The following is a 288,358-nucleotide window of genomic DNA, read 5'->3' as shown; positions in this document are numbered from 1 at the left end:
TTACAACATTAGGGCTTGTATATGTCTTTCTGCAACTTTTCTGACGGGTCTTTTATGCCCCCCCCCCCCTACTTTTTAGTACAGTGTTCTGGACAAATGGTGGGTTTTCAGTCCATAATTGCAGAAGAGTGCAAATTGTCTCAGCTCCACTTGTCTGGCTTAAATGTTCATGAATGGGAAATCCTTCAAAAAAATCTTGTGCACAGCACTGAATTATCACCAAATATATACCGGTAAGCTGCTGTTCGAGCCACACTTATTCACATTTCCTTTATTAAAATTCCTCATATGATAAAAGAATATCGTAATGGAACTCAAGCGCTCACGGCTGCAATGCAATGCAGTGTATGCTTTTCGGCATGCACCCTAAATGTGAGCTATCATCAGTCCTTTTATTCTTTTATTATTATTAATTTATCTAAAATGTATATTTTTATTTCTATTTCAAATTTCATTTAAATAATTTACTATAGCTATTTATTGCACGAATCATCTGATATCTTTGTGATAGTAGTACTTAGCTTGTAAATACAGTGGTGCCTCACACAACGAACTTAATTCGTTCCAGGAGCAAGTTTGTTATGCGAAAAGTTCGTTATGTGAAACGCGTTAAGAGCAGTGACTAACGACTGCCTGCAGTGCCTGTGGGGAAAGATGCAATACATCGGCAGCGATCGTGGAAGCTCGGGCGACTTCGTTGTGTGAAACGAAGTTCGTTGTATGAATCAAGACATGAAGTTCGTTGTGTGCAGCGTTCGCTGTGCGAGGCGTTCGTTATGCGAGGCACCACTGTACTATTTAGCCGCCTCAGAATGTTCATGAACCATCATTTGCTGGGCTCTGTGAAAGACAAGCTGCTTACCTGCTCTGTCTCTCAGTAGTACTCGTCACCCACAGAAAGTGTTCAGGCTGCATTTAGCCCAAATGTTAGCAGCTATGCATGTCCCAAACAGAGGAAGGGCATGTAAGCCCAGCATCCAGTCCACCCTATGTACCACTTAATGCATCAGAAAGAGTGAGGATATCTAAGCCTAAGTCTACACGAGGACTTTAACTATAAGCAGTCCCTGAGTTACAGATGCCCGACTCAAGTACGACTTCTACTTAAGAACGCGGTTGTGGCTTCATTTGATTTCTTTGAGCAGTATTTCCTGTGGCATAGACTCCTACACTTCTCCTGCAGCAGGTTCAGGAATGATGCATGGCCACATTAAGAACAGTGTGTGGTTGTGCATGCTGTACCTTGGAGGGAACACTGGGAGGGACAATTGATCCTTTTGTCAGCTGGGAGCAGAGGTAAGCAGCAAGAATCTTAAAATCTACAAGTTCTGAGTTACATACAAATCTGACTTAAGAACAGCTTTAAAAATGCAACTCGTTCTTAACCCGGGGACTGCCTGTATTTATTTACCAATTTTTATGTTATTGCAGCATAAATGCCAGAAATATAGGTGACAAGGTGATTTCCTAATACAATTAGGCCTGAATTCTGTATAGTGTGACCCAAGTTGCACATGCAACTTAATTGTTTAACAAGCTAATCAGTGCAGAAAATTAGCAAGTAGCACCTAATAATTGATTCTAATTGGCACTAATTAGAAGCTACTTGCATAACTTTCTAAGCGCATTGAATAAAGTACGAGTGGCTTCTAGTGTGTGAATCTCAAAATGGAGCATGGCCAGGGGAGGAACATGGGTGGATCGTAGACATTCCTAAAAGTTAGGCGCACTGTTATAGATATGCGCAGATGCCCTCCTGATGCCGCTCTCAGCTGAAAGCTTTTGAAAACCCGGACATAGTGCCAGGTTTTGAAATGCCATCCAGATGCCTGAACATGTCCTCTAAAAAAAGGACATATCCAGGTAAATCCAGACATCTGGTAACCCTAGTTATAGAATACACCTGATTTCAGCACAACTTAGGTGCAGGTATTTAGGCCTGGTTTTCATTGGCCTAAATGGGTGTGCCCAAATGTTTATCACATGTATGGGCGCTAAGCATGATTATATATATATATATATATATATATATATATATATATATAGGGAGTGCCTTTGTAGAATCGTGCTAACCATTCCGATTGGTACTGATATTTTAGACGCCATGTGTAGAATTTGGGGGTTAATGCATATTATTTGCCACAAGCCTATTCCAATCTCTTTTTAGATCACTAGGACTTGAACATGAGTCAATGGCACCTAATTACTTAGGGGCTCATTTGCTAAGTAATTAGGTGCCATTGACTCATGTTCAAGTCCTAGTGATCTAAAAAGAGATTGCTTTTGTGCTAGTCTGGTAAGGTCCTCCAGCGTCATCCCTTTGGCTATTTTCAATATGTCCAGCCATCTGATTGCAGGTCAACCTCTTCGCCTGGTTCCTTCTATCATCTCAAAAATGAAGTCCTTCTCCAACGATCCTAAGTAAGAAAAAGAAATAATTGCATTAAGACCCTAATGTGAAAATTGTATTGGGCAAGATTCGATGTAAACTTGTCCGTTTATGGTTTCTGATCGGGAAAAGTAAGCCATGAAATTTGTTTATGGTAAGAGAAAGTTTTTTTTTGTTCAGAGCCAGTCGCTGATTTTATCTAGTTTGGAGTTTATTTCCTGTATGTTATTGGAGTTGGCGGGATTAATGGGGTGAAGAAGTTGGATGTCGTCCACGTATGCAAAAGTTAAAAATCCAATAGACTGGGCCAGAGTTAGTAGAGAGGCCAAGATGATATTGAAGAGTAAAGGGGAGAGAATTGAGCCTTGTGGGACACCATAGGTTTGAATAATTGGTGAAGAGGTTTTTTAGCGTGCATTTTAAAGTATGGTCTATTTATTGTTGTTGTGTCTAAAAATGATGGATGTACTATGTGGACCGCTTAAGCCAGGGTACAAGTTTTTAAATAAATAAATCTACACACATATAACCTGAGAATCCCTTTAAAATAACGGCTTTATAGTAGAGAGTGATATGTATATTAAAGCATATGCTCTGATTTTCATGGTTTTGAAGCACAATAATTTGCCAGCCATGTGTTTGCTAATTTGCAATGTAGGATAATTGAGTGGCTTTTCAGAATCATTCTTGTACTGTGAGGGTTTGCAAAGCTGCTTAGCTCTGCTGTATTTTAGACTAGCAGGCAAAGTGATATTGCAGTAAAATGTGCCAGCCCTCTGTTCTTTAAGGCAGAGGAAAAAGAGCTGGCAAGTGCCAACATGAACCTGGGCACTTCAGAATTCTGGCATTTGGGGCAGGAAGGAAATGAAAACGAGATTAGTTGTCTCCAGTCAGATCAGATGCATTGATGCAGAAACAGTAGGGAAACTTTCCAAATTAAAAAAAAAAAAGGGTAGCAGTCTTTACCGGTGGAAATCTTTACCGGTTGTCCAAAAACTGAAATCAATTATTCTGCTATTATATTTAGCACAATCAAAAGACATGGCGGCCAATAAACGTTTATGTCTACAACGCGTGCACACTCGTCAACACCCCAGCACAATTTGAAAATGAGCAGATCAATATTCAGCCGGATTGGTCAGCATTTTTTAAAATACAGTGGCTGAATTAAATCCAAATTTTATTTTATATACTGCCTGCAAGCCCAAAAGCGATTGAAACAATGTACGGTACTTTCAGGTACAGCAGGTATTTCCCTGTCAGGCTTACAATCTGAGGGCTCTTTTTACTATACAGCGCTTGAGGTTTAACATAGGCTGGCGAGGTAAATGCTCCAACACATATAGGAATTTTGTGAGCATCGGAGCATTTACCTCACCAGCCTAAGCTAAAACCTTCTAGCACCATTTAGTAAAATCCAGCGTGAGCTTGTACCTGAGGCGATGTAGGGTTTACTTTCTTACCCAAGATCTTGCCCAGGGAGGTGCAGCGGGATTTGAACTGGACTCCCCTGGATCTCAGCCTGCTGTTCTAACTATTGGAGCGACTTGGGCTAAATCTCAGGCTAGGGCAGTCAGTTTGTAGGGTTACCATAGTTGAAGGCAAAGAAACCTGGACACATGTCCTCGCCCCATCCCTCCTCCAACCCATCCTGTCCCACCTTCAGCCCCGCCCCATTCTGCCTCCAGTCCCAGCCTGCTCTGCCTCCAGCCCTCCCTCCCACAAGCTGCATCTCTTTGTTTCCCGGCCTTCAGGACGCGTCTGGAGGGCCTTCTGCATGCGCAAATGTCTGTGACATTATCTGTGCATGCTTGATGAAGGCTCTCCAGATGCAGCTGGAGCTCGGGGCTTTCCAAAACCTGGGCAAACTGTCGGATTCTGGAGAGTCCGTCTGGGAACCCGGACAGTCCCCCAGTTTTTCTGGATGTCTGGTAACCCTAAGCGTTAGTGCTCTCTGGATAGCAACAGTATTCATCTGCTATCAGATAGCTAACTAGATGAAATTAGAGACAGTCTTCTTGCTGTGTTAATTTTATTTGGATAGATATCCGGTTAGCAGACTGGATATCACTTCTAAATGGATAACTTCCAACATACCCCAGACATTACTGATCCCTCAAACATATCCTGGACATCCAATAACCCCCATGGCAGAGACACCCTCCCTGGAAACAAATGTGCCTTCAAGTAGACCCCCTAGGCAGACCTGAACAACCCCAGTCCTATCAATGACTACTGGGGTTCCTGGTGTCTTTGGCTCCAACTTTTAGGAGGGAAATCCCATGGGGAGTTTTCCCTTGAGAATTTGTTTGCAGGCCTTTGGTCACCAATTAGCTACAGACTGCACACTACTGGGGTTTATTGAAGGCATCATGCCCGTGCTACCATCGCCATAACATGGAACACTGAGCAACCTGAGAAGGAGGAATTATTGGCATGTGTTTTTGGTTCTTATTTAGTTTTAGGATCAGATTTTGACTGATTTAGACAAGAGCTTCCGTCTATATTATGCCTGAAGTATGTGCGGTAAACCTGAGCATATTTCTAATGGTTAGATAGCCGTGAGCCTTAGTTGAATAGAGATTTAAAAACTTCCATTTTGATATTCACAGTGATTTATTCTGCCAGAAATGACTCCTGGCCCGTTAAATTGCTTGTTTGGAGCTAACTAGTCATTTTCAGCAACACTTAACCAGTTAGTCCCACTGAAATTAACTAGTTAGGCCCGGATTCTCTAAATGGCATTGTTTTTTTAGGCGCTAGTCAGTGCCCAAACTCAGTAAAAAAAATGCCATTGAAATGATATTTTTAACTGAGTTTCAAAGCGCTTACCGATGCCTAAAAAAATCACACCTTCATAGGCACTTTAGGCCACCTAACGCCACTGTGGGCGTGGCTAAAGCCAGAAGTAGCTGTAGGCGGCCAAAAGCACCTACGGAGGCATGATTCACATCATAGGTAGGCACCGGAAATGTAGGCCTGGAAAACCCTGGCCTACATTTCTGGTGCCTGCCATTACCAGAAGTGCAATTCTGTACCTGGCGCAGTTGCATCATTGACATGTGATTGGCGGTCGCTTTTAAGGCGGTTACAGAGTCCAGGCCTTAGTACCAAACTTGAAAACCAGCTATTGTGAGGGCATTCTAGGGAGTAGAGTCAGCACTTAACCAGTTAAGTGCTGATATTGAGCACTTAGCCAGCCATGTTAACTGCATAAATAGGACCACAGAGAAGATAGTCCTATCTTTATTCAGTAACTCATTGCCAGTTATTTGCTGAATATAGCTCTTAACTGGTTATGCGTTAACTGACTGCACAAATCAAGAAATTCAAGTTTCAAGTTTAATATAAATTTGTTATACTGCCTATTCAATGCCACTGTCCAGACATGGCCCAGCACTGAATTTTGGGGTTGATTGCCACCAGCTGCAAATCGGATCCTTCCATCTCATTGCATTTATCAGCATCATAAAGTTGTTATCCTTGCTGTACGACCTTGTTCGTTTTCTTTTAACAATCTCCTGCGATGACACTTTGGGTTACACGAAATGGAAATTTGTCTTCTCTCAAGGAAGAATGATTTCTGGATGTCTCGAGGTATTCCAAACCAACCGTGTTATGCCATCTGCTGACAGCTCTTAAGCTGATATATGTCACTGCTGCAAGGAAGGCCTGGAGACAGTGAAGAAAAACAGAAAGCAACTTCCTAGGAGCAAAAACGAAGTGTTAACTTTGAACGTGGGAATTTCCCACGCTTCGACCACAGCTAAGTGTCACAGGTGTACTCTTTATGGACAGGTGAAAAGAAGCTGTGCGGGTCGTGATGACAGTTGTACATTCCTCCAGTGGTTTCTGTCCTACATAATGTTCAGGTGTCACCCTATGCTTGCAATTTTAGAAATATTCCAACAAGTACAAATGTATTCCTTTAGCAGGCAATTAAGGGGTCCTTTTACTAAGGTACGCTAACTGATTAGCCTGTGCTAAAGGCTAAGATGCCCATAGGATTATAACGAGCATCTTAGCATTTAGCGCTCACTAATCATTAGCGTGTGCTTAATCGGTTAGCGAACCTTAATAAAAGGACCCCTAGGTATGTATTGCCAGCAACTTACAATTCTGTCTGCACAAGTTGTACACTCACTGAGATTACTGAATTGTTTCAATAGCCTGTTCCACTGTTATGTGCACGGATGAATAATTCTGCCAACATGTACAAAGTCTTTCACAGTCAAGCGCCATATATTTTAATGTCATGTTTTTGCATTTTTAAAAATGCTTTGCATGGCTCTTATACGATTTATTTTATGTGCTATTACTTATTTATATGTTTATTATGTGTAACAATTTTTGCTTATATTTTTATGCACTGTAAACGAGTGGCATGCGATTTTAATTTTGTTGTTTTTTCCCTTACAGTTTTGTCTCTGCCACAGCCTTTTGGTGAAATATGGCCACATCAGACATAAATATTTATTTGGTTGAATTAAAAAAACCTTCAGTATTGCTTTCTGGCTACTGGCATTGAATATTTGGACACAAGATGGCCGCCAAGAGTTACCTGGATGCTGCCAATATTCCAGATAGCTTCCTTGTTAACTTAGGACAACCTTTTTTTTAAAATTTCAGTGGTGTCCAGGTAACTCCCAGCTCTGTTCACTCTTCGCCCCTGGACCACCCAGGCACTAATTGAATATACAGCAGTAGTCTGCCTAGATTTTAAGTGGCACTATCTGGTTATACGCTGTTGAAAATCTAGGTATGACCCAATCAGTGCTCCAGAGCCTCTCATGCCTTGTTAAATAGCACTGAATATAGACTAAATAGGGCCCTAAGGGGGGAATTCATGAAGGGGCGCTAATCGATTTAGCATGCACTAGCTGAATTAGTGTGTGCTATACGCTAAGATGTCCATTGGAATATAACAGGCATCTTGATATTTAGCACACACCAATTGTTGGTGTATACTGACACAGCACCTCTTGATCGATTCCCCCCCTAAGTGGTCAAAATACTTTTTTTTAAAAAATGCATAATACTGGTTTAAGGGTATATGACATTTTTAGAAATGGATTTATTATGCAGATTGGCATTTCTGTTCTGAAATTTGATTAATTACTATAAATTATAGAGAACTAAACGTTTCTCCTGGTGGTTTCTGAGTTATTTGTCTCTGGCCAGTTTCATGTGATATTTTAAAATACTATTTTCAAATGGTTCAAAATAGTATGTACCAATCCCATTCTGAGTTTATGAAAATATTAGCTTTTGTATATTTATATATGTTGCTTTTCTTTGAATGAATTCCAGGTATTGTGCAACAAAAGTATAACATTAGGTGTGAAATTCAGCACTGACCTCTGCTTAATGAATATTGTGTCTATTTTATTGCTCCCATTAATGCATCACTTAGGAACCACTGGAAAACAAATGCAGAGCTTCCAAATGACCTGGTCTTTGAGAAGGAGATTTTAGCCACACCCACAGTACCCTACTCTGCCTTGCCTCACTCTGACTTTGCCCAATCATTCCTAGCCATGCGCTCACTCTGCTTCCTATCTCCATCCCCTAACAGACCTCAGCCATAGCACCAACAAGCTGCCTCCCCTTCAGGCAGCAGGAGATGCCTTAATAAAACTTCATCTCCTTCTGCTGCAGAACCAGTCTTCCAATAAGAGCTGTGAGATTTTGCAAGGTGAGCCTGTTCCAAAAGGATGTACTTGGTTCCATCCTGGTTAAGGTTAACCAGGATGGAACCAAGCTGCTGGTGCTAATGTTTGAAAAGGTGATAGAGCAGCTTTTAAACTATGATGGGGGGGGGGGGGAGAAAGGGGAGCCGACAGTCACCCAGGAGTGGATGGTTCAGTTTGGAGTATCCTTCAAGGATACTATTGAAACAGGAGATTTAAGGAGTCCCAAAAGATTTCAATAATGGTGAAAGAAAGCCAGGAGTGCTTAAGAGGAAGACAGAGTAAAGGATTCAAATTATCCCTGTCATCTTCTCAGCAGCCTGTACATACAAGGAAAAAATACAATTTGAAGTGTCTATATACAAATGCTATAAGCCTAAAAAGTAGGAGAATTAGAGTACATAGCATTGAATGATGAGGTAGATATAATAGGCATCTCAGAGAACTGGTAGAAGGAGGACAATAAATAGGACACTGAGTTACTTGGGTACAAATTATATGGCAAAGTTAGAGTAGATCAAATTAGAGGGGTGTATGTGTGCTATATGTTAAAGAGGGAATTGAATCAAACAAAATAAACATTTTGCATGACATAGATAGCAGTGTGGAATCCATATGGATAAAAATTCCATATGTAAAGGGAAGGAAGGGTTATACTACTGTCCACCTGGACAGAATGAGCAGACAGATGAAGAAATGTTTTCAGAGACCAAGAAAGCTGGCAAATTGGGCAACATTATAATAATGGTTGATTTCAATTACCCAAACATTGACTGGATAAATGTTAAATCAGGGAGTGCTATAGATGTAAAGGCCCAGATTCTCTATGTGCCGGTGATATCAGCGGCTGCCAGTCATGTGTCAATCACACAATGGTGCTGTATCATGTCTTTGGGAAAGATAGGCACCAGAAATGTAGGTGAGGGTTTTCCAGGTCTATATTTCTGGTGCCTATTTATGTCATAAATCACGCTTTATAGTGCCTAATTCCACTTCTGGCACTATAATGGCATTAAGCTTCATAAAGTGCCTATGTAGGTGTGATTCTGGTGCCGGTAGGCACTTTAACTGCTGTTTTTTGCCATTGTAAATGGCATTTGTCAATTAACTTGAGCACCAGTAGAATTTCCCCCCAAATTCCTAGACATCATAAATGACTGCTTCTTGGAGTAACCGGTCTAAGAACTGACAAGAGTGAGAGCTATTTTAGATTTCATCCTTAGTGGAATGCAGGCCATAATACAGGAGGTAACTGTGTTGGGTCCACTGGGAAATAGTTCTCATAATGTGATCAAATTTGAGCTGATATTTGGAGTGATGTTGCTAAAGAAATCTACCATAGCAGCATTTAGGGCTCCTTTTATGAAGGCGGGTTAGGGCCCTAACGCGCGGAATAGTGTGCGCTAAAATGCCATGCGCGCTAATCCGGTGCGTGTGCTAAAACCGCTAGCGCACCTTCGTAAAAGGAGCCCTTAATTTTCAAAAGGGTGACTATGATAAATGAGGAAAATGATTAAAAATAAGTTAAAAGGATCGGTGGTAAAGGTTAGAGCATTATTTAAAAATGCCATTATTTAATGGACATTATTTAAAAATACCATCGTGGAAGCACAGACCAGATGTATCCAATATTAACAAAGATGGGAAAAGGAGGAAATAAGAGTTGGCATGGCTAAAAGGTGAAGTGAAAGAGGCTATTAGAGCCAAAAAAAAATCCTTTAAAGAATGGAAAAAGAAAAATGAAGAAAATGAAAAGAGACATATGCACTGGCAATTTAGATGCAAAAGCATTGATAAAGAAAACTAAGGAAGAATATGAAGAGAAACTTGCTAATGAGGCAAAAACTCATAGTAACAATTTTTTTAGGACATCAGAAGCAGAAAACCTGTGAAGAAATCCTTAGGACCGTTAGATGATCAAGGAGCAAATAGGGAGATCAGGGAGGATAAGGCCATAGCGGAGAGACTGAATGAATTCTTTGCTTTGGTTTTTAGGAAGAAGATGTAAAAGGTCTACCTGAACTGGAAATGATTTTCAAGGGTGACAAGTTACAGAGTGATTTTCAAGGGTGACAAGTTACAGAGTGATAAATCACCTGGATCGGATGGTATAAATCCCAGGGTACTGAAAGAACTCAGACATGAAAATACTGATCTGATATTAGTGATCTGTAATCTGTCACTGAAATCATCTGTTGTACCTGAACATTGGAGGGTTGTCAATATTATGCCGATTTTTAAAAAGAGTTCCAGAGGAGATCCAGGAAATTATAGAGTGGCATTTCAGTGCCAGGCAAACTAATGGAAACAATTATAAAAAATAAAATTGTGCAACACGTAGCCAACCATGATTTAATAGGAGATAGTCAGTATAGTTTTTTTTTATTTATAGTCTGCCTTTAATAAGGCAGATCACAAAATTGCATCCATAATAGAACATAACAAACATACATATAAAATCAAACAGAAAAATATTTAATCCTTGGGCCACAGTATTCAATTATCATCACCCATAACTCATTTCACAAAATAAGTACTGTTTCAACAGCTTTTTGAAAATACTCAAATCCCTTTGCTGCCTTATATAGGCCAGAAGTCTGTTCCTTTCTGCAGGGCCTGCACATGAGAAAACGCTTGCTCTAGTTGTTTGTAGACGTGAATTATTTTCTTGTTGGTATAGATAAATCACAGCGTCCTGCAGAGTGCAACTTTTGGAACGATACAAAAGGTGAAATACTATCAATCAAATATTTTGGAGCCAACTGATGTATACTTAAATAAGTTAGCAACAACAATTGAAATTGCACTCTGTATTCCATTGTAAGCCAATATAATGAAAACATAATATTCTGACACATGATCGTATTTTGCTACCCTAAAAAGGGCTCGAATGATGGAATTCTGGGTAACCTGTAAAGCGTGCATTGCTGCTGAAGAAGTACCTAACAACACCAAGGGGTCCTTTTATCAAGCCGTGCTAGCGGGGTTAGCGCTTCGGACATTTCATCACGCGCTAACCCCCGCGGCCGGCTAAAAAACTAACGCCTGCTCAATGCAGGCGTTAGCGGCTAGCGCAGCAGGCGGTTTAATGTGCAGTATTACGCATGTTAAACCCCTACCACAGCTTGATAAAAGGACCCCCAAGGTCAAGACTAGATAATACAACTGCCTGATAACAGTTGCAAATCAATAATGACTCCCAAGGATCGAATATCTGATGAGAATTTCATATGTGTCTAATATTTGGTAGAAGCCGGAATGTCAGTATCTGAATTTTTAGACAAACACATCACCTTCGTCTTTTCTATACTGAGCATTAACCTATTGGCATCCATCCATTCCTTGATCTTGATCTCACTCAACCGTGTGATTGATTGTTGTAATGATCTATCAACAAGAAAAAAGAATAGTATGTCTTCCGCATACAGCCTATATGATGCTTCAAGTTTACACAACAATTTACATAAAGGGAGACGATATACATTAAGCAGAACTGCCGACAGGGCCGAGCCCTGTGGGACTCCAGTCTTTATCACCCTTTGCACTGACAATTGTCCATCAATATTTACCTCTTGCTTCCAGTCATTCAAAAAGGATTCGAATCAATGGAAAACTACCCCACGCAGTCCACAATCACCAAGCCTATCTAAAAGAATGGCATGATCTTAAGTGTCAAAAAGTGGCAGAAATGTCAAGAAACACAATCAAGTAATCTTTTCCGTGATCAAATCCACATCGTAGGTCATCAAGCATTGATACTAATATCTTCCCAGTGCTGTGGTACTTATGAAATGCATATTTGTGAGAATCGAGGATCTCATTTTTTTTAGAAGATATTTATCCAACACTGCTTTTTCTAAAATCTTCGACAACATCAGTAAAGAAGCAACTGGACTAATGTTTTTAATCTCATCAACTCCCAAGGTCTTATCCTTAATTATGGGCTACACATTTGCTATTTTTAACACATCAGGCACTACCCCCTCCTCTAAAATTAGATTCATCATCTGTGTAAATACAGGACATATTCTCCCATCCAGTTCCCCTAATAGTATATGTGAATACAATTTGTCTGATTACATGCATGTAATAATTTACTCCCTTCCTCTTCTTCCACGTTCTCAAAACAGTCCTATCACTCCCAACAAAATAGTCTCTGCACAGGCCACCTTTGGAATTGCTTTAATAATTACATCTACTTTTGATTCAAAATATATATTAAATTTGTCTGCAGAAAATGGCACAAAAGGTTGGTTATCATTTTCATTGCTAGTTAGTTGTTTGATTAAATTAAATAATTTGTGAGGCCTATTTAATACTACTTTAATTTCTCCTGATAGTATTGTTTATTTCTGTCTGGACCTTTTGCCTATAATCATTAAGCCTCTTTCAATTCCACTGTCCTACTTTAAAGCCACATGATTTAATGGGAGTCAGCATGGTTTAACCAATGGAGGTCTTGCATCAGAATTTGCTTGACTTCTTTGAAGGTGTGAATAAACATGTGGATAAAGGGGAGCCGGTTGATGTAGAGCAGTGGTTCCCAACCCTGTCCCGGAGAACCCCCAGGCCCGTCGGGTTTTCAGGACAGCCATAATGAATATGCATGGAGCAGATTTGCATGCCTGGCACCTCTATTATATGCAGATCTCTCTCATGCATATTCATTAGGGCTATCCTGAAAACCCGATTGGCCTGGGGGTCCTCCAGGACAGGGTTGGGAACCACTGATGTAGAGTATCTAGATTTTCAGAAAGCTTTTGACAAAATTCCTCATGAGAGGTTCCTGAGAAAATTAAAGAGACATGGGATATGAGGCAATGTTCAGTGGTGGATTAGGAATTGGATATCGGACAGAAAACAGACTAGGGTTAAAGGGCCATTTTTCTCAGTGGAGAAGGGTAAACAGTGGAGTGCTGCAGGGATCTGTTTTGAGACCTGTGCTATTTAACTTATTTTGTAAATGATCTGGAAATTGGAATGACAATGCTGGGTTTTACTAAGCTTATCCCAAGGTGATGTTCTAAGTCACCCTCAATGCCTTGTAACAGAAGAGTAACAATAATTTTTTTTCTCGACCCTCAGAGATGTCCCCCGGCTTTACGCACCTAATCGTCATCGGGTCGGTGCAAAGTGTGAAACTAGTATGTCTTTTTTTCTTTTTTCTTTCTTTCTTTCTTTTTGTTTTTTATATAATTAACTCTTATAATGATTTAAAACAATAAATATTACTAAAGAGTTTTGAAGTGAATACTTAGCTTAACCGGGATGGTAAATGGTGATTGACAAGGGATAAACAAGCCAACATGTTTCACCCGTAGAGGGGGTTTCCTCAGGGCTACTATCCCTTTTTGTGCTAGTTAGCCGGGGGATATGATCGTTTGATCCCCGGGTGGCATCTCTGAGGGCCGAGAAAAAAAATTATTGTTACTCTTCTGTTACAAGGCATTGAGGGTGACTTAGAACATCACCTTGGGATAAGGTTGATACTGTACCTTGTATAAGACTATTGTTTAAGCCTATGATCCAATTTACAGGGTTTTACTAAGCAGCATAAGAGCATTTTACTGCAGGCTGGTGAGATAAATGTTCCGACGCTCATAGGAATTCAATGAACGTCAGAGCATTTACCTCCACCGACCCACAGTAAAATGCTCTTATGCTGCATAGTAAAAGGAGCCCTAAATTTGCAGATGACCTTAAACTGTTCAAAGTTGTTGAAACGCATGCAGACTGCAAGAAATTTCAGGCAATGGCGTAGTAAGGGGGGTGTGTGTGTGCGGTCTTCGTAAGGGCGCGGTACCCCTCCTCCACTCCATACCATGCCACGTGCCACTTCCCCGGCATGAGGTTGTTGCTCTTGTCAGCATCGGTGCTCTCTCTGACGTCACTTCTGGGACACGGGCCTAGGAAGTGACATCAAAGGGTGAGCCGATACCTATGTGGGCACGCTACTCATGCCGGAGAAGTTAAAAAAGGTATGGGGAAAGGGAAGGGGGTACTGCATACGCCACTGATTGCAGGCAAACCTTAGTAAATTGGAAGACTGGGCATCTAAATGGCAAATCAAATTGAATGTGGAAAATACAAAGTGATGCACATTGGGAAGTGGAACCCAAACCATAGTTACCAGATGCTAGGATCCACCTTGGGAGTCAACGACCAAGAAAAAAATCTGGGTGCCATTGTAGACAATATGTTGAAACCTTCCGCCCGATGTACAGTGGTGGCCAATAAAGCAAAGAAGATGTTAGAGATGATTAAAAAAGGGATGGTTAACAAGTCTAAGAATGCTATAAGTAATGCCTCTGTATCACTCCATGGTGCGACCTCACCTTGAGTATTGCATTCAAGTCTGGTCCCTTATCTCAAAAGAGAAATAGTGGAACTAGAAAAGGTTCAAAGAAGATGATAAAGGGGAGATATGTTTGAAGTCTACGAAATCCTGAGTGGTGTAGAATGCGTATGAGTGGATCGATTTTTTTACTCTATCAAAAATTACAAAGACTAGGGGACACTCGATGAAGTTACAGGGAGATACATCTAAAACCAATAATAATAATAATAATAACAGTTTATATACCATAGGACTGTGAAGTTCTATGCGGTTTACAATGATTATAAATGTTACAGATTGAGTAGAATTAACATAGTTAATATCTATTGATTAACAGCTCTAGAGATCAGTTATTGTGGGAGAGATTGTGCAAATCAGTTTCCTATGTACTTTAAGAACAGATATGTTTTCAGGTGTCTCCTAAATTCCCCATATGTATTGGCAAGCGTAAGTAGTTGTTTCAGATCATTTCCCCATAATGCTGCTTAATAAGAGAGAAGCTGTTGGGGGGAGGGGGAAACAAAATTCAAGTTTGAGCTTCTCTTATGTTTATTGGTTGAAAAGGAGAATAGGTCGGTTATGTAGTTGGGGGCTAGTCCGAGTAGTACCTTAAAGCAAAAGCAGCCAGATTTAAACCTTGCACATGCCTCCATCAGCAGCCAATAGGTAGGCGTCGGTAGGAGGGAATTATGTGATCGAACTTCTTCAACCCAAAGAGCAGCCTGACTGCCGCATTTTGCACTAATTGTAATCGCTGCATATTCTTCTGGGAAATTGCCAGATAGGCGATATTGCAGTAATCCAGTTGGCTCAGTATGAGGGATTGTAAATGATGGTGCATCAAAATATGCACTAATGGACCAAAGCTTCCAGAGAGTAAAAAAAACCCAATAGGAGAAAATATTTTTTTCACTCAGAGAATAGTTAACTACTACTACTATTAATCATTTCTATAGTGCTACCAGAAGTATGCAGTGCTGTACAGAGTCACGAAAAAGACAGTCCCAGCTCAAAGGAGCTTAGAATCTAGACAGACAAAAAGGTTAACGTTATAATTAACATAGCCCATATTAAAAAAGGTTTGGAGAAGTTCCTGGAGGAAAAGTGCATAGTCTGCATTTGAGACAGCCAAGGGGGAAGCCACTGCTTGCCCTAGATTGGTAGCATAGAATGTTGCTACTGTTTGGGTTTGTGCCAGGTACTTGTGACTTGTATTGGCCACTGTGAAGATGAGATACCAGGCTAGATGGACCATTGTTCTAACCCAGTAAGACTTTCCTTATGTTCTTATGATAGAGTAAGAGACTGCTGAGTGGGAGTTGCTGGCAGGAGTGTGGGAGATCCAGCTGAATACAGGAGCCTTTGCAGGTCTGCAAATGCAGTTAGATAAAGGAACAGATTTTGTGATTATTTTTTGTTGTTGAAATATATTATTCTTTACAGTTGGTGCTGCGAGCTGCTTTATCTGAATCTGGAAGCAGTAGATCCTTGCAGTGCACTAGGAGGAGAAAAACAGCAGAAGCCCATGGTTTCCACAGTAAGAAACGGAGGTACATTATCACGGGATAGAGGCCCAGGTTTCTTGACATTCTATAGTGACCCGAAATCAGGAGGGTTTAAAATGTAGGCAATTTCTTCAGCAATCTGTCACAAACTTAAGAACATAAGAATTGCCAATGGTCATTTGCAATAAGACTGGGAATGTGCAATATGCCACTATTCTTCTTGGATCTATTTCCTTCTCACTGAGGTCATGAAAGGTTCCATTTATGTTGTCTATTTTCTCTGTAACTATAGAAATAAACGGTGACATGCTAACTTCATGCCCCTTTAGATGTAGCCCAGCTGCTGCCATAGGTAAAACGAGAAAGAGCCGAGGGCAAATTTCTATGTTAGTACTCCATTTTCAATGCTCAGCCTTTCTGGGAAATACAGCTGCAACTGGAAAAAGCCCATGAGAGAATGGATAGATGATAATACAAAGCAGGCTGAAGTGGGACAACAAGAGGAAATGTCATTAGCAGAGCAATTTCCCATATGGACTTCTCAGCTTTCACCGAACCTTTTGTTTAACAGTCCACCCGTATAGACCCTTAACACCTCAGTGGATAATGTTGGCTCAAAGCCTGTTCAGTGTAAAGCAACATGGCTCGGAAAAACAACATCCTTGCCAGATACAACACAGAGAAAATACCATCTTCCTTCACTGGATGACAAACGCTGCCAGAAACTTTGGTCACAAAAGCTCAGTGCAGCCAACATTCAAGAGCAGACTCAGGAGTTTGCCTGTAAATTTTGATTCAGGCCGGCCTCCAAAGTGCCTCCTTATGTTTCTTGCAGGATTGCCTAAGGGGCACAAAGGGCAGGGGATGCTGAAGCAAATGTCAGTCAGGTATCCTGCAAAGAAACTACTGCAGTTGGTCAGTTTTGCTCCTTTTGAAAGCCATAGAAAGATAACATTGACTGAGTCAACATTCCCCATTTACTAAACTGCGATAGTGGTTATTAGCATAGGGAGTCACACGCTGCTCATGATGCTTATAGGAACTCTATGAGTGTTGGGAGCAGCACGGAGCATACAGGGGGGTATGTGAAGAACGGAACATGTATATGTTATCGAATCATTTGGATTAGCTTCAGATTCAATATCCAAATAGCATCCAGAACTAAGCATTTTAGGAAATTACTAGAAGAAAAGTGTGATGAATGAAATGGTCAGTCAGTCAAGGTTATAGTAACTTGTGGACACCTGGCTAAAGACAGCCGTTATGTATTATTATTAATAATTTGTTTTACTACAATTCTGATAAAAGAAGGCCATCATAGCCCACCAAAACCTTGCTATACTACCATATAGGTGCCGCCTGCAACCATAAGGGCTATTGGGCTGGAAGACCGGTGGGCACAGTAAGTTTTGGGGGAGTTTTGTAAGGCTCACCAAAAATTATAAGGTGAGGGTATAGTGAGATGTACATCTGGCACCCTTTATGTGAAGTTCACAGCAGTGCCCTCTAAGGTGCCCCACTGCTCTGTTGGCATGTCTGTGTGGCCTGCCATTACAATGCTGGCCCCTCCCACATCCAAATGGTCTGGCTTTGTATATTTTCAACTTGGAAGTTTTTGTGGTTGAAAATAGCGAACAAATCTAGGTGTCCTAAGGTTGAATGTTCTGACAGCCAAGACTTCCAAATAGGTCTTCAAAAAAAAATTGGACGTCTAGTGGTTTTGAAAATGGACGATTCCCCGGATTTTTGGACATCTTGCAAGAAACATCCAAAGTTGGATTTAGATATCCTATCAAAAATGCCCTCTATGTGTTTCTTTTGAAGAAGGTACAGATGGTGATGCTCCTTGAGAAGACCATAGAGATCTCAAGGGTGCATAGTTTCAAGTTTCAAGTTTATTCTGATTTGATATACTGCTTTTATTTACCAAAGCGGTTTACATCTTTACAATATTAAAAATTAATTAAAAACTGGGGGATAGACAAACAAACCAATACTGATAATTAAAAAAAAAAGTAGGATTGAAACAAAAGGACAAAGGGTAAGGATACAATATTAAAAAATAAAAGAAAAAAGTTCAGGAAAAAAATGACGGGAGAGAAGGAATGTCGGGAACTCTGCTCCCTTTTGTCTGACCTTGAAAATCAAAGGAGCGTTTGAAATGTAGGCCCTCTTTTACAAAGGTGCGCTAAGCTTTTTAGCACAGATTTAGCGCACGCTAAATCAACATGTGCGCTATCCGCTAATGCGTCCATAGGATAACATGCACACATTAGCGTTAGCGTTTAGCGTGTGCTCATGTTTAGCTCGCGCTAAAAAGCTTAGCGCATCTTTGTAAAAGATGGGGTTAGTTCTGTAAAGGTACTGGTAGCCAATGTTGTTTTAGCAGGGAGGGTGTGATATTTCCATGCCACTTGCATCCCTCTGTAAGTCATGTTGCTGCATTCAGAATTAGGTGGAATTGGTGCAAACTCTTTTTGGTTTGACTAATATGCATGGTGTAGGAGGAGAAGGAATAGGAGGAGAAGTGCACAGATGGATCAGCAAATGGTTAGAGAACAGAAGGCAGAGAGTAAGCATAAATGGGAAATTCTCGGACTGGGAGAAGGTGACTAGCGGCGTGCCCCAGGGCTCTGTTCTTGGGCCCATCTTGTTCAATATTTTTATAAATGACCTGGAAGAGGAGACAACATGCAATATAATCAAGTTTGCAGATGATACAAAACTATGTCGGGTGGTGGGCTCTCAAAGGGACTGCGAGGATCTTCAGAAGGATCTGAAGCAGCTGGAAAAGTGGGCGATAAAGTGGCAGATGAACTTTAACGCAGACAAATGCAAGGTAATGCATCTGGGAAAGAATAACAAAGAACATGAATATAGGATATTGGGTGTGACATTAGCCAAATGCGAACAAGAAAGGGATTTGGGGGTACTGATAGACAGAACCCTAAAGCCATCGGCTCAATGTGCGGTGGCGGCGAAGAAAGCAAACAGGATGTTGGGCATGATTAAGAAGGGGATCACGAGTAGATCGGAGGACGTCATAATGCCACTTTACAGAGCAATGGTCAGACCACACTTAGAATACTGTGTCCAACACTGGTCACCATACCTTAAGAAGGATATAACTCTACTGGAGAGGGTGCAGAGGCGAGCCATGAAACTAGTCAAAGGTATGGAGAATTTGAGCTACAAAGAATGCCTCAGAAAACTGGGACTGTTCACCCTCGAAAAGAGAAGACTGCGAGGAGATTTGTTAGAGACTTTTAAAATATTAAAAGGATTTGATAAAATTGACCAGGAAACAGCATTACTGACATTTTCAGATGTGACACGGACAAGAGGTCATAGCCTGAAACTGAGCGGCAGCAGGTTCAGGACAAATGTCGGGAAGTTCTGTTTCACACAACGAGTGGTGGGTGCTTGGAATGCTCTCCCAGAGGAGGTTGTGGCAGAGACTACTGTTCTGGGTTTCAAGCGCAAGTTGGATTCATACCTTCTTGCAAATCACATCGGGGGATACGGGAAATCTGGGTCTCCAATAAGGAGCACCTAACTGGGCCTCCGCGTGTGCGGATCGCCGGACTAGATGGACCTAGGTCTGATCCGGCGAAGGCGTTTCTTATGTTCTTATGTTACAGTAGTCCAGTCATGAAAATGTGACAGTATGGACCACTGTGGTCAGATCTGTCTTTTCAGTAAATGGACAGTGAATTTGTAGTTGCCACAAATGATAGAAACAGTTTTTAAAAGTTGTTTGAATTTGTGGGATCACAGTTTTCCATTTAAGCAGGTAATGTGGGTAATTTCCAAAGACATTTATCCTGATCAATGGCTATTTATCAAGGTAAAAGAGATATTTGACATTTTCCACCCTGCCTATGGTTACAAGTAAATGTTGAGTTTGTGTGACTACATCATAAATAGGCAACTGTTCTCTTTAAAATAGCTCAATGGAATAACTTAGAACATCTCATAGACCTCGGCGGTTTTAACATACGCAGTCTTTATACACCAGACTCGTCATCGGTCTAATGATCTTTAAAGTGCTTTATAGTGCAATTTTTATAATAAATATATCTTAGAAGTATAAATACTCATCTTAATTTTATTGCAAGAACGTGGCTTGGGGGCGCATATTCCGACATAGGACTATGTTTCGCCACCAGGCTGTATCAAGGAATCCCCCTTTAGTCTGCCAGAGCAATGTCTCCCGCATGCCTTCCAGAAGATGCTGTCCTAGGCAACTGCCTAGTTGCCTAATGTTTAAGTTGGCCCTCTCTCCAAGTTAAGGGCTTCCTTTACAAAGCCAGGGTAGAGGTTTCTATCATGGGCCAGCGAACTAAATGCTCCAGTGCTCATAGAATTCCTATGTGCATCGGAGCATATATCTCGTCAGTCCACGGTAGAAATATTTACCGCAACTTTGTAAAAATCAGTGTAAAATAATAATTTAAAAAGCACTTAAACAGCACTAGAAGTAAACTGAGGAGGGCTTACACAATATACTGCTATTTACAATGTACTGCAAGTGGCAAGAGATTTACTCAACTAAATGCCCCACATCTCAGAGCAGGACGTGGAATTAGAGGAAATCGGGGATAACATTTACAATGTTCTGCAACTGTAATAGAATCCAGATGTGTCAAAGCTGTGGGAATGCAGGTGATGAAAGCAATTAACTGGCGCTTCTTGCATACTTTTAGTGAAGATGGTAAATACTTCACATATCCATTGCTAAGTGGTCCTTTTACTAAAACTCACAAAAATGCGGACTTGGCAGGACTTAATGCAAGAGTTTCCCATGCACTAAGTCCATATTTTATGCAGCAGTAACTTAAGGAGGGTTCTTTTGTAAGTTTCAAGCTATTTTTTTTTTCTTTAGCAAAAATAACATGGGAGCACTTATCCTCAAATTCTCTAACGTCTGCGTAAATTTAGGCACCTAACTTGATTAATTGGCTTAATTGGCGCTGATAATTGGCCCCTTAACTCATAATTGATGTTGATTGAAGTGAATTGGACAACTAGACACGATTTTATAAAAGGCACCTTGTCCAAAACGCTTGGGCATAGTTAGGGGCGGATTATGGGTGGCTTTTTTTGGGGGGTGGGGGGGGGGTTATGCACACGACTATAGATTATAGAACATGGGCCAATGAGCTCCTACCATAGATGCAAACATTTAGGCTATGAAACCTTTGCATAAATACAGTGCACCTAAAAGTTAGGATGCCTGGCATTGCCTAAGGCTGCTTATGCAGTATTAAGAATGATTCTATACAGTGGGGCTGAGTCTATAAATGGCACCTAAATCAGTCGGCACCGGCCACATATCAATCGTGCTTAGGCACCGTTTACAGAATTGCGGCTAGCGGTGCCTATGTAAAAACATAGGCATCTGAAATTTAGGTGAGGGTTTTAAAGGCTTACATTTCAGGTGCTTAAGATTTTGCAGAATTACGCGTAGTGGCGCTTAACTCATGCTCCGCCCATCGAAATGCCCACTTTGGCGTTAGGCACCACCAAGCGCCATGTGATAGGCACCTATCTTTCATAGAATCAGATAGGTGCCTATTGCCAAATAAAAATTTTGCCAAATAAAAATTATTGAGCCTATGAAGGGTATTTTGCCAATTAAGTTAGGTGCCTAAGAGGTACCTAACTTTCAGCGCCCATTATAGAATCAGCCCCAGTGTGCCTGACTTTTAGAGAATCGCGTTTAGTGCCTCACTAGTTGGCAATGAGTTTTTAGACGACGTATATAGATTCAGGGCCTTACTGTGTCCTAAATAAGAGGTACTAAGTGTTCCCATGTTAAGTTCATGTTATCCAGTTAGCACACACTAGCTGGTTAATGCTTCCATGCTAATTCCTCACCCATGGTGGTATGCCCCTTTTGAAATAAAAAAATAAAAATAGATAAATAACACACAATAAATAAAATTCTGACAAACCAATTACCACAAAACACTTTAACACTTTTGCTGTAAGCCTTTGTTCCTGTGTTAACTGCGCTTAATATGGTTTTGTAAAATGGCCCCTTAGTTTGTTAAGGGAAGAGGGAAGGGTGAAGGGATTTGATATACCACCTTTCTGGGGTTATAAGATGTAAACGGCTTAGATTGCATACAGGTACCTATTGTGAACCTGGGGCAATGGAGAGTTAAGTGAATTGCCGAGTTGCAAGGAACTGCAGTAGGACTCGAACCTAGTTCCAAATCATTTCTTCAGTTTTTGATTCTCCTGCTCAGGTTGGGCTTCAGATGTCATTGTGTTTCAATCAGTAACAGAGTAACATAGTAGATGACGGCAGATAAAGACCCGAATCTAGTCTGCCCAACCTGATTCAAACTAAAAATTTGTTGGGATTTTTTTTTTCTTCTTCTTAGCTATTTCTGGGCAAGAATCCAAAGTACTGTTCTTAGGCTCCAACCACTGAAGTCTCCATCAAAGCTCACTCCAGTCGATCTACACCCTCCCAGCCCATCTTCCACCAAAAGGCCATATACAGACACAGACCATGCAAGTCTGCCCAGTACTGGCTTTAGTTCTTCAATATTTACTGTTATTTTCCGATTCTAGATCCTCTGTGTTCATCCCACGCTTTTTTGAACTTCGTCACTGTTTTCCTCTCCACCACCTCTCTCGGGAGCGCATTCCAGTCATCCACCACCCTCTCCGTAAAGAAGAATTTCCTTACATTGCTCTTGAGTCTACCACCCCTCAACCTCAAATTATGTCCTCTGGTTTAACCATTTTCCTTTCTCTGGAAAAGATTTTGTTCTACGTTAATACTAAACTAAACCTTAATTTTGTATACCGCATCATCTCCATATAGATAGAGCTCGACACGGTTTACAGGTAATTCAATAAATGAAGGAAGGACATAATAAAGAATTAGAGGTTATGAAGAGGATAGCTAGCTTTACATTTTAAATAGATAGCTTTACGCTTTGGAGAAAAGCCAGGTTTTCAGATGCTTTCGGAATAATTGGAATGAGCCTAGGTTCCGCAGCGGGGCAGGGTGGTTATTCCAAAGCTCAGTGAATTTGAAGAAAAGGGATTTCCCTAATTTACCTGGTTACATGACACCTTTTAACGAGGGGAAAGATAGTTTGAGTTTGTTTGCGGTTCTGGTAGTGTCAGGTCTTGAAGAATTCCAGGATAGTGGGATTAGGTGAGGAAGAATGCCATGTAGGATCTTGAAAATTAGGCAGGTACATTTAAAGTGAATCATAGAAATAAGTGAAGTTTTGACAGAAGCGGGGAAACATGATCAAATTTGCTTTTTGCGAAGATCAACCTAGCCGCAGTGTTCTGGATCCGCTGAAGTCTTTGAAGATTTTTCTTGGTTAGACTTAGATAGATGGAATTACAATAGCTCAGTCTGGAAAGAATGATTGATTATACAAGGACAGCAAAATGTTGTTGGCAGAAGCAGGATCTCACTTGCCTCAGCATGTGAAGACTAAAAATAACATTTTTACCTTTCAAGCATTTGAACGTCTGACTCATATCTCCCCTGTCCCTCCTTTCCTTTGGTATACATATTCAGGGCTTCCAGTTTCTCCTCATATGTCTTTTGGCGCAAACCTCGTAATAAAGGGGGGGGGGCAGTCCAACCCAGGCTCAGTCTTGGTAGGGGCACTGGCACTCGTCCTCCTCTCCACCCCTCACTCCTTCCCCACCCCTTCCCTTCCCTCGTACCTCTTTAATTTTCCCTGCGCTAGCAGCATTATGAACTTACTCTCCGCGTCGGTGACACCTCTCTCTGATGTCACTTCCTGGCCTCGTGCCTAGGAAGTGGAATCAGAGGGATAGCTGACATGACACAGAGGGCAAGTTTGTGATGTTTGAAAATTAAAAAGGTACAGAGGAAGGGAAGGGGGGGTCAGGAAGGAGCAGGGGCAGAGAAGAGGATGGGGAAGGGGAACCACAGCTCCGGGCGCCACTCACTCTCACTATGCCACTGGTTTCAATCACTAGAAATATTACCAGTGACGTTGACATCTATGGAAAGGTAGAAGGCCTTGCCTTTCCACCTCTGCTCTATGCTCACCACATGAAAACGTTTTGCTTGAGCTTGTGTGATTTGTAGTCACCAGATATAACTTTTTTTTTTTTTTTTTTTTTCTTTTTTTCTCCAAATGCTGAGAGATTTATGCTTTCCTTACTTACTGTTCCTGTCTCATTGGATTAGGAAAGAATGATTTGACAGCCCTAATGAGATGTGCCGACTTGACTTAATTTCCACATTGCAGACACCAACTAAATCCAATACAGGGAATTCCAGCATGAAGCTGAATCCCTGTGTGAATTATGGGCGGCAGCTTATTGTAAAGGACTGGAGCAGTGCTATTCTAACAGCGCATTAGGTTGGGTTGAAATCACATTAAACTGTTACTTGGGATACAAATCGTTACCCTGAAGCACATCTAGCCATGCAGATTTCCAGCTCTGAAACCAAACGGACATTTTATCCTGACAAGAACATCGCACTCCGCTTCACTTGCACAATCACTGCTAGGTTAATATTTGCAAAATATTTCTCAGAAGGGTTTATTTATTTATTTTTACATTTATATCATCGCTTTACACGAATGCCCGGATTCTATAACGTGGGGTACCCAAATTTCTGACTATTGCACAAACTTGGGCATTCGGCTTACAGTGAAGTGCCAGTTGGTGGTCTAACTTGTTACATTAAGGCTCTGTAACAACATAGGCATTGAGGAATGCGGTGCATGCTGCCTTTCAATCTTAACTAGGCGTCATTTATAGAATGATGCCTAGCGGAGCCTAGAGTGGTAAAACTAAAAAACAAACAAACCAACAACAATAGATCCTGACAGCCATCCACATTTAAAGAACTAACAAAGCATACTTTTATTTGAAGGATGAGTTTAGCAGAGCATAGGCTATTACCAAAACCTGAATAAGTTACCCCAAACTAAAAATAGAAATATCGATATATAGACAAAAAATAAACTTAAACCCTAAGAAGCCATATTCTGCATGTTGTACAACACTGAGAGAGAGAGAGAGAGAGAGATTTCCAGAGAAAACATTTCTTCATACAACATGTAATTAAACTCTGGAATTCTTTGCCAGAGAATATGGTGAAATCAGTTAGCTTAGCAGGGTTTAAAAAAGGGTGGATAGTTTCTTAAAAACAAAATCCATAGGCCATTATTGAGATGGCTTGAGAAATCCACTGCTTATTCCTGGGATAAACAGCATAATTTCTGTTTTACTACTTGGGATCTAGCTAGGAGGGCTGGGATGGGTCTCACATTGGCTAAGAGAAGCAATACAGCAGTCTCTTATTCTAGTTTAGACATAGAAACCTCCAGGAGGTAAATACAAATTTTAACTGCACCCCCTCTTCCCCCCAAGGAGAGGTTGTGTCCAGGAAAGAAGTACTCACCTAGCAATGCACAATGATACTATGGAGAAATGCTCCCTTGGTGTGAATGTACATGCTAAGGACCTGATTCTATAAATGGCATCTAACCACAGCTGTGCGGCAATATGGATCAGGAGCAAGAATGCACATTTTTACTGCATTCATATAGTCAGAGTACAGGTCTTGCTTATCTCAGGGGAAAGGGGAAAAGCATCTTATAGTGGAACTTAGCAAGAGAAATGGAATTTAACAAGTAAAATGAATAATTACTGGATTGTTGGTTTAACATTGCCTCAAAAATGATTCTGAGTTTGCTAGGGTTACCATATGGCTCCCGAGAAAGGAGGACAGATTGAGCCATCTGGGTTTTACTTCCATTGCTTTCAGTGGAAGTAAAACCCAGATGTTTCAATCTGTCCTCCTTTTTCTAAAGCCATATGGTAACCCACAGTTGGGCAGACTCTTCTCTCTCTCTGCCTTCCACCCATTTGCAGCATATATCCTCCTTTCCCATCCAGTGTCTCCCCCTTCCCTCCATCCAGATTTTGCTCCTTCTCTCTCGCCATCCAGCATTTCCCCTCTTTTACTCTCTCTTTCCCATTCAGTATCTTCCCCTCTCTCTCCCTATCCCTGATCTATCATCGCCTCTCTCTCTTCTTTCCCTCTCATATCCAATATCTCCTCTCCATCTCTGTGCTACCCCCCCTCCCTATGGGAGGAAAGCTCCCTCCACAACAGCCCCCTCCCCCACCCTCCCTGTGGTTAGGGCTTCACAGCCCTTTAGCTTGGATCTTTCTGCAATGCAATGCAATGCAATTGCAATGCAATCTTCTTACTACACTTCTCCCTCCGAATCTGCAGTTTCAGTATCCGTGGAGTCAGTTATTTGCAATTTTTTTAAAACCGTTTTTAATTTTTTGGGCTATTTTTTTAAGCCCTCTGAGACTCTCCAGAACCTTACCTGGTGGTCTAGCGGGCTTTCGGGGCAGGAGCGATCTTCCTACGCTCCAACCGTGCAGATCACTCATAGGAAATGGCTGCCATGAGCTCCTGTAGTCTCTCGAGACCATGACGGGAGCTCACGGCAGCCATTTCCTATGTGTGATCTGTACGGGACAGGAGCATAGAAAGATTGCTCCTGCCCCGAAAGCTTGCTAGACCACCAGGTACGGTTCCGGGGAGTCTCAGAGGACTTAAGGTAAGGTCTGGGATTCCGGGGGAAGGCGGGAGGTGGGTCAGAACCGGCCCGAATATTATTTGCGTTTTTTTAATATTTGCGGGCCGGCTTTGCCCCTAACCCCCGCGAATATTGAGGGAGAAGTGTATGCATATATGATAGGGCAATCAATCAAATTTTAAATAAACTTTAAACTTAAAAGAAGGATAACTCGTATTTTATATCTCAGAGGAACTTAGTAAAGCAACTGATTTAATTCAGAGATATGCAAGATTTTCCAAGTGACATCTAATACATTCCTGTGCTTATCATACTTCTAACAATTGGGTCCAGACCAATCACACATCATGATGTAAAGGCCACTAATGATAAGATAAAGTATAAAAATGCTCTTGTGAGAGGCACAATAGGCTCTCCTGATCTCACTCAACTCAACACTAGTGACCATTATGCCAAAACCATTACTGCATCACAAGGATCAGGTACCTGCCTTCCAAGTCAGTCACCTAAAAGGGCAACCTGATACCATGAACAAGGTTGTATGTTCATGTTATCCTAAAAGTCTGAGAACACTCAGGGCTTTAGGGACTGACTTCTCTGATGCTGTAGAGTGTGTGTGTTGGTTTTCATATGGTTTCTCATTCTAAATATTTGTATTAGGAACTTTTTATTCAAATCTTTTTTTCTGATACACTTTGTTCATGTTTTGCCCTTATAAATAAAGTCTAGATTTTTCTATTATTACTATGTGATCCAGCAGCTTCTCAGTGAATAATAAGGTCAGGTAAATATAAAATGTGTTTTTCCCTAGAGTGCTACAAAGTTATTATATATGTCTTTGGCCTTCCACTTACCTAATGGCAGGTACTGGTAGCTCCCTCACATCCCCATGCTCAGCATTTCCCATCTGCCTATGCCTCCTGCTTCCAGTATTTCCTGACTGTCTCTAATATCTCTCTCCAACTCTCTATGCTTTCTCATATGTCCAATATCCCCTCTCTATCTCGCTAGTCTCCCCCTGTTTCTAGCATCTCTCTATGTTCCCATGCTCTCATGTTTAATATTTCCCTTCCATCTCCTAATGCCCCCCTCTCACTCTGTCCAGCATCTCCCTTGTACCATTCCCCTTTGTTTAATATCTTATGTCGCTCTTCCTTTCCTCTGGCACATTGTCTTGCATTGCACCTTCTTCTTCTCATGCCTCATTCTACATTTTCTTTCTGAACCTTCCCCTTCTCCTCTCCCTCCCCTTCTCTACTGCTGCAACCATCATAGCAGTATCCCCTTTAGGTCTTTGGCTACGGCAGCAATAGATGATGCAAAGAGTTTCAGCACTCCAGGAGCTCCTGGAAAGCCTTATCAGACCTTCTTCCTCTGACACAGACTTTTTGCATCAATGGATGAGACCGGCACAGCCTTCCAGGAGCACAGAGGCCTACATTTACTGTACATTCTTTTACTGCCAGAGCTGCTGGCCTGGTAATATTGGGCAGTGGCAAGGGGGTGGGGTCAGGAACAAAGGTTAGAGGTGACATGCTTTTGCCAGACAAAGTGAGCTGGCTGCCAATGGAGTGTTTTGGGGACACTTGCTGCTACTTCAAAAAATCTTAATTTTCTCTATATTTACAATAGGTATTATAGAAATACCTTCATTTTTATGTGTGTTTGATTTGGTTTTGTGTCATTGGTTGATTTTTTTTTTTTTGTAGAATCTTAGTTAAGAATGTCCCTAGAGAACGTTTGCAGATTCCATTGTTGGAAGTATGGCAGGTTGCCCATGTCTATGTGAGGTTTTCAGTGGGACCATAACACTTCCAAACAGATGTTTGAAAAATGAGTTTCTGAAATGCGATACGCGCAGATGTCAAATATATCCGTATGTTTAATAAGGAAGGTGCTGTAATGATTTTGCTCCAGGATTAGGATACAGCAAAATAAACAGTTGGGAACCTATGACAATTTGGCCTCTGGAGAAATAAGAGGCTGCATAGTTTTCATCATGCTGCAGGGGAAGGGATTTTGGATTTAGCTCAAGCCTTTTGAAAAAAAAAATTGTAGCTCTACATAAGTTATATTCAAATATAGAAGGCAGTGGCATAAAAAGGAGGGGCGGTTTGACCCGAGCGCCATGTTGGTGAGGGTGCTAGCACCCCTCCTCCTCTCTGCCCCGCCTCTTCCCACTCCTCTCCTTGCCACACGTGTGCCACCCTTCTCCTGTACCTTTAATTGTTTACCGCCATGAGCAACAACTTCAACGTGCTCCCAGCGAACGCATCAGCTCTCTCACTGGCATCACTTCCGGGCACCGCACATAGGAAATGACATCAGAGGGAGAGCCGACGAGTTTGCAAAGTATATGTTGAGCCACTTTAAGTGGGAGGATATGTGGGGGTGTCCTAATTGATTCCTCAGTTAGAATACACATTTTTGTGGATATCTTTTGTTTCATGAGTAAAATCAAGGAAAATGTTTGTTGTTTACATGCAATTACAATACTTTCTATTCCAGAGGGTGGTGGTGCATGGCCGTTCTTAGTTGGTGGAGCAATTTGTCTGGTTAATTCCGATAACGAATGAGACTCCTCCATGCTAACTAGTTACGCGACCTCCGGTGGTCGGCGTCCAACTTCTTAGAGGGACAAGTGGCGTTCAGCCACACGAGATAACTAAACTAAAAACATTCTTATTTCAAGATGCATATCATAGCCCTTAAACACTTCCTCTCCAACAGCTAGTAAAACTTATCATCAACTGCTTTTAAGAAGCGACCCCCCACTCCTGATGTCCTATCCCCCCCTCTTCCCTGTTTTTTTTACTTTGTTTTTAATGATATATTTATCGACTCCCCCTTCCCCTCTTTACCCTCAAGTCCAAGTTTGTATTTGTAAATTGTCTTTCATGTTCACTCTTTCCCCTCTTATAATTATTATATATTTTTTTTAACCTTTCAATTTTTTAGCATTGTAAACTGGCTAGATGCACGTCGATGGTCGGTATATTAAAACTAATAAAACTTGAAACTTGAGGTTAAAAAAAAAATTGACATCGATATGAACATTCTTTAAGAAAGAACTGAATATTTCAAGGGTGTCCTAATTTTTTCATGACTGTTCTCTTCTCCTCCACCACCTATATAAAGTAATGAGACATTATACAGTATTGCTCATTAGTGGGAAACGTAATGATTAGAGGTATTTCATTACATTTGCATGAAAGTACATAAGAACATAAGAATTGCCATACTGGGACAGACTGAAGGTCCATTAAACCCAGTATCCTGTTTTCAATGGTGGCCAACCCAGATCCCAAGTACCTAGCTAGATCCCAAGTAGTAAATCAAATTTTATGCTGCTTATCCTAGGAATAAGCAGTGGATTTCCCTAAGTCATCTCAACAATGGCCTATGGATTTCTCTTTTAGGAAATTATCCAAACCTTTTTTAAACCCCGCTAAGCTAATTGATTTCACTATATTCTCCGGCAATGAATTCCAGAGTTTAATTACACGTTGTGTGAAGAAATATTTTCTCCAGTTTGTTTTAAATCTACTACTTGGTATCTTCATCGCATGCCCCCTAGTCTTAGTATTATTGGAAACAGTAAACAAGCGATTCACATCTACCCTTTCATAAGAACATAAGAATTTGCCTCCGCTGGGTCAGACCAGAGGTCCATCGCGCCCAGCAGTCCGCACCCGCGGCGGCCCATCAGGTCCATGACCTGTCATGTTTACTTGATTTAGCCCTATAGCTCCCTTGTTTTTATCTTTACTCTTTCCATATTCTTATCCACCCTTATCTGTATCCCTCAATCCCCCTATCCTTCAGGAATCCATCCAATCCCTCTTTGAATCCCCGTAGCGTACTCTGCCCAACCACTTCCTACGGGAGCGCGTTCCATGTGTCCACAACCCTCTGTGTGAAGAAGAACCTCCTGGCATTGGTTCTAAACTTGTCCCTTTCCAGTTTCTCCGAGTGCCCTCTTGTGCCTGTGGTTCCCCATAGTTTGAAGAATCTATCCTTGTCTACCTTCTCCATGCCCCTCATGATCTTGAAAGTTTCCATCATGTCTTCCCTAAGAGAAGAGTCCCAACTTGTCCAGCCTGTCAGCGTATGAACAGTCCTCCATGCCATTTATCATTTTCGTAGCTCTTCTCTGGACCCTCTCAAGTATCGCCATGTCTTTCTTGAGGTATGGCGACCAATATTGGACGCAGTACTCTAGATGCAGGCGCACCATTGCACGATACAGTGGCATGATGACTTCCTTCGTCCTGGTTGTAATTCCCTTCTTAATGATGCCCAGCATTCTGTTAGCTTTCTTCGAGGCCGCTGCACATTGGGCTGATGATTTCATGGTTGTATCCACCAGCACACCCAAGTCTTTTTCAAGATTACTCTCCCCCAGCAATGTTCCCCCCATTTTGTAGCTGTACCTTGGGTTCCTTTTCCCTATATGCATGACATTACATTTTTCTATGTTAAAGCACATTTGCCATTTGTTTGCCCACTTTTCTAGTTTGCTTAGGTCCCTTTGCAGGTCTTCGCACTCCTTTATGTTCCTAACTCTGCTGCAGAGTTTGGTGTCATCAGCAAATTTTATAACTTCACATCTCGTCCCCGTTTCCAAGTCGTTGATAAATATATTGAACAGCAGTGGTCCCAGCTAGAGAATGACACGGTGAAAAAATTGGTCACCGTCACCGCCCCGTCCCCGTCTCACCATCCTCTGCACCGCCCCGTCACCGCCATTCCCTTCACCGCCCCGTCACCGCCACTGCCACCCCATTTACCGCCCCGTCACCGCCACTGCAACCCCATTCACCGCCCCGTCACCGTCACCGCTGCATATATAAAAGCCTCAAATGGGTACGATTTTAAATACTTTTCTTTAGCTACGGCTGCAAGTCTCCCCTCCCCCCAGCGATCACGGCAGGAGGGCACCCAACCCCTCCTGTAGACCCCCCCCCAACGGCCCTCCCGACAATCGCAGCAGAAGGGTACCCAACCCCTCCTGCCGGTCCTCCCAATGGCCTCCCCTAAGATCACCGGCAGGAGGGTACCCAACCCCTCCTGCTGGACCCCCCCCCCCCAACGAACCCTCCCACTCCGGAACCCCCTTAGTCTTACTTTCCAAGTTGGACCGGACGGCTCCTCACACGTATGGCCAGCAGGCTTGCCTCCGTCCAAATGAGGCGGGCCCGCCCCTACCCTGCCCAACCCACAGGATCCTAGGGCCTGATTGGTCTAGGCACCTAAAGCCACTCCCACTATAGGAGGGGCCTTAGGTGCTTGGGCCAATCAGGCCCTAGGATCCTGTGGGTTAGGCAGGGGAGGGGAGGGGCGGGCCCGCCTCATTTGGACGGAGGCAGGCCTGCTGGCCAGACGAGCGAGGAGCTGTCCGGTCCAACTTGGAAAGTAAGACTAAGGGTGGTGTTTCGGGATGGCGGGGTTTGTTGGGGGAGGGTCCGGCAGGAGGGGTTGGGCACCCTCCTATTGGCGATATAGGGGGCCGTTGGGGGGGCCGGCAGGAGGGGTTGGGCACCCTCCTACCAGTGATCATAGGGGGGCTGTTGGGGAGCTGGCAGGAGGGGTTGGATATCCTCCTGCTGCGATCGTCGGGAGGGCCGTTGGGGGGGGTTGGGGTAGGCAGGAGGGGATGGGTACCCTCCTGCCGCGATCGTTGGGGAGGGCTGGTTCTGTCGGCATGAAGGGCTGAGCACCTTCCTGCCGGCGATCGTCGGGGGGGGGGGCGGGTTCTATTGGTAGGAAGGGTTGATCTGACAAATGAGGAGCCAGTATATTGGGGGGCGGAGTCAATGCGGCAACGTGCAGGTGAAACACAGGTAAATAGCGGTTCCTAGAAGGGGGGACATTGGCCTGCGGGGACAAATCTATTCACCGTTTTTGCGGGCGGTGAAAGGATTTGTCCCCGCGTCTGCGGCGATTTGCTAATGAGGTCACCATAACCCGCAGCCAAACCGCAGCCACGCAGCGGTTCGCTGCGGGGATCGCTTCCCGTGTCATTCTCTAGTCCCAGCACCGACCCCTGCGGAACACCGCTTGTGGTCAGTCGGAGTATTGACCCTTCACTCCAATCCTTTGTTTTCTGCCGGCCAACCAGTGCCTGATCCATCTGTGTACATCCCCTCCCACCCCGTGGTTCGACAATTTCTTAAGTAGCCGCTCATGGGGGACCTTATCAAAGGCTTTTTGGAAGTCAAAATAAATGATATCTATGGATTCCAGTTTATCTCGTAACTGTCCATGTCTTGTTTGTTTTTAATTATTTTTAAAACTTCTTTTATATTGTAATTTTAATCATGTGTTAATCGCTTTGAAACTGATAAAGCGATCAATCAAATATATATTAAACTTGAAACTTGATTCCCCTTTGTCCATCTGGCTGTTTATCCCTTCAAAGAAGTGCAGTAGGTTTGTTTGGCACGATCTTCTATGCAGAAGCCATGTTGGCTCGGTTTCAGCTGTCCATTTCTTTCCATGTGTTCACAGATGCTATCCTTTATTAATGCTTCCATCATCTTGCCCGGAATCGAAGTTCCCCGGGTCACCCCTCGATCCCTTTTTGAAGATAGATGTGACATTCGCTAGCTTCCAGTCCTCCGGTACCTTCCCAGTGCTTAAGGATAGATTATAGATTTGTCGGAGTGTGTCCGCTATTTCCGTCCTCAGTTCTTTTAGTACCCTTGGGTGGATTCCGTCCGGGCCCGGTGATTTGTCAATTTTCAATCTGTCTATTTGTCGGAGGACATCCTCATAGCTTACCTCTAAGGTCTCCAGTTTTTCATCCTGATCCCCACTTATGGTCTCCTCGGGTTCCGGTACATTGGAGGTGTCCTCACTTGTGAAGACCGATGAGAAGAACCGGTTTAGCCTATCGGCTACCTCTTTTTCCTCTTTAACCACTCCCTTTCTGTCTCCATCATCTAGCGGGCCCACCTCCTCCCTCGCTGGTTGCTTCCCTTTCACGTATCTGAAGAACGCTTTGAAGTTCCTTGCTTCCCCTGCAAGCCTCTCTAACCACTCGATGACATTCCTTTTGGTGGTTTTCCTCAGTTTGGTCCTTTTTTCATTTTCAGAAAGACACTTTCTTGTCACCTATCGCCTTCTTTACTTCTTTTGTTGTCCATACCGGGTCTTTTGTTTGATTAAACCTGGGGATGTACAGGTTTTGTGCTTCTTACACCGTGTCCCTGAGAAGGGACCATGCTTCCTCTATGGTCCCCATCTTTCTAGAGCTGTTGCTGAGTTTCTTTCTCACCATTTCCCTCATAGCATCATAGTTCCCTTTCCTGAAGTTGAGTGCTGTCAATGTGGTTCTCTTCACCCTTGAGGTCCCTACTTCTAATTTATACCGGATCATGTTGTGATCACTTTTGCCTAGTGGCCCTACTACTTCCATCTCCTTTGCAGGTCCGCCTAGTCCATTGAGGATTAGGTCGAGAGTGGCGTCCCCTCGCGTTGGTTCCTTGACTAGCTGTTCCATGAAGCAGTCCCTCACAGCCTCTAGGAATTCCTCTTCCCTTGCGCAGTTGGAGTGACCAATACTCCAGTCAATCCCCGGGTAGTTGAAGTCCCCCATCACCATCACAATTCTGCTTTTGCATTCCCGTCTCAATTCTGCTTCCAGGTCATGGAGGTTTGCTTCTGGTTTTCCAGGTGGGCGATAGTACAGCCCCACTTTTGTGTCAGCCCCATTTTTCCCTGTTAATTTGACCCATAGTGATTCCAATCCTTCTGCCTTTGCTACCGTATCCATCCTGGCCGAGTGGATAGAGTCCCTTACATATAGTGCTATTCCTCCACCCTTCTTGCAAGTCCTGTCAGTTTGTACCCTGGCAGTACCACGTCCCATTTGTTGTCCTCTGTCCACCATGTTTCTGTGATTCCAATTATGTCTAGGTCCTCTCTTTTGGCCATGATTTCCAGTTCTCCCATTTTGGTCCTTAGGCTCCTTCCATTCCATTCAGTATTTTATAGACCTCTATCATATCACCCCTGAGCTGTCTCTTCTCCAAGCTGAAGAGACCTATCTGCTTTAGCCTTTCCTTATAGGGAAGTCATCCAATTCCTTTTATTATTTTTGTCACCCTTCTCTGTACCTTTTCTAATTCCGTTATATCTTTTTTGAGATATGGCAACCAGACCATTCGAGGTGTGGCCATACCATGGAGCGATAAAAGGGCATTACAGTATAACATTTTAATCTTTGTTTTCCATTCCTTTCTTGATAATTCCTAATGCTCTATTTGCATTTTTAGCCGCCGCTGCTCATTGAGCTGAGGGTTTCAATGTATCCTTAACAATGACACCTTGTTATTCTTAAAAGTAATATATTATTTAGTAATATATTTCTGCCCAACACTCCATGGGTGGGGAGAATAAGTAATTAGGGAACAGTAGATGACATTCCATAAAACTAACAGAACAGCTATAAAACAAATTGGAAGATGTATTTTTTCATTCAACGCACAAATAAGTTGTGGAGTTTGTTGCCAGAAGATGCGAGCAAGTCAAGGCATCTAGCACAGCTAGATTGAAAAGAGGTTTGGAGTAGCCTCTGAATGAAAAGTCCATAAACTACACTTCTCCCTCTATAGGGGCAGATCCAGCCCATGAATATAGAAAAATCGCAAATAACTTTAAGGCTGACTCTGACCCACCCCCGTATCCCTCCTGCCTCCCTGACCTCTCTACTGAACTTACTTTTTAAAGCCTGGTAGTCTAGCAGTGAAGCGGGGCAGGAGCGATCTTCCTACGCTCTTACCCCGTGTAGAGCCAGGAACAAAATGGCTGCCGTGAATTCCCGTGAGACCATTTATGTTTCCAATTCTGCACAGGGCAGGAGCATAGGAAGATCACTCCTGCCCTGATTCACTGCTAGACCGCCAAGTTTTAAAAAGTAAGTAAGTGAAGTGGTCCGGGAGGTGGGGGTGGGTCACCCAGGCGAAACTCGCAAATAACCGAAGTCACGAGTTGTGAACCCGTGAATATGGAGGGGGATGTGTATAGGCATACGAAATAGGCCATGTGATCTATGCATCTTGTTCTGTGTTTCATTATTAGCCAAGCACCCTGGGAAATCTACTGCCTATGTCCTCAAAGAATACCTCTCTTCTTTGAAGAATTATATTATAATCTATAAATCAGCTCTGGGCTGTAACGAGCTTTTTACTTCACTGGACCTGTTCTAATGTGCTCAAATCAATGTTAAAAGAGGAAAACAGCCTCAGGTCCCCGTATGCAACAAGTACAAAACTGAGCAAGCATACCAGAGAGGGAAACCACCTCATCGGCTTAAAAAACCTTCTGCTTGAGCAATATATTGGTGTACATGCAAATCTTTCAAAAGACTTAATAGCATAGCAGAGTACCAAGCTTATCTTGCTCAAGTTGTCATCAGTATCAGCCACTCAATCCATTCACTGCGTGCTGTGTCTGTATGCCGTGTCTCGGGTCCACTGCCGCTTTGTCTCGGCAGTGGTGATAAAATCTACCACCTATCGCTGGGAGTCAACAGTAAATTGCTAATGACACAGACTTGCCACTGGCAGAGGGTTCAGTGGAGCCAAGTCACATCTTGCCTTCATAATTTTAAACAGTGAAAACATTTCTGAGTATGACTTAATCTTCTTGGTTATTCCCTAGCAGTATTCGCTGATGAAGATAATACTTCAAAGATAAAATAAAACACAATACAGATACATGTACATAGACTATATTTAGTTGACTAGGCCAAACTCCTTAGGAGCTGTGTATATATTGTGTGCTTAGTTGCAAAGGTAAACTTAATATTAGATGTGAAGATAGGTAGGACAATTGATTTGGTATGAAAATATACATATAAATAAGACGATCGATGTGCTGGTAACATAAGTAGGTTGATTGACTGATTATGCCATATTTATAGTGGTATTAATAACTCTGTATTGTAACACCTTTTACAGAAGCTCATGCTAACGGCTCTGAATTGACATCCCACTCATTAGTGGAGGTAAAGAAGCTCACAATAAACAAATCCAAGCTAAAGGCCCATTTTTTGAAACTTCTTTCAACTCTTAACTCCCACTCACTGCTGTCAGATACCTATACCCACTGTATCATTTCCTCTGCCCTAATCTCCCCAACCTGAGATGTTCTGTCTGTCAAAATTAGATCATAAGCTCTTCTGAGCAGGGACTGTCTATTGTATGTTAAATGTACAGCACTATAGAACTGAAAAATAGTAGTACTGTAGTAGTATACAGCTCACACAATGCCAAATCGTTTTTCTGTTCCTTTGATACATTTTCACAAAGGCCTTTTAATTTTTTTCTTTTTTTTTATTTCAAAACACAAGACGATAAGGCAACCTTTAGTTTCATGTTGGTAAGTTGCTTCATTTTTGAGAGCGGTCAAGACATTAGTTCAGGAAACCAGGAAGTACAGAAAGACATGTTTATTTTATGTCTTTTTTATACACATTCTACAAACAGAACAGACAGAGTGTTCCGTGATGTGCTTCATTGAAATATTAGCAGACTGATATCTGCCAACAGAGAGGTCGATGCAGAAAGATTGCGTTAGAGACATGCACTGATAGTTTAGCACACACATGTTAAACACAAGGCCCGTGGGCCGAATTCAGCCCGCCTGGCCATTTTAGGTGGCCCACGGTGACTGTGCTGCATCCAAGCGCCTGACTGTGCAGCCCCAGGCCCAGTGGCATTCCAAGCGCCTGAATGCGCTGCCTCGGTACCCATTTGCAGGCAGAAGGACCCAGTCACCGTGTAAAAGCTAGGTTGGAGCAAGGCGCTCCACACAAGTGCCTGACTGTACCACAGGCAGAAGGACCCAGTCCCTATGTTGCTTCTTCACATCCTTGTTTCTGCACACCTCTTCCCTGCCGAGACCCAGCACTAGTCACGATCGTGCCAGAGTCCCCATCCTGCACCTGCTGCTGGTAGCAACTACCGTACACAGGTATGGAGTTTCAGTGGGATCCTACAGTAGCAATGCCTCCAGGCTGATATGGTGTCTCAGGGTGAGGAAGGATCTGTAAGTACATAAGTACATAAGTAGTCGCCTCCGCCGGGGCAGACCAGAGGTCCATCCAGCCCAGCGGTCCGCTCACGCGGCGGCCCATCAGGCATATTGCCTGATCAGCGGTCCCTGACTAATTTTATGCCTACCTCTACACTTATCTCTAAACCTTCCACTGCTCTTATCTGTACCCCTCAATCCCTTTGTCTTCCAGGAACCTATCCAGGTCATTCTTGAAACCCTGTACTGTGCTATTTCTTATCACGGCCTCCGGAAGGGTGTTCCATATGTCCACCACCCTCTGTGTGAAAAAGAACTTCCTTGCGTTTGTTTTAAACCTGTCCCCCTTCAATTTCATCGAGTGACCCCTTGTTCTTGTGGTTTCTTTCAAATTGAAAAATCTGTCTTTGTCAACCTTTTCGATGCCCCTCAGGATCTTGAAGGTCTCTATCATATCTCCTCTGAGTCTTCGCTTTTCCAGGGAGAACAGCCCCAGCTGTACTTCTACTAAGACTAAGGGGTCCTTTTATCAAGTCGTGCTAGCGGAGTTAGCACGTCAGACATTTCATCACGCGCTAACCCCCACGGATGGCTATAAAACTAACGCCTGCTCAATGCGGCTAGCGCGGCAGGCGGTTTAACGCACGGTATTAAACACATTAAACCCCTACCATGGCTTGATAAAAGGACTTCTAAGTATCTTCATAAAAAATTTGGCCCAAGACTTAGCCTATGTTTTAGATTTCGGCCCCCTATGTGATTGAGTTTGACACCCCTGGTTTAGCACATGGTTTGTATGACAAGCTTAATGCTTGCTGGGCTATTTCTCTCTCTACTATGAAGGATTCTCAATTTATTCATCTCAGATTGGAAATGATGGAAAATGCTCATAGATTATGCAACTTACCGAAAAGGCTGGAGAAGCTGGGGCTCTTTACCCTGGAAAAGCGGAGACTTAGAGGGGACACGATAGAGACCTATAAAATCATGAAAGGTATAGAGAAGGTGGAGAGGGACAGATTCTTCAGGCTAGCGGGGACATCAAAAACAAGAGGGCATACGGAAAAACTGAAAGGAGACAGATTCAAGACGAATGCTAGGAAGTCCTTCTTCACTCAGAGGGTGGTGGACACCTGGAATGCGCTTCCAGGAGAGGTGATAGGACAGAGGACAATATTGGGTTTCAAACAGGGATTGGATGACTTCCTAAAGGAGAAAGGGATTACAGGGTATAGATAGAGGGTTACTATGCAGGGTACTTCAGGATTAGGGCATAAACAGTTAGGTCAGCGGTAGGAAACTCCAATCCTCGAGAGCCGTATTCCAGTCGGGTTTTCAGGATTTTCCCAATAAATATGCATTGAAAGCAGTGCATGCAAATAGATCTCATGCATATTAATTAGGGAAATCCTGAAAACCCAACTGGAATATGGCTCTTGAGGACCGGAGTTCCCTACCCCTGATTTACGTGGTGGAGAACTTACAGGTCATGGAACTGGAGGGCCGCCGCGGGAGCGGGCTGCTGGGCACGATGGACCCCTGGTCTGACCCGGCAGAGGCAATAGTTATGTTCTTATGTTCTTAAGCCTGTGGCACAGTGGTTAGAGCTACAGCATCAGCACCTTGCGGTTGTGAGTTCAAATCCCATGCTACTCCTCATGGGCAAGTCACTTAGGGGCAAATTCTATAAGAAGTGCCCAAAAGTTAGGCAACATTCAGCGCAATTCAAGTAACATTGGGTGCTGTTTAGTGAATCACGCTGAGTGGCACCTATTTTGGAGGCACCCAATAAATAGGCCAGCTCCAGGCACAGCTAAAATGTAGGCGGCCATGCGAGTGCTTAAGCACAATGAAGAGTAGCGATTCTGTAACAAGGCGCCACGCCCACGCCTAACATGCATAGCGCCTATTTTTTTGAAGGCTGCCTAAATTTTTAGAGGCACCTTGTCACAGAATCGCTTTTTCTTGATAGGCACCTATGTTTCAATTAGTGCTGTTTAAAAAGCTTAATTGAGCTTGTTATTCAGTTTAGCTAAGTGCCTATCTAGTTGGGCGCCTCCAAAATAAGGCACCGGTTACAGAATTTGGGCCTTAATTTTCCATTGCCCCAGGTACATTAGATAGAGTGTGAGCCCACCGGGACAAATAGGGAAAATGCTTCAGTACCTGAATGTAAACCACGTGGAGGGGCATAATTTTAAAAAACGTCTAAGTCCCCTTTTGGCATAAGGCCTTAAACGTTGAAAGTAGAAACAGGGGAAAATGTCCATTATAAAAAAAAAAACATCCAAAAGGAGGTTTTTTAAAATAATGGCCTGCCTCTACGTTCAGCTGTTTAAACGCCCAGAACAGCACTGCATCTAAACTTACACCATATAATCAACCTAATAAAAACTTAAGTCCCAAATGCCCAAAACAAGGGCTTTTAGGCGAAGGAGGAGCCAGTCCTTCGCCTAAAAGCTGGATTCTGTAACCGGTGTCTGTCTAAAACAACACCGGTTACAGAATCCACCCCCCCCCCCCTACAACAATCCGTGCAGGAGGGAGCCCAAGCCCTCCTGCCCGGCAACACCCCAAACCCCGACTACGATCGGGGCAAGAGGTAGCCCAAGCCCTTAGCTCACGCTTGCTGTCTAACATCAGCTCTGGCAGAATACACATTTCAAATCTGACATATCGTCATCACAAAATAGAAAATAAACTTATTTTTTCTACCTTTTGTTGTCTGGTCATTTTATTATTCAAATCATTTTGGTCCCAGGCTCTGGTTTCTGTTTGTCTTCTGTTAACTCGCTCACTAACCATTTGACATTTTCTTCTTTCTCTATGCTCACCATCCATCTTCCATCTCTGGACCTTCCCTTCCACTGCCATAACCAACATTTCAAGTTTCAAGTTGAATTAAAATTTCTTATACTGCCTAATCAAGCCTTCTAGGCGGTGTACAAAAATGCCAAGACCCTACACCAAATAATCTATATATATAAAATCGGAGGTATGTATGTGTGTATGTGCCGCGATCACGCAAAAACGGCTTGACCGATTTGAACGAAACTTGGTATGCAGATCCCTCACTACCTGGGGTGATATGTTCTGGGGGTCTCGTGGCCCACCTGCACACGTGGGCGGAGCTACAAACAGAAAATCAGCTTTCACCCATTCATGTCAATGGAAAAAATGTAAAAAGCTGCCATTCTCACTGTCATTCAAAAACGGCTTGACCGATTTCAATGAAACTTGGTATGCAGATCCCTCACTACCTGGGGTGATATGTTCTGGGGGTCTCGCGGCCCACCTGCACACGTGGGCGGAGCTACAAACAGAAAATCAGCTTTCACCCATTCATGTCAATGGAAAAAATGTAAAAAGCTGCCATTCTCACTGTCATTCAAAAACGGCTTGACCGATTTCAACGAAACTTGGTATGCAGATCCCTCACTACCTGGGGTGATATGTTCTGGGGGTCTCGCGGCCCACCTGCACACGTGGGCGGAGCTACAAACAGAAAATCAGATTTCACCCATTCATGTCAATGGAAAAAATGTAAAAAGCTGCCATTCTCACAGTCATTCAAAAACGGCTTGACCGATTTCAACGAAACTTGGTATGCAGATCCCTCACTACCTGGGGTGATATGTTCTGGGGGTCTCGTGGCCCACCTGCACAAGTGGGCGGAGCTACAAACAGAAAATCAGCTTTCACCCATTCCTGTCAATGGAAAAAATGTAAAAAGCTGCCATTCTCACTGTCATTCAAAAACGGCTTGACCGATTTGAACGAAACTTGGTATGCAGATCCCTCTGCATCCCCCCATATCAATGGGGTGATATGTTCTGGGGGTCTCACGGCCCACAACTCTATGTTGCTTGCTCAAGGGTGGGATCACCCAACAATTTATATGTTCTTGCTCCTGGAGGTGAAACTAAAAATGTTGTTTATAATCACATTTTGCGTTAGTTGTATTGTATTCATTTTGTCAAATATTTCACATTATTATTTGAATATTGTACTTTTTATTAAGCTGTAAAACAATAATTTCATTCACCACTATAACGTATCTTTATTTGAATCCATTTACAGTGTTATTGCTATAATTAAATACCCGTGCAACGCCGGGTCATCAGCTAGTTTACAATATAAACAAGGACAAATCAGGGGAAATGACAAATTTTTATGGACATTAACGTACGAGAATGAAAGGGAAGAGGGATTAGAACCACCATTGATAGAAAGAAAAGGAACATTCAGGGAAAAGAACAAAAGGAAGGGAAACTGAAGGTAAAAAATATTTCCTGTATCTAGGTCGCCTTTAAAAGGGCAGTTAGGTTACAAATGCATCGAGGAATAAAAATGTCTTTAACTTTGTCTTAAAATTGGCAAGACTAGTTATTGCACGTAAGTGATTTGGGATACTGTTCCAAAGAGAGGGGGCACTAACAGAGAAAACTGTACCTCTCATTATACTGATAAATTTCTTTCCCACTGTCTACCATCTCCCTGTCTCTCTCTCCCTGAGTCAAACCTCTCTATTACCCTCCATACAGCATCTCTCCCTTCCTTCCTTCCTTCCATTATCATGTGCAACATTTCCTTCTCCCCATGCCCCATCTCTTCCTGCCCTCCACCCGATGTCCAACTTTCTCCTTCTCTCTTCTCCATGCATATATCCCTCCCCTCCACCATACATAGGATTTCTCCCTCTCACCCCTTTCGACCTCTTTGTTTCACTCCCTTCTTCTCCTCCTCCACCCCAATTCCAACAATTCTTCCTCTCTCCTACCCCCTCCCGTCTCCTGTCCCGGTCAACTCTAACAACTCTCATCTCCCTCCCACCTGATTAGTAAATAGTGTACCTTTAAAATCCTTGGTGGTCCAGCAGTGAACTGGGCAAGAGCAATCTTTCTATGCTTCTGCGCCATGCAGAGTCACTGAATGGCTGTGGTCTCACAAGGTTGCCGTGAGAACCCTAAAACTATTCATTTGAGCAAATTTATATTTACTGTTTAGGAAAAGCTTCAATATAATCAAGTAGTGGATCAATTAATAACTTCTGATGTGGACTTAACTACCTTTCTGGAAGATTCACAAGACACTGTTACCACTAGATCCACTCTTTTAGTTACTTTTGTTCATGAAAGTGATAAATTATGTTAATGAAGACATATTTTGGGGACAAGTAAGTGAGCTTTTGTGGTAGAAAAATTAATTTGTTTCCTGATTGTATCCGGGGACACTCAGCTTAGACATCAGGCTTTTTAGGCCTTGAAGCTTCCAGTTGTGACCTTGGGTGCAACCTTTTTCCTTAAATACCCTTTTAACATCTTATCACTTATCAGGGGAAGGAATTCTCTTTTAGGGAATCTTTAAAGTTAGAAGATTTTCTTAAACGCCATGATAAATTAATGTCCTAGATTTGTTAGGAGTAGATTATTCAGCTTAGGGCTGCCAGATTGTACATACAGGGTTGACTTCTGTGCAAACTGTTTTATGTATTGCAAGCCCACAAGATTGTGCGCAGACATCACACTAACTGTTGCATCAGCCACAGAACAAGGTAGGTTTTGTGGGCCTTGAAGAATATGTGACACCTGAGTTACAGTAGGTGCTGCAGCAGCGTCTCGCAAACTTTTTCTAGCTCAGCACACTAAACTTGGGGCCCTTTCTAGAGGTCCTACGAGCATGCGCGGATGTCGACCGACATCACCTACACGTGCGTGATGTCGTCGTGCTGACATCTGACGCGACCCTGAGCTCAGGGGCCTTTCAAAACCTGGACAAATTGCCGGGTTTTGAAAATCCCTCCATCTAGTAACCCTAAAATTCTATTTACAAAGTTACGCGGGGGGGGGGGGGGGGGGAGGCAGAGAGGAGGCTCTGGTGCTGGCAGTGACAGACTTGCGTAGACGACGTATCTCATGCAACATACTTGGAATCTCTCCGCAGCACGCAGTTTGCCAGAGTGTAAATGTTTGCCGGAATGATAGCAGATTTGCTCTTTTATAAATTCTTTGTTTTATAATACATTAAAGCAGCTGTTAAACTATGGTTTAAACACTTCCTGTGCTCACTTGATTCAATGTTTCTGGCACTTGTCAAAGTAGATCATAGACAACATCTGCTAGCTAAGCATCACCAATTTAATCTGACAAGACCAATGCAAATTTGCTTCTTTTAAGACCACTCTCATTGGATTAAATTTTTCCTTTAAACACGCATGGAGAAGATAATTCTGCTTGTTTTCCCTTCTTTCATCAGTTTTATAGCTGTTGGTTTTCTGGGATTCATTGGTCGCATAGGTGTTTCAACACTCTCTTCCCTTGTGCGTTTTGAGAGCTGTAATGACATGTAATCAGGGCCATATGAATCCTTGAGAGTGATGTAAGAGGAATAAAGGAAACAAGCTAGCATTCAGCCATTTGACTAGAGGTTAAATGAGTCTTGGCCTTTTCCCAGCTGGATTCAGAGTTTCTCTGTCAAATATTAGTTATGCGTAATTCAGAAAATTTGAAGCATATTTTCTTCTTTTTTTATTAGTATTTTAGCCTCTAAGATTTTTCAGGGATACTTTATGGTAGATATCCTGCAAATAGGCTGGAGCAGGGATCTCAAAGTCCCTCCTTGAGGGCCGCAATCCAGTCGGGTTTTCAGGATTTCCCCAATGAATAAGCATTGAAAGCAGTGCGTGCACATAGATCTCATGCATATTCATTGAGGAAATCCTGAAAACACGACTGGATTGCGGCCCTGAGGAGGGACTTTGAGACCCCTGCCACTGGAGTGAGCTTGGATGGCATCTTCAGCATTTGGAACCTAGGACAATATCAAAGAAGAGACATTTTAATCATGTATTTTTAATGGGCATAACTAATAGGCAGACTGGATGGACCGTTCAGGTCTTTATCTGTTGTCATTTACTATGTTGCTATGTTTAGGGTTACTCTATGACTCCAGAAAAAGGAGGACGGATTGAGACATCCGGGTTTTACTTCCATCAGGGGTGTCCAATGTCGGTCCTCGAGGGCCGCAATCCAGTCGGGTTTTCAGGATTTCCCCAATGAATATGCATTGAAAGCAGTGCATGCAAATAGATCTCATGCAGATTCATTGGGGAAATCCTGAAAACCCAACTGGATTGCGGCCCTCGAGGACCGACATTGGACACCGCTGACTTCCATTGAAAGCAATGGAAGTAAGGAGGACGGATTGAGACATCTGGGTTTTACTGTCATTGAAAGCAATGGAAGTAAAACCCGGATATCTCAATCTGTCCTCCTTTTTCTGGAGTCATATGGTGACCCTAACTATGGGGTCCTTTTACTAAGGTGCGGTAGTCGATTTAGCACGCATTAAATGCTAGCGTGTCCATAGAATTTAATGATTACACATAAAATATAAGGGACCTTGTTTCTTCAAAGGTGATAACAATATAACAATTCAAAAAATAATCACCTTATTTCCACATAAATAAACTGAAGGGAGATAGGTTCAGAACAAATGCAAGGAAGTTTTTTTTCACCCAAAGGGTCGTGGACACTTGGAATGCGCTACCGGAGGAAGTGATCAGGCAGAGTACGGTACAAGGATTCAAACAGGGATTGGACGGATTCCTGAGGGATAGGGGGATCGTGGGATACTGAGAGAGGTGCTGAGATGTAACACAGGTATAGAAAGCTAACCAGGTAATAAGTATAGAAATCCAACCAGGTTGTGCATGTGCAAGACCGGAGGGTTAGGACTTCGATGGGAAGATAGGACTCAATGGGAAACCAAGGTGGCAAGTGGGCCCCTTCTGGTGACTCAGACAGGCCGTGATCTGTTCGGGCCGCCGCGGGAGCGGACTGCCGGGCAGGATGGACCTATGGTCTGACCCGGCGGAGGCACTGCTTATGTTCTTAAATACTTTTATGGGTCTAAGTGAACGCTCGGACCCATAACCAAACCCTAGTGAACTAGAGTTTGGTTATGGGTCTGAGCGTTCACTTAGAAATCTAGAGTCACTTTGTGACCATAAAAGTATTTGGTTGTTTATTTATGTGGAAATAAGGTGATTATTTTTTGAATTGTCATAGAATATAATGGACACGTTAGCATTTAGCGTGCGCTAAATCGGCTACCGCACCTTACTAAAAGGAACCCTAGGTTACTTAATAAACATCACGTTTTCCCATATATAAGCAGAACGAAGTGTTTGTGAAATAAGGTTGGAGCCTGAGAGATTTCCCAGAACTGTAACATTAGATATTTCAAGAGACAGAAAAGAACGAGGCTCCATCAACAACAGAAAAGCATCTGAAAACCTGGCTTTTCTCCAAAACGTAAAGCTATCTATTTAAAATGTAAAGCTAGCTATCCTCTTCATAACCTCTAATTTCTTATTATGTCCTTCCCTCATTTATTGAATTGCCTGTAAACTGTGTCGAGCTCTGTCTTTATGGAGATGATACAAACTTAAGGTTTAGTTTAGTTTAGAAAAAGAGCAAACACACACGCACAGCACAGAATTGCACACAGTATTCCAGGTGGGGCCTCACCATAGATCCATGGTGAGGCCCCACCTGGAATACTGTGTGCAATTCTGGAGGCCGCATTATCGAAAGGATGTGCTAAGGCTGGAGTCAGTGCAGAGAATGGCCACCCGGATGGTCTCGGGACTCAAGGATCTCCCTTACGAAGAATGGCTAGACAAATTACAGCTATACTCGCTCGAGGAGTGCAGAGAGAGGGGGGACATGATCGAGACGTTCAAGTATCTTACGGGCCGCATCGAGGCGGTGGAAGATATCTTCTTTTTCAGGGGCCCCACAACAACAAGAGGACATCCGTGGAAAATCAGGGGCGGGAAACTACGAGGTGACACCAGGAACTTCTTTTTCACTGAAAGAGTGGTTGATCGCTGGAATAGTCTTCCACTGCAGGTGATTGAGGCCAGCAGCGTGCCTGATTTTAAGGCCAATTGGGATCGGCACATGGGATCTATTCATAGGGCAAAGATAGGGGAGGGACATTAGGGTGGGCAGACTAGATGGGCCGTGGCCCTTATCTGCCGTCTGTTTCTATGTTTCTATATTAAAGGGATAAACACTGATATTCAGTATTAAAGATAAGATTAATGTTAAAAGGCAGGGCAAGGGGATGGGAATTTGTGCGGTTGCAATCAAAACGGTTTACATATTACGGTATATACAGGTACTTATTTTGTATCTGGGGCATAAGAGGGTTAAGTGACTTGCACAGAGTCACAAGGAGCTACAGTGGAAACTGAATTTCAGCAAAGCCTTTGATACAGTTCCTCATAAGAGGCTGTTGAACAAACTTGAAGGGCTGAAGTTAGGACCCAAAGTGGTGAACTGGGTCAGAAACTGGCTGTCGGACAGACGCCAGAGGGTGGTGGTTAATGGAAGTCGCTCGAAGGAAGGAAAGGTGACTAGTGGAGTCCCTCAGGGTTCGGTGCTGGGGCCAATCCTGTTCAATATGTATGTAAGTGACATTGCTGAAGGGTTAGAAGGAAAAGTGTGCCTTTTTGCAGATGATACCAAGATTTGTAACAGAGTAGACACCAAAGAGGGAGTGGAGAATATGAAAAAGGATCTGCAAAAGATAGAGGAATGGTCTAATGCCTGGCAACTAAAATTCAATGCAAAGAAATGCAGAGTAATGCATTTGGGGATTAATAATAGGAAGGAACCGTATATGCTGGGAGGAGAGAAGCTGATATGCACGGACGGGGAGAGGGACCTTGGGGTGATAGTGTCCGAAGATCTAAAGGCGAAAAAACAGTGTGACAAGGCAGTGGCTGCTGCCAGAAGGATTCTGGGCTGTATAAAGAGAGGCGTAGTCAGTAGAAGGAAGAAGGTGTTGATGCCCCTGTACAGGTCATTGGTGAGGCCCCACTTGGAGTATTGTGTTCAGTTTTGGAGACCGTATCTGGCGAAAGACGTAAGAAGACTTGAGGCGGTCCAGAGGAGGGCGACGAAAATGATAGGAGGCTTGCGCCAGAAGACGTATGAGGAGAGACTGGAAGCCCTGGAGGAAAGGAGAGACTGGGGAGATATGATTCAGACGTTCAAATACTTAAAGGGTATTAACGTAGAACAAAATCTTTTCCAGAGAAAGGAAAATGATAAAACCAGAGGACATAATTTGAGGTTGAGGGGTGGTAGATTCAGGGGCAAAGTTAGGAAATTCTACTTTACGGAGAGGGTGGTGGATGCCTGGAATGCGCTCCCGAGAGAGGTGGTGGAGAGTAAAACTGTGACTGAGTTCAAAGAAGCGTGGGATGAACACAGAAGATTTAGAATCAGAAAATAATATTAAAGATTGAACTAGACCAGTTACTGGGCAGACTTGTACGGTCTGCGTCTGTGTATGGCCGTTTGGAGGAGGATGGACAGGGGAGGGCTTCAATGGCTGGGAGGGTGTAGATGGGCTGGAGTAAGTCTTAACAGAGATTTCGGCAGTTGGAACCCAAGCACAGTACCGGGTAAAGCTTTGGATTCTCGCCCAGAAATAGCTAAGAAGAAAAAAATATATATAATAATAATAATTTAAATTGAATCAGATTGGGCAGACTGGATGGACCATTCGGGTCTTTATCTGCCGTCATCTACTATGTTACTATGTTACTATGTTACTATGAATCCAATTTTCTAGGTCACTCCATCAACCACTGGGCTACTCCTCCTTTCTAAACTGCAAACACGGTTTAATGAAGGATTTTCCTTATGTTGTAGTTGTAAAGTGAGGCCAGTGCTGGGCAGACTTCTTAGGTCTGTGTCCTGAAAATGGCAAAGACAAATCAGGATCAAGCATATTTTATATCACATTGGAACTGCTTGCTGTTCTAATAGGAGAAGCTATAATATCCGAAACTACTACTACTACTATTAATTATTTCTATAGTGCTACCAGATGCACGCAGTGCTGCACAGAGTCACAAAGAGTAAGAAAACAGTCCCTGCTCGAAAGAGCTTACAATCTAAACAGGCAAGACAGACAAACAAGATGTCATGGATACAGTTAAGGGGAATGGTTAATAAGAACATAAGCATTGCCTCTGCCGGGTCAGACCAGGGGTCCATTGTGCCCGGCAGTCCGCTCCCGCGGCGGCCCTCCAGGTCCATGACCTGAAAGTGTTCCCTACCTAACCTAAAATGTCCATACCCTATTCGCTCAATGTCCTGTAAGGTAAACCTCTATCTGTACCCTGTTATCCCCTTCGCTTCCAGGAAGTCATCCAGTCCCTTTTTGAACCCCAGAATTGTACTCTGTCTTATCACCTCTCCGGGAAGCGCGTTCCAGGTGTCTACCACCCGTTGAGTGAAGAAGAACTTCCTTGCATTCGTTATGAATCTGTCTCCTCTCAGTTTTTCTGAATGACCTCTTGTTTTAGTTGTCCCTGCTAGTCTAAAGAATCTGTCCCTCTCCACCTTCTCTATGCCTTTCATGATTTTATGATTAATCAGCAGGCTGGGTTGGAGGGCAGAGGAGTAGGTTTAAGGATTGAAGGCTATATCAAAAAGGTGGATTTTCAGTCTGCTTTTAAACAAGGGAAGGGGCCTAACGGACAAACTTGGATAATTTATTCCAGGCATAGATGAAAGGAACGAAGTCTGGAATTGACAGTGGAGGAGAAGGGTAATGTTAAGAGTGACTTATCTGAGGAACAAAGTTCTCTGGGAGGTGTATAAGGAGAGAGAAGCGAGGAGAGATATTGAGGGGTAGCAGAATAAACACAATTGTAGCTGTCATACAGACTGGTATGTACTGTTTCATTCACATCTTTGGGGGATGGGAGGGTGTCAGTGACCATTGGATAGTATAGGAGGTTCTTGCCTTCATCCCTCCAGTGGTCATCTGGTCAGTTTGGCCAAATTTTGGGCGCTTGTTCGTTATTGAAACTGGTCCAAACGTCCAAATTGTGCCTTGGATGTTTTCTACAATATTCTATTATTGCAGAAATACAGGACCATCTAGCCTGCCCATCCACAGTAACCATTATCTCTTTCTCTCTCTGAGAGATCCCACGTGCCTATCCCAGGCCCTCTTGAATTCAGACACAGTCTCTGCTTCTACCACCTCTTCCAGGAGACTGTTCCACGCATCTACTACCCTTTCCATAAAAAAGTATTTCCTCAGATTACTCCGGAGCCTGTCACCTCTCAACTTCTTCCTATGCCCTCTCATTGCAGAACATAAAAACATAAGCAGTGCCTCTGCTGGGTCAGACCAAGGGTCCATCATGTCCAGCAGTCCGCTCATGTGGCGGCCCATCAGGTCCAGGACCTGTATAGTAATCCTCTATCTATACCCTTCTATCCCCTTTCCTTTCAGGAAATTATCTAATCCCTTCTTGAACCCCAAAACCGTACTCTGTCCTATCACACCCTCTGGGAGCACATTCCAGGTGTCTACCACTGTTTGGGTGAAGAAGAACTTCCTGGAATTGGTTCTGAATCTGTCCCCTCTTAATTTTTCCAAATGCCCTCTCGTTCTTGTAGTTTTTGAACATTTGAAGAATCTGTCCCTCTCTACTTTCTCCATGCCCTTCATGATCTTGTAAGTCTCTATCATGTCCCCTCAAGTCTCCGCTTCTCCAGGGAAAAGAGCCCCAGTTTCTCCAATCTTTCAGCATATGAAAAGTTTCCCATACCTTTTATCAATCGTGTCGCTCTTTTCTGAACCCTCTCGAGTATCGCCATATCCTTCTTAAGGTACAGCGACCAATATTGGACGCAGTACTACAGATGCGGGCGCACCATCGCTCGATACAACAGCAGGATAACTTCTTTCATTCTGGTTGTAATACCTTTCTTGATAGTACCCAGCATTCTATTCGCCTTCTTAGAGGCCGCTGCATACTGTGCCGACGGTTTCATTGTCTTGTCCACTTTTACCCCCAAGTCCTTTTCTTGGGTACTTTCACCCATTACCAGACCTCCCATCGTATAGCTGTACTTCGGTTTTCTGTTTCCTACATGCAAGACTTTACATTTCTCTACATTAAACTTCATCTGCCATCTCGTCGCCCACTCTCCTAGTTTATTCAAGTCCCTTTGTAAATCCTCGCAGTCCTCTTTAGTCCTAACTCCACTAAATAGTTTGATGTCATCTGCAAATTTTATTACTTCACATTTTGTCCCTGTTTCTAGATCATTTATAAATATATTGAACAGCAGTGGTCCGAGTACCGACCCCTGTGGAACACCACTCGTGACCCTCCTCCAGTCCGAGTAGTGGCCCTTCACTTCTACCCTTTGCTTTCTACCTGCCAACCAATTTTTGATCCATCTATGTACGTCTTCTTCCACCCCATGGTTCTTCAGAGTTTCCTTTCAAATAAAAGAGACTCGACTCATGCACATTTATATTACATAGGTATTTAAACATCTCTATCATATCTCCCCTCTCCCGCCTTTCTTCCAAAGTATACAGATTGAGATCTTTAAGTCTGTCCCCATACACCATTTTAGTAGCCTTCCTCTGGACTGACTCCATCCTTTTTATATCTTTTTGAAGGTGCGGCCTCCAGAATTATACACAATATTCTAAATGAGGTCTCACCAGAGCTTTATACACCCTAGCATCCTTCCAGCTTTCGCAGTCACCTTTTCAATCTGTTTGGCCACCTTAAGATCATCACATGCAATCACACCCAAGTTCCGCTCTTCCGTCGTGCACATAAGTTCTTCACCCCCAAACTGTACCGTTCCCTCGGGTTTTTGCAGCCAAAATTCATGACCTTGCATTTCTCAAAGTCCATTCTAAGTACATTTGTAATGCTCAATAAAAGTCAAATGGTTTTTTTTTAAAACACTCTTTCCTTGATATTTCTCTTTTTAAAAAAAATTCTTTATTCATTTTTAAAACTTTCAGTTACAATCACTATACACTTTAACATCACTTACTAGCCCATCAAAGACTAATTCACATCAAATATCCCCCCCCCCCACTTATATCCAACATTGGAACTTCATAAGATAACATTAAGTATCCCCACCCACCCCCACCCTGGATGTTTTTGAACAAAAGGGAAAAGAAAAAATTAATATTCAATCTGTACAATATTTTGTTAATGGCTCCCATACATCCTTAAACTTCTTAAAGTGCCCCTCAAGGTATTTCTCAATGGGTCAAGTTCTTCTTTAAATGAGGCGTTGGATAATATGAGGTCCAATCTGTCTCTGAATGCCAGAAGGAGGTGTTTGGATGATTAAAGCATTAAGATACAGAATCATTTTCCAGAATTGCAGTCATCTATAGTGCACATGGAAAGCCATCCTGTTTTTTCAGTGGTTTTCTAAAAGGTTACACAAATATCTCAAACAATACACTGAATATATTTTAAACCATTGGTAATTTCCTGGGAAAAAAAATTATAGCAAGTGTATTTTTTTTAATGAAACAATGGATTTCATGTTGGGCAGCTTTCTCCTCTCAGTGTAAATAATAAAGTTGCATAGACTTCTAAATCTGAAGAAGTGGTCAATTGTGTGGTGTTCAGATGGATGGTAGTTGGTGTACCACAGGGGTTTCAAAGTCCCTCTTCGAGGGCTGCAATCCAGTTGGGTTTTCAGGATTTCCCCAATAAATATGCATGAGATCTATTTGCATGCACTGCTTTCATTGTATGTTAATAGATCTCATGCATATTCATTGGGGAAATCCTGAAAACCCGAATGGATTACAGCCCTCGAGGAGGGACTTTGACACCCTTTGTGTACCAATCTATATAGCATGGTTCCTTTGCCTTAAAAACCTTAGTAACCGCTGTTCTTTTCTCAGATGTTACTATAGGATGTGCCTTGTAATCCTCAAGTCAGGTTAACCCTCATTCAGTGGAATAGTTTCTGCTGTTTTGTGCCAGAGCTGTGAAATTGGAAGCAAATTATCTGCACTTTAGGAAATGTAAGCCCTCCTTTACTATGCCATGGTGGAGGTTTCTACTGTGGCCCGGGGTGCAAAATGCTCCGGTGTTGTTCCAGTGCTCATAGGAGCATTTAGCACTCCAGGCTGTGATAGAAACCTTTACCACGGCTTAGTATATGGGGGTAGGGGTGGGGTATTTAAGGTATGGTTGTTTGAGGAAGATGTTTTGGAGGCAGTTGAGAGGAAGGGAGGAGGACTCTAATGAGGGTCATAGGGTGGACAGGGGACTTTATGTATTTTATGCAGTATGTGTGACATTGTATTGAATTATTTAACATGATCTGGATATCATAAAATTGATGGTATTTTGCTCATCGCCGACAGTGTTATTCTTGGATGTTCAAAGTCAGGACCTGTGTGGGCTTCGGTTTTGAATGTTTGATTGTTGTTAAGCCAATTAGCACGTGGAGGGGCATTTTCGATAGGATGTATAAGTCTGAAGTTGGATGTTTTGGGCAGGAAGCCCACAAACCCAGGAGAAAAAAATGTTCATTTTCAAAGCTAGGTCATTTTTTGAAAATGACCTAGGTATAAGTTTTGGTCCTTAGGACTTCTATCTTTTTTGGTTATTTTAAAAAATAAAAATGTCCACAATAAAAACACACAAAAGCAAGTTTTGTAGATGTACCCAACTTCTGCTGGCTCAGCTGATGGGGATTTCCCAGACAGAATCAGCTGAACCACGGAGCCCTAAATTCTTCCCCTGACATCCACCAACATTTCTGCCTCTCCTTCCCCCCACATCACCAACATCATGGAACACCCCACACACACCACCTAACATCATGGAACCCCCCCCCCCCCACATCACCCGACACCACCAACATCATGGACTAATCAGGGCCTTAGGCCTCTTCCACCGCATACCAAGATGCACTGGGAAGAGGAAGGCCCATCATTCTCAGCACGCGGCTCTGTAGGCTTTAGGGCACTTAGATGCAACTAAAACTACCGGCATCTAAGTTCCCTCTAGGAAAACCTTGATTATCGCTGCTATACGTCCAGGTTTAAACCCGCCTGATTCCCACCCAAAACTCACCTCCCAACATGCCCCTTTGAGCTCTAGATGCAGAGCAGCTTAGAAGTGCTGCTGCATGTCCAGAAAGTTGGTTTTGATTATCGGCACTTGGACGTCCCTGCTACTAGGACATCCAAGTGCTGACTTAGGCAGGTTTTGGGACATTTTAAAGTTTTGATTATGCCCCTCATCACTTAAGCAGCCATAGGTTACTGCATAAAGATAGGACAGATATTTATGTGGCCCTATTTATGTGCTAATCCTGGCCACTTAAGAGCTGAATTTCAGCACTTAAGTAGCCAAGTGCTAACTCCATCTCTAGAACACCTCCCAGATAAATGAATATTAGCAGCTAGCCCTGACCAAGTGATTTAACTGGTCAGCGGCTGGCTAAATCGGTTCATAGACAGTAACGCTGAAGACAAAGGCGCGCCGACAACTGAGCGCAAGACGGAGGTGCGCGCCGAAGGAAAAGACTGTTTTTAGGGGCTGCGACGGGGGGTTTTGTTGGGGAGCCCCCCCACTTTACTTAATACATATCGCGGCGGCGTTGTGGGGGGTTTGGGGGGTTGTAACCCCCACATTTTAGTGAAAACGTAACTTTTTCCCTAAAAACAGGGAAAAGTTAAGTTTTCAGTAAAATGTGGGGGGTTACAACCCCCCAAACCCCCCACAACGCCCCCACAATGCGGTGCGATCTGTATTAAGTAAAGTGGGGGGGTTCCCCCCCACACCCCCCGTCGTAGCCCTTAAAAACAGTCTTTTTCTTCGGTGTGCGCCTCCGTGCTGCGCTCAGTTGTCTGCTCGCGCCTTTGTCCCAGCGCGCTTTTGACCTGACACCGGCTAAATCATTTTGAATATTGGGCAGGTAGTGATTAGATTCTGTGCTAGAGAGAGTGTGGTATAACTATACAAGTTGTTTTCTCTGTTTTTGAAGAGATGCTTAAAACTTTTTATTTTCATGAAGCGTTTGGAGAAGAATCTGTTTTATCAGAAATAATTCATATATATTAATGAAAGTACAGTCAGTTCTTTAGTCAGAACCCTGTGCTATGGTATTGATACAAGAGATTTAGTATTTGTGTGCAGGAATGAATGTCAGATATCTTGTTCGAATGAGTATTGATCTGTCCTATTTTAAATGGAGTTCTTTTTCTATGTATTGTGTGTATTTGTAAACCGCTTGGACCTGTCATAAGAACAAGTGGTATAACAAGTTTTAATAAAGCATTCCATAATTGACCGTGAGAAGTGCATTTCTTCTTTTTTCTGTGACCAGTTGAAATTCAGATATTAATGTTTGGCCCTGATACAGGGATTAGCTGAATCGTGGCCTTGTCAGTCTTCTTTTACATTAAGGCCCGGATTCTCTAACCGGAGCTGATTTTTTTAGGTGCTGATAGGTGCTCAAACTCAGTTAAAAACGCCATTCAAGAAACATTTGTAATTGAGTTTCAAGGTGCCTGCCGAGGTCTAAAAAACTGGTTCCGGAATCAGGCCTAAGTAGGCATTTTAGGCCATCTAACACCAGAACTGGAAAGTGCCCGCAAACACTCCTACTCACACTTCCTACCCAAATTATGGAACGCAATCCCACCAACCATCAGATCACGGTCAGGCTTACTAAATTGCAGGAAGGCGATAAAAACCCACCTTTTACCTGACTCTCTTAAACACACCTCTAACCTCTATTTCTACCCCAGCAAATTTATACTGCCTCAATGAATGTGCCCGCCACTCGACTTACAGATGTAACTAAGGGCTCCTTTTACTAAGGTGCGATAGGGCCTTAACGCACGGACTGGTGCACGCTAAAATGCCGCGCACACTAGACCTTAACGCCAGCATTGAGCTGGCGTTATTCTAGAAGCGTACTGCATGGTAATTTTGTGCATGTGCTAAAAATGCTAGTGCATCTTAGTAAAAGGAACCCTAAGTCTCTAGTTGCACACTTGGGTGCTAAATTATGCAAGATCTTCCCCCCCCCCTCCCACTACGTGTACCTCTACCAAGAATGCCTTGAACTACTATGGCTTTGGCGGTATATAAGAATAAAATTATTATTATTATTATTATTAAAATTGTCCTATATTTCGATTACATTGTATTTCTAGCTGCTATACTTATAGGGCCTATTGTTTGCCATGCTACAGGGCTCAGCCCCCAAAACATATATTCATGCCTCCATACAGTTCATGAGAATCATCCCTCTATTGCTGTTCTTCCCTGTAATCTGTTGTTCTGTATATCTTTTTTTTTTTTTTTTTTTTAATTATTTATTTATGCAATTTTAAATAAACATACAACATAAAAATGCATTAAGAAATAGAAAGCATATTGCTAATTACAAAACAAATCACTAAATATTATTTCCCATTTGAAATTCAAAAAGCAAATATATTCATAGCAACTTTCTCTATAAGTCCTCAATTAAAGCTGGGGAGAGGATAAGGAAAAAGAGGCACATCTCAGAAAAAAGAAAATAACTTAATTAAATCAATAATATCAACAATGACAACGTCTCGCCAGTTAAACTACTACAATCTTCCACTTACTAATAATTATTATAATAATTATACTCTTTCCCCCTGACCCGATAACTGTACCTGTATTTTGCGCTTATTCTCAAGAAAAGCCTCCAATTGTTTGGGATCAAAGAAAAGATATCTATTTGACTCATATAATATTAAACATTTACAAGGAAAACGCAAAAAGAAATGAGCACCCAGGGCTATCACCTGAGATCGTAGAGCCAAAAATTGCTTCCTTTTCTCCTGAGTGTCTACACAGACATCAGGGAAAACCCAAATTTTACCTCCCAAAAACAATTTATCAGAGTTACGAAAAAACATTCTCATCACCCAGTCCTTATCAGATTCAAAAACAAATGTAACTAGGAGTGTAGCTCTTATACACTCTTCTTCCAAAGATGTTTCTAATAGTTGTGTTATATTTAAACTGTCCATCGATAGTTCTCCTTGGGAAGAAGATTGTCGTTTCTTCCCCGGCATAGAATAGACTCGAGAGAATGGAGGCACAGTTTCCTTTGGGACCCCCAGAACTTCCATCAGATATTTCTTAAGCAGTTCAATGGGGGCTACAGTCCTGGATTGAGGAAAATTGATAAAACGCAGATTCAACCTACGGGTATAATTCTCCATTTTCTCCATTTTATTCCTCAGTCCAGTCATACCTTGTCCATAAATCAAGGTATTAGATTTTAAATCCTTAAGACTTTGTTGAACTTCCTCTATTTTTTTCTCAAGCTCAAAATTCTTTGCCTCCTGGATGACAATACGTGTTTTACAGTCTTGCAAGGAATTGTCCACCAAAACCTTATTTCCAATGAAAATCTTCTCTAAGCGAGCTACAGCGTCCCAGATAGAGTCTAAAGTAACATGGGGAGGTTTAACCAGAGGTGTAATTTGCTGCTCACCAATATCCTGCCGCTGACCAAGATTCTCAGACCTGGAACTCTCTCCGTGCCTCTCCTCTATACCTCCTACGGAACCTTCAGAAACCAGGTGGAGCTCAAAACTCGCTCCCATATTGTCTCCCAGCAAACTGGTTTCTCCTCTCATGCTCCGGATACCGCCCTCCTCCGTTGGGAAATCCGCAGCGCCAATCATAGCCTGCGTGCTCAACGCTTGTTCCGGCAGCGTCACCATGCCTGGGTCAGAGGGTGGAAGTCGCTCCTCCGGGCTCAGCGTGACATTGAGCTCGGGTAAGGCCGCCCCTTCGCCAGCACCCGCTCCGGGGATATTCGCTGTTCGGACCACGAATCTCTCCATGGTGGAAAGGGGAAGGGGAGAGGACTCGGAGGGGTAAGTCCTTACTTTCCCCTTTCTCTTACCCATGTTAGTGTAATTCAAAACGCTTAAACAGCAGAAGAAAAGTAAACTCCAACAGTAGCCTTCCTCAGCGTGGTTACCGGCGAGACGCCATCTTAACTCCTCGTTCTGTATATCTTAAAAGTGAATTTGCATCCTTGTAGCCCATTGGTTGCCAAGCTACCGTGCTCAGGACCCAAAACACTCGTATATAGGAATTTCTACTATTGCTTTTCCTCCTTCTGTATATCTGTATGTGAAGTTCTAACCTTGTTGCGAAACCTCTACTGTGTATGTAAACTTGTAACCCTTTCTGGGCTCTTCTGGGAGGACGGGCTAGAAAGTCGACAACATAAATAAATAAAGTGCCTACATAGGTGCGATTCAAGGCAAAGTTAGGTGCCAGAAATGTATCACGGGCCGCATTGAGGTGGAAGACGATATATTCTTTCTTAAAGGACCTTCAACCACAAGAGGTCATCCGCTGAAAATCAAAGGTGGGCAATTTCATGGCGACGCCAGGAAGTATTTCTTCACCGAAAGGGTGGTCGATCATTGGAATGAACTTCCATTGCAGGTGATTAACGCCAGCAACGTGCTCGATTTCAAAAAGAAATGGGATATGTATGTGGGATCTCTAGCCGGGTGAAGTCTGGGGGTGGGTCATTGGGGTGGGCAGACTTGATGGGCTACAGCCCTTTTCTGCCATCATATTCTATGTTTCTATGTTTCTATCTTTCACCGAGGCATGATTTTCTATATGACGCTGTCATGTGATTGACATGCAATCGGCAGCCGCCGATATCGGCACCCTATAGAGAATCCAGGCCTAAGTGAATATGCTCCAATAAAGAAATCATTACCATATTGCTATTTCCTGTCATTGATATCTAACGCTACATTTTATGTCATCTTATAGAAGTGCATTATGACCATCACCACAACTAAGTATGTCAGTTTCAATGACTCTATAAAGCAGCATGTCGCAAACCTTTTAAGCTGCAGCACGCTAATCTTGGGTCTGCGTCTGGAGGGCACCCGGAAATGCGTGGACGTTGACGCAACGATATCACGTGCATGCATGACATCATAACTTCGACATCTGCCAGTGGTGGTGGTGGTGGTGGGATGCTGCAGAAAGACAGCTGAGGAGAACATAAGAATTGCCGCTTCTGGGTCAGACCAGTGGTCCATCACGCTCACATGGCGGCCCTCTGGTCAAAGACCAGCGTCCTAACTGAGACTAGCTCTACCAGCATACGTCCTTGTTCAGCAGGAACTTGTCTAACTTTATCTTGAATCTCTGGAGGGTGTTTTCCCCTATGACAGACTCCGGAAGAGCATTCCAGTTTTCCACCACTCTCTGGGTGAAGAAGAACTTCGTTCGTACGGAATCTATCCCCTTTCAACTTTAGAGACTGCCCTCTCGTTCTCCCTATCTTGGAGAGGGTGAACAACCTGTCCTTATCTACTAGGTCTATTCCCTTCAGTACCTTGAATGTTTCGATCATGTCCCCTCTCAATCTCCTCTGTTCGAGGGAGAAGAGGCCCAGTTTCTCTAATCTTTCGCTGTACGGCAACTCCTCCATCTCCTTAACCATCTTAGTCGCTCTTCTCTGGACCCTTTTGAGTCGTACCGTGTCTTTTTTCATGTACGGCGACCAGTGCTGGACGCAGTACTCCAGGTGAGGGCGCAGAGGCGCCAGCGAGGAGGAGAGGCGCCAGCACCAGCTGACTGACTACAGGACGTGTCTCTCACCATGAAAAGCACGTCTTTTAAGCAGTCTGCTGGCGCCTCTCCTCGCAGGCATCTCGCAGCACATTTGGAATCTGCCAGGGGACACAATTTGCGATACTCAGCTTTAAAGAGTAGAACTCAAAGTGCTTCCTGAAACTGCAAATCTCTCTACAGCTTTTTTTTTTTTATATATAGGTGTCCTCACTACCAATCTCTCTTTATTCCCCAAACTTTTTGACCTGTCCACATTTCAGTAAGATACTGTACAGCACAGAAAAGAGTGGTGCTTAAATGTCATTCTTCCCAGGGTGGAAATCTTGCACGATCAATCTCTCTGGAGCAGGAGAAGGCATAAAAGTGAGGAGAGAAGAGCCCAGGTTGTGAAGACAGCAATTAATTAAAAGCAGAGCATAGGTCATGCTTTCCTACTGGCTCATGGTGCCTGATAATCTTTGCTTGAGGATGAATGCTAGTTTTGTGATATACTGCTGTGTATTTCTGGATTGCCTTTCTTCATAGTACTACAGTAAAATCTCATTATAACGGACTCGTTTATAATGGAACCTTGCCTATAGCGGACAAGGTCCGCTGGTCCTGGCCATGCGCCTTTATAAACACACAGAAAATCATTGCATATAGTGGATTCACATATAACGGACTTTCAGATATAATGGACAACCAATTTGGTCCCCAGAGCTGCTTTTAGCTGTAGTTTTGTTCGGCTATAATGGACATGCAGGCTCCGCCTACAAGGTGCGTGGCGTGAAAAGTGATATAGTATCAAAATGCAGCCCAGAAAATGACAGAGTATTTTTCTTTCCAGTACAGTATGACATAATGCTTTAGAACATTTTTTAGTGTTCTGGTTTTGCAATCATTTGGTGCCATACCAATGTTTTGCTGAGTTTTGTTTTTGATGTTGCCGATATGCTAGTGCAGACTGTTGTTCATTGTTTGTACGTTGTTTATAACGGACTCTGGATATAATGGACTGTTTTTCCAGGTCTCTTGAAGTCCATTATAACGAGATTATACTGTGTAGAGACACTCCCAGTTCTCGGTGCACACCTAGTTCCATTGGGTTTTCAGGACTTCCACAATGAATGTGCCTGAGATAGATTTGCATGCACTGCCTCAGCAGCTGCATGCAAATCTAGCTCATGAATATTCATTGTGGATATCCTGAAAACCCAATGGGACTAGGTGTGCCCCAAGGACTGGGATGGGAATAGCTGCCTTTAGTCAATGCCTGTGTATGAATACTGTATGTTCAGTGAGTCCCCTTGGCCCATGCTAATAACAGAACTGTATAAAGTTAATGGCACTCCTTAAAAACGAATAAGCTAATGTATGGTAGAATATGATAGATCTTTCATTGAGGGACGAATCCAATAACTTTGTGACATCAGTAATACGATATGATTCCATTGTAAAGCCCTCTTGCTTGAACAAGATTCCTTCTCTAGGAACATTTTTTCAAAGAAACAAAATCTTTCTTCTTGAAGCATTTTGCATCCCAAGAACTTTTCTGCTTCACTGACCAGGAGGGTATTCTTATAATCCATTGAAAACATTTGCTAGATTTAACACATGAATATTGAAAGCAGTTGTCTGTTGAGACACCACATACATAGTTTTGATCTTAGGACTTTGCCACATAGATAAACGGCCAAAGGAAACATTATCCAAGCCCTTCTACTTCAAAGGGAAAAAGACAAGCTTTGAGGAACTTTCAGTACTTCAAATCTGGCCTCTAACCAAGTGAAAAGTGTAAAACATACATATTTAGGAAGTAGGAAGACACATGCCGTTCGAGGCAGGTCTTTCCCATGCTCTCAAACGCATCCGGTTTATTTGATGTGCAAATGAATTATGTGCTTGGCACACACTGTCTTCCAGCAACGTAGATTTCTCACAAACACTCTTCTGGACAGTTCTCCTAGCAGGCTTCATACTTAAAACCTATTTGGCAATCTACATATGTTAAGACTTCACGACATCACAAGCATTTGCTTTTTTAATTTATTTATTTCAAAATGTAATTATTATTCTTCCCTACCCAAGCTTCTTTCGTTCCATGTTTATGTCAATGTCTACGTCGTAATCCTGCCTCACTTCCCTCCTCTTTTATTTTTAAATTTCACTCTTTTAGTATTGTAAACCGACCAGATACGTGCTGATGGTAGGTATATCAAATTGTAAATAAATTTGGAAACTTGGTTTTATGTAGTACTCTTTTAATCTTTCAAAACCAAACATGATTGCCAGAAAATTTTAGAAGGACTAATGAAGGGTTTGTCCAGTTTTGAAAGAAACATGTCATGCTGACTCCATCAGTTTGTTATATAAACAAAAGGAATATTCTAGAATTTTGAGGAGAAGCTGTTCTTTGAAGAAAACATGTTGCCTATGCTACCCACGGAGCTCTGTCTTAGCAAAGTTTAAGTAAAAGCAGATATGTCAAATAAATTGAGCTGTAACATGATAATTAATGTACTGTTTGTGCAATGATCCAACCCATTTTTAACCAATTGTTTTCCCAAGCTCCTTTGGAATCCTGGTGTTTGGAATCTCCCCTCAACCTCTAACAATTCAGGTGGTCCTGGGCCTCCTCCAGTCACAAATAGGAGGGTGGCAGGGTTGAAGAATATACTAGCTAGGCTGGGAACTCAACTTTGGAGGAAGAAATACCAGGCCAAAAAAGAAAATGACAAAGAATTTCAGCTTATCAAATATGATGTTCAACATCATCCTAATTGGGTCAATATTCAGGGCTATCTGATAATTTTCAGTGGCACTTAATTGGTTATTGTTGCTATTTTGGGGATGTTATGGGGCGGTCAGCACTTAACCAGCCAGGTTAACTGTATAAATAGGACTGCAGTAACCCAAAGCTGCTTAAGTGTTGATTATTGACTTAAGTGGTTGTGTATTAGTTGGCTCCACTTAAGTGGATATTCAGTGCAAATGCCTGGACATGGCCTGACACTGATGCTTTGCTCAACAGTCACTAGCGCTAGCTGAATATTTAACCCGAAATTCCTATTTTGCATCTCAGATTCTAAAATTGAAGAGCAGCAGGCAAGTAGGATATATTTTTAGAGATTGTAAGTGCATCTTGATCTAAGAACAAGAGATTTGTCTGTGGGGCCCCTGGCCTCAGGCTATGGGAAGTAGTTTGAAAGCACTGTTCCTTCAGAGTGGGAGTCCTCCACCTACAGTCCTACCAGTGGGGGTGCTGTTTCACTATTACATTTCCAACAGTGAGGGACAGGCAATCTCTGCAGAACCCCAGGGAACCTGACTGTCCCTAGCAATTGAAAACACAGTATTGAAGCACTGACCTCCATTAGCATGCAGTTGGAAGACTCCGGCTCAGCTTAATGGGAATACTAATTGAAAGGGAAACTACCTATTCCTAATTGAAACTTTTTTTAAAAAAAAAATACTTCTTTGTAGTATTAGAAATGAGCTTTTTTTTCTGACAAATACAGTCTTGCTTATTTTGAGTCTAGTAGCAGCAGTTTGAGTGGTCAATAGCTGTAGTGAGGCTCTCCTAGGAATTAATAGCAGCTACAGTGTCAATATGCTACAGGAACATGCAAGGCACATGCCTAGGTCCCAAATGTTTACGAAGGGCCTTCTCAGATACATTAATTCAGTGGCTTCCAAGATGGATTTTTATCTTGGTAAGATATTAAGGGGAACGAGGAAACGAGATTAAGGGGAGGGAAGGGGAGTGAAGGACAAGAACCACTGCTAGCAAAGGTCTCTCTATTCTTTCCTTCCCCCGTGAGTAGCACCTCTTATCTGCTGCTGCTTCTTCTGCCAAATTTCCTCTGCAGTGAGAACCATGTAGGACCCAATTTCTGGGAGTCTGAGATAGTCGTGGGGGAAGCCACTGCTTGCTCTGGATTGGTAGCATGGAACGTTGTTACTCTTAGGGGTTTTGCCAGGTACTAGTGATCTAGATTGGCCATTGTGAAGATGAACTACTGGCCTAGATGGACCCAGTGGCGTAGTAAGTGTGTGTATGTGGGGGCGGTCCACCCTGGGCACCATGTTGGTGGGGGCGCCAGAACTCCTCCTCCTCTCCACCCCTGCCTCTTCTCACTCCTCCCCTCACCACACGCGTGCCCCCCTTCCCTTCCCTGTACCTCTTGTTCACCGCCATGAGCAACAACTTCAACGTGTTCCTCGCATCCGCTTCATCTCTCCTGCTGTTGTCACTTTCGGGTGCCCCATCTAGGAAGTGATGTCAGAGGGAGAGCCAACGGGGTTGCGAGGAGCACACTGAAGTTCTTGTTGCTCGTAGCAGTGAACAGCTAGAGGTACGGGGAAGGGAAGGGAGAAGGGGGAGCGGGGAAGGGGAACCACTGCCCTGGTCGTCTCTCACCCACACTATGCCACTGGATGGACCATCGGTCTGACCCAGTAAGGCTATTCTTATGTGCTTGCTTGCCTATGGTCCACCAAAGGGTTAATGCTGCCCCGGCAACACTGTGCAAAATGCTGTATTTTGCAGAATAGGTAATAACTTTCAGACAGAAATAGCATTACAATAATACAATTTAATATAAACATACAATAATTAAAATACTTAAAAAAAGCAAAACTATTAATGTAATTTTTCCTGTCAAGTAATGTTTTTGTTAAATGTGGAGACAGAGATGAAACAGGAAAACAGACTCAAAGGCAAGTCTTTCTCTAAACCTTTTAATGGAAAACTTTATAGAAAATATCTCATAGCCTTTTACATTTTTATAACACATAGCTGTATATACATGATTACAAACTGTGAAAGCAAACGCAGAGACAGAAAAGAAGGAGTTATCAGATATATGCATGCACGTTTAAATAGCTGCTTCCCTCACCCCCAAACTCATATACATCAATTACAGCCAGGGCAGTATGGAAGAATATCAAGCCAGGTACTGCACTTACCTGATTTTATCCAGAACATGCAAAACATAACATGGAAAAATACACTTTATGAAATAGTCACTTCTAGCAGTGGCCTTGTTTTCCAGGTTACCTTTCCCATTTCTCAATTTTTTCTAGGTGAAAAAAGGCTAATTTTTTTTTTTCACATTTAACACTGCAGTTAAAACATAATTCATTTGTTACATACATTACTTTGTTCTCTATATGATACTTTAAACTAAGGGTTCTTAACATGTATTGGTTCCTTTACTCATTTAACTGATCAATGAAACTCTTGCACCTCTTCCTAAACCACGGGCACACTAGTAACCACCGACCACTACTTAATGTTGCCAGCTGTTAGCCTCTAACAACGCCAACTGCTAACATGTCATTAAAATGACAGCAGTACACGGTTATACTATCAACGATGTCAGACTTAAAGCTACAGTGCTACATAATTAGACACAATAATGTTGAATAATATGACCGTTTACAAATATGTACTAGATTTCAAGACCCTTCTCCACACGCTGTTTCACCTCTTCCCACACCCCTTGGGGCTATGGGCACCACTAGTTAAGAACCTTGTTTTTCGACATTTAGTACAGCAAAAGTAAGTAGAATTCACATCTAAGAATTTACAAATAGGTTGCAAAATTCTCCTATCTGTCTCTCTGAATATATCAGCTTCTGTAAATAATGATAGTGACATATATACATATTGTTTAAAAATGTATTCAATCTAGAGATGAGTTATAAATAGAACATTAATACTATGATTATGATAACAAAGTAGAAAATGGTTAAATTGCTGGATGGACATAGAACAAAATTAGAGACAATTTTCAAAGCAATTCATGCAGATAGAAAGAATTTGGGGGTCCTTTCATTACGGCGTGCTAACCAATTTAGCACACGCTAAATGCTAAGGTGGCCATCGAATATATTGGCTGCGTTAGCATTTAGTGCGCTAAATCGGTTAGAGCGCCTTAATAAAAGGACCCCTTTATCTGCATTCATCGACTATGTGAAAATTGCCCTCCTGCAATGGGGCAAAAAAATGCACAACACAATACATGTACTGTTTGCTGCACCGAGAGGAGGCAAGCTACGTTTGAGAGCGGAAAAGCACACTTGTTGAGGACGTTTGCGACGCTGCATCTACTTTTCCAGCAAAAGTCTACCCACAGAAAAAAAAGCAGGTGCGAGCGACCCTGTGGACTTTTGGGATAATTCTGAAAAGGTCGCTGAAATTTAGGTGCTAGAATGCTTTGCACCAAATATGAACTCCATACTGGCAATTACATTATTTATTTATTCAGTTTTCTAAACTGGAGCTCACAATGGTTTACATGAATTTATTCAGGTACTCAAGCATTTTTCCTTCTCTCCTGGTAGGCTTACGTGACTTTCCCAGGGTCATAAGAAACAGTGTGGGTTTGAACCCACAACCTCAGAGTGCTGAGGCTGTAGCTTTAACCACTGCACCACACTCTCCTCTTTTATAGACTAATCTAAGTTAGCATTAATGCACCAACACTTAGGCATGGCCACTTAAGCTGGTGTCAATGTTGCACTTGCATATGAGGGGATGCTGAAAAGTTCTCAGCCCACACAAGAAGAGAATGATGTGGAGCCATGAAACTTCCAAGTTATTCCACACTTTTCTTGACACTTTTTGTTTCAATGAAGCAAAGGCTTTCTAGTATATGGGCACAAGTATAGGAAAACCAAGCCATTGTGACATCACCAGTGATGTTGGCTCTTAGGCATTGGTGGAATGAGGCATTATGACATCACAATACGAGGGGCGCTGAAAATTTCTCAGCCCAGCCAAGAAGAGAATGATGTGGAGCCACGAAACTTAGAAGCTAGTCCACACTTTTCTTGACACTTTTTGTTTCAATGAGGCAAAGACATCTAGCAAGTGTGCACATGTGTAGGAAAACCAAGCCATTGTGACATCACCAGTGATGTTGGCTCTTAGGCATTGGTGGAATGAGGCATTATGACATCACCATACGAGGGGCCGTTGAAAATTTCTCAGCCCAGCCAAGAAGAGAATGATGTGGAGCCATGAAACTTACAAGTTATTCCACACTTTTCTTGACACGTTTCATTTCAAAGTGGAAATCTATGGACTAATAAGGTTGACTTATAACAGCTCAATAACAACTTCAGTTATCTGAGTATAGCTGTTGATGTCCAACACTTAGGTAATATATTTGTAAGAGAATTGTTTGAACATGTGTTATAAATAGCCCTTACTTTGAATAAGTGAGTTCCTTAAACTGGTTTTGCTTGATAACTATTCTATAACCTGCATGTTCAATTTTGCATTCGAAAATGTGCATATATGATTATACTCCTAGCATGAAGGGAAGATTGGCCTATATCAAGCTTCAAAGTGAAAGACTCCAGATTCGTTTGCTTTGGGAACTGATTCAAAGACTATAAGCAAAAAAGTATTCACCATCTTAGTCTCAATGTAAAGTTTGAAAAGTTTTATATACAGTTCAAGGTTTATATACAGTTACTGACCATTTAGGAGCTGTAAGCCTGAATTTCAGCTGCAGTACCCACAATTTCAAGCTAAGTATCAACCCCAGCATGTAACATAATACATATTGTACATTCAGTGGTACCATCTGTTTGAGAATGCCACGGAATATGCATATAATCCAGCAATTTGCAGTTCTAAATTAAACAGATACTGACTGAAAATCATGCCTAAATGGATCGTTCTCAGCTCTGCCCCCACTCCTTCTTGAGTTGGCACCTCATTACGTACATGGATAAAAACTGGACACTTGGTGAGTTAAACTACAAGGGGAAAATATTCAGCAGGCAGTGGCCAGCATTTTTGGACTGCTGCTGGTGCCATGCACCATTTCTTCTAAGCTGAGTGGGAGCCCTGCCAGTGGGAGGTGCTGTTTCACTGTTGCATTTTCAATAGTGCTGGACAGAAAAGCTTTGCAGGATTCCAGGGAACCTGCCTATTTCCAGTGATGGAAAACATTATACTGAAACACCACCCCCTATTGGCAGCAATGCAGTAGGAGGACCCCAGCTCAGCTTAGAGGGAATAGTGGTATGCCCAGATTTTCAATGCCAGGCCGAGACTAAGCACTGGCTTTGAATATTCGGGAATGTTCGGAGTGGCTATCATGTATCCGGTTAAGTGCTATATTCAGCATTTAATTGCATAAGTTAAATTGGACAAAGCAGTGCTATTTGTCCAGTTAACTCATTTACCCCTCCTATTACTAAGCGTTGTAATGGCTAGGAAGCATTGAAATTTAATGAGACTTTATTACCCTGTTTGAGGTGGTTTAGCAGTGCTATGTCAGTTCCCCGAAGCAGTATCGAAACGTGGCACGTTGGAACCAGTTAATCTGAAGTTAAGTTTGACCATCTTAAGTTATGAGCTTATAGCCAATTAAGCAATTACAAGTCCAACATCTACCACTGTCATTGTTCTGACACTGTACTGAGCAATGCGATGATTGGGTGGTGAGGTGGTTTCATCTGTCTTCATGTCTCTGAGCATTAGTTCTAACAACAGTTGATGGACATTTGCTTCTAGTTCTCTGCTATAGAATATAGAGTGACTTCTTTTTGCATATTTTTGTACTTTTGAAAGAGAGCTCATTAATACCTCAGAATTGAACACATTTTCAAGAACAACTTCCTTCCAGGTTTTATGAGCACTTGTCACATAAACCTTCCCAAAAAGCCATAAATGGAAAATCAGCTGGATTTCTAAGGCAGAGATGTCACATATAAAAGTACCTAAAATCCTGGTTTGTAGCAAATAATGAATGTTTGGATCCATTTGCAAAGCAAGAGGTAAATTACCTTTTTAGTTTAACCCCAATAAGCTTGCCGGCCTGCAGGATTGCTAGATGAATAATCTGAGGTAGGGTTACCATATGGCTTCACAAAACGGAGGACGGATTAAGATATCCGGGTTTTACTTCCACTGAAAACAATGGAAGTAAAGAGGATAGATAAAGACATCTGGGTTTATTTTGATTGAAAGCAAAGGAAGTAAAACCTGAGTGCCAACCCATCCTCCTTTTTCTGGAGCTGTATAATAGGGTTACCAGATTTACTGTCGCAAAAACCCGGACACATGGCCCTGCCCCCATAAAGCCTCGTTTCTTCCTCCCTGACCTCCGGGCCACGTCTGCAAGGCCTTGAGCATGTGACATCATCTGCACATGCTTGGATGCCCTCCAGACACAGCCAGAGCTCAACAGGGCTTTCCAAAACCCAGAGAAACTGCCGGGTTTTGGAAAGTCTGTCCTGGCGTCCAGACAGTCCTCTAACAAGAGGACATGGCCAGGTTTTCCCGGATGTCTGGTAACCCTAATCTGAGGTGGAATGTGATGGAGCCCTTTCATTTTGGCTGATATGACCTAACAACATTGACCTCAGATCTGCAGGATTTTCACTACTTCTTTGTATGTTATCATACAAACGGAGACCTTTCACCTTCCTTTCTCATTTTGTCTTCTGAACACAACTCTGCTTTCCAAAAATGCAGTGGCCTAGCTTCAAACATGTCACATGGGCCAGATTCTGTTCAATTCTAGCATTACAAAAAAGGAGAACAAACACACTAATGGGAAAATATGGTTAATGGAGAGTCTGCACAAGGAGCAAAGCTCTCAGCTATCGGGACTTTTCTTGTCTGATCATGTGCAAGAGGAGCACTTGTTTCTGTCTAATAGTCAAATCCACTGATAGCGTCCAAATTCAAGCCTAGCTGTTTCCTACATGCATTAAGCCACCAGAGCTGTTTTGCATTATTTAGGCAGTTCTACAACTGATTTTTCAAGGGTTTTTATCCACAGGCAATAAAGGGAGAAAGAAGCTCTGAACAAATCTGGTTCTATGTGTTTAGTATAATTTGTTAGCATGTATATGTGTCTGTGTATGGGGAGGTGGGGTGTCTGCATGTACATATAAGGAATGGAGATATATACATACAAACATATGTTCACATACAGTACATATATGGACTGTACACTTTTTGTTCCTGAGTCCTGGTCCCTATACAGAATAGATATATTAGTAACATGTTCTGCTCTGTCATTAGTCCTCTTAGGAGTTCTTTTGGGGGATCTTTATGGTCACAGTTTTGGATTCTGTATACTCTCTCAATCCATATTCACCCCTGCAAACAATAACAAAAAAAAAAAAAGGAATCATGTTAAAACCAGCTTAAACATGATTGCACAGAATGAAACAGGATTGCAGCTCCAGTCCCTGAAAATGCCAACCATTGATTTCAAACTGACTTGGAATGTAGCTTATTTTGCAGGTTGAAACTGTTTTGCAAACCTTATGCTAGATTCACTAACACATGTTATTGTGAATTGTGAATTAATGCAATTTAACACAAACCCAATTACGCTATTGAGGCCTATTTACTAACTGAGAACATGACTCGCATTAATGTACTTTAGTAAATCGAAGGGCCCTCTAACTAAAATGCAGTAAGTTTTTTCATCTACAGTACCATAACCACAAAAGTTAAATTATGATAAGTTCAAAGCCCACACCATAAATGCAAGGGAGTATAACTAGTATATTTATTTATTTGATTTTCTATACTGTTCTCCTAGGGGAGCTCAGAATGGTTTACATGAACTTATTCCGGTACTCAAGAATTTTTCTCTGTCTGTCCCGGTGGGCTCACAATCTGTCTAATGTACCTGGGGCAATGGGAGGATTACTGCTCAGGGTCACAAGGAACAGTGTGAGTTTGAAACTGCAACCATTGTGCCACACACTCAACACACTGACTAGAAATCTGATTGCAAACCGCAATGAATCCTTGTCAAAACTTGTAGTATAGAAGACAATGTATGGTATGGTATAAAGAGCATCGGCCATATTCCCTGCATTTAACACATAGGGCAGACACTACATAGGTACTGCATTATATACATATATACACATTATATACATATAGTAACAGTGCACCTATAGAAACATAGAAACATAGAATATGACGGCAGAAAAGGGCCGTCGGCCCAACACGTCTGCCCACTCAAAAGAACCCTTTCCTTAAAAATCACTCCCCTAAGCAATTCCCCGAAGTGAACCCACATGTTTATCCCATCGTTTCTTGAAGTCGAGCACGTTGCTGGTCTCAACTACCTGACGTGGAAGGCCATTCCAACGATCAACCACCCTTTCGGTGAAGAAGTACTTCCTGATGTCACCATGAAATCTCCCACCCTTGAGTTTGAGTGGATGCCCTCTTGTTGCCGTGGGACCCATAAGAAAAAGAATATGCTACCTCCCATTGCATGTAACATGGGTGCATGACCTGTCAAAAACTATGTAGATGAAGCAGTGGTGGCAGTGGTTCCTCCTTCCCAATCTCTCTCTTCCCACTACATCATGATCCCTCTCCCGGTCTCCCTGGAAGATCAAGTGCCCCCTCCTGATCCCCAAACCCAGCACATCAAGTTCCTCATCTTGATTCCTCTTGGCACGAATACCATCCCATATAATTCCTCCCCCCTCCAGCACACACACCACAGCCATTACCAATATCAGAGGGGTTGAATTCGAAACTCGAGTGGAGTGCTTTCTATTGAAGGATATGGATCTGAGGTGATGGGATAGAAATTTGTGATAATTTTAACCTAAGGAAGTATCAAAATAATAAAAATAAAAACAGAAAATAAAAACATAAACAACAAAAAACATAAAAATTGGGAATGGAGGCTTAAAGGAATTCTCAGGACACAATAAGATTTATTTTCTTTTCCACTCTCTGTTCTGTTAAACAGCACATCTAAACGTGAGTTTTAAACATTGCACTCTATGGACCAGGGGTCCCCAAAGTCCCTCTTTGAGGGCCGAATCTAGTCGGGTTTTCAGGATTTCCCCAATGAATATGCATTGAAAGCAGTGCATGCACATAGATCTCATGCATATTCATTGGGGAAATCCTGAAAACACGACTGGATTGCGGCCCTCAAGGAGGGACTTTGGGGACCCCTGCGGACATTCCTATCACAATTCAATTCATCCCCACTATGTGTCAGTCAGTTTTTCAGCAAATTAAATCATGCACACACAGCAGCGTCTCAATCACGACGTGCTGCTATTTCCAGTTGTGACGACACCGTACCAGGAGTTCTTAAATCCAGTGCGAGCACTATGGAGCCATCTTTTGATGCAGGAGATGTGTTTTGGCGATCCATTTGAAGGTATGTCATGCTGGTTACTACGTTAATCTTTTGAATATGTGCACTGGTCCAGCTCAATCACAATGTTATTGTTTTGTTTTGGTTCTAGCTTGACCAGATACGTTGCACCCTGAGGCAGCAGACTTGTGAAATACTGGACACCGTTGGTATACCAATCAACCAGAAGATAAGTTGAAAGTCATTTCTTCTATCTTTTAGCACAAAATAGCACCGCACAAGGCTTTTATCCTTTGCAGTGAAATGGAGGTTTTTTGCCGATGAGGTTAACGCCTAACCACCTTCAACCACCTCTTGTGGCGGTGGGAGGGCCCTAGTCTGAGGCTTTTTCTTCCTGTTTTTCAATTGCACTTTGTAATTAAGCCTGAGTTGTGCTGTTTCTATTCATCAGACATTGTGCATTTTTCTTGTGAAAGTGTTTTCTTAATATTATTGATTTTTCATAATATCCGAGGGTTTTTAGCTATAATTTACAATATAGACATGACAATAAAACATATACACTAAGCAGCATCTGGTGAGAGCAGGTGCGTTGACTCTGAATGGAATTTCTGGGCACATGTCCTTAAGGTGCTGGGTTTGTGAAGAAGAAGTAAAACCATGAGTAGTAACATTCTAGAGCTCAGATAATAACATAGTAGATGATGGCAGATAAAGACCCGAATGGTCCATCTAGTCTGCCCAACCTGATTCAAACTAAAAATTTTGTTGGGGTTTTTTTCTTCTTCTTCTTCTTAGTTATTTCTGGACAAGAATCCAAAGCTCTGCCCGGTACTGTTCTTAGGCTCCAACCACTGAAGTCTACGTCAAAGCTCACTCCAGTCGATCTAAACCCTCCCAGCCCATCCTCCAAACAGCTATATACAGACACAGACCGTACAAGTCTACCCAGTACTGGCCTTAGTTCTTCAATATTTACTATTATTTTCTGATTCTAGATCCTATGTGTTCATCCCACGCTTTTTTGAACTCCGTCACCGTTTTCATCTCCACCACCTCTCTCGGGAGTGCATTCCAGGCATCCACCACCCTCACCGTAAAGAAGAATTTCCTCTTGAGTCTCCCACCTCTCAACCTCAAATTATGCCCTCTGGTTTTACCATTTTCCTTTCTCTGTAAAAGATTTTCCTCCACGTTAATACCTTCAAGTATTTGAACGTCTGAATCATATCTCCCCTGTCCCTCCTTTCCTCTAAGGCAGGGGTGCCCACACTTTTTGGGCTTGCGAGCTACTTTTAAAATGACCAAGTCAAAATGATCTACCAACAATAAAATTTTAAAAAAACACAACGCACACTGTACGCATAGAAAATGTTAATTATCATTTCTATTCCAGGGTTTTCCAAAGAGGTCAAAGCAGATGACTCTATGCACTATCACCTCAGTAACAACCCTACAAAAATAGACAAATATACCCCCCTCCCTTTTTACTAAACCACGATAGCAGTTTCCTACCTTGTCTGGTGATTTCATGAGTCTCTGGTTGCACTTTCTTCTTCTGACTGTGTATCCAATCTTTCTTCCCTTCTTTTAGCCTGTATGCTTCCTCTCCTCTAGACCTCATTCCCTCCCCAACTTTTCCTTCCTCTCTCCCTGCCCTTTCTTTCTCTCTGCTCCCTTTCTTTTTTTTATGTTTCTCTTCTTTCCTTCTGTATCCCTGCCTGCCCTTTTTCTTTCTTTCTCCCTGCCCTCCCCCAAGCCACTGCCACTGCCATCGGGGACAAGGACCCAAACCGCCACCAATAACAGGCCCTGCTTCGGCCGACCAGCATTCCTCTCCCCGACGTCAATTCTGCCGTCAGGGAGAGGAAGGCTGATTGGCCCAAGATCGCGATCGACCTATTGGGGGAAATGCTGCCGGGTCCTGCCTTCGCGGAAACAGAAAGTAGGCAGGACCCGGCAGCAAGAAGAGCAAAATGCTTCACTAACCTGTCTCCCACCTTAGCCCGTAGTGAACGCTTGCTTCAGGGCTCTCAACATGTGCGTGCCAGCTTCCCTTCTCCCCCCCCCCCCCCCCGGACATAACTTCCAGTTTCGGAGGGAAGAGAAGAGAAGCCGGCATGCACACGTTAGAGCCACGGAGCATAAGTTCGCTACGGGCTGAAATCTCCAAGCCGGTTTTTTTTTTTGTTTTTTTTTTATGTTCAGCAGCGGCGGCAGCAGCAGATGACAGCTGGGCGGACCGCCCAGCTAAAAGGCCCTAGAGAGAACACTGGAGTGAAGGCTGATCGGCCCGGTAGATCAGGACGGCAACACGAGTCTATCACGAAGCCCGGGATGGGCTCCGTGATCGACTCGCGTTGCCTTCCTGAGCTACTGGTCGATCGCGATCGACGTGTTGGGCACCTCTGCTCTAAGGTATACATATTCAGGGCTTCCAGTCTCTCCTCATACGTCTTTTGTCACAAACCTCCTATCATTTTCGTCGTCCACTTCTGGACCACTTCAAGCCTTTTTGTGTCTTTCGCCAGATACGGTCTCCAAAACTGAACACAATACTCCAAGTGGGGCCTTACCAACGACCTGTAAAGGGGCATCAACACCTTCGTTCTTCTACTGGTTATGCCTCTCTTTATACAGCCATCATCCTTCTGGCAGCAGCTACCACCTTGTCGCACTGTTTTTTCATCTTTAGATCTTCGGACACTATCACCTCAAGGTCTCTCTCCCCGTCTGTGCATATCAGCCTCTCACCTCCCAGCATATACGGCTCTTTCTGATTATTAATCCCCAAATGCATTACTCTGCATTGAATTTTAGTTGCCAGATATTAGACCATTCTTCTAACTTTTGTAGATCCTTTTTCATGTTTTGCATTCCCTCCTCGGTGTCTACTCTGTTACAAATCTTGGTTATCATCAGCAAAAAGGCAAACCTTTCCTTCTAACCCTTCAGAAATATCACTCACAAACATATTGAACAGGATCGGCCCCCAACACCGAACCCTGAGGGGCTCCACTACTCACCTTTCCTTCCTCTGAGCAACTTCCACTAACCACCACTCTCTGGCGTCTGTCCGTCAACCAGTTTCTTTTTTATTTATTTATTTATCTATCTATCATTTTCATATTGAAACAATCAAGCATAAACTTGTACAGAAAGCTTTAAGCATAAAGTAATACTTTAAAAATTACTATATGAAGAAACAATAAATGCTTAAACTAGCTCTAGTCCCTAATTAATGGGTTCCAAGATTTAACTTAACGGAATCAAGAAAAATTAATAATTAACTCAAAGGCTGACTTGGCTGAGATCAAGTTGACATATTCATCTCATTACTATCTCTAATACTGGACTTTTAGATCTTATCTTTTTCCTTCTCCAGTCGCGACAGCGATAGGAAAGTTGTCAATTGAGCAGGTTCAAAAAAATACATACTTTCGAGAAGAATAACGCACCACACATTTACAAGGATTACGTAAATAAAATGTCGCCCCTAAGGCTAGAACCCCCGGTTTCAACAACAAAAATTCTTTCCTGCATTTTTGGGTATCCCTGGCCAAATCAGGATACATCTACACAAGCCTCAAACACTTTAAAATCATAAGTGTTCGAGGCTTGTGCAGTTAAGGCAGAACTGCAGGGACAGGGACAGGGAGAGAACTCATGGGATGGGACGGGGATGTTGAGATCCTGCGAGGACGGGAACAAATTTGTCTCCATGTCATTCTCTAAAACATCTCTGTGTAGTTGGCTGCTGCTGCTATCAGCTTAATTTAGACCTGCTATTAAGCAGACAAACTAAATGGATGGCTTCTTTGTATAGCTGCTGAAAACTGACACTATCCAGTAATTTCGCCTCTTTGTCTTCCTTCTGTCCTATGCTATACAGATAGCATCAGGCATGTTAGAGGGATTTTCAACTTGATAATGTTCGCACAGTGGGCATAAATCAAGAGAAAAGGAAGTTATATATTCTCCAGCATCCACTGAAAATATTTGGATATCGGACCAAATGTTTATATCCCTCTTTGCTTACTACCCACTAGCCCTTTAAGAATACTTTATCTCATCAAGAACAGAAGGCATCTGCTAGAGAGGAAAGGATTCTAGAACACACTAGTTGGCATGCATAGACAGACTTAATAGGCTGCCGTCGATATCATATGATTCTATATTTCTTCCTTTTAGTGGTAACAACTAGGGCCAGTGTTAAATATTCTTTGGCCCAGGACAGAAATGTAGGAGGGGCTCCAAAGCTCACCAGCAAGCCGTATTTCCTTCAGTCTAAGACGGGCTTGGGCAGGGCTCAAGGCAGTTGCCTGGCTTGCAGCCCCTTAATGCCAACCTCGTTAAAGACGTTTTTGTCTATGGTAACAGCACAGCGTTATTTCCCCTTTTCATGTTGCTGATCAAGGTAATTTCAATAAGAATGCTAATGATACAATAACAATAAAAATAATGCCACTTTTCACCTCTTGCTCCCACCCTCCCCCAGTGATCAATTATGTATTTTAAATGGAAACCCCCAAAGTCACAATTACTGTATTGAAAAGAAAATTGTTGCATCTTTTCATGTTAGTACTAATCCATTGATTGATAGGAATTTGTGGAAGAAAAACATCGAAAGAAAGAAATGAGGCAAAAAAAGAACGGTTTAAAAATGTTACTTACATTTCTCTGCCATTACCAGACATTTTATATCCTCCAAAAGGGCTCTGAGCATTAAGGGCATTATAGCAATTTATCCTGTAAAATGCAAACATGGGTAAAATATATGTGAGTTTGGACAGGAATCCATGCAAATAATGAGGTAAGACATAAAACAGCTGTTCTTGAAGCGGACCCTGCTTCCTGCTGAAATCAAAAGGCCTAGTTTCAGAAGAAAGATTTTCCCTACTCTTTTCCTATGATACAAGGGGCTGTTGAAAAGTTCGCAAAGCTAGCAAAAATGAAATAAACCACAATAAACACTAGATACTAAAAAAAAAAGGTTTATATTGTATCAAAAAGTGCTAAATTGAAGGAAAAGGATCTCAGAAATCCACACCAAAGATCATGCACGATTAAGCCAATTGAGATGATCTTGGGCGTGGATTTCTGAGATCCTTTTCCTTCAATTTAGCATTTTTTGATATAATATAAACCTTTTTTGAGTATCTAGCCGCTGAAAAGTTCTCAGCCTAGCCAACAAAGTCGGGGCAATCTCCACTGAGGGCTATATACTCAGTCCAACGATTTTCCACTTTTTTCCATTCTGTTGGAAAAATACAGAACGAAAAATGTGGAAGATCGCTGGACTAAGCGTATAGCCCTCGATGGAGACTGCCCCGACTTTGTTGGCTGAGAACTTTTCAGCGGCCCCTCGTAAAACATTCTTGTACATCATGGTACGAGCTGAACAAATTATAAATGTGCTGATATATCTCAAACGCTACACAGACAAGGTCTTAAAAATACGATTGAAGGTCATCTCTTTTGTGAAATGAAGTATGATGATAAATGCTTTTTCATATGATTTCCCCCCTCTTTTACGAACGCATAGTGTGGGTTTTAGCGCTGGCAGTGGTGGTAACTGGTGCGACGCTCATAGAATTCCTATGAGCATCGGAGCAGTTACCGCTGCTGCCGGCGCTAAAACCCATGCTATGCGTTAGTAAAAAGAGGGGGTTAGTACTTTAATTATGCATATATTGTTGTAATCCGCCCTGTTTATAGGCGGAATATAAATAATAATCAATAAACTACAACTGCATGTCGGTATTTATATGTGGCTCCCACATACTCATTCACTTACAGAATATGGTGAGTTTCATGAACTGCTCCCTCCATTTAGACAAGTCCATTTATGTATGCCATTAATTCAGGATACATTGAGGGCCTGATTCTGTATAAGACACCAGTCTCAGTCACCTAAGCTGGAAATTGCATCTATGCTAAGGGGCAGACGTCTAACCCCGCCTAACCTGCCTGATTCTATAACTGGCGCTCATGCCACAGGCACCTGTTAGGGAATCATGCTGCCGTTGAGCTGATTGTGGTGAACTCAGCAGCTTTGGCTGGCATACCCTGCCCCCGTGAACATCTCCGTCAGGAGGGATGACCAATCCCTCCTGCCGCAAACCACTAAAACAATCCCCGGCAGGAGGGATGCCCTGGCTAAGAAGTGATGTCAGAGGGAGTGCCGACGCCAGCGCGGGCAGCAAGTTGGAGATGCTGTTCATGCCAGGGAAGGGATGTGCGGAAAGGGTGGGGGGAAGGGGCGGAGGAAGAGAGGGGAGGGTGCCTCCCAGCCTCGCTGCGCCACTGGCTCTATGCCCCTCTTTTATAACCTGCGGCTTAACCTCTATCATGCAACGGGTCCAGCGCGGGTCCCGCAGAATGGAATAAACTCCCGGGTTTTTCACAGCAACAATGTTTAAACATTTACTAAAACACTATTTGTTTTGCCACATGAAATATGGGTGCTGAGGAAAATGAAAATGGAATTTTTTGAAACTTGTGTTTACAGTTTGATGTAACGAGGTTGTGGTGGGGAAAAGTGTAATGATTTGATTTTTGATGATTATTTTATCTGTGTCTGGGTGATTAAGATGGTATTTGTACAGTTATGTATTTTTAATGTGTGTATCTGTGTATTTTATTATGTATGTGTTTTTGGAACCCGCTTTGTATAAGCGGGATATAAATAAAAGTCATAAACTGTAAACTCCACAGGGGTGTGGCCAAGGAAGGGGCATGACCAGGTCAGGGGCATTCCCCCGATTTAGGTACATGGTTATAAACCAAATACTGAATTATTTGCGACTAGAACCTAACTTTATGGCTTTTAAAAGGTTATTTAAATCTATACTTTTTTCATACGCCTTTGGTAAAGGTATACCCACTAATGATCATATTCATTAGTTTATGCTACTTCGGCAGATGAGTTTCACCTAGAAAGCAATGGCTTTATACTGTTTTCAGTAGGTGCTTTCTATGAATGTTTTTAGGTCTTTCCTTTTATTTTTATGTATTGTATTTTTCGTTCTCTAAGACGCACCCCCCGTAGAGGAAAAACCAAGGAAAAATAATTTCCTCCTCTACAGGGGGGGGGTGCATCTGGTGGTCTGGTGCTAAGCAGCCCGAAGCAGCCCACCCACAGTCCGAAGCCGCCAGCAGCCGAAGCAGCCCGCCCGCAGCCAAAACAGCCTGCCCACAGCCGCCCCGGTACTTTTTTTTAAAGTTACGAAGGTCCAGCGAGCTCTCCTGCTGGATGGCTAGCTTTGGTAGCAGAGTGGTGAGACGCAGGAACACGACCTTTGCGCTTCCTGCTTGGTCCTGCGCTTCTCACTGAGCGGCATGGGACCAGGCAGGAAGCGCAAAGGTTGCTCTCCTGCGTTGCACAGCTCTGCTACCAAAGCCAGCAATCCAGCAGGAGAGTGTGCTGGACCACCGCAACTTTAAAAAGGTACCGGGGGGGGGGGGGGGGGGTGAGGAGATGTATTCGCTCCATAAGACGCACCCACTTTTCCACTCCCTTTTGGGGGGTAGAAAAAGTATGTTTTATGGTCCAAAAAAATATGGTATTTCTTTTCCTTATATAATTGTTATGCATTTTGTAAACCGCTTGGAACTACTGGAAGCTGAATCAGTATATCAAATTTTAATTTAAAAAACCATAAACATTTGAATTTCCGTGCCTGACAGTTGCTGAAAGTGAGCATTTATACCAGCCTTCTGCTAGCTTAGGTACATAGTTGGGCCCAAAGTTAGACACAAAATTGCAAACTAAGGCCCCCTTTTATCAGGTTGCATAAGGGTATGTTTTTTTATTGCAGATTGCTGCGGTAACAGCTCTGAAGCTCAAATAATTCCTATGAGCATTGGGGCTTTTACCGCAGCAGTCTGCAATTAAAAAAACTCTTACGCAGCTTGATATAATGGGGCTTAAGCTGGTATAATATAAAGACAGTTCCATGCAGAACTGCTTTTAATAGAATTCACACTTAGCATGCATCATCCCACTACATAACTTTGTGTGACTTATACTGAATTCTCCCCTATGTTAATGGCTTAAACAATGATCCATTTCAACGTAAATGCTCTGACACCCTTACCAAACTGTCCCAGCCTGCATAGCTGAGGAAACTGTCAGGGCCTTATTTATGTCATTTGTAAAGACAGCAGCAACCAATCCAAAATCAGAATTATTGGCTCTTTCTATAACTTCATCCATGGTTTTAAACCTCAGAATTTGCTGGACAGGCCCAAAAATCTGTAACAAATAAAGGTTTAATATGAAAACTACACCTTGAAAACAAGATCCATATATTACATCTGTTTTCTTTTTTTTTGTTGTTGTTGAAACGACTTTATCCTTATCAAATAGTTCTCAAAGTAATGCCAGTCTGTAATCTCACAGAACAATTATGGTGAGCTGTCAGTCATTTATACCCAGAAACATTTACCACTCATGGAAAAGAATGGTCCTTTTTTCTTTCTTCGTCCTTTTTATAATTTCCCATTCCACATAGTTCCCATCTATTCATCTAAAGATAAAAGCTGCTTTGCCCACCGTTTATATGCTTTCTTAATCATTCACCTGTATTTTCCAAAAGATGGAAAGGTGTCTTAACCTAGAGTGTTCTTACATGCTTAGTGTGGTATCCTACTGGTAGAAGGAATTTAGAGACCTCTGGGGGAGAGGGAGTTTTCTGTTAACCCACTTTCTATCTTCTGTCTGTGCAGGGGAGAGAAAAGACTGGTCTGTGTGGGAATTGGCTGTTGGATCCAGTGGAGTACCAAGAGGAGGTGGGGGGCAGATCGCCCTGGATTGGTGCAGTCCATAAGGGGTGCTCTGAGGGTAGGCGTCATGGTCGGGAACTTCTTCTCCTTATAGGAGAGGCAGTGGCTTTGGCAGCCTTCACAACTGGCTGCTCTGCCAGTGTTGGGCCTTCCTCTCTGCCGGTTTCTGCCTTCGCGGAAGCTTGATGTAGCCAGTACCAGTAGAGAAGAAGGCCTCATGCTAGCAAGAACAGTGAGTTGTGAAGGTTGCACTGTTGATGGGGATGGAGGATGACAAAGAAAGAGAGATGGAAGGAGATAGGTACCCTGCAAGGGGGGGAGGAGAAGAAGAGAGAAATGTCACATCCAATTAGGGGGAGAGAGAGAGGGAGAGGGAGGGAGAAGGACCCTTCAAATTACAGGGTCCTAAAATCTGGAATAGCCTATTACTATATCTACGTCAGGCCCCTTCATACTACAACTTCAGGGAAATGCTAAAAATCTCTTTTCCTTGTAACTGTCTGACTGCTATCCTCCAGTGCTCTCGAGAATCTTATTGTAACTGTAATGATTGATCTCAAATCTTATTGTTAACCACAATGAATGCTTGTTGACAATTGTGGGTTATAAGAAATTATATGGTATGGTATGGTAAGGGAGACTAGGGAAGGGAGAAGAAAGAGAGATACCAGACCATGGGGAAGGGAGGGATGGAGACAGAGATAACAGACTAGGGTGGAAGAAGGGAGGGAGGGAAAGGAAGGAGAGGAGATGCCAGAGCATGGAGGGGGGAGGGGAGAGAGATAGAAGGGAAGGAGATGTGGGAGTTGCCAGGGCATGGGGGAGGAAGGGAAGGAGACAGAGGTGCCAGACCGTGAAGTGGGGTGGGGTGAGGTGGGAATGAAGGGAGGAAAGGAGAAGAGAGAGATGCCAGAGCATGGGGGAAGGGGTGGAGACTGAGTGATAAAGGGAGTGAAGCTGAAATGAATTATGTTTAAAGAAGAGAAGGGGGCGCAGGATAGACAGTTTATGGAAGGAGAATAGAGAGAGGGAAGATGCCATATGGAAAGGGGACAGGGCAGACATCTGATGGAAGAGAGAGGAAGAACAGTGGATGGAAGAGAGAGAGGGTGGATAGTGGATGGAAGGGGCAGAGCGAGAGGGCAGATGCTGCATGGAAGGGACAGACACTGGATAGAAAAAAGAGAGTGAAAAGAAGATGATTAAAATAAAAACAACAAAAGGTAGAAAAAAGATTTGTTTTGTTTGAAGCTGTATTGATAAATGTTTAAAAATAGAAAATGGAAATAAGGTAATCTTTTTACTGGACTAATTGTAATACATTTTTTATTAACTTTAAGAGACCAAACCCCCGTCCTTAGCTCAGGACAGGATACCGTAACAACAGTATACTGTACTGATCTAAAGAAGGAGGTCTTGGCTTCTTAAAGCTATCTGAAAAATGTATTAGTCTAATGAAATGGTATTTTTAAATTTTTTCTTTTATTTCTCTCCCCTTTTATGAAGCAGCGTTAGCGGGGGGGGGGGGGGGGGGTGAGGGGGGTTATTGCTGGCAATGATTTCAAATCACTTTTTATACACATTTCCTCTAATTCTATACCTTGGGTGCACAATTTTGTCACTAGTACACAAGTTACAGAATAGTTCCTAACTTAATTGTGTCACACTAATTGGCTGTAACTGTCAATCCTGACCTTTAAGTGCCATTAACTGGCACCAATTAGCAATTATGCATGCAACTGAACTTAGGCGCTATTCTATACATATAGCGCCTTCTGTAGCACGGCATGGGTGGGTTAGGGATAGGACAGGCATGCACACGCTAAATTTAGAGACTACTGTCAGGGAGAGTATGGCGCAGTGGTTAAAACTACAGCCTCAGCACCCTGAGGTTGTGGGTTCAAACCTATGCTGCTCCTTGTGACCCTGGGAAAGTCACTTAATCCCCCTCCCCACAATGACCCAGATAGATTGTGAGGGGAAAAGGCTTGAGTATCTGAATAATTTCATGTAAACTCTTCTGAGCTCCCTTGGGAGAATGGTGAATAAATACATGCTTACACCTAAAGCTAGTGCTCAATTACTAACACACTAATATTCTATACCCTACAGCTTCAGTGCCCAACTTTGTCGTTATAGAATACTTGCTTAGTGCTCAATTTTTTTTGCAACTAACCTTTGACACTTTTTTTTCTTAAACATCCTAAAAGTCTTAGCTTTCACTTTCACTTTCACTATCACTTTACAGATACAGTCACAAGAAACTCCATAACTAATCGTTCATTTCGAAAGCCAGATTGTCTGTTTTGCGCAGACCTTTATTAATGCAGAATAGAGGCATCACAACTATTTAGACAGTTAATGCAAGTGTCAAACACTACCACTACTACTAATCATTTCTACAGTGCTTCTAGATGTTTGCAGAGGTCTACACATTATATACAGGTACTTTCTTTGTACCTTGTGGGCTTACAATCTAAATTTTATACCTGGAGCAATGGAGAGTTAAATGAATTGCCCAAGGTCACAAGGAGGTACAAAGGGAATTAAAACTCAGTTCACCAGGATCCAAGCCCAATGCACTAAGCTACTCCTCCCCACTTGGCTAGAGTGTTGTAAAAAGTGGTCCAAGAAAGAACTGGCGTAGGTAAATTGAGTCTGAAGGAGAACAGTATAGAAAATTGAATAAATAAACAGTGTGAAAATTTTCAGCCTCTGATAACCAGAGCTGGTATTGTGACATCATAATGCCTCATTCCACCAATGGCTAAGAGCCAACCTCATCAGTGATGTCACAATGGCTTGATTGTCCTTTACTTGGCTCACTTTTACTGCATTTTAATTTCTAGAGTGGTGCAGTATAGAGAATGACACGGGGACAAACTTGTCCCCGTCCCTTCGGTAACTCAATTTCCCCGACCCTTCCCTGCAAGTTTTGTCGCTGTCCCTTCCCTATTCTTGTAAGCTCTGCCTTAACCGCACAAGCCTTGAACACATGATTTTAAAGTGTTTGAGGCTTGTGCAGATGAGGATGGAGCTTGCAGGGATGGGGCAGGGACAAGAAAAGAACTCACGGGGACGGGAAAATGAGTTCTCGTGGGGACGGGGAAAAATTTGTCCCCATGTCATTCTCTAGTCTGAAGCAAAATGGCTCCAACTCTGCGTGGATAATTTTGCTGCAGCTGCTCAGGACCAAACAGTTGTCTTAAAGAAGAATGGTTATGGCTTTCACTTTTTATCACCACAAACCAATACAAACAATTAGCCGTGAAAAATAGACAACGGGTCAATAAGTGACACATTGGCTATAATTTTAAATCACTTTTTGTATGTATTTCCACAAGGTAAATTATTCATGCTAGCACACATTTATAATATTTTTCTTTCACTTTTAATCTGATGAATGGAAGAGACTCACTAGCACATTGACTTCACTAGTGCATACCTGTAAAAACGGTTATTTCTTTTTTTTTTTTTTTTTTCACGTTCATTAGTTTTTATTGAATATTATAAGAAATTTACAGAAAGCAGTTCAAACACACAAAATCTGAATAAGACACAATGGTGTAGAAAAAGTCTATGTCTACAATCATTTACATACAACCAGATTAATAAAAAGAATCCAGGGTATTTGTAACTGCTAATAGAAGATATATGAAAGGCAGAAAAGCAGGGAAAGTGAAATAAGAGAGAGGGAAAGAAAGAGGGAGAAAAAGAAAAAGAGAGAGATAGATAGATAGAGAGGCAGAAGTGTTTACTGGTTAGAATGAACATATGAATCTAAGAATGACCAAGGTGATTTATTTCGCACCATGTTTCTGGAGAGTCGAGAAATCATGTTTTTCTCATATGCATAAGATTCAAATTTGTGATACATGCTCAGAGAGTTCCACCAAAAGGTGTAGTCAAGTAGCGAGGATGATTTCCAATTTTTTAGAATATGCATAACAGCTGTTACAAACATGGCATCAATGAGTTTAGGTGGGCAGTTTGTTTGTGCGAAACAAGGGTGTTGAGAACGAAGAATTACAATGTCCATGGAAATCTCTTATTATTTCTAATTTCTAATAACAAATTAGGTGCTGTTCTTCAGGTTTAACAAATATGATTGTGCCCTCGCTTTCCTGTTATATAAGCTTTTTACCTCTTCCTTAGCGATCCGCATATCATCTGTTACATTGGAAAACACGGTTGGTTCTATAAAGAATCCTTTTCTGCCCAATCCCTTGCCTCCACACTCTAGCTTTGCACCTTCAGTTAAGCCACTCTGAATGAGTTCCAGGATTTTATTGTACTGTTTTCTATCCGTCTAAAAAAACAAACCAAAAAACAGAACATGATGCGTTAATTTTACAAGGGTGGTCTAGAGATTTATACTGTTTATAATGATGAATTTCTGCACTATACAGTAAAAGCGAACGGAGGAATAGAAGGACTTACCCTTGGAATTCCTTCTGCTCCCTCCTGAACCAAGGAAAAGTGATAAGCAAGTGCAGACGATAATGACTTTGCCCAGCAGGCCATATGTAGGTGTCAGGTTAATAGACAGGAGGAATACAAGGGGCCGCTGAAAAGTTCTCAGCCCAACCATCAAAGTTGGGGCAGTTTCCATCAAAGGCTAAGCACTTAGTCGAGTGATTGTCCACTTTTCTCATGCTGTATTTTTCCGATGGAACAAAAAAAGTGGACAATCACTCGACTAAGTGCTTAGCCCTCCATGGAAACTGCTCCGGCTTTGTTGGTTTGGCTGAGAACTCTTCAGCGGCCCCTCTTAATTCAGTTGTTAATGTAGCAGGCTAGGAAATGGAGGTTTTGAATCCCACTGACAAGTCACTTAACCCTCTGTTACCTCAGGCACAAACTCATGGGTTGATCTCCTGCTCACTTAAATCTACTTAGGGATAGATTCACTAAACAAACCGATCATATACCGACTGGTTTGCGACCCCTTTGTTCCCCGACCCGATTCACTAACCTTCCTCCCGATCTGATCAGCACCTGATCCGAAGCGTGCATGCAAATGAGGGAAATGGCATACAAATTTTGGAAGGCAGTGATTCACTAAACAATTTCCCCAACACCGATTGGGCTTGCCGATCAGAAAAGAAGCGACTGCTGAAGACCAGTCGTTTCTATCCTGCCCTTTAAAACCACGGGCTCACAATGCTTTTAGCAGAATATATAAAAAAGGAATTTTTCCTTTTTTATATATATTTTGCAAAACGGATTGCAAGCCCGTGGTTTTAACCCAACACTGCCCCCCTTCCTGAACCAAAAAAAAAAATCCCCCCCCTTACCAATGTCCACCATCGCTGCCGGCCACCCACCCCACACCTGAATGAATATGGCAGGAGGGATGACAACTCCCTCCTGCCATCGCACACCCAGCCTGGCCTGGCTGGGCAAGGCCCAGCCCACCTCCCTCTCTGTACCTTTAGCTAGGCCGGCCGTCTGACCGGGCAAGGCCCACCCCCTCCCTGTACCTATAAAATCGTTGGAAGCAGGAGGGGTGCTCAGTCCCTCCTGCTCCAGGCCTCCTCCGACATGAACTGCGGCCTTAGGCTACGTCCCGGTGCATCATGTGATGCACGGGGAAGGGCCTAAGGCCCTGATTGGCTGAGGCGCCTTGGGCTCCTCCCTTGGGAGGGGCCTGGGGCGCCTCAGCCAATCAGGGACTTCCTTAGGGAGGAGTCTAAGGAAGTCTCTGAGTGGCCAAAAACTACTGTCAGGGTCTGCCCCAACTCAATTGCTTTTGAGTCGGAGTTTGCATGCAAACGATTTGCACTTCCGTGCAAATCATTTGCATGCAAACTTGATAGTAAATCAATCGCTGTTTTAAAATCGGCCAACAGCGATTGACTCACTATCTTTTAGTGAATCTAGCCTTTAGTAGGCCAGTCCCACATATTCAGTGGCATAACCCACTGTCCCATGATTGCCTTATGGCACTGTGAGGTTAGTGCTGGGGCAGTTTGTGGGTAGAGTTATGCAGTATCGCCATATTGAGTGCTGGCACCTATGTTCAAAAGGCAGTCCTATCTTAGCTTAGCTATAAGGGTGACAGTATTGCCTACTGGACAGCACCTGCATAACTTCCAGGTTGGTGGCTGACCCAGATATTTGATGACTTGGATGACCTCTGGTATTGAATGTTCAGATTAGATTCAGCCAGCGGAGTAGTAAGAGGAGGGTGGGTGGCGGGCTGCCCCGGGCGCCGTCCTGGGGCACTGGCACCTGTCCTCCTCTCTGCCTCTGCACTCCTTCCCCCACCGTGCATGCACCATCACTTATCTCCCCCCCCCCCAACACCATACCTCTACCTTTTCCGGCACGAGCAGCAACTACAACCTGCTGCTCACACCAGTGTTGGCTCTCCCTCTGATGTCACTTCCAGGTCCCACGACTAGAAAGTGAGGTCAGAGGGAGAGCTGATGCAGACAGCAAGTTTGTGATGCTGCTCGCGCTGGGAGTTTTAGAGGTATGGGGGAAGGGGTGTGCATGGCAGGGGAGGGGCAGGGAAGGAGAGGGGACGGAGGAGAGGGCAGAGGAGAGGCGCTTCAGTCCCTGGCGCCTCTCACCCTCGCTACACCACTGGATTCAGCCACTGGCTGAATATCGAGGAGTTAGATTGTAAAGCTTCCAATAATAGGGTAATACCTAATGCATCTGAATGCAACTGGCCATGAGCTACTAATGGAAAGGTGTGAGCTACATACAAATAAATTTCAAAGGTATAGGGATTGTGCACAGAAATGGAGTTTTTGAAAAGCTTCCAATATATATGAGCATACAATAATGCACATATAGCTAATAAATGGATGCTTGTAATGGAGAGGTGCTCCCAGCTATGGTAATGGGTCGGGTATGCATATACATGCGTTGAGATTTCCAAAAACACTGAAAGAAAGGGACACATTCTCTATCATACTCTAGTTAGGTGATCTTACTAACGGTGCAGAAAAAAATAGCTGAAATAAAAAGTTCATTCATGAAAATAAAGTATTCTCCCACCTGTGGGCCTTGTTCAGTAGTTGGGTCAAAAGGACTCCCCACTATTCTCCTCTTTGCGCGTTCAACACTTCTTCGAACAAACTCCTCATAGATGGACTCCTCAACATACGTTCGGGATCCCGCAGTGCAACATTGGCCTTGGTTGAAGAAAACTCCTTGGTGAGCTTGTTCTACAGCATAATCCACTTTAAGAGAATAATAATAATATTGATGCAGATTAGAATTATAATAATACATACTTAGAAACATAATAAATGAATAAGCACTGTTCCTCAAAACACTAAGGGGGAAATTCTATAAATGATGCCAGGGTAGGCACCCTAATTGAGTATGCCTAATGATACCTAACTGAATTCTGCACACAACTTGTTTTTAATCGGTTTAATTGGTGTGGTAATTGACCACACCGTCAAAAACCATTTTAAAAACAATTAATTTAAGTTGCACATGGAATACTGTTTAACGCCTAGCACTGTCTAAGTCAATGTGCCTAGTGACACCTAACGACGCCTACCTGAAAAGCAGGTGTGGTTAGGGGGCAGAGAATAGACCTAGTTAGAGTTGCTAGATTTTCCTTTCGGGAAATATGGACCCCTAGTCCCGCTCTCCAGGCTTACCTAGTTCCGCCCACCCCGCCCCCAAGCCTGCCCTAGCCCCACTTCCTGCTTCTTGCTCTTGTCAGGCAGGAGGAAGTCAGCACATGCGAGAACTTCCTCTCTGCCCAATACAGCTTTTCCAAACACGAAAAAAGTGCCAGGTTTGGAAAAGCCATCTGGACCCCCGGACATGTCCTCAAAAGGAGGACATGTCCGGGGAAATCCAGACATCTGGTAACCCTAGGCCTGGTTAATTTAGGCATCACTAGGCGTCTGTGTTAGGTGCCAGTAAATTAGGCCAGGAAAACCCTGGCCTAACATACCGGCACCTACCACAAGGATGTCTAGCAATACCTAAGCATGCCTAAGTCCCACTAATAACTAACAACAGAATAGAGGTAGTGGATGCAAATTTATCTCATGCATATTCATTGTGGATATCTTGAAAACCTGACTGGCTAGGTGTGTCCTGAGGACTGGGTTGAGAACTTCTGATCTGCAACTAGGTATCCTAGGCAATTAGCCTCCAACAGTGGCATAGTAAAAGGCAGAGGGGCGGACCGCCCAGGGAACCGTCATGGTGAGGGCACTGGTACCTATCCGCCCTCCCATACCATGCTTGTGCCCTCTCTTCTCCCACCCCCAATACCTCTTCAAAATCTTCGTCAGCATGAGCAACTACTCTAGCCTGTTGCTTGCACCAGCCTGGCTTCCTCTGAAATCACTTCTGGGTTGCAGGGAAAGGAAGTGATGTCAGAGGGAAAGCCAATGCTAGCGTGAGCAGCAGGCCAGAGAAGCTGCTCATTTTGGTGAAGATTTAAAGGTATGGAGGGTGGAAAGGGAGGATGTGAGTGTGGGGTGGAGGCCCAGAAGGAGCGGTTGGGTGGAGCGCAAAAGGAGTGGGGGTGGAGAGTAGGGTGCTCCATCCCGGGCGCATCCTATCCTTGCTACGCCACTGACCTCCAAGCACTTCATACAGAATCTCTGTCTGCATAATACAGGGGAGAGGCATGGGTATGCCATAGGTGTGGCCAACATTTATGTGGGCAGCTTACAGAACACAGAGTAAATGCCACATTTAGGCCAGAGACCTAAATGTGGTTTTGCAATCCATGGAAATTTGGTGCCTAAAGTTGATGACGTGTTCTAGAATTCCCTTTATTATTAAGCATAAAGCTCGGGTAAATTACTACATGTGCATGCCTTTATTGCTATAACCAAAATAAAATGTTCTAGTATAGCAAAGATCTCTTAAGGCATACAAACCATTCACTGTACAACCTAAAAAGCCTTTTTTTTTTGGGGGGGGGAGAAGTTGCTTTGTAAGTTTCCTTGGTATGCATATAACTTAAATGATCAGTGTGCAAACCTTTGCAAAAAGTCAGAGTACAACTTACAATCGGCGTCTGCAAAAATAATGTTGGGGCTCTTCCCGCCCAGTTCCAGAGTTACTCTCTTCAGATTACTTTTCCCAGCTGCTTCTTGGATCAGCTTTCCAACCTTCAAAGAAATGGAGAATCATTTCACACAGTGTGCTCTCGTTCACTCGGATCTTAATGGGATGCAACCATTAAAAAAATCTGTGGGTCCGATAGTAAAAAAAAGTTGAACCGGTTTGAATATCCTTTTTTTTTTTGGGGGGGGGGGACAGCTTAAACGTAACTAGGTACGTCATTTTTCAGCGCTGGCCAGTTACATTATGGTGACCAAAGAAAGGACTGCTATTTGCGTGGTCTGATTTTACCGCTACACTTGGCTGGTCAATACTGAAAATTGGTGGTTGTGTGATACAGCTGGTTAAATTTTAGCTGCTGTGAAGATTCAGTGAAGATAACTGGTTATCTCATGCTGAATATTCAGATTTAGCTGACTAGGCACTATCTAACTGGTCCCAGTGGCATAGTAGATGGGGGGGGGGGGGAGGGCGGTCCGCACCGGGTGCCATGTTGTTGGGGGCAATAACACCCCTCCTCCTCTCCCCTCATCTCTTCCCATGACTCCTCTCGCCACACACTTCCCCCCATTCATCTAGCTGTTCACTGCCGCGAGCAACAACTTCAACACGCTTCTTGCGATCGCTTCATCTTTCCCACTGACGCCACTTCTGGCTGCCACGCATAGAAAGTGATGTCAGAGGGAGAGCTGACGGGGTCGCGAGGAGCATGCTGAAGTTCTCGTTGCTTGGGGCTGTGAACAACTTGAGGGATGGGGGAAGGGAAGGGGGTGCGTGCGCGGCAGAGGGGGAATCGAAAAAAGGAGTGGGAGGGGGCAGAGAGAAGGGCGGGGGAGGGGAACCACTGGTCGTGCTCTTTCTGGCCGGTTAAATAGCGTGGAATTAATCGGAAGCACCTGCTTAGCACATGCAGAAGGAAAAACTAATGCAGAATGCTTTAACACATGGGTAGGGAACTCCGGTCCTCGAGAGCCGTATTCCAATCGGGTTTTCAGGATTTCCTCAATGAATATGCATGAGATCTATTTGCATGCACTGCTTTCAATGCATATTCATTGGGGAAATCCTGAAAACCCAACTGGAATACACTCTCAAGGACTGGAGTTCCCTACCCCTGCTTTAGCATGTTCTGCGTTGGCCCATTTTCCTTGCATTAGGTATGTGTTGGTACCTAATGCAGCTTTGTAAAGGGCCCCTTAGTTTTCATGAACCAGATTTTCAAAAATGGATTCTAAGCATGTGTACAGTAAGTAGTCAGTGGCATGGAAAAAGAAGTGCTATTACCCTTTCAAAAATCATTACTGCATTGGACAAAAGGGGGAAGAGAAAGGAGCTGCTCATATCTTTTCCAGTTGTAGCTTAAGGTGAGTTACATTCAGGTATTTCCCTGGAGAACGTGTAGTCTAATTTTGTATCTGAGGCATTAAGCAGGGGTGTCAAAGTCGGTCCTCGAGGGCCGCAATCCAGTCGGGTTTTCAGGATTTCCCCAATGAATATGCATGAGATCTATGTGCACGCACTGCTTTCAATGCATAGTCATTGGGGAAATCCTGAAAACCCGACCGGATTGCGGCCCTCGAGGACCGACTTTGACACCTGTGCATTAGAGGATTAATTGAGTTGCCCAAGATACCAGAAGCAGCATTTCAATTTGTACCTGGCCAGTGGCGTAGCGAGGTGAGAGGTGCCCCTCCCCTCTTTTCTGCCCCCCACCCGATCCACTCCTACCCACCCCCTCCTGCCGCGCCTGTGAGCCATTCCCACAGTCCAGGAAGTGACGTCAGAAGAGCAGATGAGCAGAAGGTTAGGGTTGCTTCTCGCACTGAGAATGTTAAAGAGTCTCGGGGAAAGGGAAGGGACATGTGGTAGTGGGAGGGGGGGGGGAAGGATGGAGCGGAGGATGGGTGCCAGTGCCCCGACCAAGACAGCGCCTGGGGAAGACTGCCCCCCTGCCCCCTCCCCTACTGCGCCACCGTACCTGGCTTCCCTAACCATTAGACTACTTCACGCCTTGCCTGAATCAATTGTTTACATCTTTCCAAAAGTACAAGGTCTAGGGGGTATAATGTAGCTACTACAAATCAGAGAAAATATTTCTTCATTCAACATTTAATTAAGCTGTAGAATTTGTTGCCAATTAATGTGGTAAAGTGGTTAGCATAGCAAGGTTTAAAAAAGAGCATATACCAATATTAAAGTGGACTTGGGAATAACCACTCCTGGGCTAAGCTGCATGAGATTATTTTACTCTTTTTGGATCCTGCTAGGTATGGTAAACAAGGAAAAGAAGGTCAATCAGAGAGAGAAGGAATGGAAATTAATTGTACCCCCAAATCCCCACTTAATCCCAAGGCCAAACTACAGGAAAAGAGAAAGACAAATTTCTTACTAAAGGCAAGAGCAGTCTGGCCCCTGGATAAAGGCAGGCAGAAAAGATTGATCTATGCCTCGGGAAGAGAGGGGGGTGATTAGGGCAGCTCTTATAGAGGCAGATTTATTCAGACTATGTGGATCCCCAGGAATTTTGGGAGATGTAGTCCCTGGCCCCAACCAATCAGGAAGCACTAACTACTAACTCAGAAGGATCAGCAGGTAGGCAGGGTTTTTAACACTCTTTCCCCAGAGTAAAGCAGTTGAGGCAGGAGTTCCCAACAGATACTGAAATGATTTCTGAGTTGAAAGAAATGGGAATGTCTGTGGATAATTCAGAAGCTGAGAGCTCCTACCTCACCCCCCAAATTGTCTGAGCTGAGACAAATTTAATGTATAGCACAAGTATATAAAGTTTTGATGATTTTTTTCAGCTTTTTTTTTTTTTAAAGGCCAATTAGGGAGGAATTTGCCAAGCCTAAACAAGTGGGTAGAAGCCTTCCATTTTTGCTGTTTCTGATCCCCCCTAATAGGAAATAGGGGAAAACTGTTTGGAAGAGAATTGAAGTAGAGGTCTGTTTGCTGATCAGAAACTATTCCTCTCAAAAAAAGAGTTAAGTTTGGTTGGTGAGAAATCTTTTGCTGGATTACAAATCAAAGCAAGAGTGAAGGGTTGTTTATAGTTTGGCTGCAGTTTGATTTCTAGCTGGAGAGGCTGTGGCCTGGAACTGAATAATAAACTGATGAATCCAGCCAGTTACCAAGACAAGAATATTTGATTTTGTTTGAGTAGAGACTGGTGTGGTACTTGAGGTTGAAGCCACAGAAAAGGAGACTTCTAAAGCTTATTAGCTTTGTGAATGGAAGGATTTTAGGGGGCTGTGAACTAAAGCCCCCCTATGTAAACTTATAACTGAGATTTATATTGAAGGCATTCCCTGCCAGCCATTTGACTAGCGCAATAGAGGTCTGCATAGGAATGGGGATCGCGGGGGTCCCACGGGAATCCCCCCTAACCCACGGGACGCCCCTCTGGCCCATGGGATTCCCACGGGGACCCCCTCTAGCCAACGGGACTCCCACGGGGATGGAAGGCTTTGGAAGCAGGGTTCGTCCATATAATATAATGGACATGTCAGCCTTAGTAAAAGAGGGGGGTTTATAAGTTAATTACCTGAACAGAAAACAAAAAAAGGGTTCCACCAAAGAGATTCCACAAGGAAAACAGCAGCGCAAACACAAAAGAAACTGTAGAATTGATGATCCTGTCAGAAGTAATTGCTGCTTTTTATGGGGACGGGCGGGGATGGAGGTAATTCCTTGCGGGGATGGGTGGGGACGGAGAGAATCCTGGCGGGGATGGGTGGGGACGGAGAGGTCCTGGCGGGGATGGGTGGGATTTCTGTCCCCGCACAACTCTCTATAGCGCAGTCTACGCAAGGGAGTTATTTATTTATTTACATTATAGCCTGCTTGATCTCACCACTCTCAATAGTAACAAAATTAAACATACATAATTAAAAATACTATAAAAATACATTTTAAAAACCTGGACCCCTTCTACATAGAAAAAAACAAAACAACAACAAAAAAAAACCCCTTCTAAATGAAAAGTTTCTTCGCACTTCAATGGCAACAAAAAATCTGTTTTGTTGCAGTTTTGGATTTATCATCTTAAGTCTTTCAAATCGTATGGTATGAATGAGTGCATTGAATGGTTGACAACAAGATGAATTTCTTATAGGAACAATGAAGTGGTTTTTGAATGGTGTCCTTAGGTTGGCATTTTTTAAGAGTACATCTTCAGCAGCTGAGAAGGAAAGCATTTGTGAACGAGCAAGCGCCATGAGGTTTCCACTGTGAGAGTCATGAAGTGAACCCTGCCCCTGAAGAAGCACCATAATAGGGTTCTGTCAGACAGAATGCTCTAAGCCAGGGGTGCCCACACTTTTATGGCTTGCAAGCTACTTTTAAAATGACCAAATCAAAATGATCTACCAACAATAAAATTAAAAAAAAAACCCACAAAGCATACTACAGTGGTGCCTCACACAACGAACTTAATTGGTTCCAGGAGCAAGTTTGTTATGTGAAACGTTCGTTATGTGAAACGCGTTTTCCCATAGGAATACATGTAAAAAAAAATAATTCGTTCTGCAGCATAAAATATGCTAAGATGACATAAAAAAGATAAATTTTTTGTTATTATTTTTATTTAGATACATCTAAAAACATACATCTCCCTGTCCTTTTACTTCCACTATCTTCCTATCCCATCTCTATTCCCTTTTGTCCCTCTCCCCATGATCAATCATCTGCCCTCACCCTCAGGGTTCAAGATTGCTTCCACTCTTTTTCCTGTTGTTCTCTCTGCCTGTCACCCTATGATTTAGCATCCCTTCTGCCCTTGTCCAATATTTCCCCTTCTCTCCCTCCCTCTCATCCCCTGCTCCAACATGTGCTTTCAGCGGCCTTCTCCCCCCTTAAGCGTCTTTTCTTCTCCACTCCACCTTTCCTCCCTCCCTGCCTCCACCTTTGTGGCGCTTTTGCACCCGACCGACAACAGAACAGGCCCGGTCGGACAAATCTCCCTGTCCTGTAGCCGCGAATCTAAATTACCTTCTTACAGCAGCTGGATTATTGAAGCTGCTGTAAGAGGTAATTTAGATTCGCGGCTACAGGGCAGGGAGGTTTGTCGGCCGGGCCTGTTGTCGGTCGATCGGGGGACCTGACCAGCTGTGCACATTCTTCGGGGCGGACCGCCCCCTCCCCCCTCTTTCGTTCGCCATTGCCTTCTTCCTACCTGCCCTGCCGCAGCCGCACACAGCCGAACGGAAGTCTTCCTGATGTCAGCGCTGACGTCGGAGGAAGGGAGGGCTTTGCTTAAGCCCTCCCTCCGACGTCAGCGCTGACATCGGGAAGATTTCCGTTCGGCTGTGTGCTGCGACAGGGCAGGTAAGGAGAAGGAGACTACCCTCGCGGCTCGACCAACCCCGCTGCGATCCAACCCCGCAGGAACCCCGGACTTCGTTGTGTGAAACGAAGTCCGTTGTACGAATCAAGACATAAAGTTCGTTGTGCGCAGCGTTCGCTGTGCGAGGCGTTCGCTGTGCGAGGCACCACTGTACGCAGAGAAAATGCTAATTATCATTTGTATTAGGGCTTTTTTTTTTCAGAGGTCAAGGCAGATGACTTTAAAATATGCAATGTCACCTCAGTATCAACTATACAAAAATAGACAAATATAACCTCCCCTTTTACTAAACCGCAATAGCGGTTTTAGCGCAGGGAGCTGCGCTGAATACCCCTCACAGCTCCAGATGCTAAAAAACACTATTGTGGTTTAGTAAAAGGGGGCCATAGTGCAAAATATAGACTGCAGATATAAATTCTCAAAACGGACACATTTTGATCACTAAATTGAAAATACAATCATTTTACCTACCTTTTTGTCTGGTGATTTCATGAATCTCTGGTTGCACTTCCGTCTTCTGTAAATCCAATATTTCTTTCTTTCTGCCCCCTCCCCTTTTCTTTCTCTCTCCCCCTCTCTTTCTTTCTGTCTTTTTCTCTCCCCCTGCCTGCCTGTCTTTCTTTCTCTCTCCCCCCGCCCCCTCTTTATTTCTATCTTTCTTTCTCCCCCCCCCCCCTTGCATGTCTTTCTCTCTCCCCCTGCCCCCCCCTCCCCCAGCCACCATGCTGATTTCTCCATTCTTCCCTGAGCCAGGCCTGGCGTGTACAAGTGCCGGGCCCACAAGCCTTCAACCCCAACGTCAATTCAGATGTCTGAGAGGAAGTTTCAGGCCAGCCAGGCAGCGATTGGCTGGCCCAGAACTTCCTCTCCAACGTCAGAATTGACGTCGGAGGTGAAGTCTTGTGGATCTGGCACTTGTACACGCCTGGCCTGGCTCAGGGAGGAAGGAAGAACAAGATCGCAAAGAAAACACGATCGACTCGCGTTATCTTTGCAATCTACTGGTCAATCACGATCAACCATTTGGGCACCCCTGCTCTAAGCTAAGTTTTGCTGCACTTTTGGCATTTTAGCGTATGTCATTGAAGCATGGAATTTTTGGTAAACTTTTCATTACTTTGTGGATGGAGGTTGAGACAGAATTCAAAAGGGCCTGGGATAGGCACGTGGGATCTCTCAGAGAGAGAAAGAGATAATTGTTACTGCGGATGGGCAGACTAGATGTGCCTTAATCTGCCATCATGTTTCTATTTCAACCTGAATTGGGCAAATTTCTATATTTTATTGATAAAGAATTATTACTAAAAAATTTTGACATAGAAGATGAAAATGAGAGAGGTTAAATGATGTACTGAGTGACTTTGTACAACACCTGACTGCGGGTAGTATTCATATGAGAAACCATGGGGGTGATTCTCAAAATCTAAGAAAGCCCCCAACACTGAAACCCCTTCTCTCTCTCTTCTAAATATATTGCCTTTAGTTTGTATTTAGAAGGGGATTTTTTTTTGTTGTTCAGTAGGTTATCTCCTTACTTAGGTTTTTTGTAAGTTACCCCTTTTACATAGAAACATGATGGTAGATAAAGGCCAAATGGCCCATACAGTCTGCCTATCTGCATCATCCACTAGCTTCTCCTCTCCCTATGAGATCCCACATGCTTGTCTCACACTTTCTTGAATTCAGCCACTATAGAAACATGGCAATCCTGCTATGGCAAATGCACTGAGGCCCATAGCAAGTGAATGGGCTTCAGTGCATTTACCATGGCAGCATCGCTTCTGTGGCTTTGTAAAGGGGCCCATCGTTTCTTAAAACAAGACATAAACAATAGAAATATCATATGAAACTACTAGCTTTACGAACTCAGAGCATCTGATTATTTGCAATATAATAAATCTTCAAAATGGCATACTTTCCAGTCAATATCTCATTTAGCCTTGAGTTGTACCATATGCTTGCTGAAACCAAAAAGACTTCAGTTCTTTTTTGAATACGAGGGGGTGCTGAAAAGTTCTTAGCCCAACCAAGAAGAGAATGACGTGAATATGGTTCAATCAATGATCTGAAACATTGTCAAAACATAGAATTTTGTTTCCTCAAATTGGCATGAAATAAGTTAACATTCTTTTCAGCTACAGTGGCAAAATACAGCTCAGAATGTAGGAAGTTGGTTGGTTGGACTAAGAACTTTTCAGTACCTTCTCATACTGAAAAACTTTCAATATCTCTTAGTTCTGAAGGTAGATTATTCCACATTTTAGGACAAATTAACAGTTATGGCGTGATCTTAAAAGGCACCTCCAGCAGTAGGGACATGAAGCTGATGCCAGAAGGACTTCAACGGTCTGTGTCCCAAATATGACAAAACAAATCAGAATGGGCTAGAGTAGGTTTTGATGGCTGAAAAGTAGGGCCAGTGGAGGACAGACTTTTTTTTACGGTCTTAGCCCTGAAAAGGCAAGGATGGACCAGGAGCAAGTGTGTGTGTTTTTTTTCATGGGCGTTGGAAAGGGGGAAGCCACAGGGACCATGGTCTCCCCAAGGATTGGCAGTCGCCAGTCAGTTCCTGCCCACCCAGCCCGCTTTGGGCAGCCACCATGCAGTGTCAATGAACAGGCCTGCCCTGGAACCCTTCATTCTACTTCTGGGGGCAGGCCTGCTCATTGATGCTGCGTGGCGGCTGCCCAAAGATTTAAAAGTATAGCACCGGGAGGAGATGAGTGGGGGGGGTGGGTGGGGTCGGGAGCTGGTGAGAGGCTGTGCTGCAGGATTCTGCTGGGCGGAGCCTTTGGGCCCCCTCCTCCCCAAACAAAATAGCATTCTGCTGCCTATGTATTTTATATCACATTCATATCATCTGAGTACAGGTCTTGTATTACTAATTTTAACTTTACCTCATTCATCCTATTTATGTTTATATTTGGTCTTTTTACTACTGTTATGCTGTTAACAAAATTGTAAGTTTTATGTTGAATTATACCTGCTGTATACTGCGTTGGGTGAATATCTTCAAAAATGGCCCCTTTTAACAAGCTGTGCTAGAGATTTTTAGTGTGGGCCGGCACGTACCTCTCTAGCCCATGCTAAAAACTTCTAGCGCAGCTTGAAAAAAGGGGGGGAAGGTGATTAATAAATTTCAGTAAATACAAATATATATATCTCTGTGGAGAAGGGAAAACATCTTATAGTGAAACTTAGCAAGTAAAATATAATAATATTCTGGATTGTTGGTTCAACATTGCCTTGATAATGAACGTGTCTGTTGGGCAGACTGGATGGACCAGGCAGGCCTTTTTATCTGCTGTCATTTACTATGTTAAATATAGGGCCTCTTCTATCAAACTGCGCTAGCAGTTTTTAGAGCAGAGAGCTGCGCTGAATGGCCCACGTTGCTCCCAACACACATAGGAACTCCTCTATGAACATCGGGAGAAGCACAGTTCACCGCACTACAAACTGCTAGCGCAGTTTGATAGAAGAGATCCATAGACTTGTAATATTCTTTAAGCCTGATATCTTTTTTAAGTAAAGATTTAGAAGCAGAACATAAAGTTCTAGAGACAACAAGAGACATTAAATTGTTCATGATTTTGAAAATTAAAAGAAGAATGTTAAAAACAATTCTTTCCTCAATAGGTAACCAATGTAAACTCTTAAGAATTGGTAAAATATGTGAGAAACGTGAGCTACCAGATAAGAAAGACTCACTGCTAAATTTTGTGTCACTTATAATGCCCTCAATAAATTCTTTGAAATCCCTATTAATAACCCATTACAGAAATCAAAAGAAGGCATTACTATACTTTGCGTCACCAATCTAAAATTAGCAGAATTCCAAGTTCAAGATGGCCTGCATGATCCACAAAGCTACACATGGGAAAAACTCCTATTGGCTCACCACAAACATCAAGGTTAAACCCTCCTTCCTCAAGACCTACACAACGGTTCAAGATCCCTTTCCCATAACAAGTCCACCAGGAAAAGATATTAGAGTCCACTTTCAAATTCCAAGCCCCATACATTTGGAATAAACTCCCAACTTCTCTACAACAGATCTCCTCACACTTCTGGCTTTCAGAAGACACTTAAGACATATCTATTTTCCTTATAAGGCAAGATGACTCTAGCCACTATATCTGTCTCTACCGATCTCTCTCGCCTCATTCACTGTTCCTATTATAATTGCTGTATGAAGTCTTTTGTTAGCCGCATTGAATCCTTGTTGAAAAATTGTGGGATGGAAGACCTGTATAGTATAGTATAATATGATTGTGACCACCGTCTTAAATAAAATTATCAGCCCTAACTGCATAGCCTGCCAGTTTTATTTCTTTGTTACTCAGATGATTGATTACATCACATTATTTGCTACTTGAAAAAGTTCCTTCTTCAGGTGTTTATGGGGTTGATGAGCCAACTAGAGCAATTACAGCTGCAATGGTGCAAAGGTTATTCCTTTGTTTTCTTTCTCTTCTCTTAATGTGGGCTTTGTTATAATATGGATTTATTCTCTGAATTTTTTTTATTGTTGTTCATTTTTCTATTGTATTTGCTTTCTCTTTTTGAAGATTAAGGGAAGAATTCATCAGCGGGTGCTAATTGCATTAGAGCATGCTAATGATTAGCACACACTAAATGCTAAAGTTGTTCGTTATATTCCTATGGGAGTTTGTAGGGTTTAGTGGGTGCAAATGCGATAGTGCCTGTCGATGAATTCCCCCCCCCCCCCAAATGGTTAACAACAGAGCTAGATTCACTAGCCTGCCTGACCGTGACTGGTCCGGGCAGATCTGATGGATTCTTTAACCTCTAATATTCAAATGGGGGCGATTGGAGGAATGCCCCCATCTGCTGGCACTGATCGCTAGTGTGTGATTCCGACGCATGCACAGACCATCTTTAGATGGTCTACGCATGTGTCTAAGACCCATCTGAGCTGCAACTTTAAAAAAAAAAAACTTTACTTTTTAGCCCGGGCTCGCAGTGCAGGGAAAGGCAGGAGAGATTCGGGGGGAGGGGGGGAACAGGCAGGCGAGATCCGAGGATGAGCAGGGTGGCAATTCGGGGCAGAGCAAGCAGGAGAGATCGGGGAAAATCAGGGTGGCAATTCGGGGCAGAGCAGGCAGGAGAGATCCGGGTACGAGCATCAGGGCGGCAGGCAGCAGAAAGCAGGGCTTCAATGGAGCTGGAGAGTTGGAAAGACGTTTGCGACTGGTCCCCAGCAGTCACTTCTTGGGTTGATTGGCCAGCCCAGTTGGTTTCAAAAATTTATTTGGTGAATTGCGTCCCTGTCTACTTTGCATGCGTTTCCCCTCATTTGCATGCACGGATTGGAAGCGGATCGCAGGAGAGATTAGTGAATCAGGCAGGAGGGAAATCTGGTCGCAAAGGGGTCACAAACCGATTGGTACATGATCGATTTGCTTAGTGAATCTAGCCCAAAGGGTCTGATATTCAGCAGGCATTACACCTGGAAATTCAATGCCATGTCCTGGCTCTGGCATTGAATTTCTGGATATACAGAGGTGGTGGAAACATAGCTGGCTGAGTGTGATATTCCCAATCAAATGAGCTGTATTAGAAAGCCAAAAAGTAGCGCAAGCTCAATTGAAACTGTGACTTCCAGTGACAAAGCAAAGGTGTTAAAAAATAAAATAATAATAATAATAAAAAATATATATATATATATAAAAGAGGAAAAAGGATCTCAGAAACCTGCTCCAGATTTCAAGCACTGATCCTGGGGATTGGACTGGTGCAAACAAACTTGAGATAAGTTTGATGGCTCTTTTTTGCAATAATCAGCTGTTATCACTTTAATTATTTTTGTGAAGTTGAAACAACATAAGAAAAATTATATTAAGAATTAAATATTAAAAATCAGTTACTTATAATCACACAATAAAGGTGTTAAAAAAATAACAAAATAGCATGAGAGGTTTTTTTTACAGGATCAGTGATTGAAATCTGGAACTGATAAGCTGAAATCTGGAACATCTCAGACTTGAATCTTTTAGTATTCCATCGGTTTCTGAGATCCTTTTTCCTCTCTCAGATATATATATTTTTTGAACATCTTTGTATTGTCACTGGAAGTCACAGTTTCAATTGTGATATTCCCCCTGTAGATCTTATGTTTTAACTAATCAATCCTCAGTTGGCTCTCAATGATTTTCACATGCTCAACGCATCAGCCATTGCCTTCATCGGATCATGATAGATTTTCTCTTGTTTAATTTTTTTTCTATTCTAATTATACTTACAAACTCTATTTTTATTTATTAACAACGTCTCTATCAAACTTAAGTGCAAAAGCTACCACAAGAGTAGTCCTTGCCATTGTAACTTCCAAAGAATTTTCCAAAAAGTTTGTTAAGTTAATTTCAGTTCCAGGCATCTCAGTTTCTGTTAGTGTTGAGCTAATTAGCTTAGCTTTAATGGTCAAATATTGCGCTCTCACTGTTGGTGGTAGGTTTTCTCCAGGCAGAAGCAAAATTTCACGCATATATTTACGGATCATTTCAATAGCTGAGATTACTGGTGACCTTGGAAAATTTAGAATTCTCAAATTATTTTTTCTTTAATAATGTTCAATATACTCTAATTTTTTTTGAATGACAGATCTCTCTTTAATTATGTCTACTTGAAGTTCATTCACCTGAGAAATCTGCCTCTCATGCTTCTGATTAGTCTCACCATATTGCTTCAGGATTTACCCATGGTGTGCCACTTTAGCACTGATACTACCACAATCCTTCCTTAAAACTTCAACTGCTTTTTTAAGATTGGAGTCCATTACGTCTATTGCCCTCCAAATATCTTCTAATTTGACAACAGCTGGTTTTTCCAACCTTCCAAAAGATAATGGTAATTCTTCCCCATTTCCTTCTCCAATCTCTGTGCTGGAGATTGTTGTTAGATCTCCGGCTTGTACTTCAACCCGACGGGGTCTCCCAGCTGCTCCTCCAGGGCTCCCCACTTCCGTTTCCACTTCCAGGGACTTCAGTGTTGACTGCAGTACAGGGCTGGAACCTCCGGGCTGGATGGGTGCCTGTCTCACTTCAGGGCTAAATGAAGCCCCTTCAACACTAAGAACTTCCGTTGGAAACGGAACTTCTCCTGAAGCTGGCTGTGCCATCTGGTTTGTGCATCGAGCCAAGCCCTACAAAGTCGCCTGAACTAACTGATCCGGAGTCGTGGTCCCTGGAGATACTGACCACAAGGATCCTTTCCTCTTTCCCATCACGAGAGATGCAACGCAAATGGGTAAGTTTGGAGTTTGTTCAGTTCTAGAGGAGCTTAGTGGCGCAGATCAGCGCGCACTGCTCCCGACGCCATCATGACTCCTTTGGGGTTTTCAAGATATCCCTCATGAATATGCATGAGAGAAATCTGCATGCCTACTACTTGCCTAGGGATATCTTGAAAACCACATAACTAGGACTGACTTATATGCGGTCCTATGTATGCAGTTAGCTTAGCCAGTTAAGTGCTAAATATCAGCACTATTCCGGCCAAGTGCTGACTCTGCCTCCAGAATGCCATCAAAATAGTTTTGGCTTGGGCACTATCCAGACCTTTTCAGCAGCATTATTTGGTTAACTGGCACTGGATGGTACACCATCAATTGCGCCCCAACAATTCTGCTCTGTCAAATGCACGCACCGACAAGTGCGCACATGAAGGGAGCAGGATTTTCAGGGCGCAATTGTAAGTGTAGTGGGGGGGGGGGGGGTTGTGGCAATCTTCAAATTGAGAGTGTGTCGGCATCTCCCTGAACAAGAGCGTGATTGTAGTGGGGGGATTCCCCCCACACCCTCCTCAGAGCAGAAGAGCGGAAATGGGAAGGCTTCGGGAGCAGAGCGTGAGTTGTAAGTGTAGTGGGGGGTTCCCCTATGCCCCCTCAATGAGAGCGTGAGTGTAGTGGGGAGTTCCCCCAACCCCCCCCCGATCGCAAACGGGAAGGCATAGGGGGCGGCGTGCATTTGTCCTGCGTGCAAATGTCAGGGCGGAAATATTGGCACACCAATGTCCTGTGTGCATTTGATGGGTCACTGCACTGGATATTGTGACCGGGTAAGACCTGGACTGGAGTAGCCAGAGCCCTGACCTGGGTCATCCAAGCCTCAGCCGAACAGTTGAATGAGGCATGGAGGGTTAGAGGGGTGTTTGCATCAAAATAAAAAGGTCCAGTACAGATGTTTAGTGTGAATTTTAAGATGACTTTATTTTCTGTCTTTATACTCAACAACTCTCAATTGGTGGCTAAACAGCCTTTTAGCCCACCAAGCTTATTCACTTTACAGTTCAAGGAAAATATGGCAACTTTAAACCGCTTGCCTCTGGAGCAATTCTCAGGGTGTAATTAGCCCTCTCTCCCTAAGCATTGGTTTCTTAACTCTTCTGTTACCCTTAGTTAATCAGAAGCAGTCATTCTTAATTTCTTTGTTACTTTGTTTTGTGAGGCAATACCACATTATCAGAAACAACTTTTACTTCCCTCAGACTTCACTCTGTGACCATGTCCTCAAACATGCCTAATTCCTTAGGCTCCATTTCAATATCCTCTACTGATGTTTCTTCTGGCGTTTCCATCTCATATTCAGTACCTTCAGAAGAAAGATTAGAGGTTTCAGCTCTGAGGTCTTCTACCTGCTTGTTTTGGGAAGTGTTGGTCTTTGCCTTCTGAATCCGGGCTTGCGCAGGTCTGCTTCTCCTCAAGGATTCAGGAATGCTGTAAGTTTGTGGCTGCCTCCTTGGCCTAGAGACCACACCCTTTTCTCTGGCATTGGGTTGATTGCCCCTAGAAACACCTGTGGTTCTCTGGTGCTTTGCCTGGATAGCTTCCCTACTGACTAACCCTGCCCCCAGCAGAGCTGATTGCAGGAGCTAATCCCTTTGTGGGTTTTGCTATCACCTGCCTGGTGCATGCTGGTACTTGTAGTTCTTTGCTTTTAGCATTCCCTACACTAGAACTAGGCAAGTATAATTGGGTCACTTTTGGATTGTCTTTCACTGGTGATAAATTCTGCAGGGCAGTTTCCCTAACCTGCCTGTTTCTAGGAGTTTTAGAGCACCACGGGGTTTCTTCCAGCATGACATGACGCTCCCTGTCACAATATGTCCGGTTAGTCCTGAACAAGCGATTTAAACATCCAGCAGCCTTTCCTGGCCATTTAAATAATTTTAAATATTGGGCCTGGAAAAAAAAAAAAGAGAGATTTGCTACTGTAATCAGCAGCTCTCCAGGTATCACATAGAGCCCTTTTGGCCTCGATTCTATAAACGGTGCCTAAAATTTAGGCTCTGAGGAACATGGTGCATAGCGCCTGTCAATCTTCAGTTAGGCGCCGTTTATAGAATCGTGCCTAGCAGCACCTAAAATGGACTTAGGCACCAGTAGGTACCCCCTAATTATGCCAGAGATTTCTAAGCCTAAATACCAGTGCCTAAGTCCATTTTAGGTGCATACGTGGGAAACACATCCAAGATCCACCCACAATCCGCCCTTAATCATGCTCACTTTCTGGTAGCGCCTTAGGTTAGGTGTGTTCCCGAAATCTGTAGGCACCTACAAAGTGAGGTGCCTCTCACCCAATTAATTTTAATTTAAGCTAATTATCAAGCCAATTAAGCTTGTAATCGGTGCCAATTAAGCCTATTAAATAAAGTTAGGTACCTAGATCAGCTAGGCATACCAAACTAGGCACCTAACTTTAGGCGTCTTTTATAGAATCTGGGCAGGTGGTCTGGCATTCTCCATCCTCTGATTTAAGAAAGAGTGAAAGGGAGCCAGAAATTGCACCAAAAAGGAACTAAGCCTACTGGATGGAGAGAGGGACCTTGGGGTGATTGTTTCTGAGGATCTAAAGGCATGTAAACAGTGTGATAAAGCGGTGGCTACATAGGCTGTACAGAAAGAGGAGTAACCAGTAGAAGAAGGAAGGTGTTGATGCTCCTGTATAGGTCGTTGGTGAGGCCACACTTGCAGTATTGTGTTCAGTTTTGGAGGCCGTATCTGGCGAAGGATATAAAAAGACTTGAAGCGGTCCAGAAGAAGGCAACAAAAATGATAAGAGGCTTGACCCAAAAGAAGTATGAGAAGAGACTGGAAGACCTAAATATGTATACTCTGGAGGAGAGGAGGGACAGGGGAGATATGATACAGAAGTTTAAATACTTGAAAGGTATAGACATAGAACCAAATCTTTTCCAGAGAAGAGAAAATGGTAAAACTATATAGGAAATTCTTCTTCACGGAGAGGGTGGTAGATGCCTGGAATGCCCTCCCGAGCGAAGGGTGGAGAGGAAAATGGTGGGGGAATTCAAGAAAAGTGTGGGATAAAAATAGAGGATCTCTAATTAGAAAATGAAGGATGTAAAGTAAAGAACTAAGGCCGGTTTTGGACAGATCTACACGGTCTGTGTTCCATATATGGTGATTCGGTATAGGATGGGCTGGGGTGGGCATCAATGTATAACTTATGGGCAGACTGGATGGACCGTTCAGGTCTTTATCTGCTGTCATTTACTATGATACTATGGACCTAGAGGAAATGCAACTTCTAAACACACTTTAAAATTAAACCAAAAAGAAAAGAAATCCAAGGGCAACAAACTCTCATAAAAATATCATTGACATAAACTTATAAATCACATACACAAAAAGGGATAATAAATGTTATAAAATCTTTGGCATGCTGGCACACAAAACTAAAGCTTCAGAAAAAAAAATGACACGGCCACATTTTGTCTTGTTGCTTGCATCAGGGGTACTATAATATAAGAATGCATACAAAAGATAGATAATGAGTTACATGGAGTACAAAAAAGCTACACAGAACAGATGCTTAGAGAGGCCACAGCAACTGGGCTTAATATCTGAATGCAACTTGTTTTATTATTCGTGCAATGAATCTTTGTCTTCATAAATCTCTAACTCCCAAGGGGGTATCTTTCTACAGAACACACACTTTCATAGCCAGTCTCTTTCTTACATGCAAAAGTTAGACTGTGCCAAATCAATGTCAGCACCCTGTCTTTAAACAAGATGAAGATGCATATGGAGAAGAGTTTACCTCGGAGATCTATGGGTAGCTTATTATAAGTGAAGACCTTGCTCTCCAGCATATTCTGTGTTTCTAGATTGTTATTCTGTCAATAAAGAATGTAATGGAGATACTGTGTCATTGCTCAGAGTTTGCGAAAGGTCTGGAATAAGGGGATGCATTTTGTGCTCAAGGCCAGTAAACGCAGAGAGAGAACCCTAGAGGAAATTCCTGCAGCAGAGGAGACAGAAGTAGATACAGTGGGGCTGATATTCAGGCCACAGGATTTAGCCAGGGTGACTCCCACGGTCGTTGGCGAACTCGGAAATTCAATGCTGGTCTATATCTGGCAAACAGCTTTGAATATCGGGTCTATTTTTAGCCACATATGACATACGGTAGTTGTTCAAGCCAATATTCATCGGCTGATCGGCTAAGTTGTAGTGGCCAAAGAAAGACCTGTTATTTAGGCAGGCCTACCTGGCTGCCACATTTAACCAGTCAGCCAATGAATATTGGCGCTAACCAGGCTAGCTGCTGACTGCAAATATTAAGTGGCTTTCTCCCATTGAAAGTTAGCCAGCTTAGCATTATTTAGCCAGCCAGGAGTCATTTCTGGCCAGCTAAAGAGCAGTAAATGCCAGCTAGAATATTCTCGAAGTTCAAACCCACTTGAGTGCCATCTGACTTTGAAAGCAGAATAAGTAGTTTGTTGAAAATCATTTATAATCCACTCCACTGAAAATCAACACCGCACTGCCTCAGCACTATGCCGGACCGAAGCCTGGGAGAAGTTGGTATCTATTTTTTGTTTATTTAAAATATTTCTATTCTGCCCTACCCAACAGTTCTAAGTGGATTACACTCAAAACATCTGCAATCCTACAGTACTAAGCAGGTTACACTTAAAACATATACCACATACTGACCATATGAAACACTGGCTCCAACACATATCAAGAGCTTCTCCAAAAAGTGTGTCTTAAATCATCTCCTGAGCTACACAACAGAAGTAATTTAAGGCATTAACCTCTCCTTTTACTAAGCCATGGTAGAGGTTTCTACCATGGCCTGGAGTGATAAATGCTCCGAAGAATTCCTATTTAGCGCCCTGAGGAGATCGTGGATGCTGCAGATGAGCAGACTGGATGGGCCATTTGGCCTTTATCTGCCATCATGTTTCTATAGCCATATAGCTCTATGACCTCACAATGCAAGTGTTAAGAGCCTGAGCTTATAATCATAAAGCTCTATGACATCACAATGCAGGTGTAAACAGCCTCAGCCTATAGGAAGAAGAAGAGATAGTGGATGCTGCAGATGAGCAATTTGGTTTTTATCTGCCATCATGTAAAAAAAACCCAACAAATTTGAACATTTGAGGCTAGACCTGTTTCAATAAGTGCCAACACAGTGTACAAACTGACTAGATAGCCACTGGAGGCATGAAGGCATGGCCCCCTTACTTCCCCAGTGGCCACTGATCCCCTCCCACCCCTGAAAAATGTGAATGAAATAGTACATACCAGCTTTTATGGCAGATTCAGATATTATGGCTAATCCTATTACAAGCAGGTCTCTGGAGTAGCCTAGAGATCGGTGCAGTGGACTGCAGAGAAAGGGACCCAGGCCCATATCACACTCTAATACACTTGGTGGAAAGTATGATCTCTCGAACATTCACCTAAAACCTCCTGTACTGACATATAGGTGACACCTGCCGACATAAGGTCTATTGTGGAATACAGTTGGGTAAAGTTTTAGGTGAGTTTTAGAGGGCTTACCATACAATGTAAGGGAGTTATGGTGAAATGTATACCTGCGATATTTCACTGCAGTGCCCTAAGGTGCCCAGCTGCTCTGCTGGGATGTCTGCGTGATCAGTCTGCTATGAATGCTGGCAACTCTTGTGTCCCCAAGGCTGGTTTTTGTATGTTTTTAATTTGGACCTTTTTTTTTTTTTTATATGTATAGTTCAAAAAGATGGATGCACTGAAAATGGAACACATCAAGGAAATGGCCATTTTTGGAAAGAAAAAAAAAAAGGACAGTTTTCTGGTTTGAAAAGAGTCATTTTCTCTTCTGAATACTTGGACATTTTTCCCAAGCTCAGATTTAGATGTCGTATTGAAAATGCCCCTTCATGTCTCATTGCATAAAATGGGGCTTGTGCTAAAACAGAATGAGTATATTTAGTGGTAAAATAACATATCCTCTACCGATCATCTGCAGCACAGATAATTTCATGACAAGAGTAGGGAAGTGCTAAATATTTCAACTGATGGGGTCCTTGGATAAATCAGTCTGCTAAAATAACTGTCCTAAACCTGCTCAGACTAATTTATCCAGATAACTTTAACTAGTCATATTCAATGATTGAACTCGCCTAGTAAAATCTGCTGAATACCTAGTTAAAATCATCTGGATAATTCTAATTTCTTTAAATATCAGACCCATGATGTTTGAGGTTTGCTTCACACAGAGAAATTCTCTTTCAGAATAGAAACGATGAATAAATAGGTATCAATCCACTCAGACAAGACACAAAGGTCTCCTTCTATAAAGGCACATTAGGGCTTTAACGCGCGGAATAGCATGCGCGCTAGACCTTAATGCCAGCATTGAGCTGGCATTAGTTCTAGAAGAGTAGCGCGGGTTTAGCGCGTGGTAATTTCATGCGTGCACTAATTTCTTTAGCGCACCTTAGTACAAGGAGCCCAAAGTTTCAAGAAAATAACGAGGCATATTTTCTAGTCTACAATTTCATTCCAAGTTGCTTCAAATGCTCCCGTGCTCTGCTTTTTTTTATTCTCCATTTATAATCAGCTCCTGTGCTTGTCTCTATTGTCTCTCAAAGATTGAATACTATAGAAGAAGAACATTAAGAGCTATTTGAAAACAAACCAAAGCCTAAGTTCTTTGGATATAGGCAAGCTGACACAACTCATTACTCAGGCAGTAGGTAGACATGCTGTCTTTATCATGGAACAACATGACATTAATCTCACTTAGCAATGAAAGGAGAATCCTGCTGAGTAAATTAGAATCAGTGGTAATACAGCTGTTAGCTACAAACATTTGTTTGGCATGCATCAATCTCAACTCTCCTGTAGCTCGCTTTGATGGTCTTACCAGTAACTTGTTGACTCATAGTGAGATCATGGTTTGTATAAAGAGAACATTTTGCCAAGTAAAATAGAGTTTTGTTGGTTTTTACTGAAGCTGTTTACAGGCATCAATGGTCGTTTCTTAAATGCATGACTTCCTTAAATTATCTGCTTCAGTGAATGTTATCTTAAAAAAGTTGTTAGTTTTGAGGCAGTTTCTTTATCATTTATTAAGCTTCTTGCTAAGGACAAAGATCAATCACCCATAATATACTTCTTATGAGTTATTGCATCAATGGTCTCCATGTTTCTGTCTTCTGAGTAAGTAGTAGGCAAAGAGAAGCAGAAAGCAGAACATCTTTGAACTCGAGTTAGCTGTGACAAATGAAACATTGGGAAATGAGTTTTTCTCATTCTGTACTTTTTCCTTCAAGGTTGCAATGCCCTTTGAGAAAAAACAAATCTTGCTATCCTTCCCTGATCCATTATAGGGACAATTTTTAAAAGCATTTTCCGTGTGCAAAGCATGCTTTAATACAGAAAAGGGATCTTACAATATTACACACACATCAAAAATAAGGGAAGACTGAAGACTTGGCTTCAGCCAGCTAGCATGGATGGAGCCACTTATAAGGTGAAAGGGGTTAAGGATGCTAGATAGAATGTTTGGGTGAGATGGGTGGGAACTGGCTGGGAGGATATGGAGGGGCAAATGGTCAGGAAAGGGTAGAGTTGTTTTGACAGGCTGAGCATTTTGGGCAAATGGGCTGTGAGGTAAGTTGTAGGAAAAGGAGTGTGTAATGGTGCATTCCTATCCTCTCCTTGTTTCTACTTGGGGGGGGGAGAGGATGGGGGTAGTGGTGTGTAAGGGAATTTAAGGAGAAATAAGGAATGGTGGGGGGAGGGTATAGTGGTCACAGCATGAGGGGTTTGGAAGTCACCTTGTCCACCAATCTGGCCTAAGATAAGAAGAGAAAATAGGCCTTATGGGAAAAAGAGCTCTTGGGTGAAAGGAGAAAGGGCAGGGCCTGGTGACACTGCAGGCTATAGGGGGAACAGGGGCAAACCATATAGGGGATGATGCAGAAAATGACCACAAGAAGCAGCATGCGGTTAACAAGAGCTGTATGCAAGCATTAAACAAATGATGCAGAAACATATTTGGTGTGACAGCTCACGTGCTAGACATGAGCACACAGCACATTAAAATAGATGGTAAATAGGATATTAACTATTCTGCCCATTAAAGATATAAGCTTAATGTGAGCACAATCCAAGAAAATTACTGCCATGTCTGAGGCAGCGTAGAAGGATTGGCTCACCCTTTGCATCAGGACAGACAAGCTAATAAGCCCCACTAGGCCTTCCAGGCTGGACATGTTGAAAACCAACATGGCGATGACTCTGGGGGACCTTACCAGACTAGTACAAAACCGATTTCTTTATCAATCTGTAATTCATCAAGTCATTAGGACTTGGACATGAGTCGATGGCACCTAACACAGACCTTCCAGACCCCCAAGCCTCAAATAATCTACCCACTGCCACTTCCAATCCCCTGATCACCTTCTCCAAGAAAATCCCTGGTAGACTAGTAACCTTGACCCCTCACTTTATAAAAAAAAATTATTTATAGCCAATTTAAATTTTTACGTTCATTAAACAATTCTGAATAAAACAGAAATAAATTGAAAATGAGGATATAGTTACAAAAATAAAAGAAATACAAAAAAAAAAAATCAAAACTTTTGCCCCACAATCTTGAAAGACAAGACTCAAAAGTTAATAACAATGAAAAAATAATGAAATACAGAAGAGATGGGTAACAGTTTTAGGGCAAGCTAATTAAGGTTAACTTTAAGTGGAAGATGTTAAAATACATGGATTTAGCAATAGGTGGCAAATTGTCAGTTGGTAATTCTAATATCTCCCTCATATACCATTTCACCATATCAGCTGGTGATATTATTGGTGTCTTGGGAAAGTTCAGAAATCTTACATTATTCCTTCTATGACTGATTTTCTAAACACTCCATTCTTCTGCACAAGAAGGGCCCACTGGGTCGATCAGTGTTCCGTTAACTTTGGTCAAGACCAGGCAAGCAGGGGGGGGGGGTTAAGGGATAAGGGCAGGGTGCATGGTAAATGGAAGGGTACAGGAGTACAAGGAGAGGAGATGGTAGGGAGACAAAGGATTGGCTGAGAGGAAGAGGGCGGGAGGATAATTCTACGGGCTAGGCACTGGGTATTGTGGGAAGGAGAAGAGACGGGATTTGAGGGAAAGGGCAATAAGTTGGCAAGGAATGGGCAAACAGGGCCAGCAATTCCCCGCCCTTCCATTTCCTAGGTGGGATGTGGTTCTTGACGGTAAGAGCAAATGTGGAGCGGGTAAGGGTGGGAAGGGTAGGATGGGACAAGGGGGTTCTGTGTCACAGCTTTACAGGATTAAGTGGTGCAAACGAGATGGCAAAACTACGGGGAAGAAATTAGAGGACACATTCGGTACAAGAGTTACTTACCGTATGTTGCAATCACTAAGCTCGGGTGGGGGTGGGGGGCGATACCGCACCGAGTTGAAGTGGGGAACTGGCATGACCACAGTCCTCACGGTGAAGTTAATAAAAAGATTCTGATGAATGGTTGCAAGGTTTGGGCTAGGTCGTCACCAACTACCAGACATGGGCAACTCCGGTCCTTGAGGGCCGGAATCCAATTGGGTTTTCAGGATTTCCCCAATGAATATGCATGAGACCTATTTGCATGCACTGCTTTCAATGCATATTCATTGGGGAAATCCTGAAAACCCGATTGGATTCTGGCCCTTGAGGACCAGAGTTGCCCATGTCTGGTAGCTTGTTAGCAAAAGGATCAAGGGCAAGAAAAGCCATCTGGTTAGGATTGGAGTTAAATGTATGTAAGGTTGCCAAAAAGTTGTATTGTTATAACAGTTAATAAAAGAGCTGCAGCCAAGACATTTTGCCACAAAGCTGCGTGAAGTGTCAGTTTTGTGATGTGAAGCGAGTACCAAGGTTAGACTTTTCTTATAGCTTCTGTTTCATATCTGCTCAGGTTAGTGGCTAAAATCCCCCCCCCCCCCCCCACTTTTTGTTTAAGTTATAGGTAAATACAAATGCAGTGAATCTGGGATAATTCTTTGACAAGCTGGCATCAGACAATGGAAGACATTGTCCACAGTAGGCATGTCCTGTTGTTTTAAAACAACAGGGAAATAATGACAATGCCTATCCTTAATGTATTTACCCCCCCCCCACATACACACACACACACTTTTACAAAATCACGATAGCAGTTTCTAGCGCAGGCCGGCACGCTGAATACTTTGCGCTGCTCCTAACACTCATAGGTTTTGTAAAATAGGTGGTATTTAGGCATTTGTTTTTTTTTTTATTTTTTTGTAACCTCCATTTCTAATATAGTGATATTGTAAATCACTTAATACTCATGTGCTAGTGGTATATCAGAAGTAATAAATACAATTCAATTTATTTCATTTTGTGTCATTTGCCCTCCAACACAACCCCCATAACAAAGAAATGGTGTTTAGCTACAGTCAACGTAGCACATAAAAGAAAACATTTCAGAAAGGTTGGTTTTCTATGCACACGCTTAGTCCAAAGATGATGTTGGTTCCTGAAAGCATCTTGTGCTCTGAAGAATCCCACTCTCAGAACATTTTTGACAGAGGATTTTTTTTTTTTTTTTTGGAGGGGGGAGGTCTTTAAAGGGAATTGAGTTGGATAAAATCCTAACCTTGTTTTAGGAATCAACGAAAAATCAGAAACGAAATGGGAAATCTTAATTAATTTATGTGTTCTAATTAGCATATATACTCAAATATAGGATGAGATTTTGGGGCCAAAAAGTGGTTCAAAATTGGGGGTCTCGTCCTATATTCGGGTCATCACCCGGTGACCACCCGACACCGTCCCGGACTTGCTATAGGCCTGCCGTTAGGCCGGGACAGGAGGGATCCCTCCCGTCTACCATCCTGGCCGATACAAACAATTTTTTACCCCTCCCCCTCCCCACGTACCTTTTCCCTGGTGGTCCAGCAGTGTATGGGCAGGAGGAGTGAACTTTCTGCGCTTCAGCCCCTCCTTCCGATCTCATGACCAGCAGCCAGTGGTGCACCTGGGTCGGAAGGCAGGAGCAAGCTTTTCAAGCTCCTGCTTGGCTCTGCGCCACTCCCTGAATGGTTGCCGCCAGTTCTTCTGGGACTCACAAGAACTGGCGGCAACCATTCATGGAGCGGCACAGGGCTGGGCGGGAGCTTGAAAAGCCTGCCTGCTGGCCCAGGTGCACCACTGGCTAGTGGCAGCGAGATCGGAAGGAGAGGTACGAGCACGGAAAGCTTGCTCCTCCTGCCCATACACTGCTGGACCATCAGGGAAAAGGTACGCAGGGAGGGGGAGGGGTAAAAAATTGTTTGTATTGGCTGGGATGGGAGACAGGAGGGATCCCTCCTGTCCCAGCCTACCACTACAAAACTAGAGGGGAAAAAGGGTACAGGGAAGGAAGGTGGGACAGGGTGCAGAGCCTGGCAGGGAAGGGGGCTGAGTTCAGAGCCTGGTAGGGCAGGGAGGGAAGGGGGCTGGGTGCAGAACTTGGCAGAGAAGGGGGCTGAGTGCAGAACCTGGCAGGGGCATGAGGGAGGGGACACTGGGTGCAGATCCTGGCAGGGAGAAAAATGGGGATCCCAACTTATATTCAGATCGACATATATTTGAGTATATACGGTACTCACTTAATTAAAAGCTACCGGTAGTCCTATTGCTTCTTTCATGCTTCATTAGCTCTTGCCCCTATAAAATGCAGATTCAATCTTTGATAATATTCTTTAACTCACATGAGTTGTCTGGACTGTGACAGCAGCAGAGAGGGCATTTGGGAATGGCAAAACTTTTTGGTACTTTGGAAGATAAAATGCAGTTAATATACAGCACAGACAGGTTATAGACTGGTTTTTGAAATAAAAGATAACTATTTTCTAATATTAAGAACTGAGGCGGGGGTCTTCCTGGAGACCCTGGATTTGCTGGGTACTTTCTTAATCTCCTGTTCCATCATTATTTTATAGACTCTCATTAAAACGCTCTCACATCTTCCATTTCTTTTCACTTTGGAAGAGCTTCCCATGGAGCTACAATTCTTGTATGCCCAGCCTGCCTAGCATAAATAAAAATACTAAAACCCCTCATTAACTTTAGAGTTAATGTGTTTAATATTTCCACTCAAGCAGTTTGAAGTAAATGATTGAGAGCTGAGATTAAGCCAAGCTTCATGCCTTTCAGCTTACCCAATTTACCATTAACCAGCTTGTAAAGATAAGGAATTAGCCCTGCATAAACTACCCATACGACTTATTAGCAGGGGGACTGACTTTACTAGCTGTGGACTAAGGTGGCTCAGAAGCCAAGCAATGCTTATCACTGAAGCAGGCTTCTATGAGAGACAGACAAGAGAGCAAATATTTTCCTTTTCTTGTCTTAGTTTTCTCCATGGGGAAAATCCAGTACCGTCTGTTTACAAATTACAAGTATGCTATTTAACGGTGGTACAATATTGATGCGCTATTAGAAGGTTTAAATGTTACAGGAAATCACAAACAATCTGCACCGGTTTACACTGACTCTGCAGTCAAATGTTCCATCTGCTCCAACATAATTTTTGACAGCATTGCCTTTTTTCATTCTTCATTTCCTGTTAGTCACACTTTTAAAGTTAACCACACACCAAATCTAACAACTTCAGAGCTGGTGAAGGCAACGTTAAGATGCATTTCCATGAGTCAAATAGTGTTTTGTGCATGCAACTTTAGGGTTGTCAACTGGATCCAGATTCGCTTGACAGGGTTGATCCAGTCTTGAGTTTACCCCGTTGCATGCAGGGAGTTGTAGTTCTGATTTTTCCCATTGCATTTACTAAGAAAAGCAAGACCGCAAGTCCCTTCATGGAATGGGACTGGATCAGCCCTGTTGGGTGACTCCCGATCCAGTCGTGATCCGTAGTGCAAATGCATCTTTATAACATTACCTTCTCCTTTCTGCATGCTCATATTAGACCTACACTTCTCCCTCCGTATTCGCTGTGATAGGGGATTAACAGATCCGCATGCTGAAACCGCAAATACGGAGGGAGAAGTGTAGTTCTTCATCACAGGTTTTATGCTGATGATTTGCAACTTTTTTTTTTAATCAATTAATAGTGATTTTTGTGCTACTATCGCTCATATTACTTTGTCTATTCAATGTATCAACCACTGGATGAGTTTTAATAAGTTAGCTTGAAATGTCAGTAAAACTGAGATTATGGTGCTTGGCAAGGACCCATTCATGAAATTCTTTACACACTCACTCTTGATTCTTGGCCCATCCCTATTGTTGATGTAAGAAAAATCTAGTGTACTGAACCACCTTAATCTGAATATAGTCTCAGATTAGATCAGTTGCTAAAATAGCCTTGTTTAAACCTTGCTTAGTTATTGTTTGAAATATTATTTGTCTAAAATAATTTTTGCATACTTTTGCAATCTTTGATAGTCTCTTACTTGTATTTAGGCCATCTCTGTGAGCCTTCTAGCTTATCCAAAATGCTGCTATGTATATTTTATCAGGTATGTGAAAAGACAGACCACACCTCTCCTGTTGGATCTTTAGTCATCTTTCTTACCCTTCCCTGGTGCTCATTTTATCCTGTTCCCATCGTGTTGTAGTTGACTTCTTTACATATCTAGGAGTCTACATTGATTATCAACTCACTTTTAGTGCAAAAGTTTCCGTAATAGCAAAGAAACGTTTTTCAGAAATTTTACAATAACTAAGTTCTATTCATAGTTACCTTGATGAATCAGCCCTACTAATTCCGATTCATAGAGCATCATTTCTCGTCTGCATGAATCGCTCAAATCACCATGGAATGGCTCCAATCTCTTCAAAACACAGCTATGTGTCATGCATACAGATTTGATTGTATTACACCATTACTTATCCATCATCACTGACTTCATGTTCAGTTTAGAATCCAATTGAGACTCTGATGCTGCCACACAAAGCTTTGCATGATGGTATGCCACTCGGTTTAGTTTCATTGATTACTCCATCTATGCTTTCTCAATCAATTTAATCATCTAAGGACCATCGGCAGATTCTTCTTACTGTGTCTAGCAGACATAGGACCTGATTCTATACACAGCACCTAATTGCTGCTTCTTCCTCTATAATATTACCAAAATCTGACCCTTCCTCTTTGAGCACACTACCAAAACACTTATCCACGCCCTCATCACCTCGCACTTAGATCACTGCAACTCGCTACTCTCAGGCCTTCCGTTTAGTGATCTCGCTTCAGATTTCAAGTTTATTTAAAAATTTATTATACCGCCTAATCAGGCTTCTAGGCGGTGTAAATTAATCAATAAAAACAATCAAGTTAACAAACATATTTGGGGGAATAATTAACCAAACAGACAAATTTGTACAAAAGGAAAAGAGGGGACGAACTACAATATTATAGGAAAGAGACACTGAAGGAAAGAACAAGAGATAGGGGAAAGACCAAAAGAAGGGAAGTCAAATTGTCCTTGGAAGGATAGCTGCGATTAAACAGCATCTTTAATTTAGATTTAAACTGTTTTAAATTACTGAAGCAGCAGTTTTGTTTTTGGAGAATTTCTCCTGATGAAGCTAATAGCGAAACAGGGCCTTGTCGGGAAATCTACGCACTGTTACAGATATGAACCTGGGAGTGAACTTAAATTTACATTGATTTGTTTTGGCTGCAACCCCAGGATTCGCTTTCCAGCTATGAACTTTTTGCTGTTGGAGACGGGACATTTCTGCAGGTAAGTGCTTAATTTACCTCTAAGAAATATTTGAAGTTTATTTGAACTCTATTAAATAGTTGTAGATGAACCTGATTTAAAATATATTATTATTGAAGAAGCGGTAATGGAGTTTTTTTTAGACCAGGGATGTATTTCCTATTGCAGCTTTGAAGCTGAAAGAGATAAATCCAGGAGATACCTGTTGTTCTATATCCCTGGAGATACTGAGATCTTTTTTCTCCATTTACCATTGGTTATGGGTCTGGATTTTATTTAACTAAAATCTGGTAACCCTATCTGGAGACCTGCAGAGCTTGCAAGTACCACAAAATTACACATCGTGAGCTCCCAGCAGGGTATGCAATGGAATTCAATCAATGTGAACAGGTTATTGTTACAGGACTTCTCTCAGTCTCCCAGGCCTTCTCTATAGTCAAAGGGGGCTTCTCTCCATAGCAGCTCACAGGCTATTCTCATGTCCAAGTCCTCCAGTTTTTCTTTCTGTTCACAGCTTCCTGGCTCAGCCTTTTTCTTTGGTATCCTCCTTGCCCTGAGATTGATAGCCCATTTCCTCCAGCTGGCAGTTTCTCAGAGTCCAGGAGAAGCTAATTTCTTTGGCTCTATCTGCCCTTTCTTCTCTGGCTCTGGGCTATGGCTTTTTCCTTCTCCCTGTTTGTCCCTGCTCTTCAACCTTACTCCTTCTTGGTTGCTAGAGTCCTCCAACCTCTCCCCCCAGGTGGTGCAAGCTAGGAACAATCCTTACCAATTCAGGGGATTCCACTTCAGGTTTCCCTTTCCACCCGAAGCTCTAAAACCTGCTTGAAACTCCATACTTGCATCCCATGTACTGACAAAATGAATCTTTAATGTAAACCACTTGCATTCCATGTACTGACTAAACGTATCTTTATTGTAAACCGTTTCTATCCCATGTACTGTCAAATGTATCTTTATTGTAAACCGCTTCGAACTTCATGGTATAGCGGTATATAAGAAATAAATTATTATTATTAGTATTATTACTTTCAACCCTCAGGAAACATGTAACAGGATATGGGGACAGAGCTTTAGTCACCATAATATGCATGAGAGAGATCTGCATGCCTGTCACCTCCATATATGCAAATCTCTCTCATGAATATTCATTAGGGATATCCTGAAAAACCGACTGGTCTGTGAACTCATTTGAGTACATCTGCCACAGAAGAAAAAGGGATGTGAAGATGGACTATAAGATGGAATGGAACATATAAGTAGTATGTGTTTTGAGATCATGATTTTCCCTGGGACTCTGAAGCTTTGATGTTCCTGACAAGCACTTGCACAGTGGTGTAGTGGTGGTTGTGGGAGTGCGAGGGGGCTGGCCTGCCCCGGGCGCCATGGGGGTGGGGGCACCGGTACCCTCCTCCTCTCCACCCCCTCCGCCTCTTCCCACTCCTCACCTCTGCGAGCAACAACTTCAACGTGCTTCTCACTACCACATCAGCTCTCCTGCTGACATCACTTCCAGTTGCTTCCCCTAGGAAGTGACATCAGAGGGAGAGCCACCGGGGTCGTGAGGAGCACGTTGAAGTTGTTACTCGCGGCGGTGAACAACTAGAGGTATGGGGGAAGGGAAGGAAGTGCGCGCATGGTGGTGAGAACCGGGAAGGAGCAGGGGGAGCAGAGACGAGGGTGAGGGAGGGGTGCTTCTCTCCCTCGTTACGCTGATGACTGTGCGGTCCATTTGGTAAAAGTATTTTTTTAAGAGTTGTGGCTATCAAAAAGATTGCTATGTTTTATTTTACTATATTCCTGTAAAATCATGGAGTTTTGTCTCTGGAAGGCAATCCACAAAGCCCTCAGTTTGAATTCATTTATATCATTTATATACCACTTATAACCTAAGTGGTTTACATTCAGGTACTATCTGTCCTGGCAGGCTCACACTCTTTCTAATGTACCTGGGGCAATGGGGAAGATTAAGTGACTTGCCCAGGGTCACAAGGAGCAGTGTGGGATTTGAACCCACAACCTCAGGGTGCTGAGGCTGTGGCTCTAACCACTGCACCACACACTGGGTTTAGGTTTCCAAGTGCATAGTTTGCAATGTGGGCTACTGTTAAAACTTATTCAATTTTAGCACAGATCACATTTTATGCAATGAGACCTAGTTACTAATAACTGGGGTTAACAATAAAATAGCATATCTAAATGGTGGGAAAGACACAAAGAACAGAATCCGACAAAATTGCAGCAAATGTCGAACAACAAGATCAAAAGAAAATACTGCAGAGCCGATGTACTTGATGCAAGGCTTTATTTCAGTCAATAAATGTTTGTTGGGGTTTTTTTTGCTGATATCAGCTTTGCATTGGCATCATTCTAAGGTTTCCACCGATTCCCCACGAGTTTCGGATTTTTTTTATTTTTTTTATGTTGTTGTGGGTCATTAAGGAACCATTTGGACCCCTGAGGAAGATCTGTTGATCAAAACACGGACCGTGTCGGGGTCCTTGCTTCCCTAAGACAAAGGTGGACCACACTATAAAAACAATGTTTATGGACTGAAATAAAGCTTTGGCATCAAGCACATCGGCTCTGCAGTATTTTCTTTTGGATATCTTAATGGTAGCCCACGCTGATAATTTCCCGTCTAAATCTATTCACGGATTCTTAACTGAATATTCCTACAAAGCAAAAGCATACTTACCTCCGTAGATCCAGTAAAAGCAATCTTGTCTATGCCGGCATGTGAGGCGATTGCTGCACCAGCAGTTGGACCATATCCTGGCAAAACATTGACAACTCCTGGTGGAAACCCAGCCTATCAAAATATAATTATGGAAATTACAGTGTAAAGTTTGAACAAGTAATTGAAATAAAAGTAGACATCGCTGCTAGTTCTTGACCTATAAACAGAGGCTTTGTGATTCGGGTTGCAGCTCTGTGCGTTGCAACAGCCGAGAAGAGCGAGGAGAGTGGAAAATCCAGGTTTGCATTCTGTATCCATCAGGGCCTAGGCGCACTGTAGAGACAGTATGCTTATGTCGACGGATTGAGGACAAAGAGCTGCCACTACATTTGTAACTGGTCATGAGCAGCATAGAGGGAGTACATCAGAGTTAACATCCCTTCAGTCCCGGTGACAAAATTCATCACCGTTCCCGTCCCCGTGGATAACCGCGGGAAACCATCTTCATGTCATTCTTTAAGGAGAGAGGGAAGAATCAGAGTATGAATGGCCACAACCACTGACCCACAAGCTTTGCTTTGAAGAATACTGGTGTAGAAGGACTGAGGTTGACATAGACACTAGAAAATGTCAGGGGATTATTTCGTGCGGTTATCCGCGGGGACGGGAACGGTGATGAATTTTGTCATCGTGTCATTCTCTACTGCTGAGCAGCTTAGACATGTGACCTGAATGGAAGATCAAAGACAGGCGCCAAAAAAGACATCTATCTGCCTAGAACAAAGTTAACATTTGAGCATGTACATGAGATACATTATTTAAAAAACAAACAAACCATGGATGACAGCAATCTTTGTGGCTGATCCACAGTTATGGAATGCTCTGAATGGTACATTAAGGCTTCCTCAAAATCTGAAGTCTTTTAAGAAATCTCTGAAAACTCCTTTGTTTGTCAGAGCATACCTGTAAATCTGGTGGACTTCTATCTTTTTCTGTAATCTATGCCTGAAGATTTGTAGAAGATTGTATGTTTGTTATGTAATGATGTAGTAACAACCGGAGTTATGTATGTAAATGCTATAATCCATTTAGGTTTTAAGCGGAATAGAAATTTTTTAAAATAAATACATAAATATCCCCATCATGTCGCCTTGAGCCTGTATAGGTATGCACGAGTAACAAATAGATTAGATTAGATTTGATTAGATTAGATTTGATTACCTCCTTGATGAGAGCTCCCATGTGCAGAGCACTGAGAGGTGTTTGCTCTGCTGGCTTAATAACTACGGTATTACCACAGCACAGAGCTGGAGCGATCTTCCAGGCAAACATCAGCAGGGGGAAGTTCCACTGCAAGAAATAATAAAGATGGGTGTCGCAGGCCTTTATTTTCAAGACTCATCCGTGAAACATAGAAACACAGAAACATGATGGCAGATAAAGGCCAAATGGCCCATCCGCAGTAACCACTATCTCTTTCTCTCTCTGAGAGATCCCACGCACCTATCCCAGGCGCTCTTGAATTCAGACACAGTCTCTGTCTCCACCACCTCTTCCGGGAGACTGTTCCACCCTTTCTGTAAAAAACTGTTTCCTTAGATTACTCCAGAGCCTATCACCTCTCAACTTCATCCTTTGCCCTCTCATTGCAGAGCTTCCTTTCAAATGAAAGAGACTCGACTCATGTGCATTTACATCACGTAGGTATTTAAACGTTTCTATCATATCTCCCCTCTACTACTACTATTTATTATTTCTAAAGCACTGAAAGGCTGTACATTTTAACAAACAATAGATGGTCCCTGCTCATAAGAGCTTACAATATAATTTAGACAGGACATTTCGGGGTTGGGGAGATTATGGTAGAGGAAATGATACAGTGGGTATAGGTATCTGACAGCAGTGAGTGGGGTTAGGAGTTGAAAACAGATTTTTTTTAAATGGAATTTTAGCTAGGATTTGAACGCTACCAGGGAGGGAGCACGACGCATTGATTCAGGCAGCCTGTTCCAGGCATATGGTGCTGCAAGAAAGAAGAGACAGAGTCTGGAGTTGGCAGTGGAAGAGAAGGGTACAGATAAGAGGGGCTTGCCCAACAAACGTAGATCATGGGGAGGAGCATAGGGGGAGATAAGTAAAGATAGATGGGGGGGCTTGAGAGCAAAAGCACTTGTAAGTCAGCAAGAGGAGTTTAAACTGTATTCGGAGATGGATGGGGAGCCAATGAAGTGACTTGAGGAGAGGGGTAATGTGAGAATAGCGGCCCTCATGGAATATGAGTCACACAGCAGCATTTTGAACAGATTGAAGAGGCAAGAGGTAGGCACATGGGAGGCCCGAGAGAACTACGTTGCAGTAGTCTAAGCGTGAGGTGACAAGAGCATGGACAAGGGTTTTGGTCGTGTGTTCAGAGAGAAGAGGATGGATTTTAGTAATATTATAAAGGAGGAAGCGACAGGATTTGGCGGTCTGTTGGATCTGAGCAGAGAAGGAGGGAAAGGAGTCAAAGATCACCCCAAGGTTTCAAGCCGATGAGACAGGGAGGAGGATAGCGTTATCCAGTGAAATAGAGAATGGCGGGAGGGGAGAAGCGAGTTTAGGTGGAAAGATAAGGAGTTCCGTTTTAGCCATATTCAGTTTGAGATGCCGGCAAGACATCTAAGCGGCAATGTCGGACAGGCAGGCTGAAATTCGGGCCTGAACTCCTGCAGAGATATCCAGCGTGGAGAGGTACGGACTGAGATCTTTAAGGCTTTCATACAAGTATTCTCCATTACAAACCAGACTCTTGACATCTGGGCATTTCATTCTTCCTTCTGTTGAGGGAGTCCTAACTTACGCATCCCCTGACACACTCATGTTTGTCAGCTCTCTATGCAATCAGCATCTCTGGTCATTGTAGTGCTGCTACCCATGCATAGTTCAGCTCCGTAGCACTAGCTGAGGATATATATGCTTCACTGACACTAGAAAAATGTATGAGCAAATCTCACACAGTTGGAATACATTAATAGGCAGGACATATGCCAGTATATACAGTAAACACATTGCTGTATGTTTATCCGGATAGAAATCTGGCAAGTGCAGATTACAAACTCCTCCAGAGAGTTCCCTTCTCACGCATTCCTGTCACGAGTGGCATAGTAAGGATAAGCAGCGCCCCTCCCCGCCCCACCCCACCCCCACAGCGCGTCCCCCCCCCTTCCCTTTCTCCGTGCCTTTTAAACTTCTCCGGCATGCTGCCCACATTGGACACTTCCTAGGTGCGGGTCCCGAAAGCGACGTCAGAGAGTGCGCCAAAATGGTACGGGGAAGGCAAGGGGTGCGCGTGACAAGGAGAGGAGCAGGGAGAAGAGGAGGGGTGCCACCTTGCCCTTAGGAAGACCACACCCAGGCGGACCCACTCCTGCCATGATAGCGATTGCCCCCCCCCAAACCGCGACACTTCTGGGTGAGGATCGTGGTAGGGAAGATGCCCTGTGGCGATCCTCACCCCAAAGTGCCACGGTTCGGGGAGGGCGACCCCCCTACTCCCCATCCCCAATAAAATATGGGCAGCAGGGATTCCAGGCCCTCCTGCCCTGATGGAGCCTCCTCACGTCCGGCTCCCCTGCATCCCCAATCGGCCCCTCTGAACACCCCCCCATCCACCAACCCGCCAGACCCCCCACCGGTCCTGCGACCCTACCCCCCACCCCCCGTACCTTAAGAACATTAGCCAGAGGATGGGTTCTCAGAATGGCGGGCCTTAGGGCCTGATTTGCCCAGGCACAGGAGAGGCATTAGGTGTCTGGGCCAACTGGAATTGGCCCAGTTGCCTTAGGCCCCTCCTGTGTGTTGGGGCAGGAGGGCCTGGGATCCCTCCTGCCCATATTTTAGTGTGGATGGGGGGTAAGGGGGTCGCCGGGGCAGGAGGGCTTGGGCTCCCTTCTTCCCCGGTCATGTCGGGGAGGGTGGGGGTTGTTCAGGCAGGAGGGCTTGGGCTCCCTCCTGCCCCAGTCATGTCGGGGGGGAATCGCGGCAGGAGAGATTGGCTATCTTTCCTGCTGTGATAGTGATCTAATGTGCAGCGGTTGGCAGCACATTGGGATCGTTATCGCGGCAGGGGAGATGAGCCATCTTTCCTGCCATGATCCTTGCTGGGAGGGGGGGGGGGGGGCTGTGGATTCTGTAACCGGTGTGCTTTTTGACAGACACTGGTTACAGAATCCAGCTTTTAAGCGACAAACTGGCTCGTCCTTCACCTAAAAGGTCTGGTTTTGGGCGTTTGGAACTTAGGCTTTTTTGGGGTTCATTATTCTGTTGTAAGTGTAGACATAGTGGTGGTCTGGGCGTTTAAACAGTTGAATGTAGAGGCAGGCCAGTATAAAAAAAAACCTCCTTTTGGACATTTTTTTTTTTGAGAAAGGACATGCTTCTACTTTCCATGCTTCTACTTTCAGCGTTTCGGGCCTAGGCCAAAAGGGGACTTAGACTTTTTTTTATTATTATTATGCCCCTCAATGTTTCCCACCAAAAGGAAAAATTTAATCTGTCCCAGTTCTTCCAATTTCTTGTTATCATTTGCATGGCCACCCCTGTCATAATCAGAAGAAGTCTGTTTTTATAGATGTCTATTGGACTTTTAGCTTTCAACAATGTCCCAAATAGAACAACATCATAAGCCAATGGTATCGAAACTTCGAATACCATATTTATTTTTCCCCATATTGATTTCCAAAAATTGAGTATCAAGGGACAATAAAACAACAAGTGATCCAGTGTCCCTACATCAAGATGATAGTGCCAGCATCTATTAGATTTTGAACTATCCAACTTTTGTAAACGAACTGGGGTCCAAAAAATTCTATATAAAAAAAGAACCAAGTTTGTCTCATAGATGCTAACGCTGTACATTTCATTATCCAAGTCCAATATTGCACTAAGTAAAATCCACATACAGTAAAACCTTGGTTTGCGAGCATAATTCGTTCCAGAAGCATGCTTGTAATCCAAAGCACTCATATATCGAAACAAATTTCCCCATATGAAATAATGGAAGCTCAGATGATTCGTTCCACAACCCAAAAATTTTAATGCAAAATATTATACGTACTTGTATTGTGAAACCTCACTCATTTAGAACAGTCACTACACTCCTGCAGCGTCAGAGAGAGAAGAACCATCAGCTCAGTTGTGATGTGTGTATACTGTATGTACTTATATTGCAATACATTGCTTGTATATCAAGTTAAAATTTAATAAAATGTTTTGCTTGTCTTGCAAAACACTTGCAAACCAAGTTACTTGCAATACAAGGTTTTACTGTATATATATATATATTTTTAATGTTCTGGTCATTGCTGATTGACTTGTGTTGGAGAAACATCCGCAAAACGGAGATAACATGCTGTATTTTCATATAGATTGTCTATTTCATGGGGTGAAAATAAAGTGGAGTTCATATATCATGTTACCATAGGTATTGGGATGAGAGCCAGGATAACACTGCAGTCTTTGAAATAATTATGAACCCTGCTATCTTAGACAAGAGAGCTATCTGTCACCAAGAGTCGGCCAGGCACCTGTCAGAATGAGTTACTGCAGCTGCTTTTGCTATAGGGTCTCTCCAGCCCCTGGCAAACTTGCAAAAATATACAAATGCCTTTCCTTCACTGAACACCCAATTTCTTTCCACAGAACTGTTTATAAACTTTGTAACATGAGTGATGTTAATTCCAACTACATAAAATTTCACGGTGAACCTGTAGAAAGAACAGCCTGGTGACAGCATTTTAGGGATTGGAAATTCAGGACCAGAGGAGGCATGAGAGAGACTATGGTGAAAAGAAGGGAATCCAGGGATATTGCTTATAGAATGATCATCTGGTTTTACTAAGGAAAAGGCAAAAGAGATCAGGACTTTCAACTTCAATTTCAAAGTATTACATTTTAAAAAGTCAAATTCTTCAGAAAGGTTTGAAAACAGGAGTTGGAAAAACACCCCTCCCCTCCGGAAGTAATTCAACTTTATTTTTTGTTAACAAATTGGGGAATCAGGTAGCAACTCTAAATAAATATTCCTTTTCTCTGTCTTATCATCCAGGTAAGGACAATAGTTCAACAACAGATGAAAAAGTCTCACTTTGGTCATATTCACTAGCGTTCTATAATTCCTCATTAATAGCACAGTACTGTTAAATTAATTACTGATATGCTTATACACTGAAAAAAAATGATAGGATTACAGTAAAACCTTGGATTGCAAGTAACTTGGTTTGCAAGTGTTTTGCAAGACAAACAAAGCATTTAATTAAATTTTAACTTGATTTTTAAGCAATATCTTGCAATACAAGTACATAAAGTATACACACATCACAACTGAGCCGATGGTTCTTCTCTCTCTGACACTGCAAGAGTGTAGCGGCTGTTCTAAACAAGCAAAGTCTTGCAATACAAGTATGTATAGTATTTTATATTAAAGTATTGGGGTTGTGGAACGAATCGTCTGAGTTTCCATTATTTCCTATGGGGAAATTCACTTTGATATATGAGTGCTTTGGATTACAAGCATGCTTCTGGAACGAATTATGCTCACAAACCAAGGTTTTACTATATTTATAAAAACTTTCATTAAACAAAACTGTCAATCTAGGTTGAATCATGTTCAAATGGTACTTGGAGGGACATTTTGAGTTGTTCATGATGTCAACAAGGGAAAACTCTTTAAGGCTCCACTGAAATTATACTTTTTTGCAAAACCTTTTCTGATTAGTTCTCTGAACCATGAGACCATCCCACCAAATGAAGGACAGTTGACTATTTTGTTGAAATGATGGGTCCCCTATCTAAGCAACAAGTTTGAAAAGGGTTCCCAGAGCAGAGAGGTCTACCTCAGAAGATCAAGTAGCAGCTGAAAGTGGGCCCCCCTCCTGCTTCGGGTCTTCCTGTACTGTAGGGACAGTTTGGGCAGACTTTATCCTACTGTGAAGCCCCTCCCCCCATTAAACTGATTTTCTAGAACTCATCTATTCATACGTGTAAAATGAGAGTTAAAATGTGAATGCACTTTCTTGACAAGCATTCACAAATTGACTGAGTTTTGAAAGAACTCATAAACACCTCCAACATATGGACAGATTGATATACAGAAATTCAAAAATATCACTCCAAAATAAAAGCACCACACAAGCCAAGAAAGCTAGCTTATTACTTAAGCGAAAGAAAAGTCTCAGACAAACGGAGAGGTGTACCCACACTCTTCCACCAAAGCATCATAGGCAAAAAACCTCGTACAAGTTTAAAGTTAGCAGGTGGGAGCAAAAAAATAGCCGCAAATGATTAATGGTAAAAACCATTGAACTGAAAGCAGCAGTTAGGATCTGCGTACTGATTGCCTGGATTTGGCACTAAGGCCCTGAAGCAGTGGTTACTGGGCACGAAACGATCGTTGGCCTGGCCTGTTTGTGTTCAGTGGTTTTTTGCCTATGATGCTTTGGTGGAAGAGTGCGGGTACACCTCTCTTGTTTGTCTGAGGCTTTTCTTTCGTTTAAGTAATAAGGGGTTCATAATAAAAAAAAAACAATGTCTAAAAAGTGTCCTAAATGGCTACTTGGACAATCAAAAAGCCTGATCGTCCAAGTACCCATAACCAAAGCTGGTTTTAGACGTATCTAAAACCAGTTTAGGCCTTTCCCCTGCCACTAAATGCACAGAGAGAAAAGAGGCGTGTTTAGAGAAGGGGAAAGGGCAGGCGGTGGGCGGGAGGTGGGCCGACCTACACCTAGGCGTGCAGCAGGTATAACCAAAACCTTCGGCACTTATACCTTTTTGACTTAGATGAAGTCAAAACAGGTCTAAGTCCCGAAAAAGGGGCCGCTAGCTGATGGCCGCTGGCGTGATCAATTCAGCGGCCCGACAACCTACCCACCATAACCATCGCGGCAGGAGAGATGCCTCATCTCCCCTACCGTGATGCGATCACCCCTCTACCTGAACTGCCACGACCTGCGGCAGGAGAGATGCCCAATCTCTCCTGCCGCGGGTTGTGGCAGTTTCGGGTAGAGGAGTGATCGCATCGCGGCAGGGGAGATGGCCAATCTCTCCTGCCGCGATATATCACCCCCCCTCTGACAATATCGGGGCAGGAGGGAGCCCATGCCCTCCTGCCCCGGGCACCCCGCGACAACATCGGGGCAGGAGGGAGCCCAAGCCCTCCTGCCCCGGGCACCCGCAGCACCCCGCGACAACATTGGGGCAGGAGGGAGCCCAAGTCCTCCTGCCCCGCCAGGCGTGGCACCCCACGACAACATCAGGCCAGGAGAGAGCCCAAGCCCTCCTGGCCCCAGCGATCCGTGACCCCCCCTTCACCCCCCAGCCGATTACGTTCGGGGCAGGAGGGAGCCCAAACCCTCCTCCCCCCCCGGGCTCCCCCCAATTATGATCAGGCCAGGAGGAAGCCCAAGCACTCCTGACCTCTCGCCCCCACCCCCCTACATGATTGGGCAAGAGGGAGCCCAACCCCCTCCTGCCCAGGCGGACACCCCTATCCCCCACCTCCCACTACAATATGGGCAGGAGGGATCCCAGGCCCTCCTGCTCTCGACACAACCCCCCTCCCCTCAATGTCCACCCCCCCAAACCCCTGATCAGCCCGGCAGGCCAGGCGGCTGAAAACCAGCCCACAGGTGGGGCCTGAGGCGCCTGGGCCAATCAGAATAGGCCTGGGAGCCTTAGGCTCCTCCTGTGGGCGGGGCCTTAAGCACATGGGCCCAACCCGCGGGTGGCTGGGGCAGGAGGGCTTGGGTTCCCTCCTGCCCAATCGTAATCAGGAGGGGGGGGGGTTAGGGATCCTGCCCCAATGTTGTGGGGGGGGGGTTGGGGTGGATTCTGTAACTGGTGTTGTTTTTGACAGACACCGGTTACAGACTCCAGCTTTTAGGCGAAAGACAGGCTCCTCCTTTGCCTAAAAGCCCTTGTGTTGGACGTTTGGGGCTTAGGCGTTTTTTTGGTTCATTATGGGGTATAAGTGTAGACGTCATTTGGGTACAAGTGTAGACGTAGTGGTGGTCTGGGCGTCTAAACAGCTGAATGTAGAGGCAGGCCATTATCAAAACAAGGACATTTGTTTTGGTTATGGACACTTTCCCTGCTTCTGCTTTCAACGTTTAGGCCAAAAAGGGACTTAGACGTTTTTTTTTTTTATTATGCCCCTCCACGCTTTCTTGGCTTGTGTGGTGCTTTTATTTTGGAGTGATATGTTTGAATTTTTGTACTATACTTCCCTCCAGTCCTCCCTGTTTTTTGTGGTTGCAGATAGATATACACACACACCCGCACACATAAAATTGCAATACAGCCTCTTTAAATCAATAAGATTGTGATGGGGTAAAGTGCAGTTGAGGGACTTTACAGACTGAGTGGCCTTGTTGATCTGAAGAAGGGTTACCTTCGAAAGCAAATCATAAAATGCTTTGAGTTAGTCTAGTAAAAAAAGTATTACCTTATTTCCTTTAGGGGGAGGAGTTTGTTTGTTTTATTTCTATATATTACCTTGGAAAGTGGATTAACATGATACCATACCATTTCACTAAAAGAAAAGAGAACTGAGGAAAATTGATTTTGAGCCATAATACTGTGCATACTCCAGTTTATTTTCTTTTTTACTATAATGTGGGCTCAAATGTAATCTTTGTGAACTAGGTTTATACATCTGTAAGTAGATTTAATGCCAGGCTCTTTTATCTTCCTTTTGGACTGTGAGAATTCCACTTCTTGAGAACATCACTGGTAAGAACAAGGCTAAAACCCTATTAACCTGTCCAAGTAAGCATTTGCTGAAAAGCTGGGTAAAGAGATGTCAGCAATATGAGCTCAGCTTTTATTTCTTTTTTGGTAAATGGAAATTACACAGCTGCAAAGGCCGTGTTGTGTACATCTTTAAAGAGTGCTGAGTCAAATGAAAATAAATACCGGGTGCTTGCAGAGATACTCACAGGGATGATCTGTCCACACACGCCGATGGCTTCATGTCTTGTGAATGTAAAATAATCCCCATCTGAAACAGATGAGCACGGTTAGTCCAGTTTGACTTGGCAGAGCAACAAAGACTCAAGGTACTGGATCGCCCTTCGTGGGGACTTTGATGGCCCTCAATGAAACAAATAAGTGGGAGGAGGGCCTGCTCCAGGGATCCAAGAGGGTGGAGGAGCTGGAAATCAGCATAAACTTCTGGCTTTTCCAGTGACTCCTTGGGTGACCCTGAATCAGCCACTTTATTTCCATCTGCTTCCGTTTATTTATCTGTGTATAGGTAATATAAATTACAGTACAATAATATTGTTCTTCCTCTCTTCTGTGCTGTGATGTTGCAAGAATTATAACCAACAAAAAGAAAATTTACATAATCCGGTTGACAGTTCCAACAAACATAATCATTAAGGTCTGGTTCCATCGCGACTTTTTTTCAGGCCTTCTGTTTAGCCACACCCACTCACATAAATCAAATTAAATCACTACTGTGCAGAATCTTGGCAGAATTCCATATGGGATTCACCCTGTTACATATGCAGCACGATTATAGCATAAACAGTGGAAGAGTTCCATATAGGATTCACATGTATAGTGGGACAGATTCTATAAATGGCATTTAAATTAGTAGGCACCTAGGGAAACAGTGCCTACTGCGTGTCAATCAAATTTAGGTGCTGTTTATAGAATCGTGCCTACCAGTTAGGGTTACCAGATTTTCCAAACGGAAAATCCAGACCCCTAGACCAACCCCAAGCCCGCCCAGTTCTACCCATCCCTGCCCATTATGCCCTAGACCCGCCCCCAATCCCACCCTAGCTCCGCCCCAGCCCCGCTCCCTGCTCTCATCGGGTAGGAGGGTATCCGTGCATGCGCGAATACAATGCAACGATGTCACGCGCACGTGGCATCATCACAGGGCATCCATGGCATGCACAGATGCCCTCCTGCCCAAAGGCGATTTGTTGGAAACTTTTCAAAACCTGGACAAAGTGCCGGGTTTTGAAAAGCCGTCTGGACCCTCGGACATGTCCTCAAAAGGAGGATATGACCGGGGAAGTCTGGACGTCTGGTAACCCTATTACCAGTGCCTAAATTGAGTTAACTGGCAGTTGGCATCTACAACTTAGATGCTAGTATACTAGGCCAGTGTATTCCTCGCCTAAAATACTAGTGCCTGATGCTTTCCATGCCCAAACACCATCCCTAATCATCCTAACCATACCTACTTTTCATGTAGGCACTGGCAGGTGCCATGGGTTGTCAACCTGAGGCTCGCCAGCTACATGCGCCTCTTCTCCTAGACCCCTCTACAACTTACTTTTTAAAGCCTGGTGGTCTAGCGGTGAAGTGGGACAAGAGCGATCTTTCTGTGCTCCTGCTGAGAGTTGCCGTGGTCTCGTGAGACTACGAGAACGCAAGGCAGCCATATATGTTTGCAGCTCTGCACGAGGCAGGAGCTTTGGAAGATCGCTCCTGCCCTGTGTCACTGCTAGGCCACCAGGCTTTAAAAAGAAGTTGTGGAGAGGTCTAGGAGGCCGCAGACACATGGCAGAAGAGGCACATGTAGCTCGCGAGCCTCAGGCTGACAACCCATGGCCTAGACCAAGGCCCCTGCCTTGGAGGTGGGGTGGGTCAGAGTAAGTTGTGGAGGAGTCCGGGAGGCGGGGATGGGTCAAAGTCGGCCCTAAAGTTATTCGCAAATGTTTCTTATTCACGGGCCGGCTTTCCCCCTAACTCCAGTGAATATGAAGGGGAAACTGCGGGTATAGATGTCCACATCCTGGCTTTAGAAAATTGGAATTTGGATGTTCATGCAATATGAATATCTAAATGCCAGCGATCCAAAACACAGAGCTTTTGAAATAAGGGCCCTAGTTACCGTACTAATAACTGTGTTTGGCAGTAAAATAACAATGGCAGCCCACATTGATAACTTAGAAACAGAAAAAATGGTATAATATAATACAATTCAGTTCTTCTATTCCGCACAATACCTCTACAGCTCTATTCGGATAACACATTCTACGAGTCCAGGATTATTACATCATAATTAAACTTTGGCCTGATTCAGAGCTAGTCATAGTGCAAAACACGGCCGTCCGCTTAATATTCGGACTAAAGAAAAGCAAACACATTAGTCCCTACTACAAACTGCTACACTGGTTGCCAATGGAGGCACGAATACTATTCAAATTATCTTGCTTTTGCTATAAACTGATGTGGGGAATGGCCCCCACCTATCTTTTACCACACTTCGAACTATACATCCCCACGAGGACAACCAGAAATCGCAATCTCTTTGCCTATCCAAAGATCGCTGATTGCAAATACAGATCCTTTATGGACAGAACCTTTAAATTTCAAGCTAGCAAACAGCAAACCTGGCTAGGCAATTTCATCAACAAAGCCAGGCTGACCTACGGTGCTTTTCGGAAAGAAATTAAGACAGCTCCGTTCGTTAGATTTATCTCCTAGACACTGACTTTTCAGTGACATTTTCGCCATTTGTATTCTGAAATTCACTGGCTGTCCGGCCCTCTTCACTGTAACATGCTAATATTATGTTTCTCACTAAATGTACTCTGTAATCACTGTAATTCGCTGATTGTACAGCTCTCTTCACTATAAACCGCCTAGAAGTCGCAAGATTGTGGCAGTATAGAAAAAATAAAGTTATTATTATTATTAATAAAGTCATACCCTACCAACAAAATCTTCAGCAAAGATATTCCTCAAATAGAACCAGTTTAATCATCTTTCTAAAAATTAGGTAATTAGAGATCTGCCTCACCTCTAATGGAAGATTATTCCATGCTACAACTGCTTGATATAGGATAGAACAGGGGTAGGGAACTCCGGTCCTCGAGAGCCGTATTCCAGTCGGGTTTTCAGGATTTCCCCAATGAATATGCATGAGATCTATTTTCATGCACTGCTTTCAATGCATATTCATTGGGGAAATCCTGAAAACCCGACTGGAATATGGCTCTCGAGGACTGGAGTTCCCTACCCCTAGGATAGAAGAAGCAAACAGTTTTTTCTATTTCACTCCTTTAACTGACAGAAAATTTATTTTTATATAATTCCTATAATTATAACCTAATGCCTTAAAAGAAGGTGAGACCAAATAAAAATGAATCAAGTACTGAGGGGCCCAGCCATGATAAATCTTAAATATTAAGATACACAATTAAAACCTAATTCTGGTTTCCAATGTAAAGAGACCAAAAAATGGTGTCACATGGTCATATTTTCCAGCAGAAAACATAAGTTTGGCTGTGGTGTTTTGAAAAACTTGCAGTTTTCTAATCGAAGATTTAGTACAGCCCATGTATACTGAGTGCAATAATCTAATCTGGAGAGTATCAATTCCTGAACAATTAAAGCTAGTTGTGAGGAATCAGTATACTTTCTAATTTGTCTCAATTTTCTCTATACTAGAAATGACCTTTTAACAACACTATAAGAATCAGATTCTGCAAATGGTGCCAGTATCGGCCACAGCACCGGTTGCATGTCAGTCAGGTACCTGAACTGGTTGCAGAATTGAGGCCATGTGTAAAATAGATGCTGGAAATGTAGGCCAGGGTTTAATGGCCTACTTTTCCAATGCCTACTTAACATGAGAATCATAAGAACATAAGAATAGCCTTACTGGATCAGACCAATGGTCGTTCAAGCCCGGTAGCCCGTTCTCACGGTGGCCAATCAAGGTCACTAGTACCTGGCCAAAACCCAAGGTGTTGCAATATTTCAAGCAGTGGCTTCCCCCATGTCTTTCTCAATAACAGACAATGGACTTTTCTTCCAGGAATTTGTCCAAACCTTTCTTAAAACCAGCTACACCAGGGGTCTCAAAGTCCCTCCTTGAGGGCCGCAATCCAGTCGGGTTTTCAGGATTTCCCCAATGAATATGCATGAGATCTATGTGCATGCACTGCTTTCAATGCATATTCATTGGGGAAATCCTGAAAACCCGACTGGATTGCGGCCCTCAAGGAGGGACTTTGAGACCCCTGAGCTACACTATCCGCTCTTACCACATACTCTGGCAAGTTTCAAGTTTATTTATAGCTTGATAAACCGACCATCACAAGTATCTGGTCGGTTTACAATAATAGAAATTAAAAAGATATTTAAAATATTTAAAATTGCTTAAAGAAAATAATAAATTGAAATAAAAAAAATGGAGGGGAAATTAAAAATTGCTTAAAGAAAATAATAAATTGAAATTAAAAAAACAAGTTCCAGAGCTTAACCATTCTCTGAGTGAAAAAATATTTCCTCCAATTGGTTTTAAAAAGTAGTTCCCTGTAACTTCATCGAGTGTCCCCCTAGTCCACAGGGGCTCCTACCAGTGCCTATGGTCACTTTTGGCACACACCATAGATACCGTTAGGAGTTTCTGTGGATGAGACATAAGTGGTCTGTTTTGTAGGTGGATGTAAGTGCCTACATTTTTTAAAATTAGTCTTTAATTGGTTTTTAAAAACGTGGAAAAACCATAAAATGACCCCAAATTATCCACAGAGAAGAAAATCTAGAAGAAATCAAAAGAAACTCTGTGGAACGATGATGTTCCTCAATGGACTTTATTTGAAAATGTCTAAGTTCCAAAGGTACACTAAAATCATCCACATAAAAGTAAAGTAATCCACATAAAAGCCTTAAAGGACCTAGTCCTCTAGGGATGCAGGACCCAACATGGTCCGTGTTTCGACAAAAAGTCTTTTTCAGAGGTCCCTGGGGGGTCCTATAAAGGTGAATACGTGGGAAAGCTAATATGTGGTGAGCCAGAAGTGAGACACATATTAGCTTTCCCACGCATTCACCATTATAGGACCCCCCAAGGACCCCTGAAGAAGACTTTTTGTCGAAACGCGGAACCACACTGCAGCCCTAGGCCCCGCGCGGCTCAACAGCACTCTCAGTGGTTACCGACAAAAGTACACTAGCGTGCGATCCGGACTGGAGTCACCCTGCAGGTTTTCCACAAAACTGAATCAAAAACTCAAACACAGTGATTAGGATGGCAATAATGCAAAATTTACTTCTCAAAAATAAAAGTCAGAATGGCATAAAGTTCAAAGCAACAAACCAATGTTCAAAACTGGAAACAAAACAAGGCCAGAGGAAAACTCTGGCAGCCTTCAGGATTTCTATTCCAAATAAAACAGTTCTCTCAGTGATTCGCCCTCTCACAAAGCAATTTTACAATATAGCTTCTTGTCCTCCCAAGTCTGCTCCCCAGCAGGGCTTAGGTAAGTCCAGTTTATATCATTCAAAAACAGTTCCCAGAGATAGGCTTTTTACTCCAATCTCTAGGGCAAACACATCCAAAATAAAGCCTCCAGCCTAAAATTGTAGCAGGGCTGGGTAAAGAGGAGTCCACTAGGTTTGCCTTCAAAAGCACACAAGACAGTTTTCAAACTTCCCACCCTGTTGTTGGCAAACTTCTCCCCACTCACTCTTAGCTTCAAACAATTGTCCAGTACAGAAAAGACTTTGTCAGGGACTAGGAGCAGGAAAAGGAACCTAGCCCCAAAATAAGAGAAAAAAAACAATCACAGGTTCAACTCAGGCTTGGAAACAGGGATGACCAAGGAATACATGACTATGAGTATGGGGAGTTAAAGTGCTATTATTGCTTTCAGTCACCTAACTTTTGGTGTCTCTATGACACAGGTGTCAAAGTCGGTCCTCAAGGGCCACAATCCAGTCGGGTTTTCAGGATTTCCCCAATGAATATGTATTGAAAGCAGTGCATGCAAATAGATCTCAGGCATATTCATTGGGGAAATCCTGAAAACCCGACTGGATTCCGGCCCTCGAGGATGGACTTTGACACCCCTGCTCTATGAGAATCAGAGTCTTAACCTGTAGTTCCTTTGAAAATGAATCTCCAGTACTTTTATTGATGACTCAAATTGATGAGAGTTGTCAACAACAAGAAATTGTCTATCAGTCTAAGAATGACCCTCAGGGGCCAAAAGAAGGTATTTTGTTCTCTTCCTATTAATCTTTGATTTGTGAGATGTTATTCATTAATCAATGGTAGCTATGCAATTTATTTGTCCCAGTTTTCTAATATGGGGTGTAGAATTTAATATCAACAGCATAAATCAACTACCGTATTTTCGCGGATATAACGCGCGCGTTATACGCGTTTTTACCTACCGCGCATACCCCTCGCGCGTTATACGCGTGAGCGCGGTATACAAAAGTTTTTCTACATAGTTCCCACCCCGCCCGACGCCCATGTGCCTCAGGCCACGCCCCCAGGTGGGACCTAAGGCTCCAGGGCCTATTCTGATTGGCCCACGCGCCTTAGGCCCCACCAGTAGGCGGAGCTTTGGGACGGATGGGCCAATCCGGCCTCATTCCGTCGTTGGCTGCCTGCCGGACAGGCGGGTTTGGCTCCCGTCTGTCCGGCCAACTAGCAAAGGTACGGGGAAGGGGGGTGGGGGTGTCGTGGGGGTCGGCCAGGGGGGTCGCGGGTCGGCTGGGGGGGCGGTCGGAGGTTCTTGGGGGGGGCGGTCGTTGGAGGGAGGGAGGGGGTTTGCGTCGAGGGCAGGAGGGCCTGGGATCCCTCCTGCCCGTAATGTAGTGCGGGGTGGGGGTAGGGGGTCGCCGTGGCCAGGAGGGTTTGGGCTCCCTCCTGGCCCGATATTGTCGGGGAGTCGGCCGGGCAAGAGGGCTTGGGCTCCCTCTTGCTCCGATCGCGGGTGCGGGTGGGAGCGCGTGCGAGCGGTCGTTCGGGGTGGGGGTGCGAGCGGTCCTGCTGGGGGGGGTGAATCGGGCGTCGGGCGGGGTGGGGGTAGGGGGTCGCCGTGGCCAGGAGGGTTTGGGCTCCCTTCTGGCCCGATATTGTCGGGGAGTCGGCGGTCCTTCGGGGTGGGGGTGCGAGTGGTCCTGCCGGGGGGGGGGGCAGGGCAGGGCGGGTAAACGGAGAGTCGGGACAGCGCACGGAGAGTCGGGGAGGGCGAAAGGAGAGTCGGGGTGGCCAGAGGAGAGTCGGGGCGGGCGAAAGGAGAGTCGGGGTGGCCAGAGAAGAGTCGGGGCGGGCGAAAGGAGAGTCGGGGTGGCCAGAGGAGAGTCGGGGCGGGCGAAAGGACAGTCGGGCAGCATGCGCGTTATACCCGTGAGCGCGGTATACAAAAGTTTTTATACATAATATTGTGGTTTCTGCGCGCTATACCCGTGTGCGCGTTTTACACGGGTGCGCGTTATATCCGCGAAAATACGGTACTACTACTACTGTATACAGCGCTGTACATTTTGACATTTATAGATGGTCCCTGCTCGGAAGAGCTAACTTGGACAGACATAATAATAATAATTTATTTTCTTGTATACCGCCCAACCAGTAGTTCTGGGCGGTTCACAGCAGGAAAATACTGAGATATTTCAGCACATGGTACGGTTTCATAGAACACACTATCTATGTACAATCTAAAATTTTAGGGGAAAAGTTAAGTTTTCTGTATAATGTGTGGGGAGTTACCACCCCCCCCCCCCAACACGGCAGTACGAACAGTATTCAGTAAAGTGGGGGGTTTCTCTCACCCCCCCCCCCCCCGTCAGAGCCCTTTAAAATAAGGTTTTTGTGCAGCGCACTGATGTTTTACGCTCAATTGTCCACTCCAATTTGTCGGCGCCCGTTTGTCTGGCGCGCTTTTGTTCCGTCACCCGTTTAAATATATCAAAATTAATATTCTTATTTGTAAAATAAATAGGTCTTTAATGATTTCCTAAATGTGAAGTAAGAATTAGATGATATATAGGGTTGGGGATGCAGAATCCAAGGAGAGAGAAGTTGAAAGCACTCTCAAAGAGGTGGGCTTTTAATTGGGCCTTGAACACTGCCAGAGACGGAGCCCGCCTTAAGGATTTGGGCAACTTGTTCCAAGCATACGGTGTAGTAAGGCAGAAAGGATGGAGTTTGGAGTTGGCAGTCAAAGAGAAGCGCACACAAAGGAGGGACTTACCAGCTGAGTGGAGCTCATGGAGAGGGGGGGATCATAATGGGAGATAAGTGAAGAGAGATAGTGAGGGGAAGCTATGTGAGTGCATTTGTAGGTCAGTAAGAGGAGTCTGAATTGTATTTGGAAATGGAGGGGAAGCCAATGAAGTGACTTTAGGAGAGGGGTAACGTGAATAAATCGACTCTCCTGGAAAATGAGTCATGCAGCTAAATTTTGGATGGATTGGAGGGGAGCAAAATGGCTAAGCGGAAGGTCTGAGAGTAGTGAGTTGCAGTAGTCTAAGTGCGAGGTGATGAAGGTGTGGATGGGTTTTGGTAGTGTGCTCAAAGAGGACGGGTCGGATTTTGGTAATATTATAGAGGAAGAAATGGCAGGTTTTAGCAATATGTTGTATCTGGGCGGTGAAGGAGAGAGAGGAGTCAAAGTTGACCCCGAGATTACGAGCAGACAAAACAGGAAGGATGAGAGTGTTGTCCACAGAGACGGAGAACGAGGGAAGTGGAGAGGTGGGTTTAGGCGGGAAGATGAGCAGCCCTGTTTTAGCCATATTCAATTTTAGATGGCAGTGAGACATCCAGGTGGTGATGTCGGACATGCAGGCTGAGACTCTGGTCTGGGTTTCATTAGAGATATTTGGTGCAGAGAGGTAGATCTGGGAGTTGTCGGCATAGAGGTGATACTGAAAGCTGTGGGAGGAGATCACCGCTTCAAGTGAGCAAGTATAGAATGAGAAAAGGAGCAATTCGAGGACAGAGCTTTGAGGTACACTAATCGATAGTGGGAAGGTTGTGGAGTAGGGTTACCAGATGTCTGGATTTCCCCGGACATATTCTCCTGCCCAGCTTGCTTTGGGGGGAGGGGGGAGTTCTGGAGCAAGAGGGAGTGGGCATCCCTCCCGCCTGGTTTATTTCACAGGTGGGTTTTTGAGGGTTCAGACGGGAGGGAGTGAGGATCCTTCCTGCCGGCCAAATTTGCATGGTGGTTCAGGGGTTCTGGTGGGAGAGTGTGAGCATCCCTCCTGCCGGCTGACTTTGTAAGGGGGGGTATTCCTGCCATGGTCGCTCAGTTGATCACGGCAGGGAGATTTCCTTGCCGTCATCAGCTCGGCAACTGCATCTATTTGACATGTAGGCCAGCATTTTGCTGTCCTACATTTCAGGCATCTATTGCAGCCCTAGGGAGAAGCCTAGGGCCACTTAAGCTTGCCCAAGGCCACTTCTGGGCAAAATCACACTCACTCCCAGCCTTTGGCGAGCTTAAATGTCCCGATGCATCTCCTTGCACTCACGACAGATGCCTACAGTGTAGGCAGCCCGCCTCAGGGATTTTTTTAAAGAAAAAGTGTGTCTCGATTGGCTGGTTAGACAGCAGTAGGATGCCTACCGCTGCTTAAAATCGGGATGCTGTTTATAGAATTTGCCTCTTAGCCCAGTGATTTTCTACTTTTTTCATTACATATTTTTCTGATGGATTGAAAAAAGTGGAAAATCACTAGACTAAGTGTAGCCCTCAATGGAGACTGGCTCAACTTTATTGGTTGGGCTGAGAACTTTTCAGCATCCCCTTGTATCACTTATTTCACAGACTAACATCTCAGTTTCAGGAAGGATGAAAGATTCTAATTTTGCCACTTTAAAAAAGTCTTTATATACCAAAGCGAGTTCTTCCCCCTCATTTTTTCAGCCGTGGTTAATGTAAAACTTTGGGAGTCAAAACTCTCCTCTGACATAGAGAAAACTCTGGTTGATTTTCTTCTAAAAGATCTCTAAGAATATGTGTCTTATTATTAACTGATCTAATATTTACATAAAAATCAGGTATGGGTAGCTAGGAATTGGAAATCGATCTTATACAAGTTATCTTCTCTAATTGTCTATTTTGTGGATGCGATCTATTGATGTAATTTTTTGTTTTATAACTAATTACCTCTTCCCATAACTGTTTGAATTGAATTAGTATTGCAATATACACAATTTCTCAAATTAAAGACTTTAGTAATAGAATTAAATGTTACCATGTTTCTATATCCACTAGCATTCGGAAAAATTAAAAGGGGACAGATTCAGAACCAATGCTAGGAAGTTCTTCTTCACCCAAAGGGTGGTGGACACCTGGAATGCGCTTCCAGAGGGTGTGATAGGACGGAGTATAGTATTGGGGTTCAAGAAAGGATTAGATAATTTCCTGAAGGAAAAGGGGATAGAAGGGTATAGATAGAGGATTACTATACAGGTCCTGGACCTGATGGGCTGCCGCGTGAGTGGACTGGGGGGCATGATGGACCTCTGGTCTGACCCAGCAGAGGCACTGCTTATGTTCTTATGTACTCTAACTGGAATATATGCTATACATTACATTACATTACATTACGGATTTCTATTCCGCCTATACCTTGCAGTTCAAGGCGGATTACAAAAGAATTGACTGGACATTTCCAGAGATGTAAACATTTCAGATGAGATTACTGGACATTTTCCAGTGAGGATGCAATTTTTTTTTTTTTTTTTTTTTTTTTTTGGGTAACTGGAATTTTCTGGGTGAAGGTGAGAGGTTGGAGAAGTGAGCTGGTGGTAGGTAAGGGGGTTAGGATTTTTGGATGAATTTTTTGAAGAGCAGGGTTTTGATTTCTTTGCGGAACGTCTTGAAGTCGTCCGATGTTGTCAGCAGGTTGGAGACGGATTGGTTGAGTTTTGCTGCTTGAGTTGCCAGAAGATTATCGAACATTTTCTTGCGATGTGTGCCCTTGAAAGGGGGGAAGGTGAAAGGGTTAGGGGTTCTTCTGTGTCTTTTTGAGGAGATCTGGTTTAAGCGGTTGGTTAGGTAGGATGGGGAAGAGCCGTGTAATGCTTTAAATAATAGGCAGTAGAATTTGAATTGAATTCGTGCTTGTATGGGTAGCCAGTGGGAGTCTAAGAAGGCAGCTGTTATGTGATCATATTTTCTAAGTGAGTAGATTAGTCTGAGGGCGGTGTTTTGTATGGTCTGGAGTTGCTTTATCATAAAGGCTGGACAAGGGAGATATAGGGAGTTGCAATAGTCCAGTAGACCTAGTACTAAGGATTGTACTATTAGTCTGAATTGTGTTTGGTTGAAGAATTTTCTGATTTTGCGTAGGTTTCTCATGGTTAGGAAGGCTTTCTGTGTCGTCTTGTTGATTTGGGAGTGCATTGTGCAACATCTGTCTATGGTAACTCCTAGTAGTTTTAGTTCAAGTTGTATTGGGTATTTGGTGTTTTTGATTATCAGTTCTGTGATGGTAGGGGTTTTAGCCTTTTCAAGCAGGAGGAATTTTGTTTTTTCTGGGTTTAGTTTTAGTTTGTGAACCATCATCCATTTTTCTACTGTTTCTAAGGTTGTATCCAGCTTTTCTGTGGTGGTGGGTTCTAAAGGGTCGAAGGGGAGGAGTATAGTGATGTCGTCTGCGTAGCTGAAGGATGTGACGTTTAGTTTATCTAAGGTGGCTCCTAAGGAGGAGATAAAGAGGTTGAAGAGTGTAGGTGAGAGAGGTGATCCTTGTGGTACTCCGCAGGGGTTTGCCCATGGCTCTGATTTGGTATCGTTGTATTTTACCCTGTAGGTTCTTGATTTGAGGAACCCTTGTAACCAATTGTAGACCTTGCCTGAGATCCCTATGGCGTCGAGTATCTGTAGTAATAAGGTGTGGTCAACTAGGTCAAATGCTGCAGAGAGGTCAAGTTGTATTAGTATCATCTTTTTTCCTTTACTGATATGTTGCCGGGCTATATCTAGGAGTGAGATTAGAAGTGTTTCTGTGCTATGGTTGGTTCGAAAACCTGATTGTGAGTGGTGAAGTAGGTTATGTTTTTCCAGGTAGTTTGTGAGGTGTTGTGTAACAAGGCCTTCTATTATTTTGACATACATTGGTATTGAAGCGATAGGCCTGTAGTTGGAGGGGTTATCTATTGGGCCCTTGTGATCTTTTATGATAGGAGTGATTATAATCTCTCCTAAATCCTGTGGGAATTGGCCTTCTGTTAGTGTGGTTTGAATCCATAGCATCAAGTTGGTTTTGAATGTGGTGGAGGCGTTTGATAACAGGTAGGTGGGGCAATTATTGAGTTCGCTGGATGCATGGCTGTATTTATTGTAGAGTCTGTTCATATCCGACCAAAGTAGGATTGGGAAGTTGGACCAGCATCTGTCTGCTACGATGGCTTCATCAGTTGTTGGGTTTGTTATTATTTTTTCGAGATGGGTGGGTGTGTTTATGAATGCAGCTCTGATATTTGTGATCTTATTTTTGAAGTGATCTGCTAGTTGGATGGCTGTCGGTGGGTGGATACCTTGAGTGGCCAGGTAAGGTTTGGTGTCAGTGAGGTTCTTTACTAGATTGAATAGTTTTTTTGTGTCTGGGATTTTTGTGCCTATCATTTTGGAGTAGTAGGCTTTCCGTTTTTCCTTGAGTTTGATTTTGTATTGGTTTATTTGATTTCTCCATGCTGTTTTAGTGTGTTCTGAGCTCTTATTTTTTTTCCAGTCTCTCTCTAGTTGTCTGCAGAGCTTTTTTGCTTGGAGGAGTTCGGAATCGAACCATTTATCAGAAGGTCTACTTATTTTAAATTTTAGTTTTTCTGGGGCTAGTTCATTCAGGATGGTTTCGCTTATGGTTCGCCAATGGGATATGAATTCGTTGGGGGTTGTGTTGGTGATGGCTTGGTCTGCTTTATCCCAAAATGTGAGGGGTTCAATTTTTTGGCGTATTTTGAAGGAGGTTTTTTTTTGGAGATTGTTTGATAATGTTTTGAGGCCAGTTGATGTTAAAGGTGTATTTGTAGTGGTCTGACCAGAGTGAGGGGCACCAGGCCCCATTTGAGATAAGGATTTCGGGTTTGTGAGGGTGTTGGGTCATGTAAGCAGCGACATCTAGTTGGTGGCCTTTTTCATGTGTGGGTTGGGGGTTAAGGATCTGGTAGTTCAGTGCTTTGAGGTATGAGAGAAGATTTATTACTTGTTTAGAGGTGTGATCTTCAAGATGGAGGTTTATGTCTCCTAGGATTAGGTTGTGAGGTGATGTAAGGGAATTCTGGTAAATAAATTCTTCAATATCTTGTTCGTTATCATTCCACTTTCCTGGTGTTGAGTAACAGAGGATGCATGTTAATGTTCCGGCAAGTGAGTCTTCGGATAGTTGGCAGGCTAGGAGATCTAGGTGTGGTGTGGAGTGTTTGTCTAGAGTCTTTATATTGATGTTGTTTTTGAGTATGATGGCAAGACCTCCACCCCGCTTTTTTTTTCCTACAGATCAATTCTATTTTGTAACCCGTTGGGCATAGTTCTGTGATGATGGGATCGGATTCTGAGGTTAGCCAGGTTTCGGTTAGGAATAAGCAGCTTAGTTGTTTTTTAACTATCCAGTCCTTAATAAGATCTGCTTTTGTGCATATTGATCTGATGTTCATGTATGCGCATGATAAAGAGATATTGAGAGTTTGGGGAGTTGGTGAGCTGTTTGGTTGGAGGAGATTTTCTTTGGTTTTTGGATGACGGTTGAGGTTTTCTGTTTTTGGTTTTGTGGGTGGTCTTTTTCCCCAGATGGTTGGTATGCTGATGTGGTTGAGTGAGGGGCATTCTATCAAATTTCTAGGCGAATGAAGTCTTCTGGTAGGTAGGGGGGGCCTGTGGGATTCTGTTAAGGTTGGGATAGAGAATGTATGATAACCTTCTGTTTTTCTGTTGGTTAGGAGAAGGAAGAGCAGTAATTGTAGGAGTATGCTTGTAGAGATATTGGGGGGCATAGTGAATTTTTGTGTAAGGTGTAGGAGACTCTGCTATTTGGTGACTGGTGTGTGGTGCAAGGTTCTGGGAGGTGTTGGGAGGTTAGGGGATGAGGGTTGTTTGTTCTGTAGCGTCTGTGACCCTCAGTGGTGAGTTCAGGGATGGGTTAGCTTTTCTTCCCACTGTTGAGAGATGAGGAGCACTTCTTTGAGATTGTGGGGGTCCCTGCTGGATCGGGGGAGTGCTTTCAGGTATTTGTAAGAAAAGGAGAGCTAATAGAGGAGTATAAGAGTGTCAGCAGTATCGGTTTGTCAATGCTTGTCAGGATGTGGGGGGTAGACAGTACTATTAACTTATCAGGCTATACAGGTTATTTTGGAATAAACATTGTTATCAACTTATCAGGCAATATGGAAGATGTATCGATTGTTTAGGAGTTGGATAATACTATCTGCTTATCAGCCTCAACAGATTACAGTGCTTACAACTTATAAGACTAAACAGATTATTATGGAGATAAATAGTGCTAACAGCATATCAGACTGTACATGTTATTATGGAGATAGACAGTAGTAACAACTTATCAGTCGGTACAGGTTATTGTGGAGATAAACCTTGCAATAACTTATTCAGATTTTTTACGATTTAACGGACTTTAACATATAAATAAGGATGGACTTAAAATAGGACGTAAAATAGGACGAGGGCTGTGGCTTCAACAGCTGGGCTAGATGGACTCGGGGGGGGGGGGGGGGGGGGGGCGGAAACGACTCAACGCCCCTGCAGGATCGACCTCCTGCCTCGAACTCCTGCTTGCCCGCTGGATCGGTAATTGTAAGCAGCAGCTTCCACGCTGCTCTCTTTTAAAAGTCGGCCCCCGCTGGACTCGGGGGGGGGTGGGGGCGGAAACGGCTCAACGCCCCTGCAGGATCGGCCTCCTGCCTCGAACTCCTGCTTGCCCGCTGGATCGGTAATTGTAAGCAGCAGCTTCCACGCTGCTCTCTTTTAAAAGTCGGCCCCCGCTGGACTCGGGGGGGGGGTGGGGGCGGAAACGGCTCAACGCCCCTGCAGGATCGGCCTCCTGCCTCGAACTCCTGCTTGCCCGCTGGATCGGTAATTGTAAGCAGCAGCTTCCACGCTGCTCTCTTTTAAAAGTCGGCCCCCGCTGGACTCGGGGGGGGGTGGGGGCGGAAACGGCTCAACGCCCCTGCAGGATCGGCCTCCTGCCTCGAACTCCTGCTTGCCCGCTGGATCGGTAATTGTAAGCAGCAGCTTCCACGCTATACAACTTTCAGGTGTTGAGCCCAAACCCCACCCTACCATAGGCAAGCATAAAACTGCATATACTGTAAAACCAATACATTTTCAAAGAATAAAACTTAACAATAAATATAAGACTAAAAAAGAACCTCTTAAAATATCAGGGCACCTGTTCTTGTGCCAGTCGCTGTGCACAGAAATACACTAAGAAGTTTGGCTTTGGCGTGTACCTTAGATGGCATGCCAAGCATCTGCACACCACTAGCATGCCTCTTTAAATCCCCACGGCAACTGACATCAGCAGCTGGGCGGAGCAATCTCGCATGCCTGACACCTAAGCAAAAAACTGAGGGACTAGGATGGTCAGAAAGTGGTCCAGAATCATAGCCAGCTAAAGAGAAAGGCCATATTGCCCATCCATTTAAATCACTTTCTCACACTAAGAGATCCCACATGCTTGTTCCATGCTTTCTTTAATTCAGATGCAGTCCTCATCTCCGCCACCTCCTCCAGGAGGTTGTTCCACATATCCACCACATTTTCTACTATAGAGAAGTATTTTCGTAAACTTCTGAGTCTAATTTTCCCCCTAAATGACAGAAGATGGGGGACTGGTGGAAGAGAAATGGATGGTTAAGAGAGGAAGAGAGGAGATAAGATCATAAAGAATGGTAAATGTGACCACAGCTACTATCGATTAATGAATAACCTCTCACAAATCAAAGATACTCTCATATCAGCAAAAGTACTGGAGATTCATTTTCAAAGGAACTACAGGTTAAGACCCTTCTATACATATGAAAATCTGAAATATCGACTTCCGGTGACGTCATCACCCTGAATGGCGGGTTAGAGCCGGAGCTCTGATCCTCGAGCGAACGTTCCCCCGATCAGGAGCAGGCAAGCCGCGGTAGCGAGCGGGGCACCCGGTGAGCTGTGCGAGTGCAGCTGAGCGGCTTCGGAATATGCCGTCTAAAAAGAAACCCGACGAAGGGAGACCGCACGAGAAGGCGCCAGAAAAGAGCGGCCTGCGCCAGTCGCGCGGAGCCTCGTGCGCGTCCCAGCGTGAGTCCGGGGAGAGCGGGTCCGATGAAGAGTCGGAGAGGGGGTCTTCTCCGAGACTGCGGAGAATGGATTCCTCTTCCGCAGCTGTGACTAAAGCAGACCTCCAGCAATGGGTCTGCGACATTAAGCAGGAAGTTGCTGGTGTCAAAGGGAAAATCCGGGACGCAGTGAAGGAAATCAAGAGGGACATAGCCGACCTCATGGGGAGAGTGGAGGAGACTGAAAGGAGAATGGGGGAGCAGGAGGAGGTGGTACACAATTTGAGTGGGGCATTTGAGGCAGCCCAAAAGGACTGGCAGGACTGTTACCACCGGGTGGAGGATTTGGAAAACCGGTCCCGCCGGAATAATGTCCGCATCCGCGGTGTACCAGAATCGGCGAATTATGCAGATGCGGTGAAGGTGGTGCAGGAGATATATCACTCTCTCTTCTCCCTGGCTGACGACGGCGGAGAGCCCAGTGGGGTCTTGAAAGTGGACCGGGCTCATCGCACACTGGGACCCAAGCGAGATGACTATCCAAGGGACATTATTGCATGTCTCCACAATTATGCAGACAAGGAGCGGATGGTGCGCAAGGCCCGTGATCTGGGGTCGTTTGAGTGGAAGACCCATAAAGTGGAGGTGTTTCAGGACCTTTCTGCTATTACTTTGCAACGCAGGAGAGAGTTTCGCCCGATCGTGATGATCCTGAAGCAGAACAACCTCAGATATAGATGGCTGTTCCCCTTTGGGCTCCTTCTCACTATTAACGGTGTCCATAAGAAAGTGACCACTGTAGCGGAGGCTGGCAAACTGTTGCGGAAGGAGGGGATCCTTACTGGAGAGGTTCTGATGTCGGACCGGCAAGGGACCCAGCAGTCAGAGAAATTTCGCTGGAGAGAGCGTGTGACCAGGTCCCGAAAGCCGGGTGCTGGTGGTCGAGAGGTGGAGGAACCATGTGGAAGAAGCGGAGCTGGACCTTCCAATGGCACTGGCGAGTGAGCAGTGGCGAGTGAACAATGGCGGATCCTGCTTGGCTGCACTTGGACACTTGGGACTGTCAATGCCTTGACTGGGCAGATGTGTGGCTGGGACTGTGTGGGGGGTTGGATGTGAGGGGTTTTCTTCATGGGGGTGAGTGTGAGAGGGTGCTTATGGGAGTGGGACTGAGGATGAATGCTTGTTGGGGGGCTGGGGAGGGGAGGGGGAATGGATGAGGGGTTCATGAGCTGGGGGGGGGTCACCCGGAGTCATGGAAGGGCTGAGGAGCAGGTGGATATGGGGAGGGTTGGGAGGGGGGTGGGGCTGGTGGGGGGTGGGGATAGGGGGATGGGTAGGTGACAGCATGGGCTTTTGGATCTGGAGTGGGGGGAAGGGGAAGAGGGGTGCAGGGTGTGGGGTAGGATTCTTGGGTCATGGGACCTGATTCTTTGAGATTGGGCAGTTTTAACGTTAAGGGCCTCAATATGCCACGTAAACGCCAGCTTTTGTTGAAGGAGTTGAAAAGGCTGCGTATTGATATCAGCTTCATTCAGGAAACTCATTTTGTGCGCCCTGGGGAGAAGCTGGTACAATATAGAGAATATCCGGGAAGGGTCTGGGCCTCTAATAGGACAGAAAGGAAAAAGGCAGGGGTGGGCATTTTGTTTGCTAAACGTCTTAAGATCGTGCCTGAAGGGGAATGGAGGGATGAGAGGGGGCGCTGGGTGATTTGGGTGGGGCAGATAAATGGGGAGGTAGTCACCCTGGTGAATTTATATGCCCCGAATTCTAAACAGGGTTCTTTTTTCGATGAGGTATTGGCCAAGGTACTGCAGGTTAATAAGGGGTCGGTGATTGTGGGAGGGGATTTTAATTTAGTTATGAATCCCAGGTGGGACTCTACGGGGGTTGGAGGGGACCGGCTTAAGTCCGATAGGAAACGCCTTAGACACTTGGTTGACGTACTCAATATTGTAGATGGGTGGAGATCTCAGCATTGCCTGGATAAAGATTATACATACTACTCCCCTGTTCATGGGGTCTATACTAGAATTGACATGCTATATCTGGATAAGGGATGGGGGGGTAGACTACTGGGGTCCTCCATTGGGGACATTGGCTGGTCAGATCATGCTCCCATTTGGATGGATGTGCGATGGGGAGCTTCGAGAGTAGGGGATCACTACTGGAGATTGAATGATAGTTTATTGAAAGATCCGCAGATGGTCCGCAAGGTGGAGCAGGTTATTGAGGACTTTTTGGAGCATAATAATGTTGATTCCTACTCTCCGATAACAATATGGGAAAGTTTGAAGGCCGTACTGCGGGGGGAGCTTATTTCTATGGCCGCTCATAAAAAGAGGCTTCAATTGCAAAAGGAACGGAGTCTGAGAGAGACTTTACGTCAACTGGTAGATCAACATAAGAGGGGCCAGGGGGGAGCTCCCCTTGGGCTTCGGATAAGGGAAGTTCGGGCGGAATTGGGGAAGATGGAGGATGAGGAGATTCAATTCAATCTTGAACGTCTTCGTTTAAGGTTCTTTGAATCTGGTAATAGAGCGGGGAAATTGCTGGCTCATCGTCTGCGCCTGCAGCAGACGCAGTCTAATATTATGGCTATTAAGGATGGCTCGGGACAAACATTGACAGCTGAGGGGGCTATTCATGCACGATTTCGTGAATTCTATCAGCAGCTTTATACGCCAGAGAGTCAGGGGTCGGGGGAAGAAATTGGGAAGTATCTTCAGGATTTGGGCTTGGCATCCCTTACGGCCTGTGAAGCGCAGGGGCTGGATGAGGACATTACATTGGAGGAGGTACATAATGTGATTAGACAATTGAGACCGGGGAAATCACCGGGCTTAGATGGGTTCACGGGGTTGTTTTACAAGAAGATGTCTACATTGGTGGCTCCATTGTTGGTGCGTTTATACAATAATCTGAGAGAGGGAGCCCAATTGCCCTTTTATATGCGGCTGGCTGGGATCACGATTTTACCAAAGCCTGGGAAGGATGCCACTCAGAGTGGGAGCTATAGGCCTATCTCACTGTTGGGTATTGATACCAAAATTCTGGCTCGAGTGCTGGCTGATCGTTTATCCCCTCACATGCCGACACTTATTCACCCAGATCAGGTGGGATTCATAGGGGGAAGGCAGGCGGCAGATGGAATCCGCAAAGTCTTGAACTTGATTTGGCAGGCCCGACGCAGTGGAGGTCCTTGGGTAGCAGTGGCGGTGGATGCCGAGAAGGCCTTTGACCGCGTGGATTGGCGTTTTATGGAGGCAGTTCTTCACCATGTAGGTCTGGGGGCCAGATATGTGTCTTGGATTCTGTCTTTGTATAACGGACCTCTGGCGTGTGTGAAAATTAATGGGGTATACTCTGCTCCTTTTGAGCTCAGGCGGGGAACGAGACAGGGTTGTCCGCTCTCACCTTTGCTTTTTGCTTTGGTGATTGAGCCTCTTGCGCAAAAGATCCGACTAGCCTCTAGGGTGAAGGGCGTACGGGTTCAAGGGGGTGAGCATAAATTGTCCTTATTTGCTGACGATATTTTAGCAATTGTGGAGGGCTCGGCGGAGTCCCTTAGATCCCTTCAGGATCTTATGACAGACTATGGGGCTTTATCAGGCTTTAAAGCCAATATGACAAAAACGGAGATACTTAATATATCGGTCCCGGTAGTGGATATTCCGTGTATTCAGAGGGTGGTGCCCTTTCGGTGGGTTAAGGGCCCTATACGATATCTGGGTATTCAGTTGGGGGTGGATTGGACATCCCTATTTCAGCTTAACTATATTCCTTTGGTAGCATCCCTAGCTAGGGATATGGATCGGTGGGCCTCATTATATGTGTCTTGGATGGGGCGCATGGAGGTTATTAGGATGTTGGTACTGCCGAAGTTCTTATATTTTTTTCAGGTTTTGCCTGTCCCTAGACAGTATCTTCTCCGATGGCAGCGGAACCTTTTACGATTCGTGTGGGGAGGTAGACGACCCAGGGTGGCTCAATGGGCCATGTTCAAGTTTAAAGCGGAAGGGGGTCTGGGACTCCCCCATTTGGAGCATTATTACCGCGCGGCTCAACTCCGAGCGGGAGTGGAGTGGCATGCGCCATCTTTGAAGTTGTGGGTGCAGGTAGAGCAGGGAGTTTTGAGTGGCTCGGGAGGGGCTCGTACCCTAGGGTCGCTTATGTGGGGGGACTTGGGGGCACGGGAGTTGGGAAGCATTTCTAACCCGTTTACTAATTGGACAATGAGGGTGTGGAAGGGAGAGGCTGGCAAACTCTTGGGTCGTAGTAAGGGGTTGCATCATTTACCTTTGTGCACTGCCTCTGATTTCGTACCGGGCAGAGATGGGGGGATATTTGTGCGGTGGGCAAGGAAAGGGTTGCAGTACTTTGGCCAATTTATAGAGGGAGAGTCCATTTGTGCTTTTCCAGAGATCCAAAAGCTTTATCAGCTTGATTCTAAGGACCTCTTCCCGTATCTACAAGTGAAAAGTTATTTGCAGAAGGCTAAAAGGGCAGATGTTGCAGCTTATAGCTGTTCTGACTTTGAGCAGCTTTTGGGGTCCTCAGTGCGTAGAGGTTGCATTTCGCTGCTGTATAAATGGGTGCATCAGGATAAAGACCGGAAGCCTCCGTATTTACTGGCTTGGGAAGGGGACTTGGGGCAGGTGTTTGAGGCATCTCTGTGGGAAACTATTTCGTATAGGATACATCATTTAGCTGTAGCCCCTATGTTGGTGGAGAATGCGCTTAAAATGCTGGTGCGCTGGTATCTCACCCCAGTGACTCTGAGCAAGATGTCCGCTACGGGCACAGACTTCTGTTGGAGGGGATGTGGGCAGCGGGGAACATTCTTTCATATGTGGTGGAGTTGCCCCTCCATTCAAGACTTCTGGAGCCAGGTGTTTAAGTATGTGGGGGTTCTCCTTCAAGTGCCTCTCGCGAAAAGAGCTGAGGTGGCTTTGTTGGGGTTTCCCTCTGGAGGGGTAGATGACACCCAGGATAGATTGGTGCGCTTGGCTTTTACAGCGGCTAGGCTGACTGTGGCTCAACACTGGCGCAGTACTGCTTCACCTACTTTGGCTCTGGTGCGAGAGAAATTGGGATGGGTGTGTGAGAAATATCGGCTCTCGGCCCTGTTGACTAGAAAATGGCAGCAATATAACGATATTTGGGGGAGATACCTGGCAATGGAGGGTTTGGGGAGGAATAGTTCTGTTGTCAGCTGAGTTATTGGCTTCGGCCGGATGGGTTTTGTGGGGGTGTGTCTTCTTCTGGGGGTTCTTATTGGGGGTCTGTGACCTTTGGTCCACTTCTTTTCTTTTCTGATTTTTCTACTTTTCCTCACGTTGGGGTGTAATTGTGCCTATTGGTGGTGTTCTTGGGTTTTTGGGGGGAGCATGGTGCTGTCACTAGGGGGGGAGGGGGGGAGGGGGTGGGGGGGCGACATCAGGAGATTTGTTGATCTGCAGATTGCCTGCCTGTATTGTTGTTGGATATTCCTGATGTTTTGCTGTGCTGTTTTTCTCTTGTCATAAATAAACAGTTACAAAAAAAAAAAGAAAATCTGAAATATCTGCCAAAGCACGAGAGCTGAATTCATGACTATTTAGTGTGCATTGCCCTCATCACCCTCCAGATCATTGGGCTGAGTTGGAGTTATGTGGACAGGAGGAGAGGAGCCGGCTAGAAAGGAGGTGATACAGTCAAACAGCTGATTGGGAGCAGATGCAGACTTAATGGATGGCTAGGAGACCAATGCATGAAGGGAGTGCTAAAGCAAAAGTTGGCTCAGGATGCCACAATCCTTGAGACAGATCTGGATGATCATTTCAACATCCCACTTTATCTGAAAAGATACCATAGTGATTTATAAATTTAAAATCGAAGGATCAGCCCACCAACAGCAGAAAAACCAGTCAGATGAGCTTGATGCACTTGATGGTTGGGTTGTTTTGGGGTTGTTGTTTTTTTTGGTTTTTTTTCCCCCCCAATCCAGTTTGGTGTAAGTGGACATGAAGGAAGAGCATTAAGAGGGTGAAGTGAAGTAAAGAAGCTGAGAGAGACTGCAGCTACAATTTCCAGATTCCACTGTCATTAGGGAAATCAGCCCTACAAGCCCCTCAATACAATGGGGCTCAATACAAATCTAGGACTGAATCTGCTTGCCCTGCTAAAACAGAGCCAGCTAATCCCCCCTCCTTCAACCCCTGCATTGCCCCTCATGTGCTTCCACTGCATGCCAATTATTGGATAGACCTCACTTCAGTAGCACGTAAGAGCCATTTTGTTGTTTAGTAATTCAGTCTTTCCCTGCTGAAAGCTAAATTCCTTTCAACCAAGACCTTTCAAAGTTTGCTCAATTATCCACAGCAAAAACTAAACAAAAAAAAAAAAAAGCTTTCCCAGGGTTTCAGTCAGTTTACCAGTATTATAAGGTTTATTTTAAAAACCAGAAGCAAAATTAACTTCCCTGAGTGTCCCCTAGTCTTTGTAATTTTTGAAAGAGTAAAAATCGATTCACTTGTTCTACACCATTTTGGATTTTGTAGACCTCAATCATATCTATCTCTTTTCTAAGCTAAAGAGCCCAAATCTCTTTAACCTTTCCTCATTTTGGTCTCTTCATTGAACCTTTTCAAATTCCATTATATCTTTTTTGAAATATGGTGACTAGAATTGAACGCAATATTCAAAGTGAGGTCGCACCACGGAGTGATACAGAGGCATTCTACAGTAGTATTCTTGGTCTTATTTACTTTCCCTTTTCTAATAATTTCTAGCATCCTGTTTGTTTTGTTGTCACCAGTGCACATTGAGCGGATGATTTCAGCATATTGTCTACAACAGGGCTGCCCAAGTCTGGTCCTCAAGATCTGCCGGCAGGCCAGGTTTTCAGGATATCCACAATGAATATGCATGAGAGAGATTTGCATACCAAGAAGGCAGTGCAGGCACATCTTTCTCATGCATATTCATTGTGGATATCCTGAAAGCCTAGCCTGCCAGTAGATCTCGGGCAGCCCTGGTCTACAATGACATCTAGATCTTTTTCCTGGGTGCTGACTCCCAAGGTGGACCCTAGCCTATGGTAACTACAATTTGGATTATTCTTTCTAATGTGCATCATTTTGCATTTGTCCACATCAAATTTCATCTGCCATTTGGAAGCCCAGTCTTCCAATTTCCTAAGGTCTTCCTGCAATTTTTCACTGTCCACATATGTCTTAACAAACGTGCATAGTTTCATAAGAAAATGGAAAGAGCAGCGAAGGCGACCTCTGTGTTCAACAGGATTTATTTATTCAATCACATAAAGACTTGAAATGTATGTGTTTCGGCCTAAACGACCTGCATCAGGAGTCTTGACAGAAGTCTAGATCTTATTCTATGGTCCCTATTATCTCGAAGAAAAATGACCTTGATATAGTGTCACTTTAATGAGTTTCAAAGATTAGATAAAACCAAGAAGCTCGCATAGACGTCTTCTAAAAGAAGCTAGTGAAACAAAGTGTTGAGTCTTTATGTAAATGAATAAATAAATCCTGTTGAACACAGAGGTCACCTTTGCTGTTCTTTCCATTTTCTCCTGTGTCCGTTACATGGCTTCATAAGAACTTAAGACTTGCCATACCGGGACAGTCCGAAGATCCATGAAGCCCAGTATCCTGTTTCCAACAGTGGCCAACTCAGTTCACAGGTACCTGGTAAGATCAAAGGAATAAAGCAGGTTTTATGCTGCTTATCCTAGGAATAAGCAGTGGATTTCCCCGAGCCATCTCAATGATGGCCTATGGCCTTCACTTTTAGGAAATTATCCAAACCTTTTTAAACCCTGCTATGCTAATTGATTTCACCACATTCTCCGGCATTGAATTCCAGCGTTTAATTACATATTGAGTAATGAAATATTTTCTTTTTTCTTTCTTTCTTTATTCATTTATTTAGCCCGTCCTCCCAAAGGAGTCTAGAACAGGTTACAATTTAACATTCACAGTATAAGCAGGACAAACTTTGGTGGGAAAAACAAACTTGGTTTGTTTTAAATCTACTACTTAGTAGCTTCACCATATGTCCCCTAGTCCTAGTATTTTTGGAAAGAGTGAACAAGCTATTAACATCTACCCTTTCCACTCCACTCAGTATTTTATAGACCTCTATCATATCTCCCCTGAGCCGTCTCTTCTCCAAGCTGAAGAGCCCTAGCCGCTTTAACCTTTCCTCATAGGGAAGTTGTCCCATCCCTTTCATCATTTTTGTCGCTCTTCTCTCTACCTTTTCTAATTCTGCTATTTCTTTCTTGAGATACATCGACCAGAATTGCATGCAGTATTCGAGGTGTGGCTGTACCATAAAGCAATACAAAGGCATTATAACATTTTCATCTTTGTTTTCCATTCCTTTTCTGATAATTCTGAACATTCTCTTTGTATTCGTAGCTGCCGCCGCCACATATTAACCTAAGGGTTTCAATGTATCCTCAACAATGACACCTAGATTCTTTTCATGAGCAGTGTCATCTGAAAATTTAATCAACTCACTTGCTGTTCCATTTTCCAGTGCCTTGCCACTTCCCAGAAGCTGCCACCTCAGGTAACCTCCTAGTTAACCTAATGGTTAAGCTGACCATGAATATTTGTAACTGCAATAACACTTCAGATATGATCACTGGAGCACTGAACTGACATGTTCTGCTGTGGTACTTCCTCATTAGTTCTTACCGAGTCTCTATTGTATTTGCTTGAATAATTTTACTGCCGAATCGTACTTAGGAATAAAGATAAGCAGTTGCTCTTTGACCCAAAGCTTTCAACAAAAAGTTGATGGAGACAGCTTGATAAGTCAAAGACATGCAGGACTACAGTAATGAGTTGAACAATGGCAATGATGACTTGATTAGAAAAATTATCTTTTAAAAATTGTATAATTTTCCATTGTACCTTACCCTTTTTCACACTGACAATCAATGTATGCTTTGCTAATGCGTACAAAATGTCTCTTAACTGCCGAGCAAATTCAGCAGTACAGACTAAAAAAACAATCAAGTACCAACACATACAACCACGTGTTTGGGCCTCCTTAACTGTTTTCTATCCTACACGAATTGTATTTCCTCCACATCTTCCTTCTGTCTTATTTGTTTAATAATTGTCACGTACTATCTAGTGATGTCTTTATGCACACAGGATACTATGGCATGAAACTCATTATAATATTATTCATAGGACCCCTGAGGAAGACATTCTGTCGAAACACGGAGCGGGTTGGGTCCAGGGTCCATAGCTTTTCAACGGACTGCGTCCTAGAGGTTTTTTATGTGGTTTGCCAAGTTTTAATATTATTTTAATATTAATAAAGTCCATCTCAAGAACATCATTTCTCCACATTGTTTTTTGTTTCTTCTTTAATAATAGTCACGCCATTTGCCTTAGTTGTTTAATGCTCCTTTTTAATTGCATTGTTATTGGCGTTTTTACTTTTTAGATTTTGTTCTACCCCCCCCCCCTATATTTTATTTGCATCTCGCTTAGAAGTTGGATAAACGACAGTATCAAATTTTAAGAAAACCTTGAAACTTGAACTTGAAAACTATGAAGTATCAATGCAAAAAGCTGATTGCCTTCAGTACATGGGGATGGAAGTTCTTCGATTTTGCAATGGAACGTCAGCAGATTGGGGTGTCACTGTGATTAAAGCAATTTTGCAGCTGAGTAATGGGCCTCCTTATGTGCTAAAGTAGTTTAAATTTTGCTGCACAGTTACCCAATTTTTATATGGAACATTGCTCCTGTACTGGCTAGACAGGTACACAGTGATAAAAAGGAAAGGGGAAACCATGTAGAGAGAGATTACCAAACACTGGGATAACCTACAGCAAGTCTTACCACATACAGGAAATGCAGATAATGCCAAAATTCAGCAGTGTTTTGGAACCCTGAGAAAAGCCAAAGGATGCTGATGAGGAGTTTCACCATTCATAAAACTCCACTGACCTGCAGGTATTGTGATGCCATGTATCTTGTCTGCCCAGCCTGCATAATAGCGCAGCGTCTTTATAACTCCTTGAAGATCCACGTAGAAAGCTTGCAGAAAGGGCTTCCCACTGTTCAATGATTCAAGGGTCTGCAAGGGAAAAGAGAATGGGGAAAACTCCCAGTCAACGAGGACCATTGTCCGGAAGACATTTTTCAGATGCAAGCAGCAAGAAACCTTCTCAAGAATAGAAGCACTGAAATTAATAAATATCAAACCATCTATTCTGCAAAAATTCCTACAGGTGAACATCATTCTGAGTTTCTCTTATTCTTAAGTAATTGAACTCCACAATGCAAGAAAAAAAGTCTTTCTTTGTTATTCTTTTCTCAGCATTTTACCTTACTTTGGTTTGTCACCAACCCCCAACCCCCTTTTTTATTGATCCCAGTTAATCTGAAACATCTTTCACACCGCTCTGCTCTTTATTTTCCCAGAAAAGGACCAGATATCTTTTTGTAACCCACCCTCTCTAACTCTTTTGTAATCTGCCTTGAACCGCAAGGTAATGGCGGAGTAGAAATCCCTAATGTAATGTAATAGTCCTCCATTGTCTCAAAACCCTTGAAATTCTTTTAGATTTGAAATAATAATAATAATTTTATTTTTACATATCACAATACCACAAACAGTTCAGAGCAGTTTACAGAGGAAGAGACTATATAGACAGCGATATTACAAAAAAAAACAACTTTCTAAATTACATTAGCATGTTAAGATTAATCAAATTTATCTGGAAATATTTTAAAGATACATCAAGGCAGAAATGGAGTCAGAGAAATTTATCAAAGAGATAGGTTTTAATTGATTTGCTGAAAGTTTGGTAGGAAAGTGCTTTTGAAATAAAGTTGGTTAAACATTTATTCTATTTGCCTGCTTGGAATTAATAATATTAACTGCTGTTGTCACCTCCACCCACCCCCTATCTCCCACAACCTCAAGAGATGACTATACAAAAAGAATAAATAACTCTTCGACAAGCCCAACAGAGGAATAATCTAAAGGAACATTATAACACACCAGGACCCTGGATTATTTTGAACCCCAGTGAAACCCCTTCTTAGACCATTAATTCCTGGCCCTCCCAAACCCTCGCCCACCTACCCAAACCCTCCCTTCCCCCAGTCATGCAGTGAAAAAGAAAGAGAAAAGCATGAAAGTGCGTGTGTATGCACCAGTCAGAACCACCATATCAAAAGCCCCCAGTAGGAGGAAAGGCCACATCCCCCAAGCGATTGAGGAGAGAGCTGCGGAAACGATGAGGCAATGATTGTATATAGGGGCCCCATACAGAAAAAAAAGTTTTGATTTTCAAAAAGTCAAACGAAGATCCCGGAATTCCTATAACAATAACTCATGAAGACGATTGTGCTAATGCCAGAAGGAAGGAGATGTCTCCTGCGTCCAATGTTGTAAGATGCACTTTTTCCCTATAATACATGATTTGAGAACCCATAGACGAGGACCCTTACCCCAGACCCCCAACAGAGAAACCTGCCCCAGAAGAACACCTAAGGGATGTAGCTGAAGTGGTTGTTGAAGGATATCCATGTGATACCGAAAAAGAGCCCGCCAATATTAAACAAGCTGGGGACAGGTCCAAAAAGTATGTATGAAAGCATTTGAGGCTTGATGACACCAACGACAAAGATCCGAGGAAATACCTCCCATCAAAAAGAGACCATGTTGGGAAACATAAGCACAACATAAGACACGATATTGGCACTCCCGTAATTCCGCAGAACCAACCCAGGAGGGAATAAGCGGCAAGAGTCGAAAGAAGTCCTCCTCTCGAATATCCATAGCCAAATCTATGCCCCAGCGAACTAAAATGGATGCAATCAATTTAGCTGGAAGACATTGCACCAACAGCTGGTGAAAATACGCAATAGACAGTGATTCCTCAGTATCAGAAGGAAAAAGATCATCCAAAATTTGAGCTACATCCATTGATAAGGAAGCAGCAGATAATGACTTTACATAGTGACTTAATTGTCCATAAGCAAAAAGTTCTCTTCATCCCCCACCTCCCCCAGACCTCCCAGGGAAGTCAAAGGTATCAGCTGACCCTTAGATGTAAGAAAATACTGGAGCTGAACAAATCCCAAAGACCCCCATCTACGGTAAGTAGAATGCCAAATTATGTTAAAAAATAAATTAAACAGTATACCTTTTCTTAGTCCACTTTAATGCATGGGAAGTAAAGCAATGATTCCCAGACCTGGCCCTGGAGGCATCCTTGCCATTCAGGTTTTCAGGATATCTGCAATGGATCCTCAATAAGAGAATTTTACTAGCATTAAAATTCCATTCATGAATATTCATTGTGGATATTCTGAAAACCTTGGGTTACTAGATTTTCCGATGTAGAAACCCGGGCACATAGCCCCGCCCTGTTCTGCACCCAGCCTTGCCCCATTCTGCCTCCAGCCCCACAAAGCCTCCTCTTTCTTCTTCAGCCTCTGGGCCCTGTCTGGAGGGCCTCCAAGTATGCGAGGACGCGTGACATCATCCACACATACCCAGAGGCCCTCCAGACGTGGCCGGAGGTTGGGGCTTTCCAAAACAGGGACAAACTACCTGGTTTTGGAAAATCCAGCCGGACACCCAGAGAGTCCTCTTAAAAGAGGACATGTCCGGGTTTCTCTGGTAGCCTTATGAAAACCTGACTGGCTGGGGTGCCTACAGGACAAGGTTTGAGAACCACTGAACTAAAGGTTCAGAAACAAAAGTGATACCATTTCACTGAACAAACAGAGGCCCTTTTATAACATGCAGTAACTTTTTGTACTTGCCATGCTTAACAACAATAACCAATGTTTCTAAAAGTGCTCATATTACACCGATTTTGCAAAAGTTGTATTGGTTACCAATCGAGTCGCACATTAGCTTCAAGATTCGGTGTTTAATTTTTAAAATTTTGAATAGTGATGGCAACTGCATTGCATTTGTATAATGGGTATAAGATATTGTCTGGATTGTAATAGTTTAAATAACTTTTTTTTGTATACTTTCAAAAAAGACGCCTCAGCCCCACCACTCCACCGCCTATAGTATTTTACACAGCGGGAAGCATATTGTGGCGCTTCATCATTGGCTGTCGATTTTTTGAATGTTGTTTTCTCCTTATAATTTTTAGTTTGTCATTTTAACTTTAATAAATATTTTTAAGAATTAAATATTTCAAGAATATTTCAAGAACACCTTGTTTCTTAGTGTCAAAATATACATTTTAAAAGTAGATAGTACTTATCTCAGCCAAAACCAGGGAAGTCAGACCCGACATGTTTCACACAACCGAGTGTTTTATCAAGGGTCTCCCAAGGCTGCCGCTGTCATCCGACTCCTATTAACTTGTGAGAAAAAAAGATCATAGGAGTCGGATGACAGCGGCAGCCTTGGGAGACCCTTGATAAAACACTCGGTTGTGTGAAACATGTCGGGTCTGACTCCCCTGGTTTTGGCTGAGATAAGTACTATCTACTTTTAAAATGTATATTTTGACACTAAGAAACAAGGTGTTCTTGAAATATTCTTGAAATATTTAATTCTTAAAAATATTTATTAAAGTTAAAATGACAAACTAAAAATTATAAGGAGAAAACAACATTCAAAAAATCGATAGCCAATGATGAAGCGCCACAATATGCTTCCCGCTGTGTAAAATACTATAGGCGGTGGAGTGGTGGGGCTGAGGCGTCTTTTTTGAAAGTATACAAAAAAAAGTTATTTAAACTATTACAATCCAGACAATATCTTATACCCATTAGTACAACATATGACTGGATACAGCATCACTTTATTACATTTTTGCCATATTTCTAACAAGCTTGCATTTGTATAAGCCATTGCTTAGTTTACGATCTTCTCAGAAACTGTTGGATATTCCTTCTTTTTTAATTTTTTTTAACTTTATCTTTATTCAGATTTTTAAATATAACAAACAAGTTGCAAGACAATTGGAAAATTAACACCCTGAGTCACAATGACTAATCCAGGTTCAAAGAATAAATTTTACAGGAAATAAAAAAAATAAACTATTCAGTCCACAAATATGATCCAAGAACAAGGAAATCATACAAAAAGGAAAATAAGGATATTCCTTCTTTTAGACATGTTAGATTATCTATAGAGAGTCAATGGGCTCCTTTTCCAAAGGTGCGCTAGCATTTTTAGTGCACGCACTGGATTAGCGTGCACTATAGCATGCGCTAGCCAAAAAACTACCGCCTGCTCAAGAGGAGGCGGTAGAGGCTAGCGCGCGCAGCATTCTAGCACGCGTTAAGGCCCTAACGCGCCTTCGTAAAACGAGCCCAATATTTCAGATTGAGGGGGGCGAGGAGGTGGAATGAACTTCCTTTAGAGTTACATGCTTCTGTAAATTTGTTATATTTTCGTAAGCAGCTAAAAACTGTGGAGGGGCAAAATCAAAAAAAGCCTCTAAGTCCCCTTTTGGCCTAAGTCCCTAAACGTTCAACCCAGAAGCAGGGAAAGTGTCCATAACCAAAACAAACGTCCATGGCCTTCCTCTGCCTAAACGCCCAATCTCCACTACGTCTACAAGTACCCCCACAGCACGTCTACACTTTTTAGCCATAATGAAACAAAAACACGCCTAAGCCAAAAACGTCCAACAGAAGGGCTTTTATGCGAAGGAGGAGCCATTCCTTTGCCTAAAAGCTGGATTCTGTAACCGGTGTCTGTCAAAAACAACACTGGTTACAGAATCCCCCCCCCCCCCCACAACGATCCAGGCAGGAGGGTGGCCAAGCCCTCCTGCCATGTCAAACTGCGACCCCCCCCCCCCTCCCGACAACATCGGGGCAAGAGGGAGCTCAAGCCCTCTTGCCCCCCTGATTCCCCAACTCCCCGACAATATTGGGCCAGGAGGGAGCCCAAACCCTCCTGGCCCAGCCGATCCTGCCCCCCCCCGACAACATCGGGCCAGGAGGGAGCCCAAACCCTCCTGGCCACAGCGACCCCCTAACCCCACCCCGCACTACATTACGGTTAGGAGGAATCCCAGGCTCTCCTGCCCTCGACGCAAACCCCCCTCCCCCCAAGAACCTCCGACCGCCCCCCCAGCCGACCCGCGACCCCCCTGGCCGACCCCCACGACATCCCCACCCCCCTTCCCCGTACCTTTGTTTAGTTGGCTGGACAGACGGGAGCCAAACCCGCCTGTCCGGCAGGCAGCCAACGACGGAATGAGGCCAGATTGGCCCATCCGTCCCAAAGCCCCGCCTACTGGTGGGGCCTAAGGCGCCTTGGCCAATCAGAATAGGTTGGCTAGGGGGGCGGTCGGAGGTTCTTGGGGGGGGGTAGTCGTTGGGGGGAGGGGGGTTTGCGTCAAGGGCAGAAGGGCCTGGGATCCCTCCTGCCCGTAATGTAGTGCGGGGTGGGGTTAGGGGGTCGCCGTGGCCAGGAAGGTTTGGACTCCTTCCTGGCCCAAACAACTAGCGGGGGGGGGGGGGGGTCGCCAGGGCCAGGAGTGCTTGGGCTCCCTCCTGGCCCGATATTGTCGGGGAGTTGGGGAGTCGGCGGGGCAAGAAGGCTTGGGCTTCCTCTTGCCCCGATCGTGTCGGGGAGTCGGGGGGGTGCAAGAGGCTTGAGCTCCCTCTTGCCCCGATCGTGTCAGGGGTGCTGCGGTTGGCTGGGGCAAGAGGGCTTGAGCTCCCTCTTGCCCCGATGTTGTGTGTGTGGGGGGGGGAGTGATGCATCGCGGCAGGAGAGATGCCTCATCTCCCCTACCGCGATACCATCACTCCTCTACCCGAACTGCCGCGGGTCGCGGCAGTTCGGGTAGAAGAGTGATGGCATCACGGTAGGGGAGATGAGGCATCTCTCCTGCCGCGATGGTTAGGTTGCCTGGCCGCTGAACTGATGGCGCCAACGGCCATCAGCTCAGCGGCCCCTTTTTTCGGCACTTAGACCTGGTTTTATTTCGTCTAAGTGAAAAAGGTCTAAGTGCCGACTAAACTGTATTGGTTATACCTGTTGTACGGCTAGGTGTAGGTCGGCCCACCTCCCGCCCACTGCCCGCCCTTTCCCCTCCTCTAAACACACCTCTTTTCTCTCTGTGCGTTTAGAGGCAGGGGAAAGGCCTAAGTTGGTTATAGATACGTCTAAAAACCAGCTTTGGTTATGGGTACTTGGACGATCAGCCTTTTTGATCGTCCAAGTAGCCACTTAGGACACTTTTTAGACTTTTTATTTTTTGATTATTACCCCTTATTGTTTATTGCACCTAAGTATTAGGTATATTGTTAGTGTTTTATTTAGTGCATTATTGCATGTTATTAATGATTTTATTAGCCATTTAACAGTATGTAATTTTTGGATGATTTTCTGTATGTTTTGTCTTGTACGCTGTTGTATTATGCATGTATTAATAATTTGTATCCCGCTTAGAACTGTGGGTTATAAATGAACAAAAATGAATATGTGGTAAATGCAAACACTGAAGCCCTGATGCTCTGAGGCCCACATTAAAATCTTGTAGGTCATTGCAGTGCCGGCAAATTTTCCAATTTCAAAACAGCAAGCGATGCTCAAAGAACCTCACATGCAAATGAGATTCATGAAGGTCCGCAGAAATCCTATCCAGTCGGTCGTTGGAGAAAGCAACTGACACATGCACAGGGTGATGCTACATTTTAGGCACGCATGAGCGTGAATCATAGGCATGCTTTATTGTAGCACGTCGCAGGCGCATGCGAAAAACGTCCATTGATCCCACTGGAGATAGATCCCATTGGAGATCAGTAAATAGAGGGAAAGGAGGGGGCAAAGAACTACCTACATGCAAGCCATACAAATGTGAAAATACCAAGTTTCCAAGTTTATTCAGTATTTGACATACCGCATTGGCAAAACGTCTATGTGGTTTACATACAGTAAAAATATTTTAAAAAATAAATTTAAATGAGATAAAATCAGAAAATAGAACTACCTAATCGACAGTAAAGGAAAAGATTTAAAATGGATCATGTGGTTCCAGGTTTCAGAGGTTGTGGTAAGAGTGGATAGCAAAGCTGGTTTTAAGAAAGTTTTGGACAATTTCCTGGAGGAAAAGTCCATAGTCTGTTATTAAGACATGGGGAAAGCCTCTTCTTGCCTTGGATCGGTAGCATGAAATGTTGCTACTCTTTGGGGTCCTGGAATCTTGCTACTCTTTGGGGATTCTGCATTGAATGTTGCTACGATTTTGGGTTTCCAGAATCTTGCTTACTCTTGAGATAATGGAATATTGCTATCTTTGGGGTTTTCCCAGGTACTAGTGACCTGGATTGGCCACCATGAGAACGAGCTACTGGGCATGATGGACCATTGACTGGGTAACAAGACAGTTGGACTTGGGAGAGTCTTTGGACGTCGTGTACCTGGACTTCAGTAAAGCTTTTGACAGTGTCCCACACCGCAGGCTGCTAAGCAAGATGGAATCGATGGGGTTAGGAGAGACACTAACTGCATAGGTCAATGATTGGCTGAGTGGCAGACTTCAGAGGGTGGTGGTTAATGGTACCCTCTCTAAAACATCGGAGGTGACCAGTGGAGTGCCGCAGGGCTCGGTCCTGGGTCCACTCCTTTTCAACATATTCATAGGGGATCTGACTCAGGGGCTTCAAGGTAAAATAACACTATTCGCCGATGACGCCAAACTATGTAATATAGTAAGTGAATGCAGTTTACAGAATTATATGGCGCAGGACCTGCTTACATTGGAAAGTTGGTCCTCAACCTGGAAGCTAGGCTTCAATGCTAAGAAATGTAAGGTCATGCACCTCGGAAGCGGAAATCCATGCAGGACGTACTTCTTGAACGGAGAAACTTTAACTAGGACTTCAGCAGAACGAGATTTAGGAGTAATCATCAGTGCAGACATGAAAACTGCTAATCAAGTGGAGAAGGCTTCATCTAAGGCAAGGCAGATATTGGGTTGTATCAATAGAAGTTTCGTCAGCTGAAAGCCTGAAGTCATAATGCCGTTGCACAGGGCCATGGTGAGACCTCATCTGGAGTACTGTGTGCAATTCTGGAGGCCACATTACAGTAATGTACTATGTACGTCAATGCCCACAGTTTGGGCAACAAGATTCTGGAATTGGAGACGGAAATGAGGGGCGCCGACCTAGATGTGGTGGCGATATCCGAAACCTGGCTTACGGACTCCCACAGGTGGGACATGGTCATACCGGGTTACAATTTGTTCCGCCGAGACAGGGAGGGCAAAATGGGAGGAGGGGTAGCACTATATGCCAAAGATGACATCAAAGTTACCAGAATCACAGATGTTAGGTACACAGGGGAATCCCTTTGGGTAAATTTGGCCAGGGGAAAGGACAAATGTCTGTACCTTGGCATAGTATACAGACCTCCAAGGCAACAGGAAGACCTTGATATGGAATTAATCGAGGACATAGAGAATATCACCTTGCGTGGGGACACAGTATTGATGGGTGACTTCAATATGCCTGACGTGAATTGGAACACACTTTCCTCTGCAACCGGCAGCAGCAGAAGGCTATTAAACTCTATAAAGGGAGCAAGACTCAAGCAAATGGTTTTGGAGCCAACTAGGGATCAGGCGATTCTAGACCTAATACTTACCAACGGAGGAAGTGTCACAGATGTCTCTGTGGGAGACACGCTGTCATCCAGTGACCACAACATGGTATGGTTTAACCTCAGAAAAGGCTTCACCAAATCCAACACATTAACTAAGGTCCTCAGCTTCAAGGACACCAACTTCGAGAACATGGGGGAATTCATCCATCAGTCGCTGCAAAACCAAGCAGAGACTGATAATGTAGAGGAATTGTGGTCAACATTGAAAGCTACCATACACGAAGCAACAAACCGATTTATTAAATCTGTAAGTAAACGACGAAGAAAAAACAAACCGCAGTGGTTCTCTACGGAGGTCTCCAACCTCATAAAAGAGAAGAAAAGAGCATTCATCTCCTTCAAACATTCTGGGAAGCAGGGCTCCAGGGAAGACTACCTGGCCAAGTCAAGAACCGTCAAAACAGCAGTCAGAGAGGCCAAATTGCAGGCGGAGGAGAATCTAGCAAAGAATATCAAAAAGGGCGATAAAGCATTTTTTAGGTATATTAGTGATAGAAACAGGAACACAGGAGGGATAGTACGCCTTAGGAAACCGGACGGGAACTATGTAGAATCGGACTCCGAGAAGGCTAAACTGTTAAATGAATACTTTTGCTCAGTTTTCACCCGTGAGGCGCAGGGATCTGGCCCTCAGCTACCAACAGGGGATAGCTCGATAGACCCGTTTTGCAGCTTTGAGTTTACGCCCAGTAGTGTCTACAGTGAACTATCCAAACTCAAGGTTCACAAAGCTATGGGGCCAGACAACATACACCCCAGAGTACTCAGGGAGTTAAGACACACCTTAGCGAAACCACTATCAACACTCTTCAATCTCTCCCTTAGCAAAGGAAAAGTCCCGCTAGACTGGAAAACGGCTAATGTGATTCCACTCCACAAAAAAGGAAGCAGGACGGAAGCTACGAACTACAGACCAGTGAGTCTCACATCAATAGTAAGCAAACTAATGGAAACTCTAATCAAACACCAATTGGATACGGTCCTTAACGAGGGGAATCTGCGAGATCCCCGTCAACATGGGTTTACAAAGGGGAGGTCCTGTCAATCCAACCTGATCAGCTTCTTTGACTGGGTGACGAGGAAGCTGGATATTGGGGAGTCCCTGGACGTCGTGTACTTAGATTTCAGCAAAGCATTCGATAGTGTACCACACCGCAGGTTGTTGAGCAAGATGAGCTCCATAGGTTTGGGAGATACCTTGACTACATGGGTGGGGGACTGGCTAGGAGGTAGACTTCAGAGGGTGGTGGTGAATGGCTCCCCCTCCGAAACGACAGAGGTGATAAGTGGAGTGCCACAGGGCTCGGTCTTGGGCCCAATCTTGTTCAACATCTTCATAAGGGACTTGGCTGAGGGGCTTCAGGGTAAATTAACGTTATTCGCCGATGACGCCAAATTATGCAATATAGTGGACAAGAACACAACAGGACCTGACAACAAATCCAAGACCGATAGTATGGCACACGACCTCCTCCTACTGGAGAATTGGTCCAGGACCTGGCAACTAAACTTCAATGCCAAAAAATGCAAGGTCATGCACCTTGGCAACAAAAATCCATGTAAGACTTACACTCTTAATGGTGAGATCCTAGAGAGAACTGTAGCGGAACGAGACTTAGGGGTAATCATCAGTGAGGTAATGAAGACTGCAACTCAGGTGGAGAAAGCTTCATCTAAAGCCAGACAAATCATGGGTTGCATACGAAGGAGTTTCGTTAGCCGTAAGCCCGAAGTCATAATGCCATTATATAGGTCCATGGTGAGACCCCATCTGGAATACTGTGTACAATTCTGGAGACCACATTACCGCAAAGATGTGCTGAGACTTGAATCGGTCCAGCGAATGGCCACACGGATGGTCACGGGGCTCAGGGATCTCCCGTATGAGGAACGGCTGAATAAATTGCAGCTCTACTCCCTAGAGGAACGCAGGGAGAGGGGGGACATGATCGAGACATTCAAGTACCTCACGCGCCGTATCGAGGTGGGGGAGGATATCTTCTTCTTCAAGGAACCCACGTCAACACGAGGGCATCCATGGAAAATCAGGGGAGGGTCATTGCATGGTGACACCAGGAAGTACTTCTTCACCGAGAGGGTAGTGGATCGATGGAATGGTCTTCCGATGCAGGTGATTGAGGCCAGCAGTGTGCCTGATTTTAAAGCTAAATGGGATCGAAAGGTGGGATCTCTTCGCAAAGGGAGGTAGGGGAGGGTCATTGGTGTGGGCAGACTTGATGGGCCTTGGCCCTTATCTGCCGTCACTTTCTATGTTTCTATGTTTCTATGTAAAGATGTGCGCAGAATTGAATCGGTTCAGCGGACGGCCACCAGGATGATCTTGGGGCTCAAGGGTCTCTCGTACGAAGAGAGACTGAACAAATTGCAGCTCTACATTCTCGAGGAACGTAGGGAGAGGGGAGATATGATCGAAACATTTAAGTACCTCACGGGACGTGTCGAAGTGGAAGATGATATTTTCTTTCTCAAGGGACACTCGGCCACAAGAGGGCACCCGCTCAAACTCAGGGGCGGAAAATTTCATGGCGACACCAGAAAGTATTTCTTCACAGAGAGAGTGATTGATCATTGGAACAAGCTTTCGGTGCAGGTGATCGAGGCAGACAGCGTGCCAGACTTTAAGAATAAATGGGATACCCATGTGGGATCCCTATGAGGGTCAAGATAAGGAAATTGGGTCATTAGGGCATAGACAGGGGGTGGGTAAGCAGAATGGGCAGACTTGATGGGCTGTAGCCCTTTTCTGCCGTCATCTTCTATGTTTTTATGTTTCTATATTGGTCTGACCCAGTAAGGCTATTCTTATGTTCTTATGATTAATCCTCACAAGGCCTGCACTGTTTGAGATTATTAGTCTGTCAGTTGAATGCATCCATAAACAAAAATGTTTTAAAAGACTTTTAAATCGTTCAAGATTGGATTCCATTCAAATATGATTTGGAAGAGCATTCCAGAGTTGTTGACCATTAACTGAAAAAATACGGTCTCTGATAGATGCGTATGGAATTGTAAGAAGATTCTGCTGAAGAGAGCGAAGCATATGAGATTGTAAATATGGGATTAAATAGTTTTCAATATAAGAAGCGGATCGAGTAACTCATGTTTTGAAAACTAGATTGCTTTGGTGGGACATAGTGCCCTTACCCTGTATTTTTTGTTTTTGAACTTTTAACAAACGCGCATGAGACATGCCTTTGACACACATGTATGAAACGTGCTAGCACACACATATCAACACCTGCCGTTAAATTTGGAGCATTAAAGGCCAGCACTTCATTTTGTGCATCATCAGGCAATGTCTGGACATTGTCAGGAGTGCTCATTTTAATATTGATGAGCTCATTTTGAAACGATTATCGGAAGCTACTCAAAGCACAGAAAAGACTGTGTTTAGCCAATTTGTGCATCAGTAATTAAAATACTTTGACACTAAACTGGTTAGATCTGATTTAGCGTTGATCGTTAAAGGTACAGTAAGCTTAGAGCATCAAGGCCTGAGTGGTAATTTGGGGACATGCCCAGCCAGTGGTGTAGTAAGGGTGAGCGGCGGCCAGGGCGGTGGCACCCCTCCCCGCTCTCTTCCCCACCCCCCTGCCACGCGTGTGCCCCGTTCCATTTTCCCATACCTTTTAAACTTCTCCGGCATGAGCAGCATGTTGCCCACGTCAGAGTCGGCTCGCCCTTGATGTCACTTCCTAGGTGTGGGTCCCGGAAGTGATGTCAGAGAGAGCGCCAAAAAGGTATGGGGGACGGCAAGGGGGCGTACAGCAAGGAGGGGAGGAAGCGGGTGGGTGGCGTGCAAGTGAGTGGGGGGGGGGGGGCAGAGAGGAGGAGGAGTGCCACTGCACCCTTAGGAAGATCGTGCACGAGGCAGACCACACACCCCCTTACTACACCACTGTGTCCAGCACATCCTCTGCAGAAATTGTTGGTGGGGTCATCCTCTGCAGACACCCTACTGAAACATTCTTTACCATGCATTAAGACTGTTTGCAGTTAGCAAGGATGCACTTAACACTTCCTCTTTCAGAAGGCAGTAAGCGAGCGTGCACTAAGGAAGGAATTCAATAAATAACACTGACAACGAGAGACAAACGTCTGCCAACCTGCAAAGCAATAATATAAAAAGCAGATCAATCTTGACTGAATGGGACTTCAATAAACCTCCCTGAAAATTCAATGCCAAGTGCTGTTCTATAAAGGGGGGGTGCCTTTTATTGGAGAGCATTCAGTGTCGATCTGGCACCTACCTTTTGGGTGCCAAATATTTGTGCCTTCTAAAAGCAGAAGTCCATGCTGGCTCCTAACTTAGGCGCGCTTTGGGCAAATTCCATAATTGCATTCACAACTTTTTGAAATGCCCCCGACATGCCCCTGGCCATTTCCCCTTTTCATGCATGCGCTATGAGAGTTAAGACACCAAGCCTTATAGAATAGCATGCAGCTAGTTGAACGCAAATTCTAATTAATGCTAATTAACTGCAATAATTGGTTGTTGGCTAGTTAAGAGCTTGTTGATCAATTAAGTTAGGCACACAGCTTGAATGCAATATATAGAATTCCCCTGTAATCCCTGTAGCTCAGCATTCCTCCTCCCCCCCCCCCCCCCCGAAGATCCCTCTTACTGGAAACAGCTCGTAAACACTCCTATACCCACTTCCTACGCAGATTATTGAACTCACTGCCCACACACATCAGGTCTTTGGATAGCCTGATGGACTTCAGGAAAGCAGTAAAAGCCTTCCTCTTCCATTAACTCATACGGGAGTGTTTTCCTGAGGAACGGAACAAGCTTCCACAATATATACGGCAACAAGAGAATCTGATGACATTTTAAAAATTGTTAAAACGCCATCTCTTCTGTGAAATGAAATATGGTTGAAGATGATGTTATTATTTTGTTGTGGGGGTGGGGGGAGGAACTGCTGTCCAATATGTCTATAGTTGCAGTTAAATGCCTCGTGCTTATGTTTTACTTTGGATTGTTTTAGGTATGATTTTATGTTTGTTATTATATTTATTATGTATGTTTTGCTTTGTATAAGGCGAATAATAAAGAAACACAATATACAATACAAATCACGGACCTGGAAGTGAAAACCTCCTCTTCCTAAGAACTCAACCATGGACCTGACATGCTATATGTAAACTAAAGACCTTTCCTGTACTACATAACATAACATCATACTTATAAACCATGTAACCATATGTTCAACGTGGTTAACAAAAGATTATGAGACAAACATGATCTTTCTTGTTACATAGAGCTTTTTGGACCCCTGCTCGATTACAGAAATTAGATAGTTCCAAGTCTAACAGATACTGGCACTATCATCTCGATGTAGAGACATTGGATTATCTTCTGGATCATCTTCTGTTCTATTGTCCCTTGATACTTAAATTTTGGAGATCCATTTGGGGTCAAGTGAATAAATTATTGAACAATCCAGTGGCATTGACATATGATACCGTGCTATTTGGCACGTCAATGAGGGCTAAAAGCCAAATATCTTCTCATAATAACAAACTTCTCTTTATAATGACAGGGGTTGCCATACAACTTATTTTGAAGAATTGAAAAAACTGGGACCGGTTAAATTATAATTTCTGGTGGAAATCTTTATGCCAATGGAGCGTATGATTGCCATACAGCAGGGGCATTATAAGAAATTTAAGGATGTTTGGGAGCCATTAACAAAATTCTATAAGGAATAATTATTATTTTTCCCTTTGAACATACAAGTCCTAGGTGGGTGGGGGAGGGGGCAGGGAATACTTTTAGGGGTCCTTTTACAAAGGCGCGGTAGCGGTTTAACGCGCAGAATACCACACATTAAACCGCCTGCCGCGCTAGTACCTAATGCCTCCATTGACGAGGCTTTAGGATTTTAGGCTGCCGCGGGGGTTAGCGCGTGATGAAATGTCCGGCGCGCTAACCCCTGTAGCGCGCCTTGATAAAAGGAGCCCTTAATATGGTTGAGTGCAATTGTTGGGTATATAGAAGGGGGGGAGGGGTTGGTACATGTATGAAATATACTTTGATAAAATTTAAGTGCTGTTAAAGTGTAAAATGTTTGTATATTATGTTGCATTTGTTGTTAGTTTTAAACTGAATAAAGATTTAAAAAAAAAAAAAAAAAGATTAATAATAATAACATTTGAAACAGATAAGATTATTTGGCCAGATACTTTGAAAAAAGATAAATTTTCAATTGGGTTCTGAAATGTTTGTAAGAGCAAGCGCAATGCAACAAAGGTTGAAATTCCTTATCGTGGAAAGAAGCCTGGAATGCTAATGTATGATCCAAAGATTTCTTGCTTTTACAACCTTGAACAGGTGGAAAGATAAACAAAACATGTGATCCTTTTCTGCGTTTATAAGATAAGATGCTATAAGGCAGGGGTGTCAAAGTCCTTCGAGAGCCGCAATCCAGTCGGGTTTTCAGGATTTCCCCAAAGAATATGCATGAGATCTATTAGCATACAATTAATGCAGTGCATGCAAATAGATCTCATGCATATTCATTGGGGAAATCCTGAAAACCCGACTGGATTGCGGCCCTCGAGGAGGGACTTTGACACCCCTGCTGTAAGGAATCTATCTGTCTCTATATGCAATCTTCCCGTGAACTCTCATGTCCACAGCCTGATTGTCCTATCTGTTTGATCCACCCTGTGATGTAGATTATTGTAACCATGCATTGTAGATTGATATAACCATGTATGCCCTTAGTTCAGGGGTGGGCAACTCTGGTACTCGAGGGCCGTAATCCAGTCGGGCTTTCAGGATTTCCCCAATGAATATGCATTGAAAGCAGTGCATGCAAATAAATCTCATGCACATTCATTAGGGAAATCTTGAAAACCCAACTGGATCCCGGTCCTCAAGGACCGGAATTGCCCACCCCTGCCTTAGATTCTAGATAGGTTGTCTTCTGTTTGAAACCATGTATGTTCACTCGTTAACCGCCTGAGCTTTCTGGAAGGATGGGATATAAATTGAACTAAATTTTTTTTTTTTAAATTCTTTATTGGTTTTTAATCAAAAACAATGTCATACAAATGAAAGAACAAAAGATATTCCACATATTACACTATTATCTAGACAGGTAACATAAATATTCAATAATTTCAATTTCCTGCATATAATAATATCATAATATTGCATAAGTGACTGTATGTGGTATTGTGTGCTAACTGCAGTGGGTAGTCGATGCCTATTCTCTGCCTATAACTTGCCCACTGGTTGCCCCCAACACAGCATGCATGTTGTGATAACAGGGAATGCTAATTACACTGCTTAAGAGAGTCCCTGACTTGATTGTAGGAGCTAAAAAAAATCCTTCCTCACATTAAAATAAAGGGATCCTTTTGCTAAACGTCATTAAGTTTAGTAAATGGCCTAACGCAGGACGCACTGACTAAAGCATTCTGTGTTAGCTTTGTCATCCGAGCCTTGAATATCGAGGGGAAGAGTTCTGTCACAGCGAGAGGGATGTGTGCACTAAAATTCTTTCCAGGATCCAATAAACTTACTGTTGCAGTCAAAAGGAAAGGAAATTCCAGATCTCTCCCTGGGACTGTGGATTGATTTGTGACATGGGGCATAGCACCAAGATGCTCCACTTGCTGCAGAAGGTGATAGCAGTCAACAGTTGGAGGCATCACTCGGTCCGCTGCAGCATAGCTTTTCTCTGTTAGCAGACACTGTGGAGAATAGCGCTCTTCTTGTAAGTGAAGTGCCGGGAATGACACTGATACCTGTGATAGAAAAGCAGCAGGATCATCAAAGAGGGCCCTTGGCTTGAGGAGGACTATCTTTGGTTGGAAGAAGATGCCTTCCCGCCTCCCCCTGGGGGTGGCAGGTGCACTGAAGAGGTAGGCGCATCACATCTAGAACATGATAGGGGACCAAGGAGGAGGTTGTAGGGTTACTGTGTTGAGATACTTACATTGAGCTCAGACTTTGGATGAGGCCCGGGTTCTCCCTCCACACCTACCTATACCAATGCCTCAAGGAATCAAGATCCCAATGGATCCCTAAGCACTTGCAAGACACAAGTTGGTGGAGAACAGGGTCAGGTAATGGGCCTTCTTTGCTTCACGTACATGATTGTTAGTTGTGACATGTTGTGCAATGCTCCACACATAGCTTTAGACAAATAGGTACAGGCTGCTTGCAGGGAGGGTTGAGGGGGGAAGCTAGTGGGGGCTGACAACATTTGGGCCCCTCTTATTAGGAGGCCATAGGTATTTTGTGGGACTCCTGAGGCCCTAAGGAGCACAGGCTACCTGTGACTAGGGCTTAGATAGTGGAGGTCACTGGCTGACACTCACCTCTGAAATATGCTCCTGATTAAGCGCCAGGTCCTCAGGGAGACATTGAGGGAGGGACCTCCATTTCCGCCATCAAACTCGCTTTCACTCAATCATTCATTAATACACTCACTCTCTCACTCACACACTCGGGGGGTCACTCTTGATTTATCACACCCTTTTTCACCATCTGTCTCTCACTATCTCTCTCACAGTCTCTCTAGCTATCATTCTCACGCTCTATCTGTCTCATAGTAACATAGTAACATAGTAGATGACGGCAGATAAAGACCCGAATGGTCCATCCAGTCTGCCCAACCTGATTCAATTTAAATTTTTAAATTTTTTCTTCTTAGCTTTACCCAGTACTGTGCTTGGGTTCCAACTGCCGAAATCTCTGTTAAGACTTACTCCAACCCATCTACACCCTCCCAGCCATTGAAGCCCTCCCCAGCCCATCCTCCACCAAACGGCCATATACAGACACAGACCTTGCAAGTCTGCCCAGTACTGGCCTTAGTTCAATATTTAATCTTATTTTCTGAGTCTCTCTCACACTAGCACTCTCTCAGTCTCTCTTTCTCTTTTTTTCACTATCTAACCATCTCTCTTCTCTTCAACATAACTCCTCACTACACCCACAAAGAATCATCATTCCATGTGTAGGGCTATATAGAGATGTGTAGGACGTCAGAAACACCCTATTACTACCACGGTATCATTTTGACATCATCGGGGACGTTTAAAAGGACTTCTACTTTGGACATCTTGTGAGCCGTATAATGGAAACATTTTAAGACGTCTAACTTAGACTTTTTAGGAATGGTATAATCGATATCCTTGGACATCCAGGAGAATGTAACATAGAAATATAGAAACATGATGGCAGATAAAAGCCAATTGGTCCACCCAGTCTGCCCATTCGCTCTTCCTCTCTCAAAGAGATTCCAATTGCCTATCTCACGCCTTCTTGAATTCAGACACAGTATCTGTCTCCACCACTTCTTCCGGGAGACTGTTCCATGCATCTACCACCCTGTCTGTAAAATACTATTTCCTTAGGTTACTCCTGAGCCTAACCCACTTAACTTCATCCTGTGCCCTCTCAGGTAGGTAGAGGAGATTCCTTTCAAATGAAAGAGACTCAACTCATGCGCATTTATACCACATAGGTATTTAAATGTCTCTAATACTATTATATAGTAACAGTTACAATTAAATAAGTATAAAATATGTTACCAGCCAGTGGTAAAAGGCATGTCCAAAAGAGAGAACTATTAAACTAAAGTTTGTGGAGAAAAAGCCCAACACTGGAAATTTTGACAGCAATCAGAACTGATTAATGTAATAATTGTGTGTTATTAGTGTGTTTTATGCAGTTGTATTGCACTATCAAAGTTTGAAAATTAATAAAGATTTAAACACAGAACTGATTATAAGCTGGCCAACCTTTACTTCTCATCGGCATAAAAAAACTCCACAAACTAATGAAAGTTACTCTTAAATCAGGCAACAGCCCACCACTGTGCACAGGGCAAAAAAGGGGAAGTACGTACTTCTACTTAGCTTTACTATGTGGAATTATGCTCGCATCAATAACCTCTGACGTTACTTCCTAGCTGTGGGGCCCGGAAGCAAAATCAGAGAGAGGAGACACCATCAAATTTGTAATGCTGCTTGTGCAGGGAAAATTAAAGTGGTAGGAGGGGAGGGAAAGAAAGGGGCACCTGCGTACAATAGGAGAGGGAAGGGAAGGAGCAGGGGGAGAAGGGCATATCAACCCCTCCCCACTTACTACACCAATGCAGTGATGTTTTTATTCACTATGGTGCAGGCAGGTTCCCTGGAGCCCTATAATAGTTGCCCGTTTTCCTTATCTTTGAAAATGTAATAGCAAAACAGCAACCCTCACTGGCAGGAACATTGTAGGTGAAGGAATCCTGCTAAACTTAGAGAAAACAAAAGTCTTCTCTTCTTTTATGTAGTTCAAATTGAGCTTTAATTGGTATTTGTGGAATATAAGTATAGTATTGTAATGTTTTATATTGTATTTTATTGTTTGACGCTACAGTCTGTACAGATTAGAGCACAGGCTTTTTTGTAGGTCCTATGTAAATGTTTGTTGAAGTTCCATGGGATTAGATATATTTTCTAAGTGTCAGGACATCAAAGACAATTTCTTGCAATAAAGTTTATCCACGAGGTTTGTATTTGACTTCTGACTATGAGAAAAAATGCTGCATATAGGATTTGCTTTTCTTTTCCCTGTATTGAGGGCATGGTATGGGTGGGATACGGACAGAAACTTGTCTGGCAGTTATTACAGAGGTCGTTAATGGGAGTTAATTGCTAACCTGGCAGATTACACGGTGCAGTTAGCTAACTGCATTCTATGCTGTCACTCATGCTTTTAACGAGTGGTAGTAATCACTGCTGGGCATTAACTGCATGACTGCCTTCCCTAAAGAGCTGGGAATACCCAAACATTCAATGAAGCTTTGCACTTAATGTATGGTAAATTTAGCATTTAACACACCCTAGGTCAGGGGTGGGCAAACTTTTTGACTCGTGGGCCACAATGGGTTCCTAAATTTGACAGAGGGGCCGGACCAAAAGCATCTTTCTATCCCTCCATCCCTCCCATCCCCCTATCCCCATGTGCAGCAGAACCCTTGCCCAGCTTCTATCCTTCCCTCCCTCCCATCCCTTGTGCAGCAGAACCCTTGAACACTTGTCCCCGCCGCGCAGCTGAACTCCCGCTGACCCTCCATCCTTCCCTCCCATCTGCACCCCGCTGACTGCGAGCCCTACATACCTTCCTCCAGGGCAGCGGTGGGCTGGCAGCACTCTAAACAGGCTGCTTCGTGGCCTCTCGTCGGGGCCTTCTTTGTGCCGCGTTACTGATGACATCATCAATGATACGGCAAGGGGAATTCCTCGATGAGAGAAGGCCGCGAAGCAGCCTGTTTAGAGTGCTGCTGGCCTGACACTGCTCTGGAGGGAGGTATGTAGGGCTTGCGATCGGTGGGGGTTGGCGGGCCAGATTAAAAAACTAAACGGGCTGGATATGGCTCACGGGCCATAGTTTGCCCATGTTTGCCCTAGGTACAAAACTTTAGTGCAAGTTAGTAAATAGGTTGCTCTGAGTCATACAGTCACTGAGTCCCTGCCACTTTCTGATCACACATCTACTTTCCCAACTCCGTCCTTTCCCTTCAGACTACCACTGGAATGCTTTTTATGATTTGCTTGTGTTTTCTGGTAAATGTCAGCTTTGTTTGTTCTGTTCTGAAATGAAAACGAGTCAAGAAATGTATTAAGTTGGGGGTTTGTGGTTTGTTCATTATCCTTTATTTTTGGGCATTCAAGGGGACTAACAAAGCAAGTGCACTAATTTTGAGTAAGATTGTGTAAATGGGAAGGGAGAAAATACATGTATACAAGACAGTGGTAGAAACAATTGATAGTTTAAAGTCTCATCTGCCTACTGTTGGCCAATTGGTCTTTATCTAGAAGACAATTCTATAACACAGGAGCTAACATTTACACGCCAATAACATACATAAATGTTTAGAATAACAAATATATGCACATATGCAAATAACTTCCAAAATTCCATTTAAGAACTGTTCCGTAAATACCTAGTTAACCTACATAACATATATTTGCAACACATGACAAAGGTCAAACTTATGTACATTACATTAGTGCTTTCTATCCCGTCAATATCTTTCAGTTCTAGGCGGTTTACAAAAAGAGTTGGCCTGGGCATTTCCAGGGAGGTTACAGAGTTGATAGAACGCGCTTACACGAATTGACGACTAACATGAGCGATGGGATCTGGGGGAGGGTTTATAAGGTTTTGGTTATCTCATTTGACAAATTTTTTGAAAAGTATAGTTTTCAGTTCTTTCCTGAATGTTTTGTAGTTGGTCGTCTTGGTCAGTATCTTGGAGAGGTGGCGGTCTATTTTCGCTGCTCTGGTGGCTAGTAGCTCGTCCTATAGGGTTCCTTTTACAAAGGTGCGTTAGGGCCTTAACACGCGGAATAGTGCGTGCTAGACCTTAACACCAGCATTGAGCTGGCATTAGTTCTAGAAGCGTAGCATGGATTTAGCGCGCGCTAAAATCCTGCATGTGCTAAAAACGCTAGCGCACCTAAAAAAGGAGCCCATAGTTTTTTGCTTTGTATGCCTTTTGCTGTAGTAACTTATAGAATACTATAAGTTTATGCACTGCTTAGGCATTAACACTTACACCAGCTCTATGCCTGGTGTGGTTACACCTAAATGTTAAGCACATACATATCCGAAACCTACACATTAGGCACCTACATTCCGGGTACCTAATCTTAAGCAGTCTGCTATTGAATCACCCTCTTACTGTGCTACTCTGCTGCTATGAATGAATGTGCCAGCATCATGGGAGGTCAAAGGGATGAAAATTTCCACCTTGTTTCATCAAAAGTCAGGCGAAACATCCTCTACAATAAAACCCTAGGCGTGCATGCGCGCATAGGGTTTTGTGATCCCTGCCACCATGCTGTGTGCCTCCGTGCCAAATTTGATTTCCGTCATGTGGGGCGGCGTGTGCAAAGATTTGAGTTGCGGTGGTGGTCTGACTCCTGCGCCGCTGCTGCCGGGACGCCTCTTCTCACCCCCGGACTAGCAAACACAGCAGCCGCAGGGCATTTGCTAGGCCGGCCCACTTCGATAATGCGAGATGGGTTGGCCTAGCAAAAGCCCCGCGGCGGCCCTGGCTAGCGGATGCTGGACAGGGGGAGCAGGGAAAGGAGAAGGGGTACTACTTGGCAGGAGGATCAGGTAAGGGGTGCTGCAAAAGAAAGGGAGTAGGCCTACTGCTGGACAAGGGGGAGCAGGGAAGAGGTGCTGCTGGACAGGGGGGAGGTAAAACGAAGGGAGAAGGGCTGCTGCTGGACAGGGGGAGCAGGGAAGGGGTGGTGGTGGACAGCTGAGGAAAGAGAGAGACAAAGAAAGAAAGACAGACAGACAGCGGTCAAGGAGAGAGAAAGAAAGAAAGACAGACAGACAGACAGAAAGCCAAGGAAAGAGAGAGAGAGAGAGTAAGAAAGAAGGAAAGACAGACACACACATCTATTCTAGCACCCGTTAATGTAACGGGCTTAAAGACTAGTATCTATTATAAGCAGTAGCATAGCTAGGATTGAATGGGCCCCGGGTGGAAATATTGAGATGGGCCTTCCTCTAACACAATCACTCCCAAAGTAGTGGGGTGGGGACCAGCAGTGGCATAGTAAGGGGGGGTGGAGGGGCGGACCACTCTGGGTGCCATCTTGGTAGGGGCACCGGCACCTCTCTGCCCCCACCCCCCACACACACCATGTTCGCGCCCTTCCTTCCCTGCCCCCGTATCTCTTTAACATCTTCGCCAGAATGAGCAATACTCTAGCCTGCTGCTTGCACCGGACTGGCTCCCTCTGAAATCACTTTTGGGTCGCGGAGCCAGGAAGTGATGTCAGAGGGAAAGCCAATGCCAGTACGAGCAGCAGGCCGGAGAGTAGAGCATGGGGGGGGCAATTACCTCCCACCCTCACTATGCCACTGGAGACTGGTAGAGAGTGTATGAAGGAGGATGCAGATTTCCCAAAGCTGACATATTACAATTAATAAATTCAGGAAAAATTATTTTTCCTCTACCTTTGTTGTCTGAGCATTTTTTGGTCCTAGTGACCCTCCTCTGCTTTTCTTTTTTTTTTTTTTTTTAACTCTTTGCAAGGTTTCCTGTTCTTTAGATATTTCTTCTCTATGTCCATCATCCATCTCTCTTATGTGTCTCATCTGTTCTGCCAGTATCTCCTTTATGTCTCCCTGTCCCTATGCTCCCTCCAGAGCCAACATTTCTTTTATGTCCCTGTCTCTCCTCATGGCCAGCTTCTCTCTTCTCTCTTCCCCCTGTACTTACCTGATCTTCCACTCATCTTCTGTAGTCTGGCATCTTTCTCTCCCTCCTTCCATTGGACCAACATTCTATTCTATATAACATTTATAGCCTGTTCTAATCTCCAATCAGATTCTAGGCAGACAACAATATTTTAAAAAGATACATCTATGTGGATAACAATATCTAAAAATAATACATCAACGTTCTTAGCAGATTTATAATAAATCAATTAAAATAATGAGGTTTATATTTTAAAATACCAATAAAGATGATTGAACTAAAAAAAAAATAATGAGGTTTAAAAAAAAAAATTTCATAAGATAATGCAAAGAAACGTTCCTTAATTCAGTAGGATGATCATTCCAAAGTTTGGTTCCTACATATTCAAGATTTACTCATCAAAGACTTCAAAAGAATATATTTACTTGTTGAATAACTGAGCTTCAAAGAATGCTGGAAACAAGAACCATTCCTACTTACTGGAAAGGATAAATATCTTCTCCCCCCCCCCCTTTTCTTTATACAAAACCGTAGGGAGTTTTTAGCGTCGGCTACGGCAGTAACTGCTTCGACGCTCATAGAATTCCTGAGTGTCGGAGCTGTTACTGCCGCAGCTGCTGCTAAAAACTGCACTACAGTTTTGTTAAAAGGGGGCTTAATAAACCTTCAGGTCCCATATCATATAACATTTTATATATCAATGTAACTACTTTAAAATTTATTCTCAACCATCAGCCAATGCAACTGATTAAAAATGAAGTCACCTGATCATATTTCTTAGTACTGAATATCAGACATGCCCCTGTGTTCTGAAGCAATTGCAACCTATATTTCAACTTCAGTGTAATACCTTAGTACTATGAATTACAATAATTAACTGGGGTAAAATAATTGCCCTAACTATTGTTTGAAAACTATTAGAATCAACTCTTAATCAATTCAAGACAAAGTTAAAGACATTTCTTTTTATCGATGCCTTTGAGATTTAACTGTCCTTTTAAGAGCAACTAAGAATGATTTTATTTTTATTTACCCTCCTACTGTTTTTCCCTTAAATTGTTATCTTTTATCTTTGAAATTGTAGTTCTTGCCTATTATCCTCTTGTTTCCACCTGTTATGGTTTTATGTCTCCAAAAGTCTGTCGCCCCCTGTCTTTTTAAATTTGTATTTTAACTATTGTTTTCTTTTATGATTTTGTACACCGCCTAGAGGGCTGATTAGGCAGTATAAGAAATTTTAATTAAACTTGAAACTTGATTAGTAGAAAGGACAGAACATATTGCCCGTAGCTGACTTAATCAAACAAAAAATCTCTTACTTTATTAACTTTGTTCTCAAAAGGCAAACCACAATCCAGTATAATACCCCAAACCCTAGATTTCTCCTCATTACTCGCCAGTAGACAATACTATTTTTTTTTACCAAAACAATCTAAATTGGTCTCCTGTTTATTCAATCTTAAAAAATGAATAGATGTCCAATTATTGTATTCTGAATAAATCTATAAGCCTCGTCAAAATTTTCTAAAGCTGGACTCCATATTTTTTTAAAAAACATCCGCATAAGATAAGACAAATATTCTTAAACTAGTCAGCTATTCCTCCATATGGCTCATATATAAATTAAAACTAAGGGTGAAATTGGTGAGCCCTGTGGAACCCCACAATCTGCCAACCAAAAACCAGAATTTGAATTAGCTCCTTTTACACAATGGGGTCCTTTTACAAAGGCGCGGTAGCGGTTTAACGCATGGAATACTGCACGTTAAACCACCTGCTGCGCTAGTACCTAACGCCTCCATTGACGAGGCGTTAGGATTTTAGGCTGCCCCGGGGGTTAGCGCATGATGAAATGTCTGACACACTAACCCCCGCCGTGCGCCTTGATAAAAGGAGCCCTATATATATATATTTTTTTTAAAAATCTTTATTCATTTTAAAACCAGCATAAAGTGCAACATATTATCAATCAATTAATTCAATAGACAGAACTCAATTCCTTCTAATGTTACAATAAATACATAACCCCCTCCCCATCTCCACCCATCCTTCCTAAAAGTGTAAAAACATTTAATATAATCCAGGATGGGTGGGTAGGAGGGGGGTATGTAATTAATTTATTATTGGATTGCAAAGTTGTTTTTCTTGTACACAATATATTTTAATAAAAAATTTTAAAAAAACCAACTCAACACTTTATCACACACTCCCAAAGCACTCAGTCTATTCAACATTACGTTATCATCTATCGAATCAAACGCTGCAGATATATCAAATTGAAGCAGCAATGTTCATTTACCAAAACTCATAATTCTTCTAATTTCAGAGACCAAAATTAAGGTTTCTGTGCTGTGGACTGGGTGGAAACCGTGCTGGGTTGTATGTAATCAGAAAATTGTTGATATACCACATATTCTAACAATTTGGCCTGCCATGGAATACCGACCACTGGATGATAAAATTCAACTTAAATCAATATTTGATGCTTTTGGCATTGGTGTAAATATAATATCAATAAAATGAACAGGATATACCCCTTCTCTTAATACCTTATTAACTAAGTTGTTGTAGAGGTTTCTACTTCAGCTCGGCATGCGAAGTGCTCCTATGAGCATTGGAGCAGTGTTGGAGCATTTAGCACTCCTGGTCAAGTTTCAAGTTTCAAGTTTATTATTTATTTGTTTAATCGCCTTTTCAATATTCAAGGAGATTTACACATTAATAAAGTTACAAAATAAAATAATTTTAAAATAATTAAAAACTCACAAGACTAGACGATAACTGAACACAAACTGGTCACAGCAGAAATCTCTACCACAGCTTAGTAAAAGAGGGCCAAAATTAGTCAACCAATATAAAATCTCAGATGAATTGATGGCAGTAAAACAGCAGAACAAATATCTAAAACACACAATTTATGTGATAATTGCAATAAAATCTTTAAAACTTGTTGTTATGAGACTCTGGAGTTCTTATTATACTCACGTGGATTAAAAACTGGTTGGTGGATAGGAAACAGAGAGTGGGGGAAAATGGACAATACTCGGACTGGAAAAGCGTCACGAGTGGAGTGCAGCGGGGTTCGGTGCTCGGGTCCATGCTATTCAACATATTTATAAATGACCTAGGAATTGGTACGTCGAGTGAGGTGATTAAATTTGCAGACAATACAAAGTTATTCAGAGTAGTGAGGACACAAAAGGATTACGAAGACCTACGAGACATATGCATATGTCTAGTGCAGTACTCGGAGAGAGCCCCCAGGAAAGAGACTTGGGAGTCCTTGTAGACAAGTCAATGAAGCCGTCCGCGCAATGCGCAGTGGCGGCAAAAAGGGTGAACAGAATGCTAGGAATGATTAAGAAGGGGATCACAAACAGATCGGAGAAGGTTATCATGCCACTGTACCGGGCCATGGTGCACCCCCACCTGGAATACTGCATCCAACACTGGTCGCCGTACATGAAAAAGGACATAGTACTACTCGAAAGAGTCCAGAGAAGAGCGACAAAAATGGTTAAGGGACTGGATGAGTTGCTGTACAATGAGAGGCTAGAGAAACTGGGCCTCTTCACCCTTGAAAAGAGGAGACTGAGAGGGGACATGATTGAAACATTCAAGATATTGAAGGAAATTGACTTAGTAGAGAAAGAGAGATTGTTCACCCTCTCTGAGGTGGAGAGAACGAGAGGCACTCTCTAAAGTTAAAAGGGGATAAATTCCATACAAACGTAAGGAAGTTCTTCTTCACCCAGAGAATGGTAGAAATCTGGAACGTTCTTCCAGAGGCTGTTTTAGGGGAAAACACCCTCCAGGGATTCAAGATAAGTTCCTGCTGAACCAGAATGTACGCAGGTATGGCTAGACTCAGATAGGGCATTGGTCTTTGACCTAAGGGCTGTCGCGTGAGCGGACTGTTGGGCACGATGGACCACTGGTCTGACCCAGCAGTGGCAATTCTTATGTTCTTATTATATATCCCAATACAAATCTCCCCAAATTCCTGTTTCCGTATTACAAATATTATAATCTGGTACTTCAAATGGAATCAAATGTTTTAGAAGACAATCAAATATTTTCCACTTTAGATTTTAGAAAAGAACTGGTCAACTTATCCACTGAAGGTATAGATTCTTTTGTCATTGATTTAACAGGGTCAACTCTGTAAAAATTTGAAACATGATTTTAATTTAATCATTTGATTGACTAATTCTATCATCTCCTCAGTCTAATTTCTGTTTTGCTTTCTCTTCCCTCAACAACCACCGCCCCAGTCCAGCATCTGTTCCCTCACGGTTCAGGCCTCTATCTCCATTCTTTCAGCTCCCCCATCCCTAAAGTCCAGCATCTCTTTCCCTCTCTTCACCATTTCCTGTGCTCCAGGTCCATTTTTTTCTCTCTCTTGCTATTCCCTCTGCTGCCCCCATGGCCTGGTCTGGCATCTTCCATCTTTCCTTCCCTACTCCCAGGTCTGGTATCTAACACCCCTCCCCACTGTCCTCCAAACGCTGCAGTGGGTCAAGAGGGAGGCTGCATGAAAGCTGTTCTCTGGCAGTGCATTTTCTCTCCTGCATCATGTCTCTTTGTGGGCAGGAGGAAGCAGAGGAAAGACCCTGCTAGATGGAGAAAAACTTTCAGTGATGGCTCTGCCACAACCCACCATGGCACTTGGAGGACTTGCTGAGATTGGGGGGGGGGGACAGGCAAGCAGATGCCACACTCATGCTGATGCACTGGGAGGGGGAGAGAACGGTGCCAGGTCAAAAGCGCGCCGGGACAAAGGCGCGAGCAGACAACTGAGCGCAGTGCAGAGGCGCGCGCCGAAGAAAAAGACTGTTTTTAGGGGCTACGACGGGGTGTGTGTGTGGGGGAACCCCCCCACTTTACTTAATACAGATCGTGCCACGTTGTGGGGGATTTGGGGGGTTGTAACCCCCCACATTTTAATGAAAACTTAACTTTTTCCCTGTTTTTAGGGAAAAAGTTGCGTTTTCACTAAAATGTGGGGGGTTACAACCCCCAAAACCCCCCACAATGCCACCGCGATATGTATTAAGTAAAGTGGGGGGGGGGGCTCCCCAACAAAAACCCCCGTCGCAGCCCCTAAAAACAGTCTTTTTCTTCGGCGCGCGCCTCCATCTTGAGCTCAGTTGTCGGCGCGCGCCTTTGTCTTCCGCGTTACTGTCTATGAACCGGAGAGAACAGGAGGGTGGAGAGACAGCGGAGGGAGGAATGGGGAAGAGGAAGGGAGGGGCGGGTGCAATTTCAAATGGCCCCTATCATTGGGTGGCCCTGATCATAAAGGATTTCACATACACAGCAGTGATAGCAAAAAAGGAATGGAAAGAGAGAGAGAGAGAGAACGAAAACGAGGTTTCCAATTTTTCACATGCCCGTTCTAATTATCTAAATCTTTGAAGAGACATGGAGCAGAGACTCCCATCCCCTTTGTACTTGGGGAGAGTATAAATAATTTCTCGATGCAGTTTCTAAGATCCCTGCTGTGGACTGGTTTATCTATACTGGGCTGCCAGTTTATTTATTGCCACTGAATAAACAAGCCCTCCTCCAGAGACTCTCATAATTTAACAAGGAAGAAAAAGGCCTCTCTTTGGAAAGTAAAGTATTTCTGTTAACAATAGCTATTGAAGAACTCATGTTCATTGAATCCAGTAAAGCCTAATGAGATCCCTAGTGTCACTATGACGTTTGACACATTCCATTGTTAACTAAATGTTATTATTAGTGAGCTAAGTGCATACATTTTATTGGGTGTTTATTATGTATATCAAATAAATTAGACAATGATTGGAATTAAGTTTAACTAATGAATCTGTGCGATCAATTGCTGCATGCACCGGTCGTAGCAAAGTCAAAATTAGAATGCAAAGTAATTACCAAAATCTGAAAAGATCAGGCTGAAATGCATATACTTATCATTTTTTTATATTTTTATCATATTTAATATAATTATCATAATTATGTCTGTCATAATTAGATTGTAAGTTCTTCTGGGTAGGGCTGTGTGCGCCTGGTAGTTCTACAGAAATAATAAATTTTGTTGTATTTTGTACATACAATCATAACAAGAAAAGAAACTGCAGATATGATGTGCAAGGTGTAAAAGTCTTTTCTGTATTGGAGAAAATGTAGCATTTCAAAGAAATGGTTCTCGTGTGTGAGTTCAAAGGACCCAACAAGGTCCATGTTTTGGAAAACACGCCTTCCTCAGGGGTCTGGGATGTAAATGGTACAAAAACGCAGAAAACCTTATTAAAAACACAAGTAAACCTTGAAAATGTAGTATTTCTGTCCAGCTGCAACTCAACGGACTTTCACTATCTGTAAGAAGCTGAACCAGAAAGTTACCTTAGACAGAAACCTCACAGTTCTCCCGAGTAAGATGTTTCAGCAGTGGAAAGGAAATCAGAGGAAAGAGGACAGGAAGGCATACTGGGCAGGCTGAATGGGAAGAGTCTTCTGGAAACTGTAGGTACAAATACTTGCAAGGCAGGAAGTGTGCCTCTTCAGGAACGCTTTCAAGCTACAGAGAAGGGGTGACAGATGTTTGTGGAGATTAAAGTGAGGTAGGGCTAGGGCATGGTGATATGGGGTATGGTGGTCCAAGTTAAAATCCTTCAGGTGTATTGCCCCTCTTTCTCTCCCCCTCCCTCCCCCCAGTCCTTCTCTATCTTTCCTCCCATGAGTCCCATCCCTCACCATTGTTCCATCTCATCCCCTCACACCATAATTTCTCTCCCTCCCCCTTTCACTAACTCTATTACATCTATCGGGCCACTGCCTGCCCGAGTCCAGGGCAGGAAGTATAAATAGGAAGGACAATTTCCCTTGTCTTCCCAGCTTCTGAATCTCCGACTTCAGAGGCTTCAAAGAAAATTAAAATATGCATGGTGCCAGAGCTCTGTGCATGCCCACTGTTGGCTCTGCTCATCTCCCTCCCCCATGATGTAACTTCCTGTTTCATGGAGGGAGGAGACAGTTGAGCAGAGCTGGCAGCAGCAAGCAAAGGGCTATAAACCTGCACGTGATTTAATTTTCTTTGCAGCCTCCAGGGTCATGGAGAGAGCAGCAGGGAAGAGAAGATTGCCCTTCCTGCTGCGGACTTTAGACAGGGAGGAAATGTTAGTGCTTGGGGCTGGGGGAGGGGGGCTTAGCTTCCCCAAGCCTCTTATACAGAGCACCTATGGGTGGAGCTGAATGCTCCCAAACAGAAGAGAGCAAGAAGATTGATTAACAGCCTTCTCCAGCTGTAGAAAGGGAGTAGGGCAGTATAGTAAGGGAGAGACAGCTTTGTTTATCATGAGACTGCCCAGTTTACAAATCCAGCCCAAAGTCACGTCAGTGCTGCAGTATATTAAACTGAAGGACACAGACCCTGTGAAACCCCGTGTAAGTCCTATGCGAATCATTACTCACAGCAAGAATTGATCTGTCTCTTTCCACCAGGTCGGCCAGTTTATCCAAGAGGCGACCCCTCTCAGAAGCATCCATTCTTCTCCACACAGAACCCAGTGAGAAGGCCAGGCGTGCTGCTCTTACTGCTTTATCCGTATCAGCCTAAGAAAAATATCAAGGTCTTGTCATTTGTAATTAAACTTCCTATCAGATAGACAGTTGAAAAGTACTGATGTATAGCATTTGGAGAGAGATAGTTCCATTCTTCCATCAGTTTGAAAATGATTTAGCATTATACATAAGGTGACCATCCCGTTTTTAGATCCCCTGTCCCGATGTCCCCGCATACAGCTGTTCTGTTTTCAGGGACAGTGTCCTGAAGCTGTGCACGGGGACAACGGGATAGGCAATCGCTTCCCCTCTCTCCCTGCCATGCCAAAGCTAGCCTCCCTCCTTCCCTCCCTCCAGCGCCCATTTCAAACCCCCCCCCACTAGTCCACCGCCGCTGCTGCTTGCTGCCCAGAAGCCTTCTTCCCAACGTCAATTCTGACATTGGAGAGGAAGTTCCGGGCCAGCCAGGCAGTGATTGGCTGGCTCGGAATTTCCTCTCCAATGTCAGAATTGACATCGAGGGGGGGGGGAGGGAAGACTTGTAGGCCTGGCGCTTGTGCAGTACAGTCGTTTCATGCGCCTTGATGTTGCTGGGTCAGGGAAGAAGGGTGCATGGGGGCAGGGGAAGTAGGGTGGCTTGGTTTGTCGGGGGGGCAGGGGAAGCAGGGTGGCTTGGCTTGTTGGGTGCAGGGGAAGCAGGGTGGCTTGGCTTGTTGGGGGGGCAGGGGAAGCAGGCTGCATCAGGGTGGCTTGGGAAGGGGGGGGCAGGGAGAGAGAAAGAAAGAGAAAAAAATAAAAGAGAGGATGCACAGAAGGCAGTGCATCCAGAGACTCAAGAAAATCACCAGATAACAAAGGTAGGAAAAATGATTTTATTTTAAATTTAGTGAGCAAAATGTGTCACTTTTGAGAATTTATATCTGCTGTCTATATTTTGCACTATATTTAATGGGACCGGGATCCGGAGGGGGGGAGGGAAGGGATCCAGGAGTCCTGTCCCGTTTTGAGGAAAAAAATTAATGATCACATTAATTATACATTCAGTTGTGTCTTTTTTTCTAGGATTTGTGGCTTGACTGTGAAAGATCCTGACAATCCCACATCCTGGATCCATCAACCACTTGCTATAGTCTTCAATTCTATTATTTGTATGAATCAAACCACAAATGCTCCATGAACTATCAGTCAGCCTTGATATGGTACATTACGAGGCCTGATATGGGACTTTTTGGTTTTCATTAGATATTTGTGACCTGGATTGGCCACTATGAAACAGGATACTGGGCTAAATGGACCATTAGTCTGACCCAGTATGGCTATTCTCATGTTATGTTCTTATGGCACGTGGTATGATTGTCCCTCCCTCTTCCCTCAGTTCTGGGAGCCAATCTTGTGTAAGTCATAGATAGCCCTATAGCCTAAACACATTCCCCCAAAGTTTCTGAAAAGCTTCCAAGTCATTACCTTATCTGCTTCTTGGACTTCACAGATCTGTTCTCCAGTTGCTGGATTGTACACGGGGAATATCTTCCCACACTCAGAGTTTTGCCACTCATTATTTATGAAGATCTAAATAATTTTAAAAGAGGAAACAAACAAAAAAAAACAACCCATAAATATTACTGCTTTAGATCAAAGGCAATAAAAGTGCTCAGTTAATACTTTTCAGATTCTTTGATATACATTTTAGAAAATGGTGCTGCAGCTCAGTGAAATGAATTTGTTTAAAAGAAATAGGTAGGCTTTTGCTTAGAGAAATTTCTGGAAGACAGATATATTAAAAAAAGACAAATGTCTATGGAAGTCCTTGAAATTTTTCTTGACTAACAGCCTTTTCTTATATAATACTCGTAAAATCTAATGTAAATATTTGTCCCGTTATGTGGAGGGGTATTTTCGATAGGATGTCTAAGTCCAACTTGAGAAAAGCATCCAAAAATCAGGTGGAGAAAATATCCATTTAAAAAAAAATTCTTTATTGATTTTCATACTTCAATAGTGCAATACATGAATATATAACATATAATACGTCAATACAAGCACATTCAACTTACAATTATATAATCAATCATTTTCTTCCACCCACCCACCCATTCAATGATTATTCCATAAAACACAGCAACATAGAGTTCCTCAATAATCTTACCCTAATCAAATTACTAATATCTTCCCCTCCTCCCATCCACCCCGTGTAAATACTCTAAAGTCAGATTAGGACAGAGATATCCCCCCCCCCCACCCGTCCTTGGATGTGTATGAAAATAAACAAAAACTAACTTATAAACAAAGACCTGCTATAGTAAAGTAACATAAGATGCCAACGGACCCAAACTAATTAAAAAAATTACTGTGCCCCAAACTATCTGCATTCATTTTTTCATATCTATAGCAGGAGCACAGATTAGCCCACCAGAAAGGAAAATTTAAACGATCATAGTTCTTCCAATTACGGGTAATCATCTGCATGGCTATCACGTTCATAATAAAGAAAAGACAGCCTTTATATTGATCCATAGGGGGTTTAACATGTAATAATGTTCCACAAATAACCACCTCATACATTAGTGGAATTGATAATTCCAAAATGTTATTAATCCCATATTGACCTTCAAAAGTTAAGTATCAAAGGACAATAGAACAACAACTCTGGGGAAGAGTGAACAAGAAAAGGACCTGGGTGTACTGATAGATAGGACCCTGAAGCCGTCGGCACAATGCGCGGCAGCGGCAAAGAAGGCAAATAGAATGTTGGGCATGATAAAGAAAGGAATCTCGAGTAGATCGGAGAAAGTTATAATGCCGCTTTATAGGGCAATGGTCAGACCACACTTGGAATACTGCGTCCAACATTGGTCTCCCTACCTAAAGAACGATATAAAACTGCTGGAGAGGGTGCAGAGACGAGCAACAAAACTGGTGAAGGGTATGGAGAAACTGGAATACGAGGACAGACTTATAACACTAGGATTGTTCTCCCTTGAGAAAAGGAGACTGCGTGGGGATATGATCGAGACCTTCAAAATACTGAAAGGAATCGACAAAATAGAGCAGAGAAGATTATTTACATTGTCCAATTTGACACGGACTAGAGGACATGTAATGAAGCTAAGGGGGGACAGGTTCAGGACTAATGTCAGGAAGTTCTGCTTCACTCAGAGAGTGGTTGACACCTGGAATGCCCTCCCAGAGGAGATTATGACGGAATCGACCGTCCTAGGCTTCAAGAGCAAACTAGATGCATATCTCCTTAAGAGAGGCATATAAGGATATGGTGGACTATAAATTAAGCCAGGTGTACACCTGGCAGGGCCTCCGCGTGTGCGGATCGCCGGACTTGATGGACCGAAGGTCTGATCCGGAGAAGGCAGTTCTTATGTTCTTAGATGATTCAGCGTCCCAATATCTAGATGACAGTGCCAGCATCTATTAGATTTAGAACAGTCTAACCTGTGTAACCTAACCGTGGTCCAAAATGATCTATGTAATAAGAAATCCATGTTTATCTCATAGCCGCTGACGCTGTACATCTCATCCTCCAAGTCCAAATTTGTGACCATCGAGATGCAGAAATATACTGCTTTATCTCAATGCTCCAAATGTCACGAAGACCATTTTTTGGTTTTTTATTCAAGAAATCAGATATTAATTTATACCACCTGGCAGCCTGATGTCCTATAAAATCTATCTGGAAGGAAAGGATATGCAGACTATAATAATTTTTTAGATTTTGCCAATCAGGGAACCCCTTCTGAATGGCTTGCTTCAACTGCAACCACTTATAATTTTGAGAGTTAGCTATACCAAATTTTTGTTGCAGTCGTGAAAACTCAAGCATTTTTCCATTTGACATAACATCATCTAGTGTTCGAATCCCTGCTTGCATCTATTGCTTCCAGAAGATCCCAGACTTGCCAATTTGAATCTTGGAGTTTAGCCATATGGACTGATATGTGGATTTCTCTACTGGAGGATCTGTTAATTTGTTAATAAATTTCAAGGTTTTCCACGTGTCAATTAAAATACTATTGTCCTTTACATAACTGGGTAATCTGATACTCAACACATGAAACAGTCGCAATGGGGACATCAATTGCCATTCTAAGTATAACCAATCAGGGAGATCTTCCATGAGCTTGGGGAGAATCCAATACATACTCTGGCGCATTATATAGGCTTGATGGTACCTATAAAAATTGGGGAAATTTACCCCACCCGCCGCAATTGGTTTTTGTAATGATACTAAAGCAATTCGAGCAGTTTTACCCAGCCAAATAAATTTGGTAAGAATACTATTTAATTTCTTATAAAAGGACCCCTGAAAATAAACTGACAACATACCCATTTGGTAACAAACCACAGGCAAAATCATCATTTTAACCGTCTGGACTCTCCCCCACCAAGACAAATGTAATGGATCCCATTGCTCACACATTTGTGACCTTCAGCAATAAGGATCTTTCATTTACTTTCATCATTTCTTCCAACGTTTTCTGAATCCAAATGCCCTCTTCCTTCCAAAGAAAACGGAATGTGTCAAATAATCCTTTTAGACAGTGAACGTTTAGCGGAAGAACCTCTGATTTACTCCAGTTTATTTTATAACCAGAAAATTTTCCAAATCTATCAATCAAATCTAATAAATGTGCAATGGTAGACTCAGGATTCCTCAAATGAAGCAAAATGTCATCTGTATACGCAGAGACCTTGTATTCCCGACCTGCATAAGGAATACCCTGTATCTTCTCTGCCTGTTGAATAGCCAATAACAAGGGTTCCAGTACAATATCAAAAAGCAAAGGAGATAATGGACACCTTTGCTAATTCCCCTCTCCAGACAAAAGCGTTCTGAAAAAGTATTATTAATATATAGTCTAGCAAAAGGGGAACTATACAAGGTTTGAATCATTTGTATGAATCCAGATCCAATACCAAAACAATCCATTGCTTGATACATGAAGGTCCACTCCACATGATCAAAGGCCTTCTCTGCATCTAAGGATACAGAAAAGGCCAGATCTGCCCATGGCTTTTGTTAAATTTAACATATGAAAAGCCAGTCTGATGTTATTTGAAGAATGTCTATGAGCAACAAACCCTGTTTGGTGCATACCTATAATATAAGGGAGAGCCTTAGCTAAGCACAATGCCAATAACAGCCAACATTTTCCCATCTACATTTATCAAAGAAATAGTCCTGTAATTTGAAACCAACATGGGATCTTTATTTGACTTCGGCAAAACAATAGTTAGACTCTGCCATAGTACCTGATATAGATTTAAAAGATGAGGTAATAGAGTAATTTGGAATGTTTTATAAAACTCTACAGTGAAACCATCACCACCTGGAGCGGATCCAACTCTAAGGGACTTCAATGCTGCTTGTAATTCTTTTAGCGATAAAGGCACCTCAAGACTCATAATCTAATCTAATTTCCATTTTATATACCGGATCATTCCAGCATGGACTCGAACCAGTTAACAAAGTTTACAAGAATATAATACAAAACAATAATAAAGATAATAGAAAATTTTCAATAAATTAGATCAGGCCTCAGTTAAGAATCTCTGAAAGAGATAAGTTTTCAGATTTTTCCTAAAAAGTGATAGAGATAATGACGTTCTGATAATCGAGGGAAGATCGTTCTAAACTTTTACCAAGGAATAGGCTAAGGCAGTGTTCTTCAACCTTTTTACACCTATGGACCGGCGGAAATAAAATAATTATTTTGTGGACCGGCAAACTAATAAGACTGAAATTTTTTGTAAAAAACCATCGCCGCCCCATCCCCGCGAGATCGGTCCCACAAACCATCTGATCCCATCCACACAAGCCTCAAATAGTTATAATTTTATATTGAACATATTTTATTAAAGTATAAAAAGAAACAATATTCTATACAATTGTCATTTTATAAATACAAATAATACAGGGCAAAGATCAACAAAACCCCTGTCTCCCCTCCCCTTCACATATATCCCCTCTACTATCAAGAAAACTGAATAAGACAAATTATTACAGAATGCTACACAAATATCAAGTAACAGAATACCACAGTCTCACATGACAGGAATGGTGTTAGGGGAGTGGAACTAGGGCAACTGCCCCCTGGTCAGAGAGAGCCCTAAGCCAGCTGGAAGCTAAAGAAGCACTGCCTGGGCTTTGCACTCCCCAATTAAGTCTAGCAAGATACATATTTCAAATCTGATATATTTGAATCACAAGATAGAAATAAAATTATTTTTTTTTACCTTTTGTCGTCTCTGGTTTCTGCTTTCATTGCCTTTTCACTCTCTTCCAGCCAGTGTCTGCCCTAAGAACATAAGAATTGCCACTGCTGGGTCAGACCAGAGGTCCATCATGACCAGCAGTCCGCTCACGCGGCAGACCTCTGGTCTAAGACCAGCACCATAACGGAGACTAGCCCTACCAGCGCACGTTCTTGTTCAGCAGGAACTTGTCTAACTTTGTCTTGAATCCTTGGAGGGTGTTTTCCCCTATAACAGCCTCTGGAAGAGCGTTCCAGCTTTCTACCACAGAACTTCCTTACATTTGTACGGAATCTATCCCCTTTCAACTTTAGAGAGTGCCCTCTCGTTCTCCCTGCCTTGCAGAGGGTGAACAACCTGTCCTTAGCTACTAAGTCTATTCCCTTCAGTACCTTGAATGTTTCTATCATGTCCCCTCTCAATCTCCTCTGCTCAAGGGAGAAGAGGCCCAATTTCTTTAATCTTTCGCTGTACGGCAACTCCTCCAGCCCCTTAACCATTTTAGTCACTCTTCTCTGGACCCTTTCGAGTAGTACCGTGTCCTTCTTCATGTACGGTGACCAGTGCTGGACGCAGTACTCCAGGTGAGGGCGTACCATGGCCCGGTACAGCAGCATGATAACCTTCTCTGTCTCTTCAGTCCAGCATCTGCCCCTTCCATTCACTGTCTGTCTTTCCCTGCCATCTCTCCTCCTGCCCCCCCCCCCCAATTTGGTCTGGCATCCATCATCTTCCTTCTGTTCCCCTCATGGTCTGGCATCTCTATCCTTCCCTCCCCACTGTGGTTTTTAGCATATCTCTCTTCTCATTTCCTCCACTCAGATCTGATATCATTCTCTGCTCTCTCTTCCCTTTTCTTCTCTGGTCTTCCTTCTCCATTTTCTGCCTCCATCTAAATTAAATTCTTTCTTACTATTTAGTCCCGTTTCCCTCTTTTCACTGTGTCTACACACAGCTTGTCACCCCTTTCCCTCACCCCTCCATTATCTTACTATTTTCTTCCCTTTATTATCTCCTCCTTCCATCCAGTATGTGTTCTTTCCCCATTTCCATTCAGCATCTGCTCTCCCCTCTCAACTGACATCCATCTGCCTTCTGCTCTCTCTCCCTTCTTCTCACTTCCATCATCTGTCCCCTTCTCTCTCTCTCTCTCCCCCCCAACTTCCATCATCTGCCCCCCTTCCCCTCACTTTTGTGGGTCACTTTCTTTCCCCTGAGGGTGGCTCATGTCAGAGGGGAAGCTTTGGCCGAGCAGAACCGCTTGCAAGGAACAGTGGAACTTACTTGATTGATGTCGATGCTGGGGCCCGTTGCCATTTGAAGGAAAAAAAAAAAAGGTGGAAAAAAGGGACCTGCAAAGGCGAGAGGAAGGGAAACCTCCAGGACAGCTGCTCTTTGCCCTCCTTCAGCGGCCCAAGAGTCCAGACCAACAGTGGCAGCTCTGTGTACTTCTAACTTTGGCACAGAGCTGCCCCTAATCAATAGTTTAGCACGGTTTCATGAGGCAGCCTTGGGGCCTTTGATAGCCGGCCACTTCGATGATGCGATGTGGGCCGGCCTAGCAAAGGCCCCGAGGCTGCCTTATGAAACAACGCTAAACTATTGATTAGGGGCAGCTGTGCCGAAGTTAAAAGCATACAGAGCTGCCGCTGCTGGTCTGGAGGTGCGGAGACAAGGCAGGAGGCAAAAGCGGTGGAAGGCAGGAGTCCCGGCACAGCGACTGCAACAGGAAGTTGCAAGTCAGCTGACGCCGGCCTTTCATTGCGGCGGGGACCGAATCCTTCGCGGACCGGCAAGATTTTGTTTGCGGACCGGCACCGGTCCGCGGACCGGCGGTTGAAGAACTGTGGGCTAAGGAACATGAGAATTTACCTAGGGTTTTAATCCCTTTAACAGAAGGGAAAAGCAATTTAAATTTATGTGTATTCCTGGTAGTGTGAAACCGAAGAGAGTTAAATGATAGAGGAAATAAAGGTGAAAAAATTCCATGTAAAATTTTAAAAATTACATTGGCACATTTAAATTGAATTTGCCAGTAAATAGGAAGCCAATGAAGTAACCTCAACAGTGGAGAGGCATGATCATATTTATGTCTTCCAAAAATTAATTTGGCCGCAGTGTTCTGAATAAATTATAGCCTCTTCAGATTAAATTTGGTTAATCTGATATACAGGGAATTTGCATAATCCAGATGTGCCAAAATAATCACTTGAACCAAAACTGCAAAATGATTTTGATGATAAAAACCTCAAACTCTCCTCAACATCCATAAACTAGAATTTATGAGCATCAGAGCTAATACTGCAGCCTAATGCAACTTCATAAAAGGGGGAGGGGGAAATGTCCTTGGGATATGATTTATGTCAGAAAAACAGATAGGTCATTTAAGGTCAGGGTTTTTATTTTTCAGATATCCTTATTAATTTATTGCAAATACAGGTTGATTGAACATAGATCAAGCTTAAGCAGAGGAGGCAATCAGAGCAAATCAGGCAATCAGAGTCTTGAGGCCTTGGAAAACAGCAGAGGAGGCAATCAGAGCAAAAGACTTTTACAAAGTGAACAGCATTAGATACACAAAATTCTTTACAGCCTTTTGGCTTAAACAGCCACACTGAATGGAAAGCCTTTTTTAAGCAATATTGTTGCCACCCACAACCAATCAACAAGCAGTATTGATTGTGACCTCTTTCGATTGGTTGGAATGTGTTGGCGTTTTTGTGAAATAGCTGACACCATTTTATACGAGTTGTCAGTGTCAGAAAAGGAGACACTACATAATAGAAGTGAGTATTGCTGGCATTTGTTACATCTGAGAATTTATCGCCTGCCCATGGTACGGTTTGACCTTTAATATTTGTCCACATGCATAATGCTTAAAAATTATTTTTGTTATTAAAGGTCCACAAGAATTTGGATCAAATGTTGGGCAAGACTGCATTAACAGATTTAAATAAATGCTAATGAAACACTGACCTCTGAAGAAACCAGTTGTGTGAAACAGCAGATTCTCCATTAGGATTTCAAAGTTAAGCTTCTATTTATTAAGCAGGTCTTATTTTTTGATTTGCTGCATCATCCAACTTTTCATATAAAAATTACACTGAGAATATGTTGGAAATACAGTAAAACCTTGGTTTGCGAGTATAATTCATTCCGAAAACATGCTTGTAATCCAAAACACTCGTATATTAAATCGAATTTCCCCATAAGAAACAATGGAAACTCCACAACCCAAAAACTTTAATACAAAATACTGTATGTACTCGTATGGCAAGACCTCACTCGTGTAGGACAATCACTACACTCCTGCAGTGTCAGAGAGAGAAGAGCCATCGGCTCAGTTGTGATGTGTGTATATTGTATGTACTTGTATTGCAAGACCTTGCTTGTATATCAAGTTAAAATGTAATAAAATGTTTTGCTTGTCTTGCAAAACACTTGCAAACCAAGTTACTTGCAATCCGAGGTTTTACTATACTACAAAATTTCCCCCGTTAATTGTGAGGGATTTTTTTTAGGACCAATGATAATATTCATGACCCCATTAAGACTTGGGGGTGTGACCCATTGTCTGGGTGTTTGAGGTCCTTTTCCTCACTTTTTTGAGTTGATTTAAAATTAGACAATATCTCAATATGCTTGTTTCAGTTGTTATTTTAAATATCTTTTAAAATACATTTTCAAAAGATCTAAAGGTGCCAAATAATGTGCTACTGGAAAATTAAGAAATCTAAGATTTCTAGCACGGAAGAGGTTTTCCATCAAGTTGTCTTGATATGTGAGGAAACAGCAGATTGTAAAACTGTTATAGTAGTACCCATTTTCTATGTCCATTGCTCATTATGAAGTAATTTTTCTTCATGTTCAGAAATTTTAACCACAGTATCTTGAGTAAAGTGGCACAAATTCAAAATAGTTTTCTGAATAGATTGTTCTGTTCAAGTAACAACTTACCATATAAAGGCAGTCCCCGAGTTACAAACGCCCAACTTAAGTATGACTTGTACTTAAGATTGCGGTTGCGGCTTCATTTGATTTCACTGAGCAATATTTCCAGTGGCCTAGGCTCCTATACTTCTCCTGCAGCAGATTGAGGAACGTTAAGAACAGTGTGTGGTTGTACATGATGTACCTTGGAGGGAACACTGGCAGGGACAGTTGGCCCTTTTGTCAGCTGGGAACAGAGGGAAGCAGCAAGAAGCTTAAAATCTACAAGTTCCGAGTTACACACAAATCCAGCTTAAGAACAGCTTTAAAAACATGACACGTTTTTAACCCAGGTAAAGCCTATATAGGAATAATCAAGGAATTGGTGGAATGAGGCATTATGACATCACAAAATCAGCTCTAGAGTACTCCTTGGGGTCTTGCCAGACACTTGTGACCTGGGTTGGCTACTCTTGGAAACAGGATACTGGGCTTGAAGGACCTTCGGTCTGTCCTAGTATGGTAACTCTTATGTGAGTCAAGTAGAGGCAGTCCCTGAGTTACAGACGCCCAACTTAAGTACGACTCATACTTAAGAACGTGGTTGCGGTTTCATTTGATTTCACTGAGCAGTATTTCCAGTGGCCTAGACTCCTACACTTCTCCTGCAGCAGATTGAGGAATGATGCATGGCCATGTTAAGAACAGTGTGTGGTTCTACATGATGTACCTTGGAGGGAACACTGGCAGGGACAGTTGGCCCTTTTGTCAGCTGGGAGCAGAGGGAATCAACAAGAATCTTAAAATCTACAAGTTCTGAGTTACATACAAATCTAGGGTTACCAGATTTTACTATTGTAAAATCCAGACCCATGACTCCGCCCATTTCTATCCAGCCCCACCCAAATCACGCCTTGTCCTGCTCCAGTCTCGGCCCCAGCTTCACCCCCCTCAACCTGTTGTTGTGCTTGGAGCTACGTCAGGAGGGCATCTGCGTGTGACATCACAGCATTGTGTTCGCACATGCGCAGATACCCTCCTGACACAGTCCTGAGTTGGAAGCTTTTCAAAACTCAGACAAAGTGCCGTCCGGACATGTCTGGGTAAATCCAGATGTCCGGTAACCCTATACGAATCCAGCCTAAGAACAGCTTTTAAAACGCAACTCGTTCTTAACCCAGGGTCTGCCTGTATCTTGCAAAATAATATGGCCTTATCTTGTTGGTCAGCCTCAGATCCCGATGAGGATATTGGGATCATCTGCACTGGTTTAGGTAATGGTGCCTTAAGTTACAAACCCTCTACTGTTAAAATCTGGAGGGTCATGACTAACAGGACCATCCCATTTTTAGGTAGTCTGTCCCGTTGTCCCCAAGCACAGCTTCGGGATGTCAAAATATCCTGTTTTCAGGGGCCTGCTGAAGAAACAAGTACTTTAGCGAATACAGCCCCCCAACCCCTGGTTCCTTTTTTAAATTCTGGCGGCTGCCTCCTGTCCTGATGTCTTCCGGCAGCGGCAGAGCAGTGCGCCTGCCTGGTCCCGCACAGCTCACTGAATTGGCTGCCTTCAGTTCTTGTGAGTCCCTTGAGAACTGATGGCAGCCATTCAGTGAGCGGCATGGGACCAGGCAGGCACGCGAAAAGCTCGCACATGCCTTGTGCGCTGCTCTGCCGCTACCAGAAGACATCAGGACAGGAGGGATTAAAAAAAGGTACCGGAGGGTCCGGGGGATGGGGGAGGTCCAGGGTCTGAGGGGGCCGGATTCTGGGGGGGGGGGTTGTCTAGGATCCAGGGGGGGGTCCTGTCCCATTTTGAGGGAAAAAATAAACGGTCACGTTAGTTATGACTTACCCTTGGTAAAGTATCACCTTCAGGTGTAGCATATTTACCAGGTTGCAGAGCAGGGGGTTCCCTCAGTAGAGGACAAGGAGACAGCCAATGTAGATAACTTACTCACATCTCCAGATGAAGCAACGTCTCCCTTTAGCATAACATATTTGTCCATAGGATCTTTAGCAACCAATGTTACCACCTTGGCTTTCTTCTTCCCCATAACGATAGAGAAGATAGATTCCTGCTCCTGGTTCCTCTAAGCTGCAAAGGGGCTCCAAAGGAGTCTGCCCCTTCAGACACATGCCCACAGGCATGTGTCCATGGATCACATTGCCAGGCGATAGCTGATCTAAATGGCATCGCTCAGGGCCAGCTGGTGATGCTGCCCGCCAAGATAGAACTGTCCGTGGGACTGCCTGTCACAGATCTCACATTTCACAAAAGATCCACACAACCCCCAAGCACCAGCAGTTTCTCAGTTCTGTGGTAGGTGGTCTAAATGACGTTGCTAAGGGACCACTGGTGACATTATCCGCTGAGGCAGAACATGGAAGTGCCTATCCCACATCTCCCAGCTCACAAAGGTCCACACAGCTCCCAGTCTGCTGCTATGTCCTCTGATGTCACTTTTGCATGGTAGGGAAAGTTCTGGCAGACAATTATACAAAGTGTTCCTTGATCTTTATTTTGGTAGACTTTACCCAAGTGTGCTTAAATTATACTGTTAAACAACAAAGTTAGATGGCAAAGTCCGGAGGTTCCTTTTTATGTTGTGTTAACTGTGATTTTCCAGGTATAAGCATAGTAAGGGCTAAATGCACAGAATTAACATTATATATATACTTAAGAAACTATCAATAATAAAAAAACCCTAAGCGCGCATGCGCGCTCCTACCTCCGTGATCTCTGCCTCCCTGATCCATAGCTCTGTTGCAGAGTAGGCAGAGACATGGTAGCAGCAGCGCGTGCGTGGGTGGCGGTTTTCAGCACATGCCTCTGCATGCGCAGTTGAATAGCAGGGAGGAACTGCCAAGCAAGGGAAGCATCTCAATTCAGTGGCAGCAGGAACCACCAAGCAGGGAAGCGTCTCAAGGCAATGGCAGCAGTCCTGACCTGACAACCCCCATTCCTTACCCAAAGCAGCAGTGGCAGCGCTGTAAACAGGCTGTTTGCGGCAAGCCCTGGCAGGGCCTTTCCTCTTCACATCACTTTGGATGCGGTAGAGGAAAGGCCCTGTCGGGGCTGGACGTGAACAGCCTGTTTACAGCGCTGCCACTGAAGAAAGAAAGACTTACAGATAGGGGGCAGGGAGGTAGGAAGAAAGAAAGAAAGACGGGGGCAAGGAGAGAGACAGAAAGAAAGAAAGATAAACAACAGGAGGGAGAGAGACAGAAAGAAAGAAAGGGAGCAGGGAGAGAGAGAAAGAAAGATAGAGGGGGTAGGGAGAGAGAGAAACAAAGAAAGAAAGAAAGACGGGGGCAGAGAGAGAGACAGAAAGAAAGAAAGATATACAGCGGGAGGGAGAGCGACAGAAAGAAAGAAATTCTACACATCTATTCTAGCACCCGTTAATGCAATGGGGCTTAAACACTAGTCTTGAAATACTACTGTTTCTCACAATGGAAAATGCAGAGCTGAATATAAATATCTGACATACTTTGATAAGGTTATTAATACATAAAGAGTATTAATGTAAACTCTACAAATCCGTTCCTTATTGCAGTTGTGATTTTTCAGTTGAAGCAGAGAGATGTGAAACCTGAGAGCTCTCTCACTCCTAGGCCTCAAACTTTCTTTCTCATGGAGTCACTGGGCATAGCCTACAGTCTGTAGGAGGCCTGAAAAGGGCCGATAGAAAATATAATTAAATTAGGGCGACCAATTGTTTCCAATTTTTCATGACAGCATGATCAAGTCCTCCTTTTACTCAATCCTAATTTCTCTACAGATTGCTCTAGGAAGTTGGCTTCCCAAAAAGTCCTCCTTTTACTCAATCCTAATTGTGAAGGAAATACCACCTTCACAAAAGTGAAAGCAGAAAACAAACAATGAAGGTGACTGGTGGTTGTTCAATTTCCTTTATTGCAATGACTCAACACGATCGTGTTTCGGCCCCAAAGGACCTGCCTCAGGAGTCTAAAAACATGGACATATACAATAATTATCTACACTGAAATTTTAAAAATGCTCATACACATCTATAAACCAATTGCCGTCCAAGTCTATTTATAATGGTATATTCATTGCAATAAAGTAAATTGAATATCCAGGTCAGCTATAAACAAGATTAAGCACAGAAGACTCTCGGATTTACTCTGAGACATGCAGCTATTCAATGGAAAGGACGAGATTTCGAGCTCTGTACTATCCTAAATTAAGTGAATGTAGCAAGTCTTCTTTTCTTTAGATGAGGACAGTGGCATAGCAAGGGTGGAGTGAGGGGGCGATCTGCCCCAGGCACCATCTTGCTCAGGGCACTGGCACCCCTCCTTCTCTCTGCCCCCTCCTTCCCACGCCTTCTCCTGCTGCGCGCGCGTGCCCTGGCTTGGAGGTAGGCTTCAAAGGGTTATGGTAAACGGCACCCCCTCTGAAATGACAGAGGTGATCAGTGGAGTGCCCCAAGGCTCGGTCTTGGGCCCGATCCTGTTCAATATCTTCATAAGTGACTTGACAGAAGGGCTCCGAGGTAAAATAACATTATTCGCTGATGACGCCAAGCTAAGCAATGTAGTGGGCAAAAGCACAACGGACAAAAACTCAATGCCCGACATGATGCACGATCTACTCCTACTGGAGCGCTGGTCTAGGACCTGGCAACTCAGTTTCAATGCCAAAAAAATGCAAAGTTATGCACTTGGGTAGCCAAAATCCATGCAGGACTTATACCCTTAATGGTGAGATCCTAACAAGAACAGTAGCAGAGCGAGACTTAGGGGTGATCGTCAGTGAGGACATGAAAGCTGCCAATCAAGTGGAGAAGGCTTCATCTAAGGCAAGACAAATCATGGGCTGCATACGCAGGGGTTTCGTCAGCCGTAAGCCGGAGGTCATTATGCCATTGTATAGATCCATGGTGAGGCCCCACCTGGAGTACTGTGTGCAATTTTGGAGGCCGCATTATCGCAAGGACGTGCTGAGGATGGAGTCGGTCCAGAGAATGGCCACTCGGATGGTCTCGGGACTTAAGGATCTCCCGTACGAGGAACGGCTGGAAAAATTGCAGCTATACTCACTCGAGGAGCGCAGAGAGAGGGGAGACATGATCGAGACGTTCAAATATCTCACAGGCAGAGTCAAGACAGAGGAAGATATCTTCTTTTTCAGGGGTCCCACGGCAACAAGAGGTCATCCGTGGAAAATCAGAGGCGGGAAACTGCGAGGTGACACCAGGAAGTTCTTTTTTACTGAAAGGGTGGTTGATCGCTGGAATAGTCTTCCACTTCAGGTGATTGAGGCCAGCTGCGTGCCTGATTTTAAGGCCAAATGGGATCGACACGTGGGATCTATTCACAAGGTAAAGGTAGGGGAGGGTCATTAGGGTGGGCAGACTGGATGGGCCGTGGCCCTTATCTGCCGTCAATTTCTATGTTTCTATGTTTCTATGTTTCTATGTTTCTCTCTTCCCCATACCTTTTTAACTTCTATGCGAGCAGCCACCAACTTGCTACCTGCGTTGGCTTTGGTACTTTCTCCGACATCACTTCTGGGATCCGTGCCCTGGAAGTGACGTCAGAGAAAGCGCCGAAGCCGACACGGGCAGCAAGTTGGTGGCTGCTTGCGCCTCGCGCCACTTTATCTACTGAGGTAACAACATTTTATCTAATATTAATTTATAGAGCATTTATACTATAATGTAAATTCCCAGTCTGACAAAAGTTTTTTCAGCAAATAAAAACTTGGTGGGTCCTTTTACTAAGCTGTAGAAAAAAACTGGCCTCATGCTCTTATGTGAGTTTTTCCCATGTACTAAGGCCACATACCGTAGGAGTAAAATGGACAATTTTCCATGTATTCACAATGGATCGTTTTTCTCCTGAAGCAATGGGAAGTCATGAAACAAGGGGCCCTTGTCGGGAATTGGTTTTCCTCTCTGGCTGGATATATGGACTGCTACAAAAAAAACTACTTTGGATTGGATGTGAAGTTTCATCAATTCAACTGAAAATCTTGACTTTAAGATAAATGCTTACTTGGGCCGAAAGGTTTATATTGACATTTTCTTGAACTACAGATGATTTGCATAAAGGATTTTGATTTGGAATGATAGAGTCAGGGTTTTTATAGAACAGTCTTTTTTACCTATCCTTTTATAGGAAATTTTTTTTTTTTTTTTTTACTGTTCTGTTTTCCCCGACTGTTAAGAGCGAATCAGTGACATGAGCTGGGCTTTTGATCCCAATAGTGGTCTATTTTGAAGCCTGATTTCTGGTTTTGAGGCTTACCATTTGATAAAAATTACTTTCCTGGTTTATCCCTTAGTATAACTCATCATTACAAAAATTATTATCATCTAATGCAACATGTGCTAGTGGTGAGAGAGTAGTTTAAGTATATTTCTTTATATGTAAGCTTAAATTTCCTGCATAAGCTTCAAGGTGCACTGAAAGTTTGTTTAATGTTTTAGGGGATGCTCCTTGAAACAGCTTCTCGGCGAAATGCTGAATTCACATTGGATCCCCATTCAGTGTATCAACTTTAAGAAGTTTATTTTAAAATATTTAAAACACTATAAATCTTGATAATGATAAGTAAGTGACCGATGAGGAGGCTGGCTACGGTATAACTTGAACTTTACATGAAATATGAAGTCCAAGTGTTGCCGCTGAGGTTACAGAAGAATTTTATCTAAATCAAGGGTGTCCAACCTGCGGCCCCGTGAAGTATTTTGTGCGGCCCCGGTCGAGGGCAATGCAGTGTTTTCCTCTGCTGCCCCCGGGTGTTTACAGTCTTGCCGGCTCCCTCCTCTGTCTTGCACGGCTCCAGAAACTTTTTTTTTCGGCCAGTGCAGCCCAGGGAAGCCAAAAGGTTGGACATCCCTGATCTAAATGGTGTTTTATTGAATGGATGAGAGATTTATGGAAGAATTGAAGCAAGCAGTATAAGAAGATAATATAGAGGAGAGTGTAACATTTGTTTTTGATTTATATCTATTTACTTGCACTCAGAAGAATATTTATTAATTCTAAGGCCTTATATATAGTCATTAGCTCATAGCCATTGAAAAAATGAGTGCGAGAGTACTTATTGCCATGCGGTTTGTAGGCAGTAAGGGCTCGAACTAATGTACAGTATCCATGTCTGTTTTATCATTCTCTCTATGAGTAATTTCCTAACTCCTATTTATCCTGTTTGTCTGTTCCTTCTTTCCCCCCTCCCCCCCTTTATAAAACCTTAGTATGGTTTTTAGCACCGGCCGTGGCACTATTAGCTCCGACACCCATAGAATTCCTATGAATGTCAGAGCTGTTATCACCTCAGCCGGCACTAAAAACTGCGCTACGGTTTTATAAAAGGGTGGTTTAATTAGATTGCGAGCTCTATTGAGTAGGAATCGTCTCTGCGCTGCTTATATTTTTAATGTAAACCACTTGCATCCCATGTACTGACTAAACGTATCTTTATTGTAAACCGTTTCTATCCCATGTACTGTCAAATGTATCTTTATTGTAAACCACTTCAAACTTCATGGTATAGCGGTATATAAGAAATAAATTATTATTATTATTATTATATGTAGCAGCACTATAGAAATGATAAGTGGTGGTAGTAATCCTACTCTAACCAGTTAGTACATGGAAATGTAGATACACTAACTGATTAGCAAAGTATAGCTCACGTTTTGCCCCAAAACATTACGTCTTGGAAAAAATGTAAAAATTGTTTTGAGCATGGTTTGCGTGTGCAAATGTGAAACTTACCACAGGATGCCTGAGTGCATCCTTTAAACACTTTACAAAGACTAGGGGACACTCAAAGTTACAGGGAAATACTTTTAAAACCAACAGGAGGAAATATTTTTTCACTCGGACAATAGTTAAGCTCTGGAACGCATTGCCAGAGGTTGTGGTAAGAGCGGATAGTGTAGCTGGTTTTAAGAAAGGTTCAGACAATTTCCTGGGGGAAAAGTCCACACTCTGTTATTGAGAAAAACATGGGAAAAGTCATTGCTTGCCCTGGATCAAAGTTGCTTCTCTTTGGGATTTGGCCAGGTACTAGGGACCTGGATTGGCCATCGTGAGAACGGGCTACTGGGCTTGATGGACCATTGGTCTGACCCAGTACGGCTATTCTTATGTTCTATGTTCTTACTGCATCATAGTAAAAGGCCCCCCTAATTAGCACTTGGACTTAACCGAGAGAAACCACAGAGCACACATGATAAAACATAGAAACATGTTTCTAAATGGCCCATCTAGTCAGCCCATCTACAGTAACCATTATCTCTTTCTCTCTCTGAGAGATCCCACGTGCCTATCCCAGACCCTCTTGAATTCAAACACAGTCTCTATTTCCACCACCTCTTCCGGGAGACTGTTCCACGCATCTACCACCCTTTCCGTATAAAAGTATTTCCTCAGATTACTCCGGAGCCTATCACCTCTTAACTTCATTCTATGCCCTCTCCCGCCTTTCCTCCCAAGTATACAGGTTGAGATCTTTAAGTCTGTCCCCATACGCCTTATCACGAAGACCACACACCATTTTAGTAGCCTTCCTCTGGACCGACTCCATCCTTTTTTATATCTTTTTGAAGGTGTGGCCTCCAGAATTGTACACAATATTCTAAATGAGGTCTCACCAGAGTCTTATACAGAGGCATCAATACCTCCTTTTTCCTACTGGCCATACCTCTCCCTATGCAACCTATCATCCTTTTAGTTTTCGCCGTCACCTTTTCAACCTGTTTGGCCACTTTAAGATCATCACATACAATCACACTTAAGTCCCCCTCTTCTGTCGTGCACATACGTTCTTCAGTTTCACCCCCTAAAGTGTACCATTCCCTCAGGTTTTTGCAGCCCAAATACATGACCTTGCATTTCTGAGCATTAAATTTTAGCTGCCAAATTTCAAACCATTCTTCAAGCTTCGCCAGATCTTTCTTCATGTTATTCACACCATCCGGCAGGTCTTCGTATCATCCGCAAAGAGGCAAATCTTACCCGACAACCCTTCAGCGATATCGTTTATAAAAATGTTAAAAAGAACAGGCCCAAGAACAGGCCCAAGAACAGAACCTTGAGGCACACCACTGGTAACATCCCTTTCCTCAGAGCGATCTCCATTGATCACTACCCTCTGTCGCCTTCCACTCAGCCAGTTCCTGACCCAGCCCGTCACTTTGGGACCCATCCCAAGGGCACTCAGTTTATTTATTAGACTTCTGTGTGGAACACTGTCAAAGGTTTTTCTAAAATCTAAATACACCACATCTAGCACACATCCTCTATCCAATTCTCTGGTCACTCAAAGATATTGATCCATGTTGCTTCCAGTCCTGTAATCCACAGGATTCCAGAAACTTGACCATTCTCTGTTTTAAAAGTGTTTCCATTAATTTGCTTACCACAGAAGTCAGACTTACTTCTTCCTTACTTCCACTTTTGTAGAGAGGGACCACATCCGCCCTTCTCCAGTCCTCTGGTAACACTCCTGACTCTAGAGATTCATTGAATAGGTCAGTCAGCAGACCTACCAGAACTTCCCTAAGTTCCTTCAGCACCCTCAGATGTACACCATCTTCCCCATCACTTTGTTTATCTTTATTTTAGCTAGTTCCTCATGAACACAACTCTCTGAAAATTGATCAGGGTCTATTACTCCTCCATCCCTATTCACCTTTGTCTTCTGCGATCCCGCTCCCGGCGCTTCAGCCGTGAACATAGAACAAAAATATTTGTTAAGCAATTCAGCCTTTGCTTTATCAGCTTTTACATATCCCCCCCCTCACCTTTGAGTCTCACAATGCAACTTTTGCACTTCTTCCTATCACTAATATATCTAAAAAATGTCTTGTCTTCCCGTTTTACCAGTTTCAGCTATTTTTTCTTCCATTTGCATCTTTGCTTTCCTGACTACACGACCTGCCTCTCTTAACTTTTCCAGATATTTTTGCCAGTCTTCCTCTTTCTGTGATCTTTTGTAGTTTTGTAGCTAACCTCTTATTCCTTCTCAGCTACTACTTTTGAGAACCAAAGCTGCCTTCTTTTCCATACTTTTCCTACTTTTACATACTTGCCTTACAAAAAGGTTTGTCGCCCTTACAATCTCACTGCAGTCTTAATATATATCAGGGATATATGCCAGGGATCTTCAAAATGTTTCCGCATTTTTATTTATTTTTTTAACACTATTTATTAGATATCTCAAAAGCTGCTCTCCCGCTACTTGCAAGGTGAGCCGGCTTGCCTGCCTGACTAGTCACATGACATTCTACAGCATGTCTTCTTACCACTTCTCCTACCCCAACTATGTCCTGCGAAAATATGAAAGCGAGGAAACTTTTTAAAGAACCCTACTCCCCACTGCCCACCAACTCGGCCAGCAGACTAACGTTCCCTTTAACTGTATCCATGACATCCTGTTTCTCTGTTTTGTCTGTTTAGATTAGAAGCTCTTTGAGCAGGGACTGTCTTCTTTGTGATTCTGTACAGTGCTGTGCATGTCTGGTAGCACTGTAGAAATAATTAATATTTGTAGTAAAGGCAAAGTCATTCCGTCAGATTGATCAATTCAACAACTTGATGACGATTAGTGCATAAACCATCTTTTGTGGCCTACGATTTCTATTTCTGCCTAGCTCAAATTATTTTAATTAATTTTCCACTATAGAATTTCTACCTACAGCGAGACTGCAGTGAGATGAGTTTGTTCAGGACCAGTGGTGTAGGAAGGGTGAGTGGCTCCCGGCATGGTGGTGACCCTCCCGCGCCCTCCCTGCCACGCACGCACCCCCTTTCTTTTCCCTGTACTTCTTCGGCACCACTAAGCACGATTCTCCAAAAACTTAGGCACCTGAAATGTAGGCCTTTAAAATAGAGAATGACATGGGGACAAATTTTTCCCCCGTCCCCGTGGGAACTCATTTTTCCATCCTGTTCCGGCAAGTTCTTTTCCTGTCCCATTCCTGCAAGCTCTGCCCTCGTCTGCACAAGCCTCAAACACTTTAAAATCGTAAGCGTTTGAGGCTTACGCAGTTAAGGCAGAGCTTATAGGATCGGGGCAGGGGCAGCAACAAAACTCCCATGGATGGGACGGGGAAATTGAGTTCCTGCGGGGACGGGGAAAAATTTGTTCCAGGGTCATTCTTTACTTTTAAACCCTTGCCCACATTTCAGGTGCCTAAGTTTTTTACATAGGCGTTGCTAACTGTGATTCTGTAAAACGTAAGTGCGATTGACCCGCAGCTGGCGTCTATCTTTTAGGTGCCGACTTATTTAGGCACCGTTTATAGAATCAGCTCCCAAGTAACTAAAGAACACATTTTACATTACTTTAAATAATGTTTCCATGTGTTGGCACAGGTTTGCAAGGCACTAAGAATTGCTACTGTGAATGGTTAATGTTTTGTTTCTTTCTCTTCTATGTATAAACAAGGTAATGCCTCGCCAGGCTCATTATTGTAAACTGAGCACATTCCCATTGGCAGTTAAATCAAAGTATTTACTTCAGTGCACGAATAAAGTACCTCAGTCAATGTTCTGGAACAGTCTCAAGTCTTGAGACCCAACAGCTGACGTATGTGCAAGGAAAAGCTTACACTTCAATAACTCATTCCTGAAAGCTTTAGGTGTTCTGTGTCAGGCAGTACCACTCAACAGGCAGTCATTCCAGCGCAGCTCGGGCCTTCAGCCATAAATTTCCATTCACCGTACTCTAGAGTTTTTATAACTTGCTCAGCACTAGGCACTCCTATCGCTGCTGATTGAATGTATATATCCTGTACGTCTAATCTGACTTTCATTATGGCTGCTTCATAAAAATGCCACGGGCTGGACAAGCGAAGACACATTGCTAAAAACAAGGAATCCCTGCAAAGTCTCAAATTAGATTTTTTTTTTTTCCGCCTTTCTTTTTATTTATAGTGACCATTGTAGTGGCTCACTCTAAATCAGGAAAACTATTTGACAGCGAATGCTCCTATTTATGGATTATATATAACCCTTCTTCAGCAGCAGATGAAAAAAGGATAACCCTAGGAAAAGAAGGGCTTGTTTCCATGTAAATCATGCTACAAATTGGACAACACCCAGCGAGTTCATTGTTTGGCCTCAATAGTAAAGACTTTTCACATCTACTATTCCCTGGAATCATTGTTAATTAAGCCTGGCTGAGACCATAAATCAGCATTTCGGTTTTATAGCTTAATTCAGCATTAAGCGTACATATTTAAATACAAAGTCACTGATTAACCGCTTTTTTTTTTTTCCAGGACTTGTTGAGGTCATTTGTTTTTGTTCAAGGTCTAGCTCCAACCTTTGTGGTTTGCAAGGCCCAGAAAAGAAAAGCTGTGCCATCGTGTGTTATGTGGTACAGCTAGATGTTGTCAGCGGCACAATGCCAAGAGGTGAAATACGTACGAAATTTCATTAGTTCGGTGCAACAGTTGATCAAATTGGTATCTTCTAGCTAATGTTCTAGGCATTGGGAACTTGTTGCCTAATTCCAGGCACCATATAATCCAACACTAAGGGCTCCTTTTACGAAGGTGCACTAGCGTTTTTAGCGCATGCACCGGATTAGCGCGCACTATAGCACGCGCTAGCCGAAAAACTACCGCCTGCTCAAGAGGAGGCGGCAGCGGCTAGTGCATGCGGCATTGTAGCGCGTGCTATTCTGCGTGTTAAGGTCCTTCGTTAATGGATCCCCCAAACTGCTATTCTCTTCATGTTGCACAATTGGACTTCATCTTCTTTTTGTTAAAAAAAAAAAATTCATTTTTTTTAGAAGTCTTTCTTTCTTTCGTTTTCTAACTGAAAAAACACCATGAACACCTTCTTTCACATCAAGCAGCATTGTGGGGTAAAGACCTAGATCAACTGCTTTCGCCCACTACTCATGAGGAATTCAGAAAACGTCTAAAAACTCAACTATTCCTAAAGTATCTAGACAACTGACCCACTCACCTTCTTTCTCCTCCATAGTGATTCCTCTGTCCTATTTCTCTTTCTCCACAACGCATTTCCGGTCCTATTAACTCTCCTCTTCCCCCCTCTTAAATTCAATCAATTTGTTCCTCGCTTGATCTATTGTAAACCGCATAGAACTTAACGGTATTGCGGTATATAAGCTATTATTATTATTATTATTGTCGCCAAAGAGCTCAGAACGGCTTACGGGTTAAACATACATATTATATAGTTGACAGATTACAATTTGACATAATTATAGAACAAGTTTACGAGACAAGGCTGTATCCTAACTTGATACAAACTAGGGATCTAGTACAAACAAATAGAGTTTCCAGGCTACATAAGAACATAAGAAGTTGCCTCCGCTGAGGCAGACCCTAGGTCCATCCTGCTCAGCGGTCCGCTCCCGCGGCGGCCCATCAGGCCCATTTCCTGAGCAATGGTCTATACCTATCTATACCCCTCAATCCCTTTTTCTTCTAGGAATCTATCCAAACCTTCTTTGAAACCATTTAATGTTTTCTTGTCTACAACAGCCTCTGGAAGCGCGTTCCACGTATCCACCACCCTCTGAGTGAAAAAGAACTTCCTAGCGTTTGTTCTAAACCTGTCCCCTTTCAATTTCTCCGAGTGCCCCCTTGTACTTGTGGCGCCCCTTAATTTGAAAAATCTGTCCCTGTCTACTTTTTCTATGCCCTTCAGGATCTTGAAGGTTTCTATCATGTCTCCTCTAAGTCTTCGCTTCTCCAGGGAGAAAAGTCCCAACTGCTTCAATCTTTCGGTACAATTTGCATAGTTATCCTTGGCAGAGCCTGTTTTTTCAATACAAGTTTTTTTAACCTAATGCGACACATATTGAGATCCAGTACCAATATGCATTTCTCTGCAATCCATTTGTCATGGGCAGGTAATGGCTGTTTCTCTTTTGTGTGCACGGGAGCTTGCTAAAATGTGATAGCGTAAGGGACATATACCTGAGAAGAGGCACAGAAAAGTTTGGCTGCTGGTTTGATCTTTCAAGAGAGAAAGTAATTGCGGAAAATCTTTGCTGAACCACCAATTCAAGGTTTTTCCTACAAGCATTCATATTTCTACAGATGATGATGAAGTCAGTCAAAATGAGAGTTTCCGAGTTTATTACACGCTTATATCGCACTCATTAAATTAATGTCTAAGCGGCTTAAATTTGAGGCGTAAACAAGAGGGGGATGTGACAAACCAACAGAATGTGGGGAAAGGCGAAGAAATACACCAAGTGGGGCTCCTTTTACGAAGGTGCACTAGCGTTTTTTTTAGCGCGCGTTATGCGCCATGAACTAACGCCAGCTCAATGCTGGCGTTAGCATCTAGCGCGTGCGCTAAAACCGCTAGCGCAGCTTAGTAAAAGGAGCCCTTAATAGGGAAGATGGTTGGGGAAGCAAGTTCGATCATATAACTCCCTCCTACCGACTCCTGCATTGGCTGCCAATGGAGGCACGTGCGAGGTTTAAATTCGTCTGCTTTTGCTTTAAGGTACTATTCGGACTAGTCCCCAAATACATAACCGACCTATTCTCCTTTTCAACCAATAAAATTGAATTTTGGTCCCCCCTCTGCCCCCTGGTTAGAGGATGTAAATTCAAAAGTCATCACCAACATTTTCTCTCTTATCAAGCAGCATTATAGGGCAACGATCTGAAACAACTACTTACGCTTGCCAATACATATGGGGAATTTAGGAGACACCTGAAAACATATCTGTTTTTAAAGTACATAGGAAACTGATTCGCACAATCTCTCTCACAATACCTGATCTCTAGAACTATTAATCAATAGATATTAACTATGTCAATTCTACTCAATCTGTAACATTTATAGTCATTGTAAACTGCATAGAACTTCACGGTCCTGCGGTATATAAACCGTTATTATTATTATTATTATTATAAGGAAGGGGATCGTGTAATTCACACCGATAACCTGGGACTAGTGACAAAGAACAATAATGGCAGGCCAAGTGTAGAAAAAAAGACTACACATTCATTAGGATTTCTTGCAGCACACTTGGCAGGAAAATATAGACGGACAGTGTGGACCAGTGGTTTGGGTTTGACAATGCCTTCAACGTCAATGTACATTGTACCGTGCAAGATAATCACCCTTGCCCCGAGGGGATGGACATACTTAAGCACCGTAACGTTATGCGACTTGCTTAAAGCCAAGAGTAATTCAAGTGTCGTAACCTGTCGCTTTCATCAAGTCATATCTCACTACGCAGCCTTCTGCTACTGCCATTAATAAAACTATTTCTGGTATATGACTAAATTGGAGCTGGAAAACTATCCGCAAGCCGCAGTAATCAAACCACATAAATACGCTCAATTTTGCAGGCATGGGGTATATGCCCAGGTTAACTGTGGACATGGACTGCGACATTGACCTTAGTTTCGCCATGGGAATCCAAACCATTCATCGTGGCTTCCAGTAATTAACCCAGGCAGCAACAGCTTGAAACATTCTAAAACAATGAGTTAGTGAAATAATGAACCATCTTAATCTTTCAGCTCTCTCCCCAGGTGCACAACTGTGTCTGCCAGTATATTGGGGGAAAGGAATGATTTGCTCAAAAATTTCATAAACAGTATTTTTGTAGCTACACAAATGTTTCTTTTTACAGGGAGAGGACTTAACATCCAAATAATTACAGCATCCCGCGGGCCTGATTCAGGGTGGATGGGAGAATGACTAGAACTTTCCCTAAATCTACTGAGTTCGTAGCTGGTTATACTTTCACTCTATCAGCGATCCCTTTCTCATATGTGGCTTTGGAAGGGGGAGGAGAGGGGAGAGACCACAAAAGACAGGAGGCATCAGATGCCAAAGTATTCCATGAAGAGTCACAGCTGTTTGACCTCCAGTGTCTTCTCGTGGGCTGGAGGAATTAAATACCTCATGGTACTTTTTTTTCTGTCAATTTTAGCTACATACAAGAAGATTCAGCAGCATCATTTCCTTTGGTAAATATTCCTTAGTCTGCTCGGGAAATTTCATATCCTTTCCCATTTGAAGATCCTCATTTCCTGTCTTTTGGTCACTTTTGAAGAGCTAGAAATGTTTATTACTACTGAAAAGGAGCAGAGTTCATTAATCAGAGCTGCAGCTTATTTACATGGTTTTGCTGGATTTTGGGGTGTCTAATATAATTAACTTTATATAAAGTCTCTAAGAGGGGATGCGTTGACTGATGTTTTGGTGCCTTGGGTTACTTTAGGGAATTTCCTGGTTGTTTTGCATGTAAATGGTAATGGTATGGAATGCAATCCTCATATTGTGAGGATTGTGCATTTCCTTTGCTTTCCTAAATTGAATCCATCTACTTTTGATGCCTCAATAAAAATACAGTAAAACTTTGGATTGCAAGTAACTTGGTTTGCAAGTGTTTTGCAAGACAAGCAAAACATTTTATTAAATTTTAACTTGATATTCAAGCAGTGTCTTGCACTACAAGTACATACAGTATACACATATCGCAACTGAGCCGATGGTTCTTCTCTCTCTGACGCTACAGGAGTGTAGTGACTGTTCTATACAAGCGAGGTCTTGCAATACGAGTACACGTAGTATACACGTGTCACATCATCACAACTGAGCCGATGGTTCTTCTCTCTCTGACGTTGCGGGATTGTAGTGACTGTTCTAAAGGAGCGAGGTTTTGCAATACGAGTACATACAATATACACGCGTCACATCATCACAACTGAGCTGATGGTTCTTCTCTCTCTGACGCTGTGGGAGTTTAGTAACTGTTCTAAATGAGCGAGATCTTGCAATATAAGTATGTATAGTATTTTGTATTAAAGTTTTTGGGTTGTGGAACGAATCGTCTGAGTTTCCATTATTTCCTATGGGGAAATTCACTTTGATATACGAGTGCTTTGGATTACAAACATGCTTCCGGAATGAATTATGCTCGCAAACCAAGGTTTTACTGTATATATAAAGTCTCTGATGCCATGTCTGGGAGGGGGAAAGAAGCAGAGGAGAGAGGAGGACCTTGGGACTGGTAAGCTAATGTAGAGGCTGATGCTCAAAAGTCATTGTTACTAGTCACGGCTGAACTTACTACTACTATTTATTATTTCTATAGTGCTGAAAGGCTTATGCAGCACTGTACATTTTAACATACAATAGACAGTCCCTGCTCAGAAGAGCTTGCAATCTAATTTAGACAGGACATTTCAGGGTTGGGGAGATTATAGTAAAGTAAATGATACAGTGCATATAGGTATCCTTTTGAGGACATGTCCAGAGATCCGGATGACTTATCAAAACTTGGCACTTTGTCAGGCAGGGAGGAAGTCTGCGCATGCACGGCCATCATGCGCACGTGCGTGTGAAATCATTACGTAGCATCTGTGCAAGTGCGGACTTCCTCCCTGCCCGACATGAGCAGGTAGTGGGGCGGGCTAGGGTGGGCTTGGGGGTGGTATTAGGGCGGGAGTGAGCCTGGGGGTGGGAAAATCTGGCAACCCTAAGCAAGGGGAATGATCAGGCTTGGGAAAGGGGCACTGGGAGTAGGCAGCATAGAATCTTGCTATCTTTTGGGATCCTGCCAGGTAACTGTCATCTGGATTGGCCATTCCTGAAAGCAGGATGGTAGGCTTTGAAGGATTACAGATTTATTCAATTTGATTTACCACAAACTTACAATGTAATCTAAGCAGTTTACAATTTTGAATAAAATCACATGTACTAGATAGGAAAGTCCCCACCAACAGCCCATTCAAATACACAATAAACAACCAATTTCAAGTGTCTTTAGACCTTTTAGTCTGTCCCAATAAGGCAACTGTTATGTTCTTTCCTCATGGGCATACGCTCCTGGAGACATGTTTCATTGTAAGAAGATCCTGCATCATTTGGAGTGTAGGACCTAAGAACAGGATCACGTCCTACCATGCCAAAGAGATGCCTAGTTTGGGCCTAGTTGAATTTGTGGTTAGGGGCGGAGATGATCTTAGGCACCACTAGGCACAATTCTTATAAAAACTTAGGCACTGGTAATTTTAAGTCTTCTGGATCTCTTTCACTTTGATTATTCAGACAATTATTTTTATGGTATTTCTCTTCTAAATGGTTTACAGGCAGTCCCCAAATTACAGACACTCTACTTAAGTACTTAAGACCGTGGTTGCGGCTTCATTTCATTTCACTAAGCAGTATTTCCAGTGGCATAGACTCCTACACTTCTGTAGCAGATTCAGGAATAATGCAACTTTACTTCTCCGAGGCAGCACGGAAGTTGTAAGACTGGAGGTGTGACTGCTGTACTAAGCTCTGGAAATTCTCTCTCTATACCTAGGGTCACCAGACATCCAGACTTCCACGGACATGTCCTGGAAAAGGGTTCTGAAAAGCTTCCTCAAAATCGCATCGGGCAGGAGGGCCCTCCTGCCTGATGAGAGCAGGCAGCGGGGGGTGGGGGGGGGCAGGGCAAGGTTGGGTGGAACTGGGTGGGTCGGGGGGGGGGGCAGGTCTAGGGGTCTGAATTTTACTAAATTAAAATCTGGTGACCCTCTCTAAACCTCTTCATCTGCCTTAGCTCCTCCAAGTCTGCCACTCTAGTCTCCAGAGATTGGACTCTATCTGATGACCAGGAACTCTTTAGATTAAGTTTATTCATAACCTCCCTCCTACTAAACTAAACTAACTAAACTAAACCTTAAGTTTATATACCGCATCATCTCCACAGAAGTGGAGCTCGACACGGTTTACAGGAATTAAAAAAGAAGGGAACTACAATGGAAAGAGGAAGGGAATTGGTAAACAGAAGGGAAATGGGGGACTTAGAATAACGGAGAGTGTAAAAGTCTGAATAGCCCCTATCTTGCTGCTAGACACATTTTGGAGAGAATACAGTAAATGGTGTTAAAAATAAAACCAACTGGTGCTAAGTGTGATTCTATAAAGGGTGTGCATGCTTTACAGAATTGCACCTAGGTGTAGATCTGCCCCTAACTGTTGGATGCAGGATTTATGCCTAATTCTATAATTCCAAGCACAACTATTGGGAATGCCTCTGAGAGGGCCCCTGGCCACCCCCCTTTTCAGATACATGCTCTAAAAGTCACATGTGGATCTTTAGAGTAGCACGCAGGAAGATGCATGCACAACTCCCAATCAAAGCCAATTAACTGCAATAATTGGTTGTAAGCACACAATTGTTGCTAGTTAAAGGCTCGTTAATCAATTCAGTTGCAAGTGCATCTTGGGCACACACCCAAACTTCGGTGCGCACCTTTCAGCACAGTATATAGAATCTGGGGGCTGCTAGGGAAGCCATTTTGGTAGTGGTGCTGGAAAAGCCAGAGGTGATGGGGAGAGACTCCTGGCTGCCCCCCTGTACCCTCCCCTGGACTACATCAGGGGGATCTGGAGGACCAGGATGCTACAGTTGGAGTTTCTATCGGAGGGAGGTTTGCCGGGGAGGGGGGTGTCTCTGGCGGGGGGGTTCAGTAGGGGGATGTCACTGGCCAGAGGAAATTCAGGCTGCAGCCCGGGAGCATTGGGCTGCGGCTTTGTGCAGCCCAATGCTCCTGGGCCACAGGAATAATGCTGCTTGTGAGGTAGCTCACAGGAAGCATTATTCTTATAGGGCAAGATTCAGCAACCTGCGGTACTGGGATATCGCAGGTTGCTGAATCCCACAGGGCATCAAGGTGCAGTAAAGGGTGAACACCTGCTACACCTTGATGAATCCTCCCCTTAAATCAAAAGGTACTTCTTTTTAAGCCCTGGACCTTTTTCTGTTCCGTTATCACTGAAAAACATACAGATTTTAAGTCTGCCCAAGTTCCACCCAAAACCCACCACCAACGTGCCCCCTTGAGATTTACATGAACTGTGGGGTGAAACGTTCCAATTTTGAGTTTCAAAAAAATATGACTTCGACGTTTTTGCAAGAAAGCTGTCCATCTGCCGTTTCTGAGATGTTTTTCTGTTTTGAAAATGAGTGTCATTGCATAATCAACGTCTTTTTATTCAGAAAATACTGATAAATACAAAGACTAAAAATACCTTTTGTGAAAACACTTTAAAAATACAAATAAATTATATGACTATAGGACTGACTCATTAGCATTAAGGAAATTCAGAAGGAGGCTCCAAAAAGTGGTGCCAAATGGAAAAAAATGATCATGTATTACTTTGATCAACAATACTTCATCGTCACACAGACACTTGTGAATACTAATATTTATTTTTAAACTGCACATTTATCTAACAGTGACCAGAGGGATCTTTACTGGAACAGTGCTTTTTAACATTTAAAAACAACCTGGAAATGGGAGCAATAAGAACATAAGAATTGCCATCTCCAGATCAGACCCTGGGCCCATCAAGTCCGGTGGCCCCGCCAGGTGTAGTTTTAGTCCCCATATCACTGCATGCTTCTCAAGGGAGATGTGCATCTAATTTACCCTTAAATCCTAGAACGGTGGATTCTGCAATTACTTTCTCTGGGAGAGCATTCCAGGTGTCCACCACTCGCTGCATGAAACAGAACTTCCCGATATTCGTCCTGGACCTGTCCCCCCTCAGCTTCAGTCTATGTCCTCTTGTCCGTGTCACATCGGACATTGTAAATAATTGCTTTCCCTGCTCCACTTTGTCGAATCCTTTCAGTATTTTGAAAGTCTCGGTCAGATCCCCTCGCAGTCTCCTCTTCTCAAGGGAGAGCAACCCCAGTCTCCTAAGTCGTTCCTCGTAGTCTAGGTTTTCCATACCTTTCACTAGCTTCGTTGCTCGTCTCTGCACCCTCTCTAGCAGTTTTATATCCTTCTTTAGGTATGGAGACCAATGCTGGACGCAGTATTCCAGGTGCGGTCTGACCATGGCTCTGTAAAGCGGTATTATAACTTTCTCTAATCTACTCGTAATTCCCTTCTTTATCATGCCTAGCATTCTATTTGCTTTCTTCGCCGCCACCGCACGTTGATCAAATTTTCAGATAACACAAAATTATTCATAGTTGTTAAATTGCATGCAGATTATGAAAATACGAGGCACAACCTTTATTTACCCCCCCCCCCCTTTTACAAAACCGTAGCGGTAACAGCTCTGATGCTCATAAGAATTCTATGAACGTAGGAGCTATTATCGCCACAGCCGGAGCTAAAAACCATGCTACGGTTTTGTTAAGGGGGGGGGGGGGTTGTTTTGTTATTTATATACCATTTCGATCTAATCTAATCTAATCTATGATTTGTGAGTCGCTCTATGCCTAAAAAGGAATCCTGCATTCACCGTGGGCCTCATCTGGGGCAGCCTCCTTGGAGAGGCTGGGGCACGGGCAGTGTGTCTGGGAGGGAATGCATGGATGGGAGAACATCGCAGGGGAGGAGACATAGGCATCCTGGGACTGTCTGCCAAGTCTCTTCCCTGAAGAAGCCCTTTCTGGAAACGTCAATCGCTCCTCCTAAACTTACTTGCTCCACTTCATCACTGACGCTGAAACCGTGGATTGAAGACAAAGTTTTATTTTATTTTTCTTTCCAGCTTATGATTTATCTTTAATCTTATCTATTGTTTTGCCTTTTTTCTTTGTTTTGTTCTATTTCTATCATTTAAATTTCTCCAGAATTCTACTGTTCAACGGCTCCCCCTTCTGCTTCTATTCCTTTCTCTCCTCTCTTCTACCTTCCAAAGTATTTAGATCAATGCTGTCTTGTTAAAATGTTTATTTTATTTTTATTTTTCCTCTAACTCTACTTTTCACTTCTCTATTACCCTCCAGGTACTTTAGTTAGATTGTGAGCCTTCGGGACAGTAAGGGAATTTTTCAAGTACCTTTCTTATTTCTAATCTTAATGTATATTTTCTGTAAACCGCTTAGAACCTAACGGATGTAGCGGTATATAAGAAATAAATTACATTACATTACATACACTTCTCCCTCCATATTCGCTGAGATAGGGGATTAACAGATCTGCGAATACAGAAAAACCGCAAATAACTTTTTCATATGTTATTTGCTGTTTTGTATTAAAAACCATTGTGAATATGTTGAAACCGTGAATAACATGGCGGGAGACCTGGCCTGTTCCTGAAGGAGAGGCAAAACACAGTGAAGAAAGTGCTGGGTATCGGCGATTTTTCTCTTTAAATGCTTGGAATCAGCCATTTCTCTATGCAAGCTGACATAATCGGGGGGTAGGAGCTAGCAAGCTAAAAACAGCAAATAATCAAAACCGTGAATGCTGAAACCGTGAATACAGAGGGAGAAGTGTACAATTTGAAAAAGGCTGAGAGAAAGAGGGAGCAGAGAAAAAGAGACAGGAGGAGGAAGGGGAGAAGGGGGTGTTCAGGGAGGTAGAAGAGGGACTGGTGGTATAATTTGCTTTGATAAAGTGGAGACTCAGTCCGTGTTCGCTACTAATTGTCAACCACGGCCCCCTTTTATCAAGCCCCGGTTGAGCATGTTAGCGCTGGCTGGTGAGGTAAATGCTCCGACGCTCATTCGATTCCTATGAGTTTCGGAGTATTTACCTCACCACCCAGTGCTAAAATGCTGTACCGCGGCTTGATAAAAGGGGGGACTAAAAGACATGTGCATCCAAATGGCAGATGAAATTGAATATGGCAAGTGCAAAATCGTTTTTGCTGCTTTTTCATTTTTCGCAGTTTTTGTTCATTTACAACTTTTTGGTCATTGTTGCACATTTAGCTTTCAGAAAGGGCTTATGAGGCAATGATGAAGTCTTACGTTGTCACTTGCTTGACATTTGACATTGCTTGTTTGGGCCTCATTAACTCCCCCCCCCCCCCCTAGTTTATTTCACAATATAGAAAGATACCCAGCAGGATCCCAAGACATCAATCAAGTCATCTATAACTAGAGAGTCATACATAGAGCAAATAAGAAAATAAACAAACAAATTTAAGGGCCTTTGTGGCTTTAATATACCTTTACGTATTTTGGGGGCCATTTTTATTGCTGGGGTAAAATGGCTTTTTTAAAAGATTTTTCCATTAATGACCAAGTGTTAATTTTACCATTAGCACATGAGCTGCTAACACCACATATTTTGTAGGTGGTAGGGACTCACGTGCTAAACCTACATTAATTGGTTTTAGTTTTTTAGCCTTTTATATGTAGACCATGTACATTTGTCACCATTCGTTTATGTTTTATTTGGTTGTTTTTAGTTTTTTGATTACATATTATTTCTGGGATTTTCAAAGTTTTTTTTCCACATCTGTCAAAGAATGTATCGTTACATCTTGGTATGTAATTAGTAACCCCCCCCCCTCCCCGATTATCTTTTATGTTGTTCCATTCACTCACAAATTCTTACTCACATTTTTCAACGTAGACACGACGGCCTAGATTCACTAACCTCCCGATCCGTGTCTGATCAGTGAGCAATTGGAGGCAGGCTGACCGAGTCACCATCTTCATGCAAATGGAGGTGATCGGAGGCATGCCCCCAACTGACTACACTGATCGGATTGAGTCAGGGGAGAGCCCTGACAGTAGCCTCCTGTCACTGCTGCCAGGGCTTCTGCCGGCATAAATTTTTTTTTTTAAATTGGGCAGCTATTTTGTGTGTTTTACACACGCAAAATATCAGCCCAATTAAAAAAAATTAAACCCCCTCCCTCTCCCAACAAGTGCCCCATCCCCACTCCCCGAACCCGCCCCCCCCAAAACGTGCCCCACCACTTAAAATTATGGCAGGAGGGTTCCCACTCCCTCCTGCCATCTGTCCCACTTTCGGCTTCTCTCACCCCCCAAAAAAAATAAACGGCAAGAGGGAGGCTGAATCCTTTCTGCCACCCCCTGGATGCCCCCTCCCCGTTCCCGGTCTGATACCCCCTCTCCCCTGTACCTTTAATAGAGCAGGAGAGGTGCTCAATCCCTCCTGCCCCAATGCCTCCTGCGATGAGTCTGAGGCCTTAGGCCCTGCCCTGGTGCATCATGTGATGCACAGGACGGGGCCTAAGGCCCTGATTGGCTCAGGAGCGAAGCAGCCTGTGAGTGATGCTGGCCCAACGCTCCTCTGCAGCAAGGTATTCATGGTCGCGGTCGGCAGGGATCGGTTGGGAGGGAAGGATAGAGAGTCATTGGTGGTTCGGCTGCATGGCGGAGGCAGGTGTGGGTGCTCAAGGAGTCTGCTGCATGAGGGATGAGAGGGAGGGAATGATGAAAGCAGGGCAAGGGTTCTGCTACACAGGGGGAAGGGAGGGATTGAGGGATAGAAAGATGATATAGAGGGGGAGGAAAGATGTTGCACATGTGGGGGAAAGCAAAAAGAGGAAGAATTGGAGTGAAGGAGAGGAAGGGAAAGATGATCATGTACATGAAAAAAATAACCCCTGCCTGAAAATAAGACCTAGTGCCTTTTTTGGGCCCCAAATGAATATAAGACACTGTCTTATTTTCAGGGAAACACGGTATAATTTGCAATGTATATTTCACCCTTGTATAGTAAGCAACTCATTCAACATGCATTACAAACAATAGTAAAATGTGATACAACCCAACCACTCCCCCCCCTAAAAACACACACACACACACATCCTGTAATACAGTAGCAGAGACTGGATTTCTTTTGCAAGAATGCTCAAGAATGGATGAAGCACACAAAAACTACTTCCATACAGTGGTGTAGTGAGGGTAAGAGGTGCACCTCCCTTCCCCCTGTCTCCGGCTCCCTTCCCTGATCCCACCTGCCACGCGCACCCCCATACTCCTTCCCCGATCCCGCCTGCTGCATTCGTCCTCCCTTCCATTCCCTTGTACCTCTAGTTGAAGTTGTTGTTTGCAGCGGTCATCAACGTGCTTCTGGTTACCCCATCTGCTCTCCCTCTGATGTCACTTAATATGTGCCCAGAAGTGAAGGGGGGTGCGCACGTGGAGGGGAGGAATGGGAAGAGGAAGGGGGGGCGGAGAGAAGGAGGGGGTGCTGGTGCCGCTGCCCCCCCCCCCTACTATGCCACTGCTTCCATAAATAGAAATTTTCCAAACCATAAAATGCTGAATGTGTACAGGATTGGAAAGAAGTGATATGATGAGTGGGTGTTCCATCTACCTATGTTAATACAAATCTGTTAAAATATAGACATACAGGCCCAGACTCTATAAATGGTGCCAGCAGCAGTGGCTGCCTTAAAAATGGCCGCCAATTTTATGCCAGTAGTGCAGTGGCACAGTTTATAGAACTGTGCCTTCGAGAAAGGTAGGTGCCAGAAATGTAGGTCAGGGTGATCAAGGCCTACATTTCATGCGCCTATCATTCACATGGCTCGCGCCTACGGAGGCACTTTACAATATCTAACGCCACTTCTGGCGTTAGCCACGCCTACAGTAAAGCGCTTCTGTGGACACAATGCAGGCACTGTTTTCTTTAGGTGCCAGTAGGCTCCTTGAATTTTTTTATTTTTTTTTAACCTCTTTTAAATGGTGTTTTGCACTTAATTTGGTTGCTGGCAGGGCATATACTGGCACCTAAGTTAAGTTACTGTTTATAGAATATGGGTCTCATTATAGACCACTGTTCCCAGTATTGCTCTCCATTCTGCTGCTTTTTTTATGATTGTCAACACCTCTCATAATTATGCATAACTTTCATTCCAGGGAGAGCTCTGGTTGAATATTGACAGAAATATCTAACTGCAAGTCCACAACTACTAAGACTATATGTTTTCAATTGCAACGAAGCAGAAATGTTCCCTACTGCCCTGAGTACTATTTTCTACCAAGATGATGAGATATAAATCAAAGGTTGGTGCTGTTTTTATAAATAACATCGGGGCCCTTTTACTAGGCTGCGCTAATCAAGTTCAAGTTTATTAAGATTTGTTATCTCTGCAATATCATATACTTCAATGCGTACAACAATTAAAAAAAAAAAAAATGGGGAGGACAAAACAAGACATTGCAAACAAATTATTTACATTCTAATACAAACTGGTACAAAAGGCAAGGGGGATGAACTACAATCTTTAAGGAAAGAAAAAGAAACATTTAGGGAAGAACACATATGGTGGAGCACTAATGTGTGCTTAGTGTTGGAAAAAAGCTTACCGCAAACATATTAAAGCAATTTCCTGTAATTTGCCTGTCAACACAGGCTAATCATGCATTATTTACCTTTTTTGTTATTTTTTTCTGGAGGGAATGTGTCACAGGCAGAGGAGGGGCAAGGAAGTATTCCAGCTAGCGCTTACCGTACACATTACCGTGCACATTCTGTATATGGCACCATAAGTCGCGTGCACATAGCTGATTTGTACACTTCCCCTACCCATTCGCGGTTTCCACACTCGCAGTTTCACATATTCACAATTTTTGTTTTTGGGGGGGAAACCATATTTTACCACGTTCTTGCCTCTCTCCAGCCTTCCTCGCAGCATCCTGGCCTTACCTGGTGGTCTAGCAGGCTTTCGTGGCAGGAGCGATTTTCCTACGCTCCTGCCCCGTGTAGATCGCCAATAGGAAATGGCTGCCGTGAGCTCCCGTCGTAGTCTCGAGAGACTATTGGAACGCACGGCAGTCATTTCCTATTGGCGATCTACACGGGGCAGGAGCGTAGGAAGCGATCATGTCCCGCTCGGTTTGCACTCACTTTCCGACTCCGGATCGATTCACTAACCTTCCTCCAGACCCCATCTGCACCCAATCCAATCTGCGCATGCAAATGAGTAAAAAGGCATGTAAATTTCACAACGCGTCGATTCATGAAACCATTTTGTCCATTAAGTGCATCCTACAAAGTGGTGCAAGTCACCTTTAGTGCATGAATCTCAAAAGGAGTTGTGGCCAGGGGAGGAGCATGGATAGATCGTGGGCATTCCTAAAAGTTAGGCGCACTGTTATAGAATATGCCCAATCTGCGCACAACTTAGGTGCAGGGATTCTATAAACTGCACCTGACTCCGGAGGTAGTTTATAGAATCATGCTAAGTGCCGACCTTTTTGGCACCAATTTTTTAGGCAGTATGTGTAGAGTTTACTACTACTATTTATCATTTCTAAGCGCTGAAAGACGTACGCAGCACCAAAAATTTAACATACAATAGACCAGTGGTTCCCAACCCTGTCCTGGCGGACTCCCAGCCAGTCGGTCATGCATTTGGGCTCCAATAACCCAAAGGAACGGTACAGTTTGGGGGGTGAAGAACTTTTGTGCATGACGGAAGAGCGGGACTTGGGTGTGATTGTATATTATGATCTTAAGGTGGCCAAACAGATTGAAAAGGTGATGGCGAAAGCTAGAAGGATGCTAGGTTGCATAGAGAGAGGTATAGCCAGTAGGAAAAAGGAGGTATTGATGCCTGGCAAGACCTCATTTAGAATATTATGTACAATTCTGGAGGCCGCATCTTCAGAAAGATATAAAAAGGATGGTGGGTGGTCTTCATGATAAGGCTTATGGAGACAGACTTAAAGATTTCAATCTATATACTTTGGAGGAAAGACGGCAGAGGGGATATATAATAGAGTCGTTTAAATACCTACATAATATAAATGTGCATGAGTTGAGTCTCTTTCATTTGAAAGGAAATTCTGCAGTGAGAGGGCATAGGATGAAGTTAAGAGGCGATAGGCTCCGGAGTAATCTGAGGAAATACTTTTTTACGGAAAGGGTGGTAGATGCATGGAACAGTCTCCCGGAAGAGGTGGTGGAAAACGGAGACCGTGTCTGAATTCAAGAGGGCCTGGGATAGGCACGTGGGATCTCTCAGAGAGAGAAAGAGATAATGGTTACTGCGGATGGGCAGACTAGATGGGCCATTTGGCTTTTATCTGCCGTCATGTTTCTAACATGAGCTAACAATCTAATTTGGACAGACAGACAGGACATCTCAGGGTTGGGGAGGTTCTGGTAGAGGAAATGATACAATGGGTATAGGTATCTGATAGCAGGGAGTGGGAGTTAAGAGATGAAAGCAGTTTCAAAAAAGTGGACTCCTATAGCTTTTAGATTATGTGGTTCCTGAGGCAGGCATTGTATGCCGAATCACAGTTACTGTGTTGAATCCAATGTGCACCTATAGTGCTTCTTCATGAATGTCCAGGTTTTGCTTAGATCTTGTCAAAGGTAAGCGGTATATAAAATTTTAAATAAACATAAACAAACTATTGGTGTTTTTATGGTTTTTCACCTTATATTGGTGACTTAATACGTTAATGTTTTTAATATTTTACTTCTGAACCCTCTGGTGCATTTTTTGGAAAGTCTTTGTACCATCCCTACTTTTACCCTTTTTGCTGTTAATCCATTACTCCTAAGATGTGATATAACAAATATACAACCCCCCCCCCTTTTAGAAAAGTGCGGAAGAGGTTTATAGTGCTAGCCAGTGTGCTGAATGCTCTGCACGCGTAAAAGGGGGGGATATTGAAATAAATAAACCATTTTCATATACCAAATGCTGATTCATACGTGTATGTCTTCTTAATTAGGTCATGTCTAAAGTAGATGCAATGCAAGCCAGCATGGACTATCATAGTATGCATTGTTGGGGTGACGGGGGTTGGGAAGAGCATGGGAGTGGTTAAAGCCCTGTGGTTGTGGGTTCCAACTCCTACTACTCCTTGTGACCCTGGGCAAGTCACTTAATCCCCCCATTGTCCCAGATACATTAGCTAGATCATGAGCCCACCAGGAAAGACAGGGAAAAATGTTTGCACGAGTACCTGAATAAATTCATATAAACCATTCTGAGCCCCCCCCCTTGGAGAACGGTATTGAATAAATAAATAAATAAATAGCATGGGTGGAGTCACCGTTTACTTGTGTTATATAAAATATATACATAGACATGGGCATTTACATCTGCTTTCAAGCAGGCATAATGTCTGTGCCTTCAATCTAGGATTTGTTCTGATGTATTATAAAGCTCAAGCATATTTCTAGTTTGAAATATTTTATAAAATCATATATGATGTGCTTATGGTGCTCTTTTTTTGAAGCAGATGGATGTCTCAAAATGGCCAATGAAAGTTCATTTGACAAAAGCATCAAAATTGCGATTTTTGAAAGGCAGAATTTGGACATTTTATATTGCAATATTTAACATTCATCCAAATAGCAAGGGGGCATGTTGGAAGTGTGTTTTGGATGGGACTAGAGTGGGCCCAAAATTAAGACATCCTTCAGTGATTATAGAATGGGAAGACACGTCTGAGACAAAAAAAAATGATTTTTTTTTTTAAAATCTAGACTTGTTTCAATCATGTCTAGAGTACAAAAAGGTGCCCTGATTGAGAAGCTGATCACTAGAGGGATGAAGGCATGAATCTCCCAGTGGTTATTGACACCCTCCCCCTTCCCCTAAGAAGTAAAAGTGACAGTGGATACCAGGCTCTATAACAGTTTCAGGTATTCTCCTAGGACAAGCAGGATGAGTCAGCCACATATGGGTGTTGTCCCAACACCTCCCAATTTGCGGATAAGCTCTCCAATAGCTCAGAGAGATTTTTTTTTTTTTTTTTTTTTTCTCTGAGCACGTGCAGTGCCCGGGCCCCACTGGGCATGCCCGAGCCTTACCCATTTTCCCCTGCTTCCCCCTAATCCCCAGTCTTTAGTTTCCGCCCGTTCCCATCGGTCGGATTTTTCTACAGCTCTCCATTACAACTTTTCTACTCATCAACTTGAAGATGCCTGAATCATCTAAAGAAACAACTGGGATGCAGGAGGAGGATGAACACACTGGATCCTCATGAATTGTGCGCCCACTGATTGGATCCGGCGCTCGAGGTTTCCGTGTGGCTTGCATTGTGCGCACATGTCCCCACGTGCACGCAAGCTAAGGAAGAGGGCACTGAGAGACTTCATGAAGAGAAGTGAGGCCCGAGAATCTTCCTCCAGCAGCCATCCTCATCGGAGCGTAGCAGCGGGGGATCCACAGACGAATCCGGTGAGGAGCCTCCGGGACATCCTGGCTCAGTCAACCCCCCCGACTTCAACTTGCCCGGTCGAGAAATCTCTCCCGGAGGTCTTGCATGCTGTCGCTAGCCGTCGGCCACTGCAGGAAGCCGATAGGAGTCTCACCAGACCGAGAGATCTCTCCAGGAGTTCATGCATGTCGCTGCTTACAGCCAGCCTCCGCAGGGCATAAAGAGAAGTGAGGCCCGAGAATCTTCCTCCAGCAGCCATCCTCATCAGAATACAGCAGCGGGGGATCCACATGCTACAGTGGCAAGGAGCCTCCAGGATGCCCTGGCTCAGCTAATCCCCCCGCCTGCACTTGGCCCGGTAGAGAAATATCTCCCGGAGTCCCTGCATGTTGCCGCTTTGAACCAACCTCTGCAGGGCAGCCCATAGGAGTCTCGCCAGACCGAGAGATCTCTCCAGGAATCCCTGCACGTGCCATTTTCAGCCATCCTATGCAGGGCAGCCGATAGGAGTCTTGCATGCTGCTGCGTAAATCCACGGCCTCTGCAAGCAACAGATCGGGGCTTTCACCCTCCAGACGGCATGCTGCCTCTTACAGCCGGCCTCTGAAGGGAGCCGATTGGGGTTCAAAGGTAAGTCCTATCTGCTTGTTTTTGGGAAAACCTCTGATAACCTGTTGCAGCCCCGAGGGCTCTGCCCCACCCTCCTCCCAATCTGAATTTAAGGAGAAAGAATCTCCCATGCTTCTTTCCCTTGGAGGGGACCTGCAGACCTCTCCCCCCAGTAGGAGACATGCTGCCCCAGAGTTCAGCTTATAAAGGACATGCTGAAAAAAAAAAAAAAATAAACCAACTCGATGTTTCTTTCCCTCTTTGGGTCCTGCAGAGTCTACAATTCACACCTTTCCCCCTCCCCCTCTCAGGTTGGGAACGAGGAGTCTGCCTTTCTCAGCAGGGTGCTGATATCTTTAGAGATGCAGCATGTCAGACCATGCCTCTCCAAGGGTGGGGGCTTGAAACTCCTCAGTCTAAAAAGCTGTTTGCTCTTCATAAAACCTAGGCAGAGTGCTTTTCCAGCTAGCATGAGGGACTCTGTACTATTCATGATTTCTATAGCACTGAAAGGCATATGCAGCGCTGTACAGTTTAATATACAATAGGCAGTACAGCAGAAGAAGCCCACTCAAGAGGCATTATCACTCCTCTTTCTCTGCCTCCAGGCACAGTGGGAAACGCAGCCAGGAGCACTGGCACAGATGAAGGGGTGCATTCTGCCCCCTCTCTGCAGGCTCTCCCCCCCTCTCAAGAAGGACAGAGAAGGGTGGTGGGGTACATGGAGCCACCCAACCAGTCAAGTGGAGCAGCACATGAACCTGCGAACCACCAGGGGTGGGACCAGCAGCCACAGTTAATCCCCCTGCTGACCCACTCCTCTCTCAGCGGGCTACACTCCCCACAATGCCCCCCTTTAGAGGGAGCCATGCACAACAACATGGCGCGGTTCAGCGGCAGGCCATGCACCCAAGCAACGGAGGAACAAGCTACACACCAGCCTCCAGCCACGCCCCGAGTCACCACCCACAAAAAATAAATACATATTTACTTAAAAAAAATAAATAAATAAATAAATAAAAAAAATAAAAATAAACCCACAAACGAGGACTCACCCCAAGTCCCTCCAGAAACTCACAGCCTTTCTCAAGATCCACGTGGGTGGACAACAAGTACCCAAGACAGAGTACTACAAGGCCTGAACTACCAGTACCAGTACTTCACGCAGGCAGTGGCGATTCCAGTCCACAAGAACCTCCTGGACTGCAGAGACAAGATTTGGCTGACTCCCTCCTCAGGGCAACCAACATCAAGGAGACTGGGATTGAAGTACCAGATCTTTCCAGCCCAGGGATTCGACAACCCGCAGCAGCCATACATGGACATTGCGGTAGCTTAAGAGAAACAGGGCAGCACGACCCCCCCCCTCCAACCCCCGTCAGGGAAGGACCTGAAAAACCCTGGTTTCCACGGGGAAAAAGACCTTCGAGGGCGCAATGCTGAGCGCACGAATTGCTGCGCTCCAGTTCCAGATGCGGCTTTATCAGGAGGCCAGTGAGAGGAAATAAATAAATAAAATAAAATAGAGACTCCAGCTCACAACTGAGCCAGTCCACACTGGCAGCAGTCTGTGCCCCAGCGCTCGCAACAGTAACATAACTGCTACGCAAACAAGCACCGCCCGAGGGGCAGGGGCATCCAAGGGCAGCCCTCTCCCCAAGACAAAAACAGAACCTTGACCACCCTCCGGCCCAGCAGGATCAGATTGTCTGCGAAGGCTTGGCCCAGGATCACCATCGACCAGTGGGCCCTCAGCATCATCAAGCAGGGATTCCGAATTCATCTCCACTCCCGCCCCCCCCCCCGAGTGGGCGGGGCACCCTCCATCTGACGACCCAACTTTCCTGCAGCAAGGAGAGGACCTGCTTCGGCAGAATCAATAGAGGCGGTGACGAACAGAGGAGATCACCAAGGGGTTTCTACTCCAGGAACCCCCGCGTCACCATGGACAAGGACAACGCTCGTCCCTGGATCTCGGTAAGCTCAACAGATGCATACACAAGGTCCAGATGCACTCTCTGGGTACAGTCTTGGCCCTGTTAAAGCCCGAGTATTGGCTAGTATCCCATGCACCCAGCCCACAGGAGGCATCGTCGCTTCTAAAGCCAAGACAGACGCCTCCAGTACAAGGTCCTGCCCCTTGGACTCTCAACGGCTCCAAGAGCGTTCACAAAGTGCGTGGCAGTGGCACATCCTCGCCTTCAAGGGGTGCGCTTCCTATCTTATCTCGACAGCTGGCAGCCCCGTCAACCACCATAACCCTCCTCCAAGAACTGGGGTTCCTCATCAACTACATGAAATCCCACCTGATACCCACCCAGGGGATATCGTTCATCTGGGCAGTCATCGACACCACGCAGACCAAGGACGTCCTACGGGACTACCATATTGACGCCATGACATCCCTGGCACAGTGCATCCCTGCCAGCAGCTCATCGTCAGCACGCTCCGTTCTTTGTTGTGCAGCACACCAGACTACTCATGTGATCCCTGAAAGGGCACCTCAGACGTCACTGGGACCAGTGTAACCAACCTCTGACCACCCACCCACTGGAGCTCAGGGCCTTAGGGAATGCCCTCGAAACCTTCAAACAGGCAGGGCAGTCCTCACCCAAACAGAAAACCAGGTGGCCTCGCACTATATCAGCAAACAGGGAGGGACAGGGTCAACCTCGCTATGCAAGGAAGCTTGCCACATGTGGGAGTTCTCCGACTCCATTCAATGTGCCATCCAGGCAACTTACCTCCTGTGGAAGCAGAACGACCTGGCAGAAAGACTTAGCCACCAGCTGGATCCTGATGAGTGGTGTCTCAACCCAGCGGCGATGAAGAAGATCTTCAGCACCTGAGGCACACCGAGCATCAACCTGTTTGCAACCGAACCGAACTCAAAATACTTGACCTTCTGCGCAAAGAGATCAACCCATCGCCGTCTCAGCCCCGACGGTCTGTCTGTGAGTTGGAACACCCTAAGTCCTGCAGAAGATTCTTCAGGACAGAGCAACGGTGATCATGATTGCCCTGTTCGGGCTCCTGCAACCATGGTTCCCTTTCCGGCAAGGGATAGCGGTTCACCCACCTCTCCCCGCTCCCGATCAGTGCAGTTCTCATTACCCCCTCCACCACGACCTGCGTTCCTTAGCCCTGACCGCATGGATGATGAGAGGATGAACCTACCACAAGACGTGGAGCACACTCTTATGGCAGCCAGAAGACCTTCAACCAGAAAACGCTATGGGTTGAAAGAGAGAAGGTTCCGCTACCAGTGCACAGACACGCAGCGAGACCCCTACAACTGCCCCATACCGGGCATCCTGCGGTACATACTGAGCTTATCTCAGGGGGACCTAAAACCCACTTTCATCAAGGTCCACCTAAGTGCAATCACAGCATACCACGCTGGCCTAGACAGCAAACCAGTGTCGAGGCATCCAGTAATCACAAAATTTCATGAAGGGACACCACCGCCCGGATGGGACCTCAACTTGGTGCCGCATCTTCTCACCTCGACCCCTTCAAACCTTTGGGGGAGGCAGATCCCGTATTCCTGGCTGGGAAAACCCTGACCATCGTGTCTACCTTCACACTCCCTCATGAGAACAGGGTGGTACCTAGAACCCACCCCCGATTCTTGCCGAAGGTGGCTTCAGCGCGCCTCCCGGCACTCTACATCTCCCCACAGGGAGGCACACTGCCTCCTCAGCAACACCTCTTGGACTGTGTGCGGGCCCTGACTATGCAGCAGATTAGACAAGCCTCAATTGTTCGTCTCCTACGACCAAAACAGACCAGGTCTTCTGGCCACCAAACGCAGGCGCGCGCGCTGGATATAAGAGTGCATCCCCTTCACCTATAGAAAAGCGCAGCATCAACCGCAGGTGGGAGCCAACGCCCACCAGCGCAGAACCATAGCCAACACAACGGCACATCTGCACCACACACCAATAGGGGACATCAGCGATGCAGCCACGTGGTCCTCCATGCACACCTTCACCAAGCACAGGTTCCCTCCCGGGAGGGACAGCAACCACTAGCACAGCTTCGACAAACACTGTTCAAGTAGGGTGTTATAGATATTGATTAAGTAGGTCTTCCAGCACTCCTTCCTAGACTGAATGTGGAATAGGCAAGTATGAATTCTCACATGCAAGTACGATTTGTCACTGTTGACCAGTTGGTTTCTCACTGTTCATTGATTGTCATTGACCAATTTCACTGTTCTGTGAGTTAAGTAGGTCTTCCAGAAATCCTGTCTAGTCTGAAGGTGGAATAGGCAAGTATGAATTCTCATATGCAAGTACGAATTGTCACTACTGACCAGTTATAAATTGTCACTGTTGACCAGTTACGAATTGTCACTGTTGACTAGTTGGTTTTCTCACTGTTCATTGATTGTCATTGACCAGTTTCGCTGTTCTGTGAGTTAAGTAGGTCTTCCAGCACTCCTGTCTAGACTGAATGTGGAATAGGCAAGTATGAATTCTCACAGGCAAGTACGAATTGTCACTTTTGACCAGTTGGTTTCTCACTGTCCATTGATTGTCATTGACCAGTTCACTGTTCTGTGAGTATTATTGCTCAGTTAACACAGCACTTTATCTAAAACCTTGTTTCCACAACTTTACCTGCTTTGCCTGATTACCCTGCCCGGCTCGGCCTCCACAGCCAGGCGAGGGATGCACAAAGCGCTAAGGCGCAGGTCCAGTCGGTACATCCCTCGGCTAGGGAGTCACCCATATGTGGCTGACTCATCCTGCTTGTCCTAGGAGAAAGTGTAGTACTTACCTGTAACGTAGGTTCTCCGTGGACAGCAGGATAGTCAGCCACACAACCCACCCGCCTCCCCATACGGCCGACCCGGCCACAGCTAGGAACATCCTGGGGATTAGGGGGAAGCAGGGGAAAATGGGTAAGGCTCGGGCATGCCCAGTGGGGCCCGGGCACTGCACGTGCTCAGAGAAAAAAAAAAAAAAAAAAAAAATCTCTCTGAGCTATTGGAGAGCTTATCCGCAAATTGGGAGGTGTTGGGACAACACCCATATGTGGCTGACTATCCTGCTGTCCACGGAGAACCTACGTTACAGGTAAGTAACTACACTTTATGGCCATTCATAAGAGAGCAAGTGAGTGTAAGGAGTGGCTTAGTGGTCGGTGCAGTGGACTTTAAACAATAGGATCCAAATATAACCTCCCACTTTAACTCTTATTTCTGTACAAATATCTGAGCCCTGAATTTATAAGACACCTATAAGCACGGTGACTATTGTAGTGATGTAGCTTTAGGTAAAATAGGTTTTTATCTATTCCTGGAGGGCTCACAATTAGGGGTCTAGCTACTATTGAGTGAGCCTGACAAAATGCCCAGGGCTAGGGTTACCATATGGCAGGGGTGTCCAATGTCGGTCCTCGAGGGCCGCAATCCAGTCGGGTTTTCAGGATTTCCCCAATGAATATGCATTGAAAGCAGTGCATGCACACAGATCTCATGCATATTCATTGGGGAAATCATGAAAACCCGACTGGATTGCGGCCCTCGAGGACCGACATTGGACACCCCTGCCATATGGCTTCAGAAAAAGGAGGACGGATTGAGACATCTGGTTTTACTTCTACTGAAAGCAATGGAAGTAAGGAGGACAGATAGAGACATTGAAAGAAATAGAAGTAAAACCCGTATGTCTCAATCCATCCTCCTTTTTCTGGAGCCATGTGGTAACCCTACCCAGGGTTACCCAATGGTAGGGGCCACCTGCAACTGAACCCTTCATTCTTCTCCTCATTCTGTGCCTGGGGCAGCAGGCTTTTGGAAGCAACAAAAAGCAGTTGAAATCAGAGCCAAATAATAGATCCTGATGGCCTGTTACAGCCGTAGCCCAGGTTACCCAAACAAGAGTCACACAAACGCCAACAAGCAGTCTGGGGAGGTAGAAAAATAAGCTTTATTTACACAGAATTAGGGGTCTGTTTTCCTCACAGATCTCCCTTCACAGAAACCCACTACCCCTCTCAGTTTAGTTTAGGCAGTTCAGAGTTCCGGGTGACAGTCCTTCACGTCCAGCCAGGAGCACAGCTCATGCAACCCCACCTCTGAGAGAGAGTTTTAAAATGCCTTTTTACTTATTCCTGTGTAAGCACAAAATAAAATTTCAGTTCAGCAGGTTCCTACCTCAGTTGGGAGTAAGTTACAGTTATCTCCTGGTCCTCCTTGGGACCCCTGGTTCTGATCCTGGTTCTTCCTTTTAAACTCTCCTTTTTTACTTCCTGGTTTGACATTTTCCTCCCCTCCACCTCTCTTAAAGTTATCCTTTTCTGAGCTGTCCTTGCCTTTCTTCCTGTTGGCCAGGAGGGGGCGTGCTGGAGGTTCCTCCAGGAAACCTGTCTGAGGAGCTGAACTAACCCAGGGAAGGGGCAGGGTTTCATAGCCTCTGTCACATGGCCACACAAACCAAATAATCGCCAGCACATATTTTTACCAGCATGTTTATAAAACATTTGAGTGATAATTATAATTGCTGAGTTTAATTACTGAAATCTTAGGGGGCACTGTAGGCTAGGGGCCTGAAAACTGAGGGGGAGTAAAAAGCTGAATGTTCGCTTAGGGTGCCCACCACCCTCACACTAGTTCTGATCTCTCTATCAGTTCCTGTGACCCTTTTCCTCCAAGGACTAAATTTAAAGGCTGAGGACTAGAAAATGACACTGGGACAAATTTGTCCCTGTTCCCGCAGGAACTCAATTTCCCCATCCCATCCCTGCAAGTTTTGTCGCGGTCCCTATCCCTGCCCCATTCCTGTAAGTTCTGCCTTAACCGCACAAGCCTCAAACACTTATAATTTGAAAGTGTTTGAGGCTTGTGCAGATAAGGACAGAGTTTGCAGGAATGGGACAGGGACATGAAAAGAACTCGCCGGGACAGGAAAATGAGCTCCCGCAGGGACGGTGAAAAATTTGCCCCCGTGTCATTCTCTACTGAGGACCAAAAAAGCTTCTAGTCCAGGGATGTCCAACCTCAGCCCTTGCCAGGTCAGGTTTTCAAGATTTCCCAAATGAATATACATGAAATCTATTTGCATACAATGGAAGCAATGTATTCAGATAGATCTCATGCAAATTCATTGGGGAAATCCTGAAAACCCAACTAGATTGCGGCCCTCGAGGACCGGCGTTGGACAACCCTGTTCTAGTAAACGTTTCCCTGTAATTTCTTGCCTTGCCGGAGTTACAGGAAAGTAAAATCTTGAGCAACTGATATAAAAAAATACATGGACTGTAGTGTATTCCCTCTCTGTAACTGACTTTGAAACATGCCTTCTCCAGCTGCGCGCAATACGACATCAGCAGCTACAGTGCATTATGGAAGTTTAGGGGCTCCTTTTATTAAGGTGCGCTAGCGTTTTTAGCGCACGCAGGAAATTGCCGCGCGCTACACTTCTGGAACTAACGCCAGCTCAATGCTGGCGTTAAGGTCTAGCGCAAGGGGCAATGTAACGCGCACTATTCCCCGCGTTAAAGCCCTAATGCGGCTTAGTAAAAGGAGCCCTAAGTTTAAACCTAAAATAGTGGCAAGAGGGGAGAGAAAAGAATTTCATTTAGCTAACACTTCACAGGCTATGCTGTGTGTGTTTTAACGACCAGTTAAAATTTTGTATGCATGACATTCACTTCAAAAGCTTGGTATCCACAGTATTTCATACTAGCAAACTCTGGTTTTCCTTAAAGGAACAAATTAATGTTGTGTTGTCTCTGGCTTACAGATTGCAACAGTTTCAGCCACTGATGGCTGTGCTGTGCACACAAGTGGAGATGGTTCCAGGGGAGGTCTTCCTGGGAATTCTAGCACCTTCCACTGAGTCAGTGGGAGACTGAGTGGTAATGAAGTTTCATTTCTGTCCATCAATTTGCAGGGAAAGCCTGTTTCCTTCTTTTCTTAAGAAAAAAAAAAGTCTTTACACCAAATGTAGGAACTCCCCAACTTCCTATCTTTATTAGTTTTCTCCCCATTGCCAGAGTCGAGACTGCTCATTTACAAATGGCAACACATCAGACAGGGGGGAGACATGTAATGTTTGTTTTTAAAGCCATTGGGGGTACCCATTTGACAAAAACACTCCCCTTATCCAAATGTTTTTGCTTGCATGATTTCAAATTAGGAGGTTTGGTTAATTAGTTTAGGAGATTAAAGTGAATTTCTACAGCCTTCGGTAGCTGACTTGCTTTTTAGTCAGAGGGATTTTTTTTGTGTTTTCTGGTTTATCTTTTTGCAAGCACTAGCCCATGGAAGGCAGAAGGCTAAACCGTGAATACTCTACTTTTTGAAGCATTATTTTGGCTTTTATACTTTTTGATTCCCACAGAAAGATTTGCAATTTATTATCAAACTCAGTATAACACAAACTCTGCTGTATGTAAAATTTAAAAAAAATTAAAATCTATATTTCTTCAATATTACTCCATGGGATCCTTTTACTAAGCTGCATCTAACTTACCCCCTATCCCAACCCCCTTTTACAAAACCGCAATAGTGGTTTTTAGCACAGGCCGGTGCACTAAATGCTCTGTGCTGCTCTCGCCGCTTATAGGAACTCTATAGCGGTTTTGTAAAAAGGGGGGGTGAGGTGTAAATTTTTTTTAATTAACTTAATCAGTGCTGTTAATTCAAAGCGCCACTTATTGCAGCTTACAAAGGTTTATCGCGTGATGCGCTCAGGTATCCTGCAGTAAGTTCCCAATTGTCACGCACTACCTGTATATTTAAACGTTTTTATTGAAGGAACAAAAAGAAAATACATTCATATAATATATTTAAAAAAATTCTTACAAATAAATTCATATATCTAAAAATTCCACTCCATATAATCTATATATACACTTGTATATTATCAAATAATATTATCATTCCTCCAAACATTTTATATTATAAACCATAATCACTCATTATCACCCCCCTCTCCATTTTCCCTCTCCCTCCCTTTCCCCTACCCTCCAACCCAATCCATTCCCCCCCTCCATCCCATTCCCCAAACCCACCAACCCATTCTCCCTACCCCTTCTAGGATGAATGGTAAGAAAAAAAGACAAGTTTTGGAATGCAATTAAGAAAACCATGGCTTCAATGTAAATCATTAAGAATTAAACTTCTTGCTTTAGGTGAAAGTTTTTGAACATATGGATCCCAAGTTTTTATAAAAAGACGAGTACGCACTATCTGTAAGCTAAAAAATATTTTCAACTTTTGCACAAAAGAGTCTTGCCTGGGGTGGAGAGTGGGAGTTCCAATACAAATCAGTTAGTGAATCCAAATAACCACATGCTGATTAGCGCAGGATTATGATAGGACCCGTGATGCGACCTCACCTCAATTCTGGTCTTATATCAAAGAAAGATATAGCGGCACTAGAAAAGGTTCAAAGAAGAGCGACCAAGATGATAAAGGGGATGGAGCTCCTCTCGTATGAGGAAAGACTTAAAAGGTTAGGGCTCTTCAGCTTGTAAAAGAGACGGCTAAGGGAAGATATAATTGAAGTCCACAAAATACGGAGTGGAGTAGAACAGGTACAAGTGGATCGATTTTTCACTCCGTCAAAAATTACAAAGACTAGGGGACACTTGATTGAATTACAGGAAAATACTTTTTAAATCAATAAGTTGAAATATTTTTTCAGTCAGAGAATAGTTAAGCTCTGGAACGCAGAGGTTGTGGTAAGAGCGGATAGCGTAGCTGGTTTTAAGAAAGGTTTGGACAAGTTCCTGGAGGAAAAGTCCAGTCTGTTATTGAGAAAGACATGTGGGAAGCCACTGCTTACCCTGGATCATTAGCATGGAATGTTGCTACTCCTTGGGTTTCGGCCAGGTACTAGGGACCTGGATTGGCCACTGTAAGAACGGGCTACTGGGCTTGATGGACCATTGGTCTGACCCAGTAAGGCTATTTGTATGTTCTTATGTACTACCTACAAAAAAGATGGCAGTTATTGCTCATGGACTCGTTTTTTTAATGGCTGTTCCTAATGAAAGCATTAGTGCATGTACATTAATTGAAAAAAATAGAAAATTTGCCATTTGCTTGCTGCAGTAAAAATGGTCTTAGTACGGGGGGGTAAACCCATATATGGATGCGCTAATATCAGGTTTTACTGCAGCTTGGTAAAAAGACCCCCATGTGAATAATACACTTCTATTATGAAGTGTTGTTCGTTTTGAAACCTTAACAGTTTTACTACCATAACATAAAGGCAGCTAAGGCATGCCCCAGACTGGATTCAATCACAGTCACGTCTCCACATAAGTGTTTTTTTATTGCATTCAATGCATTTCAAAGTATCACTAAGTAATCGTTTTATGCATTAAAGGTAATCTGTTTTCTGAACTTTCTCATTCCATTAGTCCAAGAGTCAAAGCAAACAGTAGTGAGAAAATACCATATGTGGGCTTAGGTTTGGCCTATAATAGTTGTATACTTTGTCACAAGACATGTCTTGCATTAATATAATAATCATTCATCATAATATCTAGGCCTACCATAATCAAATGCATCTTAGATGAAGCAACGTGCAAGGGTTATTCTCAACCTGAAATTCCTACATGAGAAAATCAGCTTATAATAACAGAGAAGAAATTGCTGGAATGTCAGCTTCATTTGCAGTGGCCCCCCACGGCCTGATCACTCTCTCTGGCACGATAAATCACTGGCAGGATCCTTACTTAGCATGTTTGATATCAGCTCAGCAAGACTTGGTTTTGATGTGAAGAACTCCAGATCTGCTAGGTCAGAGACAAATAGCAAAGCCATTGACCTACAGAGCGCAAAGCCTATGTTAGGCCCAAATGAAAATGTTTTAAGTTTCTGCAACATTCCCTCCCTCCGGTTTCTTGCTCTGATGTTCCAGACATTTCGGGATAATTTCCTCATCACAGCAACTATCACTGCCACTGTAACAATTCTATTTCCAATCAAACAGGGACCATTTTACTAAAGGGCCTTAAGCCCTAACATGCACTTAGGGCCAAATTCTATATATGTCACCTAAAAAAAAAAAAAATCAGTGTGCCACAAAGGATGGCACTTAGTATGATTCTAAGTTAGGCACAGTTTATAAGAACATAAGAATTGACATACTGGGACAGACCAAAGGTTCACCAAGCCCAGTATTCTGTTTCCAACAGTGGCATCTAGCTAGATCCCAAGTAGAATCACACATAGTGCTCATTCTTGGGACTAACATCTAGGTGCATTCCACAACAAAATGGAAAAACACAACCTCACGTATAATAATGCAAAACAGAAAAAAAAAGAGTGGGGAAGAAGCACAGTCGACCAACCTCAAGGACAATCAATTTATTAGAAACATAAAGAATTGAAAGACTCTCTGTTAAATTTGCATCATTTCTTGTATATGTTTTAGCGGAGACCTGCCAAAAGCACGCCAGACATTGGCGCGCTGACAATCGTGGCATGACATTTGCATGCAGGACAAATGCGTGTCGCTGCTCTGACCGCTCCGAGGCCTTTCTGTTTGCGCTCTGAGGGTGTGTGTGTGTGGGGGGGGGAACCCCCCACTACACTTACAACTCCTCATGCTCCTGTTTAGGGGGGGGTGTATGGGGGGAACCCTGCCCCCCAGTACACTTAAAAGTTACACTCTCTTCCCAAAGTTCAGCTCTTCCGCTGTCAAAGGGAGTGTGGGGGGGAACCACCCCCCCTACAATCACGCTCTCGTTCAGGGGATGCCAATGTGGTCTCAATTTCAAGATTGCCGCAACCCCCCCTCCCCCCAACTACACTTACAATTTTACCCCGAAAACCCCACTCCCTTCATGCACACTTGTTGGCGCGTGCATTTGATGGAGTGGAATTGTCAGGGTGCAATTGTCCTGCGCGCTATTGATACAGTATGCTTTCTGTCTTTTTTCTGTTTAACATTTAGGTGCAGCATTTATGCCAGTGAAAACAAGGCCTAAATGCCTGTGCCTAAGTCATGCACAGATCAGGCATATTCTATAACAGTGCCCATGCCATGACCCAACCATGCTCCACCCATGGCCATACCCCCCTTTTTGAGATCTACACACCAGAATTTATAGATTATACTTATAAAACTGTATGCATAAATTCTTATTAGTGCCAGTTATCATTAATTGACAATTGCTGGTGCTGATTGGCTTGCTAAACAATTAAGTTGTGCGTGCAAATTGGTAATGAGCACAAATCTGCATGTACAACTTTGGTTGCAGTTGAGAGTCAGGTCCTTAGTGCATGTAAAATGGGTTATCCCAGGACAAGCAGGCAGCATATTCCCACACATGGGTGACGTCACCGACGGAGCCCCGCAGCGGACAGCCTCGAAAGCAAACTTGCTTGAAGATCTCGATCTTTCGAGGGCTGCACTGCGCATGCGCGCGTGCCTTCCCGCCCGAACTAGGGGGCGCATCTCCTGAGAGGATCCTCAGTTCGTTTAATTCCGCGGAGACAAGAAGACACGTTTTTCTTCAGCTCTGCAGCACTTTTGCCTTCTCTTCACCGCGGCTGTTTCTTTTTTTTTCACAAAGTTCGGTCGCTGTGCTTTAATTTATTTCTCCTTTCTTAAAACTTAAAAAAAAACCAAAACTTGAATTTTTGTTTCTCTCTTCTACTTGTCCGGCCGGTGAGCCTTGGGCCTAGGCCCAATTGCTCCTTCCGTTCAACACGGACTTTATTTTTTCTATGTCCCGGCCTCTCACCGGGTTTAAACGTTGTCGTCAGTGTAATCGTGTGATTTCGGTCACCGATCCCCACTGTCGCTGTCTACAGTGCCTGGGTCCTTCCCATTCACCAGAAGATTGTCATCGTTGCTTCACTCTCACTCCACGGGCTTTTTGACGCAGGTGCGCCCAATTTTTTCAACTTTTCGGAGACATGGAGCAACCTTCGGATTCGACTTCGACCTCGGCGGCTGCCCCGGTATCGAAAGCTTCGACTCTGACATCATTGACTACGGTCTCGAAGGCTTCGACCCAAGTTCAGGCTGGAGCTTCAGTCTCGAAGTCCTCGACCTTGCCTGCTTCGGTTACCTCGAAGACGGTGTCCTCGGTGAAATCTGCCATGGGGGGTAAGTCTCCGGGTTCTCTTTCAGGTACCGTACCCAAGAAGCCACCAGAGTCCTCTGCACGTCCATCTTCCAAGCGTACCTCCAAGACAAGGGAATACTCACCTTCGAGGTCGCCCTCTTCGGAGCGTACTGCTGCACCTACGAGATCAGAACCTTCTGTCTCGGTGCCAATGCTGGAGGACATGCTAAAATCTATATTGACCACACAGATTTCCTCTTTAGTGGCTCAATTGGTCCCGTCCTCGACCTTGCCTCGGGTGGATCAGCCTGTCACCCAACCGGAGCATCCAGTATCTCAAGGCCGATCCCGGACATCGAAGAGAATACCTTCATCTGATTCTTCTCCGGACTCACCTTTTTCGAAGCACCGGTCGATATAGTGCTTCTAAGCTTTGGAGGGAGTCTTCGGCTTTGGATACCGAGACTTCTCTGCCCCATTCTTCGAAGTCGAAGCACAGATCTCGACACCATCGAGCATTGACTCGAAGTCCTTCTCGACCGAAGACTCCTCCATCGAAACTGGCTCGTCGAGACACTTCGCCTCAGACCTCGACTCATTCAGTACCACGTACACCTGGTACTTCTCCATCCAGGAGCCTTAAGAGAAAACATTCTCTTACTCCACCTCACAGTGCAGCTTCTTCAGTGACTCTATGCCTTGACTCGGAACCACTGTCACCATATTTCAGAGAGGCTTCTCCTTCAAACTCAGCACTCCCTAGATCTCGCAGTGTGTCTCCTGAGGAAGCTTCTGATTCCAAATCCATTTCATTTGCCAAATTTATTTTTGATATGGGACAAGCTCTCAAACTAGATCTTCATTCTGATTCTAAATATACTCCTGAATATTTAGCAGATATGGAGCTTCCTCATCCACCTAAAGAGTCATTACGTTTACCCATGACTCCTGTTCTCAAACAAACCTTTGTTCGTAACATGGAGACTCCTTATTCCATCACTACCATTCCTTCTAAATTGGAATCTCGTTATCGAACAGTTCCATGTAAGGGTTATGAAAAATCTCAACTTTCTCATCAATCCCTGGTAGTGGAATCATCTTTGAAGAAAGCACATCCTTCTAAAATCTACGCTTCAGTTCCTCCAGGCAGAGAAGGTCGTACCATGGATAAGTTTGGGCGCCGTTTATACCAGAACTCTATGATGGCAAATAGAGTTCTTAATTATAGCTACATTTTTACTTCTTACTTCAACCATTTTCTGAAGATATTACCATCTTTTTACCCGGATATTTCCACAACTCGTCTTTCAGAATTCAAACTCATCCTCAAGACTCTCTCTCAATTGCAACTCTTCATGTTACAAGCCTCATATGATGCTTTTGAACTCTCCTCTCGAGTATCTGCCTTTGCAGTAGCCATGCGTCGTTTAGCATGGTTACGTATTGTTGACATGGATCCCAATCTTCAAGATCGATTGGCGAATCTACCTTGTCAGGGTAACGAATTGTTCGATGACTCTACTGAAGCAGCTACCAAGCGTCTCTCAGAACATGAACGCTCTTTTGCTTCCCTCATTCGACCAAAACCCAAACCTGCACCAACTAGAGGTTTTAAACAGACTCCACATCGTTATCCTCAGAAAACGACTCCTGCTTTTTCCAGGCCTCCTCCTCGTCGTCCTCCTCAACAACAGCGCCAGCAAAAGTCTCAGACTCCTGCTGCCACCAAACCAGCTCAGTCTTTTTGACAGTCTCAGCCTGAGCATTCCAATTTCTCTATTTCCAAATTCTTCCCTTCCCATAGGGAGTCGTCTATCCACATTTTATCACCAGTGGGAGCTCATTACATCAGATCTCTGGGTGCTTTCCATCCTACGAGAGGGATACTCTCTTCGGTTGTTGCAGGTGACTCCAGATCGCCATCCAAGAGAGTGTCCTTCCGATCAGTCGCATCTTCCCCTTCTTCTTCAAGAAGCTCAGGCTCTGCTTCGCCTGCGAGCTGTGGAGGAAGTTCCTCTTCCACAAAGGAACTTGGGATTCTACTCCCGTTATTTTCTAGTTCCCAAAAAGACGGGGGATTTGCGACCAATCCTGGATCTCAGAGCTCTCAACAAATATCTAGTCAAAGAAAAATTTCGAATGCTCACTCTGCCAACTTTATATTCCTTAATGGATCAAGGGGATTGGATGTGTTCCCTCGATCTCAAAGAGGCGTATACTCATATCCCTATTCATCCAGCATTTCGCAAGTACCTCAGATTCCAAGTAGGAAGCCTTCATCTGCAGTACCGAGTTCTCCCCTTCGGGTTGGCTTCTTCTCCCAGAGTTTTCACAAAATGTCTCGTGGTGGTGGCTGCAGCTCTTCGCAACCAGGGTCTCCAAGTATTTCCATACCTCGATGACTGGCTCATCAAAGCTCCCTCTTTTTCAGGGGTTATTGCAGCGACCCAACAGACTATTCTTTTTCTACAAAGTTTGGGATTTCACATCAACTTTCCCAAATCTCAGTTGACTCCTTCTCAGTCTCTCCAGTTCATAGGAGCAACTCTGGACACTATCAATCTGAGAGCCTACCTTCCACAACCACGTCAGGCCGCCCTTCTTCAGATTTCTCAACAAGTCTTCCAACTTTCAACTGTTCCAGCACGAAAGATGATGGTTCTGCTCGGTCACATGGCTTCTACAGTTCATGTGATTCCTTTTGCCAGACTTCACCTTCGTATTCCTCAATGGACACTGGCGTCCCAATGGCAGCAATCCGTGGATCCACCAACTCGACTGATTTCCATAACTCCTTCATTGCGGAAGTCTCTCCGTTGGTGGATGCTCTCTTTGAATCTTTCAAGAGGCTTGATGTTCCACCCTCTTCCTCATCAGAAAGTCCTCACAACCAACTCGTCAACGTACGCATGGGGAGCTCATGTGGACGGTCTTCGCACTCAGGGTCTCTGGACTCAAGCAGACCGTCGGTGTCATATCAATCTGTTGGAACTCAGAGCGATATTCTATGCTCTCAAAGCTTTTCAACATCTCCTTCACGACATGGTGATTCTTGTACGTACCGACAACCAGGTAGCCATGTATTATGTCAACAAACAGGGAGGGATGGGATCTCATTCCCTATGTCAAGAAGCTCTGAAATTGTGGCATTGGGCAATTCTTCACAACCTCTACCTCAGGGCTGTTTACATTCAGGGTCAACACAATTGTTTGGAGGACAAATTGAGTCATCTTCTACAACCTCACGAATGGACGCTCAATTCTCCTACTTTTCACCAAATCTTTGCTCGTTGGGGAACTCCGCAGATAGATCTGTTTGCATCACCTCTCAACTTCAAGCTGCCTCAATTTTGCTCCCGCATTTACACCTCTCAACGTCTCAAAGCGGATGTGTTTCTACTGGATTGGAGGAATCAGTTCCTTTATGCCTTTCTTCCGTTTCCTCTGATTCAAGACTCTAGTCAAACTGAAGTCAGAACATGCCACCATGATTCTGATAGCTCCTCGGTGGCCCAGGCAACCTTGGTTCTCCCTACTACTTCAACTCAGCACCAGGGAGCCTCTACTTCTGCCAATCTTTCCTTCTCTACTCACGCAGAGTCAAGGATCTTTAATTCATCCCAATCTGCAGTCTCTACACTTAACAGCTTGGTACCTTTCTGCATAACAGACTTTCCTCAATTTTCTCAGTCTGTTCAAGATATATTACTTGCTTCCAGAAAGCCATCAACTAGACAATGTTATGGCCAGAAGTGGACTAGATTTTCTACTTGGTGTTCTACACGTCACTTGCAACCTATCTCCTCCTCCTTAGCATCAGTTCTGGACTACTTGCTTCATTTGTCACAATCTGGACTTCAAACTACATCTATTTGAGTCCATCTTAGTGCTATAGCTGCTTTTCATCAGTCTCTGGATGGAAAACCTCTTTCTGCACATCCTATGGTTTCTCGCTTTATGAAAGGACTTCTCAATCTCCATCCACCTCTTAACCCTTTCAGGACCATAAGGATCGTAGGCCAATTTTTGTGGTTTTGACGACATTTTTATGGTAAAAAGGGCTTGCAGATGCCAAAAAATTGATTTTTTTTTGTGAAATATCATTATTTTTTTTTTAAAAAAACCACACTTCTGGCTTATGGACAGTGTGGCAAGTGAATCTTCTCGTCAATCTGGCAACGACGCTAATGAATGAATGTCGGAACCAGTTTGTTTACATAAAGGCAGTATCATATGGAATCCGTACATATCAAATTTAGAACTGTAGACTATCCCAATCAAAATTTATAGGATTTTAAAGTTATGGGACAAATATGTCCCTTGGTCCTGAAAGGGTTAAACCACCTCCAGTGGTTTGGGATCTCAATGTTGTTTTAGCTCACCTTATGAAACCTCCTTTTGAACCGCTTGACAAAGCTCACCTCAAGTATCTCACTTGGAAAGCTGTGTTCCTGATCGCCCTCACATCTGCTCGACGAGTCAGTGAGTTACAAGCTTTGGTTGCAGATCCACCCTTCACAGTTTTTCACCATGACAAGGTGGTCCTACGTACTCATCCTAAATTCTTACCTAAAGTTGTTTCAGAATTTCACATCAATCAGTCTATTGTTCTACCTGTGTTTTTTCCAAAGCCTCATTCTCATCCGGGAGAGGCGGCTCTTCATACCTTGGACTGTAAACGTGCTTTGGCTTTCTACCTCCAACGCACTCAACTTCACAGAACATCTCCTCAACTTTTCATCTCATTTGATCCGAACAGGTTGGGACGTCCTATATCAAAACGCACAATCTGGATGGCTGCTTGCATTTCTTTCTGCTATGCTCAGGCTGGTCTTCCTCTGCAAGGTCGAGTGACGGGCCACAAAGTTAGAGCTATGGCGGCATCTGTAGCTTTCCTCCGATCAACTCCTATTGAGGAAATCTGCAAGGCTGCCACTTGGTCCTTGGTTCATACTTTCACCTCTCATTATTGTCTGGATACCTTATCCAGGAGGGATGGCCATTTTGGCCAATCTGTTTTGCAAAATCTTTTTTCGTAAATTGCCAACATCCCTCCATCCCTTTTTACTTAACTTGGAGGTCACCCATGTGTGGGAATATGCTGCCTGCTTGTCCTGGGATAAAGCACAGTTACTTACCGTAACAGTTGTTATCCAGGGACAGCAGGCAGATATTCCCACAACCCTCCCACTTCCCCTGGTTGGCTTCTTGGCTAGGTATCTGAACTGAGGATCCTCTCAGGAGATGCGCCCCCTAGTTCGGGCGGGAAGGCACGCGCGCATGCGCGGTGCAGCCCTCGAAAGATCGAGATCTTCAAGCAAGTTTGCTTTCGAGGCTGTCTGCTGCGGGGCTCCGTCGGTGACGTCACCCATGTGTGGGAATATCTGCCTGCTGTCCCTGGATAACAACTATTACGGTAAGTAACTGTGCTCTATTGTAACATGCATGTGGTATTTTGCCTGTGTCTGCTAAGCGCACATTGATTATTTTTCAAAAATAATTTTTTTCGAAGGGGTGTGTCACAGGCAAAGAATGGGTAAGGAAGGGTTAAGTAGCTAGTGCATTCACATTAACACACACTAAGACCCTGATTCTATAAAAGGCGCCTGAAGTTAGGTACTTAATTTTTTAAAAAATTGGCTTAATCAGCACTGTTAATTAAAAATGCCATTAAAAAACAATTAAAAATAAATTTGACAGTAGGCGCCTACCACTTTGATGTAGGTGTTTACATCAAGACACCAACTGGCAAGTAGGCATGGTTAGGGGCGAATTTGGGGTGAAGTTTAGACATAGATTGAGTTAGGTGCCAGTACCTTAGGCGCTGGCATTTTAGACCAAGAAAACCCTGGCTTAATATTCTGGCACCTAAGTCAATTGAGGCACCACTACAAATGGCACCTAACTTTGATTGCCATGCGGTAGGTGCTGCTTTTCTAGGTGCCTACTGACTTAGGTGCCGTTTTTTAGGGAGAGGAAGCGACAGTGGATGTTGCGGATGGGCAGAGTGGATGGGCCCTTTGGCCTTTATCTGCCATCATGTTTCTATGTTTCTATAATCATAACGTTCTATGACTTCACAATGCAGGTGTAAAGAGCCTCTAGGGAGAGGAGGAGATAGTTGATGCTGCAGATTGGCAGACTGGATGGGCCATTTGGCCTTTATATGCCATCATATTTCTATGTTTCTATGGCCCTAACTGGCTACTGGCTAGAAAAATTGGTCATTTTACTTTGTTTCCAGAAGTACATAAGAGTGGAGAGGTATAATCGATTTGAGTAGTAGCAGATTAGTGCATATTGTACACATCCCTGAACAGAAATGCTTTTAGATCTTGCTTAAATCAATCAAGGGAAGATTGGGTTCTAAAATGGAAAGGTAATGAGTTTCAGAGGTCTGGTTCTTGTACTGAGAAAATAGCATATCTAGTGTATTCATGTACTATTCATCGATGCATGGGAACCATTAGCTGACTATGCTGTGCCGACCTATGTATTTTATTTGCATGGCAGGGGATAAGGTAACGCAAGAGATAAGCTGATTCTTCTGAAGTGTGTACTTTGAACATCAAAAGTAAAATTTGTAGACAATTCTATGAGAAATGGGAAGCAAGTAAGCTGTTTTCATGTACGGTGTTATGTGATCATATCTACCTATGTTGGTTTTTTTTATTTTATTTATTTATAAGTTTCAACTTTGACAATCTTTACAAGTCAAAAAAGAAAAAATACAATATAAAATGAAAATATAATACCAATTTATTTAAGAGGTATCAACTTATTACTTATTAGTCCACAATATATCTCTGGGGAGGCAGCTATAAGTAAACTGAATTAAACCAAGGTAATTTAATCAAAGGAACTAAAAATGGTGACCTGGTTGCACTTGAACTAATCTTGCTAAACTTGGAAACAGCAAAACTCATGTAGTAGGTACTGACTGCTCTCTATCAGAAATAAACTTAGACAGCTGCTGTGGTTCGAAAAATACATATCTATTATCTTTATATTTCAAAACACACTTACAGGGATATCTAAGTGCAAAAGTTGCCCCTAATTGAACTGCCTGGGGTCTCAAAATGAGAAATTGTTTCCTTCTCTTCTGAGTAGAATGAGAGACATCTGGATACATTCTTATAATATTATTCAAAAAGAGAATATCTTTATATTAAAAAAACATCTTAAGCATCCATTCCCTATCAGAATCAATAGTAAACTGAACAATTAATGTTGCTGAGACATCAACCTCAGTATCCGACCTTTTCAATAAATTCTGCTGGTTGGACTTTTGCAATTTAATTGGCATTGGAAGGTAATATATTTTAGATGTTGGTGGGTATGAGGTTTCCGGAACTTTCAGGATTTCAGACATATATCTTTTAAACATTGCCAGGGCAGATATAGGTTGAACTTTAGGAAAATTAAGTACTCGGAGATTACATCTCCTAATAGAGTTTGCCATCATTTCTTGTTTAAAGTGCAAGCTAGCACTGTCCTTGGCCCAAGTTAGAGCTTGAACTTCCAATGTTTTTATTCTATTCTAGTATCAAAGTCACTTGATTTACTCTTCAAACTCGTTACCTTGGTTTTAAGTTCCAGGTTCTCTGAAAGCACAGTGGTACACCGAGTAGACAGTTGCTGAATTTGGTTACCAAGAGAAGTTTGCATATCCAAGATAGCATCCCAAATGGATTCCATTGTGAAGACCCTGGGCCTCAGAGTTCCCTGCAGCTCCCAGCCAACTTCAGCTGTATGGAGATCTAAATGAGTTAGCTGTGTTCCTCTTGTCGCCAGCTGCTTAGATGTTAACTGCTCCTCCTGTCCTTTCTCGGAGCCAGTCCTCCCGCTCCGAGAAGCCAGCAAGAGGGTACTCCATGCCGTGGCGTCCAAAAACGACACCCCGACGCACCGGGACAGCTAGGCGGACTTCGTTCTTCAGAGGACAGAATGACACCCTCAAAGGAAGGATCACACGCCTCAGTTTGCATGTTCCCTCCAGCCGGGGAAAACTCCAATTGTGGCGTTCTTGTGCCGCGATCAACAAAGGCATCCATCAGGCCCGTTGACGGAACAGGTTCATCTGGGAATACCCGAACTTTAGACTTTCTCTTCACCATCCGGCAGGAAAAAAGTTCCCTTCAACAGCGCGGTGGCGTCTCAGTTGAATCCTCAGGCGGCCATCTTGGATAAGCTCCTCCCCGACTCTACCTATGTTTTTTTAATGTCTGATAGTTGTATTTTGAATTAGTTGTAAACAGTGAAGCTCTTTTCTTCAAAGGCCCTTATAGATAGAGTTGCAATAATCTAGTTGGTTGGTGATCAATGATTGTAGTGTAAGTGTGATTACTGCTTTACCTATTGGAAAACTGCAGGCCTGAAACTTAGGCCAAGAACCATCTTTGCTGTCCTGAAGCATTCTGAATGTGTTTACAAGATCTGTGTGGGCATAGCCAAGGACATCTACCATCACTGGAACTCCGTTGCCATGTAAATAAGGAGGAGAGGTAGCTTTCTCATCTATGGCTATGAACCATGCCTTGTGCTGTTATCATTTTGGCACGTCTGTCTGTCTCCCAAGGACCTTTCACAAGAACACTATTCATTATTCCTCTGTGTGACCACAAGGCCCTTGCTGGACTGGTTCTGATTGGTCCTCTATGGGTCACCTGTGCAAGACCTAAGAATCTGTGCGCTATTCCGAAGTTAGATAATTTTGGGTTTGGGGAAGCTCAGACCTATAGTTATGTAGCTCCTTTGCTCTGTGCAAAGGACAATAAGAACTGATAAGAAAGAATTTCCCCTTCTGTGTGTTTGCTCTCGCTGAGAACTAGGGAAATCAGACACTGTTCATTTGTGGGACACTGCTGAACGTTGTCTCTGATTTACAACGTGCATAATGAAGGACTGGCAATCATTTGCATTGGCTTTTACCAGAGGGAAGCAACCTTGTATTGACTGAATGAAGATTCTCCAGCTGCAGGCCTTTTCTTATGGTCCGCAGTAGAGAAGAAAAATCCATCACAGGGGGGAGCTGACGTTCTCTGGACTCAATAGTGAGACAGGAATCTATATCTTGTCTTGCTAGGTTAGGATAGAGTCTTGCTGGTAAGATAAGGTTCTTTGTGACTCTTGGTGATTTGTGTCAAGCTAATCATATAAGATTTGCTGCTATATTCTTATTAGGAATCATATTGTAAGGAAATATATATACTGTGTGATAATTAGTCATATTTTCTAATTACTTAGTGAATACATATGTACTAGTTGTGTGCTGACATTTTGTGAATAATTATTAGTTTGTTATTATTTACAGCAGGCTATATATATATAAATCATTCTTTTATTTTCATAATAAAATCAGTTTCAGATATTCTGGTCTCATAATTCTAATAAGATTGCATAAATCTGACCCTGGATGGTAGCAGTGAGTGTAGACACAAATTACAGAAGCTTATCTAATTGTATGACAGTTTTATTACACCCAAATAATTAGTGCTACAGTAGGATAGTGATCATGGCGAGGTGTAATAAGGATTTTATCAAGTGGATTAGACAAAGTCAGTAGAAGGAGGGTTGTATTACTTGTTAGATCTGGGGTCTGAAGATGAGTCCACTATGGATGATGATACCCAAAGTGTTGACTAAGGGTATTGGGGTATTGCATAACTGGATAGGAGAGGACTAATCCGATTAGTGAAGAAGAAGGTTTTTGATTTGCTGAGTTCAGTATAACATTATTTATTAGCCAGTTTGAGATCTGTATGAATTTCTTGTTAAGATGTAAGATTTCTTGGGAGTCCAAAAGATCTAAACTGCAAAGAATGTGTATATCATTTGCATGTATATAATAACATAGGCATTGCCATACTGGGACAGACCGAAAGTCCATCAAGCCCAGTATCCTGTTTCCAACAGTGGCCAACTCAGGTCCCAAGTACCTAGCTAGATTCCAAATAGTAAAACAGATTTAATGCTACTTATCCTAGGAAATGGCTTTCCCCAAGCCATTTCAATAATAACCTATGGACTTCTCTTTTAGAAAATTATCCAAACCTTTTTAAACCCTGCTAAGCTAACTGATTTCACCACATTCTCTGGCAACGAATTCCAGAGTTTAATTGCACATTGTGAGAAGAAATATTTTCTCCAGTTTGTTTTCAATCTACTAGTTAGTAGCTTCATCATAGGTCCCCTAGTCCTAGTATTTTTGGAACGAGTACAGCAATTCATATCTACCCTTCCCACTCCACTCAATATTTTATAGACCTCTATCATATCCCCCCTGAGCCGTCTCTTCTTCAAGCTGAAGATCCTTAGCTGCTTTAGCCTTTCTTCATAAGGAAGTCTTCCCAAAACTTTTGTCATTGTTGTCACCTTTGCTAATTCCGCTATATCTTTTTTGAGATATGGCGACCAGAACTACACACGGCATTCAAGTTGTGGCCATACCATAGAACGATACAAGGACATTATAACATTTTCATCTCTGTTTTCCACTCCTTTCCTGATCATTCCTAACATTATATTTGTTTCCTTAGCCACCATCGCACATTAAGCTGAGGGTTTCAATATATCATCAATAATAACACCTCCTAGAGCATCTGCATATACAAACATGGAGTAGTCCAGGGGTCTCAATGTCCCTCCTCGAGGGCCAGAATCCAGTCGGGTTTTCAGGATTTTTCCAATGAATATTCATGAGATCTATCAGCATACAATGAAAGCAGTACATGCAAATAGATCTCATGCATATTCATTGGGGAAATCCTGAAAACCCGACTGGATTGCAGCCCTCGAGGAGGGACTTTGAGACCCCTGGTGTAGTCTATTGATTGTACTAATGTAAGTAAGGGTGCCAAAAACTAGAAAATGATCTTTCAAGTGTTTTCATATACTGCTTTTAGAAGGATTTTAAAAACATACCAGTTTGATAAATTTATTACATAATTGTTCTTAACTTCAATTTTATTATGTCTAATATATATATTTCATTGATTGTCCAGTTCTTCTTTTTTGTGAACCGCCTGGATCTTTGTGGGTGGGCAATATACAAGAATAAAGTTATTATTATTATTTAAAAAGTGCCACGCTGAATCTAAGCGTGTGGGAAAGTCTTATATTATGACATGCTAGGCCTAGAGTTTACCACACTTAAGGAAAAGGGCCCCTAAATTATCAGATTACTTGTTCTCACAGTTCACTCCTTTACCACAATGTCTGAATTTCTTACATCAATATATATTATTTTATCAGTTGAACTTTAAATGTCCCAGAGAGTGTGGTAAAGTGGTTAAAGCATGAAGGAAATTGACCCTGGTCCCTCCACAGAGAGTAATATCGAAGGAACAAAGAAATTTTGGAGAGTCGATGTCCAAGATGAAGGCTTTATTCAAACAAATAAATAATCCACATAAAAATGTCTAGGGCCTGAACCTCTGGGAAACATATGGACCCAACACTATACATATGTTTCAACAATATAGTCTTCTTCAGGGGTCCCTATTTGGTCCTAAATGCAGGCATGTGGATTAAATAATGAATGTAAAGTCTCAATGCTGTGGAGATGCACTCGATAATAAAAGTGGTTAAAGCTACAGCCTCAGTAACTTGAGGTATGTGGGCCATGGTGTAGTAAGGGTGAGCGGCGCCCGGGGTGGTGGCACACCTCCCCCGCCCTCTTCCCCGTTCCCACCCCCCCCCAGCCACACGTGCACACCCTTCTCTTTTTAACTTCTCTGGCATGAGCGGCGTGCCGTAGGTGTCGGTTCGCCCTATGACATCACTTCCTAGGTGCGGGTTCCAAAAGTGATGTCAGAGAGAGTGCCGATGCCAACGTAGGCAGAAACCTCGCGCTGGGGAAGTAAATAACGGTCAAAAAAGACAAAAAAAAACCCCCACTGAAAAATCAAAAATGATAAACAACAAAAATGTGGGATGAAATAACTATCGCCAAAGATCATAAATAATTCATTAATCAATACTGAAAAGAGTGGTAAGGCTGAGCTTTCATTCAAAATATAAAACTCATTTGTGGTGAGACCGCAGAAATTCATTCCCCAACTCACTATAGGGCAGCCTAAAATGATCCATTCGGGGGATTAATTTATCAATCACCGGTCAATTACCACTCACCAACCTTAATGCAAAATCTTATTGTGTTAAAACAATAAATATTATAAATATCATAAATATTCTTTGAACATTATAAGTGTGGAACTTAGCTTCAAACAGCAATGAAACTTCACAATCGTGATCTTAACGGGGCCCGTTTCGCCTGTTTATTTATTCAAACAAATAAATAATCCACATGAAAATGTCTAGGGCCTGAACCTCTGGGAAACATATGGACCCAACAAAAAAATTAGGGGTTCTTTTACTAAACTACAGTAAGCACGAAAGCATGCTTTCCCCAACAAACAAGGGCTAACTGTGGGGTGCCCTCAAGCATCCCGTGGTAATTTTTCAACATACATGCACTATCCACACACTAAAAATTAACCCCCGCATTAGGCTTTTTTATCGCCAGCCACGGTAGTAAATGACACTCATTGGAATTCCTATGAGCTAATACCACTGCAGCCAACGATAAAAAAGCCTAAAGGGGGGCCTAAAATGTAATTTTTAGCACTGGGAGTGGGTCTAGGAGGATGTGGTCTGTGCTAATTGGTTAGTGCAGCTATATTGTCATGTGATAACCAATTAGCACATGGTTGACATGTGAACCCGTTCCACCTGCATAATGGTTCATAGTAGGAGTTCACACTCTAAAGGCCATTTGCTAATGGGAAAATTAGAAAAAATTGGCCATTTTACCTCTGTGGTAAAAAGGCTTTGATTCATGGGAATAACCCAAGTAGAGGTGCGTTAAGGATACTTTTTACTATTACTAGTTTGGTAAAAAGGCCCCTTTATGTGACCTTGGAAAACACATTAGTCCAGCCTTTATTAGGAAACTTTTCTCTTAGCAAATGCTTTGTGCTGAATGCCTTATTGTGTCGCAAAAATTTAATTGCGACTTTATCTTCTTTGCTAAATGCAGTTCTAATCTAATCTAATCTTTTGGTATATATACCAGCTCATCTCTATAAATCTAGAGCTCAATTCAGTTTAAAATAAAGTCAGTAAGTACAAATATTGAAGGTAGTTAATTGTGTCTTAAAATAGAATTAATATCATTCTACTACAAATTAAAAAGTGCTGTTTTCAATAATCTGTAAAAAAAATCTGATGAGAGGCACAGGCTCTAATCTGTAATGGTTAAAATAAATGAATACGAATGCACAACGTGATTTCTATTAAGAAATGGAAATGTATGAGTCTCGTTCCAGCACTCCAGGGTGGCTGTGGTGACCAAAACCACCTGTTACAAGTTAGAACAGCAGTATGCGGGGTAGTTAGGACCAGGGTCTTTCAATATACTAGAATGAGGATCCAAGATGGCGATTTGAGACAGGACGCGCTGAGCTGCGTGTCCCAGGACTGTGCTTTTTTCAATTTTCTTAACGGTAATTACTTACCGCGATGCCGAAGAGACGGGGCCGGAGTGCCGCTTCTGCCTCGCGGCGTCCTGGAGCCCCGGGTCTCGGGAACATTCAGGATTTACTGCGGCGCATGCAGGAGGTCGCAGTGACGTCGGATGGCGGCCCGCTGACAACACAGGGAGGCGAAACCAACGTGGATGTTCCTGGGCCCGACACTACACTGAGCCCCGACGTTAGGGCACCGCCCCCGCAACCCCAGACGACCAGCTCTCCCAGGGGCGGGGAAACCCCGGATTCATTGGTTTTCTCCTCTCCAGAGGCAAGGGAAGAGTTACTGGAGAGCTTGGAGACTGGGGCCCACTTTTCCAGGGCCCCTATGGAGGTATCTGGGGGAATATCATCTCAACATGAGGGGGAAGGGCTGAAGAAACCCCCCGAAGGACTTCAGAACGGTGAGCACTCTACACCTACACAAATCTCAATTGAATTGATTAAACCTGCAGAAGTGACTTTAGACTCTATCTGGGACTTATTGGCTGGTTTTGTTAAAAAAATTACTCCTACACTCCAACAAATTGAAGGGAAAATTAAGGAACATGATAAAGAATTGAAGGATTTAAGGAAAGAAACGAACATTTCTAATTTATCTGTTCAAAAAATGGAAAAAGAAATTGTATCATTGAAACAAGTTCAAGAGGCTTTAGTTAAAGATAATATTAACCTAAGGAAGAAGACTGAAATGCTCGAGAACAATTCACGCAGTAATAACTTAAGGTTAATTAATTTTCCAAGACTCGAGTTAGTAACACCTAGAGAAATGCTAAAGAGATATCTAGTAGAGAACTTAGAGATACCCGAAGATTCATTACCACCATTTTCACGGGTTTATTATCTGCCTGATAAAGAACAAAATCAACAACTAAAAGAAAAACCCTCAGATCAAGAACTTCCAAATATATCGCAGATCTTAGAAACATCTGAGAAGGATTTAGCATCACCAGCCACCATGATTATTACTTTAGCTTTGCCAATTGATAAAACATGGTTGTTAAAACTTTTCTTTAAAAATAGACAAAAAAGCTTTCTTGGTTATAAAATACAAATGTTCCCAGATTTGGCACGGGAGACGCAAAGGCGTCGCCGTGAATTTCTTCTATTGAAACCTGGGGTTTTATCTTTGGGAGCAACCTTTTATTTGAGACATCCGTGTAAATGTATTGTATATCACCGTACTCTTAAATATGTGTTTTTTGAACCATCACAATTGACAAACTTTGTGGCTATGTCTCGCCTGAATGTTAACAATCTTTGAGCCCTATATTTAGGATATTGTGACCTCATCTCAGTGCTATAGTTCTCAGTTTCTTTTACAATTTTCTTTTTAGATAATTTCGCCAATTTTCAATAATTCTTGGATCCTAATTGTGGACTTGAGCATAAATAGTATATTTGTTTAATTTAAGATTTATATTGCTTTGTATTTTATATCTATCCTATTCTTGCTTTCTGTACAAGTGAAATACTTGAAATTTAAGTTGAAAATAATAAATAAATAAATAAATAAAAAAAAAAAAAGAAATGGAAATGTATAAAGATGAATAGATCTACAAGTTCTTTGTTCTGAAGAGTTCAAAGATAATGGCACCAAAGTGTCCAATAACAACCCATTTGCTGAAATGGATCCTAATGGTCACTTTCTGAATGATGCCACTTTGAAAACAGGGATCATCCAGTTTTTACAGCATCTTGTAGTAACACCTGCCAATAACAGTAATAATACAGGCCAACAACAACAAAATTTCATGGTGCCTTGGGTTTTTTGATCTGTTCCTGGGGCGCTGATAGGGAAAATTGCATTGGATAGACCACATCAGCTCTGGTTTCCTAGATTATGCCTTTGGGATAGTAGAGCCAAACATGAACATTGGACAAAAAAGATTGGCCTCCCAGGGAATATATGGTGGTTGGAGGACAAAATGTAATCAATGAACCTTTGGCAGCATGAAATACAATCATACTGCCTGATGAAACAATTTGTAAAGGCTTTGAATAAAGACGGTTCATACATTGAATACATAGTGCTTATGTTACGTGGACTTACCGTGGAAAAACTGAAAGCAGGACTTTTCGATGGCCCTCAGATCAGACAATTTATAAATGACCCACATCAATGAATGAAATCAAATCACATGCCTGGACTTCATTTGTTCTTGTGAAAAACTTTCTTGACAACAAGAAGGCAGACAACTACACACAATTAGTAGAGGATATGCTCTTTCAACAAAGTCCAGAGACTTAAGCGAAGAGCAAGGTGAAAGATTTCACTAAGACATAAAAACAATGGAAGCCAGATACCAAGGAAGATAGAATGCACACATGATGGCAGACTATTGTTGGAATCTTATGCGGGATTGTCCTGGCAGATCCCACTCTCAGAACTCTTTCAAAAGAAGCTTTTTGTGTGTTGAATGACTGGAAAGTTTGTATCATAAACTTATGCTTTTGGTATGAAAGAAATAGATTTTCATGTTGCACACTTTTCTTTTAATTGTCAATATGTTCCCTTCATGCTTACAAGATATTAATTTAAACAATACATTAAATTATCCTATTTTTTAAATTGGCGAGCGGAGTGAAGAATGGTATATGGCACATGTTCTGTATCTCAAAAACTAGAACTCATAGGAGAAAACTGGTGCCAATTTTGGAGTCTGCAGGTCAAATATACCCAGAAACAGATCTAACATTTGAGGCACCAAAATGAGTGTTGGCCAGTGTAATTTTTTAATAATAGTACATATGTTTTTCAGTTATTTGGAAAAATATAGGGGGGTTTCAGACACCATGTATAATGGAAAGTAGGATATGGAATATTAATGAAAGAGGTGAAATACTTGCCTGTTGTTTAAGTTCAAGCACTGATGCCACACATAAAGCCAGACTCTGCCCATGTGTACGCCCACTTGTCAAATATGCACTCTGTAAGATATGCATATATTTACAGAATAGTACTTAACTGGAGTTTTGATATTTACAGGTATATGGGCATGCACACCTGCGAATATGCCAGCATTCTAATCATGTATCCACATAGGTGGCATGTAGACGTTGGCACCTGCTATGTAGAATCATCCCCAAGTCAGTACCATCTCTCATTTACCCCTGGATTCTATATATGGTGCTCAAAACTGCACAGGGAAATTTGGGCACATGCCCTATTGCCACATGCAAAGTAATTGAATTAGTGGTGATAATTGGGCATACATAATCAATTATTGGCGCTAATTGGCAACAACTCAAATTTATATATGCTTCATGCTGGGTGTTATTTTATAAAGATACGCCTGTAAATTCTTATGTGCAGATCTGAATAGGGGGCCTGGCCATGGGAGGGGCATGAGCTTTCCAAGAAATTGTGGGCACTTTTGCAGAAGACACCTGATCTGCACCTAATTTAGGCGTGAGGATTTACAATAGGTTTCAATTGGTGTAAATCCTCGCTCATAAAAATTAGGCTTAGATCCCAGCACTAAAGCTCATATTCTATATACAATGTCTTAACTCGGGCGCCAATTGGCACCCCACTAGTGCTTAAGTTAAGAGGGAAATGCCATTTAAGAGTTCTTTTATACGAGATTTCCAGGTGCCTACTGGTGCCTAAAATATGGCACTAGAATGGCGCCTTCAGAGGTGCCTAACACCACTGTAAGCGTGGCTAATGCCGGTAGTGGCCTTAGGCGCAATTCACATCAAAGGTAAGCGCTGGAAATGTAGGCCATGAAACCTCTGGCATATATTTCCAGCGCCTACCTTTTCCAGGGGGGGTGCGATTCTCTAAATGGCACCATCACGTGATTGGCACACGATTGGTAGCCATTTATACGGCAACCACATCAATCAGTGGCGTACCAAGGGGGGGGGCGGGTCCACCCTGGGTGCACGCCCCAAGGGGGTGCACAACTGGCCACCCACCGGGGAATAGGATGCCACTGCCACCATTGGGAACAAGCCGGCACCGAGTTCTCCCTCCCTGCTTTTCTTCCCCGCGGGGCCGACCAACTCTCACCACCCGACGTCAATTCTGACATCGGAGAGGATGTTCTGAGTCAGCCATTCGCAGCCATTCGCTGCGGTTAGAGTTGGTCGGCCCCATGGGGAAGAAAAGCAGGAAGGGAGAACTCGGCGCCGGCCTGTTCCCGATGGCTGCAGTGGCATTCTTTCCCCGGCAGCAGTGGCAGCAGCATGTTTTCCAATGGCGGTAGCATGGGGGAGGGCAGGGAGAAAGAAAGAAAGAAAGGGGGCAGGGTGAAACAAAGAAAAAAATGGGGCAGAGAGAGAGAGAAAGACAGACATAGAGAAAGAAAGGGGGCATGGAGAAAGAAAGAAAGAAAGAAAGAAAGAAGGAAATGGGGCACAGAGAGAGAAAAAGACAGACATAGAGAAAGAAAGGGGGCAGGGTGAAAGCAAGAAAGAAAGAAATGGGGCACGGAGAGAGAAAGAAAGACAGACATACAGAAAGAAAGGGGGCATGGAGAGAGACAAAAAGAAGGGGGCAGGATGAAACAAAAAGTTGGGGAAGGGAATGAGGTCTGGAGGAGAGGAAGCATACAGGAGGCTGAAAGAAGGGAAGAAATATTGGAAGTCAGAAGAATAAAGTGCAACCAGAGACTGATGAAATTACCAAACAAAGGTAGGAAAAATTATTTTATTTTCAATTTAGTGATCAAAATGTGTTTGTTTTGAGAATTTATATATGCTGTCTATATTTTGCACTATGGCCCCCTTTTACTAAACCGCAATAGTGGTTTTTAGCGCAAGGAGCCTATGAGCGTCGAGAGCAGTATGGGGCATTCAGCGCAGCTCCCTGCGCTAAAAACCACTATCGCAGTTTAGTAAAAAGGGAGGGGGTATCTTTGTCTATTTTTGTATAGTTGTTCCTGAGGTGACATTGCATAAAGTCATCTGCCTTGACCTCTTTGAAAACCCGCGTAATTAACATTTTCTCTGCGCACAGTGTGCTTTGTGTTTTTTTTTATTGTTGTTAGATCATTTTGACTTGGCCACAAAGGTAAGGGGGAGGGAGTGAGGGGAGCTGCTGAAAGACATCTAGTAATCCTTGCAGGCTTGACTGTGCAGGGAATTATTTTTGTAAAATTATGTTTTGTTATGTGACTGGCATTATTTAGATTTTAATTTCTATGAATGAATAGAATGAAAATGATATAAAATTACTTGCTTGTTTTTATGTGCGTGCACTGAAGGAAAGTGGAGAGAGAGTGGGCTGAGGACGTTGAAGGGCAATGGGGAAGAGAGAGTGGGGAGAAGACACTGATTTATAAATTGACAATTGTACAGAATATTGTTTCATTTTATACTTTAATATAATAAGTTCAATATGAAACAATTCAAGGCTTGTGTGGATGGAATCAGGTGGTTTGAGGGGATGGGGACCGAGCTTACAGGGATTAGTCCAATAAAATGGTATTTTCTTATTTCTCATTATTTGTTTTATTTGTTAATTTGTAAAGTGGTGATTGTTATGTATAAGTTTTTTCAAATTTACATCTACTGTCTTTATATTTTGCACAGTATTAGAGGACATGTGTTACTGTTTCTGTGGTGTTGTAGTGTTGCATTGTATGCAGAGTCTGGTTTCTTGGCGGTTCAGTTTAACTTTTGTCTACATATTTCTATTTTTATTTTGTGATTATTCCATATTGGGCGAGGGTGTATCTCTGTTCTGTGTGTATGAAAAGAACATCATTTTCAGTTGGCATTGTTGACTGCAGGATCAATTGACTATGCGGGATCTGGCTTTTTTAGTTTTACAATGTATGTGTTGGTGTTCTACTGCTTACTGCAGTGTTTAAGATGCTGCCTTTTCTTAGATACACTCTTGTTGTGCGATATGTAGATTGTTACTAAAAATCATATTTTTCATATAGATAGGGGGGGGGGGTCAAAAAATGAAGGGCCCCGGATGTCATATATGCTAGGTACGCCACTGGCATCAATGACGCTGTTTAGAGAATCTGGGCTTAAGTTCTGTTCCATAAACAATGCCAAGCTCAGACCACCGTTTATAGAATAGAGCTTAGCACTCATTTTTTAATGTTGATTTTTTTGGTGCCATCTATAGAATTGGTCCCTAGTGAACACATAATTTCAGAGCCATAATTGAATTGATGAGCATTTCATCGCTGAAAGGTTGCTATGGCATCAGCTACACAAAAGTGATCATATTTTGGGACTTGAGATCCCCAGGGATGTTGTAAAATGTGCATGGGGATTTTCCTTCTCCTAATTACATGCTATTAATTGGGTGATAGCTATGAATGAGCAGCAATTAATTCCATCATACCAAGGACCATTTGCATTCTCAGAATTGTTGCTGTGGACATCCCTGATGAAAAACTTTATAAACAAACTGCCTGGCAGTGCTCACCAGGGTGTGAAGTAACAGTTCCCAGAAGAACAATCTGGGATTTCTTTCAGCAGCATCTACTTATCTGATAAATGTCTTGTTTCCTCTTAACCTATAATATGATAATTCTTTGACTGGTCCATTCCCAAAATTAAAAACTTATGATTATCGTATTATCATAAATCTGTTTTACGAGGGTGGTTTGGAAAGTTTGGAAAAAGGCAAGTTAAACAACAGTCTCCATCAAGAGCTACACATTTAGCCCAGTAAGTTTCCAGTTTTTATGTATTGTAGAAAAAATAGCTTACAAAAAAAACTGGTGCGCTAGCGGTTTTAGCGCGCGCCAAAATGCCCCGCGAGCTAGCTGATACCGTCTCCTTTTAAGCAGCTAGCGCATGCTATAGCGTGCGCTAATCTTGTGCGTGCGCTAAAAACGCTAGTGCACCTTAGTAAAAGGAGCCCTAAGTGTATAGCCCTCGATGGAGACTACCCCCGTTTGTCTCCATCTCATTAAATCATACTGTCATCACTCTAGTCTCATCTACTCACAACCTTGGAGTCGTCTTCGATTCCACCCTCTTATTTTCTACGCACATCCAACAAACTGCCTGTCGCTTCTATCTCTACAGCAGGGGGTGTCCAACCTTTTGGCTTCCCTGGGCCGCTTTGGCCGAAAAAAATATTTCTGGGGCCGCAAAAATGCGCAAATGCTGCAGCAAGACACAGGAGGGAGCCAGCAAGACGGTAAACACCCGGGGGCAGCAGAGGAAAACACTGTATCACCCTTGACCTGGGCCGCACAAAATAGTTCACGGGGCTGCATGCGGCCCTTGGGCCGCAGGTTGGACATCCCTGATCTACAGCATCACCAAAATTCGCCCCTTCCTCTCTGAGCACACTACCCTTGTCCACATTCTTGTAACTTCACACGTAGATTACTGCAATCTACTTGTAACTGGTCTCCCGCAGTGCCGCCTCTGCCCCCTCTGTGCAAAACTCTGCTGCACGACTCATCTTCTACCATCCTCGCTACACTCATGTTACCCTCCTCCTTAAATCACTTCACTGGCTTCCTATCCAAGTTTCCAAGTTTATTAAAAGTTTGGTATCCCGCTGTAGCAAAGTCAAAGCAGCTTACATAAAAATATAAAAATCCAAAATTCATGGGGGAAGATACAGACTGATCGACATACAAAACGAAACAAAATTAGGCATAAGGTATGTAGAGAAGAAATACAATGTTTGATTTAAATTTTAAAAATACAATAGGAAAGAGAAGTAATCTTCATTCTGCATGGGAAAGTGTCTAAATAGTGTTTATGGATTGAAGGGACTGCCTTTGTAATTCTGTACAGTGCTGCATACATCTGGTAGAGCTATAGAAATAATTAGTAGTAATAGGAGCAGTAAACGTTCTTTTCTTCTTATTTTATTGTTCTTGATTTAATACAAGGGATGACAACTTTAAATATCTACACTCATCTGGGAAACACTTTAATCCCTCACCTGGAGTGAAATCTCCTTTAGGAGATCATTTTTAATGGTCAGTGCACACTAATCATTAGAAAAGGCGATCTCCTTAATGAATTAACCTTTAAATGAGCAACTTTGACGCTCCTAAATCCAAAGCACTATTACATCAGCTCTTAGCAATAATTGAGTCATTCTGGCTCACTCTCTCTTTTCTTTCTGAAAGACATAAACTCTTTGGTCCGCTTCTCTCACCCCTTGTAATTTCATCAGAATGTGAGCAGAGCTCATTGGTCTCCCTGCTGTCTTCAAGACAGGATTTATGCTCAATGTACTGAACACAATGACACATAATCACTAAATGGCCACAGCCACCATCCTAGCTTTAATCTGCGAAATTTTTCACCCAGACAGTGGAAATACCTATCAGCATGTGGAGACATGAAGGCCTGTGTTAATTACAATGAACACTTCCAGATCAATAACTAATCATCTTTGAGGCGAACACTAATGCATAACCATTTGTGAAGGTTAATTTAATATAACCTATAGCTGTAATCTAGTATATAGTTCATGTCACCAATTTAATTCACTAAATAATGACTCTTATTCTAGGTTGAATGCTTTTCAATTCCCTAAAAACCATTACGCTACCAGTCGGAAAAGCTAGCTACAAATATTCAGTCACCAAGAAGTACTTAGGGAAGGTAAAGGCTGCTGACTAGATGATTTTCATGTTTATTATTTTTTATACATATCCTAAGTGGTTTACATTCAGGTACTTTATCATATTTCCCTATCTGTCCCGGTGGGCTCAAACTCTATCTAGTGTACCTGGGGCAATGAAGGGATTAAGTGACTTGCCCAGGGTCACAAGGATCAGTGAGGGATTTGAACCCACAACCTCAGGGTGCTAAGGCTGTAGCTCTAACCACTGCGCCACACACTCATCAGAGCAGCATCTATCTGAGCAGGACTTTCTTCCTGTTCATTATGGAGCAAAAGAAGAGCGCTTGTGGGTATAGGAGACAAAAGCTTGTGAAAAAGAGAATGCGAAAAAGAAAGTGGTGTGACATCCTATGCTAATGCAGGAGAAATATTTGTGCGAGGGGTGGCAAGACCATTTCTATGTGAATGAAAAAGCACAGATTTGGAGAGAGCATGTGGAACAGAGAGAAACTCCTTAATTCCCTACTTGTCCTGTTTGTCTGTTTGACTAGATTGTGTAAGCTCTACGGAGCAGGGACTGTCGCTTGAATGTTTTAATGTACAGTGCTGCATTCATCTAGCAGCACTATAGTAGCATACAATTTTGTGGGCACCGAAATGCAGAAAAGGGTTTGGGGAAGGAGCTAGCCCTCTACAATGCCATGCCTTAGATGCCATTAATTTAAATATAATGCTGTTAGACCAATCATAGTAACATAGTAGATGATGGCAGATAAAGACCCGAATGGTCCATCCAGTCTGCCCAACCTGATTCAATTTAAATTTTTTTAATTTTTTCTTCTTAGCTATTTCTGGGCAAGAATCCAATCATTCCATCTTGTAAACAAAATTTATAATAGAAACATAAATATACTTAGCACACTTATTCCTTGTTTAATACTCAGTTCTTTCTCTTAAATCACCACAGCCATCAGAAGCGGCATTCTATTGTGTATCAAACACAAAACAGTATAGAGTTTTGTTAGCCGCTGCACTTCCTCATAGGCTATAGTTGGCATATTTATGAATAATTTATTTTAACCAGTAATTAACCAGTAATTTCATTTTCCAATTACTTCTTTAAATATTTAAAGTTATATAGAATAAGTTAAATTTAAACTTATCTTTTAACTCTGGTAGGGCGTATTGCCAAGTTTATACCAGCCGTTACTGTTTAGTAAAGTCCGCCGCCAACATGCATGTTTCGTTCGCTCCAGGGCGCGGTAATCTACAGCACATAACATTTAAAAAGCAAAGCAGGAGCTATCCTGTGCAGATGCAGCCATGTGTGCAGAAAAGCAAATCAAGTCTGAGAAAGGGTAGGAAGGTTAACTCTTCCATGGCAGCGCTATGAGGATGTAATACCTGTTCCTTCTTTTAGGACCCACAGCCTTTTTGCTGACCTCTGTGAAAAACACGGGCTATAAAGAGGCAGAGCTAAGGGGGAGGTATGCTGGGGGAGCCTGTTCTACTCGAAGGGTAGCTAGAATTGTGCATAGGTCTGAGAACAGAAGTGAGGTCAGCGGGCGAGACGGCGCAGTCTCCATGAGCACGTTGAAGTTGTTGCTCGTGGCGGTGAACTAGAAGTACAGGGGAAGGGGGGCGCGCACGCACGTGGTGAAAGGAGGAGTGGGAAAAGGCATAGGCAGAAAGGAGGGGTGCCTGCGCGGACCACCCCCTCTTACTATGCCACTGAGTGTCACAAAGCTTTTGAGCACAGAATAGCATTCTGCAAATAATCACATAAGCGTATTCATACTGTTTTCCTGCTCTGACCTGTATGCAAAGCTAGTTACCCTTAGCGCAGACCTATTTTTTATATAAACCATCAATGCATAAATTGGTTCACACCCTAATGTGTAGGCTAGACTATTCTAACTCTCTCTTCAATGGTGTGCCACAATATATGATTAAAAGACTTTAAATCCATCCAAAATATGGCTCTTTGGGTTGTTACATGGGTAAAGCCCCTCTTATCTGTACCCTTCTCTCTGCCAACTCCAGACTCCGTCCCTTCTTTCTTGCGGTGCTGTATGCCTGGAACAGGTTCGTACTCTGTCCCTGGCAGTGTTCAAATCCAAGCTAAAGGCCCACTTTTTTGAAACTGCTTTCAACTCCTTAACTCCCCCTCACTGCTGTCAGGTACCTAGACCCACTATAACCTCCCCAACCCTGAAATGCCCTGTCTAAATTAGATTGTAAGCTCTTCTGAGCAGGGACTTTCTATTGTACGTTAAAATGTACAGCATTGCATACGCCTTTCAGCACTATAGAAATCATAAATAGTAGTAGTAGTAAAAATTTCTATACCATTTTATTCCAAAACAGTTTACAATAAAGTTACATACATAAAATATTGAAACAGGTCAGAACAGATAAAAGCAAAAGCAGAAAGATTTAATCCTTGCAATAGGTCAAATGCATCAACAAATAATTGCATTTTCAGCAATAATTGTGTTTATTTATTTAACATTAAAAATGTAGAACACCCAATGATTACATATAGTGCATAATCTTTTTATAAAAAAGAGGAAAAAAGACCTCAAAAAACCCTTGAGGTCTTTTTTCCTCTGTTTTATAAAAAGATTATGCACTTTATGTAATCATTGGGTGTTCTACATTTTTAATGTTAATCTGAGGATATTGGTTTTTGAACACTCATCAAGGTCTTCGCCTTTTTTGCTCAGTTTGTACTATTTATTTATTGAATCCACCCCACCCCCTTTTACAAAACTGTAGCGTGGTTTTTTGCGCCAGCCATGGAGGTAACAGCTCCGATGCTCAAAGGAATTCTATGAGCATTGGAGCTGTTACCGCCACGGCCAGTGCTAGAAACCATGCTATGGGAGAGTGTGGTGCAGTGGTTAAAGCACCCTGAGGTTGGGGGTTCAAACCCACGCTGTTCCCTGTGACCCACCATTTTGAAGAGGTAGACCTGCCGACCATATCGTATAAAAAGACTTAACCATACAGTAAAGTGAGTCCTGAAGTAAACATGTCAGCGTTTCACTTGCTTCAGGGCCCACTTTGATGTTCAAACAATTAAATTTTTATTGACTGTCACTTGCAGTCCATTCATCTTTATTGGTTATCTCCGCTGTGCTGTTTTGTGATGTGAGGTTTCTCTCTCCTTTGATTCTTACAGTATATTAAATGCCATAAATATTTAAAAGTTTGCTCTCCCAGGTTAAGGCACAAGTTCGACCCAGATTTGCATACAATTTGATGACTGCATTAGCAAAGGCAACTTTACCATTCTGCTTGAATTGGAAAGCTGTGCGCTAACCTTTTTTCGTTCCATATTTTTCAGATGGAATGAAAAAAGTGGAAAATCACTGGACTATGTGTATAGCCTTCGATGAAGACTGCCCCAGCTTTGTGGTTGGGCCGAGACCTTTCCCAAGCGTTCCAATTTTTTTTTTCACTTGGAAGGCTTATATTTAACCTGGAAACAGGTGCTGATGTGTGCTTTCAGCTTTGGGTTTGCTCTGACTCACACAGATTCGTCTCATTGGCACTGCCAGCATTTAGGGGCTTGCACGGACTTCCTTCTTCTTCTACATTAAATAATAACTGGCAGATTTTACAAACAGAATCTTGGGAAAATCCTCTCTTCAAAAACCCTAATGACTGCTCCAAACTGGCATTAGGTTTCAGCAGGAAGGTCAGCTTTGTTTTATGCACTATTCTGTGAGCACTGGGAGGGAATAGGAAATGACCTCATTAGCATCCATTTGACTGCATTTGCATGCTATTTGCACTAATCTTTCATGCACAAATTATCTCCCACCCTAGAACTCTCTGAGCATTCTGTGCTCACTAGTGTCGGTGCTACTCTGGCACTAATCACCTCTAGCACATGTGTTTGGTTTTGAGCATGAACCCATAACTGCACAAGTGACAGCATGCACTAACCAGGCTTTAATTTTTAGGGGAACAGCCAGGAAACACAGTTTTGCTACTTCTTTTCAGATTCAGAGTAGCAGAGGTGACCTCACTTTCTAGGAAGCCTGCAGGGAGCAGGAAGGGGTTGGCATGAGCCTGGACTAGCAGAGAACTATCACTTTACTCCCTAATTCAGTCCATCTTTGCCTGTTGATGCTGCCCCCCCCCCCCCCCAGTTTCATTTCCTTTTTTTGTCTATGCCCAATCAGAACCCCAAACCATCCCAGTCCCTCCCCATCCCACACTAATCAGTTAGTATGGAATTTTTAACAAATTAGTTGTTTTCAGCACATGGTAGCCTTTAGCATGGTTTGATTTTATTTTATTTCAGATTTTTCAACATATTTGGATACATTATCTTAAAGATAATAAAGGTATATTTTTTTCAGTATTCTTAATGGATTTCATACTCAAATATACAATTTGGAGAGAGTGTGGCGCAGTGGTTAATGCTACAGCTTCAGCGCCCTGAGGTTCTGGGTTCAAACCCATGCTGCTCCTTGTGACCCTGGGCAAGTCCATTGCCTCAGGTACATTAGATACTGTAGATTATGAGCCCACCAGGACAAAGAGGGAAAAATTGCTTGAGTACCTGAATAAATTCATGTAAACCATTCTGAGTTCCCCTGGCAGAACGGTATAGAAAATTGAATAAATAAATAAATTATTTATGTACATATCCATATAGTCATGTGTTCAAATTTTATGATTAAACAGACATGTAAAGATATTCACAATTTGACATAATCTATACGTCTTTTTATGTATATTTTATATGTTTAATAGTTTTATGAGATAATACTAATATGAAGATGATTACAGATTATGATGATTTATAAATAATATCAATTCTTATTTGTTCTTTTTACAATTTGCATTTATGATGTTCTGTTATATGATATTTTAATGTTCATTTTAGACCTCTGAGGCAGGCAAAAGCTGAAACATTGTCAGTGTCGGGTCATACATCTTGTTTACATATTGTGCAATAAAGTACATTTTTTATTCCAGTTCTGGAGGCAGTTTCACTTTTGTGGGTGTTTTGGGTTTTCGTTGTACTTTTGGACTCCCTTTCTCCGTCTTCAGCCTTTAGCATGGCCCACACTAATGGTTAGCGCATGCTAAATCCTGAACTGTAAGGGTTACCATATTTTTTTCTGCAAAACCCCGGACACATGACCCCGCCCTATTCTGCCTCCAGTCCCACCCTGTTCCACCCCAGCCCTGCCAAGTTCAGCCTCCAGCCCCGCCCCCACACAGCTTCCTCTCTTCCCTAACGAGCTCCAGCTGCGTCTGGAGGGCCTGGAGCATGCGTGGATGTATGCGATATCATCTGCGCATGTTCAGAGGCCATCCAGATGCAGCCAGAGCTTGTCGGGGCTTTCTAAAACCCGGACAAACTGCCAGGTTTTGGAAAGTCCATCCAGGAACCTGGACAGTCCTCTAAGAAGAGGACTTGTCTGGGTTTTCCCAGACGTCTGGTAACCCTACACTAAGTACTTAGTGCACTTTAGTAAATACATTTATTTTTCAAATCTATTTATTTATTTAATATTTTATTAACCACCTGAAAGCCCAAAAGCTATTGAAGCAGTGCACACTCAGGTAAAACAAGTATTTATATATGTCCCCAAATCCGGATTTATACATGACCCTAAATGTGTGTGCTGGTAGTTGAGAGATTATAGACCTGCTTTACTCAGGGGTCCTTTTATTAATCTGCAGTAAAAATTTTCAGTTACTACAGCTTAACACAGGATTTACTACAGAGTATTTGCAAATTTAAGCGTTCTTTTATTAAGTTTTGGTAAGCGCTAATGCACAGCTAGGCACTCTAATTGTGGGTGCCTAGCGACGTCTAACGAAAATCTGCGCATAACTAAATTGTCTTTGAATTGGTTAAATGGCATGTTACCAATAAGACCCAATTAAAAAACAATTTTTTATTACTAATTAAATTTGTGCATGGATTTCCGCACTGTGCCTTGTAAAGCCTAATGCCAGGTGCCCTCCAACACCTAACGATGCCTACCTGAAAAGTAGGCATGGTTAGGGGTGGAGAACAGGCGTCTTAAACTTAGGCATCACTAGGCATGTGAGAAAGGTGCCAGTAAATTAGGCCTAATCTACCGGTGCCAACCTGAACAATGGTCCTAAGGATGCCTAGTTGCTGTTAGGCAAGATTCTATAAAGGACGTCTAGTGGTTAATTGACAACCATGCGGACCAGTGCCCCTAGTTAGGTGTCAAAATTGGTGTGCCTAGCCAATTTAGATGCCTACTTAATTTTTTAATTAGCTTAATTGGTGCTAACAAACGTAATTAGCTCAATAACTGGCATAAACTAAAATTAATTGCTAGTTAGATGCCTAAATTGGTAGGCCCCTATAGATTTGGGATAGAAGTTAGTGCTGCCCGATTCATGTGAATCGATTTGAATCGATTTGGTTTGGTAAAAAATTGAACTCACCGATTCAAGACCCATTCACGGCGTTCATGCTTTCCCTCTGCCGCTGCCACCCGCCAGAGTTGTCCCCATCTAAAGTAACTTCCGGTTTTGTGACACCGGAATTTACATCAGAAAGACTTGGGAGTGCCAAGCGGACATCGTGCTGGCTTTCTCCTCCGCGCGATTCCCAGTATAAGTTTGAAAATCAGGCAGGGGGGTTGGGGAAGCTGAGAATTGGGTAGGGAGGCTGGGGAAGCTGAGAATCGGGCTGGGGAAGCTGAGAATCGGGCAGGGAGGCTGGGGAAGCTAAGAATCGGGCAGGGGAGCTGGGGAAGCTGAGAATCAGACAGGGGGGCTGGGGAAGCTGAGAATTGAGCAGGGGGGCTGGGAAAGCTGAGAATCGGACAGGGGAAGCTGAGAATCGGGCTGGGGAAGCTAAGAATCGGACAGGGGGGCTAGGGAAGCTGAGAATCGAGCAGGGGGGCTGGGGAAGCTGAGAATCGGGATGGGGACGCTGAGAATCGGGCAGGGGCCTGGGGAAAATTAGAATCGGGCAGGGGAAGCTGAGAATCGGGCTGCCAGATTCACGATTCGAATCTATTTACCACGACAAAAATTCAGCCTCCCGATTCGTTGACTGACCCTCCCTCCTCGCCCCTAAAGCAGGAGCGGCAGCGCTGCCTCTTGCTGGCCTGCCGCTCCTGCTTTAGAGGGCGAGTGGGGAGGGTCAGTTGGGAAGTGGCTTCCCCGCATCAATTTACCTAATTTAAGCAGCCTGCCCTGCAGAAGATCGTTGGCTCTAGCGATCTTTGCAAGCTGCCATACGTCGTCTGAGTTGTCTTCTCTCTGCTGCAGTCCCGCCCCTTCTCTGATGTCAGAGGAGGGGCGGGACAGCGGCAGAGAGAAGACAACTTGGACGACATATGGCAGCATGCAAAGATCACTAGAGCCAGCGATCTTCTGCAGGGCAGGCTGCTGAAATTAGGTAAATTGAATACGCAGGCCTTCAGGGGGGGTGCAGACGTTCAGGGGAGGGGCCCTGGTATAGAAGTACATGGAGGGAGGGAGGGAAGGGGGGTTCAAAGAGACGTGCATATGCCGGACTTTGGGGAGGAAGAAATAATGGGTCTAAAAACAGAGGAGAGGGAGAGAGATAGTGGACAATGGGATTTAGGGATGAAAGGAACAGAAAGGGAGAGATGGTGAACCCTGGGGTGGTGGGGAAGGAGGGAGAGATGCTGGATGAAAGGGTAGTTGAGAAAAGGTGGATCTGTAGATGGAGATGAAAAAAAGGAAAGATGCCAAACCTCCAGGGGAGGGAAGGTAAACGGAAGGGGAGGACAGAGATGGCAGATGGATGGTTAGCATGGAGAAAGAAGGAGACCCTGGCAAGCAAGCTATCAGAAGACCACCAGAGCCTGGGACCAACAAGATTTGAACAATGACCAGACAACAAAAGGTAGAAAAACTAATTTTATTTTCTGTTTTGTGATTACAATATGTCAGATTTGAAACGTGTATTCTGCCAGAGCTGGTGTTAGACTGCAAATGTGAGCTAGGATTTAACAGAGAGAGGAAAAGTCTTTTTTGTTTACACCACAGCGCCAGTGTAGTTAGGAGAAGCCAAAGGGGGTGAAAAAGCTATAAAATAAACCCATCAGGTTGTTTGAAAAAACACCCAATTGGGCAGGAAAATTGGCTGAATCGAATCGAAATTTTTTTTCCTGAATCGGGCAGCTCTAGTAGACGTCTTATCAGAAAGTGGGTGTGTTTATATGCAGATCTTGGATGCTGGTATTTAGGCCAAGAAAACCCTGGCAAAAATAGGGGGCACTTAAGGTTCTGATGCCTACTGGTGTCCAAGTCCAATTTAGGTACAATTCTATAAATGGCACCTAACTGCAGATTAACAGCCGCTGTGCATCATGTTCTTCAATGCCAAATTTGTAGGTGCCGTTTATATAATCGGGGCTTTAATGCTTGATAAGTGCAGCTTATTAACTGCTGGAACCACTCCATGCTCATTCTTTGCCCCTCTATGCCCCTAGCAAAACATTCTAACACATGGTTTTGCACACAGTAATGACAAAAATACCACAGAAGTGGTTACTGCATTTGTACACTGGCTATTACCACATGCCTTACCACACATTAACAGACTAATGCACTTTAGTAAAAGGGCCCTTAATGTGGAGCATAAAGAAGGAATACAATAACAAAATGATTGAGGAATCCTCATCGCAAACCAAGGAACGTTTCTCCACAGCAGTGCGGTTAACGAGCAACATCAGTCAACAAATCCTCCGACAACATGAAAGCTCAAACAATGGCAAGAGCACTAATTGAGAAACGAAACATTGCAAAACCATTCACACACACTGCTCTACCAGATGAAAATATTCAAATTGCGGATCCTGAAACATACTGGTCAGAATTCAGACTATGGGCACTTGACCAAACCACCAACTTGGTGAAAAAGAATAACCAATTCTTTTTGCCCCCTAGACAGCTGCCACCTCACACTGATAAAAAGTCTGAAAACAGTTTCAAGTGGATCAGTTTTGTACTACATCAAGATTTACAAAGACTAGGAGGACACTCAGGCCCAAATTCTGTAACCAGCACCTAAAGTTAGGCACCTATTTCGGAGGCGCCCAACTAGATAGGCGCCTATCTAAATTGAAGAACAAGCTCAATTAAGCTTTTTAATCAGCACTGATTGAAACATAGGCGCCTATCAAGAAAGCGCGATTCTGTAACAAGGCGTCTCTAAAAATTTAGGCGACCTTCAAAAAAATAAGCGCTATGCATGTTAGGCGTGGGCGTGGCTACGTGTTAGGCGCCTTCTTACAGAATCCATGCTCTTAAGCACTCCCATGGGTGCCCAACTTTTAGTTGTGCCTAGAGCTGGTCTATTTATTGGGCGCCTACAAAATAGGTGCCGCTCAGCGCAATTAACTAAACAGCACCCAATTTTACTTGAATCGCACTGAACAGTGCCTAATTAGGCGCCTAACTTTTGGGCGCTTCTTATAGAATTTGCCGTTCAATGAAGTTACAGGGAAATACTTTTTTTTTTTTTTTTTAAATAACATTTTCAAGTTTTTAATCTAAGCATTACATTCTTGAAACAGATCAGATGCATAACACAAAAAGAAATCAAATGACACAAAAATATGTGCATAGAAATATCATCTACTATTTTTAGCCCAATATTATTAGAACCAAGAAAGGAAATTAAATTTTAGTAAACTAAACACAATTATTTATATTAGAGAAACGGCAATGGTTATCCATCCTATAGTTGGTTATGACAGGTCATTAATCAATGGACTAAGATAAGAACATAAGCAGTGCCTCCGCCGGGTCAGACCACAGGTCCATCCTGCCCAGCAGTCCGCTCCCGCGGCGGCCCAAACAGGTCAAGATCTGTCTGAATCCCCAGAGGGGGTCCCCTTGCCACCCTGGTTTCCCATTTAAGTCCTAGCATCCCATCGAAGTCCTAACCCTCCAGTCTTGCACATGCACGACCTGATTGGGTTTCTATACTTATTACCTGGTTAGCTTTCTATACCTGTGATACATCCCAGCACCTCTCTCAGTATCCCACGATCCCTTTATCCCTCAGGAATCCGTCCAATCCCTGTTTGAATCCTTGTATCGTACTCTGCCTGATCACTTCCTCCGGTAGTGCATTCCAAGTGTCCACGACCCTTTGGGTGAAAAAAAACTTCCTTGCATTTGTTTTGATATGTAATGTAATGTAATGTAATGTAATGTAATTTATTTCTTATATACCGCTACATCCGTTAGGTTCTAAGCGGTTTACAGAAAATATACATTAAGATTAGAAATAAGAAAGGTACTTGAAAAATTCCCTTACTGTCCCGAAGGCTCACAATCTAACTAAAGTACCTGGAGGGTAATAGAGAAGTGAAAAGTAGAGTTAGAGGAAAAATAAAAATATCTCCCTTCAGTTTCTCCGAATGCCCCCTCGTACCTGTTGTCCTCTTCAGTCTGAAGAATCTGTCCCTATCCACCCTCTCCATGCCCCTCATGATCTTGAAGGTCTCTATAATATCTCCCCTGAGCCTCCTTTTTTCCAGAGAGAAGAGCCCCAGCCTATCCAACCTCTCGGCGTATGGGCAGTGTTCCAGCCCTCTTACCAGTTTGGTTGCTCTCCTTTGGACTCTCTCAAGTACCGCCATGTCCTTCTTGAGGTACGGCGACCAATATTGAACACAGTATTCCAGATGTGGACGCACCATCGCTCGATACAAAGGCATGATGACTTCCCGCGTCCTGGTTGTTATGCCTCTCTTTATGATGCCCAGCATCCTGTTGGCTTTTTTCGAGGCTGCTGCGCACTGTGCAGATGGCTTCAGTGATGCATCCACCAGCACACCCAGGTCCCTCTCAAGACCGCTGTCTCCCAACAATGCCCCCCCCCAATTTGTAGTTGAACAACGGATTCTTTTTCCCTATATGCATGACCTTACATTTTTCCACGTTAAAGCGCATTTGCCATTTGTTTGCCCAGTCTTCCAGCTTGTCCAGGTCCCTTTGCAGGTCCTCACACTCCTCCCTGGACCTAACTCTGCCGCACAGTTTGGTATCGTCTGCAAATTTTATAACCTCACACTTTGCCTCCTTTTCTAGGTCATTGATGAATATGTTGAAGAGTAACGGCCCCAGCACTGATCCCTGTGGCACACCGCTCGTGACTCCCCGCCAGTCAGAATATTGGCCCTTTACTCCGACCCTCTGCAGTCTACCCGACAACCAGTGTTTGATCCATCTGTGCACATCTCCTCCCACCCCGTGGTTCCACAGCTTCCTAAGCAGCCTTTCATGTGGCACCTTGTCGAAAGCCTTTTGAAAATTGAGGTAAATGATGTCTATGGGTTCCCCATTGTCCACCTGACTGCTTATTCCCTCAAAGAAGTACAGAAGGTTTGTTAGGCATGACCTTCCCTTACAGAATCCGTGCTGGCTTGTTCTCAGTAGGCCATTTCTCTCGATGTGCTCGCAAATGCCATCCTTGATCATAGCTTCCACCATTTTCCCTATTATTGAAGTCAGGCTCACCGGCCTGTAGTTCCCGGGGTCACCCCTCGATCCCTTTTTGAAGATGGGTGTGACATTTGCCAATTTCCAGTCCTCTGGTACCTCTCCAGTTTTCAAGGATAGGTTGCAAACATGTTGGATTGTGCCCGCTATTTCTTGTCTTAGTTCCTTCAGAACCCTTGGGTGGATCCCGTCCGGGCCCGGTGATTTGCCGCATATCCAGATAATAAGCCCTAACAATTGGAGGAAGATTTTCCAATGGAATAGCAAGAATTTCTTGAAAATATTTTATCGCCATCTCTACTGGTGAGATGACGGGCCATTTAAGAAAGGTCCAAAGCCTTAAGTTATTTTTTCTAAGTGAATTTTGAAAATTCACCAACTTGCAGGAAATAAAGATCTTTCTTTAACCATTTCCAGTTTGACAGTCTTTACTTCCTTTAAAATTTTCTACTTCTTTCTCCAATTTTTCACTTAAGTTAACAAGTCGTACCTCTTTTTGCTCCACTCTGGAATAGATCGTGCCATAATCAGTTTTAATAGTTGAAAGACCCAGTTTAAGGTTGGCGTCCATGATAGATATGGCCTGCCAAAGTGCTTCCATGTCAATTTTTTCAGGTCTTTTCAACTCCCCAAAACTGATGTTATTCCCTCCAGAAGCACCTCATACCTCTCACCTCTCCTTCTGTGGTAGTAGGAGATAGTTGGCATAAATCACTAACATTATCTTGCTGGAATTCCAATGATGGTGCCCCTCCTCTGCAGGAGTGTAGGCTTCCCTCACCAGGCTGCTGAACTCCTGCAGCTCCCTGCACCAATTCACTTCCAAGTTGGGGAGGGATTGACCTTTTCTCCAGGCTCAGCGACACCAAGGCAGCTCCTTCGCCAAGTTCTGCCAAAGACTCCAGGCTCACCCCCAAGGTAGGATGTTTCTCCACAGCTGAGTGGGCGAAAGCAGTCAAAATTGTTGGTTGGATTAAGTGCTGGGGTGTCCCGAGCACCGGAGGGATAGGGTGGACAGTCCCTTTTCTCTTACCCATTTTGGGTGAGAGTAACGCCCCAGCGCTAAGTTTATAGAGGAAAACAAAGCTCTCTCTGGTTGCTGTGCCCCGCTCAAGCACCTGTCCTCACTGCCTTCTTGATTCCCTCCATTTTCTCCCAGGGAAATACTTTTAAAACCAGTAGGAGGAAATATTTTTCACTCAGAGAATAGGTAAGCTCTGGAACACATTGCCAGAGGATATGGTAAGAGCGGTTAATGTAGTTAGCTTTAAAAAAAAGCTTTGGACAAATTCCTGGAGGAAAAGTCCATAAACTGCTGTTGAGACAGTAATGGGGGAAGCCACTGCTTGCCCTGGATTGGTGGCATGGAATGTTGCTACTAATTGGGGTTTTGCCAGGTACTAGGATTGGCCTCCATGAAGATGGGGTACTGGGCCTAGATGGACTATTGGTCTGACCCAGTAAGGCTATTCTTATGTTCTTACCATACCAACCATACAAATACTGGAGACCAAGAAACTTGAACCGGGTCTCACGACACCACCTCTAAAGGAAGCATCAGTGAGTTGTCTGCTAAAAGACCACTCCCTGGACACCACCATGCTACTGCCTGATCTCCAACCTACCATTCTTAGCAAAAATTGTCGAGACAATACATGCATGTCCAACTAACCAAGTACATAAATGAATACCAGACTCTCGACAAACACCAATTTGGCTTCCGCAATTACCATGACACAGAGACTCTCCTAGTTTCCTTGCTCAACACAATATACACACTGGATTTGACAAAGGCGAGTGCTAGAAAATGGTATCCCTAGACATCTTTGCCACCTTTGACTCTATAAATCCTGAGATCCTCCTTAACTTACTCCACACCATCAGAATCCAAGACAGCATTTTCATGTGGTTCCTTGAGATGAGGCACTTTGTGGTACAAAATGGGAATGAAAAATCAGAAGCAATGAGACTATATCACAGAGTTCCTCAAGGCTCCACATTTTCAGCAACACTATTCAACATCTTCATATGACCTCTTGGTAATGTTCTACACAAACTAGGTGTAGACTATCGAAATTATGCCGACAACGTACAATAACATTTGTCAAGTTAAACAATCCTACTCCGAAACCACAATGTTTATAACCTCAACACTAGATGCAGTGAACCAATAACTACAAATAAATTGACTCAAGCTCAATGAGGAGAAAACGAAAATAATGCTATTGAGCAACCACAATACCCCCATATTCCCAACCTCAAATAAAATTAACACTGAGATCCAGTTATCAAAAAACTGGAAATCTCTAGGAGTTCTCCTTGATCCTGCCACATATAGCACACACTAAGGAAATTTTTCACAAGCTGAAAACAGTCAAACCCCTGAAGAGAGTACAATCTGAAGAGAACTTCAGACTCGTAGTCCAAAGCACCATCTCACCTCACTTCGATTACTACAATGCATTGTTATTAGAAATACATAAAATCCCTTCAAACCACCTAAAACACTGTAGCAAGAATGATTCAGAACATTCCAAGAAATGTACATAGCACACTTACACTGGCTACCAATAGAATACCACATCTAATATAAAATCATGATGATTATGTTCACATCACTGAAAAGCATGATATCGCCAATACTAATCACCACACTAAGAACATAAGAACATAAGAAGTTGCCTCCGCTGGGTCAGACCAGAGGTCCATCGTGCCCAGCAGCCCACTCCCGCGGCGGCCCATCAGGTCCATGACCTGTAAGGTAAATTTTGTCTGAAACCCTTCATTCCCTGTTCCCTTCTATCTGTTAACCTTCTTAGTCCTACCTCTATCCCTATCTGTATCCCTCAATCCCCGAGTTGTTCAGGAATTTATCCAATCCCTCCTTGAAACCCCGTAATGTACTCTGTCTTATCACATCCTCCGGAAGCGCATTCCAGGTGTCCACTACCCTCTGAGTGAAAAAGAATTTCCTAGCAGATTTCCTACAGATCCATCAAACTAATAGGTCGCTACAGTCATCAAAAACAAACCTCCTTGACAAACCTGCCACCCAAACAATCAACCTCGAAGAACAGAGGAAGTCTACTTTCTACGTTAAAGGACCCCAGTGATGAACCGATTCCTTAAACAATTAGGGCTAACAACTGACCCTAAAGCATTCAAATCCCTGCAGTGGCATAGTAAAGGGGGACAGTCCGCCCTAGGCGCCATGTTGGTGGGAACGTCGGCACGCCCACCTCCTCCTATTTTTCCCCTCACCATGCGCGTGCCACCCCTTCCCCTTCCCCCCTACCTCTAGGTGTTCACCGCCACAAGCAACAACTTTAATGTGCTCCTCACAACCACATCATCTCTCCCACTGACGTCACTTCCGGGTGCCATGCATAGGAAGTGACATCAGTGGGAGAGATGACGGGGTCACGAGAAGCATGTTGAAGTTCTTTGTTGCTCGCGACAGTGAACAACTAGAGGTACAGGGGAAGGGAAGGGGGGCGCGCGTGTGGCAAGGGGGATCAGGGAAAAAGTGGGGGGATGAGAGCAGGGGAGGGGTGCCACTGCCCCAGGTGCCTCTCACCTTCGCTATGCCACTGAATCCCCGTTAGAATCATTTCTGTTTAAAAAGGCTTATCCAGCCTGCTAATAGAAGACTGGAAACAGGTCCAAAGAAGCAGAAACCAAAGTTTTAATATGCTTCTGTAGAACTAAATGTTTAAATACAACATCTTGTTTTTTATTCCTATGTATAATGTACCCCTATACTGCACCCTTTACCCATGTAGAACTTGTAATGTCACATCTATTATTATGTATGTAACCTATTATTATGTATATAACTCTGTAATCTGCATAGAAACTTAATGATAGAGCAGAATATAAATCCTTCAAATAGATAAATAAAATAAGCTTTGTTTCCCATTGACACAGAATTGAAGAAAAGACTTAGGCCCAAATTCTGTAACCAGCGCCTAAAGTTAGGCACCTATTTCGGTGGCCCCCAACTAGATAGGCGCCTATCTAAATTGAAGAACAAGCTCAACTAAGCTTTTAATCAGCGCTGATTGAAACATAGGCGCCTATCAAGAAAGCGCGTATGTAACAAGGCGCCTCTAAAAATGTAGGCGGCCTTCAAAAACATAGGCGCTATGCGTGTTAGGCGTGGGCTCGGCTACATGTTAGGCGCCTTGTTGCAGAATCCCTGCTCTTAAGCGCTCAGCTAGGCGCCTAACCTTTAATTGTGCCTAGAGCTGGCCTATTTCTTGGGCGCCTCCAAAATAGGCTCCGCTCAGCTTGATTCATTACACAGCACCCAATTTTACTTGAATCGTGCTGAACAGTGCCTAACTTTTGGGTGCTTCTTATAGAATTAGCCCTTTAATGAAGCAGGACCCCTGTCTAAATATGAGAGAGAGACTGTAATGTGAGTGTGTGCGTGAGTGCATGCCAGAGTCTGAGAACTTTGTCCTCTGGATTCTACTTACCGTATTTTCTCGCATATAACGCGCGCGTTATACGTGGTTTTTACAAACCGCGCATACCCTTGCGCGTTATACAAAATTTTTTTTACATAGTTTCCCCCCCCCCCCCCGACGCCCGATTCATCACCTGGAAGGAGCGCTCGCACTCCCACCCCGAAGGACCGCTCGCACCTCCACCCAAAGGACCGCTCGCACCCCCCCCGCCCCCCCCCCCCCCCCATGGAGAAGCTGTCTACCTTGTTTCCGGATGCCAGCCCAGCTGCTTCCTCTGCTGGCGGTCCTGCCCCTTCTCAGAGCCCTGTGCTGCGCTGCTTTCTCTTCAGGCGGTCCCGCCCTTTCTCTGATGTCAGAGAAAGGGCGGGACCGCCGGAAGAAAAAGCAGCACAGCAGGGCTCAGAGAAGGGGTGGGACCGCCGGCAGAGGAAACAGCTGGGCTCGCTGGCATCCGGAAACAAGGTAGACAGCTTCTCCATGGGGGAGGGGGGTGAGGCTGTGGGGGTGCGAGCGGTTCTTCGGGTGGGGGTGCGAGCGGTCCTTCGGGATGGGAGTGCGAGCGCTCCTTCGGGGTGGGGGTGCGGGTGCGTGCGAGCGGTCCTTCGGGGTGGGGGTGCGAGCGGTCCTGCGGGGGGGTGAATCGGATGTCGGGGGGGGGGGCATCAGGCTTTCAGGGTAGGGACAAGACTTCAAGGAGGAAAGGAGAGTCGGGGCGGGCGAAAACAGAGTCAGGGTCTCCAGAGGAGAGTCGGGGCGGGCGAAAGGAGAGTCGGGCAGCATGCGCGGTATACGGGTGTGCGCGGTATATAAAAATTTATGTACATAAATATGTGTTTTTTGCGCGCTATACCCGTGTGCGCGTTTTACACGGGTGCGCGTTATCTATGTGAAAATACGGTACTCAGGGCCAGAATTGCACAGCCAAATTGCACACACAAATGAACTGAGTTACGAGCCAATTAACATCAATAGCTGGCACTCATTAACATTTGCACATGCATCTGGCTGTGTGCTATTCTGTAAGGCTTGGCACCTGGTTCTACTGGCGCGTAGCTCCAAAGGGGGCGTGGCCACGAGTGCTTCAGAGGCGTTCTGAAATGTTGCATGCGCGCCTAACTTGGATGCCAGAATTTAGACCAGATTTTAGCAGGCCGTTAAGTCTGGCACCTAAAGTTAGATGTGGGAATCAGCGCTAAACACGATTCCATAAAGGGGTTGCGCCCTTTAGAGAACTGTGCTTAGCGCCAGGGTGTTTTTTTTTTTTTTCCCCAGCACTATCACCCTCTTTTGCTAAGATACGGTAGAGGTTTCTACCGCAGACTGGAGCGCTAAATGCTCTGGCGCTCATAGAATTCCTATGAGCACCAGAGCATTTAGCGCTCCAGGATGCGGTAGAACCCTCTACCGCAGCTTAGCAAAAAAAAGGACCAAAATTATGAGCACCCTGTGTATCAATCTAATCCTGTGTGTCTATGCATGAAATAGAGCAGTGTCAGTCTGCTACATGATGTCTCGGTATCAAAGAGAGAGTGCATGGGACAGTATGTGATGGACAAAGACTGAAGGGCAAATTCTATAAGAAGCGCCCAAAAGGTAGGCGCCAAACTAGGCGCTGTGCAGCGTGATTCAAGTAAAATTGGGTGCTGTTTAATGAATCAGGCGAAGCACCCAATAAATAGGCCAGCTCTAGGCACAACTAAAAGTTAGGGGCCTATATGAGCACGTAAGCACGCTTAAGAACAGTGATTCTCCAACCACATCCACGCCTAAAGTGCATAGCGCCTATTTTTTTGAAGGTCACCTAAATTTTTGCAGAATCACTCATTCTTGATAGGCACCTACATTTCAATTAAAAATAGGTGCCTAACATTAGGCGCCGGTTACAGAATTTGGGCCTGAGTCTGAGTGCATATGATGAAGTTAAAAAAAAAAAGACAGAAGGCAGGGAGAGATACAGGACCCGGACAAAGTAGTCGTGGACCTGAGACACGGCATGCAGACGCAGTGAATGGATTGAATGACTGATACCGACGACAACTTGAGCAACTGGAACCAGATACGTTTTGATTTGAGCAAGATCAGTCTGTTACTTTGCTATGCTATTCAGTGTTTTGAAAGATTTGTATGTACACTGATACAATATAAGTCTGTATTTTTATTTCTTCCGTTTGTGCTTCGCACATACCTGTACAAGCTCTAGGCGACATTAATTCTTCAAATAAGAGTGGTATTATTGGAGGACATATTTTTTTCTCTCTCACACCTGCATATATGGTGAAGAGATCCAGAACGACCCAGGAGATGCTGAAAATTAAAGGCAATTTGTTCTTGCTAAATGTGCGGTCAGCAAAAGTTTTAAGAGGAGTCAAGTTTCTATCAAAGCAATTTCTGACAGCTTTATTAAAACGTGAGTACCTCATAAAGAAGGATTTTACTGTGGTTCATTGAAAAATATATTGAGCTACTTAACCCTGCAAGTATCAGTCTTTTTCCGCTTGGACATAGTCTGACTCTTGAAGGTTAATCCATCCTTCACCTTTCATTCCCTGTTCTCTCTTTTCAGCAGATATGGATTAGATAAAGCCATTTCCCCGGGACCAGTGACCCACCTATTAAAAAGCAGGACAAACACTTGGAAAGACTTATTTAGACAAAGCTCTTGGATCTTGGAAGCACTAATTGTGCAGAGAGTTTAAAGGGAACACAAATCAAAGGTTTAAAAACATTAGCTGTGTGATGAGTTTGAAGAAAAGGCTAACAGAATTTAAGCATCTTTTAAACTTTTTTTTCTGCTTAAAAGATTCCTAGAGGGACTGAAAATCTATGCAGCAACGAAGCTAGTCCTAACTTAAGAGCAATTCAGTGAAGATTATCTTAAACTTTTGCCTATGGAACGTTGGAGCCGATGTTAATTATCAAGTAGGTGCTAATCACACCAGCACTAGCACCCTACGAATGAATTATTGGGCGGTAAATTAATGTGATGCAGCGTAATTCAGGCGATGTTTAAAAAGCAAAAAAGACCCAAAAACGCCAGAATCGGAGGGAAGGAGAGAAGTGGGAAATGTTGCGTCTGCTGATGCGAAGCTCGGTGCTTACTTTTATAAAGTGAGACCCCCCCCCCTCAATTTGCTAATAATAATAATTTGCTAAAACGTGAGCAAAGCTTGTAAACCCATTGCAAAAAGATGACTGCTTTCGTGGGTTATGATAAATAACATCAGATCACTTTTAGCGCTTGTTAGGTCCCAGGTTTTGAGAGTTGCACCCTCTGTCTTTAGCAAAATGGGCAGCAACTTATGCTGAAAACTGACTCTTGAGTTAGCGCCGGTTCCTTAATTTTGAAGAATAGGGCCCAGTTTCATTCGGAATTTAGTCATAGATACAAAACGGCGCTAAACCTTGATTAAAGCTTAATTTTACGGAACTTGTTAATTAGATGTTAACATGATTTTATATGTTTGTTTTTTTTTAATTAACATTTATTCAAGTCTAAAACGTTCGTGTTATCAACCCATGTGAAGAAGTTTAACAAATATTGTTGAGTTGTTGTTTTTAAAGCAAAGCACAGCCTAGAGAGAAAAGAGCCAGTTAGCAAACATATTTGGTTCAAACACACCGTTAAAAGCGAGAGGTGTTCAGTTTGTAAGTACTGTATTTGACCGTTTTGGGAAACATCAGGTTCTAATTCTAACATTACAGCAGGTCTTCCCTAATCTAGGGAGGAAAGAGTGGCCTAGTGGTTAGAGCCCCAGCCCCAGCACTCCCAGGCTGTGGGCTCAAGCCCAGCGCTGCTCCCTGTAACCCTGGCCAAGTCACTCATGTACACCAGGTACACCATGAGCCCGCCGGGATAGATAAGGGAAAATGTTTGAGTACCTGAATGTACAACGGCTTAGAGAACCACCATTGATAGACTGTATATAAATAATTAATAAACTTCTCTACTGTATACACCAGTGGTCTCAAACTCGCGGCCCGGGGGCCACATGCGGCCCACCAGGTACTATTTTGAGGCCCTCAGTATGTTTATCATAATCACAAAAGTAAAATAAAGCAGTTTCTTGATCATATGTCTCTTTAGCTACAAATGACAATATTATTATTAAGACTTAGCCAAAAGGAAAGATTTATAAACTATGAAGAGTTTTACCTCATGCAAAATTGTCATTTCTTTAATAAGACATTAACTATTTTTTCTGAGGCCCTTCAAGTACCTACAAATCCAAAATGTGGCCCTGCAAAGGGTTTGAGTTTGAGACCGCTGGTGTACACCACCCAAACTGAAAAAAAAAAAAAAAGAAAGAGAGACACACACACATAGACAACTGCTTTTTAAAGGAAACTGTATACATTTTATTTCTACTTGTGCATAACTTTCTGTTTTGGTTTGGCATATAAGAATGAGATCAGTCCGGAATCAAAGGATCTCCTAAATTTTCACATTTATTTTCTTCTACTTTACAATTTCGTAGGGGAATTGGATCCTGCTTTCATATTTTGTTTGAGCCAGCTCTCCTGGGAGATGGTAGAATAAATCTAGACAGAAAGAAGGGAGGCTACAATTCTGTCCTGCAATAACAATTTTAAAGGGAAAAAGGCATATATAGACAAGTCACTTTCAGAGAGCTATTTGCAGTGGGATAGGCACGTAGGAGAGGAGGAGATAAAAAATGCTGCGGATGGGCAGACTGGATAGGCCATTTGCCCTTTATCTGATGTCATGTTTCTCTGTTTCTTAATATTGAGCTAACATTGATGTCACCGATTCCACCTTTAGGGAAGAGCAGCTAATTTCAACTAGATAAAATTCCCCAGATTTGTATCTGGAGTTCAACCATATTATTTTATACATAACTTAAATTTATCTCAAGTCACAAAAGATGTAGATAGATGTTTCCCTCTGTGCCACAAAAGACTCCTCTTAAGCATATTTTTGAACACCTTAGGGCTCCTTTTACTAAGGTGTGCTAACTCCAAACTACACGCCAAGAACTACCACCAGCTCAATGTTGGCGTTAGCGTCTAGTGCGCGTGGCAATGCAGCACGTGCTAAGCGCCCGCTAAAACCGCTAGCACAGCTTAGTAAAAGGAGTCCTTAGACTTAGAGGGATGCTGAAAAGTTCTCCGCCCAACCAAGAAGAAAATGTCTTGAGTTTGGTTCAATCAATGATCTGAAACAATGTAAAAAAAAAAAAAAAACCACCCACACAAATCCCAAAACACAGAATTTCGTTTCTGCAAATTGGCACTTAACAAAATAAGATAGCACTCTTTTCAGCTACATTTGCAAAATAATCCTCAGAATTTAGGAAGTTGGTGGGTGGGTTGGGCTGAGAACTTTTCAGCACCCCCTGATTCTTTCTTTCTTTTTGATTATATCACATTTAAGATGCATAAAGACAGTCTGATTCTTGAAGGTTAATTCCTCATTCAACTTTTCATTCCCTGCAGATATAGATTAAAGCCACTTAACAAGGACCAGTGACCCACCTATTATAAAAAGCTAGACAAACATTTCTACTGAAATGATTTGCACTGATAGGTTATGGTTATCTTATTTGGGTGATAACATTCATTTAAATTAGACATTAGCCCATGCTATAAAGCATTTATTCTCTATCTTACTGAAACAACAGCATAAAGTTTTTTTAAAAAAAATTTCCATATGTTTTGTACTTAGGTAATATTGATCATATCTAAACAAAACCATTCAGAAAGAAAAAGGATTGATGTCAGTACTTATATAGTTCTGTTTAGGATGCCAGCGCTTGGAGCCTACATTCAGCTATAGGACATACATAGAAAAAGAAAGAAAAAAACCCCCAGTAAAAATGTTGTTTCCATGATACCAGCTTTAATATCAAGAAATAAAACTTCCATCAGCTCTAAAAGAGCACTCTACTGGTAAATTTATGTAAACCCAGTTCCAATAATGTTTGGAGAAACGGGGAATTAAAAATGCCTAGTTCAGATTACAAACCCAGTTTCCAGCGACTCGGCAATTAACTTGTTCTAACCTACAAGGGGTGCTGAAAAGTTCTTCGCCCAGCCAAGAAGGGAATGACTTGGCTATGGTTCAATCAATGATCTGAAACAATGTTGGGTTTAAAAAAAAAAAAACACCCCACAGCATTTCTTTTCTGCAAATTTCCACTTAACGAAATAAACTAGCACACTCTTTTCAGCTACAGTGGCAAAATAATGCTCAGAATTAAGGTTTGGTTGGTTGGGCGGAGAACTTTTCAGCATCCCCTCTCACAGCGAAAACGACGCCTTGGCCTTCCTGTAGATCCGGGGTGTCAAAGTCCCTCCTCGAGGGCCGCAATCCAGTCGGGTTTTCAGGATTTCCCCAATGAATATGCATGAGGTCTATTAGCATACATAGGAAGCAATCCTGAAAACCCGACTGGATTGCGGTCCTTGAGGAGGGACTTTGACACCGCTGCTGTAGATGGAAACTCTTTTCACCACTTTCTCAGTTTCACAGTTTTAGGACACTGAAGCTACCTAGTTTGTCCAGCTAGCTCTGGGACAGCAAGACTTCCTGTGCAACTTTTTACATAATCGTTTCAATCTTTCCCTTTGGTCTCAAACCACTTTTTTAAAAACCTGTGGCAATGAGGACTCTCGTCTCGCAACTCAGCACTAAATTTAAAAAAAACCCCATAACTGGACAGGATGCGATGGTTTGTAAACGAGCCTCCAGCAACGAAATCGTGAAAAGGAAGCCTACAAACCAGTTTGTTATTGGAAGTCCAGATGTGTGCATTTAGTTACTGGTCAATAATCACGCATAAGAGCTGGGATGCTTGTCACAAAAGACAACCCCGTATGAAAATGCCTCTCCCACATAAACCTCCCCGAGCTCCAAATGCCTTTATTCCTTTCATTGCTTGTACATAGATTCTTTCTATCTGGGGGAAGGGGTAAAACGCAGACCTCACAGACCTGACAGACCTCGCGGATCTAAAACCTCACGTCCTTAAAAATCCGAGGGCCGTGCCACTTGCAGTTAGTTTCTGGCTCTGACAGACCTCGATGACAATTTAGCGCTGACGGATCCGTCTCAGCATAGGGAGGGAAAAGTATTAAGATCCGTCAACGCTAAATTGTCATCGAGGTCTGTCAGAGCCAGAGACTAAAAGTGCCACGGCTACTTTGCTGGCAATAATTGAATGTTTATAGAGCCCGGACGGTCGGGCCAGGTCCCCGCCACTGGTATCTTTTGCAGGAGAGATTTTCTGCAAAAGTTCATTAAGGGAATGGTTTTAGTCTCTGGCTCTGACAGACCTCGGTGACATTTTAGCGCTGACGGATCCTAATACTTTTCCCTCCCTATGCTGAGACGGATCCATCAGCGCTAAATTGTCATCTATCTCAGTGGTTCCCAACCCTGTCCTGGAGGACCACCAGGCCAATCGGGTTTTCAGGCTAGCCCTAATGAATATGCATGGAGCAGATTTGCATGCCTGTCACTTCCATTATATGCAAATCTCTCTCATGCATATTCATTAGGGCTAGCCTGAAAACCCAATTGGCCTAGTGGTCCTCCAGGACAGGGTTGGGAACCACTGATCTATCTGATGCTCTCATTTCATTCCTAGCGGAAAGTGAGCTCTATTCAGCTACGCAGTGAGCTTAGACCAGGGGCGTCAAAGTCCCTCCTCGAGGGCCGCAATCCAGTCAGGTTTTCAGGATTTCCCCAATGAATATGCATGAGATCTATTAGCATACAATGACAGCAGTGCATGCAAATAGATCTGATGCATATTCATTGGGGAAATCCCGAAAACCCGACTGGATTGGGGCCCTAGGAGGGACTTTGACACCCCTGGCATAGACCTTTCATCACTGCGCGTTATACACCAGACCTAAGTGGCAATAAGAAGGTAATACAATACAATGGAAAATTGCAACAGGTGGTGGCAAAAACCAGGCAGGAGGATGGCTGTACATTTAGGCAAACCCGCGCAAACTAAACTAAACTTGCTCCGGAGACTTGCTCAGAAACGGACAGAGGACTAAACTGTAATCAAGGTCAAGGGCAGAGAAGTTAGTATGAAAGCTCGCTTTGAACTGCAGCACAGTTTCTGTCCTTCCCTGTAAAATTGGAAGGGGGGGGAGGGGGACTGTTCTTGCAAGTTCCTAGTCTTGCATTCATTAAAATAAGCCGGAACGACCGATCCGATGACTACAGCAAAGGTGGTAGGTTCTAACTGAAAACCGCGGATGAATTCCATGAACAAAGCCGCAGCACTGGAGAAACGAGTCCCGAGCAGAAACGCAGGCAGAGAAGGGAGCCTAGGCTCGGTGCCTGCCCAGATGTTCGGAGCAGCAAAGCAGCTGCGCGCCCCGAGGCGGCGGCAGTCGCTCCAAAGCCCGGTCTTAAGCCTTACCTTGGTGAACTTGATTTCCAGGTTGGCGGCGGGAGACGGCAAAAGGTGCAGAGATGCCATTAGGGCGGCTGGGTCGCTCTTAACCTCTCCGGGCATCTCGATTTTGCTCGAAGTCATCGTCTGCGAGTCGGACGGTTGGGTTTCTCTTGCTTTAGTCCAGAGCGATGGAAGAAGGTGTTGCTGTGGTCCCTCTGTATATAGGCAGGTAGCAAGTCGGCTTCCCGCTTATTGGCCATGGGGGCAGAGGCTGGGGGCCGGACCATCCTACCTAGGATGATATCATTACAGCCTTCCTATTTACACAGATCTTGCCAAAGACTGACAGACCAGCAGTCAACGAGACTCTTCCTTCCTTGGAACAACAGGAGAAGCCCCCGGTTTAGCCCACCAGCTTCTAATCACAGGAGGGGCGTTTTGGAATGAAACCTCATGCAAGGTGCCGGGCCTGGCAAGGTGGAAGCCTAGCGCTAATGCCTGGAGATTTCCATGCAATAATGAAAGGAGAATTAGCACCTGTCTGCTAACGGAAATATAAGATGGGGGGGGGGGGAGGGGGGTTTCTCACCAAGGGAAAGAGTCCTGCAGCTTAAAAAAAAAAAAAGAGGTTGCATCTCTGCATTACACAGAGCTGCAAATAATTGCTGCAAAAAGGGACCACACATTTCCAGAGCCCCACTATTCAGAAGCAGAAATCTATAATAAAAAAAAAAAAAAGGGTGAATCAGCTCATTTTGGGGGGAGCGGAGTAGCCCAAAATGCTAGATCCCCTGCCAGGAGTACAAAACCAAGATGGTAAGCTCTCTGAAGGTTAGGAAAAGTATCTACAGTACCTGCAAATAACTTATTTAAAATGATTTATTGACCACCTTTTCAAATAAATTTACCCAAGGTAGTGTACATATGTACATATACATAGAATATGTAAACTCTGTCCAGATTACACTCCAACACTACCCTGCTAATGCCTGCAACACAGACCTCATAAAAGTACTGTATTTGCGCACATGTCAGCACGTGCTTGCCTTGAACTTCTGAGAAAGGGGATGGGCTAAATCCACTTCCCTTTCTCTTCCTCTCCCTCTCCCTCTCCCTCCCAGCCCCCTTTCAAAATGCTGTGAACAAACTGGAAGTCTGTATTTGTCCCTCTTGTGTATGACGTTTGTTAACTCTTGGACCTGGAATAGACCGGCAATGGGGTATATACTCCTCTCTTCTCCCCCCCCCCACACTCTCTCCCTCCCTCTTCCTTTAACTCATGTTTGGCTACCCAGTCAGCCCTTCCCAATAACATGATGGGCTAGATCAGAAATGGGCAACTCCAGTCCTCGAGGGCCAGAATCCAATCGGGTTTTCAGGATTTTCCCAATGAATATGCATGAGATCTATTTGCATGCACTGCTTTCATTGTATGCTAATAGATCTCATGCATATTCATTGGGGAAATCCTGAAAACCTGATTAGATTCCGGCTCGTGAGGGCCGGAGTTGCCCATATCTGGGCTAGATTCACTAACCTGCCCGGTCATGACTGATCCGTGTCCGATCCAGGCAGGTCCGATGGATTCTGCAACTATTAATATTCAAATGGGGGTAATCAAAAGAACGCCCCCATCTGCGGACACGGATCGCTAGTGTGCGATCCTGACACATGCGCAGACCATCTGCTTTCCCTGTAGATGGTCTGCGCATGTGTTTGGTATTCGTTTTAGCTTTTTTTTAAAATTTTTAGCAAGCCCGTGGTTTTAACCCACTTTAAGCCTGCAGGTTAAAACCACGGGCTTGCATTGTGAGGAAGGGCAAGAAAGTTGGGGCTGAGAGCAGGAGAGATTCGGTGCTGAGAGATCGGAGCAGAGAAGCAGGGCAGAGAGCAGGGTGGCTGGCAGGAGAACTGGGGCAGAGAGCAGGGCGACCAGAGCAGGAGAATCAGGGCAGAGAGCAGGATTTTAGCACAAGCGACTGGTCCTCACCAGTTGCTTGTTTTTTGATCAGCCAGTCAGTCGGAAAGTGTACTGAATCATGTCCTTCCTATTTGCATGCTGATTCCCCTCATTTGCATGTGTGGATCGGAGGATGACACAGGTTAGTGAATTGGGTCACAAAGGGCTCGCAAACTGATCGGTAAATGATCGGTATGCTTAGTGAATCTAGCCCTAAGTGAGAGTGAATGGAGTTACTACTCTAGCTTGATGTGAATGATTTTTTTTTGTCAATTGCAAGATTTATGTTTAATTATGTATGTTTTGTGCAGAACGTTCTAGATTGATTCTAAACTGAGCAAATTTAGGGGCCCTTTTACTAAGGCATGGTGCACCTCAAAGAGGATTACAACAACATCAAGACCTTACTAGGATCTTTACAAAATTTATTTGGCTGGGTAAAACTGCTAGAATTACTTTAGTATCTTTGCAAAATTTTTCCAAATTTTTATTGGTATCATCAAGCCTTCAGATTGCGTCAGGGTATGTATTGGATCCTTCCTGAACTCATGGAGAATCTACCGGACTGGCTGATATTAGAGAGTCACCTCATGTCCCCATTACATCTGAGCCATATTTTGAGTATCAAGTTGCCTAGAATATATAAGGACAATAGAATTCTTTTTTCCACCTGTAATATTTTAAAATTTATTAATAATTTAATACCTGCTCCAATACAACAATCCACATGTCAATCTCTATGGTTAAACTCCAAGATACAAATCGGCAAGTCTAAAATCCTCTGGAAACATTGCCTGCAGGCAGGCAG

The 288,358-nt window shown here is 43.5% G+C and overlaps 1 protein-coding gene across 1 annotated transcript; it reads right to left on the bottom strand.

Moving 5' to 3' along the window:
• Positions 1-66,178: 66,178 nt before the first annotated feature.
• ALDH1A2 (aldehyde dehydrogenase 1 family member A2) lies at positions 66,179-285,971 on the bottom strand. The gene is made up of 13 exons (XM_033920183.1): positions 285,615-285,971; positions 186,961-187,065; positions 185,407-185,547; positions 155,044-155,173; positions 128,997-129,058; positions 120,244-120,372; positions 119,041-119,154; positions 88,948-89,050; positions 86,955-87,139; positions 84,088-84,252; positions 79,256-79,413; positions 75,831-75,905; positions 66,179-69,166 (listed from the first exon to the last, which is right to left on the bottom strand). The coding sequence occupies exons 1-13, from the start codon at positions 285,729-285,731 to the stop codon at positions 69,094-69,096; spliced, it is 1,557 nt and encodes a 518-aa protein (XP_033776074.1). The 5' UTR covers positions 285,732-285,971; the 3' UTR covers positions 66,179-69,093.
• Positions 285,972-288,358: the final 2,387 nt, after the last annotated feature.

The sequence above is a fragment of the Geotrypetes seraphini genome, chromosome 14, assembly GCF_902459505.1.
Source record: "Geotrypetes seraphini chromosome 14, aGeoSer1.1, whole genome shotgun sequence".
Lineage (NCBI taxonomy): Eukaryota > Metazoa > Chordata > Amphibia > Gymnophiona > Dermophiidae > Geotrypetes > Geotrypetes seraphini.
Note: the sequence above shows the minus strand (reverse complement) of the source record. Positions and strands in the feature narration are given on the sequence as shown.

Coding starts and splice junctions, on each gene's coding strand:
- ALDH1A2 (XM_033920183.1), bottom strand. CDS start 285,731: ATGACTTCGAGCAAAATCGAGATGCCCGGAGAGGTTAAGAGCGACCCA. Junction 185,548..186,960: donor AAGTCCAAGAAGCAGATAAG/GTAATGACTTGG, acceptor TATTTTTCTTAG/GCTGATACGGATAAAGCAGT. Junction 69,167..75,830: donor TCTGGTAATGGCAGAGAAAT/GTAAGTAACATT, acceptor TATTGTTTGCAG/GGGTGAATATGGATTGAGAG.